This window comes from Hydractinia symbiolongicarpus, chromosome 1 (assembly GCF_029227915.1).
Source record: "Hydractinia symbiolongicarpus strain clone_291-10 chromosome 1, HSymV2.1, whole genome shotgun sequence".
NCBI lineage: Eukaryota > Metazoa > Cnidaria > Hydrozoa > Anthoathecata > Hydractiniidae > Hydractinia > Hydractinia symbiolongicarpus.
The window spans coordinates 6,387,172-6,605,114 of NC_079875.1; the positions used below are offsets into that span (position 1 = coordinate 6,387,172).

Here is a 217,943-nt window from a genome sequence, read left to right on the forward strand (position 1 = left end):
TTATTTGACGGCGACCGCCCCAATGTCAGAAAGATCAGACCTCTGATCATGACGGGTTCTGGGGACCGCGGATTGAATCCCGCTCACTGCTTGGCAGTATGTTTAGTGATGAACAAAGTAGTTCTTCTTCAATATGACTTACACGAATTATGCTCGCCCGTCATGATCAGAGGTCTGATCGGGGTGAAGCATTCTCTGTTGAAAATGAAATACAGCTGTGCTATGATAAATACTCGCCTATATGTATACACACCATCTGGATAAACTATCTGAGTTCATCACTAATATATTGCCGCACGTAGTGTAGTGGTTCTGTCTGCGGCTCCCAGTTCTGGGCACCGCGGATCGAATCCCGCTCACTGCTTGGCAGTATGTTTAGTGATGAACAAAGTAGTTCTTCTTAAATAAAAAATGATATATGGTTATATAAAGCAACATTTGATCAATTTTTGTGCACCTCGCAGTTAAAATACAGCTAAATTATCACTTGATAGTGTATACTACACTACATGAATGTCACACTTGGCTTGAAGTAAGTTCATTTGTGTCAGAAAGATATATTTTCTTATAAACGAGTTGTTATAGCGCTAAACATTTCGTAGTGCCAAAGTTTGACTTAATTAGTTTTGTTTTTAAAGCGAGAAATCTATTATAAACAATTATATGGTCAATCTAAGAAAGTAACGGAAAGTTTAAGGGAAAATCCACTTATGTTTTTTTCCCTCCGACACATTACTGCCAGACATACATACACCATTGCTCTAATTTGCGTGCCTGCTACACAAGCAGGTTTGCGGTCAGTAGATGCCTCCATATGGACTGACAACACTACAACTTAAGTGCGCCGGGACTCAAACCTGAAACTTCATGATTACAAGTTTAATGTCCTACCACTTTGCCATCTCCGCTGACCTATATATCGATCCAACAATCATACTTCTATTTCCTGGTTTTGGAGCAAACATTTTTGCCATCCTCTTTTACTGCCTCTTCCTGCATTTCTCCAAATATATCCCCATTATTTTGCTATTTTATCCACGTCTTAAAGTTGTGCAGTACTTGTGTTGTTTTCTTTTTTTTACAGCGGCAACGATACCCCTATACTCTTTGTTTATACCACAGTTGCGGTGTTATAAGGTGTTATACACTCAGAAGAGACAGTATCAACTTTAGTGACAATTGTATTTTTACATTTCACATTTTTAACACGGCTAAAAGATCTAATACCTGAATATCGTCCTCAGCTTGTTTTAGAAACAGCGGAACTCACATCTTTTTCCCTAGGGAGTTTTTGCTTTATTTGCTTGATTTGATTGCTCGCACTGCTTTCACAATGCGAGCAATCAAATCAAATTCATCAATTTTATTAGAAAGTGAAAATGCCCTGGGAACGGAGTTGCGCAATTCAATATAATAAGTTCAAACTTGCCCTGGGGATAAACGACTGGGGAACAAATGCAGTGGCATATTCACGATGGTTAAAAGTTAAGCAGTCGGACCTGATACTATCTTCTTATATCCTGTTTACCCCTGTTGAGCTTGCACAAGTTTTAACCTTGTTTGCGAAAAACCGTTACAAAAACAAAGCATTGTAATGGTTTCCTTGTTGATTTCTCAAAGCAATATGTTGCATTTACCTTCGTTAAAAGAATTGGTGGAAGAAGAAGATACTTTTGAAGAAGTATCAGCCGAAAATTTTCACGCTGGTGAAGAACAACAGATAAAACGCACCAATAGCAAAAAAGATTTTTTGTTAGGTTCAAATAATCAAAAGAAAATGGAACGAATAACGTCTTTGTCGGATATTTCAACTACAATTTACGACGTCTCGAATGATACCTACAAAGGCAGTGCGATGCAAGTCGCCGACGATATTTTGCGGCAGCGGTTTTCCTCTGGATTTTTAGTACAACTTTGTAAAATTCTAACAGATGCAAACTTTGAGAATCACATTCGTTTTTGTCACAAAAAGAATTTGATCTTCATCGCAGACGCGAACGACTTTGAAACATATGTTCTCCGACTAAGAAATATGTTTTTAAAAGCTCGTACATTCAAGCAGTTTCATCGACAGATGGTATTACGTGGGTTTTTTGAACAAGAAATTAAATACAAAGACAGACGGCCAGGCCTGATTGTTTATGCACACCGCGAACAACAGGTCAACAACATACTCCTAGAAACTGTAGGAAGACGAGAAAACTGTTGTAAACGTCATTTAAAATTATAAAGAGGCATCCTGAAACTTTTAAAAATGAATCATGTTCGAGATCTCAACTAGGTGCTTGTAATCGCATTTTCATAGATTTTTTTTCTTGCGCAACAAATTTTACCAGTACCACGAGACGCTTGCAGACAAGACAACTTATTGAAGAAAGATTAAGTCGACACTAACTAAGCAGTTCTAATAAAAAAAATTTTAAAAGTATGTTTGCATTGCTATTTCAGAAAAAATAAAGGATAAATCCTTTATTTATCAAGCCATAAAATTTTGCTGTGAAATAATTAGCGACAAAAACAGAGCAACTTCGAATGCTTACAGAAATATTTATAATTTAGCATTATTATTCGAGCTACGATAAGTGGGTGCGTGGTGGTGTCCTTAAAAGTTGGAGTAAAAGCAACATTACTCGGTGGTAGTAAATTCAAAGCCGCGTTTTGTAAGCTTTATCTTGACCTACCACTGTCATCAAGTTGAAAGCAATCATCGTAATGTCAAAAAAGAGACAATAAAAAAATGGCTACTGCACTGTATACTATATATCAAATGTTTTAGCAGCATAAAGTGAACATCTATCTTACTTGCATCTACTTCTTAAGAGGGAATTGGACACCTGAGAGCAGGATAAATAATCTGAGAGAAGAAGTCGAAACGGAGGAGTTAAGTAAGGTGTTAATGTTTTTTATCACAGTGGTGTACAGTTTAAAGATTGACCTAGTGACATGATAACACCAAAAATGGCTAGTAAACCTTTTCACTCACCGCTTATTATTATTATTTTTTTATTTGAGGTTTGTTGTTACGGCTACATCAAGAAAAAAAAATCAACATCAGGACTTAGAACTACAGCTTGCCTACTTCGTCAGTTTTTAACTCTTTGATATCGAGGAATTTTGAAATGTTCGGTATGCGGAAACTATAGCAACAGCGATGTCCATTAAAGCTCCGGGACTTTTTTTGTTATAATGGAGCGTTTGATAAAGCTTTTCTTATCATGATGCAGAGCTCCTTGTTTTTATGAAAATTCTATACAAATATGAGGATTTTTCACTGGGAAGAATAAAACTCCTAAGAAAATTTTGTTTGGTACATTTTGGGGTTCTATGAGAATTGGATCATGGACTTAGTATATTAACCCTATAATAACTTTTTATGAGGGCAATACCGGAGAATATTGACCGACGTCAAAGTATTACCCGAGCTTGTGAAGGCAATACGTGACAGAGGTCAATATTTGAAGATATTGCCCGAAATAAACAGTTATTATATGGATTATTATCCGGGTGCTGCATTTTACAAAAAATATAACACTATAAGCAGGATGTAGAAACCATGTCTTTATAGACACTATTCCCATGGAACGGACATTCGAACTAAAAATATATTTTTTTGAATCGAATATCGTGTAAACATTACAGTTTTTTATCATAGCTACAAAAAAAAGTAAGTTTCACTTCTTTTTCGCGTTTTGTTTACTTTTTTCCGTGTTTATTTTCATTTAATGCTACCGTATTTAAACTATAAACACGGTTGTTATGGTATCGGGCAATACCGTGGAATATTGCCCGCTATGACGTAAGTTTTAACCAATCACATTGCACGATTTTCGAAAATATTGATGCCGCCCTTTTACCCGGGAATGAACAATAAAATTATTTTTGAAATTAAAATATTTCGCGACCATTCATTTTTAAACACTTCTAAGGAGAGAAACTAACTACATAATTAAAACCAAATTTGTCTATAAGTTCGCCTAAATCTAGAAAAATAGATTAAGTTACGCTTATTTCCTTCCTTCTACTTTGTAACGCGTGACTATATGATGAGAAACAGAATTCTAAATCATTTACACTCTCACTGTTGTCATAAAACAATCTGCTTAAAGAATTAGCATCGTATAACATTTATAATAAACAAATTAATGAACTGATTGGATGAGGAATGCGGAGAATGTGAAAAATGAGTTGCAATTAGATCCTATTACAGAAATTTAGTACGAGGGATATATGGTCGTCATGAAATTACTAGTACAAAATGAAGAAAAATTTGCGGGTGTTATATTATGCGAGTTTTGTGTTAAGTTAGCAAGGATGAGTACCCTAAATCCTCGATTAATAATCTGTGCCCTTATTTATTTTTTTAGTTTCCTCAAAGAATATGGGCGAGGCTTCTATTTAAACGGGGTGGTAATTTGAGCAGGCTTCTTCCTGAAGACAAAACGTACAGAAAGTTGGGATTTTGAATGAAACAAGTGGCTCTCGCAAAACTTTGAATAAACGCCCGTTTCTTAAGACAAAGCAGGTTGGCGCTTTTTTAACGCGTGCGCTTGCAGACCACTTTCTGTGGGGCGTTATATTTTGATGTTGCGTTAAATATTGATTTCAGTGCCTTTTGGGATCTTGTGCTTTCAAAAAATATGTATGGATTTCAATAACAGCCATTTTATCCCGGTATTCGATATGCTTAATCAAGTGTACGATAAAAGTGTTTTATGGGAATCGTTCGTATTATTTGGACTCTGTCGTCGTTAAATCGAACTGTGACATCTTAAAAATGAACTTCCCAGTAAGACTAAATTTCAATTCGTAAAAACTTGTAACGCAAAAGATGCGAAAATTTCAAATGAAATTAAACGCTGACGTTAAATTCATAACGAAATAACATAAAAATATGCTTGTCCGACGGCGAATCAGCTTGACGGGAAGAAGAAATAAGAAACTATTAAGAACAAGTTATCTTACAATTGATATAATCTACATCTAGACATTACAAATAAAACAACCTCGTTCCGAGGAATTGTCTCTCACTGGCGCTGCAAAAGAAACAACAAGCCCTAGGATCGAAGTTACAAAGAAAACAAATTAAAACATGAAAAATTACAATATTTCTTAATATTTGCATCGTAAACAACAACCTCGTTCTCAAGGAATCCTCTATTTTTTAAAGGTACAGCAAGGAGCCTTGGGAACGAGGTTGCGAAAAGACTAGTTATAAAAAAACAAATTTTGATTTGGGTCATTTTTTTTAAGATTGTTTACTAAATAGAAGCATGTAAGAAAATTAAAACTTATTGGAGCCCTGTGATTTTTATATAGCCTTATAGCATTGAGAACTTAATGTAACGGATATCGAAAGTTTGTCGCAGATTTTCGGCTCACGGCAAGAGAGAACGAATCTATACAGACGTTAAATACTATATCCGCGAAATACAAGAAGTTACAAAAACTTATAAAATGAAGTTGCGTCCTTTAAAAAGTCTGAAAACACATTAAGAAGATCCTTCACCATATATAAATTGTGCCTCAAAGTGAGATAAAACAATCCCATAACAATCCCACAAATCCCATAAAACGGGACTTAATGTTTTCAGGTTGTTAACTATTTCGAAATGTCAAAGATTTCAGACTTTTTGAGAATTCAGTTTTGACTAAGTTAACAACCTGATTTTTCCGTGAAACATTGACAAGACAAATTTTAAAAGTGCACATAAAATAGGCACCATCCCCTCAATATCAAACGACCCTGGGAAGCTATTTGGACAACATATAAAATTTACATCGTGGGGTGGGTTAAAGTAAGGAGTGTTAAAAAGTTAAAATAGCTTTGTAAAAAAATTAGTGGAATATGAAAAATAATAAGAAAATTAACATATAACCAGAACGTTGTTTGTTATAATTAATGCAAAAATTATTATGTATATCACAAAAAGAAAATGGAATATATTTATAAATATACCTTATCAGTACTATTTTTACGCGTATGAATTCTCGCGCAGCAAAAAAAAATCGAATTTGCGCGTATTATAACATGCAGTCAATTATCTGAAAAAATTACAAAGTCTTTTTAAAATATCATGCTTTTTGGTTTCCAACCCTCTAATTGCTCCAACGCCCTATAGGTATTGATTTTCGAAACAATTTATACACCAGCCCCCATTTATCTGGTGCTCTAGAGTATAGATTAGTTTGAACATATTAAAATAAAAATACGCATGTAAAAATATGTAAAAACTTTTCCACAATCCAAAAGTTTTTAAACAAGTTAAAATCTATTAAAGTTCCACAACCTTGACACAAATTTCTTCGAAATACAAATGTCTTTAGGTTAATAAAAGATTACGAAAACAGTGATATTTTTGTACCAATAACATCACAAAAAAACAATCTCGTTCCCAGGTGACTAATTTTTGTTTTATAATCAGGTTCAAAAAGTCAGCAAAAATTAAGCAAGTTCAAATGCTTTACCTGGCTTTAAAGTGTTTTTTAAAAAACATGTGAAAGCGAAATTTATTATAATATACAAATTAAACAAATTTTATCAGTTTTATAAAAAGATTAAACTTAATAACAATAAACTATACAAGCTAAACAAGGCATAAAATAACAAATTTTATGAAACTTTTAATTCAAAATAAATAAATGCGGATGTTAATTGTAAATTAAATTTCCAATTTAAAATTATAGCCCATAATGGATTTAAAAACCATGGCTTTGAAAGTGGAATGACACATGTCTAATTGTAGTACGCAATTAATTTTGTCTGGAGTAGTCCGTTTATAAAAATATAACTATTAATAATACATAGAATCTCACCAAGGAAATGTGACATGTGTGCCTAACAACTCGCGAGGACTTTTTACAATGCAGAATTAAGCACACTAAAGCCATTAATGGTTAGGCTGAGAATGTTCAAACGTTAAACAATGTTTTTAAAGCAAATCTGATTGAGATTAAGATACGCTTCAAATTACACAATGTATTTAACAGAATAAATAATTTTAAATAAAAAAATATTATCACCTACAACCACGACAATCTGTACAACTCATTTAACATTTTTTCCCACAAATACAAATATTGAACATTATATTTAGTGCTAATTTTTGCTAAGCAGCTCAAAATAGCAAACATCTCTCAATGTAACATTATATCCACGATATCCACCCTTCGTCATATTTATTGTGCTTTTCCTCCCCCACTGTTCTTTCCATACGCCAGCTGGCAAATATATGGTATGCCAAACAATATTTAAATGCATAACGGGGGCAACAAGGAACTTTTCAGTCACCATAAATTCTGTGTCAACAACAAACGTCTCATGATCCACTGGCCAGTACCACCATAATGGTCGGATTATTGGCTCGCCTGTAATCACTGCATTCTCTGCTGCAGTATACATCACTTCAGATATGTTTTTACGAATAGCTAAGGCCTCCTTTACAATTACCAAAACATCTTTATCATTATCAAAATCCCATGGTGGCTTTGAAAACTGAATAGCAGGTAAAAAGGCAGAAAGTTGAGCCCATCTAACATACAGCTCCTTGTTTGGCTTATAAAAATACTCATTACCACCCACCATATCTGGCAAAACATAGGGATACCCTATCATGCTGAAAGTCAGAGCCGCTGTCAAAACAGAATGTAGTCCATTGCCAGTGTCCCAATGAGATGCCCGATCAAGAATTCTTGTAAACATCCCATACTTTTGACACTTGTATGAACTTCGCACTTCACCAAGTTGTTGAAACTTGGATGCCAATTCTACATAGAGTTTGGTAAAATAATTAGGATTGGGTTGAGGGATTATAAAATTGTAATCTTGTGGCAAATAGTTAAGTTCACCAGCATCGAATTTAAAACCATCAATTTTAAGCCTCTTAAACCCCTCCAATGTGTTTTGAAACCATGTTCTAGCATTTTCATTAGTTGTGTCAAGAATTGTAGCAAAACCATGCCACCACTTTGTTATCCCAGGAGCTCCTTTTTTACCAAATTTCATCCAATATGGTAATCCCCGAAGAAAAGCCTTAGATTTTAAGCCTGCAAAAGGATATACCCAAACGGTTATCCGAAAACCATAACTTTTTAAAATATCAATCATTAGATTTGGGTCACTAAACTTTTCAGGATTAAAATTAAAATCTCCATACTGTGTAGAATATGAATCGTCTATTTGTATGTGACTCCTTTCAAATCCATGATTTTTGATTTCCTCTGCAAATTTTAATATGACACTCTGGTTTATATGTGTTCGAAATTGTACCCAAGTTGACCATATTGGTTGAGTCATCATTCGTTTATCTGGAACTTTCTCTGGCTTTTCAATAAACTTATCAAACATAACCTTATGAACATCTTTTATGTTATCTCTGATACAAACAGTATATTTCAGTAAGTTTGTGGAGCTTGTGTTGACATATTTCACGTTGTAGTAGTCTTTCAAGTCAGCACGGATACAAAACTTATCACCTTTAGGATGCTTCTTAGTTACTTCATTCATACTAACATGTAATGGCACATGTTCATCAATATAAATCCCCGCCCCTTTGCTGTTAACTGCAAATGGTTCTAATACACTACCAAAAATATTAGGCTGATAACTATCAAGGTAGTCAGAAGTTAAAAAAGGTGTCATTGGAAAAGACGTTTTGTCTAATGGCCATGTTTGGTTAAAGACTTCTCCAAGTCCAAACCAATGAGAAAACTTTGTGTCAAAACAATCTTCCAATTTATTATTATAACTTGATATCCAATAAACTTCATAGCACTGATCACTAAAGTTTAGCTTTGTTATTGTTAATGTGATTACATCTAAATCAAGTTCTTGAAATTTTATTGTCAATGAGTCATTTGTGTAGTGAACTGAGAAATTCTTTTTTGCTGCTTCAGATAACTGCTGCCCAAGATCGACCTTTAATGCAATATTTGGCTTGCTTTCTGATTCTGCAACCAAAGCACTGACATTGGAAGAAAATCGCAGTGTCAAATAGTCCTTGTGATCAATAAATATGTTCTTGCCAAATACAGTATATTTCTTTTCAATAATTTTTGCTTTAGTTGCTATAGTCTCACTCTCATATTGTTTAGGCAAATAAAAACTCAACATAAAAATTGCAGCCACTAGGAGAAGAATTCCTATCAAAGCCATTGTAATTCGAATTTTCTTGCAAAATTGATAGTTGTGCGTTTGAGCCAGACTTTTAGTCCTTAGCCTTTGCTGCAATGCATTTTCGGTAGCAATTTTCCTATCCCCAGGTAATCCATTTCTACTATACTTATTTGTGTTGTTTGTGATTGTAGAAGAGATGGTATTCAGTGAATCGCCACTTGGGGAGCGGTTATGTACTGTGTATCCTGTATATGAACTTAATCCAGTCAAACTTGTTCTAGTTGAATTTTCATCATACTCTGAAATTGACGATAACTTCTCAGCCAACATTTTTGGATGTTCTTTCTGATGGTGCGCGTTAAACTAAAGTTGTAGCTATCCTGTCTGTTGACAAATAAATATTCTCCTGTTTAATCGTCAATATCCTTGGTGTTTCCGTTAATATGCTTGTAGTTGATATTTTGTTTTCTTCTCAGAAAAAGATATAGCTGACGTACAAAAGTAAAAGATTAAAAAATATCATTAAAGCAATCACATAATAGTTATTTGACATAAAACTATTGATCCTCACCCAGCATCCGATTTAAAGTTTACTGAAATGCTCATCTTGAGACTCTGTCACTTTACCTCGATAAAAACAAAAATTTATGATCCGGGTGTGAATGGGAAACATAAATTGTCGTTTTAGTTATAACATTGCTTTGCTTGCTTAAAATTAAAATTATTGGGAAACTAAAAATAACTTTTAAAATAGACGTTTCAAATGATTAAATAATTATTTTAATAAAATTGTTCCTTATTTTAAAAGTAATTGTGATATACCCTCCGGTAAATCAAAATAATCCGTGGAAAAAAATATCCGTGTTCGAAAAAACAGACCACCTCGTCCCAGGACTAAAAACGAGATTGCAGCTACGGCTTGACCCCCAAAATCGTTCCCTCTATGACATGGCACCACAAGTCAGAAAAAGGTCGGTGAAAATTTCCCTTATCATAATCAATCTCTTTTTGTTTAAGACCCGATTAATTAAGACATTAAGGTGTGCTCCTGCAGCATGGAAAGTTAAAAAAAATTTGAACGTCCGGTTTTATCCGACTTGTTTATCTTCAAAGTGTTGTGAAACGTTACGAATTTTTCTTGGTAACTTTTTTAGCTTTTTTTTTTTTTGAAATAAGCAACAATGTCAAAAATGTCGAATGCTTCCAATCCAAGCTACAACAATTGAGTTTAACTGCACCAAGCAACATGGCCGCATAAAATCAGTGGAATGTAATCAGAAATTTAATTTAAAAAACATTGGTTTTTAACATAGCACACACGTCATTTTTATAATTTTAATCTAAACGGTGCTCTCCATCGTCGGTGATTTTAAATTTAAGATCCAGGCTCTGTTATTTTTGGCTGGGAAATACCGATCTACAGTATACACTGCACCTCAAACATCTCGAGTATCGAGGATGACCGATCGAGCCGTGAAAAATAGTTACAAAGGAGACATGACAACTGCTTTTTGTGTCTTTTAAGATAATGGGACATGTTAAGGCCGGAGCACTGATGAAAGTATAACGACAAGATTAGAAAAACTCAGACAAAGTAGTTCTAAGGGTTACTTTAGCGAGAGATAAAGAGCTCTAAGATGGAGGTTGAACGTTCGTCATTAATAAAATAGTTGTAAGCAACCTCTTCCCTAGGGTCATTTTCGTGTTAACAGCACTGTAATCACCGCATCTTTGCCGTAGAGAGTCCTGAAAACAGGATTAGATGTTATCGGTGATGGTCTACTTTTTAAATACAGTTAGTCTGTCAGGTGCCATTTAAGTGTTGGTATTGAAAGCTATGTTTTTCTTCAAGTTCATAAACAATAAGGTATTAACCTAAATTTCTTCTTTATGCGTTATCTACATTCGATTTTGCCTGAGAACCAACATCAACAACCAGTTTTCACATGTAATAATGTAGGTCTCCTGCATGTGGCAAAGCGCGGTTTTATCACTCCCGCCCCTCTTCCCTCTCTCCCACATCCCCACCCTACCCTAAAAACTACGTCTAACCCAAATAGGACCATATTTATAGGACCTAACTATTGGCCTGAACTAAAAAGAGAAATAATTTTTTTCTTTCAGTTATAACATATTGAAAAAATGACAAAGGATAAAGTCGTCTCATGTGACCCATCTTACATAATTTCACCGCGTCATAGATTACAAAAGTCTAGTGTCCCCTTAAAAACATATTATAATATTCGTCTTTAATGTCAATGCATTTATTGTTTCACTTAATAACACGGAAACGTCATACATAAGCAAAAAAAATGCTCCCACTTCTGACATATATAATTAGAAAAATTAAAAATTTCAAAAACAAAATTATTTATTAAAATTAATATTTAAAAAACAAAAAGAATCCATTTGTTAAAATAAATATAAACAAAAAGATAACATACTTTACATAGAAGTATATACATATAGAAATATCTGAGTTAAAATCGGTATGCGTATCAATATTATCCAATAAACTAGACAAATATAAGTGGAAAATAGGAGACAAACAAGAGAAACTTGTGCTCTACATTTTATGAACGTAATCAATCCATAAATTCAATATCATCTATAGTTGAACATCAAGGTATTTTTGGACCTATTTCTAAAAGTTGTAACATATAGAAGTTTCGGTCAGATTTTGTAATTTTCCCAGAATATTTGATGTGGGAGATGTAGAAGAAGGTAGGGGGGGGGGGGGGGGTACTATAAAATGATGATGTGGGGGTTGTAATGTAGGTGGGGTCAATTTTTTGCTGTTGGGAACCATACCCCAGCGCACACTATGCAATATATGAAGCACACGTAAAGCATATATGAAATCATATATAAGAATATATAAGGTCTATATGAAAGATGATCAAAGGTAGTGAAAATTATTTTTTTATGTTTTCATGAAAGAATACTAAAGAGGAAAATAAAACAATTTTATCCAACGTCACGAGTAAATAAAAACTCATGGTAATATATGACCTTCCAACCACAGTGACATAACAAGAATGGTTAAAACCATAGCAACAACCTTTTAGGGTCGTATTAAAGTGCACTTTCGAAAGTCATCAAGCAGACTGAAAACACATATTAAAATAAATATAGCTTAGCTTTGACACACAATCTATATATAAAATTTACCTAAAAATTACAATCTATACATTGTTAAAATTAATGTACTGTAAAAAGTTTTTCGAAGTAATGGTATTTTGTAAAACTAGTCGTTAGCCCATGGAAAAATCCACGGGTTCGCTCGTCCTTTTTATACTTGCGCAGCAAAGCTACTATTTTGAGTGACAGACGGACAGACGTATACGGGTATTATAATATAGATCATTTTAGTATTATGAGCCGGACTCTTTAAAATCAAAACAAAAAAATTCATTTTTAAGACCTCTGTGTTGAGTGGTAGCGAAACGTCTCAAAAGACGTCTTTGTCACGCTACCTAAAGAATATAACTAAACTGTGTTATATTCTCTGTAGCAACGCATTCCCAGTGAACAATATTGCTGGATTCTATCTTGCACAAATTGATAGAACAAATCAGCATAAGTGTAAAAATAGCCTCTATGGAAGAATGTATTTTTCCCAATTTAATAAATTGTTGATGTATTAACAGAATAATTATAAAACTTAACAAATTTAATTTTCGGATTAAAATCGTATGCATTTGTTAGGAGACAAAGAAAATAGTTTAAAAAAATTTTCTATCAAGCTTATCGTTGAATATCAATTTTTATGACATCACATTGTGTGAATAGTTTAAATGACAAATTTTACTTAAATTCGTATACATTGAAATTCCGAGTTTTTAGCAAAAATTAGCTCATTTAACGTGAGATAAGAAGTTGGAGTCGCATAATTTGACATTAAATTTATGGACGTTCCGAAAAAGTCCAAAGAACTTCTCAGGACATGGATGAGTTAAGTGGAATCTTGCACCAGTTGTCAACTATCATCAGCACCCCAAGTCGTCAGTAAATCGCCATACCACATACCTTTCACTGATCATTTCGTATGCTTTATACTCAGAATGTATGTTTAAATTGACATCGCGCATAACCACAACTGATGATCGATCGAAAACCAGGAAGCGCTCGATTCTCAATCGAAAACAACGATCAGCTCAATGACCGATCGAGAGCAACAATCCGCTCAATGATCAATCGAATGCAACGATCCGCTCAATGATCCAATCGAATGCAACGATCCACTCGATTCTCAATCGAAAACAACGATCAGCTCGATGATAAATCGAAAACAACGATTAGCTCGATAACCGATCGAAAACACTTGAGACATCTCGTTCAACTTGACTTCGACTATTGTCGCAAATAACAAGATGTACACAACGCTTCTTTTTATGATCCTAATAAGTAATCAAAACAATAGCTTCGTTACACTACGTATAATTGCGCCCTAACACGCCTCATTGCGCCATAACACGTATCATTGCGCCCTAGCACGCCTCATTGTGCCATAACACGTATCATTGCGCTCTAACACGCCTCATTGCGCCCTAACACGTATCATTACATACAAATTTGTGAAAGGAGAAGAAATCATGGAAATATGTTAAGATTCAGCTGACGCATATAATACAAGCGATGATAATTCAATTCCTCATATAATGTGGTAACAGTATCAGTTTTAAATGTTTCTTAGTTTTTAACATAACAAGCTTCCTTACATATATCTCAAGTATGCAAATGGCTAGTTTCCAAATGGCTAGTACTAAGCCTGCTGTAAAAAATTAGTAAGGCCTGCTCTTAGTCTAATGGTAAGTCTAAATCTTATAAAAAAGAAGTTGATAAATTATATGAAAGCTTACCTTCTATAAAATCTTCGAAGGAGTTCAAAATATTTTTGTGATCACGACTGTCATCAAGCTGAAACAAGATATGCTATATTTTTTTATAAAACATCAAAATGGAAAATACAAAAAAAACCCACAGAGTCACTAGCTTCAGAGCATGTTGTAAATATTGATGCAAATTGGTAGCATTACAAATTTATTTTTCAAACAGCCCTGGAGAATCACTCTAGTGCCACCATAACAACGATCGGGCAATTAAAAATCTTACATAATCCTTCGAATACTTGCAGAAGCACATTTTACGCAAATGGGAAATCAGCTCCTCGCTTTATTGAACGTGTTATTAAAATAAAGAAATTCTACTTTAGATTGCACTGAGAGGGACTCTAGAATCCCAAATCACTTTGCCTATGATAATAAACTTCCAACTTTAATACGTACATGTAATAACCTCACCAACAACATGGCCCTGGGTACAACACAAATTACACGCCTTTAAGTTACAGACAATTCCTTCTTTACATATTTTTTATTTTTTCTATTAAAACAACCTTGTTCACACACACACACCTCGTATAACTTGTTGTTGACTATGTTGGTTTGTTCTTGCAAAAAATCGTCGTGTGTACTCTGATTCATCTTTATCATATCCAATGGGACTGGGTCGAAGTCACGTGATTTTAGCAGATTTATTTCCAAACTGTTGTGCCATTTTTGTAAATCAATAAGTTTCGCCTAAAAGCAACCAAATTTTATTTCAAACAACAACAACAACAACGAAAACGAAAACGAAAACGACATCAAAAACAACAACAAAAAAGAAGGAATAGAATAAAAGAAAAGTAAGAAATAAGCATAATAATATCAAATAAATAAACAAAACAGAAAAATAAACAAACAAACAAACCTCCAACATTTTATTTAACAATTCAGATGACTGCAACTTCTGCAGAGTGTGACCTCTGTCTTGTAGCACCAACTTTAGTTGATCTTCGATAAAATCTTTCGACCTGAAATGAACAAGTTGATGGCAGTTGCAGCTAGAAAGCGTAGTTTCGATTGGACAAACATGACAGATAATAGATTGGACACAACCAATTACCTTTTTTCTGCGTCCATACTTCCAAGGTTGTATTCAATCGCTCCTCTTATGGACTTCAAATCTTCTTGCATTTGTGTAGCTTCTTGTGTTTTCTCATCCAAATGTATCCGGAGCTGTCTATTCTCTTCTCTTAAAACAAAAAAAAAAATTCACAAATTTTTTTCTGTGGTCTATTAATTGGTTCCTTTGAGAAACAAAAAAGGGAAACATTTCAATTTCCAAACTTGTCCTCTTTATAGCAAGGTAAAATTTAAGAGCATTACTGACGATCTATATATTATGCTTTTTTATACGAACCTTGATAATTTGTTACTTCGAATAACAAAAAGGGAAAACTTTTATCTCCAAACTTGTCTCCTTTATAGCAGGGTAAATTTAAGGGTATTTCTAGGACGATCTAAATACCATGCTTTATAAAACGAACCTTGATAACAGCAATTCATTCTTAAGTTGTTCAATCTCTCTCTTTTGTTCAATGGATGCGTTGCTTTCCCGTAATACACTTGATTCCATAACCTCCCTCAGTTTGTTTTTTGTCCGCGACAACATATCCTCATGCGCTTGGCATTGATCTGCAGTGAGTAAAAAAACGTTGTTATAATATATTTCATATATTAAATTTACTCTCTGATGGAAATTACAATGAACCACATTTACGGCAAACGAACTAAACACCCATCGTGATCCCTCCTTTTGTTGAGCCTCTAGTAGGGAGAAGAGTTATTAGAGGATGCCGGTTGATTTGAAAAGTGGGGAGAAGATTATAATATATTATCATATTTTTTTTCCAAATAGACTTTAACTTTTTGAGTTTGAACAAGGATAAACAAGGATTCACTGTTCTAATTATTCCATGTATCTTGTAAAACCAACACAGACACATATGATTATGTATTGTTTTCCCCATAAATTTCGTCATTTTTAAGCTCACGTTCTATTGGCTTGGTGCTGTGTCACTTAAAAGAGACGTTAATCAAAATTGTTCACTGATAGATATGGTTTTATTGGAGAGCGGTGGTTTATTAGAGGGCAGTGGTCAATTAGAGTGCGGTGGTTTATTAGAGGGCGGTGGTTTATTGGAGGGCGGTGGTTTATTGAAAGGTCAATTTCTTTTATCTTAATAAAAAACTTCGTAAACTTACTAGCATGGTAGTTTAAACGTTTTAAAAAATTATTTAACCTATCGACGCAAACAAAAACGTTTCAGACAAATCTTCTTTCAGTTAATTGATAAAATAGAAACTGAACTGCATATGATTGATTGATTGTCGGCAGAGCTAATAAAAAACTAATTATTATTAACTTTCACTCATTCTTATCCGTTTTTGCTGATAAGTTCACCATAGTTCATCAAAATAAATACAAATGTCTTGAATTTTTCATTATATTACAACAGTTATATCGTTTCCTGTTATATTCAAGTTCACCATATCAAACTGTAAACGAATTAATCTTTCCCACCGATTTTTATTACTTATTTTTTAAATGCTTGCAATAAAGCTGTCATGAAAGAAACGACAGGCCACATTACAAAAATGAACGCCCTTTCAGAGTTAGGCGTTAAAATGACGTTAAAATAAAGTCAAAATGACGTTAAATCGACGTTAAAACGACACGCTGTGAAAAAGAACGTCAAATAGAAGCTCTCTAAAAAAACAATCTAAACTTAATAACAGGAGAAGGACCAGTTTAAAAAGTTTATAAAAAAAAGAAAATATTTACCAAGACTTTCGTTTAATTTCTTCATCAATTCTTCATTATCCTTTCTCTGGAAATTAATACTCTGTTGTTGATCGCGAAGACATGTTGTCAAAGCCTCGTTATCAGTAAGCAGAGCTTTCAAACATTGCACAGCCTCGTTCTTTTCTTCAAGACTGGCTTGCAGCTGTAACAAGAAAACGAAACACAAACATTATGATAAGTTGTTGATTACTGTAAAGAAGACAGTTGTCATTAAAGGAATTGTTGCGAATAAGCGAATGTTGGAGGGTATAAGTTTAACTTCATTTTTCCGAAATAAAGGTTAAAACAGCCATAGTGTCCTAATAAGAACTCAACAGCCCATTTCCCTTTCAAATTATTGTAAAGAAAACAAAGTTCTTTCGAAATTTCTTCCCGCCTAAACCCACTGTCAAAACATGGAAGATTTCTATTAAAACTAAATGATTTTTTAAAAGAAGTAGTGGAATTGAAAGTACATTTTTTAGAAGTGTTAACAGGGAATTTGAACAAAACTTTACATTCTTAGTAAACGTTTTTATGGCACTTTACCAGTTTGACTGATTTTGTTTCTTGTTGCTTGGCAATTATTTATAATTATAAACTAATTAAATACCTCTTCTTGCATCTGTTTTAATTGCTCGTCCTAAAAACATTTAAAATAGAAATATTATCTTTACAATTAAATTTTACTGTCCAAACAACGACCACAATCGATTAGCTAAAATTTGATAAAAATCGAGCAAGCAAGCGTTTATTTATTTATTTATTTATTTAATATTTATACAGGCTGAGGACTGCTATCGATGTCCGTCCTGTCTGAGAATAAAAATAGAAAAAAGGAGTAAAAACAGTAAAAACGATGAAAACAAACAAAAAATTGATCAACTAGAAATGCAACAGTATGCAGACAAGGTGACTTCATGTGGGAGCTAAATAAGACATATGCATAGTTCAAAACATTAATCCCACTTAGCGTGTGAGCGAGTGGGTTCGAATCCGGTCCACAAAACTGGAAGCTGTATACAAACCCCACCGCTACGAGTAGCGACACGAACATCGCTTCAATAATAGCCGTATGTCTGTCCGCGAAAGCCGCGTCCCGTAATGGAAACACCAAATATTTAAAATGCGCACCAATACCAAATGCGATATATTTTTAAAGACTTTGTTTTGACCGCTTGCGAGTAAAATACCATTCACGACGCCTGATTAAAAAAAACAAATTTAAAATATTTTCGCGGCTGAATGAACAAAGGCCATTTTGATTCTTAAGCACAGTGCTACCAACAGACTGCTGTTTGTAAAAGGCTGTTATGCCAATGCGCATGTGCAACACAGCTTACCTGTACTAAGGGGTTAGCCCACTGACAATTAATTTTTGAACTTTCTCGGGAATCACACCTGTACGGATGTGCAACACTATTTACCTGGACTAACCGCACAACCCTGTTTTAGCAATGGACTGTTTCTTGTGATTTTATTTAAACAGAGTCAGCGAGAGAATTTTTCAAAAGGGTATTATCACTATACGTCTTTACAACACTGTTTAACTGTACTAAGCGATCAGCCCGGTATCACGATTAATTTTTTAACTTTCACAAAATCTTATTCCGCAAAATAAAATAATATGGACCGATTGTTTTTGCAATGAAGGAGTAACAACGGTTTGTAAACTCTGTTTTTATTTTAGCTATCGTTGCGGAAAAGTTTTATTTTTAAATATGTTACAGTCACAACACTATAATGGTGTATGCGCTTTACATGATTTATGATATATACTGCATTCATGTACTAAAGCGCACCACCTGATCGTTTGGCACAGTTTACGTCTCTTATTGAGCGCTCCACAGAGTGTTCAAAGGCTATCTCTTTAATAATAGCCGTATTCCGTCTGTCTGTTTGTCCGCGAAAGACGCGTCCTGTTACGGAAACACAAAATGCGATATAAAAAGGACGGGCGACCCCGTGGATTTTTCCACGAGTTAACGACTAGTAACATGATAAACCTTAATGTACATAGGATTTGATTCAACAACAGCAAGTATACCACAACTACAACATTTATAGCAATAAAAAAATTATAATTCACAGATAAAAGTTTAATCTTGCTTTAGTGAATAAACATCTGCGGAACAGTAGGAAATTGTCCACAATGTAGAATGGTTTGTAGACACCTACGTTTGAAAATCAATTCCATCCATGGAAAATGTTTGGTAACAATTTATGGGTTAATTTTATGGGTTAATTTTTATGGATATTTTACCCTAATGTACCCACCATAAAAGTGTCCTATACAGCAGGTGTACACTACCTAGAATTTTTCTATGAGAGTGTGTCTGTCTTTTGGCAGGAAAAATTATCCACAATGTGGTATTCCCACCATCATTCCACAGTAATACTTACTTTGTGCTTTGGTGGACTTTGTAATGTCTTCTCCTCCAGCGTTCGAATTTGTTCTTCTAAACATTTCTTTTCAGCTTCTTTCGCTTGAAGTTGAGATGACATCACTTGAATTTGGTTGTCTTTCACCAGTGTTTGATTCCATAGTTTGTTTTTCTCAACTTCCAATTCAAAAAGAGGTTCGTCCTGCAACAAAATTTACACAAAAACTGATTAAGAATTTGCATTAACTTTTCTTTAAAATGGAAATACGCCATTGAGTATATCCAGAGGCTAAGTAATCAGTGACCAAAATACACCAACATTTTATCATGCGAGGATTATCATCCCCAACAACAACAAACATTACAGCCTATGAAAGCTTTGAAATTGGGTAATTGATTCATTTTTCATCGTCAGCAAAAAATAAAATCGTTAACCAAGGTCTTTAGTTTACTGCAATCATTTACAAGTGAACTTTCATAAGTTCAAATTGTGTATGTTTTCATCCATACCACTTGTGAGAGCGAAGTTTGAAGTATGCCACTCTCGTTAATGGTATTCCCAATAATACAAAATTAAAATTTTCTTTCAGTACACTGTTTAGAAAACAATATTTTAGAATGGGCACCCGTTTCGAAAAGAACAATCCATCTTTTGGTTCATGAAGGTATACAGGCCATTTAAAAAGTATGAAATGCCTGAAAGTGAGGGAGTGGTAGTCCAACAGCGTTAAGGGGAAGGGAAATCTTCAATGTGGTGTTTTCATGTATATTTTGTAAAAAAAATTTTATTGTATACGGTATTAGAGAAGACTTTAACATCTAGCAGGGTGAGTCTGGGTGTGATTGATGTAAAGTAAATATTCTTGGGGGCGGAGGTATACATCAAAAACGTACTAACATGTAAAAGCGAGAGAAGGTACTAAATTGGCGATTTTAGAGGGTACGCTTTGAATCGTCCTTATTGATACTGCTTTTTTTAATATGCAAACCATAGTGTTTTCCTGTCTTACTTGCAAAAAAATAATACATCATCACTCAAATAATAAGGTTCCTTACCTGTCGTGCAGGTGCACTTTGTGTCATCAACCAATTGATTTCCTCTGCTAAATCTTCTTCAATAGGAACCTTTCTAGTTTCGTTCACCGACTCATTTGTGCATTCATTATATGGTTCCACATCATCAAGTATGACAAAATCGTCTAATGGTAATGCAGATTCTACATTATTGGCTACATCAGCTTTTAATAATGGTTCATCAATGTCATCTGTTGATAATGAAGCTTTCTAAAGATAAATAACCAGCTCTCATTAATGATCTTACCTAGTATTCCTTTAGAATTTTTTAATGTCAAATATGATTTTTAGACGTAAACATTAGCAACGTTTTAAACATACTTTTTCTAGGAACTTCACAAAAATTGTGGTATAGTGGTTTTAGTGGTTTAGTGGTTTTCAGAAAAAACTAATTATTTCTCCTGATCAAGGGTTGGACAGTAGTTGTACATTGATATAAGCTAATGAGTTTTAATGTACATGCAGGCTGGTTTTTCACACAGTTGGAGAAAGAAAGAGAATTAAATACTTTTTTTTTCAGTTATAGAAAATTACATTAAATAAATAAAAAATTACTGGTTACGACCTGATTTAAACTGTTTTTAAGTTGTTTTTATACAATTAACTCTCCAATAAAATTGACTTTTTGATACAACTTTCTTTAATTCAAACATTTAAATTCAAAATATTTTTTTGGTGTGGTAAAAATGTTAAATACAAGTGTTTTTTTTGTACTTTCTCCTCCTTGAACAGGTTTTAGTCTTACAGTACTCAGCAAGTACACGAACACAAAAAAGTGGTTGCATGTCCCATTTAGATGATTCAAAGGAGTTAAAATTTAAGGGGTGTAAGCATAATAATAATTGGAGTAACACTATCGCAACAAAAAGAAAAAAATAACAACACATACGGTTATCAAATTCTTTAACTTCATATTTTGATAGTGCAAACTTTTTATTTCTGCTTTATTTTTTTGTTTATTTTCTTCTAATACATTTTTCATTGTCTTTAAATCCTCATTTAATTCAGTGTTTTTTTCTTTTAACATGATAATTTGATTTTTTAATTGTTGGCATTCATTGAATATTTGAATAGCAGTTGATTTATTTGATCCAATGCCAGCCTCCAACCCGCTATATTCACCTTGTAAGAAATCGTAATCTTCCAGCAGTGCTTCGTTTTCAGATGATAGCTACAACAAAAACAATAGAAATCTGACATTTATCACTTAACATTTAAAATTGCTGCAACTAACAAAGTTGAAATTTGCTACAGATACTTAACATCTAGACGCCTAAAAGGTATATTTACATAGATGAAAGGTGAAAATACTAACACGCAATGACTATAGCTCATGAACCCTTTTCGTTAAGATATCAAAACGGTAGCATGTATAAAAGAACATCAAATTGCCCTATCAGTGGTACAAGAAATGGACAGAAATTAAGTTCAGATAAAATATAAGCCAAATGGATTTTAGTTTTTTGAAAGAAAGCTTTGGTGTTGAGCTTCTCAGTTGGATGTTTGATTTTACAGAAAGGTTTGGTTCCTACCAAACATGTGCTTAAATGGTATGGGTACATACCCATAATATTTTAAAAACAATTCTTAAAGAATAAATTTTACAGCAATTAAACCCATAAAAATAGTACTTTTCACTGCTTCAGTATAATGGATATTGAAGGCACTGGATCATTGAAAAAGCCTAAATTTACAATTAGGTGTAAAATCAATATAGCATGTTAATCTTCTATAGAGACACTTCATACATTCTACGTAGCACTTTATGCTACATAGGTGTTTACAAACCAACTTTGAACACTGATTGCAAAGTAAAATACATAAATATCTCACTCGATTAAGTTTCTTATTTTTCATGTTCATCTCTTCTTTACTCTCTCTGTATTGATCTTTTACTTGCTTGCTAAAGTTTTTTTCTTCTTCAAGTTCAACGTTTGTCTTTTCAATTATCTCTTGAAGTTTCTGCTTTTCACGAGTCAACTCCTTACATTGAGTGTGAAGAGATTGCAGCTCTTTTCTAAGAATTGATTTGGATGATGAATTCTCTTGCAAACTTGATTCTGTGTCTTTGTAATCAAACTTTGAAGTTAAAAAAAATATTACACAGTTATATAGCAGATACAGTGTTGGAATTCAGGTAGTATAAGAATAAATTAAAAACATTGGAGTTTTGCAAAGATTAGCAAGCACTTTAAATCACATGACAATTTGATATGTTGTTAAACATCTGTGAAAAAATTGCAACCAAGTTTGTTTTAAACAAAGTATATAAAAACACTGTTGCCAAAATTAAATATTTTATAATTCTTGAAAAACACAAATAAGAATATTGCTGACGAAAAGGCTTTTTTTTCTATCAACAACATTATAATCTCGTCCCAAGATAGTGGTAAAGAGAACTGATTATTGATGAAAAGTTGAGCTTAAATTATTCATTATAATGTGAATATAAACTGTGTAAATTTTTAAGCATTGGTTTTCAAGATTCGTAAGATCAATCGCCACATGTTTGATGTATTTAAGCAGCCATAAAACTGCCACAGTTGTAAACAACCCACAGCAAAAAAGCAAACAAAATAAAAACAAAACAAAAATTATCGTTTGCAGAACAAGAATATATACACATGCGTTTTATACCTAATAGTTTTGTGGACAAAATTTGGACAAATTATTACCTCCATATTGTCAAATTTATTTTTCAGATGTCGCAGTTCATTTTCTAGTTGCCTGTTTTGCTGCTCCAAAGCCATCAAAACTTGACTTTGCTTTTTTATCTCTGAGCTCAACTGCTCAATATCATGCACCTGATCAGCAGATTTATATTCTTCTTCTGAAAGTAAATGTTGTGTTGCAAGTAGCTCTGTTCTAAGGTGATCTACTTCCAATGATGTAGAGCTGAGTTGTTCAATTTTCTCTTTAACACTAGCTTCCAACATCGTATTCTAAAAAAAAGACATTCTTTAATTACCTTATAACAGGCCTGGTCGTGAGGTTTTCACCTGACGTGCGGTGCATCGGTGCCCGATCATTATTATAAGTTATAACATTATTACTTTCCAATATATTAATATTTATTTATATTCTATAGAATTTTAAAATGTGAAAGGTTAATTTAAAGGCCAGATTAGCAACACATAGCATTGTAACAATCAAAGAATAATTCTTGAATTCCAAAAAAGCTCCTCGACCAACATTGTAGAGAAGCCTCAAGAACATTGCCAACATTAGGAAAAGATCTTTACCTGGGATTTAAGTGTTTCGATAACATTTTCCAGCTGAACAACTTTACTTTCTTTTTCAACTGTATCACCTTTTATGTCATGTATTTGTTGCTGTAGTTGATCTCGTTCATTTGATACACGATCCAATTGGGGTTTGGTTGCTTCTAAAATTTCTTCAAGTTGCACCATCTGGTTGAAAAAAGGAAGGAGGAATTAATAATGCTCCACAATTTTCTCTTGAGACGTTGTTTTAGAACTAGATAGTAACTACACATTTTTATTTTATATTAGTATTTTCTCTTTTACCTGTCTCTTTCAGTTATTATTTTAAACCAGTTTATGCCAAAATAAATATTACAGAAATGTCAGGTAGAAGACCTGAATAATATTTATATTGATTCATTAAAATTATCAATAGAAATCAATAGAAATTATACTGAAATATTGCTGAGTTTATCTTAATATAAACAAGATAAAAATAAACCCCCAAAATATTACGCAATATGAAATTTCTTTTATCCATTAAATTGATGAAAAAAGCAGTTCTATGCAAGACCTTGTGCCTAGATGCTTCTGCTGCCTTTTCACTTTCTCTTAACATTTTTCGTTTCTTTTCCAACTCCTCAGACAGTTTAATAGATGATGACTTCTCTGTGGCAGATTTTTCTTGTTCATGAAGCAAGTCTTGTTTTAATCGCATAATTTCAGCATCCTTTACAGCTAAGTCACGCTTTGTTTTTCCAAGTTCGGCATCCACGGTTTTCACATCTGCGGTTACACTCATTAAATTTTCTAGACAAATACACAAGATTAATGAAAAAATGATAATGTGCTGCAATACAGTCTTGGGTAGAATGTTATGGGTTTTTTCCTCTACATAATATACTACAATCTTGTTTTAAATAATATTAAAAAACAGGCCGAAATTCAAACAACCTGCCAAATTTCAATATTATACATAAAAGTTCACAAATGGATTCACTGGATCCAAAACATTAAACAATACTAATTATTGCTGACATCAGCACATGCCATTTTCTTATCTTTAATAATCTGTAGAAACCTATATTATCTATCAGGGAATGCAATATTTTCCTAAAAACATGAAAGACATACTCTGGGTTGGTGATGAATGAAAAGGAAATAGTCATGGTTAAAGATGTATTTGGGATAGTAAGTGCAACGTAGAGAATCTTTCACACATAAATCAGTTCTACTGCTCATTTTCAAAACGTGAGAGTAGTATATGTTCATTTTCACCTTAGCTGTGAAAGCACTGACTCTTACTAAAAACATTAAAAACACTAAGAGGAATGTTTAAATGTTATTTCCATGGTAGCTCCACATGAAAGGAACAAGTCAGTGCAATTTCTGACTTTGACAAGAAAATATTTTAAAGCTTAATTATTTATGTTTAACAAGAAATACATGCAAAAAACTTTGGTCTCATATTGGTCCTAGTTCCTTTCAGTGCTTGGTTGAAAGTAGGCATATACTGTTGGTATGAAACATTTGTTGAGGAAAGTCCATGGTTTTAGTTAATACCCTAGCATGTGGAGATGGTAAACAACATTTAAAAGTACTTCCAGAGCTAATGTTTGTTCTTGAGACAAAAGAAAAACATTTGTTACTTTGGTGTCTGCTATTAAAAAAACAGCATATAAATTTACCACCTAGTTTTTAAAGTGATTTACTTATTTTTTGTTGGTATCCTCTGGACATCAACAATGCGTTACCAAGATATTCAAACAAAAAAAGATTCATTATGTGTAAATTAAGACTATGAGCTTGCACTGGAAAGATTTAAAAAATTATTTTTTATTTTTACTCCCGCAATCAAAATGAAACAAGCACCCTTTCTCAAAGTCATGCAAAAAGACAAATTCAAATAAAACACAAGGTAATCACTTTTACAATTAGAGGAAAGGTATTTAAGCAAGGAAGAGGATTTTTATTAAATGGGAGTCATAAATTAAAAGGCAGGGAGGAGGGGTTAATAAATCAATTTAGGATATTTACATTACATAGGAGAAGAAATGTAAAGTATAAATAATAATCAGAAACACACCACGAAGCATTGACAATTCTGCTGTTTTTTTAACAAAAGATTCCTTTGAACGATGCAACTCTTTTTTTAAGTCCTCTATTTCATCTCTTGAAGATTCCAAATCCTCTATGGTTTTTTGTGTTTGCATGTATGCATTTTTCTTTTCTGTCAACAAGTCATCGATTTGTCTAAACATAACAAAAGTTTCTCAAACAGGCTGTCTTTAATGCATGGTGCATTATTCTATAACCCTCTATAGTTTCAATTTGCACTGTTCTTAATAAAAAGTTCTGCAAAAATTTGTGGTAGCTTGGAAACTTACTACGTTAAGGAATACAAAAATTTTGTAAGCTTTAAAGAATTGCTACCTCTGCAAAGCAGCCTGTATGACTTGTAGTTCACTCTCTTTTTTATGAAAAGCATCATTTGCATCTTCTAATTGTCTTTTTAGTTTGCGATTTGTACCTTTCAAACTCTACAAAAAACAAAAAGAAACACACTCCTCTTTAAGTAACATCTACAAAATTTACGTAACAAAAATTTCCATGAATAAGATACATTTGGGAGATATTAGCTCATAATTATTGAGTATTTTTGGGGGGAATGTACACATATAAAAAGGTATCCTCAGAGTGACTGACATCTGTTGACTCATTTGCGTAGATCATCAAGTTGCAGTGGTCAGTTTATACATTCAACAGTATTTTATAATAATAAAAGGAATTCCTTACCTCTGTTATAGGTGGGACATCAGACTCTAAAATGTTTGATAGTTCTAATTTTTCATGCACCAATTTGTATTGTCGAAATAATTTTTGTAGTAAATCTTTGCCAGAGGTGCCTGGATGATAAATTCCTTCACTTGATAAGGAATCAATGATTTCTGGTACTTCCTAAATTGTAATTTTTAAAATTAAATTAAACTTCTGAGCATTGTGTGGTTTTTCCCTTAATATTTAGTAAAAAAATTATGACAACATTAAAGTGATATATTTTTCGAAATTTAATATCTAAGGCAAGTGTAAAGGAAAGTGCGCATGATTTTTATAATCCATATATCATCTCTAAATAACATTTTCATAACCTGATATGTAGATATTTTGGAAGCTCTTATTTTTCTCAATTGAGTGATATAATTTTTTTGGAAAAATATCAAAGTAGTTTAAGGTTTAGGTGTATGCAAAATTTACCCCAGTCTCTCCTAACTGATGTTTTTCTTACAAAACGGCTTGATTTTTTTTCAAAATTTTTTGACCATTCTTCCCAGCTGGGCTGTATCTTAAAAGGGTTTTTACTATTTTGTTTAAAATATAGTTTTCTTACTATTTCATATTTTTCCTTTTTCAACTTGTTTTCTTTCACATAGACGGCTGTAAACAAATTTAAACACGTTTTGTAAGAGAAAGTTCAGATGTAGATACCATTTTATCAAAAAATAAACACTGAGAAAAAGAGCTTTAAAGTTTTGAAGTTTTTACTCACATGCGGCATTGAAATTACACTTGACAGGTTTTCCATTTTTAAAGCGTGATATATTTCTCTTTGGAAAGTGAGAAAAATATCAGTTCTCCAAAATTTTTTTTTGTTTTGAAGGAAATATGCACATGTGAGCACATATGACACAGAAAAAGTGTTACAAAGATCATCACAGCGTAAACATAAACAAACAAAATAAACAGAGATCCAGATGAAATTTTTGAAAAAAAAATTCATAATTAAAAAGTTTAGTATATTTTGCCCTGATTTCACGAAAAAAAAAACGAAAAAAAATCATTTTTTTCCTTTACACTCGCCTTAACTTGACAAGACAAGAACATTTATTTTCATTGATTAAATATGTTAATTTTGGCTGCACACTCTTTCAGACAAATCCAACAAATATAATCAATATCAAAAAATCATTAACAAACTGTTATGCTGTTTATGTCTTTCAAGATATTTTCTGACTCTCTTTCTTGTCGTGCAGTTATATCTTCTAACGATTTCTGCAGTGTTTTACGATCTGACTTTACGTCTTGTAAATCCTTCTCATGTTGCAACTAAAATAAAAGTTAAATGATAAATGCAACATATTCCAGATTTTAACATAATTTTTTTGTTTTGATTTGCAAGGAAACAGTTTCAAACTTTATCATCACAAGTTTAAAAAGGTTAAGAGCAGACTTTATTTAAAAGTCAAATTTAAGAGTCAGTAGTATTTGGGCAACAAAAGAGGTTTGGTACTGTTTAATTAGAACCTTATTTTGAAAGGCTATTCATATTTTGTTTGTTCATTCCAGGAGTTTTTATTTTCTTTATTATGGTATAGTTGAGTATGATCAGTAGGGTGTTTCATAGAAGGGTAGTCCTTAAAGGTTTTGCCTTAATATAAACTATAAACGCCTTGTGGTTTTAACAGGTAAATGCCAAGCAAGTGTCTAATTTTTCAGCTTAAAAAATTGTTAAGTAGTTGCTTTAGTTTTTTACTTAGATCTCAGACTCAGCCCTCTGAAACTCACTTACTTATAACAGACATTACAAATTTACCGTTAATTGCTGTATTTCATTAAGGAATTTTTTCTGCAACTCTGTTCTCTCCTTCACACCTTCTTCATGCAGTTGTTTCAATCTACATGAGTTTTCTTCATACTTTTGAAACAATCTTGTGTACTATAGAAAAAATTGAAAAAAAAACTGAGAAAAGATAATATACTATATTATAAAGACTACTAAGGCTGACAACCTGTAGCATATATATGACTGTCATGCAAAATGGTACCGCAAGTAGTGAGATGCATGCAATGTGGTACAAAAAGACAGGCAAACTCGTGGATTTTTCCACAGACCACTGACAAATGTAAAAAAATAATTCAAGCATGCCATTAGAGAAGAGAAGTTGAAAGTTTTAGAATTTTGGTTACCTGGCAATACCAGAATTGTAAAACTAAATCATCTTTCTTTGGTGCAAGGAAATCCATTATGTTAAGAATTTCAATAAATTTATTGATACACCAACTAACATGAAAAGGTTTTCAATTTGTTCAAAGATCTCAACTGCATTTTAAAGACTTTAGTTTATTTAAACAGACTTTTTACAAGGCATTGAAACAGAGTTCATGTTTTGGCACAGTTTATATAAAAATTTAATAATCCTAGTGTTACTATATAATATACATCAATCATATTGATATCAATAGTATCATTAATAAGTAAAAATAATGTTATAGCAGAAGATTTATATGCCCAAAAGAATGAGTTAACTTCTTGAAGAACTACTAACTTATCACAGTATATAAGACTAGTTATTATTACCTTCATACTGATTTCATTTTTGTCCTCCTTTTTAATTTCATACAACTCTTCTTCTAGGTCAGACTTTTGCTTTGTTAGTCGAATCATTGTTTGTATTGTGGAGAGTTTTTCCTTTCGTTCGTTCAATCGTTCTTGCTCACTTGATTCCAAAATTTGACGGACATTCATAAGTTCAGCCTAAAGTCAAACAAGACTTGCAAATTATAGCAAAATTATTGTCACATTGAGACAAGAACAGAATTCGGAAATATGTCAGTTACAGAATTTACAGCAAACATTATTCAAACAAACAACAAAGCTACAAGAACAAAAGAAAGATGCAAAGACTAGAATAAATGAAAAAATATATCAATATCTTGAAACATGTTAGTAAAAAGAAAACACAGCAAAAGGATAAAACAGATGCATCGAAAATGAGTACATCTTTATTTACATAAGAATAATGATGGAAAAAATTCTAAATTTCAAAACATTTTTAAAAACCTCTATTTATAAACTTTCTTAAAGGAGTTCCCTAGATATTTTAAAAATGTAACCAAACTTGCATGATTGTTCTATTGTTTGCAGAAAGCAGATTTTTGATTTTTTTGTTAAACCTTTTTTGAAAACTACATATAAAACACAAATTCAAATTTTTTGGAAGAATGTAAACATTATTTTTAAGTAGTAGCAACCAAAACACTTACGCGCATATTAGATAACTGTTTTAATTTTGGGTCATCATCTGATTTAGTAGAATTGCTATCATGTGCCATAGAGTCATTCCATTCATCAATTTGTTTTTTCAGATCTGCATTCTGAAAAAAATCATTAATTTATTCTTTATTTTGTGTCAGCATCTGATATACATTTTTATTATGCAGGCCTTTTTTATCAGAGGCGTGTAATAGCACAAATTGAAGCACATGCACAAGTTAAAACAAATGCGGAAATTGAGACACATGCGGCAGTTGAGACACATGCCGCAGTTGAGACACAAGCCGAAGTTAAGGCGCATCCAAAAACACACCAAAATATGTGACACATGCTTTTTGCCTAACATGTGGCAGTATTTTTCAGTAAAAACTTATCGATGACAAATATTGAATAAAATATTTTGAAACAGAACTTTTTATTTTCTAAAACAAGACTATAGTTATTTATTTTAAAAACCTCCGTAGTTAATCGTCGGCATTCATCTTGCATCTTATTCTGATATTCAAGTTTTCTCAGATCTTCTTTTTCCAACATTTTCCGATTTTGTTTTTGTAATTGCAAAATTTGAGAAGTGTAAGATTTATCTCTTGTCACAGACTCTTGATCTTGTAATCCAACCTTATCTTCCAAATCTTCTATGATACCTGAAGTTGCGAGGATAAAAAATATTATCAAAAAGTTAATCACACTTAAATACTCATAAGGAGGTATAAAATAACATACCTTCATATCTCCTTAATTTTTCTTTTAATGGTTCAACTTCAGCTTCTAAAGTTCTAGCTTTTGCTTGCACTTGTTCTAAATTTACTTTTAGTGCTTCCTACAAAGAAAAGTAAATATTTAAATTTGAGTGTCTTATAGCAGCCTACCAGGTTTCACTAGAAATGATGTACAATCGCACATGCATCTGCCCACACACACCATATTTTGTTTTAGTGTACAATAACTCACACATTGCACAGCAAAATATTCTGAAATTAGCTATAGCTTAAGCTCTATCGATGAAGCTTGGCAAGATTATATAATAGCATGAAGAAGAATGAAAAGCACATAATTCTGAGATTGGGTTGCACAAAATTTATCTAGTTAAACGGGTCCTGCCTTGAACAACTAAAAAAAATTGGCGTCACCCTTAGTGTTTTAATTTGTTATAAATTTAGCCTAAAGTTGTCCTTACAGTACTGGAATCAGGACAGCTAACATCATGGACCGTGTATCATGCGTGTCGCGCACGATTCACGATGCTGTTGCGATAGTAAAATTTCTGGTGGCATCGACTTTCATGATGCATTGTGACTTTCGTGATCCATATTGCGACCGTCATGATACATCTTTAAACATTATAAAAATCACGTAACTAATGTCATGAGAGAATAGCGCAATTAAATATGAATAATTGTTTTTTGTTTTTTTTAAATCAAAAATATGTTGTTGTTGTAAGCTTTTTTCTTGTTTAGACTTATTTAGTTGTTCTACAGGCCCGCCCGACCCTAACTTTCACAATAAAAAAATAATAAAATATCAACAAACAAACATTTTCTTATCCCATCCCATGAAAAAAAAGATTATGAATGTCGTAACACCCTCTTTCGTTATGATTAATATATGTTCAAAATTACGCTGCTTGCTAAAATCTTAAATTTCTAAGTCAATATCATTTCGTAAAAATAATTAATATCATTAAATCTTTTTCAATGATATTAGAATAATAATTAAAACAACGTAAAATATGCATGTCTTAACACCCTCCTCTGTTATGAAATAAATAAATAATTTTAATGTCACGAAAGACCTAAATATTGTCAACTAAACTATAGTCCGTGAAACTTTTTTGCACTTAAATATTAATTTTCTGATAAGACTGCACAAAAATCATTAAAAGAACACTTGTCTTTTTATTAAAATAAATTTATTATTTTAAATGGGAAAATAATAACTTGCTGTATAAATTTCGAAACATCCTAAGTACAATCTGCTGTATATCTTTTAAAACAACGCAGGTATATTCTGTTTAACTTTCAAAACAGCACAAGAATAATTCTTGTTGTACAGCTTTCAAAACAATACAAAAAAAACTTGCTGCATAACTTTTGAAAACAAGTTTTTTAACATGCAAGTATTTTTACATTGTGACTATCACGAAGCTCTTCGTTAACATTTTTTCTATCGCAATGGTCACAATAGGATCGCGGATCGTTCATGTCGCGCATGATACGCGCTCACTATGTAAGGTGTTCTGATTCCAGTACTGTATTTTGTTTTATATTTTAAACAATTTTTCACTTATTAAAACTTTTGTGACCAAATAAGTGCACGTTTTGTAAAACTGCATAATCAATTCTGAAAAAAATTTCTGTTGTAAAAGACTAAAATTTGTGGCATTTTACCAAAAATAAAATGTAATTTTTTTATCTTGTTCCTATTTTTCAGACATTTTTACAGCCTAAATCTTCTTATAAAACTTTTCTTATAAAAAAAGGCAAAGTTGGAATCTCGACTGAAGCAGGTCGTACTTGTTGTGGCAAAGTCAAGTCAGTCACCATACTTGTGTTTTCATGATATACAAGATTTGAATAAGAAGGTCACGAATTTGCAAATCAAAATGCTGTCTCAGTAAAAAATATTAAAATTGAGAATTCCATTATTTGTGTTATACATATTTCTGTAATGGTTGTTGCAACAGAATAACCATTACAGGGGCTACGAAACGATTAAAATGCACACATTCCGTATATCCTGCGCACATATTAAAAATCCTGCAAACGCGTTTTGCGCAATTAACAGACAAGTGCACTTTGCTCGCTATTATTTTTTTTCGAAAAGTATATTACAAAGAAATATTTCAGCAAGACTCATTCTGGATGAAAACATGACCAAGGCTGGAAAAGATAAAAATTCTAGATATATCTATATGTTCAAGTCTGTATATTACATACATGCCGGAAAAAAAGCCATTTTTGTTTTTCGCAGCCATCAGTTTGACTTTTGTGTAAGTCACGAAAGTCAAAAACCAACAGCCGTTCTGTGGCCCCTTTAATAAGAGACAAATGACTAGATTTTTTTTTTCTCTAATTACCGTCAGCAAATGTCTGCAACTTGACTTTATTTCTAATTGGAACCCTGACATGTATAATATAAATTTAGATAAATAGAAATAGTTACCATTTCTTTCATCTTTTGGTGATTTTCCTTAGCAGCCTTCTGGCGTTTTTCTCTAATAGCATCAATAACAGCAAACCATTTCTTTCCAGATGCTGGAGATATTCTTCCAGCACCAGGTGTTCTCCTACCCGAAGTTCGACTGATTGATCTTTCATCACCGTCATCAATACTTTGATTTTCAAAATATGCACTGTCAACAGATATCCGACCATTATTTAACCATTGTTTTGTACTCGCATTCATTGTTGAATACTTACTAATGCTTACTGAAGGTATGGTGGGTAGTTTACGTAATCCAGATCCAAAATTTTTTAATGTTTTAAATGACTTATTTTTGGGATTTTGTGGATAAATGTTTTCGTTAGCGTAATAATCCTTCTGCTCAGCATGGGTTATTTGTTCCATGCAGCTTCTAATCAGTAAATAATAGTTGGTATTCTAAAAATAGAAAAGTCAGTTATCATCACCACATGTACAGCTATGTAGTGTACTTTAGCAGGCTCCTAGAAAACAAAAAAATTTTTGGTAGCAATGATATGTTTACCATGTCTGGCTCAGGGGCAAAGAATATTTCAAAATAAACTGTTTAATAAGTCTTCTCAAAAAGTAATTTTTGAGACGTAAAATAAAAAAATAAAAACTGATTTTTTTTTTCACAGTAAAAACATTTATTTGTAACTGTAACAAAAGGACTAAAAAATAGGAAGGTCACAAAGCTATGAACCATATTACAAAAGTACTTGTTTCTTATTGCAGCAATCCAAGACTTGGGTTTGGCCTGGATGCTGGATCTTACAAGAAGGCTAGACACAAAATAGTAATGTTTCCCTTTGTCCACCAGGTCAACCATAAAGAGTTTTAACCTTACAGTTACATTTTTTATAGTAGACTTTTTCATGTATATGTATATAGATAATAGCATAGATAAAGACATGTATATTGCTGATTTTTTTTATTGTGAACGTTTATATGGTGGTCACATAAGACTGTGATATTCTTAACAAGGTAAAGATCAGAAAAATAAAAACAAACCAAGCAACGTTCTGATAATCTGATTTCAAAAGGTGAAAGGTTTAAAAATTAGGAGCTGGTATTTGATCTAGAAAAGAGAAAAAACACAGCGTATTAGTCGATAAGGCCTGTGTAAGAATCCACTCAAGCAGATAAATAGGTTGTTTTAAGGTGTTTTGCAGAAGTCAACATTTACATAATGCATTTACATAATTTTTCTGTTGCCTATAATGTGCAGAGATTGACACACAGACCAGAATAATGTATAGGATCATATGTTTTTATCAAACACATAAGGAGATATAAGGACAGCAGCCAATTCCTTTAGTACAAAAAAATATTTCTTTAGAAATTTGTATAACTGTTGCCTTCATCATATAGATCTTGAATTGCTGATCAAGAAAATGTATAGGATCATGTACTTTTGACGAACAATTACAGAGATATTGGGGTTAACAGTTTTTTTGATGACATCATCAACCTGTTCATTCCAAAACTGATTTGGATATCCCAGATTCAGAAAACTTACCCAAATTGGTCCCAGGTGATCCCTAGTTACCCATGCAGTAAAAAATGGCTGACGTCACTACCTTGTTTCCAAGTTATTTGACCTCAATGTTTTAAGTGCATTGTAATTGCTTGTTTAATTTAATTAAAGATATTGTAAAATTAGCATTATTGATGTCCCAACATTAAATTCACCGATTAACATTTGAGACATAACTTTTTCAGCCAGATCAAAGGAAAATTACCACATCCATTTTGCCTGTTACAGACACACACACACTCTCTGTATTATTATATAGATGTGCAGTTTTATTTAAAAAACTAGAATTTAGCAAAAAGTATAACTATCAACCGAAACGCCATTGCAGTTTAATTTATACATGTGTCAATTCCATGATGTGTTTATTCCAATGAGAAACCCACTAAAATTTTTCTAAATGCTACTAAATAATTAAAATGGTTGAAATATTTGCAGAATTTGTCTCTGATGTAACTAACAGTTGCTTCGAACATCGCCATGATCTTTGTCTGTTGGTCAAAAATTAGATTTAACAAAAGGAAAACTTGGTGGAGCGAATTAACAAAGAGGATCTATGGAAATAAAAATTTTGTCTCAAAAGTATTCTTTAACCCATTTGGTTTTATAGTAATATAGGTTTGTTATGTATTTAATGCATGATTAAAAAGAGAACAATATATTGGAAATCTTAACACTTACCTGGCCAATCATCAGACAATGACAAATGGGTGGCCATGGGTCTCAAAACTGAATCACCCAATCTATGGACGCACATTTCTAATCTTAGAACACTTGTGAGGAACAAAAAGAAAAGGAAACTTTTAGAATGTACTAGCTCTTAAATATATATAACATTTAATTGAAACTTTTCATGCACAATGAATCAGAAGACTAAAATATTATATCTGGTGTATGGTAATGCATAACTATAGCTCAGTACAAAAGAAATTTAAAATATTTAACCATCTTATTGGTTAGCTTCATATAAATTATCTGATGAATTGAATCATCTGATTGGTAGTCAAATCAAAACTTAAGAATAATTATGATAAGAACCTTTAAACATTTTATTTTTAAAATTTAGCTACTATAACCTATAAATGTTAAATATATATATAATACATCATGATAGCTTGGATTTTTTATGGTGTCCAATGATCGACCTGTCCAATCTTACAGTACTGGCAAATTTGTTTTTCCTTTATAGCCCTATATATCAATCAGATAAGCACTTTTTTGCTTTGACTGGTGGTAAGCTTCTGTCGAAAAAGTACATTACAATTATTGTTCACACATGATTAGTGTTGTATTTCCTGCCGATTTACCAATTAAAAAGATATGGATGGTTACCTGGTTTGGATTCTTATTGTTGGTGCTCGGTTGTTTGGATACTGATCCAGATATGGCTATAGATACATCATTCCCCTTATTGTCTATCACCTTACAAACCACATTAAAAAAAATTACAAAGTCATACCTTGTTTTATTTTTGACAGTTTTACAAATTTCCTCATTATGAATATGAAATATGACGTTTTAAGATGACCCTAACCTGGTCACCCGCCCAATCTTGCGACACCCTGTCCAATCGTAAGACTGGCCATTCTTGTATCCAAAGATTAGGCAGAACAATCCCACAAGCACAGATTTCCTCGTTGGTGAGCTACCCCCAGCGTTGTTGGTCTGTCTATTATGTACACAAAGTACACAAGTTCCGGTATCAGTAAAATGGTAATATGATAGATTCTAGACTTAAGTATTATGTCTTAGCCATCCCGTGTTGCCAGCAAATAGAGAACGTTGGAAAGAAAGTTCCGTATATGCGCGCACATATTTACAGGTAATTAAGGCCAAAGGAAGTTGTGCCTCAGTTTACCATCGGCCGTCCGCATGTATATTTACCACCGCATGAAAAATTTCATTATTTAAAAAAATTCTATTATTGTCTTCACTTTCCCTCAAGAGAATGAAAATATGAAATAATGACTCAAAGAATATCTTAATAAACCCTTCTGACATGCTTCGCACATCACCACACCATCATCACTGAGGATTTCCAACAACAAGTCGAATCACTGCGCATGTGGTCATACTTTAAAATAAAAAAATAATTAAATATTCAATATACATAAATGATGTACATATTCATCACAGTTCCACAAAGAAAGAAATGAAATATACTCAATGCATCCTATTTCGAAAAAGCTATTGCGTAATTTCAATTGATGTTGCAATCGATCAAAAGTGTTCTTTTTTTGAATGTTTTCAAATGTAATGTAATGTGTTAATTTAAATTTCGAAGGGCCTTTGTTCCAATGCGTGCCATACAAAGTCGTGCAATCAAGCATTGCCTCATTTGGATATATATGTCCCAGTCTCCAGAGGTTGTTTCTCGGCGCTGTATTTCCGGTTCGAGCTCCGAGGGTTTTGGGTTCGAGCTAGCTGGGTGGAGGGGCAAAATAATAAATAATGAATAATGAAAATTTCCTGCATGGTACACCTCAGATACAGATGACAGTAAACTGAGGTACAAATTCCTTCGGCCTAATTAAGGACCACATAAAGAAAAGAAAATATTTCCTTTAATTTATACATTTAAGAAATAAATAATCTAAAAGGAGCTTGAATTGATTTTTCTTAACTATATATCATTTTCTCTTCTTAAGATCAGGTTTAAAATTATTTCAAAAAGTAGGTTTCTTATTTAACTTGATTTCTTCCATTCATGTTATCTGTTCTTTACATTTCTTGTCTGTGTGCATGCATTACCCAATCTTAACAACCGTTGACCATGAGAGGCACGTTTCTTAATTTAAATGTGGAAAAGTGGGGAGGGGGCATTTCCATGTGCAGCTGTAACTTTAACTACCTATATTACGTTGAAAAAGGTATTTTAGCTAGCTAGTTAATGTGTTGCATTGAAATATTGTCCCACCTGATCTTACAGTACTGGCAAATTTGTTTTTCCTTTATAGCCCTATATATCAATCAGATAAGCACTTTTTTGCTTTGACTGGTGGTAAGCTTCTGTCGAAAAAGTACATTACAATTATTGTTCACACATGATTAGTGTTGTATTTCCTGCCGATTTACCAATTAAAAAGATATGGATGGTTACCTGGTTTGGATTCTTATTGTTGGTGCTCGGTTGTTTGGATACTGATCCAGATATGGCTATAGATACATCATTCCCCTTATTGTCTATCACCTTACAAACCACATTAAAAAAAATTACAAAGTCATACCTTGTTTTATTTTTGACAGTTTTACAAATTTCCTCATTATGAATATGAAATATGACGTTTTAAGATGACCCTAACCTGGTCACCCGCCCAATCTTGCGACACCCTGTCCAATCGTAAGACTGGCCATTCTTGTATCCAAAGATTAGGCAGAACAATCCCACAAGCACAGATTTCCTCGTTGGTGAGCTACCCCCAGCGTTGTTGGTCTGTCTATTATGTACACAAAGTACACAAGTTCCGGTATCAGTAAAATGGTAATATGATAGATTCTAGACTTAAGTATTATGTCTTAGCCATCCCGTGTTGCCAGCAAATAGAGAACGTTGGAAAGAAAGTTCCGTATATGCGCGCACATATTTACAGGTAATTAAGGCCAAAGGAAGTTGTGCCTCAGTTTACCATCGGCCGTCCGCATGTATATTTACCACCGCATGAAAAATTTCATTATTTAAAAAAATTCTATTATTGTCTTCACTTTCCCTCAAGAGAATGAAAATATGAAATAATGACTCAAAGAATATCTTAATAAACCCTTCTGACATGCTTCGCACATCACCACACCATCATCACTGAGGATTTCCAACAACAAGTCGAATCACTGCGCATGTGGTCATACTTTAAAATAAAAAAATAATTAAATATTCAATATACATAAATGATGTACATATTCATCACAGTTCCACAAAGAAAGAAATGAAATATACTCAATGCATCCTATTTCGAAAAAGCTATTGCGTAATTTCAATTGATGTTGCAATCGATCAAAAGTGTTCTTTTTTTGAATGTTTTCAAATGTAATGTAATGTGTTAATTTAAATTTCGAAGGGCCTTTGTTCCAATGCGTGCCATACAAAGTCGTGCAATCAAGCATTGCCTCATTTGGATATATATGTCCCAGTCTCCAGAGGTTGTTTCTCGGCGCTGTATTTCCGGTTCGAGCTCCGAGGGTTTTGGGTTCGAGCTAGCTGGGTGGAGGGGCAAAATAATAAATAATGAATAATGAAAATTTCCTGCATGGTACACCTCAGATACAGATGACAGTAAACTGAGGTACAAATTCCTTCGGCCTAATTAAGGACCACATAAAGAAAAGAAAATATTTCCTTTAATTTATACATTTAAGAAATAAATAATCTAAAAGGAGCTTGAATTGATTTTTCTTAACTATATATCATTTTCTCTTCTTAAGATCAGGTTTAAAATTATTTCAAAAAGTAGGTTTCTTATTTAACTTGATTTCTTCCATTCATGTTATCTGTTCTTTACATTTCTTGTCTGTGTGCATGCATTACCCAATCTTAACAACCGTTGACCATGAGAGGCACGTTTCTTAATTTAAATGTGGAAAAGTGGGGAGGGGGCATTTCCATGTGCAGCTGTAACTTTAACTACCTATATTACGTTGAAAAAGGTATTTTAGCTAGCTAGTTAATGTGTTGCATTGAAATATTGTCCCACCTGAAACACACGTTATTTCGTAGAAAGACACTATTTTTACAAATTGTTTACATTTTCACAACATGTCAAGGTGTTCGACTGATCCCAATTGGAATGCCGTGGGCAGATTTGGAGGAGACCTTGCGAGTTAGTACATTTTTTATTTAAATTTAGTAAGTGTGACACCGTGTAAACAATTGATTAGAGTTTTCTTTAAAATACAGGACTTGTTAAATTACCTTAAAACACAACTAATTCTAAATACTAACGATTGTTTGCTTTATATAATTTTTCTGCTAAAATTATAAAAAGATTTCCATAATTATAAATTCTAAAAGTTGTGTGTTTTTTTAATCTTTTTCCCTTTACGACATTGTAGCATACGTCTGTGTTTTATGCATAATACTACGGCTCATCATAAACAAAATGCCAGACAAGGTACGGCTGAATTTAAATGTTTAGTTCGGCGCGGAAGGAAAGGAGCAGCACAATTTATCTAGTTAGCCTCACAATTGCGACGTATAGCTATACCCGAAGAATTATTTGAAAGAGGGACCACAAAGGCGACTTAACAGTGTTTTGAACTGCCATATGAGTTATAGAAATTTCTGCCTAAATGTACAGCAACTACCCTTTTTGTTCTTTCGAAATCGAGCTGTCAGGTGGTTGAATTAGTACATCTTCTCCATTAACAAATTTATTTGGTTCTCTAATTCATCATCATCAACATTCTCCGCTTAACGTCCGTTTCCATGCTAGCATGGGTTGGACCCATATTAATGACCCTCTTCCAATCTGATATATACTGTGTTAGATCTAAACTCAACTTCCTCTGTATCAAGTCTGTCCTTATAACTCTAATGGTACAGAAAAAGTGCTCACATTATTAATAATTAACTATTTTCAACTGGCACAGCAAAATATGAAAGAAAAACATAAGGTTAGGGCATCATTAGCTTGTGTATCGCAGAAGTCGTTGGTGGCATGCTTCAAAAATGCTTCTCACTGGCACGGCTCTTAACGTGAAGCAAAACTGTACAGGAGACTCAATTGTTAGAGTCTTCCCAGAACATCTCTTCTCATAAAACCGAGGGCAGGGCTGACTTATTGCCTGCTGTGTTGTGTGGGAGACAGAACTTGTGGACTTCATTTTAATACGATATCACACACCTCAAATTATGAAAACTGAATAATCACTCTCCTCATTTAAGGTAAGACGCATGAAATTCATCACGCACCTACAACAATCAAGGCGAGTGAAGTATCACTTGGCTGCTAAAATTCATATAACCAGGACTGTAAAGGCGCGTAATCACATACATTTTTTTATTAATTTCAAAGTTCAGACAGGGTTATGCCTACTAGAAATGGAAGTAATTGTACTTTAATATTTTAAATTTATTGTTGTTGTTTAGCCGCCATATTTAATGATCTTGTTGATCTCTTATTCCTGTCTAATAAGCGGGCCATCGCAAAATGTTTGTGTGAAACTGTAGGTAAACAAACGGCCTTAACTTTAAATGAGCACTGAGATGGAGTTCGATAATATCACCATTATGGTAGGCTCCGTTCGCGCCATATTTTTGGCTTTTTTTTTCTTTGTAAAACATGACATCAAAAATTGGAAAGAAATTCTATCCCAGGAGTTTCTATTGAAAAGACACAGAAGAAAAAAATAATTTTCTCTGTATTCTATTCACCATTGTTTTTGGAGACCACAGACAAAATGAAACAGAAAGAAGAAATCGCAATATTGCCTTGTGTGGTTAATAATTATGATAATTAATGTTTATCAGGCTCTGCCTTTTTTTATTAGAATGACCGGATTATTGCATATTATAAGCAAAAAAACCCAATGGGGGAGAATGCACATTGCGATAGTTGAAGATAGTTAAGCTATATGGAGATAATTAAATTTAGAGCATAAAAGGGGAAATTCTAAAAATTTAGGTATTCTAATTGTCTAGATCTTATAATGTCTCCGTAAGGAAACAACTAACTGTTTAAACAATGGAAAATAATCAAAAAGTAGGACAGCTAGCGAGGCAAAGCTATCTTCAGAAACAACACCAAAAAGAGGTTGTTGTTGCAAAGAAATCTAATTTCAGTAAGTTAAAACGTTTAAATAATAAAGAATAACACAGAAACTTTGATTGATTTATCTGATTTATCATGTTCGGGACTTTGTTGATACATTTATAAAAGCAAAAATTTTGTATATTGATGACTTAAAATCTGTCATCAATTCAAACTACCACCATCTATATGCGGATGATACAATAATTATTTCGTCTCATAAAAACTTGGATACCCTTGTCTCCCAGGTCGAGTTAGAACTTTCGCAAGTCGACCTCTGGCTGAATAATAACAAAATGACTATTAATACGGACAAAACTGAAACAATCTTTTTCGGCAACCACAGCCAGTTAAAAAAAGTTGAGAACAAAACTATCAACTATATGGGTATTCCTTTGAAGAGGAGCGAAAAAGTTAAATATCTTGGGGTAACATTTGATCAAAAAATGCAATGGGAAAAGCACATTAATGACATAAATAGAAAAATACTAATTAAATATTCTAAAATTAGAACCATTGCATCCTGTTTAACACCTCACACAAAAAACCTTTTAATTAATGCACTTGTCATGCCATATTTCAACTACTGCTCCTCGGCATGGGCTTGTGCCACCCAAGGTAGATTGGGAAAACTAGAAAAACGATTAAAATGTGTCCGTACCTTTCTTGGGAAAGAGAGGGAATATTCAATGAATAATTTACTCATCAAAAACGATGCCATATTAGTTTTCAAAGCCATGAATCACATTGCTCCTGATTACATGCGCTCAAAATTCCTTTTGACAAAAAACTGTCATAATCATCAAACAAGAGGAGCTTCAAAAAACAGGTTCACACTTCCCTTGGTCAACACGGAATTTGGCAAAAAAGCCTTCCCATTTAGAGCTGCAAAAGTGTGGAATAATCTTCCAGACCAAGTGACCTGTGATGGAAGTCTGCTTTCGTTTAAGACTTCCATCTCTAATGTATTTGGCAAATTCTAATGGAGATCACTTTTTAATTTTTTTAATTTTTGTTTTTTATTCTTTTTCTTTTCAATTTTCACAGATTATAAATGTTACTATGTTTGATTGAGCTGAGGCAGTCTAAGGTTTATCATTTTTTGTTTCTTTTTTGTTCTAGTGGCCCCCAGTGGAAACAATCCACTAACTATAGGTTTTTGTGATTTTCTGGGCTAGCCACTTTAAATATTTATTATTATTATTATTATTATTATTACAATGGAAACACAGCTACAGATGCTCTCACTCATTCATTATTTTTTTTTGTAATGGCGTGAATCCAGCAACCATGTGATTGATTTTGCCGTGCGTTTTTTTATTGCATGATTCGCGCAATGGAATGTAATAGCGGTTCTGTAGGCTAAGAGAGATTGGGGTGAGTTTGCTATTTCCATAAAACATTTGAACATGTTCTGGTTGTCAGTTTTCAATAAAATTTCCAGGATAATGTTTTCTCATGTATATCTTTCAATTTTTACTATAAAATAGGTAGGTTAAAATTTGCCTCTTTGTTTCATGCTTTAAGACAAAATAGTATTTCCCAAGAGCTATACTGGACCAATTTTTATTTGTTGTAATGTTTTTTTTAAAAAAAATGCAAGCACTGTAAAAATTATTTTGGTTTTACGTCTACTTTTGGTAACCTTAAAATAAGACAAATGAAACCCAGGAAGCTTATATGCTTGTGGTTTTACATTATTTACCATGCCAGATATTTACCGTTCAACATTAGAAATTTAGTTTAAAAAATGGAATATGGAAACCATGGTTTGTACCGCAGTCAATCCCAAAATCTTGGACCTATTAAAGATAAGAATAAAAGGTATGTACATTGTAGTGGATTCTATATTAATATTTAATCTTAACCTCAATGTGTTTCAATCATTTACCTCTTGTTTTGAATTCTATATCTATGTATTTCTACAACTTTGAAAATTTGATGCTTTTATTTTTTATTTGAAATGTTAAATGATGGCATAAGACAGAACAAGATGTATGAGTGATTTCTAAATAAATTTTACCATTTACCAAAAAAACTTCCCCTGACTTGTTTTAATTATTATTGTGTAATTTTTTTAGACCAAAACGATATATGACCCTGCTAATACTATTTAAATGCTTACACTCTCTTGCTACTTTTTTGTGTTATGAAGTTCTTCAATCTGCAAGTTTTGTCCAGTTTATTTTCTTGATCAAACTTTGGTATGTATAAAGTCCTTATGTTTGGAAGTTTTTCATTTTATAGCTATAGCTGTAAGCAAAAATGTAAAATACAGTTGCAAAAAAAGTTTCTTAGTTTATTTCTTCTGTTTACAAAGGTTTTTTAAAAAGTACTGTGTTCGCCTTAACATAATTCATAACATAGGAAATTTCTCAAAGTCAACAAGTAATACATTTTGTTTTTTATTTGGCGATATCAAAAGTTGTTGCCGTGGCTTGATCTTTAATATTTTCTTTCAGTCAGAATGTATAAAATATAAATATAGGATTTTTTTTGTTTTTTTTATAAAAAATATGTTTTTTGAGTTTTAGAATTTTGTTATTGCTAACAATTTGTGAAATTGTGTAAGAGCTAGAGGATATTCTATAAATTCAAAGAAAGGCAGCAATAAATTATAATGAAATGTAGTCACACCCAATAATAATTAAGTTTATTTTTTGTTTTTAGTGCAGCAGTACTTTTCATGGTCATACACAAACCAATATCCCATGGAAAAAAATTGTCAAGGAAAGATGTGAGTATACATAACTCGATGGCAACAATCTAATTTTGACAGAAGTGGATTATATAAAAAGAAATACCAATAAAAGCTGATTGGAGGCTCCAAGATTTTAGGTTTTTATAACAAAGTTTGTTAAGCTTCGTTGGCAGGTGTTTTAAGTATACATATATGTTTCATGAGTTCAGAAATTACAGCATAAACTCACTTTCAACAATAAACAATAAACTTGCAGCTTTAACTGTCATACTTTTCTTAAATTTATCCAACACACTAATAATGTTGAGTACAAAAAAACTTGAAAATTAATTAGCATAACTTTCTGAATAACTGTCGTTATATGAACATTATATCTTTCGATAATTATTGAGATTTTACTAATTTCTTTTTATATGTAAACAACCTAACCATGAATAAGTTTCATAACCAAAGCTATATAACATTTACAAGAGCCATATATAGCTTATGTTTAAATAAATGTCTGCCATTTTGGGTTCTTTTTCAATAAATATCTTTTAAACCATGTTCGGTCCACTGCAAACACAACACAAATTTTTCATATTTCTGCCTTGATTATTTACCTCTCAGTGGCTACATCTGCTTCAATCTTACGTTTTATCTTCCATATTTTGCGTTCAGCCACTCATCACAAGTAAGAAATGGTGAGCTGCGGAGTTTGCTGCATAAACCAAACACTTGTACTTTGCTTGAATGCAGAATGACTAGAAATGTCAAACTGAAATGTCAAAAAATTTCATTCTGTGAGTTTAAAGTTCAAAGACACAATTTCCCAACTGATTCAAAAAGAAGAGATAGAAGAGAATGTCAAAAAAATAACAGATACCAAAATCTCCTGGAGACAAATTACTCTAGTTTGTAGAAGAAATTGTTAAAAATCGGCCACACCCAAACCTTTGGTTTTTGCTATTGTTACTATAATTAGGAGTGGTATTATTGCTTGGAAAGAAATAAAAAATTAGAAGTCATCATGTTTCATAATATATAAGGAGTTGTGAATTATTACTAGCACACTGCATTTTTCAAAGTAAATTTCGCCGTATTTTTAAAATATAGTAGTCTTTTGTTATAACTTAAAAGACTACATTGAGTACAAGGCGTTGTGTAAAGTGAGAATGCTATAAATATGTTGCTGTAAATGTGTGAAAGCATAAATCACTGACAAAACTAGTGAGTTTACCGACTTGTTTTGTGAAGTTCAAAAACTACGTCAGCAAAGTGTTCTAATACTTGCAGACACTTGCTGACACCTGCTGAATTACAGTACTTGTAATCTAACAAAAGTAAAAAAAGAAGAGGGGCCAAAAAAATTATCCGAACATCATTTTCAATTATATATTAAAAAAAAAAATTGTTGATTTTTAATTTTTTTTTTTTAATGGATGTGTTTATTTTCTCAAAACTTTGTGCTCATGTGAACTTACTAAAACTTGTTATGTTTAGTGGAAGCATATAGTTACATATAGTTGCTGTTCACTTGTATTGACGTTTTTGTGGATGGAAGCGCTTATTATTTGTGGACCAGTGAGGTATGTTTTTATTGTTTATTGTTCTCGTACCTTTAAAAGATTCATCAAGACAGGTAGTATGCTCAATGTATAAATACTAATGTCTTGCTGTAGCTGGTCCAGTGGCGTATCCACAAGGTTTATATGACAGACATGTATTAGAGTCAGTAGAGTCGGCTTTTTTTAATCTTTTAACCCACTTTTGAATAATTTGGGCACTTAGTTTTGGCATCCAAACCGGTATGCTGGCGTCCAAAACCCTCTGGATACGCCACTGTGGTCGATGCGTGTTTTATGTGGTTGGCCTTTTGATTGATGACTATGAGATGATTTCCAAAGTAGAAGCTTGTGAATGAGTTACTTAAACTTAATGTCTTTGTTGGATTTATGAATTAAGCTTGGGGAGATGATTGTGACATAATGTGGAATGTTTAATTTACACACACACACATTTTCTGTATTGTCATTGTCCACAATATTCTTGACTAGACAATGCACACCTACAAAAATAGGCGCATTTGATGGGGCCTGCGCATGCGATTGCATGTATCTCACAAAATGGTCTGTCATGACAACACTTAGTATACTTTCCAAAAAATAATTTAAGAAAAGTAACAATATATTAAGGTTTAGCTATAAGCCCATAAAAAGTTATGGAAAAAGTTAAACAGAGGGTCAAAAATAGGGTTAACACAAAACAAATGTGAAGAATGTAACCACGGTAGCAAATCAAACTTGTTTTTTTTCAGGACTTTGTTGTTATGGCAACACAGTGACACTGCTATTATTGCTATGATGAATCTGTTCTTTAATACAGAAGGAAATACTTTACCGACAGCTGTAAGTAGTAAAGTTGATCTTTTTCTTGATAATATGTTTACTATTAAACCCTATAATTAATAGGAACTGTTTGATAACTTGTTTAAATTTCTTACATAATAGGAATGTATTCTTTGTTAATTTGTGTCGGAATGACACAAGGTAGATAACACTAGGATGAGGATGGCTAGTGTAAATGTTGGTACTCTGAGAGGTAGAGCAGGTGAAGTAGTTGAAATGTTAGAACGTAGATCTGTTGATATGTGTTGTGTCCAGGAAGTTAGGTGGAGAGGAGCTTCAGTGAGATTTGTGGAAGGTAGGAGGGCAAGGTATAAGCTTTTTTGGATTGGTAATAGTGATGGATATGGAGGAGTTGGCATATTCGTTGCAGAGAAGTGGGTAGAAAAAGTAATAGATGTTATGCGTGTTAATAGTCGTATTATAGTGATAAAGTTTTTGATAGGTAATATGATTGTCACTTTTCTGTCAGTTTACGCTCCACAGTGTGGACTCAGTGAGGAAGATAAAGATAAGTTTTATTGAGTTAATAGCAGTCACATCAAAGTTTGGAGACACTGAACTTGTCATGGTGGGCGGCGACTTTAATGGTCATGTTGGGAAGTCATCTGAAGGTTATAGAGGTCGCATGGAGGCTATGGATTTGGGAGCAGAAATAAGGAAGGGGAGAGATTGCTTGAGTTTGGAATGGCAACAGACATGGTGGTTTGCAACACATCATTCAGTAAGAGACAGAGTAGGCTGATAACATATGAGTCAGGTGGTTGTAAGACACAGATAGATTACTTTTTGGTTAGAAAGTCAGACAAGAAAGTGGTGAAGGACGTGAAAGTTATATCGGGGGAAGAGTGTGTTTCCCAGCATATCTTGAAGAGTGTCAAAGAAGCCAAGGGAAAGTACAGGCCCCGTCGAAAAGTCTGGAAGCTGAAGGAAGAGATTGTAGCAAGACAATTTAGTGCAAAAGTTCAGCAGTTAGCCTACAATAGTCAATGTGATAGTGACAATGTTGAAAGTACTTGGACTACTTTGAGGAATTGTCTTCTAGAAGCTTCTGATGATACCTGTGGGTGGACGAAAGGACCAGCTAGACATAGACAGACCTGGTGGTGGAATAATGAGGTTGACCAGTGTATAAAGGAAAAGAGGAAACTTTGGAAAGATTGGAAGTCAGGTGGTAGTAAAAATATTTACTTAGAAGCTAAGCGTCGCGCTCGTACAGCAGTGTATAAGGCAAAATCAGAAGCAGAGAGAAACAGATTTGCAGATGTGTTAAGAAGGGAAGACCAGCGCAATGAGGTATTCAAGATAGCAAAGCAAATGAAAAAGACTAATCAAGATATTGTAGGTGAGAAGTGTATACGTAATGATGAAGGTGTTTTGGCTAGCACAGAGGAGGAGAAAAGGGTAGCTTGGAAGAATCATTATCAGAGGTTGCTTAACACTGAGTTTGATTGGGACGAGGATAATTTGTCTGATGATGATGTCGTAGAAGGGCCAGCTATGCAGATCAAGACAGAATGGGTAGTGGAGGCTATTAGGAAATTGAAGATTGGCAAGGCTGCAGGAGTATCAGGTATTGTTGCAGAGATGGTAAAAGCATCTGGATATATTGGAGTTGAGCTTATTACAAGTCTTGCTAACCAGATTATAAAGGATGGTGCTATTCCGAGTGAGTGGCAGTCAAGTGTAATAGTGAATTGTTTCAAGGGCAAGGGTGATGCATTAGAAAGGGGTAACTATAGAGGTTTGAAGTTGGTTGATTAAGTAATGAAAGTTATTGAAAGAGTGATTGATAAGTTACTTAGAGAAAGAATTGATATAGATAAGATGCAATTTGGTTTTGTTCCAGGGCGTGGCACTACAGATGCAATATTTTTACTCAGACAGCTTCAGGAAAAGTATTTGGGAAAGAGAAAGAAACTCTATTTTGCCTTTGTAGATTTAGAGAAAGCTTTTGATAGAGTGCCACGTAAAGTTATTTGGTGGGCTATGAGAAAATTAGGTGTGGATGAGTGGCTAGTTACTATGGTTCAGTCTATGTACAGCAATGCTAGAAGTCGTGTCAGGATTAACGATTCACTTAGTGATGAATTTAGTGTAAATGTTGGTGTACATCAGGGTTCTGTACTTAGTCCTTTGTTGTTTATTCTAGTCTTAGAAGCGCTGTCGATGGAGTTCAGAGCAGGTTGTCCATGGGAGTTATTGTATGCAGATGATTTGGTTCTCATAGCAGAGTCGATGGAAGAATTAGTTGAAAAGTTTGAGAAGTGGAAGAAAGGACTAGAAGAGAAAGGGCTGAAGGTAAACACAGCAAAGTCTAAAGTCATGATAAGTAGCATTGCAGCCAAGTGTGACCTTGTAGTTGGAAAGTGGCCTTGTGGAGTTTGCAGGAAAGGGGTTGGTAGTAACTCAATTTTTTGTCAGACTTGCAAGCATTGGGTACATAAGAAGTGCAGTAGTATTAGTGGAAGGTTAAGAGCTGGCATACAGTTTGTATGCAAGCGTTGCAAAGGTGAGATTATAGAGAATGAAGTATTTCCAGCTTTAATGATGTACAACAGTGGCTCGTTAGAGATAGTTAAGAACTTCTGTTACTTAGGTGATATGTTGGGCAGTGAAGGGGGTGTTGGAAGAAGTGTTACTTGCAGGATAGGTTCTGCTTGGAAAAAGTTTAGAGAGTTACTTCCTTTATTGACTAGCAGAGTCCTGTCAATTGAGGTAAAAGGTAGGTTGTATGAGGCCTGTGTAAGAAGTGTTATGTTGTACGGTAGTGAGACATGGGCAGTGAGGCAGGAAGATCTTGACCGTTTAGAAAGGAATGATATGAGAATGGTTAGGTGGATGTGTAATGCCAGTCTGATAGACAGAAAGAGTTCAGATGAGCTAAGAAGCAGGCTAAGTCTCCGTAGAATTAAAGATGTTATCCAGATAGGAAGATTGAATTGGCTGGGGCACTTGGAAAGAATGGAGGTGGATAATTGGGTAAGAAAGTGTAGAGACTTGATAGTTCCTGGGGCAAAGCCCAGAGGCAGACCGAGAAAGACTTGGCAGGAGGTTATAAGGACAGACTTGATAGAGAGGAAGTTGAGTTTAGATCCAACACAGTCTAGATCAGATTGGAAGAGGGTCATTAATATACCCCGTCCAACCCATGCTAGCATGGAAAACGGACGTTAAGCCGAGAATGATGATGATGATGATGATGATGATGATGATGATGATGATGATGATGATGATGATGAATGATAAGCAAAAGATTTAGATAAAAGTTGTCATATTGCTGTTATATTTCTATTTAGTCTAGAGGAGGTTTTTTCTACGCATTTGGTTTGTTTTCATTGTTTTTCTTTGATCGTGATCATCATGATGACCATGCACATCGTAAGTATTTATTAGTTTGTCTGATTACTTATCATATCAAGTGGTATGGCACTTGGTATGTATATAACACAAGTAAAAGTCAAATGTTAAAGTTGCTGTATTGATTAAATTTGTTCTTATTAAGTCGAGAATAAGTTGGACTATTTGAATTTTACTAAACTTTATATTAATGTAGCCATCTTTTATTATTATTTATTTAATTCAGATGGAGTCTCTGCTATTTCTACCCATGTTTACCATCATTTTATTGATGTTTTTAATTGGTTAGGATTGCCAGATCATAAGGTAAATACTTTTTTATTTTGTTTTTCATACGTGACTGTTACAAACATATTGTGATTTCCTTTGAATTATCAAACATTTGGTATTTGTTTGAATCTGACATTCATAGCTTGGCATGCTTCAAGCAACTACTTTTAGATTTTTACACGTGCTATTTATAGCTGAGAGACATAAATTATTTTACCTGTTTGTGGCCATATGTATGTGTTATCACATGCCCCTTGCCAAATTAGCTTATAATTGAATAATATCATTGCAAAAATATTTTGTGTAGATTTAGAAAAAAATATTTTTCTAAACATAATCAAAAAATTTTTGTGTATTTGATATAATCATAACGTATTCGGTCCTAAGTTTGACATATCAATGCCAACCCAAAATATGGCACCGAGTTGTATTTGCCGTAACCGTGTGTTGACTTGTGCTTTGTATTCTAGGGTGGAATTCTGCTTTTACTATGTCTTTCTATTGCAAAAGTATTTTTTAATACTTATGGAAATAAAATTTCGTTGGATATTGGTGGTAAGTACTGGAGTGGTTAAATGTAGTATTTTACTGATTCTTTTGCTTGTTACTAATTTTACCATCACTTTACAATGAAATTAACTTTATAATGAAAAAGAAATCGCTACAAAACAAGATTTATTACGTCTTTTAACATTTTGACTGTACACATTTTTCTCATTTAGGCCCTAAGAGATTGAAATCTTTGTCAATCTTCATGGAATCTCTTTTTCTCATTCCAATTTGGTTATTTTCATTTATTCAAATAGTAAGTTTTTTTGTTGCCATGGTTTTTTGCGTTTTGTATCAACAGGCACATAGTGTGAACCTTAAATATGACCTGGGGGTTGGGTGACAGAAGTGAAAAATTTATAGTGGGATATGGAATGAAATTTTTTTGAGTTTCATTTTAGTTTTATTAAAATATAATACAAGTTTTCATCAAATATTTATTTTCATAAAATTCTCGGGGTGCTTTCTCTTAGAAATCTACCTGCTTATTAATCGGCAATTGTTAGTTTAACGGTTTGCTCGCCATGAACAGTCTTTTTTTATTTTAAACTTGTTGTAGCATAAATGTAAAAATGGTGTAGGTAGAACTTTAGAACTTGATGGGCGGACTTTAACTGAGGGGATTATTATGAAGATAGAAGTCACATTGTTAGTTATCTTTTATTTACTTTTAGGACTCTGCTACTCAATCGGTGTTCTCGTTTATATCAGAAATTTTATTTGTTTTATTTATAATTTTTATTGGAGATTTCTATGTTGAATCTATCTCCATAACACACTTACATAAATATCTATCGTATCGTCTTGGAACAATAGTGTCGTTTTCCTCAGCAGTTGTTATTGGCATAATTTGGGAGTACTGGAAAGATATGACTGTAAAACATAAAATATCAACGGGGGTACCTTTTACAGCAATGTTTTTTATAGCAGGTAAGAAAATGTGGTAAAATCTGTATTATTCAGAGCCCTTGTTGACTCTGTTTAATCTGTCAGAAATGTTAAAAAAATTTAAATTATTTTTAAAGTGTTAGGAATTTTGTCAGAAAAATGTCAGGAATTTTAGGTTTAAATGATCAATCATAACTATTCCAAAGAGTGAATGTTGGACCTGTTGTTAAAGAATAAGCATGAAGATTTGTTATAGTCTGTTTATTAATATACATGTAATTAAATTTGCATTTTTAGGGTAATCCAAGATTCCAATAAGTGTAAAATTTCGACTAAAATAGCTGTGAAAATAAAGGGAAATGTCAATGAGTTTTAGTTAAGAAATGAGGTGTTAGTATTGAGCAAACACCAAGGTTAAATTTCCCACTTTTGAAGAAGGCAGTAATTTTTGAAAATTACACAGAAGTAAAAAGATGACTGCATATAGATTGTATCTAGATAATTGTGATGATTTCTTTTGAACTGGTGTTGGGAATACTTGCATAGCTTTAATAAGTCAATTGTCAGTATATACATTACATATAGCTACTCGATTACTTGTACAACCACCACCTGTACGGCCCAGAGGCAATCTTATTGGTTACTCAACAAGTGGAGAGCCTCTGTACAGTTATGCTACATCTGATGGTTACGTACCAAAGTCAGTCTTCGTCAAGCTCCGTCAATACCTTAGAATAATTATTGAATCTCCCGATTCAAGAAATATTTTTATGTACCTTTGTTTAAATTTGGTAAGTTTTTTTATGGTGCTTTGTAGCATTTTTTGTGTAATTTATATGTTCTTATTTTTTTTGTGCAATTTATATATTCTTATTTTTTTTGTGTAATTTATATATTCTTATTTTTTTTGTGCAATTTATATATTCTTATTTTTTTTGTGTAATTTATATATTCTTATTTTTTTTGTGCAATTTATATATTCTTATTTTTTTTGTGCAATTTATATATTCTTATTTCCTTTTTTCTTTCAATTGAGTAATGAGGGAAATTTTATGAGATTGTACAGATGTAGAATAACAGAAAATATTTCTAAAATGCTGTAAAATGTAGTTTCTATAAAACGTTTTTCCTAATACAAAGCAACACACAGACAATAATGAGGCCTATAGTTAAAAAGTGATTCAAATTATGAGTTTTTGAACATTAGTGCAACATTTTGCATAAAAATGCAATCAACGTTATTCATAACTTTGATAAGTTTTGTAAAATTACTACCTACAAATAATTTTGAATCTAATAACCATGAAACTACCCAGTGAATGCATAAAAATTGTTGCGATGATCGTATTACAAGGCATTTTATTCAGTTAATTCTTTTCTGAGTAGTTTTTACACCCTTGTTGTTATATAGATGTTTACTGGTGTTGAACTTTTGTATGGTATGTGGACCAATAGTCTTGGCTTGATATCAGATGGTTTTCACATGCTGTTTGATTGTTCAGCTCTCGTGCTGGGTTTGTGGGCTTCCATTGCGTCAAAATGGAGTGCTACTAAAACTTTTTCATTTGGGTAAGAAATGTAATTTATTATGGGTAAAAACAAATCTGACTACTTTGAAACATGGATAAAATTAACATGATAAATTTTAGATGAACAGTCACAAATCTTGTTATTTAGAGTGTTTTAAAACTGAATCTGTTACAAATAAACAATTTTTAACAAAAAGACCAAAAACTATGCGAAGTTTCTCCAAATAAGAATTAAGAAGTCATTTTTAACAGCAAGCTAGTATTAGTATGCAGTAAGTCAAATATATAAATAAAAAACACATAGTAGAAATTTAAGGGGAATGGAAGATATTGTTTTAAAGATGTTTAGGCTCCTATATTTCAAGAATATTCATCATGTTCAATTAAAATTTAAAAATTAGAGGAAAAAATAAAATTCAAAAATTTAAAGTTGTTTAAAAATTGACATTCATTTTCCTGACTTGACGTTAAGCACATTGGCAGAGGCTCTGGCATATACTATTTGTGAAACACTTTATCAGAATTACTTTTTCATCTCTTAAAATGTATAAAAAATATAAAACAGTTTTTTTCGCCATATTTTTATGTTACATATTTGCTTATTGTTTTGAATTTTATAGATATGCGCGACTTGAAGTATTGTCTGGGTTTGTGAATGGATTATTTTTAGTCGTGATTGCATTTGCAGTTTTTATGACAGCCATGCAACGAATTTATGATCCTCCCACAGTTAGTACAGAAAAACTTCTAGTAAGTATGAAATTGATTTCACACAGAAGACCGTTTTTCTAATGAACAACAAATACTTTGGACAAAAGCTTTTACAATGTGTATAGATATAAACCTTATTTCTGCAAATATTTATAGATATTTGTAGACTTGTTGTTAACTCATAGTCCCGTAAAGACTAAAGTGAAGAACATATTTCACACAACTAAAAAAGATTTATGCCTAATCATCTTTATTTAAATAAACTGCCAATCTTCGCGTGATTCCTTGATAAGTCCATTGATCATGAAAAATTTGCAGTTCATTAAAGGAGTAAAAGTACAAGACATAACATTGACTGCTTCAGCACAAAAAAATTCAGATTTGTTATCACTTGTGCTTGACACAGACATTCTGTATCATTACGTGACATTGGCGAAATTGACATGGCCATGATACACTGCAAGTTTCTTTCTATACATTACCAAACTCATTAACAGTGTTGTAACATGCAAAGCAGAGAATAGCCTGAGCTTCTGTATAGTAATGTCCATGTTTAAAACATTAATGTTATGTGGAGTGCCTTTTCTAATTGGAGAAAGTGTTTCTGAATTGCTGAAGTATTTTGCACTTTGTAAAGAACTTGGGTAGATCTATAGTAAACTTATTGATATTCAAGTCATAGTTTGTTAAGATCTTTTTTAAGACGTATTTGTTTCATATTATTTATTTTTTTAAGTTTGTTTCTGTGGCTGGTTTGGTTGTGAACTTGGTTGGTATTACTGCATTTAGCCATGCTCATTCACATGGAGGTAAAGCATGTGACCATGGTCACTCCCATGAGAAACACTCACATAGCCAATCAGATCACAGCCATAGTCACAACAACCAAAGCCATGGTCACACACACAGCCATGGACATGGTGATAGTAAACAGAAGAAAGAGAAAAACAGTGCAAACATGCAAGGTATTCAGTTCAAGATAGTTGCTAATGTTTTTTGTTCACTAAGCAAGTGACATGATGTAATTATCACTGTCTGTCTATTGTGTCTGTCCACGTTTTGTTGTTTATCTTGAAGATGTTTTTTTTTATTTTGTTTTTAAACTAATGCAAAAAATAAGGAAATTTTAGCCATATTTTTTGGAACTTGAAATTATTGCCAGTAATTATTGTGCAGGTTGGAAAAAGGTGTTCACAGGGACTTTCTAATTCACTTTGATTACATTAGTTCTAAAAAAGCTGGACAAATCATTTCCTGGTAGCCATTGAACGATATTTTTATCTTTTATTCCAGGCGTATTTCTCCACGTATTGGCAGATACTTTGGGAAGTGTTGGCGTGATCGTATCAACATTGTTAATACAATATTATGATTTGTATATTGCTGATCCTATTTGCTCATTGTTTATATCAGCTCTGATATTTTTAAGTGTTATCCCGTTATTAAAAGATAGTTCATTGGTGCTGTTGCAACGAACATCTAAAGAACTGGAAGAGCCCATCGGTGAAGCATTATTAAAAGTAAGTTTCTGTATGCACCAAAACTCTCTTTTGTTGTTATAGACACATATTTTCATTTTCCTATACTGACATTTATGGTGAACATTCAATTTTAATTTTATAAGGAAATAGAATAACACTGGGTCTCTGGGCTAAGTACTAAGTATTATTAACTTTGTATTTTTTCATTTTGAGGTATTAGATTTTGCGCATTTCAGAGTATTGAATTTAATTTCCTTATTCAGATTCGGCACTTAGATGGAGTTTTATCATACCGAGATGTTCATTTTTGGCAACACACCTCAGAAACAAACGCAGGTTCTATAATAATCCAGGTTTCTCCTACAGTTAGTGAACACAAAATACGCCAACAGGTAAGTGATGTTTTAAAATGTTTCTTCTTCGTACTGCTTTGAACCTAGTTTGTGGAAGTTCGTGCTGGTTTAATTTAGTTTGTACTGCTTTGTTTGATACAGTATTACTTGGCACTATTTGAACTGGTTTTAACTACTTTGTTCCAGCTTGTGCAAGTACCTTCAGGATTGTTACATGTTTATGAGTTAGTATTGCCTGAATGTGCAAACAGTTATGTTTATTATTTTAGTTATAAAGTAATAATTCTAATTTCCAATCAGGAAAACACTGTCTAAACTTTGCTCTAACTCTTTTTATGTTATACTAGTTTGTACTAGTTTGTACTAGTTTGTATTAGTTTGCTGAAGTGTTTACTAACTTATACTTTAATTGATACTAGTTCTAACTACTATGTACTAGTTTGTACCAGTTTGTTCTAGTTTGTTCTAGTTTGTACTAATGTGTATTTAAATTGATGCTAGTTCTAACTACTATTAGCTAGTTTGTACTAGTTTGTACTAGTTTGCTGAAGTGTTTACTAACTTGTACTTGAATTAATACTAGTTCTAACTACTATGTACTAGTTTGTTCTAGTTTGTACTAATGTGTGTTTAAATTGATGCTAGTTCTAACTACTATTAACTAGTTTTAACTAGTTTGTACTAATTTTTATTTTAATTAATACTAGTTCTAACTACTATTAACTAGTTTGTACTAGTTTGTACTAGTTTGTACTAGTTTGTACTAGTTTGTACTAATTTTTATTTGAATTAATACTAGTTCTAACTACTATTACTAGTTTGTACTAGTGTAAAGTCAATCTTTGCATAAAAAGTTACAGATAATATTTTAGAAGATACAAATACGGGAAAATTAAAGTAACAGCAGAATTTGAAATAAAATAAATAAAAATAAATACGATGTTTTTATTAAAGCAGGAAATAATTAGGGTGTTTCTTTAAAAGATAGTTCAGTTAATATTTACTCGTTCCTATTAAAATTCTTCACAGCTAAAAAAAAATGCCATAAATTAAATGAGTGATGCATTTGTTAATTTTAGGTTATGTCTATCCTAAAAGAATGTGATATCAGTTTATTAACTGTTCAAGTTGAAAAAGAAGCATTCCACGAACACATGTCAAAGTTAACCACCGGTTATTATTCCTTAGTTTCCTTTCCAGAGACTTCGTCTTTGTACTTAAGAACTACGAATGATGTTTCTGTTCGAGTAAAAGATATTTAGGATTTTATAATTTTATATTTTTTTTAAATACGTCATATCAATTTTTTAAATAAACCATTCTTTTTGTTTCTCTCATTTTGAATTAGATATGGTCATACAAAGTGGACTATCTTTTCAGTTACAAAGTAGATATTCTCTTTAATTACAAAATTAATATTTCCCTTACGTACTCTTGTTTTTACTATGTTTGGAAAAGTTTATTTTCAAAAATATTTTTAGAGGTTTGTTTCACCCTAGTGACGTGCAGTTAATGCTGTCAAAAGTAATTTGTCAGTGATTAAAACTGCCTTCCCCCCTTTGACTGTTTTCATAAATTTGAAAAAGAAATATATTTTATATGAAAGATTTAAGTAAATACTAGTTTTTAAATATTTAAAGAATTATTTATATTCATTATGTAATTATTATTTGGGAGTTTCAATTTGATTTAGCTAAATGTAGTTTAGGTTTTTAGTTGCAAAATATAAAAGTTTCAACAAGTTTATTTGTGACTTCAATTTTGTATTGTGCTTCTCAACACATTACAAGTTTGTGATACCAAACGTAACACATATAAAATATCAAGCTCACATGTAACTCCTAAATTAGTTTTTTCCAAAAGTAATTTTTTAATGTATAACCCTTCTCTTACGTTTATGTCTTCTAATATCTTTTCATCTTCAAAATAGTCAAGAATGAAGATGTTATGACATTTTGTGAAAGAGAAAGTTTGTTGGAGTGGGCAAGTCACTTGTTCAATGAAGACTTGATCCAGACCAATGGACATATGCTTGATACAAGTATGGATGTTTGTTTTTGTCCTTGTTATTGTTGTTTTTGTTTTTGTTATTGTTTCTGTTGGCGTTTTTATTTTCTACCTTATTATTTTTGCTGTTGTTGTTGTTTTTGTTGTTGTTGTTGTTGTTGTTTTTGTTTTTGTTTTTGTTGTTGTTATTGTTTTTGTTGGCGTTTTTGTTTTCTACCTTATTATTTTTGTTTTTGTTGTAGTTTTCGTTGTTATTATTGTTGTTATGTTGTTGTTACTATCATATTATTGTGAAGCGCATAGTTTAAGTTGACACAAATGTAGTAATAAGTTTGCCAAACTATGTATTTTTTCTGTCAAAGTGTACTGTATTGAAATAATGCACAAGTGATGTTATGTACTTACATGAATTTATTTAGGTACAGATGGTCTCAATGTATCAAGGTATGCTTGTGTTTGCTATTTGTTTTGTATACTGCTAAACTCTGTTATCCCTGTATATACTGACCAGAAAGAAGAGTTTGCTAAATGTTAAAGCTGTTCTTTTATTGGTTAGGTTGCATTGAAATGTTTAGAATGTCCACTTTTCATGTACCTTGCCGCATGACATTTGCGTTTTTTGATCAAATTCGATTTTAAAATACTTTGATTTATTTTTTACATAATAGAAAAAACCATGTGAATTCAGGGTAACAGAAAAATGCTTATATTAGCATATGCCAACACAAAACGCTGCAGCATGTTTGGATTTGATTCAATCCAAACTTGCCTCAGCGTCATGCAACAAACTAAAAGTTAGGATAGGTCATTTTGCAGCTACCATGTAGAGTATAATGCGCTGCAATGCAGAACATTTTCTCAGTGTGAATTTTCGACTTTGCGTATATTATGTTGCTTTAATATATTTTCTTATGCTGCAGAACCTAACAAGCAATAATTAATACAAAATGTTTTTTAGATCTTCCAGTGTGACGGCGTTACTTAAAAGTAAGCATGGATTATCAAAAAGTTTTGAAAAGACCCAAGCCCATGTCACACCACTTTTGTTTGGTACATCGAGTTTTTCTGGAAAAAATGCCAATGTACTTGACCAACAACCATATAGAGGTTACCAAGGTAATAGCTCACGCATCTCTACCCGTTCTGGAGACGAGTCATCAAGTGTTGTGACAGAAGATCTCCTTGATAGATCTATTTATGAAGATGTCAACATGGCAGGCGAATTAAACAGAACTTTGAATTCTCACGACGAAACAGCATTGGAAATTATAAGCAGAACTCTTCATCTCGATGAGTTGGATGACACCAAAACATTTTCAAAGGACACAAGTTTTCTTTTACCATATGCAAATAAGAATGAAAGCCAGACACGAAATAATACTGTACGATTTATGGACATTAGTACTGTATCAGATAGCAACTCCTGTAGTTCGTTTGTCGGCATGGACTCTGTATCACAGCTACTCAGGTCCACGCCCATGCAAAGTTCAAACTCGTTTGTTAGAAGCTCTTCTCCAAATAATAAAACTGTCAGGAGGAGAAAAGCTGTCAATAATATCACTATCAATAATAATACTAATAGCTTCAAAAAAGATAGAAAGGGAGGTGATTTTTCAGGTAGGAGTTTGTATCACTCCCATCCACAAGAGCTATCAAATGGACGAAATCTTTCTTCCTTGAAACATAATGTTGATAGTGAATCTAAGAAACGACCTACTTCATCAACAAATTCTCGTCACGAAAAACAGCGAAAACCAAAATCAACTTTGCTGAGTCCAGAATTTCATAAACTAAAGAATTTCTTTACCTTGGAAGAAAGCGATGATTATGATGACATATTAACCAATCAGAATCATGTGCAACTCATTTCAGGACCAACCATTTCCAGGCATTCAATGCAAAAAGGTAAAATAGCTCCATCTGCTTCGCTTAATTTTGAGAATAGATTTTATTCCCCGAGACAAAAACACAAAACCTTTCATAACAAAAGTACTCAAGTTTACGATAAGCACGATAAAGAAGATCTTGTAAGTAAAAGCGATTCGATTCAGTCTGACAGGGAAATATTATCTTTTAAAAACACAAGGGCGGAGGACCTCCCTAATCGCGCAGACTATGAAGAGATTGATGAAGTATTGAAAAGGTTAGAGTTAGGACGTCTTGAAGTGGACAGACTAAAATCTGTAAATAGTTCAACAAGGAGAAGTTTATTTAATACAGATTCTATGTTCAGCCAACATGCAAGCAAATACTCTGACAAAAACACACAGGAGGAGAGTAAAATGAAAGAATCCAAAGAGGAGAGTAACAATAGTAGGAAAAACAGTTTAGAAAACGACTCATTCCGTAAAAGTGACGTTGGGGAAATTAATAAGAAATTTCATCCGATTATAGAAAATAGGGACACCCAGCCATTGTTGAGCACTTCAAACAAAATATCTCGTTTGGAAGCGACTAATATCGATAATGATAATATATCGAGTAGTGATGACGAAAACTGTGATAGACGGAGTATAACGACACAACATACCGATATGTCGGATATTGAATCTGTTAAAATTTTATTTCAATTTTTACTTAATTACGAGGCTGCAAAGAATCGTCTTGAAAACGATTTAGATTCTGAAAACTCATTCGCAATCTCACAAGATACTGATCAAACTTTACATAACGTCAAACGGTTGTTATTTAACGAATTACCACTAAATGGAAAAACGAAATTAGACAGTTTACTTCATGATCCATCCCATCTATCCGTATATACTGACTATCTCGAATCGCTACCTCGAAATTCTACAAAACAATTTTCTGAAGATCCGCACCAACATTACGATGAGTTACAATATTTAAATTCGCAGCACCAACCTAATACCCAGGTACAACAAGTTTGTGATATTTTTACCAGTCTGAGCAGCTATTATTTATAAGAGTCAATAGCACTACAAGTTTTTTTATTAGCAACCTTTTGGAAGGTTTTATCTCTTTGATAAGATTGTTAGATATGAATTGTTGTTGTCGTGGAAATGACCCAAATTAAACATAGTTCTGACATGGACAGAGTGTCCATGTCGTCAAAAAAATGACAAAAACTAATCTGATTAGGATTATTTAGGAATTTTAAGCGAATTTTGAAAATTGATAATAGCCATTTATTGTGTGAAATATATTCTAATATTATACGTGATTTACCGAATAAGAAACTTGGTCACAGGGAATGATAGTTGCCTGAAAAAAGTGTGAAATTTTAGCAGCCTGTGTGGGGGAGTGTGCATCCTAGTGATATTCTCACCCGTCTGTTTGAAAATTACAGAAAGATTGCCACTACATCAGTAAATTAGATAGTTTTGAGTTCGATCAGAGAAGACCAGGAAAAAAAGAAAGATTTAATGGGAAATCAAGGAATAATTTGTGAGATTATTTATAGGAGATTCTTACTCTAAATTTGTAAGCTTTAATCATGGAAAAGATCAGGGAAAAATATCAGAAAGATAAAGAAAAAAAAATCAAAGAAAGTCAGGGAATTTTTTATGTAAATAGTGATGGTAACCATGTACAGTGCATGGCGGAACAGGAAACATTTTTTAGCTGGCGATTTATTGACATCTCTATGTAATGCTGAATTTTACCTGGACGTTTTTTTAAGAATGGTAGTATTCTTCTTAGGATGAATTCACTGACGCAGTTGGTTTACCATCAGGTAATGAACGACAGATGGAAAGATTAAAAAAGATGTTGTTCAGTTTGCAAAGCATTAATGACACGTCAGAGTCACGTGACTTAGACTATGTTGATCAAGTAAGTTTGATGATGTTCCTTTATTTTTTAGTAAAATTGATTTCTTGGGAAAAAATCCCTCTTTAATTTTAATCACCCTTGCTTACTTATTTTCCACATTCGGCCATAAGACTATAGTCAGACGAAGTGCTTTTTTAAAAAATTGAGGCGTAAAAAAATTCACTTCTTTTTCAACAATGATATTCAGTAGATATCACACATAAATGCTAAAATAAGCACCCGGGCGTTTATTTTCTCTGGCACTACCTAATAATTTCAGTTCATCGTTTCCCATTGCTTTATTTGTTAAACTTTTTTATTACATGACACAAACTTAAACCGCTTTTTTTTAAAAAAAAGTAACAGCGCAAGTTTATTTTTATAATATCATTTGAATCCTAAGGGGTGCCTAACCAGAGGGATACTCATTCTAAAATGTTGCTTAGTCGAGGCCTTACAGTTGTATGAGTAATTATGCAGGTGATGTGACGTGACAGCCACCAATATTATAGAAGGTAACACGTGTTGTCATTCTTATTGATTTATTCTTTTGTTGATTCTTATGTGCATTTTTTATTGAAGGTTATGGAAACACGACATAAAAATTTGCAAGCAGGTGAGTGGAGAATACATAGTTGTAGACAAAGTAGTTTTAGAAGTCTCTTCCTTTAGAACTTTTACCCCACGTAGGTAGAATTTCCACGTGAGCTGAAGAGTATAAATACTCTCAGTAAAAATATTGTGTGTGCAGTTTCGCCATTGTTATAGTTTTTCTTTGAATTTATTAAATTTAAGAGAGGCATGGAATGTTGGTCATTTTACCTAAAAATCAATAATCAATATTCTTAGATACACAGTCATGAAACTTCGGTTTTATTTGTTTTGATCTTCTAAAATAGATATTCAATTTAGCGTTATAATTTTGTCTTTCCAGACCCACCTACTGTAGCAGATTCAACTTTGTTACGGTAAGTGATTTTTTTAAATAATCGTGATGATATACAGAATCAACTTCTTTAAGATATTTTGGTTTGAAAGAAAAAACCGAAAGCAATCCTTCTTTTGACCAAAAACATTCTTTTTAGGGCTTTTTCACATCTGGATAATTTAAAAGAATTGTTAAAAGAAAGAAAAGAGATGACGAGTATAAATCAACTTTCCGGTTCAGATGTACTCACCAGGTCAGATAAACTATCCAGGTCAGACGAACTCTCCGGGTCAGATGAGATTTGAGATATTCCTTATGGCATAATGGTAACTTCCAATAACTTAGTTTGAATTTTATATCTAAAATAGAACCTTAATAATCTTGAATTTCTAGTTTATTTTATCAGGAATGGTGATCAGATCTGAAAAATTCAATACGTTCCATATATTATAATGATTCTAAACGTTAAAATCAAAAGCAACGTTGTATTACTAAATTGTCTCACTTCATTTATATGTACTTATATAGAACAAGGCTTTACGTTCTTTCACCATATGTAAACAACGAATCATGAGTAGTCCCAAAAAGAAGGTGAACAGTATTGAATATTTTTACTCATTTACTAATAATTATTTAACCGGGATAATTGTAACCCTTCTTGCTATTGCCCAATCCACAATCCCATTTTGTGACTCAGTCTTCAATCTCACCCATGGCGCTATAAGCTAGAGTTCATAACTTAAAAGCTCAGGTTAAAATTTCTGCAATTACGTGTTCTAGAGAGGCAATTAATAATTTACAATTTGAGGCAAGTTTATTTTGTAATTAGTTCCCACATCTTCTTGTTTTTGAATGTTCAGTGTGTCTTTCAGTTGTTGATTCATCATTTTTAACCAAGTTTTTTTCGGTCTTCCTTTTGTTTTGTTGTAAGGTTGCATCGCGTATGTCATAGCTTGTTGTAGTAGTGCATTTTTTCGCATTCTAGACACTTTTCCGAATTTCTTTAATCTTCTCTTGGCGATGTTGTTAGACCATTTTGTAATGTGTTTTTAGCAATAGATAATTACTTCAAATAATTATAACTTATAACCAACGATCTCTAAACACTGTTCGTACAATTTTTCGTGCGAATTTCGAAGGATTGGTAGTTATAAACAAAATGATTTAAACTTAAAATTTGAAAGTAAATAATTATCTGTCGAAACTACGGAGGAAGCGAAATTACCACATAGCGATTATTCGTGCAAACTCTGGGGGTTTGAACTTAAATCATGATTGAATAGAAAATAAAAATAATCATGTTTTTAAAGAAAACATTTTTTATAACAAACAATTTTCACAAACAATATATACATTGTCATATGTTCATACATAAAAAAAGTTTACTTATGAAGCATGAATCTGTCCTTGTCCGCCTTTGAAAAAAAAGCATACGAACAACCAAGTGGGCAGATACCAAACTCGGTTTGCTTCCTAAACTTTTCATTACGATTCAAATGACTAACTCGCATCATCTCGATCAATGTTTTGTAGTGTCCATGATGTACTGTGTAGGTTTTGGTGTTGGGCAACTGCCGTTAAATTCACGTATTTTATTTAAAAAAGCGTTGCGATGTGGCATTGTTGAACAATGTGTGCATGTTACATCTTGACACCTAACGAATTCCAGCTGGTATAACTTCCTATTAGCGTGGTGTACTAAAAACGTATACAGATCCCGGAGCTCTTGAAATACAACTGTTTCGTTTATTTTCTTTTTAGAGGCATTTAAAAAATCTTTTAAAAGTGAATGGGTTTCTTTGATTGGTTTTACAATAGGATCATCGCTTGTAAATGTGTTGACACATATTGAAAATCCATCATAAACTTTTTTATGCCAAAATGTTTTGTGGCGTTGTCAAGCACGTCCATCCAACCATCATCGTCATTGTACGCCGGTATAACTCCATTAATGTGGTCTGGCAATGTAACACCTATTATTTTTTGTGTTAGAAACAGCCAACATCGTTCAATTGGGTTAAACCGTGAATGTTGTGGTGCATAACACTGTACAATCAATGTGTCTAACTAGGCTGTTCAGGCTATTTTTAACAACATCGTTGTTTGCTTAGCTTATATGTTAACGTAAAAGAGCTATTATTGCGCTTTCCAACGAGGGGTCACTCACCCTTCTAACATTTTTCGTTCCAAAGTTATGAAGATTTGAAGATACCTAATTGGAGTAAAAAATTAGACAAATTCCTGCGCATTCCTCCATATAAACACTGGCAATATTTTCGGCCCCAATAGGCGTTTTTTGGTGCTCTGAAAAAGGTCAAAATGATGGTATGATGCAGATCAGCATAGTTCGCTAAAAAATTATCGAGTTAAGCTAAAATTTGGTATAAATACAGAGAAAGATAAGTACTATATGATTAGGTCGTATATTTTACCAAATGCTATTGCGCATGCGCAAAATTACATTACCAAATATGGTCATAAATTTTAGGAATATAACAGGAAATCGTCAATAAAACACACGCAAATGCATAACTAGGCTACTTAAAATACCACTTAGTTTAAAAATAAATTATGAGGTATCACGTGATCCTTCAAGAAGTACATTTTACGGAGCAGATTCTTTGTAATTTCCAGACCAGGCGCAAAATATGTCCAAAATAGCAAAAACGATCATATAAAAAATGCGAATATTATTAAAGAGACATAATAGTATGATCACTACTTATCAAAATAAATTATATATATAAAGTACCATGTTAAAACTCGAAATGTATATTTTACAGACCAGATTTAGTGTAATTTACATACTTGACAAAAAAAGACCAAAATCGTGAAAAATCATTGACTACGTGTGTAAATATGAATAATTAGGATGGTTTTTAGGTCTCTCAGTTAAGGAAAATACAATTATGAGGTATCATGTGATCCTTTAATAAATACATTTTACAGACCACATTTTTTGTAATTTACAGACCTAAAATATAACCAAAACAGTAAAAACTTCTCAAGGAAATGTGGGAGCAGAAAAAAATCAGAATAGAATAACTATTTTTTTTAAAAAAAAGTGGGAGTGTCATGAGATATTCTGAAAGTATATTCTATAGACCAGATTCTTTGTTAATTCCAGACCAGATGCGAAATATGCTCAAAAAAAGCAAAAACAATCAAACAAAAAGTGCAAATAAATAGGCATGATAGTATGACCAATACTTATCTAAATAAATTATATGAAGTATCATGTTAAATCTCAAAATGTATATTTTACAGACCAGATTTAATATAATTTACAGACTTGACAAAAAGACCAAAATTGTGAAAAATCATTGACTACATGTGCAAATATAAATAATTTAGTTAATAAATAATATTACTGCAACTTGGAAAAAAATTATTGTGTGCTCAGTTATCAGAATCACATTTTACAGACTAGATTTATTATGATTCACAGAAGTAAGAAGTGAAGACCAAAATGGTGAAAACTCATCAAATACATATGAATAATGGGATAAAATATATTGTGCTGTTTCGTTATATCTCCAATTTACAGACCAGACCCCAACATAAGTGAAAAAGCAACCACAACCTATGAAAATTAAAACAAAAATGTTTATTACTGCATAATCAAAAAAAATGTTTTTCCTACCACTAAAAAACAGCAACATTGAAAGAACTCTTAACATGCAGGGCTCATAACAATCACCACTACTAAATGACTTGAAAATACTGGAAATAATCTATCACTAAATAAATCGTAACTAAATAACAAAAAGATCTCCTTTTTCCAAATCTATAAGCAAGGGGAAAGACCAAATATTATCAGGCTCGTTATCATAACGAATTTCATATTCAGTTTTCTTTAAAACACTGGTAAGTTTACTAATTTTAACAACATCTTCTCTACACCAAAAAACTTCCTCGCTGTCCTCTTCAGAAACACGGTGCTGAATTGTTCTACCCACTAATAGCTCTGGATTTTCAATAAAATTTGGTAATAGGTTCTCCCTCTGTTGTTTTGTTAATCTTCCCATACGATCATTTTGTATTTTTTCCATTAGCTTCTTCTTTTTATTGCGAACAGCTTCCTCTCGATCTTCTTGATTCTTTAGCTTACTCCGGATATCTTTTTGTACTGGGACCAGTTTATCTTGCATAATTGTTTTCAGATTTTCAAACAACTCATGCCAACCCTTGTTTACTCTTTTTTTTTCAACCATTTTTGTTTTTGTAAATAACTTTAATGGACACTTAACTTGTAATACATAGCGGTAAAAATCTAGTTGGGTATTCCAAATTTTTTCCTTTAAATCGTCACTAAAACTTTGTAATTCATTGGCAGCATCCTCAACAGATAACCATGCTTTAACTTTCAGGCTTTGTAATGCGTTAATAATTCCTATTTTTTTCATGTTGAGCTTAGCTTCAGCATCTCTTTTCTTATTCTGTTTATCAACCAGTTTGTTGTGTTTCTTTTCAATAAGGGCTTTCTTTCTCTCATCATATTTCAATTTCATTTTCGTGAAATTTTCTCGAGCATTGTTAAGTAGCTTATCTCGTTCATCAATTGACAAATTGTCAAGCCAACCAGATGTTTGATTCCGAGACCACATGGTGAGAGCTTGCATTGCTTGGATACTAGCACTTGGTTTTGTTTTAACAAGCAAATCAAGAATGGCAAAATCACTTTCAGAAGCTTTATTGGTAGTGGGTACATTGTTTGCAGCTGAGACAATATGTGGCGAGGGATTCCAATACTGGCCACCATGAAGTTGGTCCACACATTGCCTTTCTAAAATAATCAACACAGCATGTAATATAACTTCTAGTGATTGTTGGGTCAGTGTGTCAAATTCCTCATTTGTATCTTCAAACAATTTGTGCCAAACTTCATCTTTATGATGTACAACATCTGCTTCATTGAAAATTGTTCTACCATTAAAGATAGCTGATGCATCTTTACACAAACTTGACAGATTTACTTTTAATCGCAACAGAAACGGATTTAACTCCAAAATATTTTTGCTGCTTTCAACTAAACGCCACAGAAGACCAGTTACTAACTTGTCTAAAATACCCATAGCTCGAGTTTCAGTCAAAAACAATGTGTTTGAAATATCTTCTTTTACTGCTTTCAAAAGATTATTTGGTTCAGGCCAATTATTAAGAAAGCATTTTATATCATCTGCATGAAAATACAGAGCAGCAGCATTATAGAAAAGAATGTTAAACCTGTTACCAATGAATGGAACTAAGTATGATTTAACTTCCCTACCAGCCAAAAATGAATTAAAATATGACGCAACTCAAGCTTCATCACTACCTCTAACCTGAAATGCTTTACATGCAGTACGAACCAATCTGACAGCACATGCTTCACTGGTATTAAAAGCAAACACTGTCATCAGTCAACAACAAATTTTCAAATGATTTTAAAACTTTATCTGTTTCTGTTGCAAAGTTTGCTATGACATGCAATTTACAATAAAAGTTTGACATATCACCAATTTCTTTTTTTTGTGTTTCACTCATTTCATCCCAATTTTCGATAGATTTTGGCAAGAGCTCTTCTCTCAAAATTTTTAACTGACAGTTGAATAAAGGATTCACTGGCCCAAGATCAGACATAGTAGTTTTGATGGAAGTTACAAGGTTAGCAAAATCTTTTTCCTTGTCCTTAGTTAAAATCGCATCGCACAAATCATCAACTGTTTCACTGAAACATTGCAGCGTAGATGCAGCATCACCACCACTTATTTCTGCTAAACCGAAAGATAATGTTCTGCCACTTGCAGTTGTTATTTGGAAATTTTGGTAATGTTTGTGGTACTTCGAAGTTCCGTCACCATGCAAACAATTATTCCCAGCAGGATCAGCGAGCATTTCATTTACGACTTGAGATTGTGCAATAATTAATGCCTCTTGGAGCAATCTGCTTTTTACACCATTTGATGGTAACCGATTAATTTTCTTTTTGGCTGGCTTTGTAATAACCGTTTTGATAACACTGTTTACTTTTGACATGCTAACATTTAATGTTAGTAAATCCATAATTACTTCACGCAGTTCATTTGTATATTTGCCATAGTGAAACGTAACTACTTCTTCATCTTCGACTAGATTTATTAATGCTTGTAGTTCTAAATTTTCTTTTAACAAAGAGTCAATTTTATTCTCCAAATCTTCAATCTCTTTTTCACACTGATTGTTACATACAACGCTATTGGATTTGCTTATTTTATTCTTTAGATACAATATTTTCTTCTGGCACGAAACTTTTTCAGCTTTTAATGGATATACAATATTTTCACCTACATTACTAAGCTTTTCTTCTAATTTCTCACTTTTTTATTTAATCTTTCTATAACTTTATGTAAATTTATATTTTCAACCTCAGTCTTCTTTAAATCACTTCTTAACTCAATTAACTCTTGTCCCTGCACTTTTAGTTTATTATCTCTATAGGCAATTTTCTTACTCAAACGTCTTATTTTAGCATGCGATACACCATGTTTTCGGACTTCGTCTTCAGCTTTTTTTAATGCATCACTTTGCTTTTCAAACTTTTGCTTTAACAATTGTAATTCTTTCGCTGCTAAGTTCAAATCATTTTTATTTTTCTGAACAATACTCTTTGTTTCTATGTCTAACGTTTTCATACCATTAAGTGCCTCTAAATATTGTTGTTCTACCAATTCCAACTGTTCCTCTTGTCGATGTGTCACTTCCATTTTTCGTTTTAAATTTTTATTCTTTTTTTTGATGACACTAAGCTCCAATACAAGACTCTTTTCCTTTTCTGTTTTTGTTGAATTTAATGACCTGTCTAAACTGTCTTCCCTTTTTGGTATTACAAACTCTTGTGCAAAAACACCTTCAACGTCCTTTTTTTTCTTTGCTTTTCTTAACAGTTTAATTCTTTGAATTAACCTTGTAATTTTATTATACAAAGCAACTCGACTGCAATTACTAACATCAATTTTAAACTTCTGTGAGAATGATTCACAAACTTCAACAATGCTTAATTGATTTAACTTCGTATACCATTCATATATTTCACTATTAGTTATTTTTATGGCAACCATTATAACTTACTTGATCATCTAACACTAATAATTACACTGAAATAAAATAAAAGCACTTTGCATAACAGAGTAAGGAAAAACTTTAATATGAATTGTTACTGTATAAATAAACGATACCTGCATATCGTAACCATATATTTAGGCCATGGTGGCCAGACACAAGTCTGTATCATACTGAACTTTGCTAGTGTTAGCTAGCTAGCATTAAATGTGCGTGCTTTTCTGGCTAGGATTTTTCTTCCTTCAAAACACAATGTAAGAAAGGATAAAAAGTTGTATTAGAGCAAGTCATAACAACCTAGCTAGCTAGCTAGACTGTATTTAACATAATTTTACAATGCTTAATTTTGAGTGTAAAATTATATCTGAGCAGTAACTTCTTAACTGTTGGCTAAAATTGTACTTGGCACATGGTTTAGCTTTTATTAACTAACTAACTAACTAACCAACTAAATAACTATAACTAACTAGCTTTCAAACTTTATTTAGTATATTCCAGAAATGGAGACAAAAAGTGGCGCCCACAAAAAAAAAAAAAAAAAGGATAAAGAAAAAAAACTTTGTTTTCTTTGCTAAAACATTGCGTTGTTGCAAAAACTCTTATACAAACTTACAAAAGTGTCATTGAAGAGTGTTTCCCTGAGTGAAAATCAAAAAATAGTTAAAATCTAGTACTTTTTCTCAAAATATGAAGTTTTTATGTACCTGATTTTTTTACTTCCTCAAACAGAAACCGGGATTTTCATCTTTGTTTACCTCAGAAAATCATCTACCTTTGCATAGGTACCCAACATAAACCGGCCTAAATTGGTTTAGTGCAAGAAAAGTGCCCAAATGCTAAGGTGCCCATACGCTCACCTTTAAAAATTTTGAAGTTCTCAATTTCCGCCGCGCCGAGATTTTTTTTGACGGCAAGAATTGTCACGTGACTGAACAGCCTAGTCTAACATCAAATTCTTCCACAACATTCCGAGCAAAAGAAAGTTAATTATCCCTTTAACTGACCAGTCTGCAATCATAACAACGTTAGCTATATCTTTGACAACCTTCTCATCGTTGATTAATTGTATTAAATGATTCGCATGCATAACATTAGTACTTTCCACCAATCGAGATGGATATAGTTGGACCAATAAATGTCCGGAACGTGGCCATTTCACCTTAACACGATTTACTTTATCTCTAGAAAAAGTACGGTTCTTTAATGCGCGGGGAAGCTCGGAACCTTCAAAAAACGATCTTTTTCTAACACTGGTTTTTTTATTTGGTGGTGATAACGATCTACTTCTGGTTGTCTTTTCCTTGAGTATCAAGTAACCAGCCGGAACTAGTTTTCAATTAGGATGGGGGAAATCATGGTCATTGTAATTTGGTCCCTCTTCTTCAATATACATCTGTCTAATAGCGCAACGTCTGCTAGTTGCAGGAATTCCTACTTCAACTTTGTTTTTATTGTCAACGGAAAGAGCCAATGTATTTTCGTCATGAATTACGGCCAATCCGTTCACCAAGTTCACCTGGCAACAGGTATATTGAAAATCAGGATGAGTTTTCTTCTCGCTGCTATTGCGCTTTGGAGGCACAGAAGCATTGATAAGGGGTTTGTAGCGGCTACTCGCAATAGTCTTTTGACGTGGCGGTAACATCAAACGGTGGATAGTATTTTTGTCAACAGATACACCCAGAGTTTTTCTGACATGACTACAAATATCTTTTAAAGTGACTCCATTCATATACATGACGTCGTCTCTTCTCCGCAAATGTGCTGCTGCTGCTGAATTTTGTTCAATGAATGACCTGATGCATGAAACGATATCGGGATGAACATGCTCAAGGTTATTGAAGATATTTGCTATGTTCTCGTATTTTTTATGTCTGGTTGATTAGCTCTCCATTGATGTTATCTTTACCATTTTTTTTATTCTTCATTAGTTTCGCAGCTGATTTTATTTCCTCTTTTGTAAATTTATTTGCCATTGGAGTTGTGTTATTGTTTTTCTTGCTATTGTTTCATTTTTTGTGAGTATTCTTTTTGTTCTTCTTCGTTAGCTGTTAGACCGTTAGACGCTGCTTTGGTATCATTTTGTTTAAATATTTGACAGCTTCATACATTTTTGTTGCCATGATTTGTGTTTAGGTCTTTTAATAGATCCTTAGATGGCGTTGTTTTTTTTTATCTAGCAGATTGTAATTGTTGAGTGCATTTTTCCACTTTCCATGTTAATAACCCTCTTTCAATCTGATCCAGACTGTGTCAGATCTAAACTCAAATTCCTTTTATCAACATTGGTTAAAGTTGTCATAACATGGATTGGTAAATTTAAATTAACAATGCTATTTTCCTTACGACGAGTTACTGGTCCATTTAGTAACCTCCAAGCTTTTCTTTATTTCTCTGCCAACTATTTGGCAGTGAGCATCAGCAACAGCTAGAATTTCGAAAGGATCATTCAGGCGACTACCCTCATTAGCTAAGATTACATTGGATAGAAATGAATGCTGATCAACGACAGTTCGTATAACATATAGCAAGAATTTGACTGGTTTAACGTCATCAAAAAAACCTTTAAAACCCCTTATCCCTTCAACCGTTCGTCAAAAGCACATCATCCTATACATTTTCTTGATCAGCATTTCAAGCTCTACACTATGGACGCAACAGGTAAATAAATTTCTCAAAAAAATTTGTGATCTTTGTCATTTCTTTTTTGCCTAAGTGGATTTTTCCACGGGTCGTATCGACTAGGAAGGTATAAAGTCAGCATTCAAAAACTCTGAGGAAGATGATTCTGTAACATTTTTGGACATGACTGACACATTCAAATTTTTCAATTTCTTCACCGTTATATGAGGCATTAAGTATAGGCAACAGATAAAGTATTACAACAAATGGTGGCGTATCGTAGTTTTCAGTATACCGAGTATAACGAACAATATTCTCTGTTATTAACTGGTGATATTCTGAACTTAACTCTCACAGTTTTGATTGAACTACTAACGTGGTAAATTTAAAAATGATGACTTCGGTAATTTGATCTGATCATCATATCCAGGATAGATTTTCGACATTAAAGCTTTTTTTTTGTCCAAACTGAAAATAGCTTTTATAAGGTGTATGATAAATTTTCTGAGAGTCAAGATCCATCTCATTTTTTACTGAAACTGGCACAACTTCTTTGCCTGCTAACAAATTTGTAGTTTAATTTGTATACCCTAAATTTGTAGCAACCTGCTGTTCCTCCAGAACTTGGGCATCGATAGATAAATATTTTCAACAGCGTAGTTTTTGTTGCAACTGCATTACAATTCTTTTTTAAATTAATTTGTATGCATCTTCTAACAATTTTAACCCACCGTATAAATTTATAGATATTGATGGCAAACACTCCGACAACAAGGCTTCAAATAATGCTCAACCCATTGTTCCAGCTTTCCGTTCAAAAAAAAGAGATGTAGTGTAAGGTTACATATATAGCTTTATGTTCCGATTTTGTAAAGTCTCATTTCCACAAAATCTTATACACTGTCCAATTCTTTCAGTGGATCATCTCTTAGCCACTTCCTTAAATGTTCGTTGTTATAATTTTTTATATTTCCACGTAAAGTATTTAATGTCTTCTTCTTCCATACTGTTTACTTTCTTACAAAAAATGGTGTAGCGTACCGAGTCATTGATTCCAATGTTCATTATTCTAGAGATTTTGCATTCAAATGGAAAAAGTGTTCTTTGTTGCAGATTTTTTTACTATTTTTTTAATCTTAACCTTCTTGGACTTTCTCACTGTTTCGTTTGCATTTTTAGTTTGAAGTTGATTTATATAAAATGTGTTAAAACGTTTGAAATTCATTTTTCCATAGGTATACTATTCACGTAACATCAATTATTAGTAAATGATATAACATCAGCACAAACTGACTTCATGTAGCGACCACAAATGATGATTAGAACGTACAGGTTTTAAAACCACCTTGTTAAAAAAGGCGTAACTTTACCAGTGAAAAAAAAGACAGGAGGCTGACTAATGACTTCTAAGTTATAGCGACAAAAGGTGAGATACAATAACAAATTGGCCAGGGATTTTACAAAATATAATGCCCTCTCCTGAAAACCTAAACTTTTTCGGAAAAATGTGTCGTAAAATGAAGCAAGCTATCTAAAAATAAACTTACGGCATGAGTTGATGAATTGCGTGTCTTCAGCAACCTCGTCCCCAGGACTTAGGCGTAACAAGTCCTGGGGACTAGAATGTGTATTCAAAAAATTATACTCGTTGGCAAGATTTAACTTTATCTAACTTTACTATAAATATATTTACAAGGGTATTATATTATTTTTTTAAAAAATAATACTTTAAGTTTAACCTCGTTTTTATGGCTTAAATGTTATAGCGGAGCAGAGGAGAAGAGGCCTGGGAATGAGGAGGTTTGAATTTCGGCATATATGTTGCCTTTTTGGAGGCCTTAAAAGGTGTTTCCGCCTTTGTAACTTTTGATAGGGAATGCCGATGTGATGAAAATTGACACGATTATAAAAACAAAATAAAAATTTAGCACCATTGCATTTTGATGACGTCAGCTGTTTCGAGTGTAGTGACATGAAAAAAGAGTTTATGCAAATAGCTTTTCTTTCATATCATGTTTGAAAACGAGCTGTTTCTCATTTTGTGTTAGTTTTATAAATGATTTGTAACATGTGTGAGTTTAAGAGTAGAAGAATAAAGTAGTAAAATAGTACTAAAATTACTTATTAATTTTAGATACAGTCAAAAAAATCGAAGAAAACGGTTAACCCACTATCTCGGATAAAAATAAGTAGACAATTATTTTTGCAAAGAATTTTTTCAATGATTCTGCATTTTTTTTTTTTTTTTTTTTTTGCGCTTAACGTCCCATCAAGCAAAGTCTTTCTTCAACGCCACACGTGGGCATTTCCCAACCCATCGATGTTGCTTGCAATTTTTCTCGCAGAAAAAAGGGGGTGGTTGATGACCGTAGAAAGTAGATAATGCCATTTTCAGGCGACTTAATTATTTTTGTTAACTTTACTTTACTCCGAGATTGCAGGTATCTTTGTCAAAATGTTTTACTCCATCAACATCAACAACATATGCGTATAATTATTCGAGAATTAATTTTCGCGATTTAATGAAAGATAATCTGTTTTTTTTTACTTCCTAGATAATTTAGTAAAATCATCAATTTATTGCCTTGAAGTCTAGCTTAAACAAAGTTTATAGATTGAAATCCCGCTTAAACGAACTTCCAGCTATAAGCGCGTTTTATTGATTAAAAGTCCCGCTTAAGCGAAGCTTATTGATTGAAATCCCGCTTAAAAGAACTTCCAGCTATAAGCGCGTTTTATTGGTTCAAAGTCCTGCTTGAGCAAAATTTATTGGTTAAAAATCCCGCATAGGCGAAGTTTATTGGTTGAAATTTCCACTCATACGGGAGCCTAAATTAAGTGCTTTTTTTCTGGTTTATTATAATAAAAAAAGTTCAAGGGATAAAGAAATTCAGCCTTTTGCGGTGTCTTGCAGAACGCGAGTATAGCTACTGTACATATATTTTAAGTACTATAGTTAACTGGTCATATTAACTTAATTTTGTTGTTTACAAATAAAACTGGAATCGTTTAAAATAATTAAGGAAAAATATTTTTTTAAAACCAAAAATAACAAATGTTGTTTTGGCAGGAACTGCTACAATCTTGTATAACCGGTTTATAAAAATTAAAAAACACGACTTAAAATAATCCAAATCATGTGATCAACCTCGTTCCCAGAGCTCTTGTACCAATTTTTAAGTAATGTTTACTTCAAAGTTTATAAAAAAATACGATAAATTTTTAAAATCAAAATGTATTTTTATTATTAGCTAGAATACCCAAATTATATATTTATTTATCTTTTTTATGTTTTAATCGTTGACTAAAAAATGCTGACTAAGCATATAAAGATATAACATCCACATGACCCCTTCAGGAGAGGATTGCGTAGTATGGTCAGTTTTATTTACTTTTAACGGGAATAATAATCGGGAAGTAAACTCACAGGGAATTTTAAGGGTAAGGAAATTGGATGATATTTGAATTTCCGCGCCCGAAGGCGTAGGAAATTCTTTAAAACCGTCGTTTTTTTCTTTCGGAGCATTTTTTGAGAAAAAATCGACCCTGGGATTTCACGTTGGTCCGTCACAGATGTAAACTTCGTACCCAAGCTCCTTAACTACTGGGAAGTCTAGTATTGACGCTTCAGGCCAAAATTGGTATTTGTTTTCGACAAAATTTGGCACAGTTAACAAAAAAAGTATGCTGAACATAATGGTGGCATAATAATTTTGAGTTTTGTCACCTAAATGTCATTTTAGGCCAAAATTGGTCCAAAAATTAGAACTACTTTATTTTCAACAAAATTTGGAACAGTTAACAAATAAAGTTTGCTGAACATGATGGTGACATCAAAATTTTGATTTCTTGTTACCTAAATGTCATTTTAGGCCAAAATTGGTCCAAAAATTAAAACTACTTTATTTTTGACAAATTTTGGCACAATTAACAAAAAAAGTATGGTGAACATGATGGTGACATCAAAATTTCGGTTTTTTGCCACCTTAAATGTCATTTTAGGCCAAAATTGGTCCAAAAATTAAAAATACTTCATTTTCAACAAAAATTTGCAAAGTTAACAAAAAAAGTATGCTGAACATAATGGTGACATCAAAATTTCGATTTTTGTCACCTAAATGCCATTTTAGGCCAAAATTGGTCCAAAAATTAAAACTACTTCATTTCCAACAAAAATTGGCAAAGTTAACAAAAAAAGTATGCTGAACATAATGGTGACATCAAAATTTTGATTTTTGTCACCTAAATGCCATTTTAGACCAAAATTGGTCCAAAAATTAAAACCACTTCATTTTCGGCTAAATCTGGCACGGTTAACAAATAAAGTATGCTGAAAATGATGATGGTACAAAAGTTTGATTTTTTGTCACCTAAATGTCATTTCAGGCCAAAATTTATCCAAAAATTAAAACTGCTTTATTTTCGACAAAAATTGACACAGTTAATAAAAAAAGTATGCTGAAAATGATGGTTACATCAAAATTTTGATTTTTTGTCAACTAATGCCGTTTAAGACCATAAACGTCTCAATCGCAAGACTTTCAACCATGAATGATAGGCTGTATTTTTTGTTAGCAATTTCTTTTAAAATGTGAGTTTATTATGACACGTTTCGTTTTGTTTGCGTTTGTTGTAAGATATAATGTCACTGATGGGCTTTATCTTCAGAGGTTCATGCACCAAGCCCCTTCGAATGTTTGGCACAATAACACAACGAATTAGCATGTTTTCATCAAATATTTTGGTAGCGCGCGGAAATTCTTAGAGCCCCCAGGGCTTCTTGTTTTTATTTATCATGAATTATATACTTTTTTTATAAGCCACCAGTTTACTGTACTGAAATCTTCAACTTTATAGAATAAATTTTCGCGTTTCGCGGTTTTTGGAACAACTTTCGCGAATCAAAGAAAAAGTTTTTTTTCGCGGAAAAAAAGTTTTTTTTTCGCGAATAACCAAAAAATAAATGTAATATCCATCCATGTGATGACGTGATCGTTGATTTTTTCGATGACGACGAATTTAAATTGGCTATGAATTGAATTTGCCTGAAAAAGCGTTTTGCGTTTCCTAAGAAATAGTTTATCACTAGTTGTAAACCCGTCATTTATTACCGGACGAAAAGATTTCGGGAATTTGCACATCGCTACTCGCAGACAGTCAAGGGGCGTGATGTAATAGATCATTATGGAACAACTTTTTCCGGATTTCAAAAAATTTGACATCAAACATTCATAATGAGTGAACACCAAGGTTTTAAATAATTTTTCAAATTGCTCGACTTTTTGCGAAACAACCTTTAAGTCACTTTTCTGTCGATTTAATTTTTTTATCAACTCGATTTATTAAGCTGTACCGTGATAACCTCGACGCAGAAGCACATGCGTGGACAAGCATATCTAATTCTCAAACCCAAATTTAATTAAGCGTATTGAGGAGCTAAAAAAAAAAGCTTAAAAAGTTCGTATGACTTTGTTGATAACATATCTGATTAATTTATTTATTTTAATTCTCAATACTGATGTACAAAGGGGATATTACTTTAGTCCGCTCTGCCCAACATTTATCCGGTTCCCCTCTTTATGTCGCCAGTCTGCGTGAGTGGTAGTTAAGAGCAACATCCTTAAATTTTCTAATCATTGGCGTTTGTTGTATCTGCTGGCATTGACTAAAATGTTTGCTTTTACACTACGTGAATATGCCAGCATAATCGCCAACTTAAAATCTCAAATTTTGTTGAGAAATATCCATGAAATTTGATTTAATATTTTTTAGTTACCAGTCTTCAACCTACCATTATATATAATAAGCTTAGAGGGTACTGGGAACTATTTTAATGGCGACATTGGCAATCTAAACAGCTTATTAAAATAAATTTCTGAATCAATAATTACCATAGCCAATACAAATATCAACAACAAAATCTCATGTTATTAAAACTCTCGTCACTTCTTGTCGTCATTAAACCGCTGAGTACATACCGGTTCGAGCATGTCTATTTTAAAAATAAACTCGTGCTCAGGCTTTTTAAATGCTTGATGAAACGCACCCTTGATACTTGCGTTATTAGATTTATTTAGGATTTTAAACATTGTTTAAACAAATAACTCAAGATTATGTCCGAGGCGTATTTTGAATTCGCTGGGGTTATCGAATGTTTTTATTCCAACCTTGTTCCCAGGGCGCAAACTAGTTGAATCTTTCTTGAAAATTGATAAGGAATATTTGAGGTCAACATATACAATGTGCATTATTGGTATCTACATATAATATATTCTCTCTATGTTTTTCTCTTCTTTTTCGTATTTTTAAAAAACAGGTTTACTTATTTATGGTATTCAAAGGAAGGATTACCATAACAGCCCGTTCTTACTCAACGCGCTATTTTTATTTGTTTACAGTAAAATTTACAGTCGCAGAAATATAAATAAAATATCGAGCTTTGTGTTCTCCAAGGTGAAAACAATTAGCTTTAGTGCCTGTAGCAAACAATCCATTTCCCGGTGCTTTTTTCTGTTGTCTGATATTTGCTATTAGAAAGCTGGGAATGTGTCCTGGGAACGGGATTGTGCGGGGAAAAACAAATCAACTAAAATGGTTATGTGGTATCGTTTGCGGGAATAAAGAATGAGGAACGTATGATGCAAATTGGTTAATTTTGGTTTGAGAGTACGCAAACGCATTTTAAATTAATAATTTCGGGACAACAATAGAACAGATTTTTTTGACGCGACTGTCTTGTCATCCTCGTTTCCAAATTTTTTTATGCAAATCAAAATGTCATTATCTTTCAACAACTCTTTTTTGCAAACTTCAGCGTTTTGTTTCGTTTTTTGTTGGACTTATTTTTCAGACTCATTTGTCATAGCGAGGCTTCTATTTCTTCGTGCCCGTTCCCAGAAAACTTCTTTTCGAGTAGTGATCACGTTTATCAAAGTAACGTCAAATATCTCTTTTATATTTCTTATGTTTTAGTACTGGCACCTGTTAGTAAGTCGAAAAAAAGTTTTGTATAACTTCCAGAACTTTCTTTACAAGTCCACAAATAAGACAGAAGAATAACTACGGTCATACCTCCACAACGTGGACATCTTCATAAGGCAGACATAAGGGAACGTTTTATAGATCCGCTGTTTTATTTAGACTCTTACAAGGCATTCTGTAGTTTCTATAAAAAAAGACAGTCCTTAGAACGGAGAAATTAAATTGCCCTACTAAATTAGATCCAAAAACAGAGGTGGAGAATCCAAAGTACTAATTCTTATAAATAAAAGTAAAGATGAACATAAATATTGAAGAATATACTTGACCTGAAATAAAAAAAATAAGAAGTAGAAACTGTGCGTACGTTAGACATCATTTGCGGATGTCCAACATTAAATAACAAAATAATCGCATGACTGGTCACACTGACCCTGAAAGTCACATTTAAAATTGTCGCGCTTCACACAATTAGACTTTTTATGTACCCAAACAAAAACGATTTCTAAGTTGCAATTAATTTCTTTAAAAAAATTTAAAGTTTGGCCGGATATACTTTTCCGATTTAATGGCAGAAGTATTTATGTGTTGTTTGCTCCCCGAAAACGCAATTTGCTGTACTATTTTTTTGGCAATTTCGATACCAAGCAAACATCAGGCATTCAGAAAGTACATTCGCCCAATATTTGTCATTTTTTGTTCATAACATGGAATTCGAGTAGTTGTAAATCAACTTACGGGAATTGAAAAAATGTTTTTCATTTTTATGTTGATATATTTATAATCTAATTTTAAACACAATTATAGGAGAAAAAATACACTATACAAAAGATTTGTAAAACAAACAAAAAAATAAATGCGAAAAGTATTTAGAAATCGTTAGACTAAGTTTCAGACCTGATCAAAGTTTATTCCGTCAAACGATGTATATCATTGTCACCTGGTGTAAAAGTTGAAGAAAAAAAACCCAACATAAACAGACAAACAAAATTGTGTCAAAAGTTAGGAGGGCCTTTTCTATTTAATAATAAAAAAATTACGAAGAGTTACATGGTTATAAATATACAACAAATTCGGTTGTTTTTTACTCGATTTACACTGACAGATATGTTACAATCACATACAAAATAGCATACTAAACGTGACTTTTTACATCAAAATATCAAGATAGACAAAACATGTAAACGATTTGTAATTAAAAAAGAATTTGTGATCTTTAGTATTATTAAATCATCCTCTGGGTAACACTTAATCAAAAAACAATACTATAATTATGTTTTATGACGTCAAAACTAAACTTAATTGAAAAACAAGCCGGTGATTCCTGTTATAACATCAGTAAACTCGTAAAACCTGTTTTAACAAAAGATTTGTTAAAAAAATTCAAGAGATTTTTGATATCATAAAATTAACATCTTGCGATTAAAATCTGCCTAAGAGTGCGACAGGGTATTAAAGCCAAATGATAGTCTGTCCTACCATTGACATGCTGTGGTAACATAACTGAACATCTTCTTTCCTTTGTTGAGGGGCCTTTAACATTGCAATTATACTCTCTCTCCCCTCCTCAATAAATTTTAGCACATGGTGCTTACAAAAACAAAAGATGTTGTAAACAAACCGTTTTCTACTTTTTAAGCACAAACACAAAATTGTAAAAATCAACAAAATGATAGAATATACTCCCCAGAATAACAAAAAAAAATTAAAACAGAAAATTTTTGGATAATATTTTAGGAAGAAATCGCAGAAAATAACTTTATAACAAAAGCGGACTGAGGAGCCAGCTCCTACGTGAATAAAAACATAAAAAAAATCAGCGCAGTGCTTATATTGTTGCTATTATGTTAAACAGAAGGTAAATATTTTGTTTATGATTAAAAATTAAAAGGGAAAATCTCAGCAAATCAAAATAAAGAAAATAAAATAAGACATCTTGATCAGCTTCCAGCACTGGCCATCGTCAATAAATTTGTTACTTTATGTTAATTTTAATAAATTGTTTCATTTTTTTAAAATATATAAGTACAAAATATATACATATATATTTTTACCAATGGGAATAACAAGGGTTTGTCAGTTTTATAAGAATGTGGACATGTGGACAGAGTAAAAAAATGCTTTGTTTTATCACATCAAATCAGCATATAACAAGCAGGAAAAAAGTGTTGACATAAATTTTTGTTGACATTGATGACGTATAAAAACATGGCATTGTATTACTATATCAAAACAAAAACATGACAAAACATAACATTTTTTTTCTTTGAAAGGACCACACCCACAACGTTATGGAAAGTTGGACTTTTGAAATCTTGAACCTTGATATCCAGCTCGTGAAGACATGCGTAACCAGGGCATGCAAGACATGCATAACAGAAGCAATGTTTAGCATTTATCAAGAGTTGACGTAGAATATTCCAGCTACTGCACCTAGTCCTACAGTAGTTATAGCTAGTCCCTTCCATAATTTATCTTTCGGGCTTGTAAAAAATGCTAAAAATCCATCCTTAAAATAAAATTAATAATTGTTATTGTCAGCTAAATTAAATAAATAAGCAGATGTATAATGACATATAATAAATCAAAGGATGGGTATAAAAAATTCCTTACATATTTTCACATCGATAGCACAATAGGTTAATTTAGACTTTTACAAAAGCAACTGAAAGTATTAGCAATGTTACAAAAAAAGCAGGATGGAGCAGGGCTATAGCTGTCCAGAGAAGGGGAGGGGGGTACGGTCAATATGGAGAGCATGTGTAAAAATATGAAATAGTTTCTGAATACGAAAACCAATAATAGGAAGCCCTAGCAATAAACTTAAAAATATTATATGAAACAGGGGTGTACTTCAGAGGTTCTCTTACTACTGGAGTTTTAATTAAATGTACCCTGTATTAAAGAATTTTATCCCCATCCCCAGCCAAATAAAAAAACAGTTTCCAAAGTCGGAAACAATATCTATTTTGCAAAAACCAAAAGTGTTTCTCTTCTTTTAAAGATTTTATTTTGGCTATAGGGAAACAGTTTCCATATCTGTACTTTATCCAGGACTGCCTGTTGGTGACATTGGAGTGAAACACCACAAATGCAGTTAATAAGCTTACCCAATTCCCATTCTTTTGAAACCAGGATTGATTCTCTAGTAAAACTTCTACAGTGATATTAATAACCTCGTCAATTTTATCACTTAAATAGTCATTTTTATCACAATGTTCACATAAAACCATACAAAATGTATACAATGACACTATTCTTCCAAAACTACATCCTTCGTTTAGTATTTCAGTCTGAACGGATTTACACGTTTCTAAAATTGTATTTCTCGTAATGCCAAGACGAGTACTAACACCATTGAAAAATGGTTCGTGTTTTAATCGCATCTTCGTACATAGTTCATACATTTTCTCCCCTATGTTATTCCATTTTTGTTTTTGCCCTAGTTGCTTCTTCACTACATAACTGGCAATTTCTTTAGACTGTTTGTAAGTATTGGTTGAGTCTTTCATGTTGTAATTCTGTAATAGTGGATGCATCGCACCAATTCTTCCCCAGACAACTGTCAGTCTTTCTGAAACCCTCTATAAACGACAAAACCTTTTCAAAGACGTCAACATTAAGTTCATGCTGCGTTCTTGTGGCGACGAGAAAGAACCGATACCTGATTTTAATTGGTTTGTAAAAATAGCACTAATACGTAGTTAGTTTTAGGGGGACAATTACATTAATGAATTATAAAAATGTACAAAATAACAATTTATACAATTTTATAAAAAAGTAATATTAAAAAGAACATTACGATTTTTTCTTTTTTGTTCTTTCTATAAACAAAAAACACCTATTTTAAATTTTTAAGGTGAAATTATTCTTTCTTTAACCCCCGGCAAATGTCAGTGTATTTTTACAATAACAGTGCGTCAATAACAGACACGGTATGTTCTGGACGTGCTGCTACCCTCGCGGTCCGCACATGAGCATGTAATTATAACATGGTAGCTTGGACGCGTGCGATTTGTTTTTTGAGTAACTTGAATCAAAGAGATTAAGAGATTGTGATTCTATTGATATTTTTCTTAAAAATACCACTCTAAGAAAAGAAAGGGTTGAGGAGGAACAAGTCCCCTATGTTCGCAGGCAAAGAAGAAATTTTTATAGCAATTTTTTACATCTAAGATACACGTCAACGACTGCGTAACAGGCAGAAAGATGCGGAAGCTTGCTAAAGAAAGGTCTTTTTTAGTCATCCTATCACTAAATAAGCTGCGATGGAGTGTTAGTTTTCCTGAATTATCGTAAAGATGTATTCCGACCATGACTCGGAGTAAATTAAAAAAAAATAGAGCTGAAATTGGTAGCTACAGCGGGAGACGCGCGTGAATCCGGTAGCGATTTTTTTTTAATCATTCAACAGACTTATTTAAACTATAAAAAGGAACTAAACACTAACTTAACATATTAATTACATAAAACCGTCCTTCCCATCGTTTTTTTCATACATTAAATAACAAAATTTGAATAGGTAATTTGTTGAAAATAGGCACTCTTGCCGTAAGAACATTCTAGTGTTCCGCACGAAATTGACCCGTTGTACGAGGTTGGTCATTTTTAGCGCTTGTACGAAGATAGGCAATTTTGTACGAAAATGGGCATTGCAATTGCTGTACAAAAATTAGGCAACGAATAATTTGGTTTAGAAATGAATATCTAAACATTGTAAATTACATTCAGTAAACATGATAATATCTTAAATATTCTCTGAACGTTGATTTTTGACCATTATTTAATGATTGTACCAACTTCGTACAACTTAAATAGCTGTGTGCGAGATTGGGCAAACGTCACTTCTTCTACTTAACTTGAATTTTTTTGATCCATACCAACTTCGTACAACTTAAATAACTGTGTACGAGGTTGGGCCTACTTCACTTCTTCTACTTAACTTGAATTTTTTTGATCCATACCAACTTCGTACAACTTAAATAACTGTACGAGGTTGGGCCTACTTCACTTCTTCTACTTAAGTTGAATTTTTTGGAACCATACCAACTTCGTACAACTTAAATAACTGTGTACGAGGTTGGGCCTACTTCACTTCTTCTACTTAAGTTGAATTTTTTTTATCCATATCAACTTTGTACAACTTAAATAACTGTGTACCAGGTTGGGCCTACTTCACTTCTTTTACTTAACTTGAATTTTTTTTTATCCATACCAACTTCGTACAACTTAAAATACCAAGACACAGATGAAAACTACTATATATTATCATTTACAGTCTTTACATCGCTTTTTTTTTGTTTACTCTATCAATAATTTCCACCAACAAAAACTGAATGCGGTTTAACGATAATCTCCCTATATCGAATTCGCATGGGTTACTTCATCCGAATGTAATTGGTGATGACTCCAGTTGGCTCTGCAATGTTCGAATCATGCATCAGTTTTTGATAAAATTGAGGATGTTTTTTCGCCAGTATTTCGTTATAAAATGCTTGATACTTGCTACCAGAACGTTTAATCAGGATTAGTTGATTTACTTCAGGCAGCTTCGATTGTTGTACCAGGTAGTTCAGGGTACCGTTTTTGTATAATAACGGCAAAAACTCTCCATTGCCTCTCCCCTTTTTCATCGTCTTCTACTTTTTTCTCTATCAAAGGAAAGTAATCGTTGTATGACTATCTAACTATTTTTACGAAATTGTTTGCGATCAGGCTTATAATTAATTTTTAAATACCTGCTTCTCTTTGTTGTTGACGCTGCTGGAAATCTGGAATGGAAGTTAAAAAAGAAAACTCATAGTACATGTTAATTATACAATTTTGTGTAGCATCTCAATTGTTGTAATTGTTCGGGAACAGTAGCCATGTCTATTGGGTCAATATCGCCTGCAACATCAACAACTAATAGTTAAGGAAGTTTTTTAAAAAATCGGGCCTTGTATATTCTGTTTCTATTACAATATCTGTTCTTTATCCTATGGAAACAATAACATAGTTAAAAAATTAATAACTTTTAACATCGAATACGAACATATTGGCGTGCTATACCCTGTTGTTATGTTTTCGTCGACGAAAGAAAATTCGTCAGATATGTTCTCATTTACTTCTTTCCACAAATTGATATTGTTGCTTCAAGAAACCACTTTTGGACATCATGGACAAATGAACTTTTCACTGTTGCCGAAGGAAATGTGTTGAAGCAGGCTCTCGATTGTTTCATGCTACAATGCGGACTGTTGCAAGCTGACTCCACAATATGTTCCATGAATGGCGCAACGAAGTTTTTTATCATACATTCGTATTCTGCTCCAAAAAATGACAAGCATTGGTTGGTTGGTGTTATTTTTCGATAAATAGCAGTATGAAGTTTAGCAGCTTCATAAGCACCGTTTTTCACAAACGTATAAAACTGTATGTTTTTGTCGGTTTTTTCATCTGTTATACTTGGTCTCATTACTATAACTGCTTTTAACACTGCCATCCATGTATCTAAAGCGCAAGTATTATGGAATGTGATCATTTCGTTCTCGTATTTAATTGACCCACTAAAATTTCTTAAACGTAGAAATGTTTATAAAAAAATAATTGTGACTTTAGTTTTTCCAAAATTAGATAATATATAAAAATGTTCTTACATCGGGAAATGGAGCGCACAAAACATCCGATATACCAAGTGCAGGATAACTCATCACTCGGAATTTTTTTCTTCGCAATTTTCTTTTTATAGCACGTGGAACGTTGTCTATTCTTCCACATAGAAAATCCACCATTGTTTTATAAGTCTGTTCGGGCATTATTACGGAATTCTGTTTAGTCCTTTCAACTTCCAACCATTCCTGAATTTTTTCTTCCATGTACCTCTTTTCAGTCTCCATTGTGCTGAACATAAAAACACGCGTTAAAAGTTTCAATGTAAATTTAAAAATGTGCGTTCGAAAAAGCACTCGAAAAGGTTGAAATTTACCTACCTTTTCCTTTATCGAAATAACTTAAAAGGTTAGAAAAAATAATATATTGAAATTTCTTGCGTTCTTCTCCGTTCTCACTCAATTATTAACAAAACTATGTTTACAAAAACAGTTTCGTACGAGCCGCGCAAAGGCACTGGCGACAAGGGTGATTTGCAGGTTTTTCGCACGAAAATTCAACATGGCATTAGAATTCAAAGGTTCAAAATTCAAAAAAAATCAATAACAATATCATACCTGATATACCCTTATTTGAATCAAAGAGATCAAATTTATACTTGCGAGCACTAGTACCATTTTTCAAAAACATCATTGTTTATTCTCTGTTAATATAAAACAAAGTATAATATATATATATATATATACGAATGTGTTTTTTTTAAAAATGACTTAAAAGAAAAGAAGATATTTCAAAAAAGTTATTATTTTAATATAGAAGTTTCATTTTTTGACGATATTCGCCGCTGTACGAAGATGGTCAGTTTTGTACGAGGATGGTCACTCTCAGTGCTACGGCAAAAAAGCCCAACTTCGTACAATGAATGACATCGTACGGAACACTAGAACCTTGTGTACTATCTAGAAATATAAGGGACATTGGAGAATATTCCAGAAATAAGATAACTATACTAGAAACTACTAATAGTAAATAGAGAACAATATATACTTACCTAGTGAATAATGAACAATGTGCTAAATTTAGAACATCTGGAATATACTAGAACATTCTAGAATATCTTATCTTTAATATATAAATAGGAGAACGTCTTGTAAATTTTAGAGTCATAAAGTCATAAAGTTATTGGAGCAGTCGAAGCAACTCTGCAAATATATAAAGTTTACATTTTAACATAATTAGCCAGGAATCTTGCTCCCACTGCTGTACTAAAATCTTGAAAACATTTTTAGTCAAATATTTGTTCAAGGAAACCGTGTAGCTAGGGCAAATGTCTCCATCTTTGTAGAGGCGTGAGGGATAAGCCAGTTCAAACCAGTCATAAACTAAACTTCGCTAACTCTGTCTTTACCAGTAATTGCGATAGCGAACGCTATGTGGTGACGAGTCAATGATACTCCACATTGGTTGACCAAAGTGGCATCACATAAAAACGAAAGAAGTGTTGTTAGTTTGGCAAACCCTAAACAGCATTATTAATAGTATAGGGAGAGCGGGTGGGAATCTTTAGCTCTAACTGGTTGTTTACAGAGGCAAACTTGAAATGGATAATGTACATGTATTTATAGGCCTGTCGTAATAAGTGAGGTATCATAAAGCAGGTAGGCGAGGCAAGTATCCTATCCTGTATTGGTCAATATCGTTTCAAGTAAAGTTCACTTATATGTGATCCTTAGAACATTAGCAATTAACATGAGCTAAATGTTCATTTAGCTCCATTTCAAAAGTTTGGAGAATAAGCATTCTAGTACCCAGATTTTTTCTAATATATAGACAACAACAACAAAAACATTGCACAGTACACACAAGGCATCATGCCTGACCTTCAATGCAGCGTCTTTGAATTTGATACATTAAACATTCTATTGTTACAACACAACTGATAAACATTGTTTTGAGTTTGATTTCTTTGTTGTCAATAGATAATGCGAACAATATGAAACTGTTTTTTCACTAAACAAGTTTTATTATAAAACAAAGAAAAGTTACACGAAAAGGGAGTGTTAAGCGTTTTTTTCGTGTATATTCGTTTCTTTACTAAAACTATCTAATATTATTGCCATTGTTTTTAGATACTGGTTGCATAATCTAAAATATAAGACATAGTTTTATTTTATTGTAAAAAGAGATAAAAGCAGGTTTGTTGGTAAAATTATAAAAGATAAATTAAAGGGGAATTAGTTCTTCACCTAAGAAAGTAAGTAGTATCGTTACAACCTGATTTCATTTCTTTGATGCTTTTCCAGCTTTGATGCACATACTGTTTTTCTATAAACTTAATTCAAGAGTCATCATAAAACCCACAAAATGATAAACTTTAAACTTTAATGTTATTTTTTTACCTTTGCTCAAATGACAAAAATTCATAACTATCATCTGCAGTTTTCTTGTTTGCTTCTTTGTTGTTGTTGTTTTCTCTCCTTTTTTCTGAGAGAAAAAATTTTGAAGCTGGTGTTTAATTTCCAATTTTGATTTGCACTAAAAAGTAACTTCAGAACCAGTACACAAAGAATATCTTCTTTGAGATACACATGGCAATTGGCCTTTCTTGTGCTCAGCTGGGTTGGCAAAAAATAAACTTGTGCTGGAAATTCCTTGAGTATCCTTGAACTAAACAATTGAAAATGTCCTTAAATGGGAACTTAATTGCGGATGTCAAATAACATTTGCCTGCTTTACATAGGCAAACTTTTAGAAAACGAAGGTTCATGGTTCGTAGTTTACTAGTTGGTTTATTGTGATTTTGCAGTCATTGTAGAGCTTTCTGGAGTTTTACTAAAGGTTGATCCTATTGCAGTAATCCTATTAATAATAATTTTTTTACGTGACTGGCCAAGAATAACCTAAGTCTTTAGACAATTTTATGGTTGTTTCCACTGGGGGCCACTGTAAAAAACTTGTAATATTTCTTTTCAAAATATCTCACAAAAAATTTTTTTGTGTATTCTTGGTGCTCAGTGTCAGGCAGAGTCAGAAGTAATATGTTGTTTTCCCTAAAATTCATGAGATAATGTGGATCTTCTGGTGATGTGGTGCATGGTGAGGGTATTATAAAGGTTGTCCAGTAACAATGACTGGTTTAATGAACTTCCTATTTTAGAGTACAATTAAACCCTATCCCTTAATTTTGATCTTGTATTGACGGTATATTAGCACTTGTACTATCTGTCCCTTCTCTTGTACTATTGTCCCTTCTCTATCACTTTGCGAAGAAAATAATAAAATTGCAAATCAAATATTTTTATCATTTCGTTTTTTTTTTGTTTTTTTTGCAATATTAAAAATTAATTGTTCCTTCTTTTGTTTGTTGTGTTTCCATTTAATTCTCATGTTTTGCTTGATTATTTTATGCGGAGAGAAGAAATAATAACCCTTTCTGTTAGCGTATTTCATTTGTATACGTATTTAATGAAGTTTCGACTGAAAATACGTGAGCAAGTTTCATTGCTTCTGAAAAGCCGTTTTTATTACAAGAAATTGTTATTAAAAGCTTATTTATCAAGCGAAGCTCATTATAAATGATTGCGTAAAATATTTACATGTTAATTTATCATAAGGTCATTGTTTAGACAAAATTATAAATTCAAACTGTTTTTTTTTTAGTTTTTAGTTTCAATATCGGCAAATAGTTCAATTAATTTTAATAACTTCTTATGAGTAAAGTTAGATATCGTGAAATATACTCTTTCAGACTTAGAAGACGAATCATCAGAATCAGATATCTAATTATTTTTAACCAATGTTTATTTTTTTTATATTTCTTTCTGTACGTACGTACAGAGTTTATTTGTTTTTTTCAGACAAGCACACACTTGCAATCAGCATTCTCTTCTGAACAATATCAATGACCAGCTGGTGTCTTATTGATTGAAAATCCTCTCATTGCATCTTTCTTAAACAAACTTTTTTTTCCTTAAACTTTGTTTTATCACATGGAAACAAAGAAAATAAGAAACAGCATTTTACTAAAAGACTCATGTTTGAAACAAACATATTTTTTGTGAAAACAACTTTAATCAGTATACCGTATTTAACTTGCAATGTAATGTTCACAAAAACTGGTTAAGAACCTCTGAAACAATAATTACATTTTAAATACTTTCTAACAGCATGCTACTAAAATAAACTTATTTCTTTTTTGCTATTAGAGACAAGAATGTTAAAACTGAGAGTCGCAAGCTCAGACGCTTAGTTCTCGTGTTTAGGGTTCACGAGTTTAAACGTCTCCCACTTTCTCAACATAAAAAATAATAATGCAGGAAAAAGTAAAGCTTGTAGGTCACAAAAAAATACAAATTCTTATCTAAAAACAAGTAGCTACTAATGAACAAGCCAATGGTAATTGATCTACGATGTTCCCAGGCCACATCTAGATGGTGGTTTACTTCGTTACAGAGTGCAGGAATTTTTGTGAATTACTTTACTGTGTTATTGTTTTAAACATATCAAAAGTGCCAATTAACAATTAAAATTTTTTTGCAAACAAAATAATTTTTACAATTTTAATTTTTAACTGTTTGATTTTTTGGAATAAGAATTTGGGATCTCATACCAATCAAATTGTAATGCATACACTCTGGATACATCATTGAATAATGGAGTACCTCTCTTCCTGCTTTATCATTATGCAGAGATAAGCAATTTCAGCTCTTCCATTAGATTATGGGTGAATGTGTTCTAATTAGCAGTTCATGATTTGGAATTCATGAACCCTTTCTTGAGAGTTGTAAATGATTATAAACTGTCAGTAATAATCACACTTAAAACAAGAAAATACATTTTTTGTTAGTGTAGAATAAACAATACCATACGTTGTTCTAAAATCATCAAAAAACGATCATATAAAGCTATAACAACGCCATATTATATTCTAAAACGCGGTCATATGAACTTTAAACAATGTCCATAATTTGTTCTAAAATCATTAAAACAAGATCATATAAGCTTAAACAAATCCATATATATATTTTTTAACTTGTTTTTAAATTTTTATATCTGTATAAAAAAATAATTTAAAACCTTTTTTGCCGTTCTCCTAATACAAATTCTATACAAATTTTTTATACAATTGTTTTTTTAATGTACTAAGCGTGTAGCAGGCCTGGAAACGATCGGTTCGTTTCCGCGATGTTTCGACGAATCAATAAAGACGGTAACGATAAATCGTTTCCCTTTGATAATATTTCAAATTATAATAATTTTATATTATGATATATACTAGTTGATAAAGCTCGTGGAAAATCCACTGAGGCAGGATAAAAATAAAAATGAAGAGTTATTTGAATTTTTATGACGTCAGCAACCCCTCTACAAAAAAAAAATTAGAACCTTGTTTTCAAGTTGACTACATTCTGTAGAGCTTGAATAGTTGATTAAAATAATGTATAGGATCATTTGTTTTGGACAAACACCTAAGGATATGTAAGGGTTTAAAAATTTTGCCCGTGGAGAAAGCCACTTAGGCAGGAGGACAATGTAAAAATTGGTTATTTTAGACCTTTGCTGATGTCAGCAGTGCATATGCGAAAACAAATTGGCGAAATTCAGTTTGTCTCTATTGGGTAGAGCTCGTCTCGAGAATGTATGTGATCATGTGATTTTGATGAACGGTTAATGATATATAAGGGTTTAAAAATTATGCTGACGTCAGCAAAGACCTGCGAAAACACACAAAATTATTTTTTAGAAATTTATATACCTGTTGCCTTTAACGTATAGGTCTTTAAACGCTGATCAAGAAAATGTATAGGATCATTTACTTTTGACAAACGGTTGCAGGGATATTAGGGTTTAAAAGTTTTTTGATGACGTCATCAACCCGTCCATTCCGAAACGGATTTGGATACCTAGTTTTAGGAAACTTACCTAAATTGGTCCCAGGTGGTCCCTAGTTACCCACGTGGTGAAAAATTATTGATGTCACCACCTCGTTTCCAAGTTATTTGGCCTCAATGTTTTAGGTGCACTGTAATGGCTTCATCAATTTAATATAGGATATTGACGTTAAAGTAGTGTTATTGAAGTCGCGCCATAACGTCAGAAAATTTAACATATTAGACATAAGTTTTTCAGCGACATCAAAGAAAAATGACGATATCCACTTTGCCTGTTACGGACAGACACAGTCTGTATTATTATAAGAGATATATACATTATAATATTTTACTACTATGGAGTAGGTCTTGCCATTATGAAATAGTGCTCCACTTATTTATCAGTTTAAAGCTAATCGTTACCGTCATTAACGTATCGTTTCTTTACGGAAACGAAAAAACGTTTTTATCGTTTCCGTCAGCTTCAAACCACGGTAACAATGGATCGTTTCCCTAGACTTCACAAATTTCCATGCATGTGTAAAATTTGTTTTAATTTCAACTTTTAAGCTTTCTTGTATACTCCCTTAATTACTAATACTTAATTAAGAAGAAAATATTGTGTTAATGAAAGTCAATAAAAATAATTTCCTGGATGATTTACATCATAATATCATTTAAACAATGAAGTTTTATGTTTGTGATACTATAACTAGATGGCTATAAGGATTGAAATCAGGCTGCCGCACATCAAAATAATCTTAATTTACTCTCCTTTTTTAAGAAATTTTATTGACTTTTGTAAAAAGTTCAAAGTTTAATACTGATAAAAATTTAGACCTTTACGAGTACAATTATGTCTTTACATTTATACATGTGCTTTTAGCTTAATTCAGTAAAAATGGCTGGTGAATTTCGTAAACTTCCAATAAAAAGGTTTCCAAAACCAGAAAGTCGAAAAGACACTCAAGAACAGAAGTTCTGGAAAGCCTTTCTGGTAAGACAAATTATTATCTGTGTTCCTGAAAGTAGTCAAAGTTTGAATTCACTTACTCATTGCTTTCTCATAATCTAAATGTCTTTGGATTTTAAAGTTCTTTCTTTTTGTTACAGTTTCCAACTACGATCAAAGAATATTCAGCCATTAATTACATAGATTTTTCTCCAGTAGCACCGTATGATTGTCTTGTTACATGTTCAGGAAAGGTATGTATAAATATTATCACAACAGAGCTAATGGAACTTTACTACTTCACAAAAATCAATCAGAAAAAAAAATTTATAAATCATTTGATTTGGCACCTATTTTAGAAAAATTGTCTCGTTTTTACAATAACAAACTGATATCGTTGTTAATGTCCTTTAGACCTTTATTTTGTTGTTTAGATGCAAATATTTGCTCCTTACACTAACAATGTTAAAAGAACTTCAAACCGCAACAAAGAAAATGTATATGGTGGAAGGTTTCGGTTAGATGGAAAGTTAATGGTGGCTGGTGGTGATAGTGGACTTGTACAGGTATTTCCCTATTATGTAGTAGTATGATTTTTTTTTTAATTTTCCATCTTTGTGTAAAAATTGTTCTTTTGTAGTAATAATGGTACTAAGTTTCGCTTTTATAAAAAAGCTTTGTAGGGATTAATTTTAAATTTCAGGAAGGGCATTATTAATATTTAATAATATTTTTGAGAGAAATTGCCATTTTTTAAACAAAACCTTTTACATAGTATGTTTTTAATGATCCTTTCTTATCAGAATGTCCACTCTGTTAAAAAATTAAAAAAAAAAATGTCAGGAAAATCTGATCTTTTTTTGAAATGTCAGGCAAAAGATCAGGAATTTTAAGTTTAGATAGTCAATCGGAACTTACCTTTGTTTTCCAAAATATTGGCAAGGATTAAATTTTAAAATTGTTTAAAAAGAATTAGCATTAGTGTTTAACCAATCTGTTGTGTCAATATTTTTGTTATTAAAATTAAAACACCCGTAAAAATATACTAACATTAATTTTCCTACAGGTTTTAGATGTAAACAGCAGATCAATACTTAGAAACCTCAAGGGACACACCAAGTATGTTTTTTTCTTAAATAAAGTGTAATTTGCTGCCATCATTTGTTTTCATAAAATTGTTTTATTTATTTATTTATTTCAGGGCTACACATGTTTGTAGTTTTGGTCAAGAATTCACAAAAATTTATTCTGCTTCCGATGATAAAACTTTGAGGTGTTGGGATTTACCGACAGAGAAAGAAACCTTGATGATAAAGGCTCATAAGGTAAAAAGTTTGTATTCATTCAATTTGAATATATGAAGTTTTCTGAGCAAAAACCTAGTCAGAAAAATTTAGGAATTTCAGGTCCCTGTTGTTTTTGTCCAGAAGAAATTTCCACATGTGGCAAGCTCATTTTTACATTTTTTTTTTTTTGACTTATTAAAGGTATCAATATCAAATGTTTGTATTTGAGTGTTAAATTTGTTTACCATCAAAAGCAAGTAAAAAGCATAAAAAGTGAGGTTAACCAGTCCGGAAATAGTTAAGAAAAGTTTGCGAGGCCTCTTTCCTGGTTTATATGTTACAATTAAACAGTGTTCCAATTTGTTATTAAAGTTCCATTTTATCACAGGATTACATACGCTGTGGTTGCATCAATATAACCAACACTGATCAATTTATCACAGGTATGTCTTATCCACATCATATTTCCCCTTCTACAAGTGCATGTGCTATTCTCAATTTTTGCTCTATTTACCCTTTTTCACCTATCCTGTCCCTTTATGGTGTTGTTTTTCAATTTTTTATGGTCAAGATTTCGTAAACAAAGCCTGGCCCATAGAACAATGTAAATATTAATACTTAAGTATTGAGGCGCAAATTGCACTTCCCATAAAAAAATAACTTATTCTGTGGATATTTCTGTAACAAACATTTTTTTTTTCCAAAAATGTTTGTACATACACTTCTGTTATTGTTTTATTTATTTTTATGTTACTAGGCTCCTATGATCACACTGTAAAGATATGGGATTGCAGATCTTCTTCTGTTGCCATGGAAATAAATCACGGTGCACCAGTAGAATGTGTTCTTATGCACCGTAATGGTGGCATGTGTCTGTCAGCAGGTATGCATGTCAATTTGAGCAAATTTTAAATGGAATCGTTATACGAACTAATTTTCGGATGACCTACTGTCTGGAATTTGGCAGGAAATAATTTTCGTGGGTAAAAGAAATTTAAGAGCTTTTGTATGTTCTTTATTATTTAAAGGTGAGCGTTGGCTCGGAGAAAATGCCATGTTAGGGTACTTTTTAATTGTTATAAACAAGTTAAAGGTGTAAATGAGCACTGATTGATTTGATAAAAAGCATTTGGGTGCTTACCTTTAAAAAAGAAAAAAAACTAACTCTTCCTTTTCTCCTCTTAAAGTTTTGTCCAATTCTCTTAAAACAGGGAAGGGTTTTTTATACGTTTTTTTGGGTTTTTTTTCCCTAATTTTTGACCCCTCAAACCTCCTAAATTTTCCTAAGGTGATAAGTAATTTAAACCCGCCCTCCTTTTGTATGTGTAAAATGGGGCGTCCATATTACAGGTTTATATATAGTTACTCTGTTAAAAACAATTTTTTTAAAATATATATTTTTTTCTAAATCTGGCTTGCTTCAGGAAGTAATTATATCAAAGTATGGGATGTGCTTGGTGGTGGCCGTCTGTACCATCATTTTTCGAATCATCAGAAAACTATCACTACAATATGTTTTGATGGTGAAAATAAAAGACTTTTGTCAGCCGGCTTAGATAGGTAAGTGTGACCAGGTTGGTTGTTTTTGTTATTTTCATTGTTGTTGTTACTGCTGTTGTTGTTGTTGTTGTTGTCATTGTCGTGGTCATTGGTGTCGTTATTTTTGTTGCTTTCGTTGTTGTTGCTGTCGTTGTCGTTGGTGTCGCTATTGTTGTTGCTGTCGTTGTCATTGGTGTCGTTATTTTTGTTGCTTTCGTTGTCATTGGTGTCGTTATTTTTGTTGCTTTCGTTTTTGTTGCTGTCGTTGTCGTTGGTGTCGCTATTGTTGTTGCTGTCGTTGTCATTGGTGTCGTTATTTTTGTTGCTTTCGTTGTCATTGGTGTCGTTATTTTTGTTGCTTTCGTTTTTGTTGGTGTCGTTGTTTTTGTTGCTGTTGTTTATGTTCTATATTATAATACCCGTATACGTCTGCCCGTCTGTGACGCAAAATATTACCGCAAGTAGCGAAAAGCACGCAATGCGGTATAAAAAGAACGGGCGAACCCGTGGATTTTTCCACGGGCCACCGACTAGTATTGTTATAATACAGGTGACCAGTATTTTTACTCTTTAGACATGTAAAAGTGTACGACGTAAAAGATTTCTCAAATGTCGCCACTTTGGATTACCCATCTCCTATCCTTGCGATTGGTTTATCAGTAAGTTAAACTACGCCTACTTGATTTACGACATTTACCGTTCTTTTCGTCACATTTTCTTTTCCAATCTTTTCCCAGGCCGACAGTAATCACTTGGTAGCAGGTATGACTGATGGAGCTATCTCTATACGAAACCGTCCGAAGCCGACGACCGAATCTGAAACACGAAAACGGGTTAGAGAACCAATGCCAGGCACATACCAATACCGAATGAGGAACCAGACAACTGCGCCCGGAAAGGTAAAAAAATGAAGGGTATTTTATATTGGAGGGTAAAAAGGACGTCCATTTCTCGGATGGGGCATTCGCGCGATTTTGTTTACGCGGATGTGCATCAGGTGTCTGAAGTAAGCTGATGGCGTATTGTTATTAACTTTATACACATTATACCAAATTCTACAGAAATTATTTTTGCTATTATCTGTAAAAAAATCAAATTCTGCGGAAATTAATTTTGAAAATTTCACAATATTAAGTTCCGCAAAAATAAATTTCGCAACAAATAAATTTGTTAAATTTCGCCTGAAAAATTTGTCTCGTGTCTCCTGTGACGTAAGTATATTACAACGTAGTATCAAGTTAAATGCATTCTGTATACATGTTTTGCTCGTCCTTTTTAAGTATTTTTGAATTTCCGCGCCCGAAGGCGTAGGAAATTCTTTAAAACCGTCGTTTTTTCTTTCGGAGCATTTTTTGAGAAAAAATCGATCCTGGGATTTCACGTTCCTCTGAGAGGAGGATAGATAACTTATTAACTAACTAACCCTGTCCCAAATGGTCAATTGCAACGTCACAGATTTAAACTTCGTACCGAAGCTCCCTAAGTACTGAAAGTCATCTAAATGACGTTTCAGGCCAAAATTGGTATTTGTTTTTGACAAAATTTGGCACAGTTAACAAAAAAAGTATGCTGAACATAATGGTGACATCAAAATTTTGGTTTTTTGCCACACCTTAAATGTCATTTTAGGCCAAAATTGGTCCAAAAATTAAAGCTACTTTATTTTCAACAAAATTTGGCACAGTAAACAAATAAAGTATGCTGAACATGGTGGTGAGATCAAAATTTTGATTTTTTGCCACCTTAAATGTCATTTTAGGCCAAAATTGGTCCAAAAATTAAAACTACTTCATTTTTAACAAAAATTGGCAAAGTTAACAAAAAAAGTATGCTGAACATAATGGAGACATCAAAATTTTGATTTTTGTCACCTAAATGCCATTTTAGGCCAAAATTAGTCCAAAAATTAAAACCACTTCATTTTCGGCCAAATTTGGCACAGTTAACAAATAAAGTATGCTGAAAGTGATGATGATAGAAAAATGTGATTTTTTGTCACCTAAATGTCATTTCAGGCCAAAATTTGTCCAAAAATTAAAACTACTTTATTTTCGACAAAAATTGGCACAGTTAATAAAAAAAGTATGCTGAAAATGATGGTCACATCAAAATTTTGATTTTTTGTCAACTAAATGCCGTTTAAGACCATAAACGTTTCAATCGCAAGACTTTCAACCATAAATGATAGGCTGTATTTTTTGTTAGCAATTTCTTTTAAAATGTTAGTTTATTATGACACGTTTCGTTTTGTTTGCGTTTGTTGTAAGATATAATGTCACTTGTGTGCTTTATCTTCAGAGCTTCATGCACCAAACCTCTTCGAATGTTTGGCATGATAACACAACAAATTAGCAGGTTGTCATCAAATATTTTGGTAGCGAGCGGAAACTTTTAGAGCCCCCGGGGCTTCTTGTTTAGTTTTAAAAAGAATTAAACTTTAATTAAACCTAACGATTGATACAATTGATTTTGCGGAACCTATTTTAAGGATTGCCTTTGGGAATTCTAATTTTGTGGAACTTAATTTTGCAAGTAGTTTTTAAAATAGCAAAAAAAGACTACAAAAAAAACTCCCATAAGATAATAAGCTCCTCTTATTTTCTGTTCAGTATCGTTAAAGTTTCATTAACTTAATTTTACAGTTACGAAACTAAATTACATTACCAGCTGCCATAAATTCCCGTTGGATCCCTTTCTTCTTATTTAAAGGTTAATGTAGCATTTTTGTCTTCTAGAACGATGTTATCGTAAAACTAGATCAGTCGCAAAAGCATTCGAAAGCTGATCGCTGTTTGCGAAAATTTCAGTATCGCGATGCGCTCGACGCAGTACTTGGAAGTAACGGTGCAAATGCTACCTATGTGATAAGTCTTATAACTGAATTATCGAGACGAGACGCGCTGGAAATCGCTTTGTCAAATCGAGACGCAGATTCACTGAAAGAGATCATGCATTTTTTATTCCAGTAAGTTTAATTCCTACCATAATTGTACTAATTTTCGCGGGTATATATTTTTGTACTTTTCACGGATTTTGGTCGAATTCACGGAATTATGTACACCGAAATTTTCAAAGCGCGAAAATTAATACCCGTCAAGATTATAAAAATTAACCGTACAAGAAAGTAATGGAATGCTGCCGCCAAAGCGAAGTGTTTTTTGAATTTTTGAAAAATAAAACGTCACTCATATAAATTACCCGCGAAATATTTTATAAGCAACAAAAATTAATACTCGCGGGAGTTTTTTTTTACCCGCGACATCAAAATATCACAAGCGATAATTATAGCAGAAGTTTTCTTAAAATTATTAAAAGAATTTTTTTAGATTCAATCTTCTTTGATAATTATATAATTTCTTTTTAGGAATATTTCGAATCCAATGTATGGGAAGATATTAATACCGGTAGCCGATCTTATTCTAGGTAATTGTTGTTTGCCATTCTAACACCGAAGATAACTGTATTATTTTTTATCTCCTAAATTGGCTAATTTTTAAACGTATAGTTTAAACAATTTTTTTTCGCGCGTATTACCTACGAACATAAATAAATTATTGCGAACGTAAATTTTATGGCATTCATTATTTCGGGCATAAATTATCGCAGACAAAAATTATTACGAACATAAATTTTATGGCATTCATTATTTTGGGCATAAATTATCGCAGACAAAAATTATTGCGAACGTAAATTTTATGGCATTCATTATTTCGGGCATAAATTATCGCAGACAAAAATTATTGCGAACATAAATTACCTACGAGCATAAATTATTGTGGCATAAATGTATCGCAAATTGCAATCTACCTTCTTAAATTGCAATAATTAATGTCTTAAAATTATTGAAAACGATATTGAAAGCGATATTAATATTGTAATCTACAAAGGTAGATACAGTAAACATTGAAATCGCAACAATTTTCTCCGCAACAATTTTTGTCAGAAGGTAGTTTCAGCGTAATACAATTTTCGCTTATAGACGTTTTTAATAGCAATATTTTTTATTTGAACCTCTGTTGCTGAAGGGAAAATTCTGGTTTCAATGTCGAACTTGCTAAAAAGTTGCTTAGCGTAATATTCAAATTTTATAAGATTTTAGCTTTACACTTGCTAAACATTGGTAGGGTTGCTCATTAGATTTACTTAAGTTTACACGCAAATCTCAACAATGCTGTATTGATGAATAGTTTGTATTTTGTTGAGTTTGGCGTACCATCCTAGTTAAAAGGGATTCATCTTTAGATATGTATTCTGGTTTGATTGGTCAAAATGCAAAATTCGATTTCATGTTAGAAAAACTTCGAAATCGTATCTCAGTGGATTTACGTACACAAGAAGAGATGATGAAACTGCTTGGTGCGATGGAACAAATATTTTCTATGTCTACACCTGCTCCGACTATGTTAGATGACTCTGATGAGGAGAGTGAAGGAGGAGGGACTGTTGATAATGAAGTTGACTTCGTAGTGAGCGACAGTGCAGGCTCACAAACCGAACAAATTCTCATCAACTAACGCAACTTCGCTTTGAAAACGTGATTAGTTTGACAAGATGCAGTTAATCGTCTCATCAGTGTTGACTTTGTGGTATAAAAGGTCTAGTAACTAGTTTGAGGGACAGAAAAAAAAGATCTACTGCGAGCTGACAGAAAAATATCATGAAACGCAGAGATAGATATTAAAAGAAAAAAAAACAAGGAGTGTTTCTATTATGTATTTTTTACATGAATTAGACACTTTAAAAAAACAATACATATATACAGTATTTTCTTTTTACAGTTTGTTAACAAATTTGCTTCGTAAATACATGTGTGTAATTTTCGCGGTTGAGTCAGTTTAATGGTTTTCGCTGGAATTTATTTTCGCGAATTAATATTAAATTTTGTGGAAAGTAAAAAGAGTAATTTTAAAGTAGAATCTTTTGGTTTAAATTGAATATCCACTTAAATATATTTAATTCTTTAAATACAACTTTACGCACAATCAGTTTCATTTTTGCGGAATTTAATTTCGCATATTTTCAAAAAAAAGGCAAAATTTTCTTTCCGCAAAAATTTGTAACAAACGTTCAAAACGCCAAAAACAAAAAACATTTTAACCCTATATATAAACTTTTAAATCAACACTCACTCAAATAACTTGATTCTTCACCGAAGGTAAGCTTTAAAAGTACTGCTTCACAAAAGATAACATGCGAGAAATAATTTTCGCAAATATTTCGCATCTGTGGGTTTTTATGTAGGACTGATAAAGTTTACATATCCAGGAAAATCAGGGGGATAAAATTAACGTATTGGATTTTTTGTTAGATTATCCAGATTAAGCCTCGGTAATTTACTTTTCAAACTTTCAGTCGAACTATAGTTACTCAAACACAAACCTCGACCTTGGTCGCTTTATAAAAAAACGCGATGGGAAATTTTTTTACATTTTTGGTGCATGATCTGTTTGTTTCATTCTTCTTGTTGTTCTTCAGTGGAGGTAGTTAAATTTCTAAAAATCTTAAATGCAATGATTATCGATCAGCTAACATACAGCAATATAAATCTAAACCATTTCAAAATTTTTAAATGTTTTTTTTTGTCTTCGCAATATTAAAAAATCGAACTAATTGTTTAAAATACCATGGACCTGATTTTAACTATAAGAGGATAAATTACTTGAACGTGTAAAAATGTCTCAGAAAATCAAATCCAAGTTAATGTTGCTTAAAAATCACTCACCATCCTATCTAGAATATTCTCGCTTAAAATTTTGATGTCAAAATGTTTCGTCATCAACTCTTCTTGTGCTCTAAAAAACACCAACAACATCTACCTTATGATATAAAGTAAGCGAATAGAGGTTATGGGGGCGAGGTTGCACAAAAGGTTTCTTACTTAAAAGTTATCTGCTCGTAGGGAAGTGTAGAAGTTGTGCAAAATAATACAGATGACAACAGTATAACCAGTTTATATAAAACCTCTCTTCGCCCCCAAAACAATGCAGTTTTGACAGATTCTTCTTTGTGCCGTAACTTTAAAAAATACAGGCAACACTGTTCAAGGGGGAAGGGGAGTATAGACTACAGATGCTTTGTTCATGATAGTACCGTTTTTAACTGCTTTTAATTGTGTATGGGAAAACCAACTAGATTTTTTAAAATGTATTGTTAAAAAATGACAGACTATGCTACTTCTGCAATATCGTTTCCGTTATTTACTGTTAATTTTTTTATATATTCTCCATGAAGCCCTTTTCCCTTGAAGCCTCCAAAATGTCTGTTATAGCCTGCCGTGGTAGATTAAACTGCACAAACACTTTAATTATATTAGACTTATATTTCTCAGAAGTTTCCAGAAGCAGTGGCAAGCTAAGTAACTAGAAGTCTAACGTCTTTGCGGGTCTGGGACGGACTCTTTTCCCTTTTAAAGGTGACCACTATTGCTAGAGATATGTACATCATTGCTCTAACATGCTTCCCTATCACATATGTTAAGCAGCCTGCACATAACCCGACGAAATGATCCGACATTTCAAATGGGCGATATTGGAGTACACCATATTCACACTACATAGACAACTACGACACTCACCTGACCATGGTTTTCAAATCTTTCTTCTTCTGCTGATCTATTAGCTGACAATCTTTTGCAACTTGTGACGTCATTCTAAAAAGATTACCATAATCGTTAATAAAGCGTACTTTGTTGGTAGGTGGAAAATGATACCGAGGTTGACCTTAGGAAACTAAAGCAATTACTAATCTCTTGATCCTCTCCAACTACAATCGTGGTCACGATATGGTGAGACAAGACAGCTTATTTTGGAGTACGCCACCATAAGTAATTGCGTAGGCTATTTCTATATTAGATTCACACATTTGAATTTGTCAATGTTCAGAGTGGGCTTAGAACTTAGATCTTAGGTTATTTGGTAAATACGAAATTCTTAAAATGTGCTAATTGTTGCTGATGTCAGCAAGTCCATCAATCACGAATTTTAGGGCCTTCGTGGTCCCCGACGTGAATTATTACGGTGTGCTAGCGTGCTAAAGAATGTGACTAGCAACTTTTCAACGCGTGTGTGCAAAGGTAGCGACCTTGCATTGGCTGTTTGATAGTTTTGCCCATATTTGGATGAGTAAAAAACTGCCTTCGTCTCAATATTTTTGTCCACGATTGTAGAAAACTTTTGTTCCTTTTCGCAATTTATCTGATTCTTGACCTTTTCTGACCGTAAGATTCCGAATTTGAAGAAATAAAAAATCACCATGACAACTAAACGAAAAAGAAGTATAAATGGTGTACTTATGAAACTTTTTCTTCCGTCCGGTGGATTTCAATCTATGACCTTGAATCAATTCTTTATACGTCGGTTCATCGTTTCTATGCAACGACTCGGTTAAGAAAAAACATTGTATTTAAACGGTCATTTTGTTGCTTCAAAATATTTGCAAGTTTCTAAAATATAAATTTGCCGTTTCGACGTAGAGCTTTATACAGATGCGGGCTCTTTGAGAGTTATTTACGAAATTTGAGGTTAAAACGTTGACTGTTTACACTGTTGTACCAGCCACTCAGCTTTCACACAGTTTTTAAATGATATTTTACCTGAATCTAATTCAAAGAGCATGTTTTCTTGGTTTAAATCTAATGAAATTTGTATATACACTGCGAGTAAACTGAATACACTGCGAGTAAACTGAATACACTGCGAGTAAACTGAATACACTGCGAGTAAACTGAAAACACTGAGAAAATAACGCCGAAATTGAAGGCAAAAAATTAAATTAAATTATAAGAGGCTCACTGAAGAAGCTTCCAAATATTTTTTAGGATGTTGAGCTTTGTCTGGGTTTTTGTTTCTCACTCATGTCTCGGCCTGTATGAACCCTAGTTGTCAATCGAGCCGGAAACCTCTCGTACAAAAATTCTAAAGCTAGATTTACGCTGAAAAACGTTTTGCATAACGGCTCATTTTGACCACTTATGGTAGCCGGAAAATTAAGTATTTTTATTCTGAAATCACGTGCTTTTTTCTATTGTATACAAAAATAAAACGGAGTTTAATGGCAACAAAAAAACGCAAAGGTTATGCGCAACGTTCCGTGACTAAGGGAACTGCTTTTTTAGTGTAAATTCAGCTTTAGCTACTCAAACGTATTATATTGAAAGATAACACTTGCTTTATAATCCCTCATTAAAAATAGTATGAGAAGGATACACTTTCGTTTCGTTTATTTGAGTTCTTGTGACCAGCTTTTGTGGTACTTCATTTTCATGATGCAAATCTTTTGACGCCAAGTAATGCATAATGAACGGACTGCGGCCATAAATATTGAAGGCGATTCTTTCATACTCAGGACCCGGACCCGAGGTATGAGACTATAAATATTTGCAATTACAAAGATTATTAACAAAAAAAGTTGTAACATCGTAAAAATCTAAAAACGTGTTTGATTTAAGTTATAAGTTTAACTTGCGCGATTTAAAATAAATTTGGAGCAAAATTAAGCGGAATTATTTTTAATTTTGCCTCAATATTTCATTTTAAAACCCAATGCTGGCATCGTCTTTTAATCTGCGTTTGATCATATAAGACGAAGTTAAAAAGAGGACATTAGCCATTCATAATTATCGAGTTCAAGAATCAAAATCTTTTATTCGCGATTTTCATTTCAAATTCGCAAACTTTAATCGTGTAAACGTTTTGAAATTGTTAAAGCAAACAAACAAACTTTGTAACTTTTTAGGAAGTTCTGTACATTGTATGAATAAAAACAATGCGCGTGAAAAAGTTTATGCATAAGTTACATCCAGTCCGTGCGTGATAATATATAATATATAATCAAAATTGCGAGGAAATAAGTTGCACGAAAAAAAAGTGAAAATAAAACCGATGTGAATCACAGCATGAGCATACACTCGCAGTCAAAAAGTAATGATAAGGATGAATAAGTAAGCCTGTGATCTCACAATTATCAAAAAAAATTGGTTTGTCAATTATGTTCACAAAAGCACACATGAAAATTTATAAAGCTATCATATACTATTACAGTAGAGTCTCCATAACTCGAACCTCTATTACTCGAACGTCTCCTTAACTCGAACGAATTCGTTGGCACCGTGAAAGTTTCCTAATAAACTCTTATAAAAAAACCTCTACTACTCGAACCTCCGTAACTCGAATGTTCCTTTAAGTCGAACAGATTATTTTGTCCCTTGAAGGTTTTTGACTCCATAACTCGAATTTTGTGGCATTTTGAAAAAAATTGATAAGTTTTCCTGATCATTTAACTCTTTATCATTTTCATATTTTAATGTTTAAATGTGTTGTGGGCCTTATATTGTTCGAATGCATGATTATAATGTTTTGTTTGTGTTTCGAACGACAACGCTTTCTTAACCAATTTTCAAAAACAGAATTTCATAGCAATCTGACAATGGCGTCTGTGGCAGGGTCAAAAAGAAGTAGAGCCGATAATAAGTCCTGTAAAATAAAATACAGTACCCTCAAAGAGCTTGAAAAAGGAACTGCTCCAAAGCGTTTTCTCGAAATTTGGGGAAGAAATGTTGGCTTCCCTAAAGGACTTAAATAAAAACATCAAACGAGATTATGATGATACTTGTAAACAATCAATTATAACTGATTTTTTTCAAAAAATTTGAGCAAAAAGCAACTAAAACGCTCTGTTTTTGTATTTCACCAACCCAGAACCCCCAATAAGTAAGACTACGTACTTAATATACTGTTTTTGTTCATCTGGTAGGCAAATAAGGGAAAAATTTTGAAAAAACTTGAAAACCTCTACTACTCGAACGTCTCCTTAACTCGAACGGTTTCCTTTTCCCCCTGGCCGTTCGAGTTATGGAGACTCTTCTGTAAAAGCTTTTCGGTTAATTAATATTTTTTTTCCTTTTTTAAAAATAACATTGTGCGAGTTCGCTGTTGAAATTAACTTTTAAAAAAACAGTTTTTCATAAAAAAACTGTGATTTTTACAAATATTCTCCTCCAGATTATCAACAACAAATGTTACCGTTGAATCTTGTGTGCAACGCCTTGGGCTTGCTACTGCTCCAACATTCTCTTCATCAACATTCCTTGGAGATGTTTGCAAAAACGTTTCCTCGTTAAATGATAATCTGGCTACATGAAAAATAGGCTACAGTCACGGTTAAGCAGAGCTTGCTAAATGAAAAATAGGTTACAGCACCCACAACAGAACACTCTCGCTCTTACATTACTTACATTTTAGCATATGGTTTATATCATCGGAATCTTCTTTACTTTTGTTACTCTCCAATGCTTCCAAATCCCACAATGCTAACAATCCAGTAACATGTGGAGAAGCACCTGCAAAAAAAAAAGGTCTTCGAACTGCGCATGTTAGGTGATTACATGCGACAGACAAACTCGGCGCCGGTTCGTATAAGGCAAGGTGAGATAACCCATCAGAATGCAAAATACGCTATATCAGATTTTAAACACTGATGTGTCAAGATATTTTGTTTAGGCAAGGTGGAGTGCTTGGCCAACCCCGGGTCAAGCCACTGCACCGGTTTGGATCGATCTATGTAATGTAACAATCTGAGTTGGCCTGGTAGAATATAAACAGGCACGCAAATTTATAAAAGTTTGTAAGGACATAATCTTGATTGTAAAAGAAAAAACATTTTAAAAACTCGTAAGGATAGGAGAATTTATAAAATCCTAAATTTTTCCTCCATTCGAGGAAAAATAGAATACCATATGAGTTTTCCAGATTTCTTAAATGCCTAAACACCCTTAGTACTATGGGTTTGAAATCAACTTGATACATAGGTAATAAAATAAAGAGGAGTATTCCTGTCTTACCTGCAACCCACTCATAAATCAAATGTAAAAGTTTTTCTCGAAATTTTTCATTAAATTGTATTTGTGATGAAGTTGGAAATCCAGCACAAAATGCAGAATAAATTGCTTGACTCAAACAATCTGGATAATACTAAAAAATAAAAATAAAATACTCAATTAAAACACATAACGTCATTCAAAAAAGATTCTGGTATATATTAGGAAATACCAATTTGACACCATGAAGTCAAAAATATTCAGTCTTTACGATTCTTTTTTGACTGATTCTGTTGAGTGCAAAGTGCTCAGTGCCGTTCAAAAACAATAAGAATCATGTCATACAATGAAGGTCTCTTGACTTCTCCAAATATAATTTTCTAGCTTAACCCTAAACTACGAAAATTAAGTTCATAAAAAAATAGATTAGTGGGAGATCACGTTAGTCAGAACAAAAACAAGAAGAATAAAAAATAAAACCAATTTCTAATGTTGCAGTCTATACATATGGTAAAAAGAAATTTGAAAAAATTTTATAAGATGCATCTGTGATCACATGCATCACATGGTCAGGTAATTATAAAAAATTCCAATGGAAAACATTCACGCTGAATATTTTTTTTGAAATACAAGGTATTGTATACTCAGAATAATTTTTTAACGTTTTTAAGTCCAAAGTTAAAACGCTCACCTGAAAAAATTGATCTTTCTCTTCATACGAAATGCTGATAAACAAACTGGCAAAACTTTTTGAGAGTCGATTAAACAGCTGAGCTTGTGCGTAACATTCCTTATCCTGAAAATAGAATAAATAATAGTATTTAGTACAATATTATTAAAGAAATTCTGCTACTGCTTCTCCGAAAAGCAAATGATTCTTATTCTGAATCTTGATAATTACAGTTGTTTAGTTAAGTCTAAAAGATTGTGAAACAAATTCTCTATAATTATTATGTGATGCAGCTTCGGAGAAACTGCATTTACTATCCTCTCTCTGTTTAAGCTGATGCAAACAATCATACATGAAATAACACTGTACTGATTATTTTACATAGAATTACTGATGAGTATGAACATAATTATTTGATGTACTGATGGTTATGCTAGGAACACTCTGTTACCAAGTTAATGGTCACTCCAAATTGAAATCCCTCTAACATTAACCCTCTTTATTCATAAACACTGCCTGAATAAGTTGTAAACACATTTACAAAAATTAAATTGTTGTTATTATTGACAATTAATTGTACCTTTCTTGTTTTTTCTAGAAAAATCCACCAAAATGCATCCTACGTAAAAAGATAAAAATAAAAAAAAATGCTAAACTACAAAATAAAAAAAACGCACAAGATGTAAGATGCAAAACACATTATAACATGCCAAACCCAAAACTCAAAAGTCTTTATCTGTTCCTGGTGTATCGGTACTTCGTCAGCTGTTATATGTTAGCCAGTTGGCAAATTTTAGAAAGCGCTCACAAGATTTTGCATCCATAAAATATACAGAAAATGAGATTTATAAAAGTTTAACCTTTAGCGTGTTTGCAGTAAAGGTTAATACAATAAGATTTTGTTATCTGTTCCTTCAGTTAAAGTAAATAAGAATTTCATTTTTGGTGCTTCATTGAAAAAAATATATATATTTGCAAATTATAAAAAATTGGAGCCTTGCACAAAAGCTCTAGTTTTCTCAAAATTTACCCCACACATAAGTTTATCCCTTTGAAGTATGAAATAAAGTTGTCGATTTTAAAATTTTATTACTTTTCTTACCTGCAATATGGCAACAGAAGCTTCTGATAAGAAATATCTTTTCCATGTTTTCTTGTATATAGACTGAAATAAAAAAATTCATCACTTTTAAAAATTATTTATATAAGTGGTTAATTAGCCCATGAAAAAAATCCACTTAATAAGTGAGACAACTGGTTGATGTCATGAATCACCCAATTATATGACACAAAAAATTGTCTTTTTAATTGTGTGAAGTTGATCCAAGTATTGTATATCATAAAAATAAGAAAACTTTCCTTGCATTTAGAAGTAATCACACCACAAGAAATTCGTGATCAATGCTACTGAAACACCAACTATTAATACACTCTAATTCTAAATTCTTACAGAAAAGTTTTGAAGTTTTGTCACGTAGTTTAAAAGTTGTGGTGCTTCAACTGCGCCAGGCAATGGTGTAAGCTCGTGAAGAAAAAATCCAGGAAAAACAGCATTCTGTAACAAAATATTTTTTTTAAATTTGGCTTGAATGGCTACAGCATAATGTAATAAATATTTAAAATCTGACCTCTATATTCTTCAGTTTGGTATTAAACAGTTTTTTAATCTAAGAAAAGAAATTACGACACAATTCCACAAAAATTCTAACTTGTTTTCTCCTGTCATTATTTTGCTGTCTAGAAGTACTTACTGTTGATGTGTTTGACTTGATATGGTGTTGCTCTACGACTAAATCAAACGAAGCTAAAAAAAGATAAAGAATAAAAAGGTATTGTATTGCTTTGCAGTGCTTAAAATAAGACTCTTAGGTTTTCACATCTTTTCCCAGGTATGGTCATGATTCAGATACTGTTAGATACAGTGGAAAGAAAGGCATTTTGAAGATTAAACCCTGAACCTTCTAAAAGCATTCAGAAGAGTATTTAGATGGACTTTGACTTCTATTTTGATTTTAACAACACGCACGCACAATAAAAAATACCATTTATATACTTACCCCTATATTTTTCATTACTTTGAGGAGCGTCAGCCTTGGTTGTTCTTTTATCAAAAAAAAATGTTGCATATTCTTTTAATTTTTCTTCAAAGGAATTGACTTCTTTTAAGACATCATCCAAAATGGCACTTTGAAATGCTATCCAACAAAGTTAAGGACATCAGATAATATGCAAAACTTTTAGACAATCTACTAGACTTTAAAAACATTATAAAAACACAAGAATACAACAAGTCAGAACTAAATAAAGGCATTGTGTTCCAAAGAGGTCTTATAAAACAATTTAAATGAAAAAAAAAATAAGGACCAAAATTTTAAACATGTCAACCCAAAATCAAGAATATTGGAACAATTAAATTCTTATTACATTAATTGAAGCTGCCACTAAATCGACTGCTGAAAAGAGTCACATCATAAATTATAAAGGATACGTGCTTTTTTCTTTAATTCATTGCGTATATCTTCTTTTGACCCTAAACCAATGAAGTCTGCAGTGATGATGGTATTATCATTTTCGTCTTCAGGATCTAAAGGCCAATCTTTAAGCTTGTTGCCTTTCAACCATTCTTCAAATGTAAATGGAGGTGTCATTTTCTCTTCAGCTCTTTTTATTTAATTTTTATAAAAACTGAACACTGAACTGCACACTTTTTTACTGTGTTATTAAAGAAGAACATAACTATATATTATATATACTACCTATTACCATTTTAATAGGTATGAAAGAAGATCATTAGAAAAACAGGTTAAACAAAAGTCAGGAGTAAGACTAGTTAAAGACTATTAAACATAACAATCAGAATAATATCGCTTAAAAACTACAACCAACAACACCTGCACCTAAGCATTTAGCTATGCAAACTAACTTGCTTTAGTTATAGCATGCTTTGTATAAATAATTGTGTTTATTATTTATTGCATACAATATGTATACAATTACACAGTTAAGCAATAATTAAAAACCTCATAAAGAAAAATAGGAATATTTTTATACAGTACGTCAACGTGTATATATGCTCCCTGCTCATTTAGGAATCCAACCCCCCCCCCCACTCAATAACTTTTCACAGGGTTGTTCATATTGAATCAAACTTGGCACGCTTATAGTACGTCATAAAAGGAACATTTTAGCGAACACATATTTGCCAGAAAAAAACTGTTTATTACAGGGTTTGAATTAAAAATTATAAAATCAGTTAACAAAATTTGCTAACTGCAGAGAAGTAAACCACTTTGCAGCTGTGGTTGGTAATGTAGGGCACTAACCATTGATCCCTTGTTAATGTTTTTTTGTAACAATTATAGAAAAAAAATTTTCTTCATAGAATGATATGCAAATTGTGAATTAAAACCTGCTAATTATGAAACCCTGCATTGTTAAAAAATATTTTTTACAATTAACTTTTTACAAAACCATCAAAGTTAATGAAAGATATTTTATTCGCATAGGCAGATTTTAACCATGTTCTAATTGATTTATTAGGATTGGATTGTGTGTTCAAACCGACAGGTTTTCTTGTTTTTCTTAAGTTAAATTCAACATAGTCAAAAAATCTTTTGTGTACAATATATATGTTGTCATGACGACTCATTGGATATCAGCTGGTCAGAATAAAAATTGGACAAAAACATTTTTTCTTTAATATCCTTATCAACAGTTCCAAAGTCATGTGTTTGTTTATGTTTACTCGCTTATAACGCTGTGATGATCTTTGTAACACTTTTTCTGTGTCATTGCTCACGTGCACATATTTCCTTCAAAACAAAAAACAATTTTGAAGGGCTGATATTTTTCTCACTTTCCAAAGAGAAAAATATCACGCTTTAAAAATGGAAAACCTGTCAAGTGTAATTTCAATGCCGCAAGTAGCCGCATGTGAGTAAAAACTTCAAAACTTTAAAACTCTTTTTCTCAGTTTTTTGATAAAATGGTATGTACATCTGAACTTTCTCTTACAAAACTAAATAAGGTTTGTGTAGGAGAGCTGTTTTGAAATATAGCTAAATAATATATCTAAAAAGGCTTCTTTTTTTTTTTAGATACAGCTCAGCTGGGAAGAATAGTCAAAAAAATTTGAAAAAAATCCACCCATTTGGTAAGAGAAACAACAGTTAGGAGAGACTGGGGTAAATTTTGTATACACCTAAACCTCAAATGACCTTAATATTTTTCCAAAAAATTATATCACTTAATTGAGAAAAATAAAAGCTTCCAAAATATCTACATATCAGGTTATGAAAATGTTATTTAGAGATGATATTTGGATTATAAAAATCATGCACACTTTCCTTTACAATCGCCTTAAGTAGGTATATAATTGCTCCTTACTGACATGTCTTTCTTGTCTAAATTATGATAATTTGTACTTTTAATTTTTGTTTAATTTTTAATAAAATAATCAAGTCTAAAAGTGCAGTATTTCTCTGAACTTAAAAAAAAGCATTACAAAATATGACCACAAATTTAGAAAATATAACAGCAGTTATATATTTACAAAATCATTTACAAAACTGTTTCTGGTATTCTGTTTGCCATTGATCGAAGTCTGTAAGAGAATCAACCAGAACCTTTTTCTTTAATTTTTCCTTTAAAAGCCTCTCTTTTTTCGTAAGTTTTGTTTTTATATTCTTCTCACGAATTTTAGCCGCTGTAAGCGCAGACTGGCGAACATCATCATGTGGGGCTTTAACATTAAAGGTTCTTTTTTTCTGTATGGATGTCATATCAGCCCAACCATATGCAATAATCGGCTTTTCATGTCTTATTAATGTTTTCATTTTTAACTTATCCTTTGAACGTTTAGATACCTTACGCATGCTATGCCGACATGGTGACTGCACACCTACATCTTTTTTGCAAATTATGCCATCAGTTTGAACAGATTTATTACTACATGGTGAAGTTGGGCCAACATGTTCTGGTTCTTTCTTTTTTGTCTTTTCTTTAACACCTGTATTTCTTTTCGGTGTTTTTACTGCAGGTTCTTCATCTGAGCTGTCACTATCAAGCCATATAAGTGGTGTATGGCGCAGTTCATTGGATTTTCTTTTCTTTCTGTCTTGTAACAATTCTTTATAATTTTTATTTGCAGACCCATCCTTAAATGCAGTGTACGTTCTTTGATACTCGCTTTTGAGATTCATGTTTTCTTTCCTATATCTATGCAAATGAATGAATAACAAGAGAAAGGCAAATTATCAATTTCGTAGTATAGCTAAAAAATGCATGATATGTTATAGCATGCAAAATTGAAAATGAAAGTGAAGATTCTTACTGTTGGCAAGTATTTCTACCATCTTTGTTTACATGTACATCAACGGTTCTTTTTTAAATGTTCCATAGACACGCGGTAATCACGCGTTTCGATCGGCCCGGCAGAGAAATGTGCAAAAACATCGCTCGAACAGTGGGAGAGACAGGGCTGTCACGTCGCAACACCGCGCACAGGAAATAAACAATAAATTATCTGTCAGATTAATAGTTAGTACGAGATAGCTTCCTTGCTGCAACAACTTTGATGACCTGGTAAAACCTTGAGAATGTTTTAAAAATATATTGTTGCTTCTGCAAATTGCAGAAAGCATAGGTAACTAAAAAATAACATGCTCACAAGATTTCGCAGAGGACTTGCTTTTACAGCTGTGTGCTGTATGACATTGCTATATTTTATTTGCCTAACAGATGACTGCTGGAAGCGAAAACATAAAAGTGTCCTACCACACACTAATCAGAACTTAGAAGAGGTTAAAGACATAAAGAATTATTCAGGTATATAGTTTTCATTTTTGTTTATGTCAGACTGTAGCTAGCTAGCTAGTAAAATCAGTAAGATATGTAGGATAGACCATCATAAAAATATATTTAAGTTATATTTGCATCTTAAGTCTTTGAAAAAATGAGTCAGATGGTTGGTTGGTCAGTTATTCTGCGGGAATTTTTTACCAACTTAGCACCACAGTGGAGCATATACCATCCTATTTACATGATTATATCAACAAACAGGTATAGTGATGACCTGACTGCTTACCACATAATTTAACAGTTTTGATTATAAGCCATCCCTTCAAACAACTTTGCAAAAATGCTGGTAAATGAGGTGGGCGTTTGCACAAGGTCGAGCAAAAGAGGAATCAGCTGAAACGTCCTCATTCCATGATGTGTTTTCTCCAATATGAGATTTACTGAAATTATTTAAAGGCCTATTTTAAGATAAACATGGTTGCAATAATTTGTGATATGTCTCAAATGTAGCAAGTGGCTGCTTCAAAGATTGCTGTGTAGGCCATTTTGTAAGATTTTAGTAGGCGTGCGATGAATCTAACGCCTCAATAATTTCGCACATGCAATCTTAAAAAAATTAATTTTTGAGAAGCAAAAGTAAGAACAAATTTCCTTTACTCCTTACGCCGTACAAAGCCTATTGTTTTTGCATAAGAACAAAGTTCACATGGTACGGAAAATTGTGAGTAAAGTTATTAATTAAACGATATTTACCATTTCAATGCTAAGGATTGATCATGAATTGCCTTACCAAAATAATATTTCGTTACTATCAAAGATTTTTTACTTATTTTTCACTTACGTTTTTTGTTTTTTATTTTACTTTTTTTAAAACATGATTCTGGAAATCAATTTTTCTTTTGTGTTGAATGTTATTCTAATCTTGAGCATATTGAAATGATTGGCTTTTGGTAATAGAAAAATTCTGGTAATAGAGCAGTAAGGCAGGTATCATTTTTAGGTGTTATTAACATGTACAAGCTAGTGCCCAGGACTAAAGTGATAAATGCTGGTAAAAATAAGTAAAGAATGTAACAATTTAGTTTAAATGATATTCTTTTTTTATATATATATATTCGCTACTTTCAAACAATAGGTGGCTACAAAAATGTGAAAAAATAATTAAAAGTACAATTAGTCAATAATATAACCGGAAGCTTAAACATTATTAATAAGAAACAGAGTCAAAAAGGTTTCTTTTGACTCTGTTTCTTTCTAGTAATGTTCAAGCTTCTGGTTATTTTTGTACCATTAAGGATACGTCAAACCCTTTTTGCCCATGTTGAGAATAATGCGTATAAAAGTATATATATTCTGAAAGCCTATTAAATTTCCTATGTAGCCATGCTATTCTTATTATTCGTCGAAAAAATGGAAAGGCGTAAAAAATATCGAATACGTTTTCAAAGTCTCTGATACTTAAGGGTAGAAGGTACAAGCATTTTAATTTTATATTGTAAAAGTTATATCATTAAACTCAGCTTCCCATGGTCATGGAAAAGGTGCCTGCATTTTTTTTCTAAAAACATATTTTTAGTTTCATTACGAAAAATTGATTTTGGTACTCCTTTGTTGATAAAAATAATCTCTGAATGGTACATTTTTTTTAAAAAAACAAACACCTTTGGAGAGCTGAACATCTTGATAATAATTATGTGCTAATTTTGATAATAATTATGTGCTTATTTTTATATTGAAGTCCCTGTACCTTCTACCCTAAAATGTAGAGCAACATCAAGAAAAATATGTTTACGAGATAAACAGCCTTGAACATCCTCACGCTTCAGTAATTCAAAACAAAGAAAAAAATTTCTTCAGGTTTCCATGCTCTGTATGATACAGAATTGTGCTGTTGCGTCATGATTCCACAGCATGTGGCTATTTTTTTAATAAATTATTTATATATTGAAAGAGAAATAACGTAAACTCACTTGCTAAGCATAACAAAAAATAGAGTACATAAGCAACCTCGTTCCCAGCGCCTTTTGTTTGGGAAAGGGATAAATTGATAGGAAAGACTGTATTCCAGGAAAATGAAGTATAAAATAATGTGGAATAAAAAGCCCTTGCAGGCTTAAAGATTTCGGATTCATAGCTTGCGTTCGTCCACTTCCATCGAACCTTCTGTACATTTTTTACGTTAAAGTCAAAAATGTTCTTGAATGTGGCCAATAAAGTGTGTGAGGTCTTAGCCTGTCCTAAATTACATCTTCACTATATATTCATACATATATAAAATATATTTAATAAACCTTTTTTTTCAATTATCATTTAGATGGAAAATACTAAGAGGGTGAAATTTGTCATCGGGATGACAATGTAGGCTTTAGCTCATACATTTGAAACAAGCAAAACATTCAATAGTTGATTGTTAATCTATTTAGTATCGATTAAACATTTACTGAGAGTATATAGTGGCTGTTCATTTTTAGTTCATTTTTTCGAAGTTACGTACAACCAGGTAAATCAGTGTTCCCAACAATGCTCTAAAAGCACACTTCTTTCCTGCAACATGACCGAACAAACTCCAACATACAAGATCGACAGTTGTCAATACCATTTTGTGTACATACTGGTGTATGAAACTAAAGCTTGTCCGAATTTAACAGTAAAGCTTTGACTGCTTGTTCAGCTTCATTGAAGCTATTTCCATCGCTATTGCATTGTCTTGGTATTGGAATATGCATGTGAAACTATTGGATGAATTCAACAATGGTATTAAATTATGATTGAAGAACAAGGACGTGTGTTGTACCTTATTCCAAATAGCACTTCATATTCGATAAAAAGCGCATGAGATGTAATTTGAAGATTAACTGCACATTGCTGTATTCAACATGTACGCCATATCTCAAAAAACGCTTTAAAAAATTTCGGATATGGGTATTAATTAATGTTCCACCTTACAGCAAACGGAATACGGAAGATATTTCTTCATTGCTCCATGGAACTGTCATAATAACTTCAAAATTCCAGTAAAGTTCTTCTTATCTAACATGCAAGTGGTTGCATACTATTCCATTTTCAGTATCATATCAGCTTCACTATTTAAGTCCTTAATTTTGCCACTTTCAAAGTACATCCACATATTTTACAACATTTTTACACTGTCAAATGATGCTCAACAAAAAGTTGCATGGTGGATTGCTAGAGAAAGATGGAAATTAAATATATAACCTGGAAAACATCTCCCTCTAAAAAGCTACTTGTTAGTTCGGCTTAGCTTGTGAGTGGAAATAAAGAAGCTAGCTGAATATCACTCATGTGACGATTTTACTCAGAAAAGCTTATCAGATCAGAACATCACCTGACAGAAATGTCTGTAGTTTTCTCGCTGAAAACGTCATCATGAAAACAAACTTTATGTTTACGTCAGTATATTCTGCTTTTATGACAAGGGGGTAACACATAAGGAGAATAAAGCAATACAAACTACTAGCGTCCCGTATGAATGAAATAGCCTTTTTACCATAAATGTAACGTTATTTAATACTTTTATTACTTTTAAATAATTTTGTTTGAACTATAATCTGTCAACAATTGAGGGTACAACCCCCAGGATTATTCTTCAACACAAAGCAAGCTGGCCTGAACCTGATTGGTGGTCCTTTCCGTCACAAAAAATACTTGAACCTGATTGATTGCATTATACGTCATTACAAGACCTTGCCCCAACAACGGAAACGGCATCGATGCCGCTTTGATCAAATTGCTGGACGAAGAAAAAAAGAAAAAGGAGGAAAATCGTCCGGTTTTAATAAGAATTCGGATACGATCCGAAATCTTAAAAATACGTTTTCTTGCAGCTAATTATTGTAAAACTTTGCTGATCCATACTGCACTCCTTCTATGTGTCTAAACCTGTCAGCCAGTCTATTCTTTGCATTTCTGCGTTTTTTCCTTTTTTCTTTCGATGTTTTGTAGTCAGAACCTGCTATACGTCCATCGTCAATTTTTCGGAAATTATTTTTATAACTCTCAGATCTAACCCAACAATATCGAATATATTAGAAAAAGTCCAGTGAAAACCACAATTGTATAAGCAAGTGTTTATGTTCATCGCAAGTTCAATTTCCTCTGAGGACGTAAACTGTTCTTTTGGGGCAAGAGACCAATATTTTCCTCAGGCAAGATAATTTTCTTCCTACTAGGATTTAGAGTATCAAATTGTTCTTCCTGCCATGGTTGTTCCTGGTTATAATACGAACGAGGTCGCTGGCAGTGAGGATTCTTTTCCGTTGAATTGAAAAATGTTCTGCCTTTTTTTGCTACCTTTTCAATTTTCTTTTTTTGAACGGAGATCCACTCGCACTAGCACGTCCTATATTCGATAAGATTATGATAAATGTAAATATAAATAAAGAAAATAATAACCAGAAAATATTTTTAATTGTTTCAACTTGTGTTCTCAATGATATGTAGTTCGTAGGTTTTTATTTATATCTACCTCAATTAATGAGTATATATATAATCATTTTGAAAATGTTTAAATGATCAACTTCAAAAAATACCCTCATATCTTCAGCATATTAGAAAAAAACATGCTCATGTGTGCAAGATTTAAATTCTTTTCAATTTTTAAACAAAGAAGTTTTGTAAAAAAAATGTTTGTTAATTTATCCTTTCCTAATTTCCTCGTTTTTGCGTTATAAATCAAATAAATACTCTATAAACCATTTGCTTCCCGAAGGTATAACAAAAAAAATTTTTTTTGAGAAAAAATCAAAAAAAGGGTTTGACGTATCCTTAAGTTTTTTGCTTGAACTGATATTTTTGAAAAATACAATTATTAAGACACATGGAACTTTGTCCTCCCCATTACTGCCACTCATTTTATTATGCACACTATGATTGTTAAGATGAAAATGGATGATAAAATTATAAAAGCATGAGAAAAAATCTTCCATACATCGTTGTTACAGACGATCTGTATTAGTTCATTATTTTGTTTCTTTTTATACATTTTAACTAAGCAGTTTTCTATGTACATGAAAAAGATTTAAGTTAATGATAAGGGTTGTAAAGCCTACTTAAATCATTCTCTGACTTCATATTTCGCTTTTTTAAAAATTTTGATAATTTCGGAAAGCTATCGCAAACATTTGCATGTGCAAAAAATTTGCACATGCGACTAATCGCACGCCTAAACAAATCTGCGCGTGTGTACGGGCGTGGCATCTCAAGAAATTGCCTGCCATGTATACCTATTTAAATTGCTCTAAAAACATGCGTGCCACCAGGAAAACTTTAGGGTGTCTGTTCAGTAAAGTCCACAAATTTTGGTACTAGTGAATATAGTTAATCCTAGACTTGGGGCTCAGGATATCATATCATAGCCATCCAGTGTTGCCAGTGAACAGAGAAAATTAACAAGGAAAGTGAAATCATGTAATTAAGATGTTCAGGTAATATTCACAGTATACCCTAGATAGATAGATTGAATATTTAACATGGCTTGCCTCACAAATATCAAGGGATACAGTGAAGGACGTTACAATGGCTTGACTAAAAATATGTAATTTGATGGCTTTTATATTAATTATTTGTGAAACCAGTTCTAACAACTGGCGAGTTAAGGGGTCATCTACAAATTCTGTGCCAATTCGGCTCGTCAAAAATCGTCTCTGAAGTTGAATAACATTCGTCTGTTTGATTTCATAGGAGACGATATTAATGCTAGAAAATTTCGGCTAAAATCTTGGGATGCAAATTGTTTAAAAAATTATTCTTTTTTTTTAATCTTAATTTTTTCGTTGTAGACCTGTGAAAATTGCAACACTTATTTATTAGCTATGCTAGGTTTTAATTTTTTTGTAAACTATACTGTAGAATTGATTTCGCGATTACGATTTATGTACAGTTCACAGAAGTACAGTGTATAGTTTTTTTTAATAGCAGCGAAAAACAGTTTGCTTTTATCCTCTTTTCACTGACGTGAATCGTACCCTGGCGTTAAATTTTTTTGGTGAAGTGCACTTCCCTTCGTCCCTCATAATACTTCTAACACGTTGTAGGCGAAGTGAAAGTTCACGCCAGCGTAAAAATAGCAGAAAATTACATGTAAACACAACTTTTTTTCTTCCCATACGTATAAACATACTCTTCTGCATAAGTGAAGTGAAATTCACTTCGGTTAATAATTTACGCCAGCATATGTTTGATACTTGTAACCTTTCTCTTCTGCTAAAGATTGCTGGCGGGAGTCAGATATCTTCAGTTCTCTTTTTTAAATAAATAAAAAACTGTTTGCACTGCTCGTTTTATTCATTCAAACTATCTGCAACATTTTTTTCTTACACTATTCGATTTCCTTTTTCGCATTCGAAAGTTTTCTCTGGAGACAATGGACGGCAACTAAAACGGAAATCTTTTAAAACGTGGTTGGGATGGACACAAGAGCAGAGGTATTTCTTATTTTTTTGTGACATTTCTCTTTTACAATAAAATTGATGTTATTTTTACAATGAGTTTCTAAAATTGTAAATATTATTCGCATTTTTATATCAGAAACTGTGGCTGTAGCCTAGAGAACTTTAGGGCTGAAACATTAGATGCGAGTAAACTTGCACTGTTTTCAAAATCAATTGTGGGTGGAAATTTTAAGAATTATTATTGACTTCCAGCGATATTCCAGCGATATTCTTCGGTATATCAAGGTTGACAAAAGTGTTTTAAGGGCTTAGTACTGAAAAGTTTAACTAAAAAATAGTTTTACTTTTATGCAAACCAAAAATTTTAAGGACAATTTGTGTTTCGTCCATTGTAAATATAGTCATCTTAAGTGTGAGAGTTATAAACCCAATTGTCTTTTCAACATAGGCAGAAATGAAACCAGCTGTGATGGCTGTGATTTGACAGATGTAAAAAATGTAACATTCTCCTGGTTAGCAAATGTCGCATAATGCTTAAAAATCAATCAGAAGTCAATATTTTCTTATATTCTAGTATTAAGTCAGTTTTTGGTAAAGTAGCTTTTCTGTAGTTTAGATTTTGTGGTTTGTTTAATCAAAGTTTCTGTGAAAGTTATACTGGGAAAAGTCTGTATTTTTCCTCAACCGACTTTGGAACCAAAATATATAAAATATAATCAAAACTTTTATTTGTATATTTTCTTTTTACTTCTGATCCTTGTGTAAATACTTGCTGTTTATAAAGTTTATTTAAAAAAAATTATTCGTGGTTAACTTCTTCATTAAAATGCCAGAAGGATTAAATAAGAAGAATATGCTTACCGTATCATCTGACCCTGAATGTGTTTATAAATGTTTATAAAAACATATATAAATATACTATAAAAAACTGGGAAAGAAGGCTAATAAAATATGCAAAATCAGGTTGTTTTAATAATTTTTCGTAATTTATATTTATGCAAGAATTATTTTTATTTTAGATTTTAATTCTGTATATATGACAAAACAGAAAAAGAATACAAGAAGGAAGAATAGTCGTCGAAAAATAAACAAACATCCATATTTACAACCAGATTTCTCGAAATTAGACACTTTTCTTTTATTTATTGGTTACCCAAGAAGCGGTTCTACTTTGATTGGCTCGTTACTAGATGCGCATCCGAATATCATCATTGCAAATGAACACAATGTCATTACCAGATGGAAAAACTTCACAAGAGAACAACAAACAAAGGAACATGTTTGTACTGAACTTTATAACAACTCAGTAAAAGAATCTTTAAAAGAACAACGCGCCGTTTTTAAAAAGTATTTCTTTCATTATCATGTTCCTGGTTTATGGCAAGGAAAATTTGATGGTCAGATTAAAGTAGGTACCTATAGTTCCCGGAGAAAATTAGGTTAAAAATGTAGTGTGTAGATTTTTTGACATCATCTGAAACAGTTGAAGTAAAAGTGTGAATTTACACTTTTGGATAAAATGGTCTTGGACTTTTAGAGACTTGTAAGAGCTTAGAAAGTTGGTTAACAAGTCTTTTTAAAAAAAATTTTAAAAGCTCTTTTCATTCTCAAGATATTCTCGTTTAAAAAATATCAGGTTTAATTATGCTGCCTAAATTGTCGTATAAATTAACCTTTATAATATCTATGTATTGATAAAGTTTGAATGCGCATCCCTTATCAGTTCCAAAACTACTAATGACAGAAAATGTCATTAGTAATAACTTAAATATGAGATCATAATTTATGCAGCATAATTAAATCTGAAATTCTTTAAATGTGAATATCTTAAGAATGAAAAGAGCTTTTTAAAAAATTAAAGACTTGTTAACCAACTTTTTAAGCTCTATCATTTAAGTCCAACAACATGTTATACCCTGGGTCCCCTTTAATTCTGAGTGATCTTTCTTTAAGTACCGACTGAACATAATAATGGGCAGTTACGATTTTTGGCAACAAATATATCACCATTTAAGATTTTTACTTATTTTAGGTTATAGGTGACAAGAAAAGTACATCCACTTCTCGATCACTGTCAAATAAACGAAGCAATGAACGATTTCTAGCAATGAAGAATGTGTTGAATATACCAGTAAAGTTTATTCATTTAATACGCAATCCTTTTGATAACATAGCAACCATGGTGTTGCGTGCTGCTCATTCTGGATTGCGAATGAAAGCAGTGGAAAGTGGTTTACAGGTAGGTTTATAGAGGTCGTAATTTCAGGTTGATCACTAAAAATTTCCCTAAAAAGGCAGCACAAATTCTCCTTTTTTAAAATAAAGAAATTGTTTGCAGAATAAAGAAGTGAAATTTGAGCTTGCAAATAGAACCTTCCGAATTTTTACGTAATAACCTTAAATGGCTTTTATTCCAAGCTGCAACGTCTTATCATATCTCCTCAATTCATCTTAATTTTAAAAAAGTCTTCTCAAATCTTCGTAAATTTAGCTGTTCATAGCATTAGGTTATCATATCATAGCCGAAATCTTTTTCGTGCTTTAAGAGTAAATTTTTTAATTTCAGTTGCCTGTTCTACAACTTTGGAAGTATATTTCGGCTATGTAATTTATAGTACTAGTCGGTGACCCGTGGAAAAATCCACGAGTTCGCCCGTCCTTTTTATACCCCATTGCGTGCGTCTCGCTACTTGTGGTACCATTTTGCGTGACAGACAGACGCATACTGGTAATATATTATAGATAATAATGAGTATGAATATGCATAAAATACGTCAATTTTTCTGATTTCAGTTGAACAGTCCGACCGTTCTACATAAACAAATGAAAACCTATCTAAGTCTGGTTGATACAAACGCCAAGCTACGTAACCGGTTTGGCGAGAATGTTCTTGATGTACACTATTCAAGTTTTATACGGCAGCCGAAAATTTGGTTGAAAACAATTTGCGACTTTTTGGAGGTACATTGTAGCGATTATTATTTAGATAGGAGTGTTAGTATCATCTTCAAAAATGAAACATACACAAGACGCCATATTGTTTGGCCTGATGATGTCAAGCAGAAAATTTTAGACAAAATTAAATCCACTGATTTTTTGAATGGGTTAAAGTTTGAAATTTCGTGACGTGTTTTTCACTTAGGAGTAATAATGAAAAAAAAAAATAAAAAAATATATGCATTAATGGTGTTAGTTTTCGCAGCCATATATTTTTGCGGCTTTAGGCTAAATTTGCGAAATTATGTACCTGCGAAAAAAACGTCTCAGATTAAAAACAGAGAGCAAATTCATCGATACAGGCGAAAACTGAATTCTCAGGAAATGTGAATTTTTTCTAATTTTTGTTTCAGATTTTCCAGTACTTTTCCTACGATACGAAATGCTGTCTAATTCTATTTTCGCGAAATTTGCGAAATAAGACTTTGCTAAAGTTGTTTCCGCAAAAAAAATTTTTTTTAACATTACTAAAAAATATCTCTCAAAAATTAGGTTCCGCCAAAAAAAGATTCCCTTTATGTAACAAAAGAGAAAAAAATAGCGCTTTTGCATTATTAAGAAAAATATTCTTAGATTTATGTGTCAATTTGTGATTTCAGAAATTCTTAATTTTGTGTAGTATATAATCCATGCATGTGCTAAAATTATAAATAGGAAGAACCATTATATATTGTACATAACGTATAAATATATACATATATATATATATATATATATCTCACAAATTTATATGCCTATACAATTTAAAATTTTTCTTTTAATATGTATGTACTCAATGGTGCTTCGTTTTTCTGCGCCCCAGAAATGGCGCTATTTTGCTGCGAGAAGGGGCGTTACTTTCGTAACCAGCAGTCGCACATTTGCAAACTTAGAATATATTATTTACATGTATATTTTGATTATATATTTGAATTTTTTTATTTTTTTATTTAAGTTTGTTTGTTACTGCAATTTTTATTTCATTTTTACTTTATGTATTTTTTGTTTTATTTTGCAAAACTATTTTTTTGTCATTTTGCAGTTTCATTACAGGCTTGTCATTAAATACACCTTTACTCTGTATACTTTAATTGGAGAAACTTTCGCGAGTGAAACTTTCGCGAATTCGCAATTTTTCCCCTTGTTCGCGAAAGTTTATCTCGCAAAAATTTCGCGAATTTTTTTCTTGCGAAAGTTTCTCCAATTAAAGTAACTCTTTTCTTAGTGTGTTAACATGGTCTTAAAACTAAGGCCACGTGACACGCATCTTGAGTTGTTGTCACATCTAACCGAACAAAATGATCGCTTCGATACAAATAGTTAAATGATTTTGATTGGATGTTGCGACGGCATCTTGCAAACAAACGAAGGCGTTTCTTCTCGATAAATTAGCTGGCAAACTTTTAAATTCTGTACACCTTTTAGTTTCGAGGATTTTCTGCCAAATGATTTCCATGTGTGTGAGCATGGTCCGAAACTAACCTAATATATATCTTCTCTTTGTTTGTCAAATCTGACCTCTCTTTAAAACCGAGGTTTAATAAATATGTGTAAAATTATTCAAGCTTAGAGCGATAAATTTCACATTTCAAAAAACTGAAACTCGGAAAAAGTCGTCACTAGTTTCTATAATTTTGATTTTTTTATTTATTAATTTTGGATGCTTTTTTTTAATCTGAACCAACATTGTACTCAGGTGGGAATTTTTTAAATATTTAATGTGTGACCTGGGTCCAAAGTTGGTTGAAAATATAATTTGATGTGTAATATCTTGTGAAAAATAAATATTTGAAAGCAAGTACATAGTACTAATGTCCATAATAAGAAAACGTATGACTCCTGAGTTGACGTAAACTCGAACCCAATTCCTTTTACTATCGGATTTTGCAACGAATAGAAGCATAGACCTGAAAACGAGATTGTAATAAAAGCAGCGGAATAACGGATGCGATGCTTCGCTACAACGTGATATTGATTTTCGGACTTCCAGTATTTCCGGATTGCCACAAATCTGGAGAACATATAGTTTTATTCGCTTGAGCAAAATTAGATATACAGTTCACTCTCCCTATCTAGATATACAGTTCACTCTCCGCATCTCAAGGGGGATAACTTTTTATTCGGATTACAGAGAGGTTTAGTAGAAAGTCTCTCTAATTCAAATTTCCAGGTTTCAAGGGTTAAAATTCGGATAAGAGAGAAAAATTTTTTTAAAAAAAAAAGTAAGGTGAGAAATAAAAAAAAATAAGTTTGAACGAAAATAAAAGGTGATTTCTCTTTGTCTTACAAAAAAAACAAAACCAGATATAGAGAGAATTTAGCCGAAGGGACCTGAAAATTAGTTCGGATTATCAAGGTTTTTGGATTACAGAGATTTGGATAGTAGAAAGTAAATTATGAGAGCTTCTTAAGGAAAATTGACGGTGACTTTTGATTTGTTCGGATTATAGAAAGGTTCGGATTAGAGAGAGTTAACTGTATTATCGGATTCCGAATATTAAAAAACATTTTCTTAAAGTTGAACTTATTTTACACATTATTTACATTTCTTATTTTTTACACGTATATACATTTCGTAAAAAATTGATAAAAACATTAAAATGTTATTATTGCATTGAAGAAAATGACCCTTTAGAGGAGATATTTTGGCGATTGCCCAAAATGGTAGTTTTGGTGTGATTTAATTTGTCGCCTGGTCAAATTACTGGAGAGGTCAATTCTTTCGGAAAATTAATTGCCTTAAGATAACCTGACGTCTTTCGACAAAAATGGTATGTTTGCCAAATTTTCCCTAAAGCCTAAATTAAAAAATGTTAGCTGCGGATTTTGCGAAAGTGTTTCTTCCGCTCTTTTTGATTTCCCATTGTAAAGTGAAATCAATTATTCCTTTTTTTCACCAGCTGTAAATTGTTGTCAACATCTCCAATTTCGTAAAAAAAAAAAAAAATGAAACACGAAATTTTTAGGTTTATCTCAACAATTTCGCGAATTTCGTTTTTTATTGCTTTCCCGATTCGTAGGGAGTACATTGTCTCTTTCTTCGTACCAAGAGCAGTGGAAGATAGCTTCTTCACGTTGATAGCTACCATTTGCATTGAAACAACTCCTTGATGGAAACCTCTACGCTCTCAACACCAGATTTTTCAGTATACCGTTCCGAATCATCACATCTTTTATGTTAACCTCACGTTGCGGAATAAAATCCATCGTGCTGTCTTCTGGACGCCATTGTGACGGATGTATTAGCGGCACGTCACGACGTGTAAATCGCCGATAGGCTGGTAAAGTGTCGGAATTTCGTACCAATTCGAGTAGAGCGACCAAAATCAAAGTATGAAATCGCATGTTCGTCTAAATGTAAAGTATTTGTTATGTTTGTTTACGAACAGGTTCATGACTTCGTGTTTCAGAATCTACCTTAGGAATTAAGTTCGTCAATTACTCGCAAAAGTTTATAGACTTTATAGTAGCCTAACTTTTCTCGCGATTTAAAGATTCAATGCTGTGAGTTTTGCGAATTTGTCGGTTTTATTTTAAGTAAATCCACCTGCTACTATAAAATTTTTGATATGTGAAATGCCTACAAACAATATAGTGTTTCTCTACACGGAACGTAATATCAAGAAAGCTATTAAAATAAAATAAAATTAAGGACGATTAAAGATTAAACAAAAAATGTTAGGTAACTGACAAATTCTTTACTAAGTTACAGAACTATATCTGACTTTTTAACATGCAAAATACCTTCTAAAGTGCTGCAAAGATGATGGATTCTTAAAACGTTTGGCACTACACCTTTCTACCCAAATTTGAGAAAATTCTGAAAAATGTAGATAGAGAAAATTGAAGATTAAAAAAAATATTTAACATAAACTGAGAAGAGACTAAAATATTTGTTCAATATATGGAAACATTTCAGATAGATAGTCTTTAAGATAAAGAGAGTTCATTGTACCTCTATTAGGACTCGGAACTAGCAATTTATAGTAAAAAGATAAAGGTTGTTGCAGGAAGCTAGAAGCCGCAGTTATGGTGAGCGGTTGTTATTAAAAACATTCTCAAATTCGGTAATAAACATTGCTTAATGAAAAGGATCAGGCTACAAAAAAATTCCCCTTACCTTTTTATCATACAATACCGAAATGTTTTTAGAATGTAGTCAACATTATCACTGTTGTTTGAAGAATGTAGACAGCAACGAAAATGGTTGTACTATAGTTGAAACATGCTGTCTGAGGTTGCTGCACAGTCTTCAAACATTGTAAACCAGGTCAACCGTGAAAGTAAAATATCATTTAAGCATATTTTTTAAAGTATACAGAAAAATTATTCAATAAAATTGCATTCATAGGGGTGAATTATGTTTACACATTTTATTCATCATTATTATTACTGCATATTGTATTATATAAATTAAATTCATTTGTTAATGATGCTAAGCTGTTAATCATCTTTATGTTGAATCGAAAAATTATGCTCATATTAAATATAATGCACAATAACTTACACAATAACTAGTTATTGTGTACAGATTTATCTTAACTGATGCATTAAACCCATTCTGTTATATTAAAAGCGAATTAAATAATCTATTTGCCACCATGGTTGTGCGGCAAAACTTTCTATCTTGCGAATCACACACTTAGAATGTTCTATCTTGCAAATCACACACTTAGAATGTCCTATCTTGTAAATTACCCACTTAGAATTTCACATCATGAACATCAGAAAGTTTAATCTTGCGAATCACACACTTAGAATGTCCTATCTTGCGAATCACCCACTAAGAATGTCCTATCTTGCGAATCACACACTTAGAATGTCCTATCTTGCGAATCACCCACTTAGTATGTTCTATCTTGCAAATCGCAAATTTGGAAAGTTCTATTTTGCAAATCACACATAATGTTCTATCTTGCATATCATACACTTAAAATGTTCTCTATTGCAAATCACATACTTAAAATGATCTGTCTTGCAAATCATACACTTAAAATGTCCAATCTTGCTTATCACACACATAGAACTTTTATCTTGAAAATCATACACTTATAATGTTCTTTTTTGCAAATTACAAACTTAAAATGGTCTATCTTGGGAATGGCACAAGTTACAGCATGCACATGAAAAAAGGAAATAATAGGCCTGAAGCCACTAGTTGACGATAGATTGTGACTTTACTGGCCACCGTCATCTTTTGCTAAGTATGAATGTTGAAAAAAATCAGTGTCGACTTATTTATATTTTTTGCTCTACCTTTATTGCTTTTGATCTAAAAATAACGAAAGCACTCACTTAAAAAGGGCTATCTTAGCAAGTCGTAGCTTTCTAGCCATGTACGGAAGGGGTCAGTTTAGGAATAGGTAGCTAACAACAAAAACAAAGGGATTAATCTAGAGGAAAAAAGTCTATATTTTAAAAATTTGGAAATTTGGAACCCGAATTGTTGTGATACAGTACGAGACGTAAGTCGATTAAACTTTAAGAGATGGACTAAAACAGTTTAAAATCTTGTGTCATTTTCATAAATTAATACATTATTTGCTTATTTTTCCATTCCGATTATTTAGTATTTCAAAATGCTGAAGGAAATAAAGCATAAAAATAGCTAAACTAAAACATAATTACACTATCCAAAATACTTTTATCAAATCTTTTGCATCATCCAATTACTAACGCAATCAATAAAATATTCCTCAATTTTTATTATTGACAAACTGACCATGGAATCATGACCATTTATCTCGTTTGCTTTGAGTTGGTTTTTTAACAAAATATTCCAATTAACAATGTCTTCATCTGTTATGTCCATCATTAATATTCATATTACTTGCCAAGGAATAAGTGAAACGAATGTAGTCTCAATGCATTCATTTTTCTTTATTTTGCTCGGAAAAGAAGCTTGTATTCGTCTTATATAGACCAGCGCGTGTATAAATGCAAAATGTTGAAGCTGTGAGGTGATTCTGAAGTTCTATCTGAAACCACTCAAACAATAGCTTTCAAGTATTCAATCAATTTCTTTTAAACCTCAAACAATATCTTTCAAGTACTAAAGCAATATCTTTCCGCAATATCTTTTCTTAAAAATAACCATATCAGCAATATCTTTTAAATTCTTTCGTTCTCAATATACTTAAGGTTATATTCCAAAATACTTCGGACTTCTCTTCCAATTTGACAGACAATATGTAATCCGATATACTCAAGAAATATTTGAGAAAAACTACAAAATAAAATGTGAAACAAGCTCCACAATACCAAACAAATGAACAATTTTTGTGTTTGTCCAATCTTCTATAAAAATTTTAATTTATGCAAATTTATTTGATTTCCTCATTTACGTCAATTGCATTGTTGTTATGGTTACCATTTTCAGCGCTAGTGTTACTCATGTTATCACGTTTGAAGAAGCCCAATCGAAATCGATTATATATCGAAATTTGTCGGTTACATTTTGGACATGAATGAATGACGTCTTTGAATACATCGAGAAAATATGGCAGACAAAAGCAACAGTACCTAAATAAATAAATAAATATATAAATAAATAAATAACAAGTAAGTACAGCGGCGGGACAAACAAAAACTTAGACAGCCTTACATGAAGTTTAATTTCGTCTATTGTTTAAAACTCAATTCGGTATTGATTTCATATCGATCAAAATGAATGGTATGAAATTTCATTTCGCTTTCATGAAAATCTTTATGTACACGTTTTTTTTTTTATAAAATCGCTCTTCTTGAAGGAGGCTTTAAATTTTCCTAACTTTTTCCTATTTGAACTTTAAACTGTTCTTAAATTGTTTTTAATTTTCTACCTTCTAAAATCTGTTATTACAGCTAATTCGGTGATATTTGCTACAAAGAGTGTAGTGCATGTGAAACTTAAAAGTAAAAATGACATACCAATGATTGAGAATTTGTTTAAAGCTTAGCAGATGGACAACGCCTCTCGGGAAAAAATATGTAGTCAAGCTTTGCAAAGCCATAAAACTTTCTTATCATGCGCTTAACTTTTATGATTTTGAAGCCTTATGTTGATTATTGCAATGGGTACGAATTTGGCTATAGCGCAATGCGCAGTTTACACAACCCGGATATGAACTAAATGTAAATGTGACGAAATTCCAGTAATAACAACCTATTTTTACCAATTTTTGCGTCCACGTTTGAAATGTGTTTTCGTCACGACTTTTTGATTACAATATGGGCAGATTGTATAAACGGGCACATCCTCAAATTTTGTAGCCGTCGCAGCAGGTGCCCAAACAGATTTCCTGCGTTCCCGCTTCGATGGCGAAGGTACTTGCAAAGCATTTGTTCCAGCATCATCAGAGGATGCAACTTCTTTAAGTAAGTGTTCTCGCTCAAATTTGAGTGCTTGCTTCTTTGATCCTTTTCTTCCCATATTTTAATATTCTAAAGAAAAAAGTTGACAGTGTTATATGAATAGAAGTTATCGCACAGTACCGATTTTTATGGGTTTTTTTAATGTTTTATGTTCTTGTTTACATATTTCACGAGCTTGGGTAAGTAAAATATACGAAAAATAAAAAAAAAATAAAAAATATGACGATATTTTTTTAGAACAAGTGCGAAAACTTGTTTATATATATATAGGCATATACTTCAATTTCAGTCAGTATTCATAAAGTTGTTCAAGAACAAAGTTCAATAAAGTTATTGCAAGATAACTTTTATGACAAATTTATTAATTTGTAATTACAACATGCGCGAGTTAGATCTTATTTTTTTTATACTTGAGATATATAATTGAATTAAAGAACATAAATTTTTATTCTTTTTTTCATGCTACAAAAACACTTTAAATAGTAACACGTGGCCTAATACGCGTGTAAATTGTCACTTTTAATTTTAAGATTTATACATAGGAACGTGGGAATAGCTATTTATTGTAACGAATTTATTAAACATAATAAAAGAATTTCTGGCACGGTAGCGGTTTTTAGATTTAAAAGAAGTTAAACGAGAAAGTTTAAAAGACATAAGGAATACACAGGCCAAAAGTAACAATGACAATGTCCTACCGCCCGCTAAGTGGGTGATTATTGAGTGTTGATGCCTGCTAAGATGACAGCCCTTTGATGCAGCAATCATTGATGTTGGTCTCATAAAATACGTCTTTTACATAAGAAAATGATAGAATAAATTTAGCGACAATTTCTCGTTTTTAGGAAAACAATAACTTCCCTCAACGAAAATTTGGAAGAAAAATGAAAGGAAAAACAAAGCTTTTTTGCGCAGTAAAATTAAAAAATAATTAAAAATTAAGAATAAGTAATACGTAAACGTAGAAATGCGAGAAAAACTCAAACTGTATATTAACATCTTTATGAAGCAAAACTCATCGAAAACATCCTCTGTTCCCAAACTACTTTAACATGAATTTAAATTTAATGGTCGTCACAAGTAGTACAACGTTCACTTAAATGCAGGTGGTCTACTAAAATATAAGTAGACTATTTTTGTTTAGAGCTTCGCACAAAATTACAATTGACTAGTCAGTGGTCCGTGGAAAAATCCAGGGGTTCGCGCTTTCTTTTTATACAGCATTTGCATTGCGTGCGTCTCGCTACTTGCTTGGTACCACTTTGCGTGACAGACAGACAGACGTATACGGGTATTAAATTACTGATGTCATAGATAGTTGGCTAGCTCAGTGTTTACCTTCCTGAGAGCCTGATTATATGAGGCGAGTTGGCTCGGTGTTGGCCCCGTTGGCGGGTCAACTCGTTTGAAAAAATTACGCATTATATGGGAAAAGTCAACCCGGGTCAAGACCTACACTGGTGCCGGGTTGAAAAAAAGTGCGCATAATTTTTTAAAAATGGCGGATGTAAGATGTGAACAAACAAGCGAAATTAAATCAAAATTATCATTAAGTATTTTGGTCGCCAATAATTTGTTATTCCAAATCCAAGGTGTTCTGTATTTGTCATTGCTTCGAATAAATCGCCTAATACAGAACATATTGATATATTTTTTAACAAAACGAAGGAAACTCTTAAAACGTTTGAAACACCAACAGGGAAATCCACGTAATTTGCTCCACAAGTTCTAAAGTTCATTTAAACTTCATGTCTGCTGCTTCGCTTGCCATTATTGTTTTTCCTCTGTCTTAGATCACAATGCGCATGCTCTTCTTATTCAACCCGGCCCTGGCTCGGCAAAGTGATATTATATGAAGCGAGTCAACCCACCTAACCAACCTGTCCCGGGTTGAAAAAACGAGCCATCTGGCCTAGGCGGTTTGACTCACCTCATATAATGTCAAATATTTTTTGTAGTGATCTGCCATTATGCCTGGCTGTTTAATTCTATCATGCTGAGCATGTGGCGAGCCAACGCCGAGCCAACTCGTCTCATATAATCAGGCTCTAAGATTCTTTAGCCGCGGCTTCAAACATGGAGATACTTGCTATAAATGGACTCTCTTCGCAACAATTCTGTTGATAACCAAACGGTTATTCATAGTAAAATATCATGCAATAAAAAATAGATGTTAAAACGGATATCTACCTTGCTTTCGATAAGGACTATATTGCATTGTATTTCATTAGATCTTTATTGCAATGCGATCAAGTAATCAGATGAGTGTTCTGCTAACAAATAGCTACATTTTTTAACTACAACAACAAGACCAGAGATAGAAAGAAAGATGTTCCAAAGAAAAAATTAAAAAATAAATTATATCTACTGATTCAACAACATAGGTAAAACATTTAGTTACCAGGTTTTTTGCTTAGCTCAGACTTTCTTTCGATGTTGTGTAGACTGGGCATAGGTTAGTGTGAACATAATAGCTGATCTCGACAGATTACGTTTTAATATTCTACTTATGAAAGGCGATAAGCGATTGGTTTTCCTTAAAAAGAATTTTATAGTAAGTTTATTTATATTTGATAAATCTTCACCCACGCAATGTTTTCTCTACAGATACTTATAACTGCCAAAATGCAAAAAATATTTTGCAAAATATTTTGCAAAGTCGAATAGTCTGAATAAGTTTGAATTAGTCTGAACTAAGGTGAGCTAGCCTGAACGAGTTTGAACTAGTCTGAATATATTTGAACTAGTTTGAACGAGTTTGAACTAGTCTGAATGAATTTGAACTAGCCTGAACGAGTTTGAACTAGTCTGAATGAATTTGAACTAGTCTGAATGAATTTGAACTAGTCTGAATAAGTTTGAACTAGTCTGAATGAATTTGAACTAGTCTTACTCCTTATTTTAAAATCTCAGATAGTCGAAATGTTTTGAAAGTCTATACCCAGTTCCATACCAGATTCTCCTCCTAAAGCTGTTATCCGTCAATATCGTTATAAAGCCAAAAGGTCCTGGGAAAGAGGTTGCTTGTTTCCTTCAAACTGGCAGCGACAACTGTAGCGTCCATCATACCTCGTCGTTGAAGAATTAGAATAGTCCTCGCTCCACATTAAGTCAAAAAATTCCGACTACCTGAGACTACCTGAGATCTTCAAGTCTGCAAGCAATTTCTCATATTCTTTTCAGTATTTTTCTATAAAACCCATATATATAAATCAAAACAGCTCAACAAAGATACGTGGCGTAGCGTTGTTATTAGGAAGAAGCACTTACATTTGTAAAATCTTAAAAGCACCGTATCAACTGCAATCACGATTCTCAACCAATCATCGGTCAAAATAGAAAGTTAAACATTATTTGTATTATTTAATGATAATTGATCATAATTGCAAAAATTATATCTGTATCTGCAAGCTTAAACACAAATACGCCCAAACGTCCAACACGCTCAAATTCCATCCCTTCTTATTTTCCTAGAAACACCTCATAATAAGAACGCTCTTTTTCTAATACCTACTAGTTATCAAACCACCTACTTTAGTTGAACTTTTGAAGTGCAAAGCATATATCACATCTATATCAGATGAAGAATTCAAGAGAATGAAGAACAGACAACATCAACGGCATTACCAATAATAACATCGAAAACAATAACAACAACAACAGAATTAACAATAATAACATCGAAAACAATAAAAAGTTTAACTCGTTGACTTACCTGCTTAACAAAGAACAGGGATGTTCACTTTTTAGAAAAATGAAAAATTAACTTGAATATCTCGTGCCAATATTGTTGTTAATACTATTAGTGCTTTAGTATACATGATATAATATCTCAGTTAGAAAACAAAGAGATGTAATTATAACACACAGCGCGAGTTTTCCTTTCCTCAATTTTACCAAGTTAACTAAAATAACAAACTTTAGAAATCTTACCCCCTGAAAAAACACATAGAATATAGAGACGAGTTTCCGTGTGATGTAATGTTGTGATTTTGAGAACAATGGACATGCGCGCGCATATACAGGGACAAAAAATGTAAACAACACACCGCTGTGATCAAGGAAACTTTCGCTGAGCTTCTTGTAACTTGTTCTTGTGAAGAGAAAAGAATAGCTAAGAAAATTAATTTCGGTGCCTTTTTTGTATTTTGAATCTCCGGAAAAATTGTTAAATTAATGTTATCCTATGTGGTCACGCTTTCACCACCCCTGCGAATGCGCTTACATTAAGGTATTTTTTAAAATGTTGACAACTCGTCTAAGTACATCCTACTAATGTGTTGAAGAATTTTCTCACAAAACCGGTAACCTCAAGTGAAGTCTTCTTTGACCCAGCTAAAACGACGCTGAAATTGTATTTTTATATCCTTAAAATATGACATAAAAAAATAGTTTCACGTGAAAATTTATCGAGACTTTTTCTGTGTACAGCATACATAAGAATATCTGCTCGAGGGAAAAACTACAGAGCTGAAATAAAAATAGCGTACAGGAAAGATCAGGGGGTAAAATAGATTAGCTCACTGATTAGTAGGCTATTTTGTTTCTATATTGTTGTTTTTTAAGTAGTTTTTCGTTATTTATGCAGAAAAAAAAACAAAGAGAGAAAAAATCAGTACATTAATATTTTACTGTTCATGCCAGCTGTTTCCCACCTATGCACCAATCTCTTTTCGCAATAGCTTTCTTATGATTTAATAAAAATATGCGCGTAAGGTTGGTACAGGGAAATAGACACTAAGTCTGTAATGACGTCAGTAAATATTTATAGTGTAAGATTCGCATCCTCGTCACCAGATCTTTTCGAGATTTTATCTCAAAGGGCTCTGGGAAGGGGAATTTAAGGTCCAGAATAAAATTTCTCAAATTAGCATTACTAGAAACGTATTAATCGTTCGCTCAAATGAAATATCGGTTAAATAAACGTTTACTATTATATAGTCGCCGCCCTCCTCCTATATCATAGAAATTCACTTTCTTATTTCGTTATAAAATTAGAAAGGCCCTGGGTTCGAGGTTGGTAGGTTATAAGGGCTTCGGGTGCAGCAATTTCACACATGTCGTGAATAAGGATAAGTTTCTTATAGTAGTAATTTTTATTTATTTATTTGTTAATTTATCTATAAGTTTTTATTATTTAATTAACATTGATTATCTATCAATAAAAGTTCATCCAGTGAAATCAACAATATCAAACAGAAATTAAAAATTCTTTTTTGAAAGTCGAAAGTAAAACTATATAATATTGTTGGAATCATATCTTGGATAATTTCATTAAGTACTCCCCAGTTTCATTTTTTCTTATTTTGTATTAAATTTCTTTCTGCACAGGGCATCTTTAGTTTTGTCCTAACTGCTGTAGCCGCCTCATTCTCGATGTATAGTAACACAAAAACACAAGAGGTCCACGGGACCCCTTGTGCTAATATTTTTGTTGATTGATAAAAATTACAGAAAATTGGCGTTGTCTAAATAATTTCGACTTTTAAGAGTTTCAACTTGATCATATTTATCGAAATCTAAAAACCAAGTCTTTATCTGGCGAACAATCTCAGAACCTCTTACCTTGTTTTGCGTCGTCCCAATATAAAAAAACACACAAGCAGCTGAAGGTTGATGGTCAAGATATGGTATTGAAGAACTTTTAAAGAATTTCTGTGTTAATTCTGACTTTTGCAACATTCTTTCGTCAGTTCTACATATAATACTATCCTCTTCCTAATCTGTTTCAAAAAAACGCCCTACCTAAACAGTTAAATTATTTATAAGGACCTTCCTTTTTTTAGCAGCCCCTCCCAACTAGACAAAGGTGATCCAAAGATAAGCATGTCTAATGTTATTTTCCAGTTAGAAATGAAAATGAATCCATAAGATGACTCATCAATCTTTTTCTTTTTTTCTCACGAATACTTTCTTTTATAAGAAACATGATTTCATAACACGTGAGGCAACGATTATGCGTGGTAACTCACGAATATGATAAAGGTAAGGCTAAGACTAGACCCGTGGAAAATCCACGGGTTCGCCCGTCCTTTTTTTATACCGCATTGCATGCGTCCCGTTACTTGCGCAGCGAAACTACTATTTTGTGTGACAGACAGACAGACAGACAGACAGACGTATACGAGTATTACAATATAGATGAGCTCATTCGCAAAAAAAAAAAAAAATCATGCTTTTCAAGATCGGAATTTCGAGAAAAATTAGTCCACGCGAAAATTAATCCATGTAAGGTATGTGCAGCTGACATGTTTGGGGATGAAAAAATTAGATAGCTACTTACTGCGTTTATCATTTAATAACCTACTCAAGAATTACTACTAAGCACACTGGAGCCTACTTAGAGATTCTTTGTATTGTTAATATGGATTTACTAGTTTAAAAATACACGGGAATTCGCCCGTAGATACAAAGTAGACCGAAATATGTCACATTTGCTATTTCGTTTTTTTTTTCTCGCAGACAGACAGAAGATCGTGCTTTCTTAACACAAGGTAGCGATTCGCCTACCATTTTGAACAGACTGCGGAAATAAAGAAAAATATAACAGCTGGCAAAAAAAGTAAGGATTGATGAACACATTTTAAAATTATCTCTCAACTTTTCTAATCTTCGCAAAAAAGGAGTATTCCACTTTATGTACAATTTATCACATGACAGATACAATTTATATTACAATACATAAACTTAAATTCTCACCGAAAGAACGCGGTATATTTAATCTTAAAAATTTAGGGGTTAGCTCTTTTAAGGGAGAGATATTGTCCGAGACGAGTACTGAATAGCAGTCTGGGACATAGAATTAGCATGTACCTGAATCCGTCCTTAACGGCGTTAAAGTTATAAAGCGTTGGTGCCATCAGATGCACATTATATTCTTGAACTAAAAAGGTTAATTCTCGTCGGTTTATAATAAATAAACATAGATAAAGAATAGTATGCTACAATAACAGTTTGTTTTTTAACACTCCGGTTTTAGTCTTGATGGGAGATTTACCACGAATTGTCATCTATTTCAGATATAGTAATATCGTTTGCGTCAAAATTACTACACTGTGGCAAATCACCGCAACTCGTGTCAGGCGTAAAAGGAGTTTTTAAACGGTTACACATCTCTGTGGAAATGTTTTCTGATTTATTCCCGTTTTTGGAAGCTGGCTTTTCTGTCTTTCTACTGCTGTCCGTGTCGGTGTCTAAAAATCGAAATTCTGCTAGTTCCAATGCTTTGTTTTGTTTAGACATGTACAGTTTGTAGGAGTGGTTCGCTCGAAGGCTACTTGCACCTCGATCCAGGCGTAGTTTCACTCGCTCTGTTTGCATTCTACTAAATAGGGTATCAATTTTATGACGGAAAGTTTGGTAGAAGTTGTGTGTTATTTGATCAAGATGTTGTAACATTTCTTTCTCACGTTTGAGATGTTCTAAAAAAAAAAGATTTTAAAGTTTAAAAGCTTTGTAGTGTGAAGAACTGCCATGATGCCAGCATAATGCTAAGGGTAATTTATGCGCGACAATAGACACTTTTTTAACACTGTTTTTTGTAAGGCCAATTGTGAGCAGAACGTTTTTTTTGTACAAATAAATTCTTTATTTGTTTAGTTGTAGTAAGACACAGATGTAGGTCATATTGTCAGCATAATCGAATGTGACAACACTACCAATAATTGCGAAAGAGTTTCTCTGCCAAGAGTAGAATCAACGGCAACGAAAACGACAACAATACAACGAGAACAACAACACAAGAAGACAACAACAACCCAACTAGAAGAAACATAAGTACAACAACACAACAAACATGGCAACAACAACAGCGGCGACAAAAGCAGCGACAACAGCAGCGACAAAGTAAGATAAAAATCATTTAATTACCGCTTAAATTTTGAGGATAAACCGTGCGTAGTCTTCTTCTCTTCACTACAAACCACCATCCAGAGTAACCAATTACAATAAAGACAACCAGTGTTATAACTAACGCCAGTAAAAATCTATGTAGAAACTTTGAACGGGGGTCAAAAATTGATTTTTCTTTAATTTTCTTTTGCAACTAAAATGAAGAAAAAGCATCAGTAAAGATATTCAAAGTTTTGTTACATCATCAAACTTTAACGTTTTGTTTATATACCACATAAGTTTTCTTAAAACCGGTCATTCTAAGTCTTAGAAGTTGTCCGGTCTGCGTTGCAAAAAGGACCGGATTCAAATTAGGGACCGGATTCAAATTTACTAAAAGATGTTATAATGCCTTACCACAATATTTTCTGTAAAATCATCCACCACAGCTAGTATTTCTGTTTGGTGAGCCGCAACATAATCAACAGCCAGTCGCTCTACATTCGCTAACGTGCCGCTAAAAACAACTCCATACGTTCTTGGGAATTTGAGAAGGTTAACAGCTCGATATTCTTCGTTGTTTAGAATGTCTTTATTGCTAGCAGCTGTATATACATCCAGAAGGATGCCTGAAACGTGACCAGAGTTTAACGCAGATAAAAGATCATGGACTGTTGAGTATCTTGCACCTAAAATGGAACCAAGAAAGTAAATAAAGAAATAAAAAAATGACGCAAGACGTTTAACTCGATTTTTCAAAGATTCTTCCTTAAGTTTAGAAGTTGAATAAATGAGAACAAAACGATGTTAAATTCTGTAGTTGTGTTCTTACTGTTAAGAAAAAATAAGAAAAAAATAAGCTGGCTTGAAAAATAAGAACAGCTAAACTCAGGTTCATACTTTACTGATGCTTATATAAAGTGCGCATTAATTTCTGCATACAACCATTCTTTACTACATATTTTTCTGTAGTTTATTTCATAGAATAGTCTTTCAGCTGATAGCGTCAAAAAACAAATACTCGAAGACTCAGAATTTCCAGTCAAGGTATACCAAAAAAATAAGTACATAGTTTTCATTGCGTCTAGAGTTGACACTCTACGAGAAAATTTAGTCTTTTCTGGACATTATTTAGGACTGTATATACAGCTCTCGTTTTCCAAGATAAAGTGAAACTTACTTTTATCCACTTTACCATTTCGTAATAATGCAAGTCTTTCTTCAAAACTTCCAGAAAGTGCTGCCACCTATGTATGAAAAAAAATATATTCTTCCAGTCGAATGTTACGTGGTACTTTCAGTTTTGGGAAACATAACTTTTCCTGGTTAAACTCTCACAGAAGAAGCTTTGATTAAACAAGGACTACAAATGCATTAAAAAGCACAAATTGGTCCAAAGTAACCAAGGTCCCCCAAAAACTCACACTATATCCGGTTTAAAGTCAAAAAACAATGATTTTATGAAAAACTCAGACAAGATTTATTAAGAGTTTACTGTGTCATGAACCATAAAGGCTAGGGTGATTGGTTTAAAAATAGCACGTGACATTTGCCGACCGGGAGAATTTAATCAACATGATTCTTCTGTTTCTTTTGGTTTTTTTTGTTACAACAAAACAAATCGAAACCTCCACGAAATCTTTGAAAAGATTCATATTAAAAATCAGGTTATACCTGCCTTAACATGTTTTAAGCTAAATTACTACAGTGAAGTCTCCGAATGCGCCCCTTCGCCCCTCTCTGTCACTTCCAAACCATTTTTTTCTCGTTAATTCGTGATTTTTAAAACCTGATCAAAGTTTTGGACCCTTGCAAGTTCAAAATAGAGAACGTTTTACTTAAGCATTCAACTTAACTTATTTCATAAGGTTAAGGGTAGAAAATTTGCATTTTATATCTCAATTCTACTAGAATCAGGACAGCCCGGGGAATAGATTTTGTAGCCAATCATAACACTTACTTTTAAACCATATACAGATGTTGATTTGGTGGTCTGAACAGCAGTGAAGGTGGAAGTGAGTGCGCCGAGTAGTAATGACGTCATCACAAGGCTTAATGTGATCCAACAGATAGCTAGCACACGAGATGAAACCTTTCTGGGTGTGATATCACCGTAACTGAAAGATGAAGTTTCAACAAGGGACTTACTGAGGAGCGCACATCCTATTTGGGGTGCGCAGCCACGCTAAGGTGACAAAATTGCGCGTTGCTCGCTATTTTTTTCTTGTGAATACATACTCTCTTAAGGGGAGCTTATTTGATGGGTAGGGGCGGTCTATACCATAAAAACAAATATGTACACTGGCTTTAAATTACACGCTATTTCGTGTGCCTGTTGCACGACACTTTTCTGGCGGACAGATAGATAAAATCGGCTGTTATAAAAAATACAACTCACCCAAGTGTCGTCTGAGTAACATACGCCCAGTACAAACCTTGACACATCCCTTTTATTATGTTAGTAGAAAAGTCGTTGTCGGCTGACCTATAATTTTCCTGAAATATAAAATCTCTTCTAAAGATCGTCCATAAAAAACACAGAAAAGAAACTAATAGTATTAGATGGAACTTAACAACAAGGGGTCTGTGACGTCAAACAGATACGCGCACTCGATCACGCAACAACAGGGCATATAAAGGAAGGGTTAAGAGCAACCATTCTCTCAAACATCGAAAAAGAAAGAAGTTTTTAGATAATGTTCACGTGAGCAAATCACTATTTCGACAGCAGAAAATTCGTGTGCCACTTTATAATTTTTTCCATTGCAAAAGATAGGGAGTCATGTTTTTGGCAAAGTTTGTTAATTTAGCCCTAAATTTTAGCAGTGTCATAAAAATGTAAAGGAAAACGGGACAAAGAAAAATGGAAAAACGAAGAGAAAGGTATCTTACCAGCGCCCAAATCAATATTCCCGAGATCAGAATTAGTATGATATTCAACAAAAATATCGGCCATACTTTGAAGATATCTGCCACAATTTTCGTCACATAAGACGCCATACCATCATCTCTCAGAATCAAAACTGCTCCAGGATATTTTAACAATGGCACGTAAACCGAGCTGATGTTTCCATTGTCGTCAGGTATTGGATTTGATGAAAGCGGGAAAGAAATTTCAGTGAAATCATCAATATCTTCGACCACGCGATTGATATTCGGCTTGCAAGAAAATCCGAATTTTCCGTTGGATACAAAATCCACTGTTGTTCTTTTATTACCCGCGCGTGCGCAGAATCCACATACATTGTGTATTAAGTTGTTGATCACAACAGGAACGATGCCAGATAACTGTTCAGTTTTGGCTGTTTGAAAAACATATGGTGGCTTGAAAAAATAGTTGGCTTCTACATATTCTCGACATCTGCATGTTTCTAAGGATATAATATTTTCTCTTTAATGGCTACCAAGCGAAAGGTAGTACGGATAAGGCAGCTTATATTTGTACACGTTTATTATAAGCAACAGATTTGATTGAGGCTGATATCTAGGCAAAACTTAAGCAACAGCTTATTTATAAAATTTAAACTTGAATAATCTAACAGGAAATCTACAAAACAGGTCTTTAAATCAATGAACAATATTTTAAAAGAATCGTTTTGTAGATAAATAATAACAAAGCAGCAATATCTCACATTTTGTCAAATGTGAATATCACGAATACAGTGAGAACTCAGTATCTAATTTTACGCCATGTCATTTGTTATCAAAAAAACATCTACCTAGTGTGGAAAAGTCGTGTAGTAAATAAGTTATGGCGGTGTAAAAAAAGGTAATTCAAAAAATTTCAAGTTAATTAAGTTAATTTTGTATTTATTGGGTAAGGTCTTTTACAAACTTTTACTTCTCCACTCGCAATACAACTTATATTTCCTGAAAACACAAGTTGATATAAATAACTTCAGTTCCAGTACCTACCCATGGTAAGACTGGCAGGTCTTCCGCTTCCTACCGCATTATATGCAAACAACAATACCAAATATTTCGAATTAGATTTTAAAAAATTAATTGTGTATGATGTCATCGAAGGTGCGAGATGTATTTCAACTGTTTCTGAGTTTCTAACAACTTCATTATTTCGCTCAATCAACTGATATTGCAATTTATAGCCATCAAAATCATATGTTGTTGCTTGCGTCCATTTTAAAGTGGCTACATCATGATCTCTGTGTGTCAAGGTTAACCCAGTTGGAATGGTAGTTGGTACTGTAAACGAAATATATAAAATCTACATCGTAGGGGCACAAGTACATTCTACTCAACTAAGTCAACAAACAGGCTCTCAGTAAAATTTTGTCTAGAATTTCCTGATATTTTATCATTCAACATGTTTATCTACGCTTGTGATAAAAAATTGGAACACGGCAGTTTTTTGGACAGTTTTCAAAGTTGGCAAAAAACATCAACTCGCCAATACTCTGCAACCGTGAAACTGTGAAAATACAACTTCTGTATATGCGTAGGTATACTAAGCAGCATTTCGAATAGGCCACTCGCAATTTCTAACATTCCGGAATTTCGAAGTAATTCACACCAGGTCCCACGAAGTGCCAAAGTGTGGGGAAAAATAATAATTAGCGCAGCATAAGTGTTTGGATTTAACCAAATAAGTCCAGGTTTTTCTATAAACATTGACAAGTGACCTGTGACAATTTCAAATTTTGTAAATCTAATATACTGATAGCCTAAATTACTGCTTGTGGGAATGGACTTCAGAATTTCTGAATATGTGCCAACATTTTTTTCACTGACTGTACATAACATGTTATCATATCATGTGATCATATTATGTGATCATATCATGTGATCATATCATGTGATCATAAAACAACCTTAAATCTATCGGTTTTTTCTGAAGCTTTTTGCTAGCAACAACTATTTATATAGGTGAATATTTATCATAGCACATCCGTATTTCATTCTCAACAGAGAATGCTTCACCCCGATCAGACCTCTAATCATGACGGGCGAGTATAATGCGTGTAAGTCATTGAAGAAGAACTACTTTCTTCATCACTAACATCCGGATAAACTATCTGAGTTCATCACTAACATATTGCCGCACGTAGTGTAGTGGGTTCGTCTGCGGCTCCCAGTTCTGGGGACCGCGGATCGAATCCCGCTCACTGCTTGGCAGTATGTTAGTGATGAACAAAGTAGTTCTTCTTCAATATGACTTACACGAATTATACTCGCCTGTCTTGATCAGAGGTCTGATCGGTGCGAAGCATTCTCTGTTGAGAATGAAATACGGATGTGCTATGAGAAATATTCACCTATATGTATACACACCATCCGGTTAAACTATCTGAGTTCATCACTAACATATTGCCGCACGTAGTGCAGTGGGTTCGTCTGCTGCTCCCAGTTCTGGGGACCGCGGATCGAATCCCGCTCACTGCTTGGCAGTATGTTAGTGATGAACAAAGTAGTTCTTCTTCAATATGACAACTATTTATGTTGGACACCAAGAAAAAGCTTAACACACCCTTTTGGATTCCAGTACATACCATCGTATTACCCCTGGAATCCCAATATAAAATTTTAGTAGCATCAAATCCTCAGTAGATCCATGTCTGTCCAGTATATTCCGGTATTAGTGCACACACTGCCACACATAGCTTGAGAAAAACGTTCCGGCATAAGGAATTAGCCAATCAGATATAGTTAATGTGTTGCCTAAGTGAAATAGCTTCTCGATAAAAAAAAACACTCAAAAATTAAAATGTTTTGACCGCAGCCCGTAACATTCAGACATTGGCGGTTAATATTCCCAATCCTCATGAAACTATAGAAGTTAGCGAAACTTTTGATTGGTTGTGAAAACAAGATATCCATGCAAATCACCTGGAAGTTGACTCCTCTTATTCTCAAGGCTGCCATAACGAGGGAAACCTGACAAACACACGCTTATATGGAAACTAGTCCATATTCACTATTAAAACTACTATTACACTGTGATTAGAAGTTGTAGTAGTACAAACAGTTATGGTATTCCTAAGAGAATTATTTCTACCTGATGAGGCTGTTGTAATCTCTGTTGAATCGCACGGCCCATCACCTACTTTGTTACACGCACACACTGTAAAAATATACTGAGTTGATGCATGTAGTCCAACAATTACCATGTTAGGAGTGTTGAAATCTTGTGTCATGTTGAAAACCATGCCATCTTGCTCATAAAAGACGAGATAACCCACTGGGATTCCACTAATATGTTCGACTGGAACACCCATCCACTCAAGAAAGACAGCTGTTGAGTTAATTGCAAACCCGTTAATCTTAGTGGGAGGCTGGGATGGCGCTAGAGAAAAAAAGGTAAAGTTTTGAAGCGTTTAGACTCTTCAGCTTTCATTTTCTGGCTGACAATCAGAAAATTAACGAAGTTCAATTGAACACTGTGAAATTCGAACTTTTAGGAGTAAAATAAATTTGCTCAAAGCACATCAATCTTTGTAGGAGTCCCATTTTTGGACTTAAAGAGTTTTTTTTTTAATCTTTTGTACAGTGGTTTAATGTGTATGCATAAAAAAACATTGCCCTACACAAAAACAATCCATTATCAGTGCTGTATGTATGACTAACTCCAAGAAGCTTTATATTTTAAATCATTTGTTTTATATATTTATTTATTTTCATCATAAATAAATCCATCTCTGGCATTAAACAAACATAACATACTTGTTTCCATGGTTACAGCAGTTAGTAAATCCGATGCGACGCCATTTCCTGCCGAAGTATACGCCAATAACCGCATCACATATTTTGTGAATGGTTTCAATCCAGTAATCTCTTGGTGCATGTCCCTTGTCGAGAAGACTTGATAGGTTTCTGATAAATAGAGTTTTTCACGATAAAACAATAAATATCCTTTGACGTCGCCATTTTGTTGTGATGTGGGAAGTCTTTTCCATGTAACATTTAATGATGTTGGAGTGTTGGACGTGATTGTGATGTTCGGAGGAGCACTACTAGGGACTAGAATGGAAAAAATGCAACAAATAAAAAATGGAAACAAATTGAGTAAATAATCTGCAAATTGTTCTTTACTTCCACGATGCTTGCTGTGTCTTATTTTTGAACTCAAAATTGATAATATTTAAATTATTTATCAGAGTAGTCAGTATGAAAAAAAGACAAATCCACTCTTTTTATTTATCCTAATTTTATCATCTTTTTAAAGCCGTAGACAATATTGTTTTCCTGGTTGCAAAACTGCGTTGCATAGACTCATAAATGCAAATCTATGTCCTTTACTAAATCTTAAACATAAAATTTAACGAAAAAGGATTAAGGAAAAGAAATAGCTTTTCACCCTTTCCAATCCTACACAGCCCTGCCAAATGCTGTTCCAAAGATATGGTCATAAGATACACAAAACGCACAGTTAATTCAAGTATTAACATATTCCCTTTGTTATGATAAAAAACTTACGACTATTGACGAATATATTGATAAATTGACGAATAATTTGACCTACCAATATTACTGACATAATTCCAACTGCTACCTGAAACAATGGCCATTTTACCAATACCTAGATCACTTTCGATACTATCTTGTAGATAGATCAGTTGATAGGAGTCAATGCTGGTATAATTGATAGTGAATCCAGCCTCAATGCTACCAGGTCTAACAACATATAAGAGAACAACCAGCTAAATTCCATGTTTCCCTTTATCACTCCAGGTTATTCTTATAAAACTTTAGAGAAAGTGGAAATCTGAAAATCTGAAAGGAAACATAAAGAAAAACTATCTTTTTTTTATTAGGGTTGCCACATAAAATTTGTAACAAAATTTCTTCCCTTTTCCTTGACGATTCCATAAAAAGTGTCTGACCTTAAAAAATGTTTTGAGAATACCTCAGGAATGGGGATATATAAAACACAACCTATGAAACTATCATCTCCAGTTCTTATTTATACCAACCTAGCAGAGAATAGATGTATTCCAATAATCGAGTTTGTAAATCTGAACTCGTAGGACTCTTTCATCTAAAAAATGAAATAGAAAATGTCATGTTATACGAGATACGTAAACAAAATATGTGCAAAAAATCTTTAATTCTTCATATCTTTTTATCTAGATCTTTAGGTAATCTTACATTCACTCCCAAACTAGCTCTCTGTTAAATAAAAAGACTAGGTTAAAGTTAAAAAAAACTCCATGATCTTTTAAATTATATTTTGCTTTTTGCACACAAGAAACATTAACTTACTTCGTGTAATATGCCAGCCTCCAAACTTTTCCAAGAACTCCCTTCAACAGTACGTAATCCAGCGTCGAAATGCATATCAAACGTACATGTTGTATTGATATATGCAGCTGAAATAATCAAACTCACAGTTACAGAAAAATAAAATACATACGAGCAACGTCCTAAAAATTTACAACTGGCGTAGTAGCAGCTAAGGTGGTTTACCAGAAACAACTGTAACCTTTTTTTCATTAAGTAGGGTGCTAGAATTAGATGCAACAGTTGCTGGTAGGAGCTATATACGATCTAATCTAATTAGAAAAGGGAAGTTTAAAAAGCAAGTAGCATCTTAAAAAGTTAAGAAATCATGGCTTTTTATACAACGCAGAAGGTAGTCAAGATAGAATTTCTTTGTCTAAATTAAAAAATTGCAATACATTGCATTAACAAATTTTAATAATACACCACACATTTTTTCTGCACAAAAAATATTTGACTTAAAAAATATTTGATTTCACATAAAAATCTAAAAAATAATGCATAAAACTTAGACAGCATTTCTGAAGTATTTGTAAGACTTGAAGCTTTCAATTTTGTGTTTTTCGAACTAAAATTTGTTTTTATTTAATCGAATTAAACTTTCAATACTAATAATATTCAAAGAGAGCTAATTTTTTATACAGAAATTTTAAAATAATCCACCTAAAAATACAAAGGTTTAGTTACACGAATACAAGATAAACTAGTCGTTAACCCGTGGAAAAACCACGGGTTCTCCCGTCCTTTTTATACCACATTGCGTGCATCTCGCTATTGCGCATCTATCTACCATTTTGCGTGACAGACAGACAGACAGACAGACAGACAGACAGACAGACAGACAGACAGACAGACGTATGCGGGTATTATAATAGAGATAAGTAATATTAGATCAGTATCATTTACAGCACTTACGTGAACACGGTTGGGTATTACATAAGGAAGTTTCATTCCAAGCTCCTACACAATACTTGCCACCATACAAAGGACTGGGGTTATTGCAATATCTCCTCCTTATAAGCACTCAACCATTGCAAGGTTTCGTGCAAGCTGAAAGTTTGGACCACGAAGACCATTGTCCATTAACTGCAAAGAAAAATTTCAACAGTCACTAAATATTTTGAGAATTTCAAAAAATAATAGGAAGAACCCTTATACCATACTACATATGCTTTTGAATCTTAATTCGACAATAGTATGTTTTTCATATTATGTTATTGAGCTCAAACACGTACAGACCTCCATTCAACTCTTGCATGCTATTTTAACCTTGATTCGACTACCACATTATTGTTTTAACCTCCAACTGACCACTATATACAATTTTTCAACCTTGATTCGACTACCACATTTTTTTAACCTCCAACTAACCCCTACGTACGCTTTTTTAACCTTGATTCGACTACCACATTTTTTTAACCTTCAACAGACCAATTTGTACACTTTTTTAACCTTGATTCAACTACAACCCTTTTTTTAACCTCCAACTGACCAACGCTTTTTTAACCTTGATTCGACTACAACAAATTTTTTTAACATCCAACAGACCAATTTGTACACTTTTTTAACCTTGATTTGACTACAACATTTTTTTTAACCTCCAACTGACCACTACGTACGCTTTTTTAACCTTGATTCGACTACAACATTTTTTTTAACCTCCAACTGACCACTACGTACGCTTTTTTAACCTTGTTTCGACTACCAAATTATTGTTTCAACCTCCAACTGACCACTACATACAATTTTTCAACCTTAATTCGACTACAACATTTTTTTAAACTCCAACTGACCACTTTGTACACTTTTTTAACCTTAGTTCGACTACTACATTATTGTTTCAACCTCCTACTGACAATTACATACGCCTTTTTAACCTTGATTCGACTACCACAGTATCTTATTAATCTCCAACTGACCACTACATGTGCTCTTTTAACCTTAATTCGACTACTACGTTATATACAACCTTAGCAACTTTAAAATCTACTAAAACAAGGTTTTCAAAAATTAAATTTTAAGTAAAGAAAATAATTTCCAGATCTTTAAGAATGTAAAAATATCAGCTCACTAGGACAGCGTTTAGTACCACAAGCTTGAGCTTCTTTTTTTACACCATGACAGTCATATCCGCCATTTTGTGGAGAAGGGTTTGCACATTGACGTGTTCGTATACGCTCTCCTTTATTACAAGATTTTGAACAGTTGGACCACACTGACCATTCTGTGAAACCTCCATGAACTATAATAATTAAGTAGTGTTAGTTTTAGCTGCACTGGATTGAAATGGTTAATTTATACTGTAGAAAATGATTATTAAAATATGATAAAATGATTGCTATTAAGGGTTTAGAGCTAAATCGTAAATGCAGAAACAATGGCCACTGTCTGTCTCTGTTTATCTGCAATAAAACTAAAAGTTGTACCATTCATAACATGCACTGTTTTTTTTATATACCAGTAACAACATTTTATCACAGTATTTTAAATTAAAGTGAAATTTATGTATCAATTATATGTTCTATTAAACTTTAAACGTAAAAGAAAAAAGATACAAACCTGGGCAGGGGATGTGTTCATTGCATTCACTTTGATGTGTTTTATTTCTGGAGCAAGTATCTCCTCCACTCACTGCACAGGAGCGATGCCTAACATGGTACCCCTTGCAAGTGGCTGAACAGCTGCTCCATGGGGACCACTCTGTCATGCCAATGTCGTCTAATTGAAAAATTATTCAAAGATATACTTAACTAGCCGAAATGTATTGTAGGGTATAGTTATTTAAATAGTGTATTATTTCTTCTACTAACTATGGGTTTAACCTTTTTAAAACAAGAATGATTTGACAGTTGCTTGTCTTGACAGCCATGCCTGGGGAATTGTATGTCAAATTAATAACATTTTTAAAATAGAAATCCAATACTGAATTTTTATGATAAAAAAATCCCTGCACTATTAATACCCAATAGTCATTTACAAAACTGGCTTGCTTTTTACAGCATATATACGTCATCTCATTGAGATGACCTATCCTAATATCAGCTAATTATAAAAATTATGTTTTTTCACATTGTTTTACATTTAACTGATGCATTAACGAAATTCATATCACACAAAACTAAGACTCTAGTAATGTATAAATACAAAAAATTACCTTGTAAAATACACTTGCAAAGTCTAATAATCCTATTTGAAGGTGGTTTTGCATCACAATTTATATTTTCTGGAAGACCTTTATAACCAGAACACATTTTTGTGTCTTTATGGAAATATGGCGCGTAGTCTTCCTTCCATTCGCTTTGAGATGAATTGTCTGAGCAGGAGAATCCCAAAATTTTAAATAAGCTGATACTTTCTCCCATATGCATTAGCGGATCACATATTTGCCCTAAATATCATTATAAATCTTGTTCATTTAATTTATATTTACATAAAATAGTAACAGACTAGTCAGTTGGTCGTGGTATCACATGGTTGACTGGACAGGTCAGGACATAATGTAAAAACCCAAATGAATGACCGCACAAGATTGGAATTTCATTTACTCTTTTTTTGTGTAAAATGTTAATTATCTGTGACATCTTCCACAGTACTTACTTTTAATGAAAAGCTTTATAAGCTTCAAAACAATAGTGCTTTTTGATAAGATTTTAACATAATCAGATGTTTAATGGCTATTTTGTGTTTAAGAGATTTTGAAAAAAGAAAACAGAAAATGTTTCTGTAGCAGATAATAATTTCGCCCTAAACGAGCAGAAAAATGGGCGTCATGTATGCATACTTGCTACTTAGTTCATTTATTTAGTGTTCCATCAAGGTTTATTTATCAAAAATAAACTACAATCGTGGACGAAATGTAATAAATGATCTTAAAAAAATATTGACATTTTGTCAAAAATTGCTAATATCACCAGAAAGGGGAATTTTGGCAGGTGTTTTATTCATTTTTTCCACCATTGTAGCTTTCACATTGTCGAATATATTTTGGGCATCGCATGACCCAGGTCCGTGCTACAAAGAAACAAAATATGGCTGTTATAAGAGACAAGTTGCCAAGGAAATGTATGACAGGTAAACTGTCATACATTTCCTTGGCATGGATTTTTACCATTACGAGTACCAATTCGACTAAGGGTTTGAACCAAATATGACTATTATCATAGAGTAACAAAAAATGTTTAATTGATCTTCTTTTTTTTATATCAAATGTACTATGTAAAATAACCTGGAAAAATATTTTCTACATATAGGAGGAATTCCAGAATTTTATGAGCATGTCTACTAGTACACTGGTGTTTACTCTGCTTTATTTCATGTAACTTGAGAGAGACAGTTCGAATACATATAAAAAATTAATAAATACTATATTTACTCTAGTAATTGACTTTATACCTATATCTCCTGCCATGGCATAGTATTGTGAGCGTGCTTTCTGGAACAATTTTAAGGAATTCAGTCACGCTCACAAAACATCAGACACATCACACATAGTACATCAAGCAAAAGTTCCAGTATTTGCATTTTTTAAATTGACAGAGAAGGTTTGTGCTAAATTTAGTTGAGTGTTTATGGTTCTTATGAATCACAACTCCTTTGACCTTTTTAAAAACACAAAATGCCCAAAATACATTTGTCGAAAATAATGATAATAATAATAATCTGATTTTCATGCATTGAAAAAACTTTGATATTCCCCTATAGCAAACTGGCCTTTCCTTTCTTAGGTTAAAATACTATTCATCCCATGGTCGGAATAACAGAGTTAATAAGGTTATCACAGTTTTCTTGTTTTATTATGAACAATTGAGGGAAATTTTTTTGTCACTTTTCTTACAAAATTTATGTGATAACTTGCTAAATTAAACAAACCTTAAATTATTCAAAATAAAAAATCCACCTGTTTCAGCACAAAATTCTGTACAGCTACTTCTACGCATAGTGTAGGCATACTTCGAGCAATCTCCAATCCCTTGACAGCTTTCATACATGGTGGAACTTCCAAAACATTGGCTACTTTCCACTGCATTTATACATTTTCTTTTGCGAGTCCGGTTACCCGTTTCACATACAACATTACAAGGTAACCATTCTGACCATGCAGCCCAGTGAGCTGAAAAGAGTAAAATCTTACTACCATAGAGGTGTTAATTAGTACAATAAGGCTTGTATAAAACACACAAACATCTTTTATGGTAAAGTGGCTCCATGCAAGTGCGATTTTAAATTTAAAGAGAGGTTATTTTAAAAATTATGTAACAATGTTAGGTTTATTTCCAATTAATAAGTCTGCCATGATTAAATTTTATTCTATTATTGTGTTAGCGAATTTATAAAAATAAGAAAATAAACAAAAAAACAAACAAACAAAAATACCTGAATCTTGTGTTGTTGAATGTGTAGGAGTAGATGTGGCGAGTGTAGAAGTTTTTGTGTTAAGAGTGGTAAACTTTGAACTTGTTGCGAAAAGTTCAGTGCTGTAAATTGTTGCTTGAATTGATTCTGTCGATGTGAGCGGAGATGTCGATACATACAGTGTAGATGGTATTGTAAAGAATGACGACGCTATGCTGGTGAAAATAATACTTGAGGTTATATTGCGATCTAAAAGTAAGCAGGACCCTATAGGATAGACTGGCTATGAATAATAAAACTATCTGTATTCCCGTGAAAGAATCCCCTGTATTTCTCTTTTATTCCATGCAACAGGCATGTTGTATGGATTAGGGTTAAAAAACAAAAATCAAAAAACAAACAACACAGACTGCTGTGTTGTTTGTTTTTTGATTTTTTGTGAATTTGACAATCCGCCTTATATAATAATTACAGCCTAAGCATGCGCATTGAAAGAATAACAACTCAATACTGTGCAATAAAAGTTAAAGTGTCCAACAACTGCAGTATATTTCTGACATTTAAAAAGAACATTCATATTTTTTTAGAAACACAAAATCCAAAACGCACTGAAATTTAAAATTTTTACCTATACTGTTTTTTGTTGTTGTTTATATTTTCTACTTACCACAATGTGCATTTTCAAAATCAAAACATGACACCACACCCAAAGTCATCTAAACCTTTTTTTTTACTAGCCACAAGGTTAAGTACATAATTTCAATAAGTAAATAAGTACATAATTGCAACACAATACGACAATACAGACTATAATTTGACTCGAATGGCGTCAAAAATTCAAAGAAATTATTAACCTTTAATCTGCGCTGGATATATACATTCCAAAGTGAAATATAGCTCGTCATTTGAAAATTGCAAGCAGTAACCATAATATTCAAATATAGCTGGTCGAAAAAACCCATCCACAAAATGAAATACAATGCAATCAATGGCATCGTCGTTCATGATTCCTAACACAAGAACATATAGAATCATATTATACTCATATACATATTATGCCAACCATAAAGTTTCTTGGTAAAGGTATTGCTAATATTTATATTCATAGGCAACTTGACTTTTAAGTTAGTATTTGAGTTGCTAAAAAATTAAATTGAAGTTGTTTAATAGTGGCTTAGAAAAAAATCGAACAGTTTACAAATTATCAAAAACATTGCTAGGAATTCACTTAATTGTTGTTTTTTAACAACTAAATACTAAGAACTAGACACTAAATAAAGGAAAAGCAAAATAAGTGTTCACTTTACCCTTAATTTTGTATTTTTTTTAATATCTTTAGTTCAAAACACTCTACCAAAGCTGCTTATCAATTTTACAGAATTTACAGAATTACTTATAAGAATTTTTTTTAACTTTTATTTAGCTGTAATTTTAGGGAAAATATTATGCCGAAGTGTTGCCATTGCAACCAATTTTGAAAGTTTTAAAGAATTTTAGTTTTTTTTTTATGAAAAATTTTGAAAATTGTTCTTTAAGATTTAGGAGATTTCTTATTATATAGCTAATCATTTTATGTTTGTCACATTAATGTGACTAAATATAAAGCAAATGTGATACTTAAGTAAAATTAAAAAAAATCTTCTTATAATAACAAAGAGCACAAAATGTGCTTATACTTACCTATTTTCACTGGGCTTTTTATGTCAAACTGAGTGAGATATAAGCAATAAATGACGTCATTGCTGGAATCATTTACAGTAAGGTAACCCTTGAAGTTTAACAGTAATTTGTAACCCACGTTTTTTATGATCTCTCCTGGTGCTAGCATGTCTGTACTCCATACATAGTCAACTCCAGCTATTTGGTAAAATATTTCTTTTGCTGTGAAATTTTCACCTAAAAACAATGATAGCAAAGTTATCTAAAAGTTATCTACAAATGCAAATATTATTTTTTCATCAAGGTTTTGCAAACACAGGGTGTGAACAATTTCTGTTTCAGAATAAAATCGTGAATTTAATAGTTGAAAAAAATAGGGAAACTTAAGAAGGTTGATTCTAACTTTTACAACAATAACAAAGTATTTTCAATGTTCTTCTAACGAGTTTATGAGGAACTAGTCTTTAGCCCATGGAAAAATCCACTGGTTCGCCCGTCGCAGCTAATGTACCATTTTCCGTGACAGACAGACAGACAGACGGACGGACAGACGTATTTTCAATGTTCTTCTAACGAGTTTATGAAAAATGAGCGCAAGAAGGTATAATAAAGTATATATAAGATATAATACATACAATATATACATTAATTTTCTGTAAAAATAATTGGTGTTATACAAACATTAATTTTGGATAGCATGAAATAAAAGTCAAAAATGGTGTATGCATGGTGTATGAATTCATCTGACTTCATCTAACAACGAGTATTAGCATGGTAAATGCGTGTGAAACAGTTGTGCAATTAACAATTCAACATCTATTTAAAATACTTTACAACATGTATTTTACCCAACTAATTGTATAACAAATCATTTGCACCTATAGTATAGAATTTTAAAAAATTAAAATCATCATCATCATCATCATCATCATCATTCTCGACTTAACGTCCGTTTTCCGTGCTAGCATGGGTTGGACGGGGTATATTACTGACCCTCTTCCAATCTGATCTAGACTGTGTTAGATCTAAACTCAACTTGCTCTGTATCAAGTCTGTCCTTATAACTTGCCAAGTCCTTCTCGGTCTGCCTCTGGGCTTTGCCCCAGGAAATATGAAGTCTCTACACTTTCTTACCAAATTATCCCCCTCCTCCCAAAATAATACAAATAATAGTTACCTTGGAATGAAAGCAGCTCTAAGAAAAAAAAAAGTAATTTTATATAACATTTTATCGCACATGATACAGTTGGGAATATTTGTGTCTGATACTTGTGTTTTATATGCAATCATATATTCCTTTTTCAAACAAAAGGATTTTTTTTTACGTAAGCAGTGACCATGTTGACAGCTCTTAATAGTCATACTGGTTGGAAAAATATGTCAGCCAAAATTTTTAAAGTAAATGTCACTCAATTTTAACTGCAATTTTTGAACCAGTGTTTACTTCAGATTGTTGCTACCACGTGCTTTAAAAACATTGGGACAGTATATTGACCCAAAATAATATTTACAAAATCCCCACAATTTTCCTAACGTACTTTTTAATATTTTTGTAAAGTAAATATCCAATTTGTTACTCAAAAATAAAATAGAAACACTGTAAATACCTAGATTGGTGGATACATTTGTAAAGCCAACTTCGTAAACACATGAATCTGTAAATGTTAGTTGGGAGTCAACATACTGTAAGCAAAGAATGGTATGGTTGACATCCACAAATATGAAGAATCTGTTTTCAAATTTAAAGGATATACAGGATTTTGACGTTGTAGCGTTATACTCTAAAAAAAAAATATATTCAGCCATTCTAATTTACATCGGCATTCCGCAACTGGGAACACAATTAAAACATGTAAACAAACTAGGCAGGCACATAATATATCACGTCAGCATTTTTTTGGTGGTGTGAAATTAGAGAGATTATGGTAATACAACATTGAATAGATCAACAGAAATATTATAGATATTGGTATGGTGAGATGTAAAAGAAAAAGTCTATGTTAAGATACCTGCAATATGAGGTGAGCTTCCATTAACAACGTCTGCTGAACCATGTGAAAGACAAAAGTTTCCAGCACCGTGAAGCTGTTGATGAACAATAATGAAACCATTTTGACCAAGAAAGGAGAACTTTGGTTCATAATAATTGTTCTCATTGATGTATACTCCTTCACGAATGATTTCCGCTTTCCAGTATGTCATTGGTGTGTCGTGAAAATAGAAATGCTTCCTCTGAATGCTTGCAGGAGTTTCAAAATCTTAAAGAAAAAAATAATAATAATTATGACATACCGAAAGGTGGTAACCCTGTTACAAGGTTTTAAACTTTTTTTGACCAAAAAATTTTAAACGGCCTTGTTAACTTTGCTCTTTTGACCAATACGGGTAGTAAACTGATTCAGTTGAGTCCATACATATATAAGTCTAATTAGACTGGCTGGTAGCCTAGTGGTAGAGCGTACGCTTTCAGGGCGGGAGCTTAAGTCCAAAAAAGTGTAAATTTATTTTTTCTGCTTAGCGTCCAGCATGAGAGTAGGATTGCTATATTAGGTTGTTGTCTAGTTGAGCAATTGCTATGTTCGCATGACTTTCGTAGCTTAAATTGGAGCTTTAAAAGCACTAGGACCCCCTTCTCAGGACCCTAGTTGATAGCAGTACACATAGGACATGAAGAGGCTATCCTGGATAAACAATTTTAATAAGTACATTTGAAATTTGAAAACACATAATGTTAGAAAATTTGAAATACTTACAAGCATAATAAATTAAAATAAAAAACAAACATATTTCTTGAATAACATGGTTTGCAAAAACAGATTGGCAATTTGGGAAGGAACAACTACTAATTTAAACCCTGGAAAATGATTTTTTTCTAACAAGACCAATAAATGCAGTGCAAGACCTTAAAGAAAAAACTTACCCCCGTTTTTTTGACAAATAAAATGAAATTTGGAATTGCATTTCATATCCACCCAACCATCAGATTGCAGAATAACACAATTTTTTACACCATCATTGTCATCGGGTTTACCAGATGCCCAACTTTGATATCCACCACCAGGTCCTTTTGCAGCCCAAACAAACTTTCCTTCAGATTCAATATCGTTATAGCCTGCAAAAATTTGTTATCTCGTTCCGATTATCAAAGTTTGAATCAAGACCTAAGTTCAGGTACTTTTGACTTGATCATTTTTATGCTTTGTTGACAAAAAAATTGGAGTTGCATGATAATTTATTAACACTTTAACAGTATGATTTTACTTCATCATTCAGTTACTAAGAGTAAGATCTAAAGTTAAAGAAGCAAAGTCTGACTGCAATGCTTCCCTGAAGCTGACATAGAAACAAAATATTGATAAATGAAAAGCGGTTTTAAAGTATTTCCTATTTTACGAGGTGATGTCCAGTTGTTTTTGGAGATCATCCTTGTAGCTATTTCACTACCCTATGATTTTATGTGTTTGGATGCTTTTTGAGTTGTGTTACCTTGTTTTCTATTTATCACATCATATACATATTTACTGGAATATAAGACACCACGGACACATATCTAGGTTTAGAATTTTGAGGAAGGGCAACCCTTTTTTTGGAGAAAAGTGTGCATAAAGATATTTAAAAGACCCTGAAATATTTTATTTTTATGCAAATTGGAGAATACAAAGCAAAAGATAAACAAATTAATTTGGAAACTTTAAGTTTGTCTAAAAGCCATGGAGGACTATTTACAAAATCACAATTAGCCCTACAAACTTTTATAAAGACAAAGTTGTATTAAATGAGCTTTATATCCAAATCATGTTATAGCAAGTACCATTATTGTAATAAAAACAGGGTGGTCTTTCTAATTCACATCAACATTCAGCAATTGCGAAGGTGGATGCTGTGTTGGCAAAAATTCCTGATTCAAATCAGCATTTTTTTGACAACATAGTTTTTCTTTAGTTGTATGTAACTTAAACTTAAAAACATTGTACTCTTCTTTTCTCTGTAAATTAAACTATAATTTGTGTATAGGAGCATATGATTACAAAAAAAATATAATTACTGACGTGAAATACAAGTTTGCCAATGTAAGCAGGCAAATGACATTTTACGTTGGCAAAAAATTGCTGAAATATAATAAATTGAATTAAAAAAGCTGTAGAGTTTAAATCACTTATTAGGAAGTTCAAGCCTATCCAAAGAAAAATATGTTGGATGGATAATAAAGAATTTGAATTAAAAGTATAAAGCAATACACTCCATAAACTTACTTGTCCAGTATCCACCAACTGTATCAAATTGTGCATTGTTTATCAAAAATTGATGCTGATCATTGTCTAATATGGCTACCAAAAATGCATTATAACCTCGACATATTGAATGTGCTCCTTTCCATGTAGCTTTTTTGTTTGAAAAAAGGTAGCAAGTGGAGTTGCCATTTAAAATCCAGGGTGTGTTGCAAAACAAAGATGTGTCCTGTACAACATCTACACAGAATAAATTCATAGATTTTAGTTGAGACAAATTCACTACAGCCATAAAAAAATATAATGTTGTTGATATTGTCCCTCTTGCATTAGAAAAATGGTTTTATTTATAAACAACAGCCTTGTACAATTTTTTTATAAACAAAAACACTCAACGTAATAAAAGTTATTGAAACAAACTCACTTTTATTTCTCTGACAAACAAAAGGTAAATTTTCTGAGCAAAATGAGTACGATAAATTTAAATGATAAAATTTGACACAACTGCTTTCACTTGCTCCAAATGTATTAAGATATGGTTGGCCATTTATCCAATGCAAGTTCTTTGCTCCAACCCAAAATCTAAAAAAGGATAAACTGTCAGGTCACTTTTTTATCAAGAAAAACTTACTAAAAAATTTCAGAGAAAGTGCTTCTATTTATAAAGTTTACAGGCCCAAAGTTCATGATTATAATTTAGTTACAACATCAATAAAGTACAAAACACGATTCTTCTTTAGTCCCTTCAAACTTCTTATCCTTATTCAGAAATTTGACAATGAAAAAAAAGATGACATTAAACATTTACCAGTATAAATTAGTTCTAGGAATACTGATATTAGGGACATTACAAAACAAGAACAGTGAATATATCTGAATGATTTAGATCACCATTCGTACTGAAATAATCAAAGTGTTCCAGGAGCTGATACAACAATCAAAGGTAAGATGGATAAAAGTAATCTGAAGTCAATAATACAAATACAAAAAGTATCTTGTAAAGTGACGAGACCCAAAATTTACCTATATGTTAAACACTTAGAAACAGGTGAAAATAAATAGTGTGTCTTCCTGTGCGGGTAAACTAAGGACATCCTGGGACCAAATTTGGGCCATTTCCCCCAAATTACGTTATCACACCCACAGGTTGATGATATCATCAAAAAGCCTTTAAACCTTAATACTTCTGGAACTGTAACAGACCATCCTATAATTTTTTTTGATCAGTGTTCCAAGCTCTACACAACTAGACATGGGTTATTAAATTTAGAATAAAATACTTTTTGTATTTGGCAGCTCATTGCTGACATCAACAAAACCTATTTCTAATATTTGTCTCCCTCATCATGTTTACATTTTTAGGCCAACTAACTAATTTTATTATAAATTTGATGCTGGCTTACATTTGGTTACCAGTCATGTTTCCAAGGAAATAACTCTCGTCAGTTGAGTTCAAAACAACCAAGTCAGCTTGGAAGGAATGACAATAAGCTTGTGCATCATCCCAAGTTACATTTTCATTGATATTTAGATAGCATTTGTTTTCTAATTGTTTCCATGGACAACCACCACAATGATTTGTGTTATTTATAAACAGAGATGCTAAAGGGTTAAAAAAATTTATAGTGTATAGTTTTTACAAGGAAAATACTCAAGTATCATGCAACAATAAAAATACATTTAAAAACCATAGCCAAATAAATAAATTATGTTTGAACAAACCTGAAAGCTCACTTACATATGGTAGCTCTTTTACATGCAAATCTGTAGCGACTGTCACAAGTAACCATTTCCCAAATCCTTTTCTGGTTAACTACAACACAATTCCCAGTCTGAAAAAGACCCACTACAGGCCAATGATTTATAAAACTCGTCTCGTTTAAAGATGTTGTTTCCCATTCAAAATTATCAGTGATATTTGAATAACGAAGTCCAATATAATAAGGCTGTGCTGACAAAGGAATATCTGTTGGTAAACATTCATCGGTAAATTCCAGTATACTTCCATTTACAGCATGGCATATTTTTTTGGCAGTATTATAGTCCACTTTCACTTCTGATAAATAAAAACTAATCCCATCTTGTTGTATCCAATTTGTTTTGTAGATAACTGATGCTAAAAAAAAATCACAGTGTTTACAAAACTTTCCAAACTGGTCAAATTGTTTCCTGACATCGATGAAAATGAATTCTTCAATGAAATAATCAATAATCACTATTAAGTCATAAACTAAAAATGAAATAGACTTGAAAACAATTATTTTAACAAAAGTAAATTAAAATGTAGTTTACTTCTTCTCTAACTTTAAAAAAACGAAAACTATATTAAGAAAAATAACATGGGTATCCATTTTATAATTTTTTTATTTAACTTACATGTCTTTTGACAAATCACCGGTCTCCTATTCTGACAATTAATAAGCTGTATTCCACATGAATTTAAAACACCACAAAGATTTGAAGCAGACTTTTTTGTTGATATCCAAGGTGAAGATTCCGAAACATATCCAGTGTTCCAATTAAATATTGAATTGTTAACATCTCTCAACCCAACCCAGAAATCTTTCCTGCCAAAAGTAAGTTGATTTGAGATGAAATCCATTTCATCAGTATACTCTGTATAGCTTTCCATTGTGAATTCTACCAAACTTGCATTCATGTCATTGCATAATCTTTTAGCTTCACTCCATGTTAATCCAACATTTACATAAAGGTAATGCTGATTTTTTGGACTGATCTTCCACTCAAATGCAGCAGTGTCTAAATTATAATATGATGATATATTTTCTCTTCTATTAAAAGCTGTATTTTGTTTATAGCTCAGGGTGCTGTTTAATAAATGTCACATTTCGAAAGATATAAAGAGCTTCACCTAACTGTGATTTCGGAAATTGAACTTATATATTTATTATAGACTTATTATGATTCACCTAACAATCGGAGAGTGTTTGGCTGTTAAATATACATACTGCTTTCTTCTTAGCATAAAATATTACCTGACGAGTTCGGTAGACTTGCAAGAGAATCAGATACTGTTCGATTTGAACCTATTTAAAAATGAATAAAACTACGCACAAAACATACTGATTTATTTCTCCTAAGATTTATGTGTTTGTCTATCTAAAGTTTTGTCATTGACTGAAAAGTTTATGTACTGCATCGTTTTAATAGATACTTCTCTCATAATATTATACTCTGTCAAGATACGCTTTAAGTTTGGTTCGTAGTACGGTCTTGTATTTGCTCAAACCAGTAACCAGTGTGATTAACATAGAAATTAAAGTTATTGTAAGTTAGCAACCTAAAGAAAAAAAATTATCATTTTGTTTTGCACTTCTAAGTAATTTTAAGCTTCATATATATATAATAAGTGCAATTGCAAAAAGTTTAGTTGATCATACTAGAGTATTGCAAATGAGACTTGCATTCATGTCATTGCATAATCTTTTAGCTTCACTCCATGTTAATCCAACATTTACATAAAGGTAATGCTGATTTTTTGGACTGATCTTCCACTCAAATGCAGCAGTGTCTAAATTATAATATGATGATATATTTTCTCTTCTATTAAAAGCTGTATTTTGTTTATAGCTCAGGGTGCTGTTTAATAAATGTCACATTTCGAAAGATATAAAGAGCTTCACCTAACTGTGATTTCGGAAATTGAACTTATATATTTATTATAGACTTATTATGATTCACCTAACAATCGGAGAGTGTTTGGCTGTTAAATATACATACTGCTTTCTTCTTAGCATAAAATATTACCTGACGAGTTCGGTAGACTTGCAAGAGAATCAGATACTGTTCGATTTGAACCTATTTAAAAATGAATAAAACTACGCACAAAACATACTGATTTATTTCTCCTAAGATTTATGTGTTTGTCTATCTAAAGTTTTGTCATTGACTGAAAAGTTTATGTACTGCATCGTTTTAATAGATACTTCTCTCATAATATTATACTCTGTCAAGATACGCTTTAAGTTTGGTTCCAAATAAGGTTTACAATCGTTGTGCAAAGTGGAAAATCACTGAAAGATATGTTGTGCAACCTTTGATGATTATTTTTTATATAAAAATTGTAAGTAGCCGGATGTAGTGACATGCACCTGTAATCTAGCTAAACTTGTGGATGGTATCATATGTTTGTATTAAAGCTGCACCCATAGCTCGTATTTCTTTAAAAAAAATAAAGATTAAAGGGAGTTTTTAGCAAAAAAAAACTAAAATAATTTAATTACTCACAAAAATCTTTACTGCTATTTGATGGATAAAAGAGATTTATAAAAAGTTATTGAAGGAAGATTAACAATTTGTAGAAGTTATCTAAAATTTTCCTGTTTTTTTAAATTCAGAAATTTTGGTTGGATGTGTTTTAGATGCAGCTAAATCAATCCTAATTGAAACTGAAACAGGATTTTTCATTGTTTTAAAAAAAACCACTAACATTTTTGACCTGGCTCTACTAAAAGGATGAAATCCTAATTTTTTTCCTAATTAACTTGACTAAAATGTCTCCTTGGTTAGAAACTCCTGATTTTATTAAATATTAAAATGATCATATTTCACATATATACATGACATATTCCACAGTTTAAAATCTTAATCCGTGTCTTGGAAAAACTTCAGTGGAAAAAAAAAACTTAGTGAAAAGTTTTGAAAGTATTATGCCTGTTTTTTTAAGCTTGAGAAATTCTACTTAAGTGTTTATATTTTTTATTCTGAACATTTCAGTAAAAATCTGCTGTATCCTGTTAGCCAAAATAATGTCGAAAATCCAGTAAAACTGTTGTTGTAATGTCGTCTGAGAAACCCAAAAATAATTTTTTTTTATGTACTTAGTACCCTTGTCAACTTACAAAAGTCTAGAGAAAAATTGAGATCACTGAATTAAAAAGAATGTTGCGCATTCTTTATAAAACAAATACATACCATAACCACCAGCTGCACATATAAAAGGAGCTTTTTGACTACATACTTCTGTACGCCATCTACTAACACTTCTTACATATAATACACAACGTGGAGTATATGAAGATTTAAAATACCAATTCTCGTAAGTCATGTTTTTTCCTGAAAAAGTTAAGATTATATTTAAAACTTCAACTGTGTCATTGTAATTTAAACAAACCTTAGTGTGGTGTAACAAATTGTCAGCAATATTAGAAAATTTACACCACATTCTGTACTTGATATTGCATTTCTTACTTGTCTCAATAAATACTGCAATCTGATAAGGAAACATATGTTCGATTTTTCAAGATTTTAAAGTAAATCATCATGGAAAAACAACACGAAACAACAATATTCTACTTGTTGTGCCTAAGGTCAGACAGGAGTTTGCGAAGACAGCTTTTTAGACATGTGAGCAAAGCTTTATAACTTGTTACCTAGAGAAATTTGATTGGCCCAAAATAGAATTCAACAAGAAACTTGAATATTTTGAAATCTAAAGATCTTTTTAATTATTAATATTTTATAATGTGTATATTTAATATTTTAACTATATCTATATATTTTAGGTTTTCATTTTTATTTAAAAGACATGATTGATAGCAGTTTTTAACTGATTTGTACATCCTTTTAAAATAGAACTTTGTCAATTATGAAGAACTTATTAAGAACATACTTAGCCTGAATTCCTTCATAGGTTTTAAGAACTAAGTAGTTAAAGTCTAGAAAACAATTACTTTAAAACAGTCTTTCCTGTTTTTAAGAATATCTTTTTTAATAAGGACCTATTTTAATTCTTAACACTGTCTATTTAAAATATAGTCTCAACTTTTGTAAAAAACAAAAATAAGAAAATTTGACGCTAAAAAAAGCAAAAAAATAAGCACATTCAATCTTTAGCTAAATTTCAGACATTCTTATAAAAATATGTACTGTATCTATTCATGAAACATTTTAATACACCTTATCTATTAAAACTATAATCTGTATTTAATAACATTGTATTTTCCACAATAATCACAACCCTTTAATAAGCACTGCAATCTAACATACCCTGAATCTGTTTTTAAAACATCTACTTGCTAAAAAAAACCAGCAAAAAATGTATTAAAAATGTTTTTTATGTAGAGTTTTTTATTAAAAAACAGAAAGGTAAGTTTGTGACAAAGTGGAAATGCAGTTGCATTCACGAATAGTGGATCTTTTTCATAATGTAAGATAAAGAGTCAAATTTCTATATTTTTTTTCAAAATGGTAGGTGAATCTGTAGTTTGTTCAAAGTATGTACAAAATGTACAACAGGCGAAATTCGGAAGACAGGAATTTATGTACAATGGTCATACCCACTAACCACTCTTAAATACAAAATGTTCCTAATTGTATAGAAACACTATAAAATAATTTAAGATATCAAGAAAAATTATCAGTTCATGTTTTAGAATAGAGATTTAAGAGGGATTTTCAATGCATGGGAGATTTACAGAGGCTTTGAGTATTTTTTTATTTTTCAGTTAATTGTGTCAATTAGGGTTAAAAAATTGCTTTTGTTAGTTGCCTATACCCTTCTTTCTGAAAATAGCACTCTCTGCTAAAATGCCCTAGAAACTAATTTTTAAAAAATATGGTATCTTCTCAAGTGTTTACCAATTTAAGTGGACCTTTTCTCTGGAACTTATAAAGATAATCTCAATAAGGTGACAAAATTATCATTTAAATTGAACCTACCATTAAGCCAAGTATATTCCTCTGCACTACTTTGTCTAAATCCTCCAGTCCAGAAAAAATTACTATCATAGCCTGCAGTAAGACGGTGAATAAAAAGATTTTCATCTGCATTTAAGATAGATATTAGGTGACTGTCATGTCTTTCGCAAGTTGCTTTTGCTTGATCCCATGTTGATGGAGTTGTATATAACTTGTAATCTAAAGAGTTCAAAGTATTATTGGGGAATGCTTCAGATTTCTTAATACATTAATATGTTTAACACAGTTTTCATGTACCTAATTTTTTAGCTCGAGTGTTTTAAGATTATTAGCAAATATTAATTATTGTTATGTTATAGCTAATAAAGTGAAATACATCAATAAATGACGATTGTCCTTTGAACATGAAAAATAATCATAAGGCTTGGAGTGAGATGTTGAGTATTACAAGTTTTTTTATTCCAATACTGTTGTATGCTTAAAGACTCTATAACACCTGGGAATGTTAGCTTGTTAAGTTTTGGGGGAAACTTGTTAGAAGGTTATACACCTCAAAATTGAAAATTATAAAAAAAACATACGGGGAATTGTTTTTTGACAAACAAATGATTTTTTCGTAGTACGGTCTTGTATTTGCTCAAACCAGTAACCAGTGTGATTAACATAGAAATTAAAGTTATTGTAAGTTAGCAACCTAAAGAAAAAAAATTATCATTTTGTTTTGCACTTCTAAGTAATTTTAAGCTTCATATATATATAATAAGTGCAATTGCAAAAAGTTTAGTTGATCATACTAGAGTATTGCAAATGAGACTTGTTAAAAAGCTTTAATTATTGTTTTTGTTGTCATTACAAAACACATTTACAGGGGGAGCTGGATGTGATAAAATAGCATTACAGTAAAACGTCTAACTCAACACGCTCTCTAATTAATGTGCAGGGACCGTTTTTGGAAAAAAATGTAATTTATTTTCATTTAATTTTACTTGCGTGCCCTATCCTTAATAATTAATGTGCAGCCTGTAAAAAATGTTGTTATTTTCCCCTAATTAATAACGCACATTCATGCTGTATAATTTTTATAATTGATTTTCTTCCAATTTTCTATGTGTGTCTGTCCAAATAATTATTTTTACCTGCGTGTTAAATTACAAGTTTATTGTATATACATACTGAACATAACAGAAGTGACCATAAACTGACAAAAGTGAAATTCACTATATAACTCCCTTGATGGATTTTTGTTAAATTTTTTAAGGGGCAATTTACCTGTACTAAAAAATTAAAATTGAGATTAAATAAAATGATTAAACTTTAAAAAAATTGAAAATAAAAGTTAATTACTTTTAACAAGTTAGATTGACATGATTTAATATTTTGGGAGAAAATAATTACAAATACCACTATTTTAATAAGAATAAGTATCTTTAAAAAGTGACAATAAGTACCATCCATTCTTTTTATTGATTCACAAAAACTAATCTTTGCCAAAAATCATTTTCGTACTCGTTTGGAAAAATAAGTCTTGCAAAATCCTTGAAATTTCCTTGTTGTTGTAATAATGAAGTTAAATAATTTTAGTAAAACTAACAACTGATACCTTTTTGGAACAGCAAAATTAGAGTAGCTGATATTTGTTCCATCCACCCAAGTTGTTAAATAACCACCGTCTGTAAAGTTTTTCGACAACCCAATCCAATACTCTTTAGATGAGTTAAGCATCGTGTTTATAAATTCATCCTCGCATGCATTTTTTATAACAACCAAACTACCTCCTATCATTTCACAAATCATTTGAGAATCACTCCAGGTCAAGAGTTCTTTCATTTCTTTATAACAGTGATTGTTAAATTGCTTCCAGCCTTGTGCCTCATTACAAGAATTAAAATCATGGTAAAAAGTGCCTGAAAAAAACCAACTGCTTTGAAACCAGAATATAACAACAAAAAAGTGCAGACAGAGGGTGAGATACCTTGTTGCTACAAGAAATTACAAGTTTAACTTTGTCAATGTTTACAGCAAGCTTTGGTTCAGTACCTTTAACCTACTGTTAGTATCGTTATTTAGTGACATCTATCTGTAAGGATTATTATACATAAGTACTCTTTTCTCTCAGTTTTAGGGCTTCACAGGCCTTGCTGTTAATACTTTGGCTAATAATAATTTGTTCTAAGAGTATTGACAATGAGAAATAATAATAGAGTTTAACAAGACAATACATACTTCCACTCTTCTTACATATGAAAGGCAAATTTAAATCACAGTTTTTTGATATAAAACTGTCTCCAGGAGTTTCGTATGCTCCACAGGAACCAAATGAACCCACAGGCAAATATTCAGTGATCAATAGTGATGAATCTGTCCAAGACCACGTTGCACTAATATTTAGTTCTAGTCCAACCCAGTATACAAAATTGTTAGCCTTGATCACTTGATTTATTTTGTTGAACTCTAGAAAATGCTCAACACTTGCGAGCTCTGCATCTAGCATCTGACACATAGATCTAGCATCTTGCCACTTGTGTGGTTCATATATCGTTGTATACCAGCTTGTGGTGGAAACATACCATGTTGATATACTTGGGTATAAAACTGAAAATAATATTTTAATTGATGGAATTTTTTTAGGATTATCTAAAATTACAGAAATGTATAATAACATAGTTTTAGATACCTTCTGGTTCACATGATTGAAATTTTAAAGAATTCTGACATGCTTTCAAAACTTGAACTTTTTCGGATGTTGAATTATATTCCAAGCAAAATGGCAACTGATGAGGCTTAACATCACCCTTGGAACTGATGAAAAAATAGTTTTTCACTTCTTCTTCACTGTTTTCTAGTGCGTTTGTTTTTTCTAACAACAAAAAAAACATGATAGCTGGTCCTTGTATTTTTATAAAAAAAGTTAATCTAAAAAAAAGTTACCTGTGAAACACCCTTAAGAAATTAGTAAAAAACACCATCATTTCCACTTATATACTAAAAATATTATATAATATTACAAATATTACCACTTTCTTGGTAGTGTTAAGAAGCCCCTTACTTATTTGCATCAACGAATTGCAATGGAAAGATTTTATATGCAAGAAATGTTCATAATGTCCAAATTTTAAAATCTTTAATAACAATTACCTGGCTAAATCTCTTTTAGCTTACTTCATTAGGAAGACATATAATATTAAAATTTAATTCACTTAGCAGTTATATTTACTCTGGCACCATGCATTGATGACAGTAAATAACAATGACATTAATAAGAACTAAAGTATTTACATTGCTTTAAAACAGAAACAGAGACTCCAATTTAGATTATTCAGGCCAACTTATGAAATCGCTAGAAATTATTATTTCAGTGGATGTAATTATGTAATATTTTAATAATAATAAAATACAAAGTGACAAATTTTTTTGCTTAAATCATTTTAAAATTGGAGGCACTTACGAAAGTGCAAATTACCTTCAATAAATGGCTTATCAATAAAATAATATAGGTTTACCTATATTCTCTATAGTCCATGGCATATTTTGAAAATTGATACCCAAAAAAGCTTCCGTTCTTAAAGACTTAAACGTCATGTAATTATCATATGTAAGTATATTTGTTGTGTATGCGCAACATTGCTCTGGCAGATGTTCTTGTTTGGTATTGACAACACCATTTAAATCAAATGATAGACAGTTTACACCATCACTTGTAGGAAGATTAGAATAAATAGCAGAGATACCAAGATTTTCTAAAAATATTATTGAATTTCTGTAAATGCAACGCATTATGTGAACATGCATAAAATTAAAACAAGATAATAAAAAATAATATCATTGATAATATCTGAAACAGAATTAAATGTCATGTAAATGTGATAATTGTTCTGTCATTACAATTTTTCTTTATTCTTTAGTCCCGCTTGAGCAAAATTTGTTGAAAAGAACAGTGTATTCTTCAATTTATTTTGTTGAGTTTGTTAAATTTTTTTAGTATCAAGTGCATTTTCTAAAACTACTTCTAGGTTTAGTCGCCATATATTTTTCAAAATGGCTTCCAATTCTATGGATGTTCGCAAAAATGATGTCCAAACTATATACATGGGTGAATTTTAACGTATTTTCCATGCCATAAGGAGTTGTTTGTATAATATGCTCTTTTCTTGTGGCTACTTTTGACAAGCAAAGTTGTTGTGTTATATTTCCTTGGGAAACAGCTTCAGTAACATGTGGTATTTGCTAAACTATTTTTTTAATTCTGCCTTTTGTATGCGGATGTCTTTGTTTAATTTCAAAATATATTACACAAAATATGCAAACATTCAACTTTACGCACATCAAACCAAAAAGATAGTGTTGTCTATTTCATTGCAGTGTTTTGACTGGAATCAACAAATCCATTTATAAGTTATTTATAAACTTATTTCTTGAATGTTTTTTTCACCTTTTACTAGTAAATAACATAATCTAGAATTCAAAATTCTTTCTTATACATAATTTTTTGGTAAAATACAAAATACACAGTGCTAACCCTATAAACACCTTCAAAGTTATGGGGCTATCTATAAGAAACAAAATAGTGATACTTACTGGAGGTTTGTGCAACATAGGTAGAAAAAGAATGTGAAAAACAGTCCTCTAAAAAGACAAAAAAAACATTACATAAAAAACTTTCAAACAACAATTTTCAAAAAATAGAATTTCCTACATAATCTTTAGACTTATTTTTCTTTGGTGATCAATAACATTTTATTCATTAATTACTTAGACTGTGATGTTTGTACAAAGATTTCATAAGGTTTAGTAAAACGATTTAAATATTTTAAGACCATTTTATTTACGACAAAATAATTTCACCATGATACTTCATAATGGCAGAAAATGGCAGTATTGTCGGGTAGCTGTGTTTTGTTTTTTATACACAGTTGCTGTTCTGTGCTTTTTTTTAACTTTAGATCTGCTATGTCTAATATGTAATTCCCAACTGTGTCTTATCTTATGCTTTAGCTAAGACATATTTTATAGAAACCAATTTTTACAGGAATTAAAAGCATATTTTTCGCATATTTAATTTAATGAATAGGAAATTTTGCTGATTTTTGTGGGAATTTAATTTCAGAGATTTGTTTGAGAGATAAAAAAATTTATATTTATTCCTTTGTTTCCTTATTTATTGGTGCTTTCATTTGTTGAAGGTTTGTTTTTAAAAAAGTTCTCTTTATGTACTTTTCCACTATAACAGAAAAAAATAATCATTAAATTTTGAAGAAGTTTGATCTTGCAAAATTTTGTAATAAACCCTGTAACATACATTAAAATAAATTCAGAACATGAAAGACAAAATAGGTTTTACAGACAATAAAGATAAAAAAGGTTCTTCATCGTAAAATTTAAACATAATTACCAAGGAGAATATTAGCAGAATCACATTGCACAAGTGTGAAGTTGGTATCCATATGTAAACAGAAATTTGTATTATACCATTTCAGTTTCTTGTTTAAATTACTCAAAACTACAAAAGTGTGCATACTCCATCCTTAAATACATAAAGGTTTAAAAGGATTAAATTTAACAAATTTATTTATTTATTATTTGTCATTAAGTTTGTTATTGTCAATAGAACTAATATATGCGTTTTTAATGCAAGTTAAAATTTCTAAATCGTGATGTTTGCTATCACCACCTTTTTTATACAATTCTAACAGGGACACTTTTAGTTATATCAGTAGTTTCGAATTTAACGATATTTAAGGACTTTTAAGAAAATCATTATATTTCTTAAAAAAAGTTAAGTGGATATGAGGAGATTTTTTTGTTCATATAAAAAATTTTTTTTTGAAAAAACAAAAATCAAATTTTTGGAGACTTTTGGAGTTTTAAGGTGTCGTAAAAGTTCACTGACAATGACAACAAAACATATACATATACTTGCAACACACATTTATAAATATTCCTCTGTGCCATCTACCATACTTTAAGTGTCTACATAACACTTTTAAATATTTATTTTTTAGTAGTAATAAAACTGATTTATATAGCTCATAACTACAAAAAAATAAAAAATAAAGAGATAAATAAAACTACCTTTCCATTCAAGCTTTTCTCGATATCCGTTAACATCAAGATATTTTCCCATATCATTCTTTAATTTAAACCCAGCGTAGTAGAAGAGCACATTAGTACCGTTGGCATGACAACAACTACCATTTATACTAGGTGCAGTGTGGAAAGTAGCATCATTATCTCCAACACAATTCCCATCTAACGTCTTTAAACTCACTAACAGAGATTTATATAAATATTAAATTCTATCAGATGTTTTTTACAGCCAGATTAGGTATAGATTAGAAACTATGTAGTAATACAATAGGAAGGAATAAACAGGGGGTTGGAAAATGTATAGAGAATTTGACTTGAACATATATCTTCCAACGTAGGCGGATCTCTTCTCTACATTGGCTTCAAATGTAAAAGTTATTTTTCTAATTTCTTCAAGAAAGCTTCAAAAAGTTTTTTTTAAGATTCACTTTTTACTTAATTATATTGAATTTTTACTTTCATATACCAGTAGTCCTGAAGTCTATGCCTTAGTGTTAGTGTTAAATAAATTGTGATATTTATGTTTAAAAATACTCACCTAAATAGCTACAGAATCCTAAAAAAAAGGATGAAAATATAAACATATCAACAAGATTATCGTTTGACATAAAAGAGTACCAAAAGCATCTTATTAAAGGGTACCTCTAAAGGTTAAGAATATATCAACAACCTCTCCCGACCAAAAAAAAAATATTTTACCAGCTAAAGTATGTTAAAAATTCCAAAAAAGGAATAAGCACTGATGCATGCATTGTAGCTCAGAGAGGAAGCTTGAGGGCCTAACTTTAACTTTGTTTTGATCAGTATTCCAATAATGTAATTATATATATATTTTTGATAAAACAATATTCTTGCTCAGGTAACCTTTAAAGCAAGTTTTTTAAGAATAACAATAATGAGAGAGCCAGTACCAAGTACTGTTTCTCTAAATTTTCTTCTTTTACAGCAGCACTTTTATTTGTCAATGTGAATAACTATTTCATTCACACCTGTGCAGATTAATTTTATCAATTTTTGTTTTCTTGTTTCAACATTTTATCTATTTCGACGACAAATTAAAAATAAATACTTACTTCTGTGAATAAGCATTTCTCCCACAGTTCCATTCTTGGGCCATATGTAAATATTGTTTCCAACGACATTAACATATTTATCCAGAATCGAAACACTGCATACTAAATTTTTGAAAAGACAAATTGATTATGTTTTTCAAAAAAGTCTGATAATGCCAATGTTTACTAAGAAACTAAACCAGAGTAGGAACAAAACATGAACGAACATTTTCATGGAGTTTGAAAATTAATATATATCTATCCAAATGTTAGACACTGTAGTTTATATCTACAATAATTAAAGACCTTTTTATGATACGAAAATAGAACAAATAAGACTTAATTTTTAGAACACCTTAACTAGATGCAAACTACCAAACAATTAAATTTGATTGCAAGATCCCACAGAAATTAGTTTTCAAAACACCATGGCCTAAATTGATAAAGATGGAAAATTAAGAACTAAATTATATAAAAAGGTAACTGGTAGACAAAACTTCCTCCAAATGAATCTAAACACCCACTCACACTAAATAAAGGTATTCCTTACAGCGAAAAATTTGTTATGATAAACATAAACTGAAAGGGAACTGCAATAACCCCATTGTAACTCATACAATGAAGATATATAAAAGATAAAGTTGAAAATCAAGTATCAAAAGCAATTTGACTACTTAGTTACAAAAGCAGACCTAAATCAAATTGCACACCCTTTTTAATTATCCTACAACCACACTTTATCAACTAATTCTATTAGAGCACTAAGACATCTTGCAAACTTAACAATATTTTAAATGATCCACCTAACCTTATAAACAAGGAAAAAAGAAACCTAAGAGTAGTCTGTAGTAACAAATTTGTTAGCAGAAATAAAATTTGTAACAATAAAGAAAAATCATCTGCAACATTTTCACACCATTGTTTAGGAAAAGCTGCAAACTTCAGCTGCAAACTAGTGGATGCTAGTGGACAATGAACCATAAAAAAGCCATAGAATCTCTCACAGAAACAGAGTTTAGCGTTTAAAAAACGTTTTTTTTCTATAACTAAACAAACAAAAACAAATAAATAAATGTCTTTGATAGAAAGATATATCTTAGTAACACATCATTGGCATAATTAATGTGATGCAATCCCTTCTCACATGGCAGAATAAGGAGGCAATTGTTGTTCTTTTCACAAACCTCACACTCATGTTGCAATTATAGGAGGAAAAATTGGGATTAAACATGGAAAATATAGGAGAAATTTCAATATTATAGGAGAATATATAAAAAAGAATTACTGTAGAAAATCTAAGTATCTTAGCAATGTATGCAAACATAGAACTCTTTGCATACATTGCAATCCACAAACTTATAGTACATTCATTTTATAACAGATTAAGAAAAGTAAAATGATTTTAAAACTATTTTGAAACAATTTGGAAACAGTTCTGAAACAATGTAATACGATTGTCAAAATATCATGGTGATACAATGTACAGGTGATAATAACGTATTATGTTGTGGCGCAAGGCCTTGTGGTTATGGAGTTCGCTTCGTAATCACAAGGTCTGTGGTTTGGTCCACAGCGCAGGCATGTTTAGCAAGCGTCTTTACTACAGCTACGGGTCAACCCATGCCATGTGAGGGAAATTGGGTAGTTAACGCCGGTGTATACTTAAGATATACATTCCAAACACAGGACCCACCTTGATAACAGTGTTTCAAACACTGAAGTTGCTATACCCTGTATAAATATTCAGAATAATAGTAATAATAATAATTAAAACGAATTTTGAAATAATGTTGAACCAATTAAAAACCAATTAAACTTGTTAAAACAAAAACATTTCGTAAAAGTCAACGTATTTCATTGGTCACCTTCCTTCAAAGCTTAAATATAATTGTATTTTGTTCTATAAGTTCGAAAACATTAGGCTGCGAAACTTAATGTCACCGTAATTCATTCTATAATGACTAGAAAACATCCCTAAAAGCTTAAATATTGTTGTAATTCCTTCTAAAATGATGAGAAAACGTCCCTACTATTCTTAACGCCCTGAAATGATTTTAAAACAATATCAAATGCTAAAACGAATTATGCTGTGTGAAACGATTGTACATAATCATAATGAAACGATTTGGAAACTAATTTTGTTTTATAATAAAACAATTTCAAACAAACCAGAAAATAATAAAACAATTTTCATGTGAATTAAAAACAATTTTATTACAAAAATGTTCTTTTAAAACCGTTTCAAATTCGTATGGCAAGTCATGTTATCAAAAAAATAAAACGATTTGAAACGATTTTTTTTAAAATGATCTTGGAGACGACCCCTAAAAAGAAAGCTTCAACATAACACAAAATAATAAGCGCCCACCCTAAAAGTGAAATTTTAAAACTAAAATTTTAATAAAACATTCACAGTGGGCACGGAAATCAAACATTTCAGAATGTAATGTTGTGAAAATGACTAAGTTAATACGAACACAAGTGTGATAAAAAACATCAAGATAGGTAAGACAAGCAGGCTAAATATTCATAGCTTTAAAGTTGCTATCCAGCTCGACAGTTTGTGGTGGGTGGAGCACTTGCAGACGATGGGGAATACTTGAGTAAGTACAGAGTTCCTGAAGAAGACAAGCTAAAAGTACAGATTGGAGAAAGACATTATTACAACCCTGTCAAACTCAAGCAATCATGGAAAACAGACGTCAACCCAAGATTAATGGTGGTGATAAATACAATGACAATAATGATGATGATCAGGCTGTCAAATCCGACGCAAATCCGCGAATCTGATTCGTGTTGACTCTCGTGACCTCTGACAGCGGAAATTAAATCACATTCGCGCAATTAATAATATTAGCCACCATACTTCTACTCTATCTCTACTCTTCCAATATTGGTGAATCTACGATAAATACTTCGTTCGCTGCCAAGGTCCACCATTCGCTGCTGATGATTACCATTTTATTTTTCCCTTTATTGAAGTTAAATACTTTGCAGATTGGTTATTGATCATCAAGCATCAGGCCCTTGTGCGCAGATCATCAGGAACCTAATTATCGGTACGAATCTGGTTATCGACTTTAACTTCTTTTTCTTTTCTTTTTGTATGTGATTTTTTTTTCAAAAGTTTATTAAATGAACGACGTCTTGTGTCAATGATATATTTACTATGTCTCTTCCAGCACCCGTATTCAAAGGGTATTTCTGTAAGGTATAGTTTCCCCACGTGGATTCGGTACTTTCCCTTTAATATTAAAGCACAAATTATCAAAATGGCGCTTTTTTTAGAGCGATTTTCGGCCAGCCAGTCAGCTGTGATGATGATCTTTCACTCACATAAAATAAAATAAAGTGTTTCATATCATAATAATATTAGAGAAAGAAACTATAAAAATTGAATTCCTGTATTGAATTTATGAGAATATAAAATAGATTCGTGAGAGGTAAGAATCGCAAGAATCAAACTAGGTGGATTCACGAAGTGGTAATTGGAAAAAACCAAATCGATTCGCGATAGCTAAGGTCAGATTTGACAGCCTGATAATGTGTTTAATTGTTTTAGTTAGATCTTCTCGTTCTTTCTTGTGTAATAAATTTCTGATTGAATCAATTTGCACTTAATATATTCTTCACATGGCCAACCTTTAGTGATGCAGTTAATCTTTATATTTTAGCTATTTTTTAGAGAATCTCTTCAAATCCTAAAGTGAGTTTTTTTCATGTGTCTATATTTTAACAAGTGTGGAGATACAAAAAAGCAGCAGCTAGTCATTCAATTAATTAGTTACTAAACATCAGTTGATGTTTTATGCAAGGAGAAACACTAGTTCTAAAGCATAACTAAACAACGTTTTAAATACACACATCTGGACCTGACACAACAACCTGGGATTTACAATTAATTATACTCAATGCACAAATTGCTTTAAAAATTATTATCAAATAAAAGAAGTATGTAAACAGTAAGACAAAAAAATATTTTGAGAAAAATTAATTTTTCTGAAAATAGATAAATGGGGGTTTAAGAACTATTCAGAAGAATTTAGGCTTAATAACAGAGACAACCCACATAGAAAAGTGAAAATAGTTTACTTGCTTATTTTCCTTAAAAAGTATACCAAATAGTGCAAATAACGCAATAAAGGATGGAAGAAGTTGGATTAATTGAGATTTAAACCAGATTTTGGAACATATTAATGAAATATTTTTATCGAACCACAGAAAAATAATTATTACCTTCAGAGTTTTCCAATCTTTTAACAAAGGTTTGGCCATCAGGATGGTACTCTATACAACTAGCAGCTGTTTCATTCTCAAAAAGGGCATATTTATTATATTCCAAATAACGTAAGTAAGATGGATACAAGATACAGCAATCCAGACCATTTGTAATGGAATGTAATTTTAGCACACCATTCTCAACATATAAGCAGAAAGCAGCATTAGCGTTGTTTTTAACAAATAGTCCATAAGGAGCTAAAAGAGAAGGTGGAAGAATTATGAATATTTATTTCATATTAAATATGAATTCCAAGTCAGTTCACTAAATATATAATTAAGTGGCAATAGTCGGTGTACAAAAATGTAGTCACATAGAATTTAAAGTCATGTTTTGTTACCATTATAAAAATAAAATAAAATTTTGAACGTTTTTAGTTATTGGAATCCTGAGGCATAACTATACCTAACAAGCCAAGGTGTTTCAAACAAGCCAAAACGTTTAATGTGATGTGTTAGTTAAAAAAGGCCTTACAAATTCTACTTTAATCGGAAAATATTTTCTGTTTATATTTCACATGCAGCTTAAAAATGATCAAAAACGTTTTTTATACCATAAAAAAACAGAGATAAAAACTCTCAGCCTTCGGCTAGAGGGTTGTAATTTGTCATCCAATATGGCACCATTTTTGTTTTGTGAGAATTTCTTAGTTTTGCCACCATTAATTTGAAAACATCTGTGTCATCACAATGGCAAACCACTGTTTTTTACCCACAAAGGATTACATTACAGTTTCTCGTCCACTGCTTGCATATACTTGAGGTTAATTATTTAAAAAACTAGTCGATAAGGCTCGTGGAGAAATCCACTTAGGCAGGAGGACAATGTAAAAATTGGTTTGCCTGTTACAAAAAGACACAGTCCCTGTATTATTATAAGAGATATGAGCTCATCATCAGTGGGAATGAGGCTTTAGAGTAAGGTGAGCTTTACAAATATATGGTGTCAGATCCCTATACAAATAGGTTTTTCAGTCAGTTGTTGAATAAGAGTTTAAAACGTTGAAAAAATTGTGTCCAACTATCCCGCCATAATGCAGACCATTAAAAACCATAATAATAATTATTAATAAATTGCATGCCTTGTTTAATTGAAGCTTTTGTGCAAACTTGCTTTTTTTTAACTTGCCTGTAGGACCCTTGGCATTCACAGTCAGGATTTTAAAACGAAGCACCTTCATGGTGAAATAATTGTGGGTAATGGCTGTGTGGGAAGACAATAAGGATACAATATTATTTTGTCGCTCTAGCTCTTCTGACTCTGTATGTGGAAAATTGCAATAAAAAAATAAGGTCAGTCACCATATATTTGTGATGTTTTCTACGAAAAGCTGAAAGCAAGGATTTTTACTCCAAATACATCACCGAATTTAAATGACAAAATTTTTCATGTTTTTCCCAGCAGAAACACGTGATTGTTCCTTTTGTACAGTTTATTCTTGCTTTACAAAGACGCAGTAACAGAGTACTGTTCTGCCCGGATAATGAACATTGGCCTGATTAAGTACGGCAGCTTGCACCGGTTAAGAACAGGCCAGAAAATACATAATCAGGGCAACATAATCAGGACAGGCCGGCTTATTACTCAAAAAATATTATTTGGCACTTATAAAAGGGACATACAATCAGGGCAGGCCAGTTTATATACGACAGTGTAATATTATTTCTCATTTATTATAGAACGAACATAATCGGGGAAGGCCGGCTTATGTATGACAGTCAAATATTATTCCAGACTTATAGAACAAATATAATCGGGGCCGACCGCTTTTATATCATTCGTCATCACTTCTGACAAGCGAATAGCCCTGGTGGCAAAGTTGTTGTTGCTCTCAAATGAAACGAAATTTCGCGGCAAATACTAAATTTTGGGATTCGCAAGTTTAATAACTTTTCACCAAACTTAATTCCCTCAAAAAGAATAATTTAGGTTCCGTGAAATTTTGTTACTTCAAAGTATATTATGCTGAAATGTATTTACTACAAGATTAGTTTTAAACTAAGAATTACGTCGAGACTTTTTCTTCCGCCATCTCTAGTTTTTAGGGGTGTTCTATCTTCCAGAGAATGTTTAATTCACAAAAGTTCGAAGAAAATGCCAATCACAGCCTGCCTGGCCAGCCATTATATCAGCGTTCATAATCCGGTCACCACTACATAACCAGTGCAAAAAAACATAATCGGATCATGTGTACATAATCCGGCTGTCCCGGTTGTAAACAGGCCGTTTTCGCAATCTGGGCAGAACAGTACCGCCAACAGTGTGCTTCGCCGCGCCATGATACTTTCAGTTTCGATTTTAAGTTTTATGGAGTGGAACATGGAATACGCAGCAGCCCCTCGGCCCTCAGGCATAAATCATCACAAAAACCGCGTTATGCGCTGCGAAAAATTTGATTTGCCAGATGCACTTACTGCGATGAAAAAATCCACGCGACGAGCCGCTAGGGTCAAAAAATTGAGAGATGCTATGGTGCATCGCCCTAAGTCTCCTGTAAATATTGGCAGGTGAATTTTGAGAAGTTTTGAGTGCGCGTGGCTTGGCTATCAAAATAGGATATATAATTACATTATTTTTATGAAACGAGCTTCAAAATGTGGTCTTTGTTGCAGTATTTTACGCCCTGAGTCGTAGTAAAACGCATTAAGGGGGATTTTTACGAAGCAAATTGAACGGCGATTTCGCTTTTTAATTTCCACGACAAAATAAATTAGGCGCCAAATTCATTGTTTACATTAGTTAACTGCGTTCTGATTGGTCAAAAACTAACAGCGAAACTTATGGCCGCGAAAAAGTAGGAACTGTTTCTACTTTTCAGCGAAGCGAATATTTCGATGCAAAATCAAAAAACAAAACTGCGCATGCTCAGATACAATTCGCCGTCAAATTCGCCGTTCAATTCGCTCCGTGAAAATCCACCTTAAGAAAAACGTGGGAAATCGCGTTAACAGAGGACGCGTAATTCTTAACATTTTCGTACTACAAGAGTAATCGTTAAATTCGAAGGGAACATGTAATGTCGAAGTGCAGTATTATATTGAGAATAAAGTAAAATGTTAAAGTAATATTTCAGAGCTAATTTTTTCTATTTTTTAATTTCATCTGACAAGTTCAGAGGCTTATATCAATATTTTCAACAAAAATATCAAATATGATTTTATCTAACGAAAGGAATAAAAACAAAGGCTAGTACTTTTCGTATAATACTTACGGATTGACGCTATGACAATTCGGGAATAATATACGCATATAATCACGACTATATCAATCTAAAAGAGACAGAGAAAACATAGTTAACATAATACGCTATTTATTGCTCATACCGCAAGATTTTTTACTGGGTAAAAAATTTTCAGAGGAATTACAATTATGATAAATCAAAGTGACTCTACTTTTGATTGAAATCTCGATGTTTTAAGTTTGTTAATCTTGTCCCCTGCTCTGGCTAGCGCGCCTTAGCACTCATATCAAAGAGCACAAAAGAATCTGTGGAAATAGGATTGGCACATAGCTACGTGTTTAATAGCAGGGTTTTCCAGGTTTTTCTCTCTCTTTGACATCGCAAGCAAAGAAAACAAAAAAAACCTCTGGAAAGAGTTTGGTTTTCATAAAGGAAATACAACGTGCTTATATATGTCACATGAAACTTTTAAACCATTTAGAAGTTATTTTTGTTAGGCAGCCATTATAATTTGGAGAAAAATGCTGTTTACGCGGTCTTAATTTTTCAGAAAATATACTCTTTCTAACTTTAAATCCACCATATTGCTTAGTACCAAGCGCCTTCCTGCGAATTTAGTGTATTTTCTCTCAATTAAAAGTGGTACCACATGACATTCCGACCGAAAAAGATTGCACTGTTCACTAAAAAAACAAGGAAGGTTTTTTTTTAACGCCTAAAAGTTAAAAATCATTTGTTGTGGATAGAAGTTTATAAAACCCTGATAAAAACTAGGAACTAAACTCTGATCCTTTTTCGAAGGGTTGATTGAGTTTGCTGTGCCCATGAAACAAAGACAGGAAGATTAATTAAGATGAATTAATTAATTAACGCTCTTGCTATTAAATAAATGAAAAAGATGTCAAAAAAATTTACCTTTTTTGCCATTTCAAAAAAAGAAGAAAAATGATATCTTCATACGACGCAGCCTCAAAGATGTAAGTTGCAACACAAAAAGTATATAAATATATTGAAAAAATATAAATAATAATGTTTGAATATAAATATTGGATTCAGGATAAAACACCTACAAAAAATAAGTGTGGTAACACTTCTATCAATATTAAGTCATTATCATTTATTAAAATTAATTTGGTTTCATTTCACTCACAGACTAAAAAAGTTCACGTACTTAAATTGCTGTAAAGTCGTCCCCAGGGCTTGGTAGCTAGGTTGCTGTCTTGTTCGACAACGAATAATTTAATCTAATTTTCAGGCACAGGATTTTGTGTCTGCTGAGAATATGATAAAAAAGTATAAAAATTAAAAACTGCATAGATTTGCGAGTATAATATTTAAAAAAATTTGGGGCATAAATCTAAAAAAAGCATATCGTAACATAACTCATTATTCGGGTTTCAATTCTTAGTTTAAAAATGATTACGCTTTATTACCCAACCTCATCCCTAGAGCTATTCTATACTTTCAATGATATTCTGAGGTTAGACAATATTCCAAAAAAGATTGCGGGAAGGGCTCTTTTAGCCTCCTTCTCCCCGGTTTTTTAGAGCTTCTTCAAAGCTCCGTCTGAATAGGGTTCATCATTACTGTATGACCGTGCGCATTCTGATAGATAATACAATTTGATAGATCATATTCTCTATTAACGTGAAACACAAGATATAAAAATGAATATATATATAAACTTAAAAAGTAATACCGAATAAACACTAGTGTTAAATATGGTCGAGAATTAATAATTGACGCGCTTTACTAATCATAAATTTGCAGCTGGGTACAAAAAGGTGCGCAAAAACGACACCGCCAAGAATACTGACGAAAACAATGACATGAAATGACAACAACAGCAACGGAAAAAATAGAAACAAGCATATGAAATCCAAACAACAAAACATAAAGTTGATTACGACAACAACGATAGGTGTAACATCAGCAAAACTATGATATATATAACGAATACGTTATCACAACAAAAATAAATGGTTTGATGTTCGCACTAATAATTGCAAACGACTTTTAAATGGTTTGATACCTGCACTAATAACTGCAAACGACTTTTAAATGATTTGATACCTGCACTAATAATTGCAAACGACTTTCAAATGGTTTGATACCTGCACTAATAACTGCAAACGACTTTTAAATGATTTGATACATGCACTAATAATTACAGACGACTTTTAAATGATTTGACACCTGTACTAATAACTGGAAACGACTTTTAAATGATTTGATACCTGCACTAATAATTGCAAACGACTTTTAAATGATTTGATACCTGCACTAGTAATTACAGACGACTTTTAAATGATTTGACACCTGTACTAATAACTGGAAACGACTTTTAAATGATTTGATACCTGTACTAATAATTGCAAACGACTTTTAAATGATTTGATACCTGCACTAATAATTGCAAACGACTTTTAAATGATTTGATACCTGCACTAGTAATTACAGACGACTTTTAAATGATTTGATACCTGCACTAATAACTGGAAACGACTTTTAAATGATTTGATACCTGCACTAATAATTGCAAACGACTTTTAAATGATTTGATACCTTCACTAATAATTGCAAACGACTTTTAAATGGTTTGATACCTGCACTAATAATTACAGACGACTTTTAAATGATTTGATACCTGTACTAATAACTGGAAACGACTTTTAAATGATTTGATACATGCACTATTAATTACAGACGACTTTTAAATGATTTGATACCTGCACTAATAACTGGAAACGACTTTTAAATGATTTGATACCTTCACTAATAATTGCAAACGACTTTTAAATGATTTGATACCTGCACTATTAATTGCAAACGACTTTTAAATGATTTGATACCTACATAGTGTTTCTCAGCCGGTGTTAAAGGTTTGTATTTTTAAACGCCCTATCTATAAATCACATTGTGTTGCATGCACTAAATAGAAAAAAAAAACGATACAGTAAACGCTTTAACAAAAGACCTCTGCATTAATTTGAAATCTAGTTTGTTAGGGGGATAGAAAACACTGGGGGTTAATAAAAAACTGAGAAAATGTCATATTCATCTTTTTTTCTCTGTAAATTTCTTGGATAAAGAAGACTCTGACAAACTCACTTCTTTGACTGAAAAAAAAGTGTTTATTAGAGACAGGCGTTAATTTGAGACTGGGTATCTATTAGATTAGTTGAAATTTAACAGCGCGTTTATGGGAGACCACCGTAACTATCAATTGGGAGGTCCACTAATTATTACAGTAGATTGATTACAATGTTTTTCTCGATATTTCCAATCTTATTTTATAATAAGTGCTGTATTTGATTTATTAAAAGATATCTCGTTAGCAAAATATTCTGCTTTTTGAAGGTAAGCGTTATGATTGGCTAAAATTTTTATCCGATGAGCTAAATCGAATCTACTGTTGTTGGTGTTGTTGTTGCTTTTATTGTTGTTGTTGTTGTTGCTGTTGTTGCTGCTGTTTTTGTTTTTTTTGTTTTGTTTGTTGTTGTTGTTGCTGCTGTTGATGTTGGTTGTGGTTGCTAGAGATTTTACACTCTACCTTACCCTCTTGGGAAATATCGTTTTTACGCTTGTCATGCTTGACGCAACAAAACTTTAGATACGGATGTGGTTACACTTCCATCTATCTGCAATTAGTGCTCTGGTTTTTTATCTGTATTTTATGATTTTGTATCACCTTCGTCTCCAGAGCTTTTAAAGAAACAAAAAGAGCCGGAGGAAGAGATTTGTTACAGTTGACTATTTTTGTGAACGCTATTTGGATTATTGTGATGCGTATAAATTATAATCAAAAATGTATTGATTTCAGCGAGATTTTTTTAGCCAGGCGAGAAATAGAGATTACATAAAACAATAAGAGATAATCGAGTACAAAAATTTTTTACATTCCACACGATAGATTTTTTAAGATTACGATTTAATTCTATTTAAACAACAACTTAAACCATTACAAAATCTTAGCAACCAAATTATAAATCTGTAACGCTAGATAAAGCATCGTTATCTCTCCTTTGTTTTCGTTACAATTAGGTAAACTTCTTTCTTTACAGCCATCCGTAGCCAACTGCTTAGGCAAGAACATGTACATTTCTTGTCAGGATTTTCTTTATTAATACAGAGCTGCTGGAAGTTGAGATTAAAGTGACTAGCAAATATGCTTTCATATATGTTGATATATTTATATTAGCTTTCCTTTTTTTCCGTAACCTTACAAGTGAAGCATCCTTTGTGATGAATTTGTGAGAGGAAAGGGATGGGAGAGGGAGTGTCTGCTCTCTATTCCTTCAGCCCCCGTTCCCTACAAAACTACGAAATATGTTTTGTGGTTGAGTAAGTGTGTATCAAGAATTATGGTGTGTTAATATACCAAATGGCGATTTTTGTCAATAGCTTGAAATAGCTAAATTTATTCTTAATTTTTATGTCATCTACCATATGTGAAAATAGCAAAACAGCATTTAATCTAAGAAGACAGTATGTTTAAAAGTTTAAATACAGGTCTTTTGAAGTGCACTATGGATATTTTAATGCTTTTACAAAAAAAACAGAGCTGGGAGGAATTTGAAAGCTAGATGAATTATTCTAGTTTATATAAAAATCAAAGCGAATTATATCCTTTTGAATTGTGTGCGATTATTTTAAATTACTTGGGTGATGCACAAGAAATCAATATTTAATTCGGCTTAATCGCTCTCCATCGTTGATACTTATTATGTCATCGCTTATTACTGGTGTCATGACTAGATATTCTACGACTGTTCACTTAGACGGCTTTTATTTATTTTTTTACTTTCTTTGTAAGCTAACAAATTCATCGCTTCCTGTATTTGAATTCTACCTCCGTTTCCGTTTGAGTGAAGTATTTACAAAAAACAACAAAGTTATTCAAACAACGGAGAGTGTTTGTGAAAGGTTTGAGATGTTTCTTCTCCGTTGATCAATAAGATTTTGATTTCCTTACGGTGTTGCCATGCACTAGAAAGACTGTATTCTTATTCATGATGCATTCATAACAACAAATATAAAAGGGGCGAGCTTGCAAATAAGTTGAGAATGATGGCGTGTGTATTCCTTACACGATTGACTACTGTTAGTTTAATTTTATCTCAATCCATCATTTTTCAACGTAACGGTAAGTTTTAGAATTTATTTATTTATTTTGATTTAAGTTGTTTACCTGGTATTAATTTTCATGTGTATTTTTAAACTGAGTCCCGTTAGCGCTAACGTTGCCGCGCTTACGGGTGTGGAAAGAGTGACGCCATTTTTAAATAACGTAAATATTTATTTATTTATTCATGTTTTTCTCATTGTATGTAAAAAAAAACTTACTTTTGTATGTGTGTTTTTTTATTATTCGCAGTTACGACACGGTGTTAACGATTTTCAAAATACATTAGCAGTTGGGGTCAGGGAAGGATTTTCTACCTCTCTGGACACAATCTCGTATCTAAAAATTTTCAAAATACAAAACCTTTACAAGTTAAAGTTGCATTTGTGATCATTTTCTTAATTGCTAATATAACATACAATATATCTTTATTGGTCTTTTTTCACCCTCGTTTCCAGAATTTTTTTTGCCCTTTTGGTAGCAGAGACGACGGTGCAATAATTTTCAAAAACGTCAAATTTCTTGGGAACTAGGGAGGGTCTTTATAGTTATCTACTTTTATAAAAAAAATACAAGCACATTCGTCCCGGGCTAGTAAGAACCTCTCAAAATAACTTTTGGCATAGATAAAAGTTTTGAATTCAACTTCGTTCTCATGATATGACGATATTATTCTAATTTCGTATATAAAAGGTCTAAAATCAAGGTTGCTGATGCTGACGTAGAAATACAAGCTGTGGTTATCGTCAAGAACGCGGATGTTTTCTACTTTAAGTTTTTCTTTTGTTCATGTCTCGTGTACTTGTTTATCTGAATTCTACTGTCTCCTCTTTTTAGCTCGCCTGTAGAAAATTTTTATCTTCCCCAAGATAAATTGATTATACCTCCACGTATTATTTTAAGCGATTTTTCCGATGATGTAAATCTTAATACGTGTAAATAGGCCTTGTGTTCACATCCTTATTGATAACAGTGCTAACATTGTTGGTATACAACTAAATTCAATCTAGTCCCCAGAGTTCTTTGAGATTAAAAGCTGAGGTTTATCTCAAAGAGCTCTAGGGTCGAGAATGCATTTAGGGAGTTTTTATAACACTGAACAGTCAGGTAAACGATATCGGCTATGACATCTTCACAAAAATTAGTAGAAAAAAATTCTTTTCTTGGTCGACCAGTGGCTTAACCGAAAACCTTTTTTTATCATCGACAAATTTACTCGTTCAGAAAAACGATAAAATACTTATAAAAATAGATATACGATCTGGCAAAAAGAAAGCGAGATTTTGTCATCGTTAGGAAAAAGCCTATGAAAATACAGGTGGTGCTACCTGTCTTGCCGAGAACTGGCTTGATTTTTACCGAGATCTCGGTCAGGTGGAAAAAAATTTTTCTACATTTACGCAGCCGAAATTAGAATTTAACCGGTTTAGGGGTAGCAACCCGTTGGATTATATATTAGTCAAACATATTGGGTTAATTCACCTTATTATAAGAAAATAATGACAATATAAGAACCAAAGAAAATAATAAAATCTTGTTACTTGCAATTGTCTAGAACTGAGATATCCGTCAAACGGAACAATAATAACAAACTACTATTTGATTTGCTATACTGCTAATTATTCTGTGGTTTTAGTAAATTTATCCCTTCCTGTTATCTTGCTTTCTTTTCCTGTTAAAAATCTATTGAAGTGGAATCCAAGGCGATTGCGCCACCAATTATTTTAAAAAGTAAATTTATTTATGACAACCAACAATGCGATTTTATAATACATCAATTACATCGTTTTCGAAATTCTAAAAATTCCATTTTGCAAATTTCCTGTCCTTGCTACCCCTTAAGGTAGATACTACCCCCGGTCCCCACATACACAACCGGTTCCGAAGTGATTCTGATTCATAAATGGTACTCACATGGATACCTTAATTTATCATAATTAATTAATATATGATTAATCTCTTTCGCCGAGTGTAAATGATTGTTTGTTTGTGGGTAGTTTGTCATCCATTCGGCAATATAAAACTTTGTGCTAAAAATGAATGAGCTTTTTACCATATTCACTCTTTTCTATGGAAAATGTCCACAGAGATTTCTGAAAAAGTATTTGTGATTTACTTTTAAATGTTTTTTTAATGATTAGTCTAATTTATGTTAAGAACTTTATACAACAGAAAAAATAAATCGCTCTTAGAAACAATAGCTTTTGAAAAAAAAACTTTTTTCAGGAATAAGGAGCACCGGAAATTCGTCTTACACGGCCTAAGAAATAGTTCAAGAGAAAACATTGATGTGACCCTCCATCCTCGCTTGTTCTGAATATCAGTTGCGTGTGAAGGGCGCTTAAACTGGCACCTCAAATCATATATACAAGCCAATAAATCTCATAGAAATGATTTTTTAGGTCGTTAAAAAAGCTCCATACGTTGAATAACAATAATAAAGGCAGGTCGTGGTTTTGTGTAGCATTCTGAAATAAAATTAGTCTTAATTTAAAGCAAACTGCAAGGACACTTTCCGCATAACAAGTCAGCATTAGAATCGCCTTCCTCGTGACAGGGCCTTTCTGCAGAACAATGGCAACCATAATTTTAAAGGATTTGGTTTTAAGAGAAATATATTTAACTATTAAAGGAACTCAATTTGGAAGACTGCCAGTGTCAGATCTTTCTTTTCAAAGTTAGGGGAAAATTTTTGTGTCCTGGTTACAAGAGCGATAATATTTCTTAGGATTGAAACAAACCTGATAAATTCTGTAAATGTTAACCTAATACCCATTGAGGCAGCAACCTTCTTTACTATTTGTAACAGTTGATCTGGCACTTCATATCATTAGTATTATCAATGACGGTCATAACAAGAGGTTGCAGCGCTTCTCAGGCTCATATTCAAGATAAGACATCCTGCAGCTCTGATACCTGCTAGAACTGCAACCCCATGGTAGGTCAGCATCAGAGGTTGATATATTACCCGAAATAATTTTCAATCACTTGTGTGGAAACCCTTTTTTAGGAGTATTATGCAATCGTTACAACCTGGTTTTTAGTGTCTCGTGGACCTGAAAAAATTCTGCCGCTATCAAATCTATGAAAAGGCAAAATGGCCTGAGAACGAGGTTGCAATCTTGCAGATCTTAACAGATGAGCTTGGGTATAACAGCTCTGGAACGACGAGGAAAAAGAGGCCCTGGGGACAAAAAGGCCTTAGATGCACACGGCCACTATATTCTAATGAATGTCACGTTTATTAATAGGATATTTATAATGTTGTTTTATTGTTCAATATAAGAGCGTCTGAGTGAGTACTTATGAAACTTCCTACGTCTGCGAAGAGTACTTATATGACGGAATGTTTATTTATAAACTTTCTGTTATAACAAAACTTTACTCACACAAACAAAAACATTTTACCACATTCGTAAACATTGTGTTCAATCAAAAGTATCGGTTAACATCATCCTTGTCCCAATGTTTTTTTGCCTCCTTGATATTTTTCGCCGTCTTCTCCCATATCAAAAAGGCAAAAAAAACACTGGAGACGAGGAAGGATTAACATCGGAATATTATCATATCAACTTGCTGAACCACATTACGGGAAAATATCCGCAAGTAAAAAAACACTCAAATTTTTTAAACTTTTAAACTTTAACGTTGGTTCTAGCATCATTTGTTAAATTGTCATCCTCGTCTCAAGTGTCTTTTGTCTTTTTGATATGAGAGACTAATTTCAAGAAGGCAAAAAACCCTGGGGACGAGGGTGTAACATTGTAATATTTAAAATCCTACAGAAAACACCTGCCAGCCTTTTTGCAGACCTGTTGTCTTTTATAAATTGGTTCCCGTGGCCTAATAACCAAGTTTAAAAGGCACAAGACCACTGAGGCCACTCTCTAACACAAGTAAAAAAAAATGTTTGACAAAAGGTCGTTTTTGATACCGCTTGATTTTTAGGGCGTATTTTTGGCCGTGCGAATTTATCTGCCATGTTTATGAGTTTAATTTTTTCTGCAAAACTAAAACAGAGCACTCTCTTTATAATACACTGAAGTAGTAGACGTACCTTGAATAAACGTCAAACTAACCACTCATTAAACGCCAAGGCTAAATATACTGGATGTTTGTTTTAAATAATGTAGTTTGTTATTTCAAAAAATCTTATTCGTTTTTTAGGTAAAGTAGAAGCTGTAATCACAGAAGAAAGTGGTAAGTGATAAAAAACGTTGTAATTTGATAAAAATTTAATGGTAAACAATTTTTCACCGTCAAATTTTCAGGACCCTTTTTTTGCTTTTTGATATCGTAGACGGCACTGTCTTCGAAATCAAAGCTCAAAGGGTCTTGAAACGAAGTTGACTTTTTACGCTTTATCGCCAATCTTTATGTAAGGCCGTGAATATATTTTCGCATTTTTTACGACCTGTAAAACTTTGGCGGGGAACTAGAGTGTTATCTGGATAAGGCGGGTTAAAAAAGAGGGAACAAAACCGTACCAAATCCACGTGCTAATTCGGTATTATGCCGAATACCAAAACAAGGACTCCTTAAAATAAGATTTTTTGTTCTGTATTATATACTTCGTACCAAAACAAATATGGTGCAGTTTTCCTTAAAAGTTAAATTTATTTTCAGGATTCTGCAACAAGATTTTTGCTGGCGCTGGTGGACAAATTTTAAGTCCAGACTATCCAGAAGAATATCCAGATAATTTAGGATGCACTTGGGTTATCAAAACTGATGTAAACTTTAGAATTAAGATAACATTTGAAGAGTTTCAACTCGAAGGTGCAGCAAAATGCCTCGATAAATTAGTTGTAAACGATGGAATTCAGCAGAATTCTCCACGTTTAGGTATGTTTTTTTATTTAAATTTTGATCAATCTGTACATGTGATTTCTTTTAAAACTCAGTAAGATATATGCACTTAAATGTTAGATTTGGATTATAGACTTGAAATTTTTATTGCATTTCTTCATCAATTCTTTTTACTTAGCAATTTGTCACGACTAACAGACTTGTTATTTTGTCATAGAAATTTCTTTCTTACCTTGTATAGCTGCAATGGTAGTCTCCTTACAGTAATAACTAGCTAATAGTTTAAATATCTTATTTTTGGTGGGCTTTTTGGGATATTGCTTTTGAATAAAACATTTCTTCCTTTTTATCAGATGAAAATTATTGCCCCATGAAATAAAACATTTTTTTTATCAAGAAAAATTTTCTCGGCACACACATATTTTCCTTTCATTAGGTGTCTAAAAGACTGCTTTCTTTTGATTAAATTGTATAGCTATAGTAAAAAAATGAACATTTCAGTGCTTTTTGAGTCCCAGGACCACCATCAACATATTTCAGGTACATGCAGCAAAATTTTGTCCCAAGATTTTATAGCAAATTTTATCAGCAGTGTCCTGTATCCTATTTTTGTATGTATCTTGCAGCAAAAAAGACCTTTCCACAAATAGGGTGTTGTAGAAAAGCATTTATTAGCTTTTTTTTGACGTGAAAAGCAAAAACTATGATGACTCTTTTTCAAGAACTGCAGTGACAGAAGTCAATTATGTTTTTGATAGTTTTTAGCAGTAAATTAAATTCCCTTTTTTATTTTAATTCAAAAAACTTATATTGCAACATTAAGTTAATCATTTTTGGAAACCATGTTTGTTGTTTTTACAAAATAGTCCAAAAAATGGTAAAATGATGCAGAAATATTGTTGAGTGGTGCGAGCCATTGTTAATTTTGTTGTTGTAAATGCATAAAACATTCAGAGCCGAATCAAGTCAATTTTGCAACATTTTTTGCAACATATTGTTGATTATGGGTCACGAGCAACGTTTGTTACTGCAACAACATTTTGTTACGTACACCTAAAAAATCTTGATTGTAGCCCTGTAAATTTAGATTCCGAATTGACATGGTATATTATTTAATGGAATTTAAGCCAGGAACAAATGTGGGATTTCCTTATGCTAATGCAAAAAAATGAACAAATTAATGCACTCAGTTAGTACAGAATCTGTTTCTGTGGTAAGGTTTGATCTGGTTGATTCCAGATTCAATACAATAGCTGAAACAAATATGGGTCATAACATGTCGGTAAGATATTTTTTGTGGACACCCTATCTACCTTGTAACAATGCTATAACATTTTTTTAATATTTTTTTAATGATATAAATGGCTGTTTCTCTGTTGATTTCTATCCCCAATGGTCTGCATATAATCTAGATGTATAGTTTTAGATTTTTTGATGCTTAATGCTGTTATATAAAAATTGTAATAATATCATAAATTGTCGTAAATTGTTTTGTTTAATTAGTTTTACCTTATATCTTTCTATTCTTTTGTTAAGCAACTTAAGAAAAAAAGAAGAATAGGTTGCTAACAAAATTAATTGTTTTGGAAAGTATATTTCTGCTACTTCACAAAGACTGGCGTCTTGAATTTTCAGTGCAGTTTAAAAACACCAGTCTAATACATTTATGTTGCTATTTATCATCAGTAGAGTGAACAAGTTAATACATTTACCATGCCTGTCACAGAGGGAATTACTTTAATATTAAGACTATTTTTTTGTAAATCTGTATTCTATATAATATCCCTTCTAAAAATAAAAATATGAATGTTTGGTATATTAACAGTTTTGAAAAATACACAAATGCAAACAAGTAAAAATATATTTGTCAGGTAATTGTATTGGGCTAAAAACTGTGAGATTATTTAATGTTACTTGAAATGTGAAAGAAATTTTGTATACTATTTCTTTTAACCTTGCTTTGTATTTCTTTTCTAGGTACCTTTTGCGGCACAGAGGCAAAGAATAAATATTTAACATCGTCTGGCAATCAAATGTTTATGCAGTTTATCACAGATGCGAGCATCGGAAAAAAAGGAATAAAAATATTTTGGGAAGCTATTCCAAAAGTTGCACTGACTACTCCTTCAGGTAAGATTTAGAGTAGAGTTTAAAGTATTGGCACAACAAGCAAGCAAAATTGTTATGTATTAATAATAAAAGTTGGGCAATGCAAACAATTTTGTTGGGTAACTTTATTAACTATAATGTAACCATGTTTTAATTTGAATTTTGTTGGGTAACTCTACTACCATTAGGTTTGTGATGTACACAACCTTTTGTAGCGATAAGGATACATTTCTAAATTATGATCTTCCTTGTATTAATTTTATTTACAGTATGTAAACATATTAAAGAACATACAAAAATGTACAATTAAATACACTTTGTGTGTTAAAGTTCCATTAACTAAGCCAATGATTTTTTTACTCAAATTTTTTATTATTATAACCAGGAGGGTTGTATCAAAAAAAGTGATCACATTGTCTTGTTCAAATGTGCATTTTTATAAAAATTTAATTTTTTTCTCACATTTTTAAAACATACACTTTCTAAAAAACCCGTTTTTTTCAGAAATTAATACTGATTTTACAGTTTGTTCCAACAATATCCTTGCATCAAATCTGCTTTTTAAGAGCAATTTAAACTTTATTAGAATATGCATACACCAGCTCCAACTAGCTAAAAATGAGGAAAATGTCAATAACTCTAAGTAGATACAATAATAACAAGTATAACAGAATGATCTTCCATAAATTGCATTAAAAAATACTAGATGTCATTAAGTCCATCAGTTTTTTTCAGACATTTTTTTGTCTATTTGATTAATAATTTTTTGATTTAGAATCGGCTTTCAAAGATCCTTGGAAAGGGATGTCTGCCCCCAAACAAATCATAGATTTTGATTCAGGGTTAGCAAATGGAACAGTCTGGGCTCTTGATAATAATTATGACATCTTTTATTTTGATGGTAAAAACTGGGATATTCAGGGTGGCAAGTTAAAATCAATATCTGTTGGTGAATCTGGTATCTTTGGACTTAATCCATCCAACAATTCAATTTATTGGAGAGCGGGTGCAAGTTTTAGCAATCCTGCTGGTGTGAAATGGCAGATGATATCAAAAAATGCAAAAAATATCCAAAAAATAGAATCAGGAAACTCAGGTTATATTTATGGATTGGATTCAAGCAATGCATTATATTATACTCACATACGTAATATCAATCAATTGGATGAGAATTGGCAGCTTATGAAAACTGATTTAAAAAATGGTGGAACAATGTCTGGCACGATCAAAGATATATCTTGTGGTTACTTTTCATGTTGGGTTGTAATGACGTCAGGAATTATTTATGGAATGAAGACTCCTTGGAATCCTGAAAAAGCCAAATGGACTAAAGACTCTGGTAATTAAATTTTTCTTTTTTACTCTTTTTAATGTTGTTTATCAGCCTTTGTAATTCAGTTTTCTATGCACCAGCAAATAATTCCCACTACGATCTTAAAATGGAAAATAATTGTTGATTTTTATAAGTAAGTTCTAAGAAATTTGAAAAACGGACAAAATCAATGAAATCAATAAAATGGAAAAGGTTTTTTTAGCAAGATTTTGGTACGGTTGTAGTACAAAATACACATAAATTGTTAGGTGTGCTGCATTGTTTAACTTCTCTATATCTTGCATGTGCTAATAAAAACACGTCAAAATTAATTTTAAAGTCTGGGTACATGCTTATGCAATGGTCTTTCCTGAAAAAAAAATGGATAGAAACCAAGTACCAACACAGTACTCTTTAACAATAAGAAAACAACCTACAGTGTTAAAAAGTTTAACTAAATGATGTATTACTGTATGTCTTGCAACAGTATTATGATCAATTATATTTGCCATGGCTGTCCACTAATAAGGTCTGAGGCCAGATTATACTTTAAACATATCATATTTATTGCATATATTTTACTTATTTCAGGTAACTATGAGCAAATAGTATCTGGCTTCGGTGATAATATCTGGACCCAAAATTCCAATGGAGAAATATTTCGAAAAAAATTTGTGAGCAGTTTACGTCCTTTGGGGGCAGAATGGAAAAAGCAATCAGAAACATTGTTTACAAAAATAAAAGCTGGTTTTACTGGTGTTTTTGGGTTAACAAAAGATGGCGATCTTGCTTTTTATAAAGGTAAAGAAATTATTAGAAATTTTGATGCCAACAATTAAATTTAAAGCCCTGAACCCTAAGTTTTAAAGATATAATTTTTACAATGATTAACAAGTGCATGTGGAGGTCATTTTTATCACTAAAAATATTTAGAAAAAAAAGCTTTATTATCTCATGTTGTGTTATCCTCTGTGTTTAGAATGTGAAGTGTAGCTTAGCATTAACTCCTTAACTAATCCTTGTTATAGTTGTTAGTGATTCAATTCTGTGAAAAATGTTTTGTACATGTAATTTTATTCGGTTAATGCGTTTTTTTGTTAATTGTTATAGATGCTGTATGTGGAAGAGTTCTTGATGAAACTAGTGGTTCAGTTAAAAGTCCCAATTACCCATCCAATTATCCTCCAAACAAATATTGTCTTTGGGTCATAAAACCCACTAAAAGTAACACAATTAATTTAAATTTTCGAAGTCCATTTGAAGTTAAAGATATTCCTTCATGTGGAGACTACATTACAACTTCATACCCAGGAATTAAAGAACCAATTTTAGAATGTGGGTCAACTGTAACAGATAAAACAATTGATTCAGATCAAGTTTGGATTGAGTTTGTATCGAATGACAATGAAGAGGCTGCAGGGTTTTCACTTGATTATGATGCATTTTATCAAACTACAACTCCTAACCCACAAGGTATGTTGAATTTTTTCTCTTTGAAACATTTTTTGTTAAAAATTATTGTTATCAATTCTTCCCATCATAATAAAAAGAAATTAATATCCTTTGCTAGATTTAATTAGTGTTCTAATTAAAAGTTAAGGTATATGAGCTTCAAAATCTGTCGTAAATTCAGCATCTGAGTTATATTGTTAATGTTAACGTTAACGTTAACATTAACATTATAACTCAGCCACGTCTTTTTGATGGTTGCTGCGAGTAGCGATTGGGAAATTCCTGTTGGTTTTTCTCAATGGGCTTACGACTAGTATTTAAATAATCTTGTTTTTATTTAATAGTATCAACATCCACTACTCCTATACCATCTGACTGGTATATCATTGTTCCTCAGACATACTTTGGTAGAGATGTTACTATTAAGAATATATTGCCATCAGATGAAAATTCAGTATACATGCTTAGCACAGATAACCGTGTGTTTTTCAGAACACCTTCTGGAACATTAGAATATACAGGAAGACCAATCAAAGCGTTAGCAGCGAGTCCAAATGGTGTATGGGCATTAGATACAGATAACAATCTTTTATGGCGACATATTAAAAATTATTGGGTAGAATTGAAGAAAAGTACTCCATACGTTGATGTTTTTGCTGGACCTAATGGAATCATTTTAGGTAGTTTTACCACCAATACATAAGCTTGAATTTATTGTGTGTGCTATGTGTAGCGTTATGGATATTTTACTCCATTTTTATCAATAATAAGTGTATTTGATTGCATCCTTTTTACTTTTTTATTTCATTGTTATAACTTAGTATATATCTATGTGTTTTTATTTTGTGCAGTGCGTGATGCTACTGGTAGTTTATCATACTGCGTCACAACATCTGGAAAGACAGATTGTAAAGAAATACAAAAGTTGAAAAATGTTGCAACAGTTACATCAACCAAAAAAGGATTTTGGGTTGTTGATGACAACAGCCAAACATATTTTGTTGATGTTAGGAAACAGCGTGATTCTGCAGACTTTGTGTTTAATGTAGAACCTGTCCCAACTTCTTTAAAAGACATAGCTACAACCAGCACTGGGGATGTCTGGGGCTTGCTACCTAATGGAAGTTTAGTATACCGTAAAGGTGTGACTGCGTTTAACCCTAGTGGTTTACCATTGCAATGGAAAGTTATTAATATTGAGGGTGATGAGTTATATCATGGATATGATAATATTTTTGTTAAAACGAAAGACGGAAAGGTGATAACCCAACGAGGTATGTATTATGTGTTGTCTGAAAATATACAAATATTTACAGATCCTTATAAATACAGCTTTCTTGTGTACTTTTATAATCTCAATTCTGTAAGCGAATTATATTGAACAAAATCATTAATATTTATAACTTTTTTAGAGGTCTATTAAAAATAATTGGAAGTTCTGATTTTTTCAATTATAAGAATCTGTCATTCAACTGACTGTAAATAAACATTAATATTCTATTTCTTAGTAAAACGATAATTTGCCTAATATATCAAAGAGTATACAAATATTATCTACATTAGTATCGAGATGCTTACTATGTAAATGTTCTTGATTTCTCTTTTATTTTTATCTTAACAGATATAAGGAAGACACAATCCATCCCAGATGGATGGAAACAGCTAAAAACGTCTGTTAATAAACCCTATAAAGTTGATTCTTATCCAAAGGGTGAACGATTAGAAGTATGGGTACTAGGTGGTAACAATGGAAATAAGCCCTATGCTGGTATTTACAATGGAGGAGATAATATGGAAGTGAAGTTTGAGTTAAAAGGGAATGTTAAACTTTCTGATTTATCCATTGGAGAGTCTGGTGTATGGGCAATAGATCTTGATGGGCGAGCTAGATATTACGATGAAACGACCAAAGATTGGATGGTGATACCTAAAGATGATCGTGTGTGGAAGTCTATTGAATCTGCATCTCCATATGGTACTGTGTTTGCCATTGACAGTGCAACAAATGAATTATACTTTCGTGATGGTATAGCACAGGGTAATAGTTTAGGCAATGAATGGGTTGGAACTGGAGTGAACACTCTACAGATTTCTAGTGGTCCATACATTACATATGCTGTCCTGGATGATGGTCAGTTAAGATCTTTTAGTATGCCTCCGAGTAAATCAAATCTTAAAACATGGATTAGTTCGTGGAAAATCACTGATAAGAACATTGAAAACAAACTTTCAGTAGGTTTTGATAGCTCCTTAGTATATCTTAATTCTGATAATTTTTTGGTGCAACGTAATCCACTGACATTAAATCATGAAGAAGATGACTCAAAATGGATATGGCAAATCAATAATATCACACTGACTGATGTTTCTGCCGGTCCCATCATTATTGGAATCTCTGCAGATGATCTTGTCATTAAACCAGGTAACATGATTAGAAGTTTGAGTAATGAACAAAAAGCTCAATTAACTCTTTTACTCCAAAGTACACCAATGGATGTTGCAACAAGGCCATAATTATGACATGCCACATCAACCATAACATTAAAATCATTCTGCTTTGAGATTTCTTAGTAACTCATCAATGTGAAGCCCATATGATTGAGAATTAAATTTCCAATCCAATAGGTTCAAAGACAAAAGATTATCAGTGAAAAACTATGGATATTTTGAGTTTCTTGAAAAAATGCTTTGGAGTGTTAAACACTAAGTTTTTCTATTTTCTCCAATTTTAGGAAAGTTTTGTAATTTTGACGTGAATGTATAAAATTGAAATTATGATTTTTAGTTACATCATGCTACGGATTTTACAATAAAATCACGGAAAAAACGCATGCAAGAGCAAAATTAAATGGAATAACACATTGCACATGGCTTGCAACATCCGAAGCTGCATCATTTGAAGTTGAAGTTGATGACAGATATATGCCCAAATCTGATGAATGTCTAAAAGGTTTCTTGTATTATTCAAGTAACCACCAAACTCCTTTGTTGGGTACCATGGAGCAACATTGTACAGATACTGAATTTGAAAAGATTGTTAATGGAAACCGTGTTTTTTATCAATTTTATAACAGTAATCCTTTAGCTAGTGATGAAGTGAGCTTAGAGTTTATACCAAAAGGAAAAAAAGTTGCAGGTAATTTTGGACATTAATATTATTTGAGTGTTAACGGTACGTTTATTAAGCCAACCCTTTATTTCCATAACCAACTGTGCAACGAGATGTATATAGAGTAACATAAAGTACTGTAACATAGAAATGACAAAGAACATAATAAAGAATTTAAATAAAAACACTTTAAATTTTAGGCTGCGGCGGAAAGGAAACTGGTGTATCAGGTGTAATAACAAGCCCTAACTACCCTGAGAATTACAGGCAAAATGCAGACTGTGAATGGATAATAACTGTTGAGGAAGGAAAACAAATTGAACTGACTGTGAAAGATCTCGATATAGAAGTTGATAAGAATTGCAAGTATGATTTCCTAAACATCGCAGATGAATCAACTAACAAACAACTTGCACATTATTGTGCAAAGTTACAAAATGTTGTCCTCAAAAGTAGTGGCAATAGCCTGAGATTGCATTTTAAATCAGATAGTTCCAATGAAAGAAAAGGTTTTCATATTCTTTGGCAGGTTATTGGAAACAGCACTGGTAATTATGATCATCTATCTCATGTACATTTTAAATCTTGTGTATGGCTTGTTTGTATTTTAATCAAAGTCATTTTTTAGCATCATCGACAACAACAACAACATCAAAGCCAATTGTTACAACACCATTTTCAGGTATACCTTTAGTCGCAAGCCTTATCTGTACCTTTTTTTATCAAAACAACACATTTTTTATTATTGATTAACAAAATTGCACAGTCAACCCAATTAATATTCACTTAGCGTAATCGGTTTTTGAATTTTTAAAGAATAGTTAGCTCAAAACTATGATCTTTTCCTGACACATAAAAATTTATTGCTTTAAAATTATAGTTTTGTGTTTGTTTAAATGAAAACATCAAACTCTCAATTTTTAAACGATTCTTTTAACTAACTTTCCATACAAAACATAAATCTGTGTTTCAATTTGGACGATATTGCTCATACAGATAAACTCGTTTTCACATTAAAAACTTGTAAAATATATTCTGATGTTCTTCAATTACTGTTAGTTTTGTTATATCTTAGGTTGTGGTGGTAGTTTAACTGGCAACCAGGGTTCGCTTACATCTCCAAACTGGCCATCAAACTATGAAAATTCATTAAATTGTGAATGGCTTATAACAGCTGGTCCAGGAAAGAAAATGAAATTTAGGCTTATAGATAGTGACATTGAACTAGATAATGGCTGTTTGTATGATTACCTTGAGGTTTTTGATGGCGTACAAAGGGATGCTAAACCTCTTGACAGATTTTGTGGCATCAAGAAGGACATTACAAAAGAAGGAAGCAGTAACACATTACGTGTTGTGTTCCGCTCTGATTCAGTGGCAAATAAAAAAGGGTTTATTGCGGAATGGAAAACGTCTGACGACAATGGTAAGAAAGTCTTATTTTCATATTAACTTTGTTTTGAGTTGATTAAACATTTTCTATAATGAAGAAAAAAAAAGAAGTGAATTTTAATTCTAATGTCAGAGTGAAGAGTATTTCGTAACAATTAAGGAATTAAATATTAACAACTGTTTATATTGGCAAAAAAATGTCAAATGTTTTTCATGAAAGTGAAAGCCAAGTGTTCTGACTTCAAATTCCGTCTTTCTTTTTCGTCCTTCTCCTTTCTCATGTTACAGATATCTAATGACATAACCAAAGCAAATGAATTTTACTTATTATTTTTATTTATACATGATATATTATCATTTAGTCTCTCCCAATCTTCCTGATGGATGGAAAGTATATGTTCCAACAAGACCAGAAATAATAGACTCCATAACATCAAATCCCTCAGGAATTGTATGGTTCATAAATAGATTAAACGAAAATCCTTATGTTATCAATTCTCCCAGTGATATCAAATTTATAAGCGATAAAAAATTTCATCAACTTTCTCTTGGACGTAATGGTGCATGGGCTGTAACTAATGCAGATCGCAAAGTATTGTTCATGGATGCTGCATCAATAACAGATCAAAAAACAGAAAACTGGAAAGAAGTATCCACTCCTAGCGGGTTAAGAAACTCAAAACTTGTGTCAACAATACTGAATGTTTATCTGATTACAGATAATGGTGAAATATATTTACAAGATGGCATTGGTAAACAAACTCCTTCTGGAACTCAATGGCTGCCATTTAATCAAGGCAAAGACGTTGCTGAAAGTGAGTTGATGATTACTTTCTACTATAAATATTTCACAAGGGCTGTAAAAAGGGAATTAATTCTAAATTTCAAGAGTCCTTTTTTTTTTTGATAGAATTTTAAACGAGTCCTAAAAATCTCCGTCAGTTATAATTGCTAATAACAAGCCTAAATTCTACATAGCTATTAGCTTTATGTTGTTTTGTTTAAGAGGTTTTAGGAGGGAAAGAGTTCTTTTTTTTTTTAAACTCTAACACTGGTTGGATCGCATGTTAGTATTCTTTTTTACACTGAAAGTAATGGCTTTTTTGTTTGGCATGGTGTTTACCATTTTCATAACTTTCAGTTAATCCTGCTTTCCAGCTTTAGTCTTATATTAAAGGTATTACAACTGCAGGCCGTGACTAAAAGGAGCTTTTAGAAAAAAATTTTTTTTTAAAATTTAAAACTAATATAGTTTAAAGTTATCATTTTATTCAAAGTTCATTTTTATAATACTTTTATTAGCTTTCGGACTTTTATTTTCATTTAGATGCATATGGAGTTTATGTTTTGAACGACAATGGAGAACTTTACTTTAAGCCATATGGTGGAGACCAGTTTCGAAAAATCAGTTCACCACCCTCTACCAAACCCATCAATAAAATATTTTCTGGATTTGGTGGTACTATGTTTGCTTTGGTTGGGGATGAGTTGTTTGAAAGAAAAGGCATTAACTTTAATAACAAATATGGCACAAGATGGCAGTCAACAGGGCTTAAAAATGTGAAGGATGTTACTGTGAATAATAAAGAAATATTAACTGTACTCAATAACAATGAAATTGTGAGATTGGAAGGTAGTGTATAATAGGCAACTTACATATTTTTTTGGTTAATCACTTTGAGTATATGTTTAAAATTTTCAAAATAATCATATTATTAGATGCCGTATGTGGAGGTGTACTGACAAGCCAAACAGGCTACATCAGATACCCCGAGTTCGATGCTGGCTATAAAGAAAATAAACACTGCTTATGGATGATTCATGTTCCTGAAGCGAAACAACTTCGTATTCGCCAAGTTCGATTTAATTTGGAAAGTACTGTGGGTAGGTATTTCTTGTGTAACTCGTAACATTTGAGTTTTTATAGAATTTTTTTTGTTGCAGTGGTTTAAAAGAGCAGAAAACTAAATGACAGTATACACAGTTTGATACTGAAATTTATGCTTTCAATTTACCCCACTGAAATGTTTTTGTGAAAAATTTATTTTCTTGTTTTTGAACCATAGGATGTCAGAAAGACCGCGTTTCTATATTCTCATACACCGGTAATGGAGAGAAATATAAATTAGAGAAAGTTATTTGTGGCACAACAGGTCTGGAGGAAGTACTTTCTGTGGATAATAACAAAGTATTTATTGAATTCATCTCTGATGAAAACATCAACGCAAGAGGATTTGCCATCTCTTATGCATCATACAAGGATCCAGGTATAAAATTAAAAATGATAACATTTCTTGGGTGTGGTGTCTACAGAGCTATAAAAATATAAAATTTTATAGGAAAAGTTTCAACAACAGCATCAACAACAACCACAGTAGTGAAAAAAGGTACATACTGCTACTGTTCTTTTGTTTCTTGTGTCTCCTTTTTTATCATCAAATTTCTTTGTTTGTCATCGATACTGTTGTGTTTATAGAATGTGGCGGCACTTTCACTGCATTATCTGGGTTTATTGCTTCACCAAACTACCCCAAAAACTACGAGAATAACTTATTATGTAATTACAAGATACGATTACCCGAGGGAAAAACCATAGCATTATCCTTTCTTAAATTTGAGCTGGAACCAGATAATTCTTGCCGATATGACTCAGTAAAAATATACGAAGTCAATAAAAATGGTGCGAAAGAACTTCAGGACACACATTGTGGCGCGGCTGATATACCTGATTATGTGTCTAAGGGGAATGCAATTGACATAGTGTTGAAAACTGATGGTTCTACATCAAGAGAAGGCTTCAGCATACGGTATATAGATTCTGAGAACTCTGGAAAAACTACTCCAAAGACAGGTATTGATGATTCTTTCATTCAAAAACATTTTGAATGGACCTTGCATATACATTCTTTGAAACCCTTTATTTACATGATAAAAATACTTTTGTAACTGATTGCATGTGTTACGGCCCAAGTGGCAGTGTGGTAGAATGTTTACTTGAAGAGTAGGAGAAAATGAGATTTAATCTATCAAAATTGTTATTGTTTCTGGTAGGCATAATCAAGTTTAATCAAATCTTAATTATCGTTACAAAGAATGACCATATTATCAATATAATTTTATATTATATAACATGAGTATTTATACTAACTGTCAACTGCAATTAAACATTTTTTCTTGTAGGGTTTTAATAAAATAATTTTCTAGAATTTTGTTCATTTACTAAGTTGACTACCTAGTGCTGACTATTTACATTAGATTCTTTATATCCACCTGGTTGGATAGAAATATCACCTACCGCTAAAACCTATTTGAGCCTTGATGCAAGTGTGGAATCGCCAGAAGTTTGGGCAACCGATTTAGAGGGTACTCCTCAGTATTATGATTCAGAAAAGAAGGGATGGGTTAAAGTTGATAAACCGTCACAAAGTCTGCAACTTGCTGTTGGAAAATATGCTGTGTATGCTGTTGACAAAAACAATGACTTATTCATACGGTAATATATTTGTCGTTTTGATCCATATAAATTTATATTGGATCAAATAACATAAAATAAAGAGTTTATGCAAAAATCTTTATTTTATCCCTGTAGGTTTGATGTGAGTCCATCAAATGTTGGTGGACAGTACTGGGGAAGAGTTCATGCTAATACAAAAAAATTAGCTGATATCGATTATGGTGCCAATGGAGAAATAGTTGCTGTAACTACTGATGGTGAGGTAGTCAGTCGTCTGGGCATATCTAGTAATAATCCTATTGGAACTTCATGGAAAACGTTGACAACAGGCTTTAAATCAATTTCAGTTGGAACATATGGCTATTGGCTGCTCAACGACAAAGACGAAGTCTATTTTGCATCATATATCCCAAGTTCAACGATATACAATAAGTTGAATGTTGTCCGTATCAATGGTAAATTTAAAAAGGTTGTTGCTGGATTTGGTGGTAATGTTTGGGCTATAGATCGTGATAATAAGGTGTACAGAAGAGAAAAAGTGAACTTCTTAAATCCATCCGGTATTCAATGGGAGAAGATTCAACATGATGGAAAGGATCTTTTGTTGTTTGAAATAAGCGCAGGCTATGATGCATTCTATGGAATTACCCCTACTGGAAGAATTTTACGATACTCAGGTATGATAAGTTTTTATGATTTCTTACCAATATCTCCAACATTTATACTATCTACATAGGTATAGATAAGATTCATTAACAGACAGTCCTTTAGAATTCCATTCCATAAACAAGAACTAAGTTTAAATGAAAATATTAACATATTTTATTTTTTCATGAGAGGGTAGAAATGGAAAAGAATATGGAGCTCATATCCATGCGCATTAAAAGTCTGTTTAAATTGCTATTGTTTCGCCATCCCTTTGATATCCATGGGTAATGTGCATTTCACTGAGATTTTTTACAAAAAACATTACGTAATCCTTCGGCGGTCTGCTTATTAACGTATCGTTTTTTTTTTCGACCAGTGGAATTTGCTGTAAATGACACGCGTCAGAATTTAAAAAAGAGAACATAAAAAGGTTTGCAACTGATTGCATCGCGGATGATTTCAATAGAAACAAAAGAGTGTTTATTTCTACCCTCATGATTTTTGTTACTTTAGATAGTTATTGTGGTGGTATATTCACATCCAAGGAAGGTACTATAAAATCTCCTTCATTTCCATTATTCTACAAACCTCACAGCAACTGTTTGTATATTATCTCTACCCCTGATTATGACCAACTCACAGTAAAATTTTCAACTTTTGATATTGAGAAATCTGAAAATTGTTACAAGGATTATATATTACCTCCCTTGGATGGTAAATTCCCTTCAAAATATGGTGTTAAAAGAAGATGTGGTGATCAAATGCACCCGATGATATTTAAAGATCGTGCTTGGATAGAGTTTTTCTCCGATGATAGCGTGCAAAGGCAGGGATTTGTTGCACAGTGGAAAGCAGAAAAAGTTGTCAGGACTACGACAACGACAACAACAACAACACCAAGTACGTATACTATATTATATTTGTTTGCTTACTAACGTTTTGATGATGATGTGTTTTGTTTAAAGTTTTAAATACTCAGATGGTACAAGAATTTTTGCGTCAGTAATTTTCTATGTTTTTAGCCACCTATGGTTCATGCACAAAATGTTAAACACAGATATATGACTACTGTTTTTTTAGAACCTGTTATTACGACACCATATGTTACAACTACACCAGCTGATAGATTTTACAGAAGTAAGATATTTACATTTCATTGTTAACATTTTAATGTTATTTACAAAAGTTTTTTGGAGAAAAATATGTTACAAACTATTAATAACTTGCTCAACGTCAACATAAGATTCTTGGACCGCAGCAATCATTCTCTGGTGTTTCTTGTATGCTTACTTTTAAAGCCTAAAACTTTTTTCAACATTCGCGTAAGATTTTTGATTACAGTATTATATTATAAAAATAATACTTATATTGCAATATGCTGTAGGTGAATATGTCCCCCTTACAAAAATATACTCACTCAGGTATGTGTTATGATTGTATGTAGAATATAAGTGACAGCATTTTTTATTATTTTTCTATTTCAACGTTAGAATGCGGAGGTTCATTGTCTGGCACAGAGGGGACAATAGTTCATCCTAATTACCCAAGACAGTACCAAAATGGTAGAGATTGTACGTACGTTATTACTGCCGCGCCCAATTATAAAATACGAGTAACGTTTGAGGAAGTGGATTTGGAAAGGTCAGACCGTTGCAACTATGATTATTTCGAAGTAAAAGACAGCCTGAATAATCAACGAAAGCGATATTGCGACCCTAATGGATATGATGATTTTGTATCAAGTTCACGTAGCCTTTTAATGCGATTTTATACTGATGAATCTGGGAGAGGGAAAGGTTTTAAAGTGCGATGGAGAGCGGTACCAGAGAATAATGTTGACACTACAACTACTGCTACAACCATTGCATTTTCCACTACCCAATCAACTAAAATCACAACTCCATCTAAGAGAACAATCGTGACGACGACATCAACAAAAAGAGGTGCAAAATTATATTATAACATAAAAAGTAAAAAAATTCAAAAAATTCTCAGAATTATATATTTTGCTACATATTTTGAATGTAATCTCGTTGCATTTAATTTTGTTTCTCTCTTATCTTTGAAAAAAATGATTTAAGGTAAACATAAGGCCTACAACTTAATGATGATACAGACGCTTCTTTTTAATTTGCAGAGCACATTTTTTTAATGCACCCAAAATCAAATTTTGTACAAGATTTCATGGAAATTAAAGTGACATGTAAAATTGATTGAAATCTACCAATACTCGGCAAATGTAGAGAATAATATAATAAATTAATTAATTTGAAACTAATTCTTTTAGAATGTGAGGAAGTATATCGAAGCTACAGTGGTTACATGTACCATCCAAGTTATCCAAGGCCTTACAAAAATAACATCAATTGTTTATGGACAGTACAAGCACCAGAAAAGCATCGGGTTCGACTTGAATTTAAGTTTTTTAAAGTGGAGTATGCTTTTGGTTGTCAAAATGATTATGTTGCGATATATGATGGTCCAGATGACAACTCACCATTGATTAGTCGATCGTGTGGACACGATTTACCAGATTCTGTTGAATCCACTGGAAATACTATTTCTGTTGTGATGAAAACAAACGATGAAGTTACAGACCAAGGAGCTGTGATCTTATACAAAAGAATTGAAGAAGGCCAGTTGATTTCCACAACACCTGCACCAGACAAAAGTAAGATTTTGGAATTAATATGCAGCAAAAGTATATATGCATGCAGCAAAAGTTTTGTTAAATTTGGAACATCCACTCTGTCAGGAATTGTCCGCACTTTTAAAAAATTCCGAAAATATCAGAATAAAGTCGGAAATATCAGCTATTTTTGACATATCGGGAAAATGTCCAATTATTTGCGTTTACTGTTTGTGAGGATTGAATTTCAGTTTTGTTTTAAAGGATTAGCATTCATTTTTACAGTCTGTTCTACTAATCTTTCGTATCAAATTCACATTTTTAAAAGTGAGTTCCTGCAAGACCTTAATTAGCATGAAATTTCTCCTTAAACAGGCAACTGCTTGCACAAAATAAAAAAAGCAAGGTCACGAATGTCAGAAAGATAGGGAGTTAATATTGAGTGTGCGTCCTTAATGTCTTGTTTTTCTTATTTTTAGAATGCAAATATGATGTCACAGGAAAAAGTGGAACAGTTACTCATCCAAATTATCCTTCCAAATACTCAGTTGATATTGACTGTTTTTGGACAATCACTGTTAATGAGAATGCTAAAATCCAACTTAAATTTGAAGAATTTGAACTGGAGAGTTCTGCAAGTTGCAGTTATGATTTCCTTAAAGTCCGTGATGGTAGTACTGTTAATGCAAAGGAGCTTGGTAAATTTTGTGGAAGTAACATTCCTGCTGCGATCACGTCATCTGGAAATAAGATATTTCTCCGATTCAGATCAGATGATAGGCAAACTAGACGTGGCTTCAAGCTGACATGGAAGGAGATTGGTGGTCCAACAACAAAACCAACAACAACTACTCCAAAACGTAATTCAACTTTTTAATATGCATAAATTTTATCTTATTTTTATGGTTGTAACAAAATTTTCTGATGTCGTGTTTAAATTCTTTTATACCTCGCTTTTCTATTTAGCTTGTGTAAAATACTTCACAACATCAAATGGTGAAATAACCAGTCCAAATTATCCAAATAATTATGACACTAACACCAATTGTCATTATTACATAACTGTTCCAGAAAACGAAAAGATTCTTCTTACATTCAATGAAATGGATATAGAGAACAGTCCAAGTTGTAATTATGACTTTATAAGAGTTCGAGATGGTGGCGATGACACTGTTCCTATACTTGGCAAATATTGTGGCAAAGTTGCACCTAATCCAAAAATGTCAACTGGTAATAAGTTGTATATTCGTTTCCGTTCTGATGATCGTCAGACAAGGAAGGGATTCAGATTGTCATGGAATGCTGTGAAAGATATAAAAACAACTGTGACAACAACTAAGAAAACTGCTGGTAATTTATTTTATCTTTTATGTTTTATAAAAATAGCAAGAACACTTAATCCTTTTTATTAGAATATCCGGTGCGTAAGTTGAATGTTTCTTCTTTTCTCAATAAAAGGAAATAACACTGTACCAATTTAAAGTTTAAGAAAAAGCAGACAAAACATTCCAAGTGTGATAGTTATCTTGTACTATAAAAAAGTCTACTTCAGTAATAGTGGAAGTTTTTTTAAATTTTAAGGCGCCGTCGATTGTCTCTAATTTTGCGCAGTATAGAAAGACATATTAGCGTATTATAATATAGACTAGTTCTACAACCTGTAAAAAAATCACTTATGGCACGTATAAAAGTTCAAATTGTAAAGATAAGCTACGAATAAGCCTTGAAGTTCCTAAATACAATATCTTCCTTTGGCATAACCTGTTCTGTTTATTTCAATCGAAAGGTTGGCATTAAATAGACAGCAAATAAAAAATACATATTATCACTCCCATCATTAGCATTAGCAATGACCACCAATCATTTATCATGATCATAAAAAATCTGCTGGATTTATTTAGATTGTCGTTTCCAGATGAATGGTACTTCTGGTGAAATTACCCATCCCAACTATCCAAATAAATACGACCCGAACAAAGATTGCAAGTGGACCATCACTGTACCGAATGGCAAGATTATTAAATTAACATTTAAAGAATTTGAATTGGAGACAGGAGCAAGCTGCAGATTTGACTATCTTGATGTGTATGATGGAAAAACACAACTAGACAAGAAAGTTGGTCGTTATTGTGGCAGTGTTATACCGCAAGATCAATACTCTTCTGAAAATAACATGTTTATACAATTTTACTCAGATGATCGCCAAGTAAGAAATGGATTCAAAATTAATTGGAGAGCTGTGGATAAAGAAGTCGAAGGTCTCTTTTCATTTTTATTGGTTTGGTTAATGGTTCATAAGTTACCTTTTCTGTCTGATTTACTTCCTCTCCCAACCAACTGTTAGGTGCTTTGTGTCAATAAAATCAGTTCAAAATACTAATGTACATCTGTATTCTGATTAACAATGATTAATTATGAAGCAGAAAGAGTAAGAAGTCAAGTTATTTCATCAGAATTTATATTTTATTTTCAGAAAATTTCACAAAACAAACTTTATCTCGAAATACTCTCTTATTGTCTTTTAAATGACTGCTTTATGGCTAATCTTTTTGGACAATCCGCGAAAATACTTTTTTTGTCACCTGAAAAATTATTTCTGAAATAATTGCAAAATTTTTTTCTAACTGCGAATAATTAAATTGTCCTAGTACAACTTGTCAAGTAATGAATCATGTAAATTTCCACACCATGGCAAGTCAAACAAATGGGTAGTTACACATTTTTGTAACAAAACAAAGCACGAATATCCTTTATATTAAGTGCATTAAAATATGTGATAAAATCTAGCAAAAAACCTTGAAAAAGGCAAAAAAAAAAATTGAAAAAACTTAAAATCGTTAAAACAGTTAGGAAAAGTTACTAGACACCCTTGATAAAGGGGAGTATGTTAAGACACTTTAACAACTTTGTTTTGAAAATCTTACCAATCACCTTTTTATTGGCAATCCTTTCTTTTCAATGAAAAAGTACCCCCAAGATGTGTCTCAATCTCAAGTCTCCAAATCTCAAGTCATAGTCATTCAGTATCACCTAAGAATTTGTCATTAGCTTTAATTTTTTGATTACATCATAACCTTTTTTTAGAATGTGGTGGTGTTTACACGCGAACACAGAGTACGATAACTCATGCATCTTACCCTAATAACTACAAATCTAATCAAGATTGTACATACACTATAAATGCTCCACCAGGATATAGAATCGTGTTATATTTCCAAAGATTTGGTTTGGAAAGATCAACAAATTGCGGAAATGATTATCTTCTCATCACTGAAGGAGCTGACAATGAAAAAAGAACAATTGGAAAATATTGTGGCTTCACTTCTCCACCTACTGTACGTAGCGATAAAGGTGTTTTAACTTTAAGATTTAAAAGTAATGCTGATAAAAATGATCAAGGATTTAAAACAACCTACTTCTTTGAGTTGATACGAGATACAAAAACGACAACAACCGCTACTACATCAACAACGAAAATCACTACAAAGGAAACTACAGTAGTAACAACGCCTACGAAAACTACTCATGAAGGAGGAAGTAAGTTTATAGTTAGGTAGAATTGTGAAACATTATATAGAGGTATATATTTAATAGTAGGTATATGGGATTATATGTGTCAGGAAAAAATTCTGTAAGTTTAATTCTGTAATTTTAAACTCCGAAACTTAGACAGTGTAAAAAAAATAGAACTGAAATTGTACCACAATCCATTGCTGAAAAAGATCCGGTTAGTATTATTTTTTTGGTATCTAAATATGGGAAATGATTAACGTTTAGAATGCGAATATACAATCAGTGGAAAGAGTGGAGAGATCACACATCCAAACTATCCAAACAAGTATGCAGCAAATAAAGATTGTCGCTGGGTTATTACAGCTCCACGTGACAAACTTGTTCAACTTTCCTTCAAAGAGTTCAACCTGGAAACAAGCTTAAGATGCACGTATGATTTTCTTGACATCTACGATGGAGGCGCTTTAGGGGGCAAGAAAATTGGTCATTTTTGTGGCCAGAGTTTACCAGCGCCCAAAGTTTCATCTGGGAACAAGATTTTAATAAGATTTTATTCAGATGATCGAGAAGTTCGAGATGGTTTTAAAATTTCCTGGAAAGCTGTTGACAAAACGAAACAAGGTACAAAAAACATGCTAATTATTTCTCTTCTGTCTGTTTATATTCGTAGTTGATACTTATATTCTTTTTACATAACGTTGGATCACGATTTTGGGATCAATTATTTTCTAAGAACGTTACGCTCTGAACACATCTTCTAAGGATCAACTAAAAATTTAAATGTACGTCATGGTTGGCAAGTTCTGCTTCGCTTTTTTTTTCACAACTGTGTACCTGAAAATAAAAAAAAACAATGGGAAATTTTGTGTTAGAAATTGAGATAACCTCATGTACAAATAAAAATAACTTCATTTTCTAAACTGTTTTTTATCTGATATGGAGGGAATTTTTCCTTTTCTGCAATTGACTGCAGAAAAACTCAGGCCCCAGGGACAGTCCTTTAATTAACCTGAAAGGTAAAATTATTTATTTTTATTTTTTGTTGAATATTTTCATTAATACATTCCTTTTTCTCAATTTTGCTCAGTGTATTTTTACCATCTTAATCTATGTTCAAAGAGCAGTAGTTCGTTTTTCTCTATAACAAATGTTTTTATTACAGAATGTGGAGGAGTGTACACATCCAGACAAGCAACAATAACACATTCTGCATATCCCACCAACTACAAATCCAATCAAGATTGTACATACACTATAAATGCTCCACCAGGATATAGAATCGTGTTATACTTTCAAAGATTTGGTTTGGAAAGATCAACAAATTGCGGAAATGATTATCTTCTTATCACTGAAGGAGCTGATAATGAAAAAAGAACAATTGGGAAATATTGTGGCTTCACTTCACCACCTACTGTACGTAGCGATAAAGGTGTTCTAACTTTAAGATTTAAAAGCAATGCTGATAGAAATGATCAAGGATTTAAAACAACCTACTTCTTTGAGTTGATACGAGATACAAAAACGACAACAACCGCTACTACATCAACAACGAAAATCACTACAAAGGAAACTACAGTAGTAACAACGCCTACTAAAACTACTCCTGCAGGTGGAAATACGTTTGTTACCTATACGTGTTTTACAAGCAACCTATTCTTAGTGTTCTGATTGCTGAGAACCTACTTTTTTCTGAAAAACAAAATGTAGATGCCTAAAAAAAAATTAAATTTCATATGTATATTGTCTTATAGACAATTTAATTTGCTTTTATATTCAATAAATATTTTTTTTAAAAAGTTTTGAAAAGTAATGTATTTACTGATAATTTGACTGAACCATTACATTAATCGTAACCAATGATTAACGTTTAGAATGCGAATATACAATCAGTGGAAAGAGTGGAGAGATCACACATCCAAACTATCCAAACAAGTATGCAGCAAATAAAGATTGTCGCTGGGTTATTACAGCTCCACGTGACAAACTTGTTCAACTTTCTTTCAAAGAATTCAACCTGGAAACAAGCTTAAGATGCACGTATGATTTTCTTGACATCTACGATGGAGGCGCTTTAGGGGACAAGAAGATTGGTCATTTTTGTGGTCAGAGTTTACCAGCGCCCAAAGTTTCATCTGGGAACAAGATTTTAATAAGATTCTATTCAGACGATCGAGAAGTTCGAGATGGTTTCAAAATATCTTGGAAAGCTGTGGATAAAACGAAGCAAGGTGATTTAAATCTGTCTGTTTTTGCGTACTTCTATCCATTCATTTACTTGCCTATTTGTCTGCCTGTTTGTATGCCTGCCTGCCTGCCTCTGTCTCTCTGTCTATGCATGTGTCTGTCTGTTATGTGTATCTGTCTATCGACCTGTGTCTATCGACCTGTATCTAGCGACCTGTGTCTGCGTAAGTTCTCTAGTCTGTCTACGCGTACGTTTATCTGTGCGTCTGTCTGTAACTTTGTTGATTATTGCGTATTTTATTACAGAATGTGGAGGAGTCTACACATCCAGACAAGCAACCATAACACATTTTGCATATCCCAACAATTACCAATCCAATCAAGATTGTACATACACTATTAATGCTCCACCAGGATATAGAATCGTGTTATACTTCCAAAGATTTGGTTTGGAAAGATCAACAAATTGTAGAAATGATTATCTTCTCATCACTGAAGGAGCTGACAATGAAAAAAGAGCAATTGGAAAATATTGTGGCTTCACTTCACCACCTACTTTACGTAGCGACAAAGGTGTTCTAACTTTAAGATTTAAAAGTAATGCTGATAGAAATGATCAAGGATTTAAGACAACCTACTTCTTTGAGTTGATACGAGATACAAAAACAACAACAACAACCGCAACAACATTAAAGACTTCTACGACAAGAAAAAGTAAGGCTTCTTTTCAAACGCATCTTTAATTATCTAATTATCCGAAGTACTTGATAGGATAAATTTCCGCGTAAAATGAGATTTTCTAAATGTTTAGGTTTTTCGTTAAAATAAATCTATCCAAATAGGACTTAGATAAAAAGAAATAATTTGGTGGATAAAAATTAACCTTTCTGATAATTTTTTAATAAGACATAGAAGTCAAAAACATGTCGTTTTACTTGTAATCTGCGTTGTGAGGAAAAATAAAAAAAATAAAAAGCCCTGTGAAAACAGTCATGTAGCCAGCCAGCGAGCTGTGTATTGCAACTAACGGTTGATAATCTTGTGTTGCAGCAAAATGTTTACAGCTGTTTACTTTGTCCTGCACAACAAGCTTGAAACGTATGTCTCCCTCAAACTTGAAATTCTGAAAAACTCTACTGAAGTCAGTTGTGGTAATTGCAAAGTATTGATGCTTGCAACATGCGTTGTAAGGCTATGCCTTAATGGGGTGGTTCATGTCTCCAAAAATGATAAAAAATAAACATTTAAATCATTTACATTGAAGCTATGCATTTGCATTGAGTTGTAAATATTTTGATAATTGTTTTTTTTTTGTTTAGCATCAGTAACTAATTCACCTGCACACCGTAAGTTTCATATGATTAATTTGTATGAACCTGAATGCATTAGAGCTAACAGGCATATCAGCAAACGTGTTTGCTCTACTCTGCGACAAATATTGTTGAATTACGTAGAAATTATCAACATACTAGGGAAATTTGGTTTACAAATTTTTGACTGTTGTTGTCTTTAAATGGTAATCGACTGTCTTACTTAATTTTCTTTTCCAGGAAGTTATCAACATCTATCAATGGATACTGGAGATTTTTCTCATCCAGGTTACCCGGCAAAATACAGAAACAACGTAGATAGTACGTGGGAGATTTCAGCAGAACCTGGTAAAACAATCTTATTACGTTTCAATGCGTTTGCTCTCCAACCTGATTCGAACTGTCAATACGATTATGTGAAAGTTTATGATGGTGACGAATTAACTGGACAACTGATTGGAAAGTATTGTAATGCTAAACCAGGTGTAATAAGATCAACTGACAACACATTGACTGTTGTGTTTCATTCAGACGGTAGTGTTGTTGACACTGGCTTTTCAGCGTCATGGTCGACCTCACAGAAAAATCCTCCAGGTATTTTTTTATTCTCACATTTTACACCCTTCCCTCATTCACATGGTCACGTAGTACCAATTTCAGTTAACTGAGAAGCTGTGGTTTTCACGGTTTCACGCAAGAATTACGAATATCTGAATTAATAAACAACTAAATTAGCGAAAAAAAAATAAAAATGCTACTAAAAATTAAAAATACATTGGCGGGAGTATTTTGTTAAAAACAGAAAAATTTAAAAAGAAACTAAGACACAAGGTTTAAAAAAGGTTACGTCATTGTCAGTTTTAAGGAGGCGGTTCTTTAAAAGCATTCTATATTGTCCTATACTAATATTTATTTTAAGTTTATGGTCTAAAGTTCTGTTCCAAAACTGTGGTCTTCTAGTTTTTTTGGAATAGCCGCTCACTTTTATAGTTGTTAACGAAGTTATCTGTAGAATACCTTGTGTTGTATTTATGCTCAATAAAATAAAAGTTGTCAACGACACTAACTTCCGGGCAGGAACTGGTTTTTATCTTGAACATGATAACTAAAATTAGATGGATGTTAAGTTTGTAGATGTTAAAAACTTTAAGTTCCTTGCTTACACATGGCATTTGCAGACCGGAAGAATTTTATGTTTTCTCCCTATTTTTTTTAGCCTCCTAAATATTTTTATACTCGGCAACAAACGTTTGCTCATCATAATTGCATCTCCTTTGTTACCTCCTTTATATACCCTATTGTTTCTACCCATTTTACCCATCATCACTACCAATTCCTTTGCTCTCCTCCGTCCTATTGATATGACACTCTTCCGTTTTAGAATTTGATATATGTGATATATCCAAACTCAACTTCGATGGTTCACCGATCAAATTTTATTCGCCAGGATATAAAAATAAACAAAATTATCCGTCTGGTAAACGGTGTGTTTTGCAGCTCTCCACTGTTCCGGATACCATCTTTAAAATAAATCTGTTAGATTTTGACATGCAGTCACGTGACAATAAGAAATGTAGAGATTTTTTAAAAATTATGGACGGAGAGAGAGAAACTTCGAGAGAAATTGCTACATTATGTGGAAAAGAAATGCACAAGAATCCACTGCATACCACCGGAAACAGGTTGTACATGGAATTTAAATCGGATGAAAATGTTGAAGACACTGGATTCCAATTTGAACTATCAACGGTTAAAAATCGTACGAATATCGATAAGAATTACGCGCAGTGTAAGATTTCTTTTTTTCCCATTTTTCTGTCATGTTTACGCTAAAATGCGCTTTTCGCAAATATTCATTCTGTCGGTATTCTGACAGTTATATTTGCCAAACGCAAAACCGGTATCTGATTTGCATTTGATTGTAGAATGGTCTGGTTTCGTAAATAAGAAAGGTGTGAATGTTTGGATTGAAGTTCAGACTTCCCTTTTTATTTTTAGCCAATCAATGCGGAGGACGTATTTACGGTCACAGTGGAAAAGTTTTAAATCCTGAAGTCGTATCAACATCAACTGATTTTATTTCTTGCGCCTGGATAATCGAGACACAACCTTCATCCCGAATGCAAGTTTCTTTCTCACAACTTGATCTACCTGGCGACTGTAAGACGTCCTATATTCTCATCAGAGATGGAGAACACTCTGACTCGCCTGTGATTGGTCGATATTGCGGCTTTCACACGGATGTTGGCTTTTTCACCAAATCCAATAAGATGTGGGTCGAGTATAAGACACCGAAGAATGACATTGGTCGATTTGTTTTGTACTGGTTTAATATTCCATTTGGAGATGGTAGGCATTTTACTGCTTGCGTAATTGTTATTTTTGTTACCTTATCGGGGGAAAAAACGGGGCTTAGGTTAGTCGGGAAAATTTTTATGAATGAATGCATAGAATTTAGGGTTTTTCCCCGATTAAAGTTGGATCTCAGGTGAAGAAGGGAAATCCAATTGTTTAAGAAACATGCATTACTATGTATCTTCTTCCTTCATTTCTCTCCTGCAAACATTAAAGTTCATCAAAACTAGTTGATTGACAAGTTCTCGAATTAAAGTTTATTGAAGAAAATTATTAGTCAGGGATTAAGTTGACCAAAGGAATCTTTGGTCAACGAACTTACAAATTGTCACTTTTTTCCGTTTTTTGCTTTATCCGGTCTGAAGAAATGGAGTAAATGGAAAATAAATAGTCACACGGAGTTTGTAGAAGAATGGGTTCTATGGGTCGTACAACTAGTCTTATATACTTGAATCGCTTTTGCTTGTAAAGAGGTGTCCTTGGATAGTTTTTATCTAAAAATTTTAATTGGTTGATGATTTAATTATAGGAGGTGGGTACGAAGTGGAACTTCTAAGTAATTATTCTAAAAAAAAACTACTATTCGAAGTGAATATACAGTTATTGTAAGAAAAATGTTGGGAAAGAATTAAACGAAAAATATATGCTTTAATGGGGGTCAATTCTAGCTATAATGTTTACGTGGGACCGAAAAAGGGGTCCGCTTTATGAAGTGTCCTCTTTAGAGAAATTCAACTGTCAGTGTTTTTTTGCCATGAATAAATCAAACAGTCCGTCGTCTGGAGGTTTCTGCTTTAGAAAGGTTTCCCTTGGTAATGAAAACTCTTTTATACTCTATGTTATAAGGTAGGACTATTCCTCTTTTAGATAGCAGATGTGGTGGAAGTGTTAGTGGAGAGAAGGGCCATTTGACCATCCCAGCATCAGCTAGCTCAAACCGTAATACATTCTGCTTGTGGAACATCATGGTACCACGCTATCAAAAGATTTCATTAAGAATAGAAGACATGCAACTGGGAGAGAACTGTGAGGACAATTACGTTTTGGTCCGAGACGGTATGACCTCAGAAGCGAAAAGTCTTGGGAAGTTTTGCACGCAGCAGCGTGACGTAGTTATAACATCAGTTGGAAACTCAATGTGGGTGGAGATGAGGTCTTCATGCGCAACTAGTAAGTCCTTCAGAGCGTACTGGAGTGCGGTTGCATCGGGTGAATTTCCGGATGACAATAAACCGGTGCGAAATAAAGCACCGGGTGTGGTGGTTGATAACAAAAGAGTTGTGAGCGGAGCGGGTGTTCATGCCACTCCAACTAAGGTATGTATGTATGTATGTATGGTACTGAAGTGAGTCTATTATTTCGTGAATTGTTTTTTTTTTTATTTCTGCATTATGAGTCTATTATAAGTCTTTTGACACTAAACTACAAGCCTCGAAAATCGTGCCGGCTTGTTTTATAACCTAACATTATCCTTTGTCAATCTATGCACACTCCAAATGGTATTTTCAGAAGCTGCAATTTCGATGAGTTTAATTTATTTAACGAAATTTAACACATCAAACCTGCTTTGTTTCTTATAAACAATATGTGTAATCTCAATATAAAATTTACTTATAAAATAAAGTTTTTTAAGCAAAGCTTTACGGTTGCTACAATCTTTATTTACTCATTGTGAGAAAGACAAGTTAGAAATTTTTTTGGTTACTTAGGCTACGACAGCTGCACCAGCAACGGTAATCACGAAAAATTCACAATCGACACCAAATATTGAAAATGGTAGGTGTAGAATCCTTCAACGTCATAGTGGCTGCAGCAATTTATTTCTTGTATCTTATTTCTCTTAAAAGTACTATTACAAAGTTTGATATGGAACATTCAACTTTAGCTGCTGGTCCTATTAATATTACCGGACTAACCGGGATGATTCAATCTCCACTTTTCCCGGAAAAGTATCCACACGATCGGACAAAGGTTTGGATAATCCGCGGACCGAGAGCCGGCAAAATTCGCATTCATTTTATGCACTTTGATTTGGAGTACCATAATGAATGCCGGTATGACTTTGTCGAGGTACGGGATGGGAACGACGCTAACGCGGAAAGTGTTGGACGATTTTGCGGTAAAACGTTGCCTGCTTCATTCGAATCTAGTGGAAACGGATTATGGGTGAAGTTCCGATCGGATTCTTCATCTCACGCGTCTGGATTCATGGCTAAGTGGAGTTGGGTGGAGTCCAGTAAAAACAAAAACACTGACTCTGAAATAGTTACGAACGAAAAAAAGGATACTGGTGAAGCTTGTAAGTTTTTTCAGAAGTTTTGTTGTGCACGAATATAAGTAATCCTGTTTTTTCATATTCTTCTGACAATATACCTTCTGCTAATTGATATTCTTTTTTTAGCCTGCGGAGGAGTGTTTACTAAACAAACCGGACAAATCAACTCTCCGTTGTATCCGAATACATATCCTTCAAATGTAGATTGTGTTTATGTCATTAAGCCGCCAAAAGCAAAGAAAATTCGATTAGAATTTATCTCATTTGATCTTGAAGCAGATTCTAAATGCAGATTTGATTATTTGCTGGTAAGTTTTTTACATTAACTTTTTTAGACAAATGTTTCTCTCTTCTCTCTTTCGAAATTTAAAGCATAAATTTTATGGAGGATAAAAACACGGGTGATTTTTGGTACTCGGTTTCCGAACTGTCCTTAGCTTGAACTTGGAATTTCGAGATATGCCCTCGTGAGTTCGAATATTCCCTCGAGATTTCGAATATTCTCTCGTGAGTTCGAATATCGCCTTCGTGAGATATTCGAACTCACGAGGAAATTTCCTTAATAATTCCAGTAATTCGAGATACCACTTGTTATGCGGAAATATGCCCTTGAGAATCCGAGATATTGCCTTAAGAATCCGAATTTTATCCCCGTGAGAATCCGAGATATCCCTATAAAGTTCGAGATATGCCCTTAGAGTTTAAGATATTGGAAGTTAACTGTAGGCACATGTGTGCTTTGAGTGTGGTGTAATTAAACTCGTTACAACTAAATTACAACTAAACAATTGCTTGTTTCAGATAAGAGCTGGAAGCTCAGCTGGGGGTAAAAAGCTTGCTCGTCGCTGCAAAAGCATCCTTCCGCAACCTTATGTATCAGATCGAGGCGCGTTTTGGATTCGCTTTAAGACCGACAGTACGACAAGCCGCACTGGTTTTTCAGCAACATGGAGAGTGATAGATGAAAACGCACCATAACTGCGTCCGAACCAACTTCACAGCGATAGGTCCAAATATTTATTTTGTATGTATAGTAGAAGCTTTTTTCCGTATAGTAAAGCTAGATGTAGTTTTAAAGGGTACGGTTTATTTTGTAAGCATTTTACCGTTATGTCCCTTTATTTCGCTGACTGATTTTATATACCGCCCCTTATTGGCGTTATCTCTTCATACTTTGATGGTTAAACTCTCATATACTATTATCGCCTACACCTTGACATATAAATTAACGCCATTTTAAGGCATCGATAGAACAAACTAGGCATGGCAAATGCGAGATAATTTATCAAAAAGTTTAGTCTAAAAATTGTTAAAAAATTAAGACTATCGCTCAAGTTTTGGAATTTTTGATACAGCATTATTTTTTTTTTTATTGAAACACAAAATAAGAACATTGGTTGAATGATGTGATCCCAAAAATATTTAGGCTCGAATCGAATTTTTGAAGTTCTTATAAAAAGCCATGACAATTAGTCTAATTATTTCGACGTACGTATGGAAATTATCGTCATGGCAACACGCTGGTCTTCAATGTATAATGAATGCTCTTTTTTACCCCCTTATTTTTATCAGCAAGCATGTGTAGTTCATATATAAAAAGGAACAAATTTATACAAACATTTTTAAAATTTTGTAGCTATTACAGTATTCTTTGCACGACTGTTATTTTACTATATTCTTTACAATTTCGTTCCCAGGGTTTCTTTTTTGCTCTGATTCCAAGATTGCAATTTTTAGAAATTTATTTTTTAATTTTTATTTTTTCATGTATTTATTCACTCTGTTTACTATCTGAGTATTATAACAGTGTAAACGTACCCTTACAGCAAATTGTATTAAGGTTGAGTTTCCACTACAAACTTTTTAAAAGTCGTTCCTATTATTTCGGTGTGCTCCAAGAACGCACATTTATTGGAGAAGAATTATATTTATGTAGCTAACTTTTCCGTTGTAATCTAGGTTATTTTGAAATTTAAACAAATTTCTTGGACTATTTTTCTTTTGTGTATCTTTAGATGTTAAAATGCGTAATTGTTAATTTGCAAAAGTTTAAGGACGCAAAATCTTAGTCTTTGTTATTACTCAAACATTTTAGTGCCCGAAACTATTTTCGAATCTCGGAGAGTTAAGCCCGCGAGATTGATAACCTACCAGGAAGTCCGGGTGCATTTTTGTCCCCCTGGGGCGAGAATGACTGGGTGCAGACACACGATTTTGTATCGTTATTACTATAAAAATGGTCTCGATGTTTTTAACATGAGTAATCCTAGTTCTTTTTCGCCGGGATTTTTAACTACAATTCCAAGAAACAACAAGAAGCCCTGGGGGCTCTAAGAATTTCCGCTCGCTACCAAAATATTTGATGACAACCCGCTAATTTGTTGTGTTATCATGCCAAACATTCGAAGAGGTTTGGTGCATGAAGCTCTGAAGATAAAGCACACAAGTGACATTATATCTTACAACAAACGCAAACAAAACGAAACGTGTCATAATAAACTCACATTGTGAAAGAAATTGCTAACAAAAAATACAGCCTATCATTTATGGTTGAAAGTCTTGTGATTAAAACGTTTATGGTCTTAAACGGCATTTACTTGACAAAAAATCAAAATTTTGATGTGACCATCATTTTCAGCATACTTTTTTTATTAACTGTGCCAATTTTTGTCGAAAATAAGGTAGTTTTAATTTTTGGACAAATTTTGGCCTGAAATGACATTTAGGTGTCAAAAAATCAAACTTCTGTATCATCATCATTTTCAGCATACTTTATTTGTTAACTATGCCAAATTTGGCCGAAAATGAAGTGGTTTTAATTTTTGGACCAATTTTGGCCTAAAATGTCATTTAGGTGACAAAAATCAAAATTATGATGT

General features: G+C 32.5%; 14 protein-coding genes across 23 annotated transcripts; 5 read left to right on the forward strand and 9 right to left on the reverse strand.

Moving 5' to 3' along the window:
* Nucleotides 1-4,942: 4,942 nt before the first annotated feature.
* Nucleotides 4,943-9,988, reverse strand: LOC130634664 (myogenesis-regulating glycosidase-like). The gene has a single exon (XM_057444639.1). It carries the CDS (start codon nt 9,440-9,442, stop codon nt 7,097-7,099), a length of 2,346 nt encoding a protein of 781 aa, XP_057300622.1. The 5' UTR covers nt 9,443-9,988; the 3' UTR covers nt 4,943-7,096.
* A 1,282-nt stretch (nt 9,989-11,270) lies between these two features.
* LOC130634617 (centromere-associated protein E-like) lies at nt 11,271-35,038 on the reverse strand. Its single transcript, XM_057444636.1, has 26 exons — nt 34,895-35,038; nt 32,659-33,096; nt 30,220-30,316; nt 29,953-30,140; nt 29,487-29,597; nt 28,801-28,977; nt 28,036-28,158; nt 27,420-27,548; nt 26,241-26,402; nt 25,878-25,984; nt 25,531-25,697; nt 24,019-24,254; nt 23,484-23,651; nt 22,917-23,183; nt 22,075-22,320; nt 21,131-21,412; nt 20,224-20,451; nt 19,187-19,369; nt 17,397-17,426; nt 16,784-16,946; nt 15,486-15,633; nt 15,062-15,190; nt 14,867-14,969; nt 14,530-14,694; nt 13,975-14,032; nt 11,271-13,512 (listed from the first exon to the last, which is right to left on the reverse strand). Exons 1-26 carry the CDS (start codon nt 34,904-34,906, stop codon nt 13,505-13,507), a joined length of 4,125 nt encoding a protein of 1,374 aa, XP_057300619.1. The 5' UTR covers nt 34,907-35,038; the 3' UTR covers nt 11,271-13,504.
* A 7,597-nt stretch (nt 35,039-42,635) lies between these two features.
* LOC130634680 (proton-coupled zinc antiporter SLC30A5-like) lies at nt 42,636-56,920 on the forward strand. The gene is made up of 17 exons (XM_057444640.1): nt 42,636-42,777; nt 43,035-43,157; nt 43,624-43,690; nt 45,137-45,222; nt 45,951-46,041; nt 49,338-49,419; nt 49,625-49,704; nt 50,139-50,223; nt 50,391-50,473; nt 50,892-51,147; nt 51,691-51,896; nt 52,517-52,674; nt 53,255-53,384; nt 54,082-54,310; nt 54,639-54,865; nt 55,090-55,218; nt 56,259-56,920. The coding sequence occupies exons 1-17, from the start codon at nt 42,704-42,706 to the stop codon at nt 56,439-56,441; spliced, it is 2,289 nt and encodes a 762-aa protein (XP_057300623.1). The 5' UTR covers nt 42,636-42,703; the 3' UTR covers nt 56,442-56,920.
* Nucleotides 56,921-57,071: 151 nt separating this feature from the next.
* Nucleotides 57,072-74,866, forward strand: LOC130634633 (uncharacterized). 3 transcript variants are annotated; one of them, XR_008982142.1, is made up of 9 exons: nt 57,072-57,220; nt 57,606-57,630; nt 58,145-60,062; nt 60,850-60,981; nt 61,543-61,576; nt 61,895-61,928; nt 62,046-62,214; nt 72,337-73,016; nt 73,725-74,866. XR_008982142.1 is itself a non-coding variant. In XM_057444638.1 (8 exons), exons 1-7 carry the CDS (start codon nt 57,127-57,129, stop codon nt 62,191-62,193), a joined length of 2,385 nt encoding a protein of 794 aa, XP_057300621.1. In that variant the 5' UTR covers nt 57,072-57,126; the 3' UTR covers nt 62,194-62,214; nt 72,337-74,866. The 3 variants fall into 3 exon arrangements, 2 of the variants coding, with proteins under 2 accessions (XP_057300621.1, XP_057300620.1); XM_057444638.1 differs by having other exon boundaries at nt 72,337-74,866; XM_057444637.1 differs by lacking the exons at nt 72,337-73,016; nt 73,725-74,866 and having other exon boundaries at nt 62,046-70,600.
* A 4,692-nt stretch (nt 74,867-79,558) lies between these two features.
* LOC130634771 (apoptosis regulator R11-like) lies at nt 79,559-82,221 on the reverse strand. The gene is made up of 2 exons (XM_057444646.1): nt 81,679-82,221; nt 79,559-81,077 (listed from the first exon to the last, which is right to left on the reverse strand). Exons 1-2 carry the CDS (start codon nt 82,105-82,107, stop codon nt 80,967-80,969), a joined length of 540 nt encoding a protein of 179 aa, XP_057300629.1. The 5' UTR covers nt 82,108-82,221; the 3' UTR covers nt 79,559-80,966.
* A 2,085-nt stretch (nt 82,222-84,306) lies between these two features.
* LOC130634787 (uncharacterized) lies at nt 84,307-85,864 on the reverse strand. 5 transcript variants are annotated; one of them, XR_008982144.1, is made up of 3 exons: nt 85,207-85,761; nt 84,620-85,060; nt 84,307-84,339 (listed from the first exon to the last, which is right to left on the reverse strand). XR_008982144.1 is itself a non-coding variant. In XM_057444648.1 (3 exons), the coding sequence occupies exons 2-3, from the start codon at nt 85,325-85,327 to the stop codon at nt 84,672-84,674; spliced, it is 510 nt and encodes a 169-aa protein (XP_057300631.1). In that variant the 5' UTR covers nt 85,328-85,450; nt 85,777-85,864; the 3' UTR covers nt 84,307-84,671. The 5 variants fall into 5 exon arrangements, 2 of the variants coding, with proteins under 2 accessions (XP_057300631.1, XP_057300630.1); XR_008982145.1 differs by having other exon boundaries at nt 84,307-84,546; XR_008982146.1 differs by having other exon boundaries at nt 84,603-85,060.
* Nucleotides 85,865-86,444: 580 nt separating this feature from the next.
* On the forward strand, nt 86,445-99,626 carry LOC130634696 (U3 small nucleolar RNA-associated protein 15 homolog). The gene is made up of 14 exons (XM_057444641.1): nt 86,445-87,413; nt 91,916-92,026; nt 92,143-92,235; nt 92,416-92,547; nt 93,048-93,100; nt 93,183-93,306; nt 93,656-93,710; nt 94,025-94,150; nt 94,692-94,827; nt 95,381-95,465; nt 95,544-95,705; nt 97,542-97,771; nt 98,171-98,229; nt 99,049-99,626. Exons 2-14 carry the CDS (start codon nt 91,931-91,933, stop codon nt 99,318-99,320), a joined length of 1,623 nt encoding a protein of 540 aa, XP_057300624.1. The 5' UTR covers nt 86,445-87,413; nt 91,916-91,930; the 3' UTR covers nt 99,321-99,626.
* Nucleotides 99,627-99,782: 156 nt separating this feature from the next.
* On the reverse strand, nt 99,783-109,402 carry LOC130634712 (protein FAM227B-like). 2 transcript variants are annotated; one of them, XM_057444643.1, is made up of 16 exons: nt 108,778-109,402; nt 108,347-108,484; nt 108,041-108,093; nt 107,918-107,956; nt 107,740-107,844; nt 107,392-107,454; nt 106,870-106,908; nt 106,311-106,415; nt 105,644-105,773; nt 105,038-105,142; nt 104,826-104,935; nt 103,011-103,171; nt 102,095-102,172; nt 101,381-101,455; nt 100,529-100,598; nt 99,783-100,298 (listed from the first exon to the last, which is right to left on the reverse strand). In XM_057444643.1, the coding sequence occupies exons 1-16, from the start codon at nt 108,935-108,937 to the stop codon at nt 100,278-100,280; spliced, it is 1,452 nt and encodes a 483-aa protein (XP_057300626.1). In that variant the 5' UTR covers nt 108,938-109,402; the 3' UTR covers nt 99,783-100,277. The 2 variants fall into 2 exon arrangements, with proteins under 2 accessions (XP_057300626.1, XP_057300625.1); XM_057444642.1 differs by having other exon boundaries at nt 99,783-100,306.
* A 1,350-nt stretch (nt 109,403-110,752) lies between these two features.
* On the reverse strand, nt 110,753-111,709 carry LOC130634755 (centriole, cilia and spindle-associated protein-like). The gene is made up of 2 exons (XM_057444645.1): nt 111,622-111,709; nt 110,753-111,506 (listed from the first exon to the last, which is right to left on the reverse strand). Exon 2 carries the CDS (start codon nt 111,488-111,490, stop codon nt 110,846-110,848), a length of 645 nt encoding a protein of 214 aa, XP_057300628.1. The 5' UTR covers nt 111,491-111,506; nt 111,622-111,709; the 3' UTR covers nt 110,753-110,845.
* A 36-nt stretch (nt 111,710-111,745) lies between these two features.
* Nucleotides 111,746-123,272, forward strand: LOC130634739 (uncharacterized). Its single transcript, XM_057444644.1, has 4 exons — nt 111,746-112,115; nt 119,518-119,906; nt 120,531-120,737; nt 121,292-123,272. Exons 1-4 carry the CDS (start codon nt 111,950-111,952, stop codon nt 121,622-121,624), a joined length of 1,095 nt encoding a protein of 364 aa, XP_057300627.1. The 5' UTR covers nt 111,746-111,949; the 3' UTR covers nt 121,625-123,272.
* Nucleotides 123,273-123,981: 709 nt separating this feature from the next.
* LOC130634829 (cell death-inducing p53-target protein 1-like) lies at nt 123,982-132,731 on the reverse strand. Of its 2 annotated transcripts, none has more exons than XM_057444649.1 (4): nt 132,543-132,731; nt 128,629-128,896; nt 125,595-127,996; nt 123,982-124,825 (listed from the first exon to the last, which is right to left on the reverse strand). In XM_057444649.1, the coding sequence occupies exons 2-3, from the start codon at nt 128,883-128,885 to the stop codon at nt 127,798-127,800; spliced, it is 456 nt and encodes a 151-aa protein (XP_057300632.1). In that variant the 5' UTR covers nt 128,886-128,896; nt 132,543-132,731; the 3' UTR covers nt 123,982-124,825; nt 125,595-127,797. The 2 variants fall into 2 exon arrangements, with proteins under 2 accessions (XP_057300632.1, XP_057300633.1); XM_057444650.1 differs by lacking the exon at nt 132,543-132,731 and adding an exon at nt 132,361-132,481.
* Nucleotides 132,732-135,681: 2,950 nt separating this feature from the next.
* On the reverse strand, nt 135,682-159,419 carry LOC130634855 (uncharacterized). 2 transcript variants are annotated; one of them, XM_057444651.1, is made up of 19 exons: nt 159,129-159,419; nt 158,509-158,892; nt 157,871-158,248; nt 157,536-157,734; nt 156,557-156,714; nt 156,157-156,372; nt 154,824-155,015; nt 153,913-154,161; nt 153,511-153,684; nt 153,081-153,098; nt 151,925-152,140; nt 151,099-151,254; nt 150,266-150,493; nt 149,790-150,002; nt 148,047-148,280; nt 147,452-147,610; nt 146,964-147,134; nt 145,808-145,978; nt 144,875-144,981 (listed from the first exon to the last, which is right to left on the reverse strand). In XM_057444651.1, the coding sequence occupies exons 2-18, from the start codon at nt 158,789-158,791 to the stop codon at nt 145,917-145,919; spliced, it is 3,306 nt and encodes a 1,101-aa protein (XP_057300634.1). In that variant the 5' UTR covers nt 158,792-158,892; nt 159,129-159,419; the 3' UTR covers nt 144,875-144,981; nt 145,808-145,916. The 2 variants fall into 2 exon arrangements, with proteins under 2 accessions (XP_057300635.1, XP_057300634.1); XM_057444652.1 differs by lacking the exons at nt 146,964-147,134; nt 147,452-147,610; nt 148,047-148,280; ... (12 more) ...; nt 158,509-158,892; nt 159,129-159,419 and adding exons at nt 135,682-136,248; nt 136,697-136,871; nt 137,075-137,346; ... (7 more) ...; nt 144,135-144,286; nt 144,586-144,650 and having other exon boundaries at nt 145,808-145,949.
* A 146-nt stretch (nt 159,420-159,565) lies between these two features.
* Nucleotides 159,566-169,556, reverse strand: LOC130634881 (secretory phospholipase A2 receptor-like). Its single transcript, XM_057444654.1, has 13 exons — nt 169,415-169,556; nt 168,862-169,056; nt 168,182-168,313; nt 167,368-167,415; nt 166,293-166,529; nt 165,467-165,649; nt 165,016-165,384; nt 164,393-164,696; nt 163,374-163,486; nt 162,814-163,011; nt 161,068-161,208; nt 159,901-159,971; nt 159,566-159,664 (listed from the first exon to the last, which is right to left on the reverse strand). Exons 1-12 carry the CDS (start codon nt 169,482-169,484, stop codon nt 159,952-159,954), a joined length of 2,010 nt encoding a protein of 669 aa, XP_057300637.1. The 5' UTR covers nt 169,485-169,556; the 3' UTR covers nt 159,566-159,664; nt 159,901-159,951.
* A 12,762-nt stretch (nt 169,557-182,318) lies between these two features.
* On the forward strand, nt 182,319-217,132 carry LOC130634897 (cubilin-like). Its single transcript, XM_057444655.1, has 43 exons — nt 182,319-182,534; nt 186,681-186,713; nt 187,140-187,358; nt 189,300-189,452; nt 190,207-190,770; nt 191,335-191,544; nt 191,854-192,216; nt 192,540-192,875; nt 193,047-193,469; nt 193,817-194,617; nt 194,981-195,331; nt 195,505-195,852; nt 195,933-195,986; nt 196,380-196,730; nt 197,059-197,511; nt 198,024-198,329; nt 198,416-198,580; nt 198,763-198,963; nt 199,036-199,083; nt 199,173-199,547; nt 199,952-200,189; nt 200,286-200,827; nt 201,312-201,698; nt 201,879-201,935; nt 202,289-202,741; nt 203,086-203,469; nt 203,907-204,287; nt 204,394-204,777; nt 205,329-205,685; nt 206,512-206,964; nt 207,205-207,561; nt 208,103-208,549; nt 208,812-209,168; nt 209,431-209,838; nt 210,444-210,470; nt 210,675-211,028; nt 211,816-212,223; nt 212,433-212,783; nt 213,657-214,105; nt 214,499-214,565; nt 214,675-215,088; nt 215,191-215,372; nt 215,866-217,132. Exons 1-43 carry the CDS (start codon nt 182,456-182,458, stop codon nt 216,040-216,042), a joined length of 13,467 nt encoding a protein of 4,488 aa, XP_057300638.1. The 5' UTR covers nt 182,319-182,455; the 3' UTR covers nt 216,043-217,132.
* The last annotated feature ends 811 nt before the right edge of the window (nt 217,133-217,943 follow it).

Excerpts from the sequence above, each read along its gene's own strand:
- LOC130634897 (XM_057444655.1), top strand. The coding sequence starts at position 182,456 with ATGATGGCGTGTGTATTCCTTACACGATTGACTACTGTTAGTTTAATT. Across the intron at positions 195,853-195,932 it reads GGTTATTGGAAACAGCACTG|CATCATCGACAACAACAACA; the intron begins GTAATTATGATC and ends GTCATTTTTTAG. Across the intron at positions 199,548-199,951 it reads AAAAACTACTCCAAAGACAG|ATTCTTTATATCCACCTGGT; the intron begins GTATTGATGATT and ends TATTTACATTAG.
- LOC130634739 (XM_057444644.1), top strand. The coding sequence starts at position 111,950 with ATGCTCACAAGATTTCGCAGAGGACTTGCTTTTACAGCTGTGTGCTGT. Across the intron at positions 112,116-119,517 it reads AGACATAAAGAATTATTCAG|ATTTTAATTCTGTATATATG; the intron begins GTATATAGTTTT and ends TTTTTATTTTAG. Across the intron at positions 119,907-120,530 it reads AATTTGATGGTCAGATTAAA|GTTATAGGTGACAAGAAAAG; the intron begins GTAGGTACCTAT and ends TACTTATTTTAG.
- LOC130634712 (XM_057444642.1), bottom strand. The coding sequence starts at position 108,937 with ATGACACCTCCATTTACATTTGAAGAATGGTTGAAAGGCAACAAGCTT. Across the intron at positions 107,455-107,739 it reads CAAAACTTCAAAACTTTTCT|TCTATATACAAGAAAACATG; the intron begins GTAAGAATTTAG and ends TTTTTATTTCAG. Across the intron at positions 105,143-105,643 it reads GATTTATGAGTGGGTTGCAG|GTGCTTCTCCACATGTTACT; the intron begins GTAAGACAGGAA and ends TTTTTTTTGCAG.
- LOC130634881 (XM_057444654.1), bottom strand. The coding sequence starts at position 169,484 with ATGTCAAACGATAATCTTGTTGATATGTTTATATTTTCATCCTTTTTT. Across the intron at positions 161,209-162,813 it reads GGAATATACTTGGCTTAATG|GAAAAAACATGACTTACGAG; the intron begins GTAGGTTCAATT and ends TAACTTTTTCAG. Across the intron at positions 159,972-161,067 it reads ATGTGCAGCTGGTGGTTATG|TTTTATTCATTTTTAAATAG; the intron begins GTATGTATTTGT and ends TTTTGTGCGTAG.
- LOC130634771 (XM_057444646.1), bottom strand. The coding sequence starts at position 82,107 with ATGCATCCACTATTACAGAATTACAACATGAAAGACTCAACCAATACT. Across the intron at positions 81,078-81,678 it reads TTCAAAAGAATGGGAATTGG|GATGGATTTTTAGCATTTTT; the intron begins GTAAGCTTATTA and ends TTTTATTTTAAG.
- LOC130634829 (XM_057444649.1), bottom strand. The coding sequence starts at position 128,885 with ATGGGAAGAAAAGGATCAAAGAAGCAAGCACTCAAATTTGAGCGAGAA. Across the intron at positions 127,997-128,628 it reads AAACGTGGACGCAAAAATTG|GTACTGTTGCTTTTGTCTGC; the intron begins GTAAAAATAGGT and ends TTATTTATTTAG.
- LOC130634855 (XM_057444651.1), bottom strand. The coding sequence starts at position 158,791 with ATGAATGCAAGTTTGGTAGAATTCACAATGGAAAGCTATACAGAGTAT. Across the intron at positions 158,249-158,508 it reads GGTGATTTGTCAAAAGACAT|CATCAGTTATCTACAAAACA; the intron begins GTAAGTTAAATA and ends ATTTTTTTTTAG. Across the intron at positions 147,611-148,046 it reads TTGCAAGTGTATTTTACAAG|ACGACATTGGCATGACAGAG; the intron begins GTAATTTTTTGT and ends TTTTTCAATTAG.
- LOC130634617 (XM_057444636.1), bottom strand. Across the intron at positions 22,321-22,916 it reads ATAAATTTGACAATATGGAG|TTTGATTACAAAGACACAGA; the intron begins GTAATAATTTGT and ends TTAACTTCAAAG. Across the intron at positions 14,695-14,866 it reads TGTTAAATAAAATGTTGGAG|GCGAAACTTATTGATTTACA; the intron begins GTTTGTTTGTTT and ends GGTTGCTTTTAG.
- LOC130634664 (XM_057444639.1), bottom strand. The coding sequence starts at position 9,442 with ATGTTGGCTGAGAAGTTATCGTCAATTTCAGAGTATGATGAAAATTCA.
- LOC130634633 (XM_057444638.1), top strand. The coding sequence starts at position 57,127 with ATGACATTTTGTGAAAGAGAAAGTTTGTTGGAGTGGGCAAGTCACTTG. Across the intron at positions 57,631-58,144 it reads GATGGTCTCAATGTATCAAG|ATCTTCCAGTGTGACGGCGT; the intron begins GTATGCTTGTGT and ends AATGTTTTTTAG. Across the intron at positions 61,577-61,894 it reads ACATAAAAATTTGCAAGCAG|ACCCACCTACTGTAGCAGAT; the intron begins GTGAGTGGAGAA and ends TTGTCTTTCCAG.
- LOC130634787 (XM_057444648.1), bottom strand. The coding sequence starts at position 85,327 with ATGTGGAAGAATAGACAACGTTCCACGTGCTATAAAAAGAAAATTGCG. Across the intron at positions 85,061-85,206 it reads TGTGCGCTCCATTTCCCGAT|ATACATGGATGGCAGTGTTA; the intron begins GTAAGAACATTT and ends CTTGCGCTTTAG.
- LOC130634696 (XM_057444641.1), top strand. The coding sequence starts at position 91,931 with ATGGCTGGTGAATTTCGTAAACTTCCAATAAAAAGGTTTCCAAAACCA. Across the intron at positions 94,151-94,691 it reads TGGCATGTGTCTGTCAGCAG|GAAGTAATTATATCAAAGTA; the intron begins GTATGCATGTCA and ends GGCTTGCTTCAG. Across the intron at positions 98,230-99,048 it reads GGTAGCCGATCTTATTCTAG|ATATGTATTCTGGTTTGATT; the intron begins GTAATTGTTGTT and ends ATTCATCTTTAG.
- LOC130634755 (XM_057444645.1), bottom strand. The coding sequence starts at position 111,490 with ATGAATCTCAAAAGCGAGTATCAAAGAACGTACACTGCATTTAAGGAT.
- LOC130634680 (XM_057444640.1), top strand. The coding sequence starts at position 42,704 with ATGGAATATGGAAACCATGGTTTGTACCGCAGTCAATCCCAAAATCTT. Across the intron at positions 50,224-50,390 it reads AATTTCGTTGGATATTGGTG|GCCCTAAGAGATTGAAATCT; the intron begins GTAAGTACTGGA and ends TTTCTCATTTAG. Across the intron at positions 51,897-52,516 it reads TGTACCTTTGTTTAAATTTG|ATGTTTACTGGTGTTGAACT; the intron begins GTAAGTTTTTTT and ends GTTGTTATATAG.